This window comes from Gorilla gorilla, chromosome 20, assembly GCF_029281585.2.
Source record: "Gorilla gorilla gorilla isolate KB3781 chromosome 20, NHGRI_mGorGor1-v2.1_pri, whole genome shotgun sequence".
NCBI lineage: Eukaryota > Metazoa > Chordata > Mammalia > Primates > Hominidae > Gorilla > Gorilla gorilla.
Genome location: NC_073244.2, coordinates 12,908,955 through 13,196,213, shown reverse-complemented (window position 1 = coordinate 13,196,213; position 287,259 = coordinate 12,908,955). Strand labels below are relative to the sequence as shown.

Below are 287,259 nucleotides of genomic sequence, written 5' to 3'. Positions count from 1 at the left end.
AGACCATCCTGGCTAACACGGTGAAACCCCGTCTCTATTAAAAATACAAAAAATTAGCCGGGCATGGTGGCGGGTGCCTGTAGTCCCAGCTACTCAGGAGGCTGAGGCAGGAGAATGGCGTGAACCCGGGAGGTGGAGCTTGCAGTGAGCCGAGATCGTGCCACTGCACTCCAGCCTGGGCAATAGAACAAGACTCCATCGCAAAACAAACAAACAAACAAACAAACAAACAAACAAACAAACGAAGTCCACTCTAGCAGACTTGCTTACAGATTGAGATCCACCATGGGTATGACCCAGAACATTTCAGAAGATGGTGGGACTGCTCAGGAAGGAAGCCTTGGGGACAAGGTCAGTATGAAGGCTTAGGTGAGGCTGACAATGTTTTCTGATCTATTACGTGCCAGACACTGCACTAAGATCTCACAGACCAAACTTCACAAAGGCTGAGCGAGGTGGTTCATGCCTGTAATCCCAGCACTTTGGGAGGCCAAGGCAGGCAGATCACCTGAGGTCAGGAGTTCAAGACCAGCCTAACCAATATGGTGAAACCCTGTCTCTACTAAAAATACAAAAATTAGCTGGGCATGGAGGCGTGTGCCTGTAATCCCAGCTACTTGGGAGGCTGAGGCAGGAGAATTGCTTAAACCCGAGAGGCGGAGGTTGCAGTGAGCTGAGATTGCACCAATGTACTCCAGCCTGGGCGATAGAGCAAGATTCTATCTCCAACACACACACACACACACACACACACACACCCCAAAAAACTCACAACAGCCTTTTGACAGATGAGCAAACGAAAGCTCAGAGCAGTTAAGTCATTTGCCCAAGGCCACATAGAGGCCAGGGAACTGGGATTTGAACGCCCAGCTGTCCAACACAGTCACCATGTCATCTACAACAGTATCGAGCATCAACATATGCCCATCCCTTTGTCATGGGCTAGGGGATGCCCAGGGAGGCATGGGAGACAGCCCAGACCAGAAGCACCGACATGTTTGCAGTTGGCATCTACTGGTTCTTCGAGGCATAATGAAAAGGCTGCCTCTACCAAGCAGCCCTCCCAGAGTGACTCCCAGTCACAGCAAGGGAGTTGAAATGTGGCTGATTATCAGGGCAACCCTTTCCTGACCTCCTTTGGTTGTCACGTTCTTTTCTCAGAACTGCAGGTGACTTGGCCTTGGAGCATCAGCCCCCAGTGTCACTTACTAGCTCCATCCTCTCTGGCCCCAGCTGTCCACTCTAGCTCGATTCACTCCCTCCTGGTTCTGGGGCCACCTTCCTAGACCTCAGGGTGCCTGAAGCCCGCCCTGCAGCATTGGGGGCTGGCAGGAAACAACACACTGGGTGTGCCCAGCAGAAACCGCAGCCTTCCTCCCCCACCCCTCCCAGTCCCAGGCAGGCGGTGGTGCAGGAGGCCCCCTAAGAGGGGGCCATGAGAGGAGACAGGGGATGTCTCCCAAGGAGGAGAACCCTCACCTGGAGGAAGGCTGCCTGGGTGGAGGGATGTGCTCTCTGGATGATTTCAGATCAGGACAAGACCCTTCTCAGGGCTGGTTGTCAGCCATCAGCCTTAAGTGTGAGTTTGTTTTGACAGTGGATTCAGAACCTGCAACAGGGAGGTTCTTGGGGGACCCGGAATCTGCAGTTTAAGATGCAAAGGGCACCTGAGACTTTGCCACAGCTCCCCCATTCATTCTCTGTCTCCTGTCTCCACGCAGGAGGGCCTTGGCTACAAGGAGCTCTATCATCCTTTCTTTGCTTTTCTTTTTCTTTTCTTTGTTTTGAGACTGAGAGGCTCACTTCAACCTCTGCCTCCCAGGTTCAAGCCATTCTCCTGCCTCAGCCTCCCGAGTAGCTGAGATTACAGCTGCCCGCCACCACGCCTGGCTAATTTTTGTATTTTTAGTAGAGACGGGGTTTCACCATGTTGGCCGGGCTGGTCTCCAACTCTTGACCTCAAGTGATCCGCCCTCCTCAGCCTCCCAAAGTGCTAGGATTACAGGTGTGAGCCACCGCGCCCGGCCTCCACCCTCCTTTCTTACCTAGCGGCCCTTCAAGGATCCCCGTCCCCTGGGGTGACCTCTTATGACCACAGATCTCTGCACAATGAACGCAAGGGTCAAACAGCTTCCCCCACCCACTCAGGAAGCAAGTTGACTGCAAGGGGGAGAGAGACAGTGATGTCTGTCTGCTCGCTGTCCCCCTAGACTTCCCAGACCCCACTGCCACTCTGTCCCGATGGGTCCATCTCTCTCCACTTCCCAGGATAAGTACTTACCAGATAGAGCTCAGTTCTTCAACCTGCAGGCACCTAGCCTGGCTAACAGCTCCTGCAGCTCCCATGACCTACGGCCAGAGTTTCGAGCTGGCCCAAGGGAACCGCTGGCTGGGTAGAGCCTGGGATAACCACAGAATGACCCAATAGCACCTCGATTTCCTCTTTCTCAACTGCCTGCCTGCATGCTGCCACTCTGCTCCCAGCTGCAGGCCAATCTAGGGGCCTAAAAAGAGCCCAGAGGATGGGGGTTCTAGAGGCAGAGAGCCCTGCTCCCACCCCTCAGCCCTGCGCATGCAGGTGTCTTGAGGAGAAGGGGTGGGGAGCTGGAGGGAGGCCCAGCGTCCTCAACCCCCACCCCAGCAGCTTCCTGTGGAACCAACTGCTAAAGAGGAACAGGGTGTGGGGGCCTCACCCAGGCACATGGGTGTATAGACAGCAACATATAGGGACGTGCAAGTCATGTGTATCCGTAGAGACTCAGGCACCCAGACAAACACCAGCATGGTGGGTACACACAGACAGACAGAAACACACGTGGCTACATTGTTACATGGGTACCTGGAAGCTGGCGGAACGACATGGTGTGCTGGTAACGTTTAACAACCACCTCTCCGATTTGTAGCCATTGCCAATTCTCCTGGTGTAATACCCCCAGCATGGCCGATTTCACCTACCAATGTGATGTCACCGAACGTGGAGTTGATAGGAAATGCTCAGATTTGGCTTTTTTTAAAAAACAACAACAACAAAAAAAAAACTGTTTATTTTATTTTTAGAGATAGGGTCTCATTCTGTCATCCAGTCTGGAGTGCAGTGAAAAAATCATAGCTCACTGCAGCCTCAATCTCTTGGGCTCAAGTGATCCTTCTGCTTCAGCCTCCTGAGTAGTTGGGATTACAGGCACATGCCACCATGCCTGGCTAAGTTTTTTGTTTATAGATAATTTATGTATAATTTATATATACTTTATATATAATTATATATGGATTATATATAGACATATAATTTATATATAATATTTTTTATATAATTTTTATTTTGAGACAGGCTCTCACTCTGTCATCCAGGCTGGAGTGCAGTGGGGGTGATTTTGGTTCATTGCAACCTCCATCCCCTGGGCTCAAGTGATCCTCCCACCTCCGCCTCCTGAGTAGCTGGGACCACAGGCACACATCACCACGCCTGGCTATTTTTTTTTTTTGGTTTGTATTTTCAGTAGAGACAGGGTCTCACCATATTGCCCAGGCTGGTCTCGAACTCCTGGGCTCAAGCAGTCCACCCGCCTTGGCCTCCCAAAGTGCTGGGATTACAGGCATGAGACATGGCGCCCAGCCTAAGTTATTTTTGTTTTTTTTTTTTGTAGAGACAGGGATTTTACTATGTTTCCCAGGCTGGTCTCGAACTCGTGGGCTCAGGCGATCCTCCCACCTTGGCCTCCCAAAGTGCTGGGATTACAGGCACGAGCCATGATGCTCCACAAAACTTGGCTCTTGGGCTGGCTTCAGCCTGTGACTGGAGAGGGTACTCTACAAAAAATTAAAACTTTGCCAGATTTGGTGGTCCCTGCCTGCAGTCCCAGCTGCTCCGGAGGCTGAGGCGGGCAGGCTCACTTGAGCCCAGGTGTTCAAAGCTGCAGTGAGCTATAATTGTGCCACCACACTCCAGCCTGGGTGACAGAGTGAAATCCCATTTTTTTTAAAGAAAGTTAAAATGGTAAGTTTTATGTTATGCCTATTTTACCACATTTAAATTAATCACCTTAACATTATTTTTGCTGCATTTTCCATAATCTATGCTTTTTTTCCTTTTCCTTTTTTTTTTTTTTTTTTTTGAGATGGAGCCTTGCTCTGTTGCCCGGGCTGGAGTGCAGTGGTGCAATCTCAGCTCACTGCAACCTCTGCCTCCTGGGTTCAAGTGATTCTCCTGCCTCAGCCTCCCAGGTAGCTGGGATTACAGGTGCCCACCACCACACCAGGCTAATTTTTGTATTTTTAGTAGAGACGGGGTTTCACTATGTTGGCCAGGCTGGTCTCGAACTCTGGACCTCAGAGGATTCGCCCACCTCGGCCTCCGGAAGTGCTGGGGTTACAGGCGTGGGCCACCACACCTGGCCTCATAATCTATGCTTTTGATGTTGCTTTTGTCTATGGAACCTGTTTGGTAGAAATATTGTATAATGGTTTGCTGCTGCCCATATCTTTCTGACTCACTGTTGGGTGGCATCACTTGAAATTGGCTGTGGCGAGAGTATTTACACCATGAGGACTGGCAATGCTATAAATCAGTGCTCTCCACTGGAGAGGTTCAACATTTACCAGCACACTACTGCACAGCGGTGCACACAGACGGTCTTGGGATACTGCACAATCACGCCTCACACATGGTCACACATAGGCACAGGGACTCACAGAGGCAGGTACAAGTGTGCACAACTACATGTAGGAGCCACCCCACACACAGAGGACACGAGACACATGCACGTGCACAACAGAGCACAACAGCGCTGCACAACAGGGCTGCAGACTCCTGGAAACACGAAGCTCAAGGACACACCCAGAGGACACACAAGGAGACACAAACACAGACACGTGTGCTCACGGGCACAACTTCACACAGGAGCATGCAGTGTCATGTGGACACGCAGAACGGGCATGCAGACACACACACAACAAACACCCTGACACACATGTGGACTCACAGTCACAGTCACACAGAACACACACACACACACACACACACACACACGAGCAGGTGCTGCTGGCCAGGCGCGGTGGCTCATGCCTATAATCTCAGCACTTTGGGAGGCCGAGGCAGGTGGATCACCTGAGGTCGGGAGTTCGAGTCCAGCCTGGCCAACGTGGTGAAAACCCATTTCTACTAAAAATATAAAAATTAGCCGGGTGTGGTGGCATGTGCCTGTAATCCCAGCTACTCGGGAGGCTGAGGCAGGAGAATGGCTTGAACCCGGGAGGCGGAGGTTGCCGTGAGCCAAGATCATGCCACTGCACTCCAGCCTGGGTAACAGAGTGAGATTCCATCTTAAACAACAAACAAAAACAAAACAACAACAACAAAAAACAGCAGATGCCGGCCACCTCTAACACCTCTGGAGACACTGACTTGCACACCGGTTGCCACGGGACCACTCAAAATCACTAACACACAGACCCGGAAAGCCCTCACCACAAACACTCACTGGCCCATAGCTCCGCGCTTGTCCCTGGGGACACAGGTGGGGCCATCCCCAGAATCACACCGAGACACACACAGAACACAAGGAGACACAGATATACACAGATTTGCACACACCCATTCTGTAACCAATTGATTATTTCTTTCAGGCAACATGCATTTATCGAGCACCTACTGTATGCCAGGCACTGTGGCAGGTGTGGGATCACGGTGAACAAGACAGACACAAACCCCCGCCCTGCAGGAGCTCCAGCTGGGGGAGGCAAACAGTGAATCAGGAAACACACCTAGGAGATAAATTCAGGTGCTGTGAATTGCCGCAACAGGAAGTAAACAGAGTGATGCGATAGAGTGAGTGGGGGAGGTTGATGCTTTAGCTGGGAAGGTCAGGGAAGGCCATTTGAGCTGAGATCTGTAAGCTCAGAAGAAGTCAGGCATATAAATCAATGTCTAGCTGGGCGTGGTGGCTCACGCCTGTAATCCCAGCACTTTGGGAGGCCGAGGCGGGCGGATCACGTGAGGTCAGTAGTTCAAGACCAGCCTGGCCAACATGGGGAAACCCCATCTCTTCTAAAAATACAAAAATTAGCCGGGTGTGGTGGCGTCTGTCTGTAATCCCAGCTACTAGGGACACAGAGGCAGAAGAATTACTTGAATCTGGGAGGCAGAGGCTGCAGTGAGCCGAGATTGTGCCACTCTACTCCAACCTGGGTGATAGAGTGAGACCCGGTCTCAAGAGAAAAAAAAAAAAATCTAGGGGAAAGTTATTCTGGGTGGTAAAAGCTGCCAGGGCAAAGGCTTAGAGGCAAGACTGAGCTTGGGGTGTTTGAGGAACAGAAGGAAGCAGGTGTGGCTGGAGCCAGGCAGAGGAGGACTGTCACAGGACCCAAAGTGCTGGGATTACAAATATGACACACCGCACCTGCCCTTTCCTCCCACTTTTGATAGAGACATAGCAGAGTGAAATATTTCTGTGCTGTAGAAATACTCTGTGCTGTTTGGGAGTGCCGTCCACATTTCCTGTCCACGCTTCCCCACTCTCTGAACCCTGGCCTCTGTCCCCACTGCCCCCCGGACACCTGATATTGGCCTTAAGGCCGAATGCAGAGGCCACCCCTCGGCTGTGCACACCTGGCTCCCTTCCTTCCCCTCCACCAACCCGTCCAGCCCGCAGGGAGGGCCACCACCTGCTCTACCCTTTACTGCTTGCGTTGGTGGGAAAAGACACATAACATAACATTTACCCTTTTACCTTTTTTTGTTTGTTTGTTTTTGAGACGGAGTCTCACTCTGCTGCCCAGGCTGGAGTGCAGTGGCACGATCTCAGCTCACCGCAACCCCCGCCTCCCAGGTTCAAGCAATTCTCCTGCCTCAGCCTCCTGAGTAGCTGGGATTACAGGCACCTGCCACGACACCTGGCTAATGTTTTGTATTTTTAGTAGAGAGGTGGTTTCATCCTGTTGGCCAGGCTGGTCTCGAACTCCTGACCTCAAGAGATCTGCCCACCTCGGCCTCTCAAAGTACTGGGATTACAGGCGTGAGCCACCGTGCCTGGCCTTAACCATTTTTTTTTAATTTAAAAAATGATTTTAAAAATGTGTATACATTTAAGGAGTATAAAGGCAACTTTGTTACATGGATAGATTGCGCAGCAGGAAGCCTGGGCTTTAGTGTAACCATCGCCCAAGTAATGTACATTGTAGCCATTAAGTCATTTCTCATCCCTTACCCCCTCCCGCCCTTCCTCCTTTACCCCTTCCGGGTCTCCACTGTCTAAAATTCCACACTATGACCACGCATACACATCATTTAATTCCCGCTTATAAGTGAGAACATGCGGTATTTGACTTTCTATTTCTGAACTGTTTTACTTAAGATGATAACAGCTTACAGTTCCATTCATATTGCTGCAAAAGACATGATTAATTCTATATTTTAACCCTTTGTTTTTTGTTTGTTTGTTTGTTTGTTTGTTTTTGAGACAGGGTCTTTGTCACCCGGACTGGAGTGCAGTGGTGCGATCACAACTCACTGCAGCCTCAATGTCCCAGGCTCAATCAATCCTCCTGCCTCAGCCTCCCGAGTAGCTGGGACTACAGGTGCGTGCCACAATGAGTGGGTAATTTTTAATTATTTTTTGTATAGAAGAGGTCTCATTATGTTGCCCAGGCTGGTCTTAAACTCCTAGACTGAAGCAATCCTCCCATCTCAGCCTCCCAGCCTCCCAAAGTGTTGGGATTACAGGCATTAGCCACTGCCCCCAGCCCATTTTAACCTTTTTTTTTTTTATTTTGAGACAGTTTCGCTCTTGTTGCTCAGGCTGGGGTGCAATGGCGCGATCTCTGCTCACTGCAACCTCCACCTCCTGGGTTCACGCGATTCTCCTGCCTCAGCCTCCCAAGTAGCTAGGATTACAGGCACCTGCCACCATGCCCGGCTAATTTTGTATTTTCAGTAGAGACAGGGTTTCACCATGTTGGCCAGGCTGGTCTCAAACTTCTGATGTCAGGCGATCCACCCACCTCGGCCTCCCAAAGTGCTGGGATTATGGGCGTGAGCCACCGCCCCTGGCCCTTGTTAACCATTTCTAAGTGCACAGTTCAGTGGCATTAAATGCATTCGCATTGTTGTGCAATCATCTCCAGCACTTTCTCATCTCCAAACTGAAACTCTGTCCCCATGAAACCCTCGCTCCCCATCTCCCTCCCCTGCCCCTGGCACCCACCATTCTGCTTTCTGTCTCTGTCAATCTAGTGACGGTAGGGACCTCCTATAAGTGGAATCACACAGGATTTGTCCTACTGTGCCTGGTTTCTTTCACCCAGCGTAATGTCTTTAAGGTCCATCCATGTCAGCAGGTGTCAGAATTTCCTTCTTTTTGCGTCTGAATCATATTCCATTGGTGGATAATTGGGTTCTTTCTATCTTTTGGTAATTGTGAATCATGCTGCTAAGAACATGGGTGTATAGGCCGGGCGTGGTGGCTCACGCCTGTAATCCCAGCACTTTGGGGGGCCAAGGCGGGTGGATCACGAGGTCAAGAGATCGAGACCATTCTGGCCAACATGGTGAAACCCCGTCTCTACTAAAAGTACAAAAATTAGCTGGGCGTGGTGGCGCTCGCCTGTAGTCCCAGCTACTTGAGAGGCTAAGGCAGGAGAATTGCTTGAACCCAGGAGGTGGAGGTTGCAGTGAGCCGAGATCGCGCCACTGCACTCCAGCCTGGGCGACAGAGCGAGACTCCATCTCAAAAAAAAAAAGAAAAAGAACATGGGTGTATAAACATTTGTTTTGAGTCCCTGCTTTCAACATTTGGGTATGTACCGCTGGAGAGATTTTTTTTCCTTCCTTCCTTCCTTCCTTCCTTCCTTCCTTCCTTCCTTCCTCCCTCCCTCCCTCCCTCCCTCCCTTCCTTCCTTCCTTTCTTCTTTTGTGGTGTTGTTTGTTTCTGAGACAGAGTCTCACTGTGTTTCCCAGGCTGGAGTGCAGTGGGGCGATCTCGGCTCACTGCACTGCAACCTCCGCATCCCGGGTTCAAGCGATTCTCCTGCCTCCGCCGCCCGAGTAGCTGGGGATTATAGGCATGTGCCACCACACCTGGATAATTTTTGTATATTTAGTAGAAACAGAGTTTCACCATGTTGGCCAGACTGACCTCAAACTCCTGGCCTCAAGTGATCCACCTGCCTCGGCCTCCCAAAGTGCTGAGATTGCAGATGTGAGCCATCACGTCCAGCAGAATACATGCAACAGAACACAGGTCAGCAAAGTATAACCTTTAGGCCAAGTTTAACCCAATGCTTACTTTTGTAAATAAAGTTTTTATTCTTGTTGTTTTCTGAGAGACAGGGTCTCATTCTGTCACCCAGGCTGGAGTACAGTGGTGTGATCATAGCTCACTGCAGCCTCGACTTCCCAAGCTCAAGCCAGCCTCCCTCCTCATCCTCTGGAGTAGCTGCGACCACAGGCATACAACACCGCTCCTTGCTATTTTATTTTATTTTTGTCTTTTTGAGACAGAGTCTCACCCTATTGCCCAGTCTGGAGTGCAATGGCGCAGTCTTGGCTCACTGCAACCTCCGGCTCCTGGGTTCAAGAGATTCTCCTGCCTCAGCCTCCCAAGTAGCTGGGATTACAGGCATGTACCACAATACCTGGCTAATTTTTTTTTTTTTTTTTGTATTTTTAGTAGAGATGGGGTTTCACCATGTTGGTCAGGCTGGTTTTGAACTCTTGACCTCAGGTGATCCACCCACCTTGGCTTCCCAAAGTGCTGGGATTACAGGCATGAGTCGCCCTGCCCGGCCTTATTTTATTTTTTTGTAGAGACAGGGTCTCGCTATATTGCTCAGGCTGATCTCAAACTCCTGGGCTCAAATGATCCTCCCACCTCGGCCTCCCAAAATGCTGGAATTACAGGCATCAGCCGCCCCTGGAGGGTTTTAAGCAGGGGTCTGTGAACCTATTTTGCTTTCAGCTTTAAAAGATGCCTTGGCCAGGTGCGGTGGCTCATGCCTGTAATCCTAGCACTCTGGGAGGCCGAGGCAGGCGGATCGTGAGGTCAGGAGTTCAAGGCCAGCCTGGCCAATATGGTGAAACCCCGTCTCTACTAAAAATCCAAAAATTAGCCGGGCATGGTAGCACACGCCTGTAGTCTCAGCTACTCGGGAGACTGAGGCAGGAGAATCGCTTGAACCTGGGAGCCAGAGATAGCAGTGAGCCAAGATCGTACCACTGCAATCCAGCCTAGTGACTGCATCTCAAACAACAACAAAAAAAAGCCTTTTTCTTCCAGCCTTAGCTGCTATCATGGAGATGGCCACGTGGGGGCAGCACTTCCCCATGGCTTCTCCTCTGGCCAGAAAGACCACAGAAAGCAAAACAAAAAAAAACCGACCCTTGTGGAAAGCCAGAAGGCTTACAGGGGCCAGGCAGCAGCCTGAGTTAGTGAGGGCCATGGGGTGTGAGACACGGGTTTGCCCTTCCTTCTACCACGCTTATTTTTTTCTTGTAACGGAGTAGTCTCACTGTGTTGGCCAGGCTGGTCTCAAACTCCTGGCCTCAAGTGATCCTTCCTCCTCGGCCTCCCAAAGTGCCGGGATTACAAATGTGAGTCACCACACCTGGCCTTTTCTCCCACTTTTGACAGAGACGTGGCAGAGCGAAATATTCCTGTGCTGTACAAAACAACATAATTTCAGTTGGGTTAAAGATGAAATGTGAACAATAAACCAATACAGATCATAGAAGGAATTTACAAGGCTATTTTTACACTTGAGGGTTGAAAACATGCTTTTTTTGAAATTGTTGTGTGTGTGTTTTAACTAAGACAGAAAACCCAGAAGCTATGAATGAAACCACAGAAATACTTAATACATAAAAATCTATATAAACGCGGCCGGGTGCAGTGGCTGATGCCTGTAATCCCAGCACTTGGGGAGGCTGAGGCAGGTGGATCACTTGAGGCCAGGAGTTAGAGACCAGCCTGGCCAACATGCAGAAACCTTGTCTCTACTAAAGATACAAAAATTAACCGGGTGTGGTGGTGGGCACCTATAATCGCAGCTACTTGGAAGGCTGAGGCAGGAGAACCACTTGAACCCTGGTGGCAGAGGTTGCAGTGAGCTGAGATCTCACCACCACACTCCAGCCTGGGTGACAGAGCAAGACCCTGTCTCAAAAACAAAACAGAACAAAACAAAACAAAACAAACAAACAAAAAACTATATAAACATCTGTTAAAAATCTTATAATAAAAATATATTAAATATAACTAACAGAATAATTTTATAAATTATCAGGGAAGTATACACAAAAGCAATAAAGAAAGATGAATTGGTTGCCTGAGAAGGGTTGGTACCTTTATATACAAAGAGATTTCACACATTGATAAGAAAAAAACACAACAGAAATAGAAAATTAAGAATGTGGGGTCGGGCTCGGTGGCTCATGCCTGTAATCCCAGCACTTCGGGAGGCTGAGGCGGGTGGATCAGTTGACGTCAGGAGTTCGAGACCAGACTGGCCAACATGGTGAAAATTAGCTGGGCAGGTGGTGGGCACCTACAGACCCAGCTACTTGGGAGGCTGAGGCAGGAGAATCGCTTGAACCTGGGAGGCAGAGGTTGCGTCAGTGAGCTGAGATCGCGCCATTGCACTCCAGCCTGGGCAACAGAGGGAGACTCTGTCTCAAAAAAAAAAGAAGAAGAAAAAGAAAGAAAAGAAAAAAAAAGAAAGAAAGGGTGTGAACAGGCATGTCTCAGAAAAGCACAGACAGGAGCCAAAGAATGATGAAAATATAGTTCCCAGAAGCCCAGAGAGTGCGAATTTCAGGGAGCTGTTCACTTCATATCTAAGAGTGAGGCAATAGCAACCACCAAAAGGAATGTATCTGATTATCATCTTACTGTAGTTGAAATTATATTGGAAATTAGAAAATGTATTTATGAAATTCTACAGTCTTAATTTGTCTACATGATTTCTAATATTTTCTTTTTTCTTTTCTTTCTTCTTTTTTTTGGGGGAGTCGGGGGACAGGGTCTCCCTCTGTCACCCAGGCTGGAGTGCAATGGCACAATTTCAGCCCACGGTAACCTCAACCTCTCAGGGGCTTAAGCGATCTTCCCACCTTAGCCTCCTGAGTAGCTGGACAACAGGTGGCCACCTCAAGTGGCATTTCTTTTTCTTTCTTTCTTTTTTATTTTTCTTTGAGAGGGAGTCTCACTCTGTCTCCCAGCAGTGGCACAATCTCGGCTCACTGCAACCTCTGCCTCCCAGATTCAAGCGATTCTCCTGCCTCAGCCTCCCGAGTAGCTGGGACTACAAGTGCGCGCCACCACGCCCAGTTAATTTTTGTATTTTTAAAGACAGGTTTTCACCATGTTGGCCAGGATGGTCTCAATCTCTTGACCTCATGGTCCTCCCACCTTGGCCTCCCAAAGTGTTGGGATTACAGGCGTGAGCCACCGCACCCGGCCAAATTGTATATTTTCTTGGCAATTATGAATAATATCACTACAAACATTTATGTCAAGACTTCAACGTGAATATGCTTTCATTTATGTTGGTAAAATACATAGGAATAGAATTTCTTGGTCCTATGGCAAATGTATATTTAGCGTTGTAAGAAACATTTTAACTGTTTCTTTTGTCTTTTCTTTTTTTGTGATAGAGTCTTCGTCTGTCACCCAGGCTGAAGTGCAATAGCACGATCTCGGCTCACTGCAACCTCTGCCTCCCTGGTTCAAGTGATTCTCCTGCCTCAGCTTCCTGAGTAGCTGGAATTACAGGCGCATGCCACCATGCCCAGCTAATTTTTATGTTTTTAGTAGAGACGGGGTTTCGCCGTGTTGGCCAGGCTGGTCTCAAACTCCTGACCTCAAGTGATCCTCCAGCCTCGGCCTCTCAAAGTGGTGGGATTACAGGCATGAGCCACTGCACCCAGCTGGACTGTTCTTCTTTATTCTTCTTTTGGTCCTCTTTCAGTTCTCTCTCTGTCTCTGTCTCTGTCTCTCTCTCTCCGTGTGTGTGTGTGTGTGTGTGTAGGCAAAAAGCTTAGATTAGATAATTAGGCTGGGCACAGTGGCTCATGCTTGTAATCCCAGCACTTTGGGAGGCTGAGGCAGGAGAATCAATTCAGCCCGGGAGTTCAAGATCAGCCTGGGCAGCATAGCAAGATCCTGTCTCTACAAAAAATTTAGAAATTAGCCAGGCATGGTGGTGCCCACCTGTTGACCTAGCTACTCAGGAGACTGAGATGGGAGGATCCTTTAAGCCTGGGAGGTGGACACTGCAGTGAGCTATGATTGCCCCACTGCACTCCAGCCTGGACAATAGAGTGAGATCCTGTCTCAGAAAAAGAAAAGAGAAGAAAAAGAAAAATAGATCTATATATATGCAGTAGATGTTACTTATTCAGACAAGTGAGAGTACGTAGCACACTTCTGGAAATAGGGTTGCCAGATCAAATATAGGAAACTGAGTATCTTATATATTTATCCATTAAATGTGGCAAGCCAATTCAGGGACTCTTTGTGGTAGCATCTGTGTCCCCAGGGGCTGGTTCCCCAATTCTCATAGTAACACGGGGTGGGGCAGCAGGCTGGGCTCTTTCTTTTTTGCATCCAGGCTGTTGGACCCCAGAGAAACCACAAGGGACTTTAGAGGCTTCAACAGGAAAACCGCATCTTAATATAACCCAAGAACTGAACATTCTCGTAATGAGATGTCCACAGAAGCACAGTGCCATTACTTTACGTACTTCCAATGGCAAGATGTGTCCTGGCGTGGCTTCTGGCACTGGTTATGAATCATAAAAGAGGGGTCACCCCTCTCTGAGCACTTTCTATGTAGTTTATTTAATCTCATGCAATCTTCACAACCATCCAAGGAGGAAGGCCCTGTTGGCCCTATTGGCCCCGTTCTGTAGATGAGGAAGCTGAGGCTCAGTGAGGCAAGGCTCTGTGACACACTGTCCCCCAGAGGCTGCAGCATGCAGAACCCCTTAGAACATCTGCTTTGTTAACGGCATGTTGAGAGACACAGCCTCTGGGAACCTGTGTTAGGCATGTTGGCCGAGGGGCCGGGCACCCGTATTGCTAACCCTGCCTGTCTCTTCCAGTGACCTGAACTCACACAGATGGTGCAGTGGACAACCTCTGCTCACCACTTGCACCTGCAGAAGACTCATCAGGGGACACAGGGCCATGCCACAGCAGTTCCCTTCCCACACTGCATTATTCAGTAAGCACAAAGCAATATGGCAGGTGTGATAGTTGGAGCCCAGGTGAGCAGCCCCTGAGCCCCAGACTTGGAAGTCCAGGGAGGCTTCCTCAGGAAGCAGTGCCCAGCACATACCTGAAGGATGTGAAGGACCTGGGACAAGCACAGGGCCACAGGTGATTGCACTCATCCACAGCAAGGAGAACCAAAGGGGAAAGTGGCTATAATGGGGGAAGCTAGAGACAGAGGCCATTGTGTCTGGGTCCAATGGCATAGCTTTAGCTTTTATCCCTAAGGCAATGGGGAGACATGGGAAGTTTTATGCGGAGGGGAGGCAAAGTCTGCTCTTTGTTTCAGAAAGCTCCCTTTAACTGGGCATGGAAGGAATGGTTAGAGGGTATAATCCTGGAAGCTGGCACGGTGGCAATGCTGTCATTCAGGAAGACAGGACAGTGGCCCAGGCATAGGAGGGAGAAAAGTGGGTGACTCTGGGGGGAATTCGAGAGGCAAAATGAGCTGGACTTTGTGTAGATATGGGTGGATGGGGAGCGAGAATGCCACCCAGCTCTCAGCCTGTCTCCCCAGCGGACAGGGTCTGGGACAGGCTCCAGGGTCAGCACTTTTGACTGACAGCCTCAATTCCCACCAGTCTATGGGTGTAGTGTCCCTGTCCACTTCCCTCCATTCAACTATTTGCATTTCCTGAGCCTGGAACTTTCCAGCTGCTCCTCTGGTTGCCCTGGAAGGGAAAGGGCTGGGAAGGAGGTCTCCCATCCCAGCAGCTGGCCCGCAAGGCAGAGGCTGCCCCCGGCTGACGCTCTTCCTTTTCCTCCAGGTAGCACTGTGCCAGGGCATCTGGGAACCCCAGAGGAAGGGCAGGGTGTCCAGAGGGTGGGCAAGGGGTCATGGCTATGGGCTCCTCTCTTCCCATGAGCTCATGGGCTCAGCACCCTGCCAGGTGTCAGCAGGAGAGGGCTCAGGAATCCTAGGTGGACGGTGGGGGCTGAGAACCTGTGTTTGTCATCTGGACAGGTGTGTGGATGTCACCCTGGAGGCACATCTGGCTCTTTATCCTTTAGTCTGCTCAAACAGTACTCCCTCAAGGGACTTTGCCTCTCTCTATCTCTCTGCTCCCCTCCATACCTCCCCCATTTTGTTTTCTGAATCGTCTTTATTTTATTTATACATTTATTTTTGAGACAGCGTCTCACTCTGTCACCCAGGCTGGAGTGCAGTGGCACCATCTCAGCTCATGGCCACCTCCGCCTCCAGCGTTCAAGTGATTCTCCCGCCTCAGACTCCTGGGTAGCTAGGACTGCAGGCTTGCACCACTGTGCCCGGCCAATTTTTTTTTTTTTTTTTTTTGGTAGAAACAGGGTTTCACCATGTTGGCCAGGCTAGTCTCACACTCCTGGCCTCAAGAGATCTGCCCGCCTCAGCCTCCCACAGTGCTGGGATTACAGGCATGACCCGCCTTGGGTCCGGCCTAGTTGTATAATAATTTCATTATATATTACAATGTAGTAATAATATAACAACAGTGCATCATAGTGCACAATAAATGTAATTTTCTTGAATCATCCCAAAACCACCACCTTCCAATTGTCTTCCATGAAACTGGTCCCTGGTGCCAAAAAGGTTGAGGATCTCTGGCTTTAGCACCATCCCCTTTGTGCTATTCTTGTGATAGTGTGATAGTAAGTTCTCGTGAGATCCTGTCATTTAAAAGTGTGTGACACCTCTCCCCTCCCCTCACTCTCTCTTGCTCCTGTTCCTGCCATGTAAGACGTGCCTGCTCCTTCTTCACCTTCTGCCATGATTGTAAGTTCCCTGAGGTCGCCCCAGAAGCCAGCACCCTGCTTCCTGTACAGCCTGCAGAACTGTGAGCCAGTTAAACCTCTTTTCTTTATGAATTACCCAGTCTCAGGTATTTCTTTATAGCAATATGAGAATGGATGAATACATCATCCATCCATCCATCCATCCATCCATCCATCCATCCATCCATCCATCTACCTATGACTCTATCTATGTATCTATCTATGTAGTATGTATCTATTTTTTTTTTTGAGACAGGGTCTCGCACTGTCTTGCCCAGGCTGAGTGCAGTGGTGCCATCATAGCCTAGTGCAGCCTCAACCTTTCAAGCTTAAGTTATCCTCCCACCTCAGCCTCTCAAGTAGCTGAGACCACAGTCGTGTACCACCACACACAGCTAATTTTTTATTTTTTTTGTAGGGACAGGTTCTCACTATGTTGCCCAGACTGGTCTCAAACTCCTGGACTCAAGGGATTCTCCCACCTTTGCCTCCCAAAGGATTACAGGCCTGAGCCACTGTGCCTGGCTCTATCTGTCTGTCTGTCTATCTATCTATCTATCTATCTATCTATCTATCTATCTATCTATCATCATCTATCTATGCATCCATCTATCTATAATTCTATCTATCCATCTCCCTCTCTCTGCCTCTCTCCCTCCCCAACACTCCTTTCCTATCTCCCAGGCTGTCATTCATGCAACACAGGTTCTACCAGTCAAACCAATTCATAAAATCACAAAACCAACCCAGATTCAAGGGCTGAGAGGTAGATTCCACTTCCTAACAAAATCAGACAAAATTGCAGTCATATTTTCAGGTCAACCAGAATAGCCCTTCCCCAACCTCATAGCCCGGGGCTTGGGTCTTGTAATGCTTCTCACAGTGGGGAGTTCAGTTTATATGGCTTCGCTCCACCATTCGGGGTTTCTACCCCTAGTTGGCACAAACATCCATTAAAATAGAAATGGCCTCAGTTTCTTTCTTTCTTTCTTTTTCTTTTTTTGAGACAAGGTCTCATTCTGTTGCCCAAGCTGGAGTGCAGTAGCATGATCTCAGCTCACTGCAGCCTCTGCCTCCCAGCCTCAAGCGATCCTCCCACCTCAGCCTCCCTAGTGGCTGGGATTACAGGTGCGCACCACTACGCCTGGCTAATTTTTGTATTTTTAGTAGAGACGGGGTTTCACCATGTTGATCAGGCTGGTCTTGAACTCCTGACCTCAAGTGATCCACCTGCCTCGGCCTCCCAAAGGGCTGGGGTTACAGTGGTGAGCTACCGCGCCTGGCCCTTCAGTTTCTTAAGAACACTGCCTTGAGCAGCAGTCATTGCAGTGTGCATAAAATATATAGTTAATACATACAAATATTTTGGATAAAAATGACTTTTGAGCACTTTTTTTTTTTTTTTTAGTTTTTCCCTTCTCCAATGTGACTATTGTGTTTAAAAAAAAAAAAAAAAGCAATCAGCTGTCATCTGACAGAGGTTTCTTAGGAGAATGGGAGGGGTGCTGAATCCCCAGCCCTCTTCCTGGAAGGTAGGTGGGGGTGACCCCAGGGCTGTGTTTGAGGACGTGAGAAAGAATGACTCGCTGACCGGTTAGGACCTTCCCAAGCTTTCCTGAGCCAGACCTGGGAGAGGTTCCCACGGCAGACGATTCACATCCGAAGGCTAAGGGACTTCCCAAAGCTTAGCCCCGGAGGGCAGCTACGGAGGCGCCCACCTCTTAGAATGAAGTTGTAACAATTGTTGCATTTAGTCAGTGTGGGCTGAGTGCCAGGCCCAGGACTAAGAAGTTATGAACACTGGTTTATATCCTCCTCCCAACAAATCGAACACACAGGCTGCCTTTTCGTCCTTCAGACAGACCTCTCTCCAGCCTCTGGGACTTTGCACATGCTGTTCTCTCTGCTCAGCGTTCTCTCTTCCAGGCCCCCTCTGCTTCCGGGATCTTCACGGATGGCCCCTTCTCATTCTCTAGACTTGAAGTCACAAGTCACCTCAGGCAGGCCTCCCTCCACATGCCCCCCACCCCTCTCTCTATTCTACTCTCATGACACTTTTTGACTTTATTCATTGTTACTGGGATTTATTCATTGTTCTCTCTCTGCAGCTGGAACGGAAACTTGTACAATCAGGAACCTGTCCAGTTTATTTCCAGCCATGTTCCATGCTCCTCTACTTACCACTCATGTGGGAAAGTTGCTTAACATCTGTGCCTCCTTTGTCTGATGTATTCACTGGGTATGATGATATTTTTTTTTTTTAAACAGAGTCTGGCTCTTGTTGCCCAGGCTGAAGTGCAATGGTGTGATCTCAGCTCACTATAACCTCCACCTCCCAGGTTCAAGTGATTCTCCTGCCCCAGCCTCCTGAGTAGCTGGGATTATAGGCATGAGTCACCATGCCTGGCTAATTTCTTTTTTCTTTTTCTTTTTTTTTTTTTGAGAGGGAGTCTCACTCTGTCGCCCAGGCTGGAGTGCAGTGGGGCGATCTCAGCTTACTGCAAGCTCCGCCTCCCGGGTTCATGCCATTCGCCTCAACCTCCCGAGTAGCTGGAATTACAGGCATGTGCCACCATGCCTAGCTAAATTTTTGTATTTTTAGTAGAGACAGGGTTTCACCATGTTGGCCAGGCTGGTCTTGAACTCCTGACCTCAAGTGGTCTGCCCTTCTTGGCCTCCCAAAGTGCTGGGATTATAGGCGTAAGCCACTGCACCCAGCCTTTTTTTTTTTTTTTTTTTTGAGACGGAGTCTCGCTCTGTCGCCCAGGCTGGAGTGCAGTGGCTCGACCTTGGCTCACTGCAACCTCCACTCCCTGGGTTTAAGCGATTCTTGTGCCTCAGCCTCTCAAGTAGCTGGGATTACAGGCATGTACCACCCTGCCCAGCTATTTTTTGTATTTTTTCACCATGTTGGCCAGGCTGGTCTTGAACTCCTGGACGCAAGTGATCCGCCCACCTTGGCCTCCCAAACAGCTGGGATTGCAGGTGTGAGTCACTGTGCCTGGCCAATGATAATCATTCATACTTCAAAGCAAACCCATATAAAGTGCTTAGAAAACAGTGTCTGGTGTGTGTGCACTCAAATGATATTCACTATTATTTATTATTAAGTGCACACCTAAAAAAACCTTCATGGAAGGAAGAAATGGAAGTTAACTCCCCCACTCTGGGCATATAACTTCATTAGTTCAGGTATTTATTCGTTCAACCATCTTTGTTGAGAATCTACCATGCACCGTGATTTCCCTCTCTGATCATCCTGCTTCCTCTCCCTTCCTTTCATAGGTGTTGGCCTCTAATAAATATCTTGCACCTAAAACTCTGTTTCTGTGTCTGCTTCCAAAGAGTCCCACCTGAGACATGGAACTAACACTGACCCTCCCAGGACAATAAAGGGGAAAGGCACAAACGGAATGTAAATCTCCTTTTTCCCACCTCCCTCCTGTCCTATGATCTACTGTGGCCCCCCAAACACATGCACCTGTTCACCAGCAGAGTTTCTCATGGTTTTTATATTAATCCCTCAATGCCTTGCTTCCCTCTTTCTTCTGTGGTGTCTCCTGTGTTCGTTTTGTAGGGAGTAAGCTAGCAGCCCACACTAGTGTGTCATCTTATCACAAACTGGATCATTATGAACTTAATGACAGAACATAATAACAGCAACAAGAATGATAATTATAATAATGATGTTGGTGGTGGTGATGGTGATGATATTGATGATTATGATAGTGATGATGGTGATGATGAAGTTAATGATGGTGATGATGATAGTAATTACGGTGATGATAATGATTGTGATAATGGCAGTGGTAATAATGATGGTGATATTAATGATGATTATAATGGTGGTGATGATGATGGTGATAATGACGATGGTGTTGATGGTGATGATGCTGGTGATAATGGTGATGGAGATGATGATGGTGATAGTAATGACGATGACGGTGATGACAATGATGATGATATTGACTGTGGCGATGTTGATGATAATGGCAGTGGAGATGATAATGGTGATATGATGATGGTGGTGATGATGATAATGAAGATGATGATGGTGATCATAGTGATGATGGTGATGATGATGGTGGTGATGATGGTGGTGATCATGATGGTGATGACAATGATGGTGATATTGATGTTGGTGATTATAATGATGGAAATGGTGATGGTGATGGTAATGGTGATGGTGGTGATGATGATGATGGAGATGGTGATGGTGATGATGGTGATGGTGACGAGGGTGATGACAATGATGTGATATTGATGTTGGTGATGATGATTATAATGATGGAAATGGTGATGGTGACGGTAATGGTGATGGTGGTGATGACGGTGATGATGATGGTGATGACAATGATGATGATATTGACAGTGGTGATGTTGGTGATAATGGCAGTGGAGATGATAATGGTGATATGATGGTGGTGGTGATGATAATGAAGATGATGGTGATCATAATGATGGTGGTGATGATGGTGGTGATGATTATGGTGATGACAATGATGGTGATATTGATGTTGGTGATGTTGGTGATTATGGTGATGGTGATGGTAATGGTGATGGTGGTGATGATGATGGTGATGACAATGATGATGATATTGATGGTGGCGATGTTGGTGATAATGGCAGTGGAGATGATAATGGTGATATGGTGGTGGTGATGATAATGAAGATGATGGTGATCATAATGATAATGGTGATGATGATGGTGATGGTGATGATGATGGTGGTGGTGATGATGGTGATGACAATGATGGTGATATTGATGTTGGTGATGTTGGTGATTATAGTGATGGAAATGGTGATGGTGGTGATGATGGCAGTGATGACAATGATGGTGATATTGATGGTGGTGATAGTGGTGATGATGATGATGGAGATGGCAATGGTGATGGTGATGATGGTGATGGTGATGATGGTGATGGTGATGATGGTGATGACAATGATGGTGATATTGATGTTGGTGATGTTGGTGATTATAGTGGTGGAGATGGTGATGGTGACAGTAATGATGGTGGTGATGATTATGGTGGTGGTGATGGTGGTGGGTAGGAGTAGCAACAATAATGCAATAATTATGTCCAGGCACATGATTCAGTATTTCATCCATTGCTATCATTCCTCCAACAACACAATGAGGAAACAGAGACTCTGAGAGATGAAACATGATTCCTAGTCACAGTCACAGAGCTGAAAAGTGGAAGAGCCAAGATTTGAATCTCAAGGTAGTCAGTCTAAAGTGCATGCTCTTTCTGTCTCAGGCTTGTGGAGTTTGGAAATGAGGAAACAAGAAATGGCTGGTTCGAGTGATTCTCATGCCTCAGCCTCCCAAGTAGCTGGAATTACAGGCGCGAGCCATCACGCCTGGTTAATTTTTGTGTTTTTAGTAGAGATTGGGTTTCACCATGTTGGCTAGGCTGGTCTCGAACTCCTGACCTCAAGTCATCCACCTGCCTCGGCCTCCCAAAGTGCTGGGATTACAGGTGTGAACTACTGCTCCCAGCTTGCTTTCTAAGATTTCTTATATATAAAGTGTCCTTTGGCAAGTATGTTTCAAATATTCTTTTCTTGTTTTTCTCTTCTAACATTTTGAACGTGGTTTCTGGCCCCTAGAAGCTTAAAAATTCTATCTAATCAAATTAATCAGCCTATTCCTTTGTGATTTATACCGTTGGTAAGTATTCTTTTAGCAGCGTGTTTTTGGAAATTTTCTACACTTAACTTTTTTTTTTTTTATCCATATAGTATTTATTGGGTTGTATGGGTTGACATGAAGGTCAAAGTTATTTTCTTCCAAATGTTTACTCAGTTGTCCAAGACCCATTTATTGAATAAGTAGCTATTTGCATTCTGATTTAAAGTTGTTCATTTATAAATACAAATAGTTATCTATATTCGGGTCTGCTTAAGGATTTTCTGTTCTTTTCTTTTTAATCTATCTCTCTTCTTGTCTGTATCATAGTGATAGCTTCAAAATATTCTTCCCAACCAGGAATATTTATTTGTTTAGTTTCTTACATTCCTTAAAATTTTGTGATTTCATTCATATAAGTCTTATACAATTATTATCAATTATATTCCTAGTTTATACATATTTTGGGCTGCTATTATAAAATAGTTCATTTCCTCATTCTATTTTCTGATTATGGGTAGTCTATCAGAAAGCTATTAATATTTAAGTATTTTGTACCTTGTTGTCTTTCTAAATTCCTGGTAACTTGAATAGTTTTTCAGCTAGGTTTTCTAGGGCAAATAGGTTAATCATCGGTAAATAAAAATTATCTGAAGCCCTTTTCTCTTAGTACTACTATTTCTTTTTGTGTGTGTGTGCTATACCATGCTGGTCAGGACATCTATATGTTAACTGATGAAATCAGAAATTCTAATAATGACAACATATTACTTCCCTAATTGTAACAAGAAAGCTTGTGTTTCCTTGTTATTTATTTTTATTATTTTTTTTTAAGACAGAGTGTCGCTTTGTCACCCAGGCTGGAGTGGAGTGGCACGATCTTGGTTCACTGCAACCTCCACCTACTGGGTTCAAGTGGTTCTCCAGCCTCAGCCTCCTGAGTAGCTGGGATTACAGGCGCATACCACCATGCCTGGCTAATTTTTGTTATATTTTTAGTAGAGACGGGGTTTTACTATGTTGGCCAGGCTGGTCTCGAACTCCTGACCTCAAGAGATCTGCCCACCTCAGCCTCCCAAAGTGCTGGGATTACAGGCGTGAGCCACCACACCCAGCCCCCTTGTTATTTATTTTTATTTTTATTTTTTTGAGATGTAGTGTTGGTATGTCACCCAGGCTGGAGTGCAGCGGCATGATCTCAGCTCACTGCAACCTCCATCTCCCCAGTTCAAAACATTCTCCTGTCTCAGCCTCCCAAGTAGCTGTGACTACAGGTACACACCACCACTCCCGGCTAATTTTTGTATTTTTTGTAGAGACAGGGTTTCGCCATGTTGCCCAGGCAGGTCTCGAATTCCTGACCTCAAGCGGTCTGCCCGCCTCAGCCTCTCAACGTACTGGGATTATAGGCAAGAGCCACTGCACCCGGACTGCTTGTTAAACATGATGCAGTGATTGAGACAGAACCACTTATTATCCAGAAAATATAATCTTTTCCTATATTTAACAATTCATAGCACTAGCTACCATTTACTAGGTTCTTACTATTAATATTTGTCAGGCATTTTTCTAAGCACTTTACAGAAATTATTTCACTTAATTCCTGCAGATAGCCTTCAGAGGTAGGTACTAATATTATTTCATATGCATAGGAGAAAGCATAGGCTCAGAGAACCCATGAAAAACCAGAAAGTGGAAGAATCAGAATTTAAACACAGGCAATAGAACTCCGGTGTTTACCTGGGCTATACTGCCCCCACTAGACAATAAAAATATCCTCCCACTACTAATTTACTAAACTTTTATATCAGAAATGGATAAAGATTTTATCAAACAATGACTGAGCACTGTGGCTCATGCCTATAATCTCAGCACTTTGGGAGGCCGAGGTGGGCAGATCATAAGGTCAGGAGTTTGAGACCAGCCTGGCCAACATGGCAAAACCCTGTCTGTACTAAAAAAAAAAAAAAAAAATTAGCCAGGCGTGGTAGCACGCGCCTGTAATCCCAGCTACTTGGGATGTTGAGGCACAAGAATCGCTTGAATCCAGAAGGTGGAGGTTGCAGTGAGCCAAGATGGTACCATTACACTCCAGCCTGGGCAACAGAGTGAGACTTCATCTCAAAAAAAAAAAAAAAAAAAAAGAGATTTTATCTAACAACTGTTTGACTTCTTTGGAGATGAACAAGCACTATTTTTTTTTCTTTTACCTACAGACAGTGAGTTTTATTTAAAAGATTTCCCAGTGTTAAGAAGGTGCTGGCCAATGGAAAAAAAGAGAGTTCCAAATTTGTAGCATTTGCCAATTCCAGTGGTGTAAATACTTGCACTGTGGGTGATTCAAGCTACCCAAGATGATGGCACTAAGGGTAGGTTGGGAAGAGATGCTGCCCATTGGCCAGTGTGACCCATTCTGAGCCAGTTCCAACACATTGCTGCCTACATTGATTCATATATGTGTTCCTGGTATAGACCTCTAGGGTCTTAAATAAAGTCTATTCAAGAAACAGAAAAAGAAAAATTCAACCTTATCTAAACAACAGAAAGGTGGCCATAAACTCAGATGTAGTTTTATTAATTATTAATAATTTTTGTTAATTATTATTTTTCTTAATTATTTATTATAATTTATTAATTATATATCATTTATTATTTTAATACACACATATATTCAATAGAGTGCATATAGTGTGTTACTACCTAACACCGCTTATGGTGTATATAGGGGTACCTCATAATCAAGCACATTAATATTTCAGCAGAGAAAATCCATGAATATTCATATAGGTGTCATAAATAATATAAATAGATAATATCACTTTTAGTGAAGTTGGTTACCAACTTAGTTTGGTGCCAAATTTATGCCAAATATTTGTTGTGCCCAGAGCATTTAGGTTTTCAGAATTATCGATAAGAGTCTGTGAACCTTAGCCGGGCATGGTGGTGTGTGCCCGTAGTCCCAGTTACTTGGGAGGCTGATGTGGGAGGATCGCTTGAGCCCAGGAGGTGGAGGCTGCTATGAGCTACGATCGAACCACTGCACTCCAGCCTCGGCAGCAGAGTGAGATCCCGTTTCAAAAAAAAAAAGAGTTAATGAACCTAGTTTTATTTACTTAGCTGCGTGTGTGTGTGTGTGTGTGTGTGTGTGTGTGTGTGTGTGTGTGTGTATCTATGAGAGAGACAGACAGAAAGAGAGACAGAGAACTTGGTCTTAAAAATTTTTTGGTAGATAGTCAGGTTTTGTACCAGGATTGAGCTGTTTATAGAATGATTAGGAAATTTGTCATCTATTTTAGGAATCTTTATCTATTTCTTGAACTTTTGAAGTTTAATGATTCCATAAACCTTAGAAATCTTTATCTATTTCTTGAACTTTTGAAGGTTAAATGATTCCATAAACCATTTGGGATTGACCTTTTTGGAGGTTATTTTTCATAATATCTTTAGTTTCTTTCATCATTATTTAGTTATGCATTCAGTACCTCTATTAATTAATTCTTGAATTAATTTTGATAATTTACATGTTTACAGAAAGCTCAGTTTCATTGAGATTTTTTAAATTTCAGCATAGAGTTGTATATCACATTCTTTTATTTTAAAAAAACTCTAAATCTGCGTTTATAGCCACCTTTCTGTTGTGGCAAATTGAATTTGTTTTCTTTTTCTGTTTCTTGAATAAACTGGCTAGAGTTTATTCAAGAAACAGAAAAAGAAAACAAATTCTATTTCCCAAATTTTTTTCTTTATTCTAGCATTTTTATGTGTTTTAATGGATAAAGTTCCACTTTTGTTACCCAGGACAAATTCCTTTCTCAGCTTATTTCTCTAGGAGTTCTTGAGTTGAATGCTTCAGAGGTTTGTTGACCTCCATAGTATCACAGTGAAAGGAAGATCTCATTTTCTGAGATGTAGTAGAAAAGTGGGTCAAGGGAAGTAAACTTTAAGCTGGGTTTTGACGGGTGAATAAGAGTTTTCCAGGAGGAGAGGTTCTTTTTGGTTGAAATAGCTGACAGTGGCAGAGGAATGAAAGACCAGCTGTGTTTTACTTTATTTAAAAATTGTTTTCTTTTTTATTTTCTACTCAAAAGAGAACTGGAGTGCCAGCTGAGTTTTAGAAGCACCAGTATGATAGGGTCGAATATACCAGTGAATGGTACAGACTTCCATTTGTAAGAGTATATTTATTTGTGTAGTTGTTTGATTCAACTGTAACCTCCATGAGGGCAGGGACCATTTTCTAGCGCCAACTCCAGGACCTGGCTTTCCCAGCCCAGTAATGGGAGGAGCACCCCATGGATTATTATGTACTTAAAACAAAGAGAATTCCGTGGCTGTAGTGATGAGAATGGACTCTAGGGGGCAGGAGTGGACACTGGGCCATCAAGGAGGAGGCAGCTGCCTCAAGTTGGTACAGGTGGGACATGAAGGATTTGGAGAGAAGTGAACCAGGCTGGGCGCGGTGGCTCACACCAGTAATCCCAGCACTTTGGGAGGCCGAGGCAGGCGGATCATCTGAGGTCAGGGGTTTGAGACCAGCCTGGCCAACATGGTGAAGTCCTATCTCTACTAAAGATACAAAAATTAGCCGGTTGTGGTGGTGCATGCCTGTAATCCCAGGTACTCAAGAGGCTGAGGCAAAAGAATCGCTTGAACCCGGGAGGCGGAGGTGATAGTGAGCCAAGATCGTGCCATTACATTTCAGCTTGCATTTTCTAGTATTTCATATAAATAGAATCAAGGTGCATGTGCTAATTTTTGTCTGAGCATACAGTATGCTCACTCAACATAGTGATTTTGAGATTTATCCATGCTGTTGTTGGTGTCCATAGTTTGTTCTCTTTTTTAATTTATATATACATATTTTTTGAAGCAGGGTCTCACTGTGTCGCCCGGGCTGGAGTGCAGTGGCACGATCTTGGCTCACTGCAACCTCCACCTCCCAGGTTTAAGCAATTCTTCTGCCTCAGCCTCCCTAGTAGCTGGGACTAAGGGCGTGTCACCAAGTCTGGCTAATTTTTGTATCTTTAATAGAGACAGGGTTTCACTATGTTGAACAGGCTGGTCTTGAACTCCTGACCTCAAGTGATCTGCCCGCCTTGGCCTCCCAAAGTGCTGCGATTACAGGCATGAGCCACCATGCCTGGCCTATTCTCTTTTTTAATGGTTAAGTAATAATATTCCATTGTTCAAATATACCATAGTATGTTTATTTATTCTCCTGTTGATGGACATTGGCTTTGCTTTTATTTGTTGGTGAATATAAATGGAGCTATGAGTATTCACCTGCAAATCTTTGTATGGATATATACTTTTACCTCTCATAGGTCGACAATCAAGATTGGAATGGTTGATTTGTACAGTAAGTGTGTGTTTAACTTCTCAAGAAACCACCAAAGTGCTTCCAAAGTGGTTGTATCATTGTACATTCCCCTTAGCTGTGTACGGGAGTTCCAGTTTCTCCACATCCTTGACAGCAGTTGATAGTGTTATTTTTAGTCTTAGCCATTCTAGTAGGCTTATAGTGGTATCTCAATTGTGGGTTTAATTTGTTTTTTCTTAATGAATAATGATGGTAAACACCTTTTCAGGTGTTTATTTGCCATCTCTATATCTTCGTTGGGGAAGTGCCTGTTCAAATCTTTTGCACGTTAAAAAAAACTAGATTGTCAACAATGTTAGATTTGTTCTCCTCCTCCTCCTCCTGTTCCTGTTCCTGTTCCTGTCCCTCTTCCTCTTCTTCTTCCTCTTCTTTTTGAGACAGTGTCTTGCTCTGTCCCCTAGGCTGGAGTACAGTGGCACAATCACAGCTCATGGCAGCCTCAACCTCCTGGGCTCAAGGGATCCTCCTGCCTCAGCCTCCTCAGTAGCTGGCACTACAGGCATGCACTACTACACCTGGCTAATTAAAAACAATTTTTAAAAAAATGTTAGGAGAATTGCTTGAACCCACGAGGTGGAGGTTGCGGTGAGCCAAGATTGCACCACTGCACTCCAGCCTGGAGACAGAGCGAGGTAGAGATGAGGTCTTGTTATGTTGTCCTGGCTGGTCTTGAACCCCTGAGCTAAAACGTTCCTCCCACCTCTGCCTCCTGAAGTTCTGGGATTACAGACGTGACCCACCACGCCTGGCCAGATTTGTCCTCTTACTGTTGAGTTGTAAGAGTTCTTTACGTGTTTAATATCCATGCCCTTTGTGGGGATACATGCTTTGCAAATATTTTTTCTCGATCTGTGCTTGCCTTTTCATTTTCCCACTGGCATCTTTTGAATAGCATGAGTTTGAATTTTGGTGAAAGCCAATTATCAGTCTTTTATAGGTTGTGGTTTTGTGGGCCCTGTTAGGATACTGCCGTTTTACAGATGTTGAAACTGAGGCTCAGAGAGAGAAAATCTTTGTGTGTGTGTGTGTGTGTGTGTGATGGAGTCTCACTTTATCACCCAGGCTGGAGTGCAGTGGCGCGATCTCAGCTCACTGCAACCTCCACCTCCTGGGCTCAAGCAATGCTTCTGCCTCAGCCTCTTGGGTAGCTGGGATTACAGGCACCCACCACCACACTCAGTTAATGTTTTGTATTTTTAGTAGAGATGGGGTTTCACTATGTTAGCCAGGCCGGTCTCGAGCTCCTGACCTCAAGTCATCCACCTGCCTGGGCCTCCCAAAGTGCTGGGATTACAGGTGTGAGTCACCATGCCTGGCCAGGAAACCTTGTCCAGGTCTCTCTGGCTGCTCAAGAGCACCCCAACCCCATACCAACTGGGGCAGTGCCTCTGATTCCCTGCCCACAAAGAGGGTTTGGACCCCACGATGTCCAGATTCTGCCAAGATTCCATGTGGAAGCTGCACTCCTATCCTAAATTGGCCTGGGTTCTGGGGCATGGTGGGCCTGGTTTCTTTCATCCTCCCTTCCCAAAAAGCAAGAAACAATCAACCCAGGAACATGGCCATTGTTTCTGGCCTCTGTCAGGATTCTTGGAATCTTCATCCCTGGTTCCCATCTCTCTAGAAGATGGAAAGGGGCACTCCTTTATTCCATAGGATTAGTTTGCCTCTCTGAGATCTCCCGTGTATAGCTGGAACCCCCAAATCACTAATGATGATTCTGAGGTTTTTCAAATATCCCCTTCCTCCACTTACATGAGGTCCCTAGAGTCATCAGATTCATGGAGATAGGAAGTAGGATGGTGGGTGCCAGGGGCTGGGGAGGGGGGATGGGGAGTGAGTGTCTCATGGAGACAGAGTTTCAGTTTGGGAAGATGAGAATGTTCTGGAGATGATGGTGGTGATGGCTGGACAACCATGTGAATGCACTTAGTGCCACTGAACTGTGCACTGAATAATAGTTACAATGATACATTTTATGTTATGTGTGACTTGCCACAAGTAAAAATTTTAAAAATTGCTGAATTGAAAAAAGCAATACTATATAGATATATACATTATATATATACACATTATATATATACACATTATATATATACATTATATATATACACATTATATATATATACATTATATATATACACATTATATATATATACATTATATATATACACATTATACACACACACACGTATATTTTGAGACAGAGTCTCGCTCTGTCGCCCAGGCTGGAGTGCAGTGGTGTGATCTCGGCTCACCGCAACCTCCGCCTCCTGGGTTCAAGTGATTCTCATGCCTCAGCTTCTCGAGTAGTTGGGATTACAGGCACCTGCCACCACACCCGGCTAATTTCTATATTGTTGGTAGAGTTAGGGTTTCACCATGTTGGCCAGGCTGGTCTCAAACTCCTGGCCTCACGTGATCTGCCCGCCTCAACCACCCCAAGCGTTAGGATTACAGGTGCGAGCCACCATGCCCAGCCTTAGCAATACATATTTTAAAAAGAAATAACACAAAAATGTAGAACGTGGAAGTCTCCTGTAGTGATCTCAACCACTATGAATATTTGTATATCCTCCTAGAATGCTATAAACACACACACAGACAACTACATATGTATTGCCTTATGTTCTCTATCTACACCCAAATAAATATATAATACCCACATTTTGTGAAAGTGGGATCACACTTTGTACTTTTTTGCACCTTTAACCCATTAATAGATCTTGCTCATTTTTCCATGTCATTGCATAGAAAACAAGACTTAGAGTGTTACATTTAAAAAATAGTATATTATTATTATTATTATTATTATTATGTAAATTACTTTTTTTGAGACAGGGTCTCGCTCTTTTGCCCAGGCTGGAGTACAGTGGTGCGACCTTGGCTCACTGCAACCTCCGCCTCCTGGGCTCAAATGATTCTCCTGCCTCAGCCTCCCAAGTAGCTGGGATGACAGGCGCCCGCCACCATGCCCAGATAACTTTTGTATTTTTAGTAGAGGCGGGGTTTCACCGTGTTGGCCAGGCTGCTCTCGAGCTGGGCATGGTGGCACGTGCCTGTAATCCCAGCTACTCGGGAGGCTGAGGCAGGAGAATCACTTGAACCTAGGAGGCAGAGGTTGCAGTGAGCCGAGATCGCACCACTGCACTCCAGCCTGGAGACAGAGCGAGACTCTGTCACAGCTGGGGTGTAGCTGCTTTCGGAATCAGGATGGTAGAGGCCGGGGTGCCATTCAATGTCCTCCCATGCACATAGAATGGTCCCTATGCAAAGAATTATGCAGTCCCAAATATCCACAGTGCTGAGGCTGGGTAATTCTATTCTAACGGAATGAACTCTACTTGGAGTCATTTTATTTATTTCTTTCATTTTTTTATTTTTCTGTGCTGTTGAACACATTCCCATCTCTGGGCCAAGGAGAGGGACGTGTCTTTCCATTTAGGGCAGGGCCGGCTGGGTGATAAACTGACCCTTCTCTACTCAGAATAGAGCCGGCTTATCAGCTCCTGTTTGTTTTGGCCTTGCCTGGCGGGTGGATAGAGGATGTGACTTCAGAAGTGACCTTCGGGTTCTCTTGGTTTGGAACATGCATGCATTGAGGTCTCTCTCAGACAGACCCAAGAACCGTAAAGCCGGAGCTGTTTTAGGGGGTTGGTTGGCTGCTGATCATCTGGTGGTGATCACGGAGATGATGATTTTATGACTGGGGTTGTTTATGATTGTCTATTTTTTGTTGCAATTTAGAGAAGACATTTTTGTTTTCCCCCCGTGGATGGTCTCGAGACATAACCCCTGGCTGTTGTTTTTCTTTTTTTAAAATTTTAAATTTTGGCCGGGTGCGGTGGCTCACGCCTGCAATCCCAGCGCTTTAGGAGGCCGAGGTGGGTGGATCACGAGGTCAGGGGTTTGAGACTAGCTTGGCCAACATGGCGAAACCGCGTCTCTACTAAAAGTACAAAAAATTAGCCAGGCATAGTGGCAGGTGCCTGTAATCTCAGCTACTTGGACGGCTGAGGCAGGAAAATCGCTTAAACCCGGGAGGCGGAGCTTGCAGTGAGTCGAGACCCCACCACCGCACTCCAGCCTGGGTGACAGAACAAGACTCCATCTCAAAAAAAAAAAAAAATTAACTTTTAAGTTCAGGGGAAAATGTGCAGATTCGTTATATAGGTAAACTTGTGTCATGGGAGTTTGTTGTATGGATTATTATGTTTTTTTTTTTGAGACACAGTCTCACTTTGTCGCCCAGGCTAGAGTGCAATGGTGTGATCTCAGCTCACTGCAACATCCACCTCCCAGGTTCAAGCGATTCTCTCACCTCAGCCTCCCGAGCAGCTGGGATTACAGGTGCCCACCACCATGCCTGGCTAATTTTTGTATTTTTAGTAGAGACAGGGTTTTACCATGTTGGCCAGGCTTGTCTCAAACTCCTGACCTCAGGTAATCTGCCCGTCTCGGCCTCTCAGAGTGCTAGGATTATAGGCATGAGCCACCGTGCCCAGCCATATACCATATTTTCTTTATCCAGTCTATCGTTGATGGGCATTTATGTTGATTCCATGTCTTTGCTATCGTGAATAGTGCTGTAATGAACATACACTTCCGTGTATCTTTATGATAGAATGATTTCTATTCCTCTGGGTGTACACCCAAGGTTTGGGCCCAGGGATAGTCAGGGAAGTCTTCCCACAAGAGGTTAGCATTAATAGACAAATAAGAGTTAGCTGGGCCAAAGAAGAGACCTTTTAGGGAGAAGAGCAGCACATAGAAAAGTTAGGAGGCTGAAAAAAGTTTGTTCTGTTCACTTCTGCAATGGTTTATTGAATATGACACAAAATGGCTGGGCATGGTGGCTCACGCCTGTAATCCCAGCACTCTGGGAGGCCAAGGTGGGTGGATCACTTGAGGCCAGGAGTTCGTGAAACCCCGTCTCTACTAAAAATACAAAAAAATTAGCTGAGCATGGTGGCGTATGCCTGTAGTCCCAGCTACTTGGGAGGCTGAGGCAGGAGAATTGCTTGAATCCAGGAGGCTGAGGTTGCAGTGAGCCGAGACTGCACCACTGCACTCCAGCCTGGGCGACAGAGTGAGACCCTGTGTCAAAAAATAAATTAATTAATTAAAAAAAGAATATGACACAAAAGTATGGGCAATAAAAGCCAAAAATAGACAAATGGGATTACTTCAAACTTAAAATTTTTTGTGCGTCAAAGGACACAATCAACAAAGCGAAAAGGCAACCTACAGAATGAGAGAAAACATTTGCAGATATATACTTGATAAGGGGTTGGTATCCATAATACATAAAGATACCTTCTGCAATTCAACAACAAAAATCCAATAATCCAACTGAAAACTGGGCAAAGGACTTGAATAGACATTTCTCCAAAGAAGATGTACAAATGGCCAATAAGGACGTGAAAAAGATGCTCGACATCATTAGTCATTAGGGAAATGCAATGATATATTGCCTCACATACACATATACATGCATATATATATCCTCGTAAATATATATGCTGATATATATTATATATCATATATGTATGGTATATATCAGAGCTCAGGAGTTCAAGACTAGCCTGGGCAACATAGCGGGACCCCTTCTTTACAAAAAATACAAAACTTAGCCAGGCTTGATGGCACATGCCTATGTCCCAGCTAGTCAGGAGGCCACGGTTGGGAGGATCACTTGAACCCAGAAGGCGGAGGTTGCAGGGAGCTGAGATCACGCCACTGCACTCCACCCTGAGCGATAGAACCAGACCTTGTCTCAAAAACAAAAAGGAGGCCAAGCATGATGGCTCATGCCTGTAATCCCAGCACTTTGGGAGGCTAAGGCAGGCAAATCACCTGAGGTCAGGAGTTCGAGACCAGCCTGGCCAACATGGTGAAACCCTGTCTCTACTAAAAATACAAAATTAGCCAGGCATGGTGGCACACGCCTGTAATCCCAGCTACTCGCGGTGCTGAGGTTGGGAGGATTGCTTGAATCCTGGATGTGGAGGTTGCAGTCAGTCGAGATCATGCCACTGTACTCCAGCCTGGGTGACAGAGTGAGACTCCATCTCAAAATAAAAATGAAAACAAAAACAAAGATGGCACTTGTACCCAGTAAATTTACACAAATAAAAAATATATATATATAATCTATGTGACTAATAACACTATATATGATCGAATATGCTAATATAATAACACTGTATATATGATTATATATATACGATATATATTAGAAAATAAGAAGCGTGGGGGAAGATGTGAAGAAGTTGGAAATTCCCATTATCGGTGGGAATGCAAAATGGTGCAGCCACTGTGCAAAACAGTATGGCGTTTCCTCAAAAAAGTAAACAGAATCATCCTATGATCCAGCAATCCCACTTATGTGTATATATCCCAAGGAGTTTAAATTAGAGTATCAAAGAGATATTTGCACACCCATGTTCATAGCAGCACTATTCACAACAGCCAAGAGGTGGAAGCAGCCCAAGTGTCCATCAACAGGTGAATGGATAAAAACAATGTGGTATATCCATACAGTGGAATATTATTTAGCCATAAAAAAGAAAGAAATTCTGACACATGCTACAATGTGGATAAACCTTGAGGACGTTATAGCTCAGCGAAATTAGCCAGTCTCCAAAGGACAAATCCTGTATGATCCCACTCATACGAGATTCCTAGAGTTGTCAGATTCATAGAGAGAGAAAGTAGGATAGAGGGTGCCAGGGGCTGGGGAGTGGGGATGGGGAGTGAATGTTTCATGGGAAGAGTTTCAGTTTGGGAAGATGTGAAAGTTCTGGAGATGGATGGTGGTGATGGTCACTCAAGCAGGTGAATGTATTCAATGCCACTCAGCTATGCACTTAAAAATGGTTAGGATGGCCGGGCGCGGTGGCTCACACCTGTCATCCCAGCACTTTGGGAGGCCAAGGCATGTGGATCACCTGAGGTCAGGAGTTCGAGACCAGCCTGGCCAACATGGTGAAACCCCGTCTCTACTAAAAATACAAAAAATAGCTGGGCGTGGTGGCGGGTGCCTGTAATCCTAGCTACTCGGGAGGCAGACGCAGGAGAATCCCTTGAACCCGGGAGGTGGAGGTTGCAGCGAGCCAAGATCACGCCATTGCACTCCAGCCTGGGCAACAAGGGCAAAACTTTGTCACACACACGCATACACACACAAAATGATTAGGATGGCTGGGTGCGGTGCTCATGACTGTAATCTCAGTACTTTGGAAGGCTGAGGCAGGCAGATTACCTGAGGTCAGGAGCTCGAGACCAGCCTGGGCAACATGTAGTGAAACCCCATGTCTACTAAAAAATACGAAAATTAGCTGGGCATGGTGGTGCACACCTGTAGTCCCAGCTACTTGGGAAGCTGAGGGAGGAGAATCGCTTGAACCCGGTGGGTAGAGGTTGCAGTGAGCTGAGATCGCACCACTGCACTCCAGCCTGGGTGACAGAGCAAGACTCCAGCTCAAAAAAAAAAAAAAAAAGATGGTTAGGATGGCCGGGTGCTGTGGCTCATGCCTGCTGTAATCCCAGCACTTTGGGAGGCTGAGGTGGGTGGATCACTTGAGCTCAGGAGTTTGAGACCAGCCTGGCCAACATGGTGAAACCCTGCCTCTACTAAATATACAAAAAATAACTGGCTGTGGTGGTGGGCACCTGTGATCCCAGCAGTTTGGGAGGCTGAGGCAGGAGGATCATTTGAGGTCAGGAGTTCAATACCAGCCTGGCCAACATGGTGAAATCCCGTCTCTACTAAAAATACAAAAATTAGCAAGGCATGGTGGCAGATTCCTGTAATCCCAGCTACTCAGAAGGCTGAGGCAGGAGAAATTCTTGAATTCGGGAGGTTGCAGTGAGCTGAGATCGTGCACTGCACTGCACTGCAACCTGGGCGACAGAGTGAGACTCCATCTCAAAAAAAAAAAAAGTTAGGATGGTAAATTTTATGTTATATGTTTTTTACCACAACAAAAGAAGAAAAGCCGCAATAACACCAAATAGAGACGTATTCCCAGAGTCAACCGAGAGAATTTAAGAGGCAATCATGTCCTCACTGTGTGAAAGGACATCATCACGCCTTTATGCCACCTCGAGTCACTTATCTTACTAACAGTAATCCATGCCCAGCACCTCGGGAAATGCCACAGTTGGTCATGGATGGCTCTGCACAAGGTTCTTCACCAGGGCATTGGTGAGACACGATGATTCCTAGGAGAGCACTCCTTGGTCCGTGTCCACAGCACTGGAGCAGAGGAGCCAAGGCTGGAAGTCCAAGCCTCGCAGGAAGCCTAATGTGCCAGAAAGATGACAGAGCCGTGAACACAGCAATAAAAAGCCATGACTGGCCAGGCGCGGAGGCTCATGCCTGTAATCCCAGCACTTTGGGAGGCCAAGGCGGGTGGATCATGAGGTCAGGAGTTGGAGACCAGCCTGGCCAAGATGGTGAAACCCTGTCTCTACTAAAAATACAAAAATTAGCTGGGCGTGGTGGCATGCACCTGTAATCCCAGCTACTTGGGAGGCTGAGGCAGGAGAATCACTTGAACCCAGGAGGCAGAGGTTGCAATAAGCCGAGATTGTGCCATTGCACTCCAGCCTGGGTGACAGAGTGAGACTCAGTTCTACGAAAAAAAAAAAAAAAAAAGGACTGACAGGATTTGTTGAGACTGGCTAATTGCACTTTTCATTGAGCACAATGTCCTCAAGGTTCATCCATGTTTTACCATGTGTCAGGATTTCCTTCCTTTTCATGGCTAAATAATATTCCACTGTATGGATATACCACATTGTGTTTACCTATTCATCTATTGACGGACACTTGGGTTGCTTTTACCTCTTGGCTATTGTGAATAGTGCTGCTGTGAACATGACCCTCTGTCCCCTCAGCAATACTGCTGAATGCTACTGACGTTATGTTGAGCAAAGGGAGCTCAACCCGTACCAGACCACAAGATTCACTTTCTATAAAGTCCTCTAAGAGATCAAAGGAGTTTAACATGATGGAGAATCACAGTTACCTCTGGATGTTGGGGACTCCAACAGACAGGGAAGAGACATGAGGGAGATTTTTGGGGTGATGGAAATACTCCGCATCTTTCTTTTTTTATTTATTTTTGAAGCAGAGTCTTGCTCTGTCGCCCAGGCTGGAGTGCAGTGGAGCGATCTCAGCTCTCTGCAACCTCCACCTCCCAGGTTCAAGCGATTCTCCTGCCTCAGCCTCCTGAGTTTACAGCTGCTGCCTGGCTAGCTTTTTTGTATTTTTAGTAGAGACGGGGTTTCACCATGTTGGCTAGGCTGGTATCAAACTCCTGACCTCAGGTGATCCACCTCTCTCAGCCTCCCAAAGTGGTAGGATTACAGGCGTGAGCCACTGCGCCTGGCCAATATTTCACATCTTTTTAAAAAACAAGTTTACACATATAGAGTTTTTAAAAAATATATGTAAATGTATGGGGTACAAGTGCTATTTTTGATTCTGAGACAGGATCTCACTCTATCACCCAGGCTGGAGTGCAGTGGTGCCATCTCGTCTCCCTGCAATCTCCACCTCCTGGGTTCAAGCGATCCTCCCAACCTCAGCCTCCTGAGTAGCTGGAACACAGCCATGTGCCACCACGCCTGGCTAAGTTTTGTAGTTTTTGTAGAGATGGGGACTCGCCATGTTGCCCAGGCTGGTCTCCAACTTCTGATCTCAAGCCATCAGTCTGCCTCGGCCTCCCGAAGTGCTGGGATTACAGGCCTGAGTCACCACGTTCAGCCTTGCCATTTTGTTATATGCGTAGTTGTGCTCCTAGTGGTAAAGTCGGGGCTTTTAGGATATCCGTTACCAAATAATGTACATCATACACATTATGTATTTTCTTATCACCCACCGCCTCGCGCCACCCTTTTGAGTCTCTGTTGTCAATCACCCCAGTCTCTACGTCCAGGTGTACACATTGTTTAGCACCCACTTATAAGTAAGAACATGTGATATTTGTCTGTCTGTGTCTGGCTTGTTTCACTTAAGAGAGTGGCCTCCAGGGCCGGGCGCGGTGGCTCACGCCTGTAATCCCAGCACTTGGGGAGGCTGAGGTGGGCAGATCATGAGGTCAGGACTTAGAGACCAGTCTGACCAACATGGTGAAACCCCGTCTCTACTAAAAATACAAAATTTAGCCAGGTGTGGTGGCGGGTGCCTGTAATCCCAGCTACTCAGGAGGCTGAGCAGGAGAATCTCTTGAACCCAGGAGGCGGAGGTTGCAGTGAACCGAGATTGTGCCACTGCACTCCAGCCCGGGTGACAGAGCCAGATTCTGTCTCAAAAAAAAAAAAAAAAAAGAGAGAGAGAGAGAGAGAGAGAATGGCCTACAGTTCCATCCATGAACCTGCAAAGACATGATCTCATTATTTTGCAAAGAATACTATACTATTTATGGCTGAACAGTATTCTATGGTGTATGTATACCACATTTTCTTTATTCAGTCATCCATTGATGGACACTTAGGTTGATTCCATGTCTTTGCTATTGTGAATGGTGCTGCAATAAACATATGGGTGCAAGTATCTTTTTGATATATTGATTTCTTTTCCTTTGGGTAGATACCCAGTAGCGGGATTGCTGGATGGAATGGTAGTACTATTTTTAGAAATATTCTATATCTTGATAGGGGTCATGGTTAAAAGGTGTGTATGCTATCAAGGCTCATCAAACCTTCTGCTTACAGTTTACATAAACTTATTGCATGTAAATTACACCCAATTTAAAAATAGGTCTGTTGTGGTGGCTCACGCCTGTAATCCTAGCACTTTGGGAGGCCGAGGTGAGCAGATTATTTGAGGTTGGGAGTTCTAAGACCAGCCTGGCCAACATGGTGAAACCCTGTCTCTAATAAAAATACAAAAATTAGCTAGGTGTGGTGGCACTTGCCTGGTTCCAGATACTTGGGAGGCTATGGAAGGAGAATCGCTTGAACCCAGGAGGCAGAGGTCGCAGTGAGCCGAGATCATGCCACTGCACTCCAGCCTGGGTGACAGAGTGAGACTCCATCTTAAAAAAAAAAAATCAAGATAGGAAATAAATAAGATTTTCTTCTGTGTGGGATGGTACAGGCACCATTGATCTGGTGAACTGGAAGCATGGGTGAATTTTGTTAATTATGCACTAAGAAAATAGCACCAATTGTTTGTGACAAGGATACGGAAGCATCATTTTTGTTTGTATGTTGTTGTTGTTGAGACGGGGTCTCACTCTGTCTCCCAGGCTGCAGTGCAGTGGCATGATCGTGACTCACTGCATCCTTAAACCCCTGGGCTCAAGCGATCCTCCTGCCTCAGCCTCCTGAGTAGCTGGGACTACAGGCATGTGCCACCATGCCCAGCTAATTTTATTTATTCTTATTCCTTTTTTTTTTGAGATGGAGTCTCGCTCTGTCACCAGGCTGGAGTGCAGTGGTGTGATCTCAGCTCACTGCAACCTCCGCCTCCTGGGTTCAAACGATTCTCCTGCCTCAGCCTCCTGAGTAGCTGGGATTACAGGCACCCGCCACCATGGCCAGCTAGTTTTTATATTTTTAGTAGAGACGGGCTTTCACTATGTTGCCCAGGCTGGTTTCAAACTCCTGGGCTCAAGCAATCCTCCCGCCTTGGCCTCTTAACGCATAAGGCACTGTGCCTGGTCCCATGTTTCTTTTTTTATTCCTCATTTTAAAGAAGAGGTGCATCTGCCTCTCACACAGCCGGGATGTGGAAGAGCTGGGATCTGAGAAGGCTGAGTCCACAGCCAGGGGAATGGAGCAGAGAGGCTCAGGAGAGACAGAATGGCTGGTGGATGCCAACCTGGAAGTTGCAAAGGGACAGGCCCAGGATAGAGGGGAAGGGCTGATCACAGCCGGGAACAGGGAGGAAGGAAGGCCATGAGGTGGGTGCGGATGGAGTTCCGGGTAAAGACTGGGAAGGCGGGCAATGGACCGCATGACTGCTCTTCCTCTTGGGAGCGAGGAAGGCCACCAGCTGGTGTGTCTCAGGCAGGGGTGGGAGGTCTTGGGAGCTGAGAAGAATGGCAGGGCTTGAGTCAGGTTGTGGAAAGTGAGTGGGGATGGTTGACCAAGAATTAGGGAAAGAAGGCTGGGCGCGTTAGCTCATGCCTGTAATCCCAGCACTTTGGGAGGCCAAGGCGGGCAGATCACCTAAGGTCGGGAGTTCGAGACCAGCCTGACCAACATGAAGAAACTCTGTCTCTACTAAAAAAAAAAAATACTAAAAAAAAATTAGCTGGGCATGGTGGCGCATGCCTGTAATCCCAGTTACTTGGGAGGCTGAGGTGGGAGAATCGCTTGAACCCAGGAGGCGGAGGTTGTGGTGAGCAGAGATCATGCCACTGCACTCTAGCCTGGGTGGCAAAGTGGAATCCATCTCAGAAAAAAAAAAAAAAAAAAAAAGAAAGAAAGAACTAGGGAAAGGATGCTCCCAGGACCTGGATATCTGCTATGTACACTGTACTACAGTGACTTATGCTAGCAGAAAGCCTCCTTCCCGGGCCATCTGTGGCCCAAAGGCATTCGGAAGATGGAGCATTCAGGAGGGAATCTGGGAAGCACAGTGGTTAGAAACTCAGCTGTGGAGCTTGATGGTCACCCAATGGGGTGCTATGGAAGCAGACACCAAGAAGGTGTTGGGGTGCAGGATGTGTATGCCATGAGGCAAGGATGGGGAAGAATCGAAATTCCGGTGCAGTGATGGTGGGAATATAAAACGGTGCCGCTGCTATGGAAAAGGGTATGCTGGTTCCTTAAAGAAACTAAACATAGAATCAGGCCGGGCACGGTGGCTCACATCTGTAATCCCAGCACTTTGGGAGGCTGAGGCCGGAAGATTGCCTGAGTCAGGAGTTCGAGACCAGCCTGGCCAATGTGGTGAAACCCTGTCTCTACTCAAAATACAAAAATTAGCTGGGCATGGTGGCGGGCACCTGTAATCCCAGCTACTTGGGAGGCTGAGGCAGAAGAATCACTTGAATTCGGGAGGCGGAGGTTGCAGTGAGCCGAGACCACGTCACTGTACTCCAGCCTGGGCAACAAAAGCAAAACTCCATCTCAAAAATAAAATAAATAAATAAATAGGAAGGAAACTCTGGCCAGTTGCGGTGGCTCACACCTGTAATGCCAGCACTCGGGGAGGCCGAGGCAGGCAGATCACTTGAAGTCAGGAGTTCGAGACCAGCCTGGCCAACATGATGAAACCCCGTCTCTACTAAAAATACAAAACTTAGCTAGGCGTGGTGGCACATGCCTGTAATCCAAGCTAGTTGGGAGGCTGAGGCAGGAGAATCACTTGAACTTGAGAGGCGGAGGTTGCAGTGAACCGAGATCATACCCCTGCACTCCAGCCTGGGCAATAAGAGTGAAACTCCATCTCAAAAAAAAAAAAAAAAAAACAAACCTGGCATAGGGAAATTTACAGAGACAGAAAGTAAATTACTAGTTGTCAAGGAGGGGGTGGAATGGGGAACAGCTACTTAATATATGTGAGGTTTCCCTTTGAAGGTGATGAAAATGTTCAGGAACTTGATAGAGGTGGTGGTTGTACAACATTGTAAATGTACAAAATACCACTAAGTTATTCACTTTAAGATCCACGATCTTATTTTATGGGAATTTCACATCAATTAAAAAATACACACATACAGCTGGGTGCGGTGCCTCATGCCTTTGAGAGGCCAAGGTGGATGGATCATCTGAGGTCAGGAGTTCAAGACTAGCCTGACCAACATGGCGAAATCCCGTCTCTCAAAAAAAAAAAGTAGCCAGGCGTGGTGGTGTGCGCCTGTAATCCCAGCTACTCAGGAGGCTGAGTCAGGAGAATCGCTTGAACCCAGGAGGCGGAGGTTGCAGTGAGCCGAGGTCACGCCATTGCACTCCAGCCTGGGCGACTAAAGTGAAAGTCTGTCTCAAAAAAAAAAAAAGAAAATACACACACAGACACGCACACATTTCTTGCTTCTTCTCACTTCTGGTGGCTATTGGCATTCTTTTGTTTGTGGCTAAATCACTCCAGTCTCTGCAACTATCTTTATATGACCTTATTCTCTTCTGTCAAAACTCTCTCTGACTCCTTATTTTATTTATTTATTTATTTTTTTAGAGACAGGGTCTCACTCTGTCACCCAGGCTGGAGTGCAGTGGTATGATCATTGCTCACTGCAGCCTCGACCTCCTGGGCTCAAGTCATCCTTTTACCTCAGCCTTCCAAAATGCTGGGACTATAGGGATATGCCACCATGACTGGCCAATTTGAAATCTTTAAGAGATGGGGTCTTGCTATGTTTCCCAAGTGGGTCTTGAACTCCTGGCCTCTAGAGATACTCTCGCCTTGGCTTTCCAAAGTGGTGGATTACAGGTGTGAGTCACTGCACCTGGATACGTGCATTATTATTATTATTATCATTATTATTATTGAGACAGAGTCTCACTCTGTCACCCAGGCTGGAGTGCAATGGTGTGAGCTCAGCTCACTGCAACCTCTGCCTCCCAGGTTCAAGTGATTCTCCTGCCTCAGCCTCTGGACTAGCTGGGATTACAGGTATGCACCACCATGCCTGGCTAACTGCTGTATTTTTAATAGAGACGGGGTTTCACCATGTTGGCCAGGCTGGTCTTGAACACCTGACCTCAGGTGATCCACCTGCCTCAGCCTCTCAAAGTGTAGGGATTATAGGCGTGAGCCACTGAGTCCGGCTGGTGCATTATTTATTTATTTTCCTAGGAAGAAGGTATATTTATTTATTTCTTAAATTTTTATTTTTATTTCAGTAGTTTTGGGGGCGCAGGTGGTTTTTGGTTACATGGATAAGCTTTTTAGTGGCAATTTCTGAGCTTTTGGTGCACCTGTTACCCAAGCAGTGTACACTGTACCTAATATGTAGTCTTCTATCCTTCTCCCCCCCATTTTCCCTGCCCAAGTCCCCAAAGTCCGTTATATCACTTTTTTTTTTTTTTTTTTTTTTTTTTAAGACAGAGTTTTGCTCTTCTTGCCCAGGCTGGAGTGCAGTGGTGCGGTCTCGGCTCACTGCAACCTCCGCCCTCTGGTTGCAAGCGATTCTCCTTCTTCAGCCTCCCTAGTGGCTGGGATTACAGGTGTGCAGCAGCACGCCTGGCTAATTTTTGTATTTTTAGTAGAGACGGGGTTTCACCATGTTGGCCAGGCTGGTCTCGAACTCGTGATCTTGTGATCCACCCACCTCGGCCTCCCAAAGTGTTGGGATTATAGGCATGAGCCACTGCGCCTGGCCATTATATCACTCTTATGCCTTTGCATCCTCCTAACTTAGTTCCCACTTATCAATGAGAACATAGGATATTCGCCTTTCCATTCCTGAGTTACTTCACTTAGAATAATGCTGGCCAGGTGCATCCTTAATAGCTGGAAACACCTTCGTATTGCTTGCGGCTGTCCCTTTAAAAGCTGGTTGCATTCCTGTCTGGAGAGGTTCATTGGCTGGATGAAATTTGTTATGCTCACTTTTCACCACAAATCCGTGACACTTAATTCTGTCCTGTGAAATGTCTGGTGCAGAGTTACAATCTCTTACCTCGTCATGGTGTCCTTTGCTTGGGATGTTTACTGCCTCTTTGAATTTTTTTTTTTTTTTTTTTTTGAGACAGAGTCTCGCTCTGTCACCCAGGCTGGAGTGCAGTGGCATGATCTCGGTTCACTGCAGCCTCTGCCTCCCGGGTTCAAGCGATTCTCCTGCCTCAGCCTCCCAAGGCACGTGCCACCACGCCTGGCTACTTTTTTTGTATTTTCAGTAGAGACGGGGTTTCACTGTGTTAGCCAGGATGGTCTTGATCTCCTGACCTCCTGATCTGCCTGCCTCGGCCTCCCAAAGTGCTGGGATTACAGGCCTGAGCCAGCACATCCGGCCTGCCTCTTGGATTCTTGTTGAGCTACTTTGTAACTAGAGATGGATGGTTTCAGCTCTGAAGGTTTTTACATCAGATAGGATGGGGGCAGCTTTTACGGAATTATAACCCCTTGAATGAGAGCTACTCAATAGGAAATTCCCACCCACCAACTCCACAACAGAATAGCAGGTAGCACCAACGTGTTCTGCTGTAGAGACTGGTCTTATTGATTGTGTCCTTAAACTTCAGAGTGTGGGGAAGAGCAAACACCATCAAAAGATCGTCAGTCTAGGAGGCCGGGGAAAGTGGCTCACACCTGTAACCCCAGCACTTTAGGAGGCTGAGGTGGATGGATTGATTGAGCCCAGGAGTTCGAGACCAGCCTGGGCAACATGGCAAAACCTTGTCTCTACAAGAAATAAAATAATTAGCCGGGTGTGGTGATGAGCACCAGCAATCCCAGCTACTCGGGGGGCTGAGGTAGGAGGATTGCTTGAACCCAAGCGGTCAAGGCTGCTATGAGCTATGATTGCACCACTGCACTCCAGGCTGGGCAACAGAACCAGACCCTGTCTCAAACAAACTAACAAAAAAAATCGCCAGTTGAAACTTGTAAAATGCAACTTTTATTGCTTAAAAAACAACTTTATTAAAGTGTAATTGACATACAATAAACCACTCATATTTAAAGTGTACAATATGGTACACTTTGCTGTATGTCTACACCTGTGAAAACACCACCACCATCAGGACAGCAACACATCCATCACCTCTGAAAGTTTCTTTTCTTTCTTTCTTTCTTTTTTTTTTTTTTTGAGACAGAGTCTCGCTCTGTCACCCAGGCTGGAGTGCAATGGTGTAATCTTGGCTCATTACAACCTCTGCCTCCTGGGTTTAAATGATACTCTTGCCTCAGCCTCCTGAGTAGCTGGAATTACAGGCACCCACCACCACGCCCCGCCAATTTTTTTTTTTTTTTGTATTTTTAGTAGAGATGGGGTTTCACCATTTTGGCCAGGCTGGTCTCGAACTGCTGGCCTCAAGTGATCTGCTCACCTCTGCCTCCCAAAGTGCTGGGATTACAGGCATGAGCTATTGCGCCCAGCTGAAAGTTTCTACATGCTCCCTTGGAACCCCTCCCTCTTTCCCTCTCCTGGCAGCTAGTGATTTGCTGTCTGTCATTATAGAGTAGTTTGATCTTTTCTTTTCTTTTCTCTTTTCTTCTCTTTTCTTCTTTCTTTCTTTTTTTCTTTTTCTTTTTCTTTTTGATGGAGTCTCACTCTGTCACCCAGGCTGGAGTGCAATGGTGTGATGTCGGCTCATTACGACCTCTGCCTCCTGGGTTCAAGTGATTTTCCTGCCTCAGCCTCCCAAGTAGCTGGGATTACAGGCACCCACGACCATGCCCCACTATTTTTTTTTTTTTTAGTACAGACGGTGTTCACCATTTTGGCCAGGCTGGTCTCGAACTCCTGACCTCAAGTGATCTGCCCACCTCTGCCTCCCAAAGTGCTGGGATTACAGGCGTGAGCCACTGTGCCCAGCTGAAAGTTTCTACATGCTTCTTTGGAACCCCTCCCTCTTTCCCCTCTCCTGGCAGCTCATGATTTGCTGTCTGTCATTATGGATGAGTTTTATTTATTTATTTTTTTGAGATGGAGTCTCACTCTGTCACCCAGGCTGGAGTTTAGTGGCTTGATCTTGGCTCATTGCAACCTCTACCTCCCAGGTTCAAGCGATTCTACTGCCTCAGCCTCCTGAGTAGCTGGGATTACAGGTGCCTGCCACCACACCTAGCTAATTTTTGAAGTTTTAGTAAAGACGGGGTTTCACCATGTTGGCCAGGATGGTCTCGATCTCCTGACCTCGTGATCCACCCGCCTTGGCCTCCCAAAGTGCTGGGATTACAGGCATGGAAATGGAATCATGTACCATGCATTTTTTTTTTTTTTTTTTTTTTGGCCTGGCTTCTTCTAAGTCAGCAGAATTTCTAAGATTTTCTGGAATCATGTACCAAGCATTTTTTTATGGCCTGACTTCTTCTAAGTCAGCAGAATTATTTTGAGATACATCCCTATTGTTGGATGTATCAATAGTTCCTTCCTTTTTATTGTGAAGCAGTGATCCATGGCATGGTTATATCACTGTTGGTTTATCCATTCATCTGTTGATAAAAATCTGGGTTGCTTCTAGTTTTGAGCTACTGCACATAATGAAAGCATGGACTGTTACGATTGTTTTAACGCAAATAGAGCATCTCAGAGAGGGAAGGGAGTAGAAATGTCTTCCTCTGATGGGTAATAAGGCAAGGTGACTTAAGAAGTCAGATGGGGCTGCGTGCAGTGGCTCACGCCTGTAATCCTAGCACTTTGGGAGGCTGAGGTGGGTGGATCACCTGAGGTCAGGTGTTCAAGACCAGTGTGGCCAACATGGTGAAAACCCGTCTCTATTAAAAATACAAAAATTAGCTGGGTGTGGTGGTGCACACCTGTAGTCCTAGCTACTTGGGAAGGTGAGGCAGGAGAATCGTTCGAACCTCGGAGGCGGAGGTTGCTGTGGGCTGAGCTTGTGCCACTGTACTCCAGCCTGGGTGACAGAGTGAGACCCTGTCTTTAAAAAAATGAAAAGGAGGGCCGTGTGCGGTGGCTCACACCTGCAATCCTAGCACTTTGGGAGGCCGAGGCAGGCAGATAACGAGGTCAGGAGTTCAAGACCAGCCTGGCCAACATGGTAAAACCTCATCTCTACTAAAAATATAAAAATTAGCTGGGTGCGGTGGCGCATGCTTGTAGTCCCAGCTACTCGGGAGGCTGAGTTAGGAGAAATGCTTGAACCTGGGAGGAGGAGGTTGCAGTGAGCCGAGAACGTGCCACTGCACCCCAGCCTGGGCAACATAGCAAGATTTAATCTCAAAAATAAATAAATAAATAAGAAAGAACTGAAAGTGAAGGAAGCAAGTAGAGAGGTGTTCAGAGGGCAGTGTAGGCAGCGCGTCTTGTGGTGGACATCCAGGGTCTGGGATTGGTGATTGGGTTGATGGAGGCAGTTCACAGCCACAAGAGAGTTTTTCTGGAGAAAGAGCTAGTGGTTGAGGTACTCTACTTGGTCTTGGCCAAACATCTTGGTCTAGCAGCAGAACTGGGATGTGAGTCCATGCTCCTGGTCACTTGAGGTCAGGGGTTCGAGACCAGCCTGGCCAACATGGTGAAACTCTGTCTCTACTAAAAACACAACAAAATTAGCCGGACACGGTGGTGGGCACCTGTAATCCCAGCTTCTCGGGAGACTGAGGCAGGAGAATCACTTGAACTTGGGAGGTGGAGGTTGCAGTGAGCTGAGATTGGCCACTATAGTCCAGCCTGGGTGACAGAGCCAGACTCGGACACACACACACACACACACACACACACACAAAACATTCTACAATGTGCAGTACAGCCTTCCACAACGAAGAGTTATCCATGCCTCAGTGTCCATATCCCTCAGGTTGAGAAACCCTATGCCAGATGAACTTCAGAATAATTTTTCTATACCCTTTTAGGTATAGATTTTGAAGTTCTGTTTTTGTTTTTGTTTTTTTGAGACAAGATCTGGCTCTGTCACCCAGGCTGAAGTGCAACGATACAATCATAGCTAACTGCAGCCTTGAAATCCTAGACTCAAGTGATCCTCCCACCTCAGCCTCTGGAGTAGTTGGGACCACAGGCAGGCACCACCACATTCAGCTAATTTGTACAATTTTTTTTTTTTTGTAGAGACAGGGTCTTGCTATGTTGCTTAGTCTGGTCTTGAACTCCTGGCCTCAGGTGATTCTTTCGTCTGGGCCTCCTGAATAGCTAGGTCAACAGGTGGGTGCCACCATGCCTGATTAATTTTTAAAACTTTTCATAGAGGCAGGGTCTTGCTATGTTGCCCAGGCTGATATGGAACTCCTGGCCTCAAGCAGTCCTCCTGCCTGGGACTCCTGAGCAGCTAGGTCAACGGGTGGGCGTCACCATGTCCAGCTAGTTAAAAAATTTTTTTTGTAGAGACAGGGTCTTGCTATGTTGCCCAGGCTGGTCTTGAACTCCTGGCCTTATGTGATCCTCTTGCCTGGGCCTCCCAAAGCGCTGGGATTATAGGCATGAGCCACTGTGCCTGGCCTCCAATATTCTGTTCTTTTTCCCAGAAATAATAAGGCACATTTCTTTATTTATTCAAGTTATAAAGCATTAGTTTTTAAAAAAATTTAGGTCAGAGCCATTGCTGTTAATTGTTTTTCTAAGTTTTTTTTTTTTTTTTTTCTTAGGAGGTGGGGTCTCCCTATGTCAACCAGGCTGGAATACAGTGGTATTCAGAGGCGGGAACATGTTTCTCTATATCCTTGAACTCCCGGGCTCAAGCGATCCTTCCGCCTCAGCCTCCGGAGTAGCCAGGACTACAGGCGGGGAATACCACGCCCGGCTCTCTTGGTATTTTATTTTATGTCATTTTGTAGCTATGGTGATGCTGTTCTGAAAAAAAAAAAATTAACTGTCTCATGCTGTGTTTTAAAAAGGGAATTAATATACGTGGTTAAAACTCTTCAAACAGACAAAAAAAGATTGCCAGTTTTGAATGTGTTTTTGGAGACGTACTTCAAGATTCTGGAAATATCTGTGAATGCGTATAGGTGAGTGTGCGTGGCTGTACCTCACCCCCCTTTAAAATGCAAATGATAGTGTTTCAGGTACATGGTTCTGCATTTGATTCTTTTTAGGTAGTTATATGTATAGGAAGTTCTCATCTCAGGACATGTAGATGTAGCTTGGTCTTTTCTTGAAACATGACATTGTTTCACTGAATATCTTTTCAGTGTTTATGTTGCAAAAATAATTTTACTTATAAAATTTTACATAATCATTTTCTACCTAGATTCAGGTAACTACCTCTCTCAGCCAGTGGGAAAGGGTCTTGTACATTTGCGAAACAAATCCAAGAAGTGCTTTTGAGAAATGAGAATATTTTACATAAATTTTGTCTTCGTCTTTCTTGAAAAGTGCACCGAGGAGAGGGAAATGGGAAGAGAGAGAAGCAAAGATCATTGCGCCAGTATCTCCAGATAAATTGGTAATACTTCCTTTGTATTCTTTGCCTGATTGAGGCACAAATAGTTTGACATAGAAGCCCTGCCCTTCCCTTCCCTTCTTCCCTTCCTCCCTCTCCTCCCCTCCCCTCCCCCTTCCCCCTCCCTCCCCCTCCCCTCCCCCTCCCCCTCCCCCTCCCCCTCCCCTCCCCTTCCTTTGATTTCCTTTTTTCCGTCTCTTTCTCTCTCTCTTCTCTCTTTCTCTCTTTCTTTCTTTCTCTGTCTCTCTCTCTTCCTTTCTCTCTCTTTTTTGAGACAGGGTCTCACTTTGTCATTCAGGCTGGAGTGCAGTGGCAATTTTGGTACTTTTTGTAGAGGCAGGGTTTCACCATGTTGCCCAGGCTGGTCTTGAACTCCTGAACTCAAGTGATCCACCCGCCTTGGCCTCTCAATCATTTTATTTATTTATTTATTTTCAGATGGAGTCTTGCTCTATAGCCCAGGCTGGAGTGCAATGGCACAATCTTGGCTCACTGCAACATCTGCCTCCTGGGCTCAAGCGACTCTCCTGCCTCAGCCTCCTGAATAGCTTGTATTACAGGCTCATGCCACCACACCCAGCTAATTTTTGCATTTTTAGTAGAGATGGGGTTTCACCATCTTGCCCAGGCTGGTCTTGAACTCCTGACCTCAGGTGGTCCACCCTCCTCGGCCTCCCAAAGTGCTGGGATTACAGGCGTGAGCCACCGCGCCTGACTCTCCCAATCATTTTCTAAGAGTTTTCTATGTTGAGCCCAGGTAATATCTGTGCTGAGACTCTTTAACATGAAGCCTCAATTCTGATCATGGCCCTAGCAGCATAAGACACTGGAGGAAGCTCATCGCCCAGAAATTCCTGTGGGTTGCACTTCTTTTATTTTTAAATTTGTGTTTTTAATTTTTGTGGGTACATAGTGGTTGATTATATTTACAGAGTACACGAGATGTTTTGACACAGGCATGCAATGTGTAATCATCACTTCATGGAGAATGGGGTCTCCATCCCCTCAAGCATTTATCCTTTGTGTGACAAACAATCCAGTTATACTCTTTTAGTTATTTTTAAATGTGCAATTAAGCCGGGCGTGCTGGCTCACGCCTGTAATCCCAACACTTTCGGAGGCTGAGCCCGGCAGATCACTTGAGGTCAGGAGTTGAAGACCAGCCTGGCCAACATGGTGAAACCCCATCTCTACTAAAAATACAAAAATACAAAAATTAGCCCGGTGTGGTGGTGGGCACCTGTAATCCCAGCTACTCAGGAGGATGAGGCAGGAGAATCGCTTGAACCTGGGAGGCGGAGGTTGCAGTGAGCCGAGGTGGCACCACTGCACTCCAGCCTGGGCTACAGAGTGAGACTCTGTCTCAAAAAAAATTAATTAATTAATTAAAAAGTACAATAAAATTATTATTGACTATCGTGGTTTGCACTTTCACATTGCAGGCTTCAAAAAGCATGGGTTTATTTGGGCACAGTGGCTCATGCCTGTAATCACAGCACTTTTGGGAGGCCAAGGCAGGAGGATCACTTGAGGTCAGGAGTTGGAGACCAGCCTGGCCAACATGACAAAACCCTGTCTCTACCAAAAAATACAAAAATTAGTGGGGCGTGGTAGCACACTCCTGTAATCCCAGCTACTTGGGAGGCTGAGGCAGGAGAATCGCTTGAACCAGAGAGGTGAAGGCTGCAGTGAGCCGAGATAGCGCTACTGCACTCCAGCCTGAGCGACAAGAGTGAGACCCTGTCTCAATAAATACATATATAAATAAATAAATAAGCATGAGTTCAAAATAGGAGTGTGGAATGGGTCTGATCATTCAAACTCTAAGGAATGATGGAATATCGTTCAGCCATAAAAAGGAATAAAGCACTGGTTCAGGCAACGACAAGGATGAACTTTGAACACATTACGCCAAATAAAACTAGCTAGTCCCCAAAGCTCGCATATTATATTGCTCCATTTATATGGAGTTTGCAGAACAGGCAAGTCCACAGAGATAGGAAGTGGATTAGTGGATGCCTGGGGCTGGGGAGGGGAGGTGGGGAGTGAGTGCCGATGGGGACAGGGTTTCTGTTTGGGGTGATGAAAACATTTTGCAATGAGATGGTGACAACGGTTGCACAGCGTCGTGAAAGTACTGAATATTCCTGAGTCGTACACTTTAAAATGGTTAAAATCATAAATTCTGTGTTATGTGTATTTTACTATAATAAACCAAAACAAGGAGGTATATTTCAATTCTCCCAAAAAGCTCTCTTAGTCTTTCATTTTAAATTTCTGGGGCACAGTGTATGTTATTTGGGTAATGGATACACCAGAGGCATAGGCTTCCCCACGATGCAATATATCCATGTAACAAAATTGCACTTGTACCACTTAAATTTGTACAAATAAAAAAAAATCTCATTTCTGACCCTTAAGCTTTTTTTTTTTTTTTCCCTAGAGACAGGGTCTTGCTCTGTTGTCCAGGCTGGAGTGCAGTGGTGCAATCATAGCTCACTGCAGCCTCGAATTCCTGGGCTCCAGCAATCCTCCCCCTTCAGCCTCCCATGTAGCTGGGATGATCCGTTCACATCACTACACTTAGCTAATTTTCACATTCTTTGTAGAGACAAGGTCTCGCTATGTTGCCCAGACTGAATGCATGCCTTTTATCTGTTGCATATACTTTCCTCACTTAAAACGTCTGTCTTTTGGACAAATATCCCACGTTCTCACTCCTATGTGGGAGCTAAAAAAGTGGATCTCGGACGGGCGCAGTGGCTCATGCCTGTAATCCCTGCACTTTGGGAGGCCGAGGTGGATGGATCACTTGAGGTCAGGAATTCGAGACCAGCCTGGCCAACATGGTAAAACCCCATCTCTACTAAAAATACAAAAATTTAACCGGATGTGGTGGCGGGCACCTGTAGTCCCAGCTACTCGGGAGGCTGAGGCAGGAGAATCGCTTGAATCCAGGAGGTGAAGGTTGCAGTGAACCAAGATCGCACCACTGCACTGCAGCCTGGGTGACAGAGCGAGACTTTGTCTCAAAAACAAAAACAAAAAAAACGTGGATCTCATAAAGATAGACAGTAGCTGGGCGCGGTGGCTCACAACTGTAATCCCAGCACTTTGGGAGGCCAAGGCAGGTAGATCACCTAAGGTCAAGAGATTGAGACCACGGTGAAACCCCATCTCTACTAAAAATACAAAAAATTAGCCGGACTCGGTGGTGGGCGCCTGTAGTCCCAGCTACTGGGGAGGCTGAGGCAGGAGAATAGCGTGAACCCGGGAGGCGGAGCTTGCAGTGAGCCGAGATCGCGCCACTGCACTCCAGCCTGGGCGACAGAGCGAGACTCCGTCTCAAAAAAAAAAAAAAAAGATAGACAGTAGATTGTTGGTTTACCAGGAAGGGTAGGAGAAAGAGGGAGATGAAGAGAAGCTGATTACTAGGTACAAATGTACAATTTGATAGAAGAAATAAGACAGTGTTTGTTAGATCAGTAGGGTGACTATAGTTTACAATAGCCTATTGAATATTTCAAAATAGCTAGAAGAATTTGACTGTTTCTAACATAAAGAAAAGACAAATATTTAAGGTGAGGGATATCCCAAGTGCACTGATTTGATCTTTACAAATTATGTGAATGTATTAAATTATCACATGTACCCCAAAACTATGTACATCTGTTATGCATCAACAGAAAATTTTTTCTTTTTTTTTCTTTTCTTTTTTGAGATGGAGTTTTGCTCTTGTTGCTCAGGCTGGAGTGCAATGGCGCGATCTCAGCTCACTGCAACCTCCGCCTCCCGGGTTAAAGCAAGCCTCCTGCCTCAGCCTCTCAAGTAGCTGGGATTACAGGCATGCATCACCACGCCCAGCTAATTCTTTGTATTTAGTAGAGACGGGGCTTCACCATGTTGGTCAGGCTGGTCTGAAACTCCTGACCTCAAGTGATCAGCCTGCCTTGGCCTCCCAAAGTGCCGGGATTACAGGCGTGAGCCACTACACCTGGCCAAGAAAAATTTCTTTAAAAATCTGTCTTTTGACTTGATATATGAGACTTTTTTTTTTGGCTATTCTTATAATCTTAATTTCTACATAGCCAAGTTTGTTATTTTACAAAGTTAAACTTGGGATTCACGTCTGGCTTGGAGAAACTTTCCTCAGTCTGAAATTATAAAATAAAATTTTCATATCATAAAGTCTTATGGTTTCATATCTGAATGGCTGTGAAGTTTACCAAATGCATTTTTAGTATCATGGAGATGCAAATTTTTTTTTGTTTTTTTGAGATGGAGTCTCTCTCTGTTGCTTAGGCTGGAGTGCAGTGGGGCGATCTCAGCTCACTGCAGCCTCTGCCTCCTGGGCTCAAGCGATCCTCCTACCTCAGCCTCCTGAGTATCTGGGACTATAGGCACCCACCACCATGCCTGGCTATTTTTTTTTGTATTTTTGATAGAGACAGGGTTTTGCCTTGTTGCCCAGGCTGGTCTCGAACTCCTGGGCTCAAGTGATGCACCCACCTTGGCATCCCAAAGTGCTGGGATTATGATTACAAGCATGAGCCACCATACCCAGCCCCAAAGCAAATCTTAACATGGCATATTCTAGGTTCTGCACTTTTTATAGTTGACCTTTCAATAGTGTTGTGGCTACTGGTGCCAATTCACCCCTACAGAGTTGAAAATCTGAACATAACTTTTGACTCCCTGAAAACTTAACTACTTATAGCCTGCTGTTGACCTGAAGACTTAGCAATAACATAAACAGCCGATTAACAGGCATTTTGTATGTTACAAGTATTACATACTGTATTTCTTTCTTTCTTTATTATTATTATTTTGAGATAGAGTCTTACTGCATCACCTAGGCTGGAGTGCGCTAGTGGCATGATCTTGGCTCACTGCAACCTCCGCCTGTTACGTTCAAGTAATTCTCATGCCTCAGCCCTCCAGAGTAGCTGGAATTACAAGCACACCACGCCAGGCTAATTTTTGTATTTTTAGTAAATGCGGGGTTTTGTAACGTTGGCCAGGCTGGTCTCGAACTCCTGACCTCAAGTGATCCACCTCCCTCTGTCTTGCAAAGTGCTGGGATTACAGGAGTGAACCACTGTGCCCAGCCTCTACACACTACAGTCTTACAATAAAGCAAGTTAGAGAAGAGAAAATGTTATTTAAAAAATCAAAGCTGGGCATGGTGGCATGTGCCTGTAATCCCAGCTCCCTGGGAGGCTGAGGCGGGAGGATCACCTGAGATCAGGAGGTAGAGGCTGCAGTGAGCCCTGATGGTGCCACTGCACTCCAGTCTGGGCAGCGGAGTGAAACCCTGTCTCCAAAAAGAAGAAAAAAAGAAAAAGAAAAAGAAAATCACAAGGAAGAGAAAATACATTTACAGTTACAGAACGCTACAATATTTATCAATGCCATAAATTTGTTTACAAGACGAATTGGCTGAAGCAGACAACCGCAGCTGTAGAGCTCCATTTATATTACGTAGCAAGCAATTCAACTTTTTCTTGTCCTGTCCTGACTTTTCTCTGCTTCTTGGGAGCATTTCCAGCATCACTAGTGGCACTTTACATGGGTCTCAGGATGTTATTCAATGTTTGTGGTATTGCACTAAACACAGTGAAAAATACGCGGGAACCGCCAAGAGATCCCTTTTTACTGGGGCACAAATTCCTGGAGAGGTGAACTGCCCACAGGGAGATAATTAATGTAACATGACATTTAAAGCGGATAGTTGCAACACTTGCACTCACTCCAGTAGCAACAGGAGGTGGCTATGAAATTGTTACAATAACACAATATATTCTATAGTTAATTTTATGCAGTTATGATTGAATGCTGCGTCTTTACGTTTATTTACATTTCTCTTGACTTGGAATAACACCATGTATGGTTCGTAAGTGTGTGTGTACGTTTTAATACATTTTAACTTTTTGTAACAGATTTGTGTATATTTTATGTTAGCAAATTATAAAATGGGGCTGGACATGGTGGCTTATACCTGTAATCTCGGCACTGTGGGAGGTAGAGGCAGGAGGATCACTTGAGTTCAGGAGTTAGAGACCAGCCTGGGCAACATGGTGAGACCTTGTCTCTATCAAAAGTAAAAAAATTAGCTGGGCGTGTTGGTGCTTGCCAGGAAGATCGCTTGAACCCAGGAGTTGGAGGTTACAGTGAGCCATGATTGGGCCACTGCTCTCCAGCCTGGACAACAGAGCAAGACCCTTTCTCTAAAATAAAATAATAACAAAAATAATAAAACATTCTAGTATCTACATATATTTTATGCATTCATGACATACCTAACTTAATTTTTTTTATATTTCTTGGCTACCAAGTTCATCTGCAAGTCTTTTCAAACTATTGCAAATCTCTAAAAATGTTTCCAATATATTTATTGAAAAACATTCTGTTTAAAGATGACCTCACTTTGGGAGGCTAATCAGATCAGCTGAGGTCAGGAGTTCGATACCAGCCTGGCCAACATGGTAAAATCCCGTCTGTACTAAAAATACAAAAATTAACCGGGTGAGGTGGCGTGTGCCTGTAGTCCCAGATACTTGGGAAGCTGAGGCAGGAGAATCGCTTGAACCCTGGAGGTGGAGATTGCAGTGAGCTGAGATTGCTCCACTGCACTCCAGCTGGGGTGACAGAGCGAGACTCTGCCTCAAAAAAAAAAAAAAAAAAGATGTGCACGGTTCAAACTCATGTTCAAGGGCCCACTGCAGTTCTCACCCATGGCTTCACTTTCTCCTCTTTCTTTTCTGCAGCTACAGTGAATGCCTGGTTCAGTTGCAAGAATGCCTTGCCCACTCTCCTCTGGGCCTTTGCTCATGCCTTCCCCCTACCTGAAACACATCCCTATGGCTTCCCTAGGATGGCTCCTCTTCATTTTCAGACTTAAGCTCAAAACCACGTCCTCAGTCAGGTGCAGTGGCTCACACGTCTGTAATCCCAGCAATTAGGGAGGCCGAGACAGGCGGATCTCTTGAGGTCAGGAGTTCAAGACCAGCCTGTCCAATATGGTGAAACCCTGTCTCCACTAAAAATACAAAAATTAGCCGGGCGTGGTGGCATGCACCTGTAATCCCAGCTACTCTGGAGGCTGAGGCAGGAGAATTGCTTGAACCTGGGAGGCGGAGGTTGCAGTGAGCCAATATCGTGCCACTGCACTCCAGCCTGGGGAACAGAGTAAGATCCATCAAAAAACAAACAAACAAAAAACCCCATGTCCTCAGCAAACCCCTCCCTATGCACCTCCCATTTCCCCCAACTCATTACACACTCAATTATTTTAAGGGCTCTCTCCCTGGCTCAGTTGTGAACTCCATAAGGCAATGGGTCATGTTTATTTTGCTCACTGAAAAATCCCCTATTACTTATTGCTTGTTGATTCTCCCACTCAACAAATATTTATTAAGCAACAGATACGTCAGGCACTGGGTTTAAGCAGTGAAACAAGACTGAAAAGATTTCCGCCTTCACGGGGAGGGGAGAAGACACAGAAAACGAATAAGAATTTCAAGGCCAATCATGGTGGCGCATGCCTGTAATCCTAGCACCTTGGGAGGCCAAGGCAGGAGGATTGCTTGAGGCCAGGAGTTCAAGGCTGCAGTAAGCTAGGATTGCACCACTGCATTCCTGCCTGGGTGACAGCAAGATTCTGTCAAAAGGAAAAAAAAGAAAGAAAAGAAAAAAAAAAACAAACAATTGCAGGTAGAGGGGTAAACATGCTATGAAAATGAGAGAGAAGGGGCCGGGCGCAGTGGCTCAGGCCTGTAATCCCAGCACTTTGGGAGGCCAAGGCCGGTGGATCACCTGAGGTCAGGAGTTTGAGACCAGCCAGGCCAACATGGTGAAATCCTGTCTCTACTAAAAATACAGAAAATTAGCCGGGTGTGGTGGCGCATGCCTGTAATCCAAGTTACTTGGGAGGTTGAGGCAGGAGAATCGCTTGAACCCAGGCAGGTGATGTTGCAGTGAACTGAGATCTGGCCATTGCACTCCAGCCTGGGCAACAGAGAAAAACTCCACCTAAAAAAAAAAAAAAAAAAAAAAAAACAGAGAGAGAGAGAGAAGGAAACAGGGAACTGGGGGGAGGATTTGCAAAAATATGGTTAGGGATGGCACTTCAGAGATGAAGCCATCCTGGAGTGTTACAGGCAAGGGAAATGCTGGGGCAAAGGCCCGGAGGCAGGAATAGGTTTGGCCTGTTGCATGAACAGTGGGTCCAGCTCCTAGCAAACTATTTATTGAATAAAAGAAGAATGAATGCCTTGGGTCTAGGGTTGTGCTGGGCGCTTTCTTAAGTTTTCTTTCCCGGGTACCTCCCCAGAACTGGCATGCAGGTATTATTAAACCCATTACACAAGTGAAACTGGCCCAGAGACAGTAAAGTCGCTGGTCCAAGACCACACAGGAGTGAGGGGTGGAGGAACCCTCCTCCCATTGAGTTCTGGCTTTCCTATACTGAAAGCCCCTTCCTCTCCTGCAGTAAGGTAGGTGGAACCGCTGTCCCGCCTTGTTGGTGAATGTCGTTGCTAGACTTCAGACACATACAGGCTGGTCTGCTGAAAATCAGAGATGTCCACCTGCGCCCTATTCGAGGTCTCCGGCGTCTTCTTTGGCGTCTTCTTTGCCCTTTCAGAAGCGTCTGCACATTTTTCCAGGTGTCATTTCTCCAACTTGAACACAGGGAGCGCACTGGGCACGCGGGCACGTGGCTGTCCCCAGGGGCCTGGCTTGGGTCTCGCCCCTGGGCCGGGGCGCACGCGCGGGCGGGACATCTGGGGGCGCCCACGCGCTCTGGGACGTGTGTCGCTGGTCAGGCCCGGACTGAGGAAAGGCGAGTGAGACACTACTCGCCTGGGGTGCAAAATTTAAGGGAGTGCAAAAAAAAAAAAAAAAAAAGAAGAAGAAGAAGAAGAAAGAAACCAAACCACCTCGAGTCACCAAAATAAACATTTTAATGCAGTATTTTTAAAAAAATCAACAGGAATCCTCCAAAGTCCACTATGAACAAAATAGCAAAATGGTAGAGAAAGGATCTGTGCCGCTGCGTCGGGCCTGTGGGGCGCCTCCGGGGGTCTGAAACTGGAGGAGACTCGGGGCTGTAGGGCGCGCGGATCTGGGGCGCGCCCTCGGTCCCGGCGCGCCCCCTCGGTCCCGGCGCGCCCAGGGCCTCCAGCGCGGGGCCCGGCACAGGGAGGCGGGGAGGCGGGGAGGCGGGGAGGCGGGCGGGGCGGGGTGGGGCGGGGCCGGGCGGCACCTCCCTCCCCTGCAAGCTTTCCCTCCCTCTCCTGGGCCTCTCCCGGGCGCAGAGTCCCTTCCTAGGCCAGATCCGCGCCGCCTTTTCCCGCGGCCCGCACGGGGCCCAGCTGACGGGCCGCGTTGTTTACGGGCCCGAGCAGCCCTCTCTCCCGCCGCCCGCCCGCCCGCCACCCGCCAGCCCAGGTGCCCGCCCGCCAGTCAGCTAGTCCGTCGGTCCGCGCGTCCCTCTGTCCCGGAGCCCGCAGATCGCGACGCAGAGCGCGCGGGGCCGAGAGCCGAGAGACAGTCCCGGGCGCAGCGCGGAGCTCCGGGCCCCTAGATCCTGGGACGGGGCCCGGGCCGCAGCGGCCGGGGGGTCGGGGCCACCACCGCGAGGGCCTCCGCTCAGTATTTGTAGCTGGCGAAGCCGCGCGCGCCCTTCCCGGGGCTGCCTCTGGGCCCTCCCCGGCAGGGGGGCTGCGGCCCGCGGGTCGCGGGTGTGGAAGAGAAGGACGCGCGGCCCCCAGCGCCTCTTGGGTGGCCGCCTCGGAGCATGACCCCCGCGGGCCAGCGCCGCGCGCTCTGATCCGAGGAGACCCCGCGCTCCCGCAGCCATGGGCACCGGGGGCCGGCGGGGGGCGGCGGCCGCGCCGCTGCTGGTGGCGGTGGCCGCGCTGCTACTGGGCGCCGCGGGCCACCTGTACCCCGGAGAGGGTGAGTCTGGGGGCGCGGGCGTGGGCGGGGAGCGCCGCGATGGGGAGAGGACCCCACCCAAGCCAAAATCTAGCCCCCGCTTGTAGACTGAGAACCCTCCCCGGGGGCGGGGGGCGGTGGCCGGGACGGCAGCTCCTGCATCGCGTGGGGGGAGCGGGAAGCCGCTGACCTTGGCCTTTGCCCGCCCGGGCTCGCGCCTCCGCGCCCCGCGTGCCCGACCTGAGCCCGAGGAACCTTGCCCCAGTGCCCGCCCCGCCGCGGGCTCCTCTCTGGAGCGCGCCTCCGACCCGTGCCCCGGCCCCTCCGAGCCCAAGTCGCTCCGGAGACACGACAGGCGTCATCTTTGGGTCGCGGCCGGGAAGTGGGGTCACTGGGTCTGGACAGCCCCGGACAGCCAATTCCCCCGAGCGCATATGGTGTAGGTAGAGCCAAGCGCCCTGAGTGCCTCACCGGTGGGTGACGCTGCCTGGGGTCGGGGACTGCAGAACCCCCCTCTACCCAACTACCTTGGATCTAGGCCCGTGGCCACCCCGGACTCTAGGTCCATGTTTACCCTTTTGGGTTCTGTTTCCAGATGTCCGGAGGCAAATTCTAAAGCCTTAGCAACAGCAGCAATTGTAGCAGAAGCAGTGGCGGTTTTTTTTACCCTATTTATTGTAATTGGTATCACCGCACGCCACAGCCTGGTCTGTCTTATCTCTCTGGACTGTCACAGTGGCCCCCGGAGGCAGATACAGTTATGCACCCATTTCACAGAGGAGTAAACTGAGGCTCAGGACGCATAACTCCCTTGCCCTAAAGTCAGTGCCAGAGCCAGGACTTGAGCCTCTGTGTGTCCCGTTCTGCCCAAGAATCTGGACTACTGTCCCTTGTCTGCTGTCTCCTTGACCCCTCCTCTCCCCTCAGCCCTGCGCTTCATGAAGGAGCCTTTGACCTTGAGTGAGCCTTTCATTCCCCCTGACCCCATGGGCCCCTCTCCCACGTGTGGGCAGCATCTTCCTTGGGCTTGACAATAGGCACCTTTGGGGTTGTAGGATGAAGATGGCGCAATCATTTAAGAGAATATAGCCTGGGTTTCCCACTGTGGGGTCTGAGGCCCTGCTTTAAAAATATCTGTTGGGTTACTGTTTCAGATTTCTCCATAAAAGGAAATCAGTCGTGATGAGGAAGGGGTCAGGGAGGGAAGGAATTGAAGCTCTTAAATGTATTGATGGGGAACCGGGTGCATGTAAAATCAGGTGCTAGAGTGGACCAACTGGGTTTGCTGAGTCGACTCTGTCAATCACATAATGTCTAAAAGCCCCAGGCCCACCCCCCCACCCCCACCCCCCGGCCCTGCCCCCAGGTGCCTGGGAGACAGTAGGTGCTCAATGAAGGGTGGCGGTTAGTTTGAGTTCTTGTTAAGAAAATCTGGCCAGCTGCGGTGGCTCAAGCCTGTAATCTCAGCATTTTGGGAGGCTGAGGCGGGCGGATCACGAGGTCAGGAGATGGAGACCATCCTGGCCAACATGGTGAAACTCCCTTCTCTGCTCAAAATACAAAAATTACCTGGGTTTGGTGGCGTTCGCCTGTAGTCCCAGCTACTTGGGAGGCTGAGGCGGGAGAATTGCTTGAACCCGGGAGGAGGAGGTTGCTGTGAGCTCAGATGGCGCCACTCCACTCCAGCCTGGCGAAAGAGCGAGACTTTGTCTCAAAAAAATAAAAAAAAAGGCCGGGCGTGGTGGCTCACGCTTGTAATCCCAGCACTTTGGGAGGCCGAGGCGGTTGGATCACCAGTTCAGGAGATCACGACCATCCTGGCTAACACGGTAAAACCCTGTCTCTACTGAAAAATGGAAAAAATTAGCCGGGCGTGGTGGCAGGTGCCTGTAGTCCCAGCTACTCCGGAGGCTGAGGCAGAAGAATGGCGTAAACCCGGGAGGCGGAGCTTGCAGTGAGCCAAGATCATGCCACTGGGCGACAGAGCGAGACTCTGTCTCAAAAATAAATAAATAAATAAATAAATAAATAAATAAATAAATAAATAAATAATATAATAAAATAAAAAGAAAATCCAAGATGAGTGGTTTCGAACTATGCCAGATTCTATGTGCGCGTGTGTGTGGTTCCCTGCTCTTCTGTTCCTTGTAGCTTTGGTAATTAATTGTGGATCTGTGCCTGGGCTTTCAGGGTCAGTAAATGGATTTACCATTTCTTTGCACATTTATGGCTTCCATATGGGCAGGGGTTTATGGTTTGTCGTTGTTCACCGTTGCATTTCTAGAGCCCAGAACGATGCCTGGCACATAGTAGGTGTTCAGTAAATATTTGTTCTGCAGTGGGGCACAAGTGGTGGAGTTCCTGGGTGTACTGGGCTCCTTTATCATCTTAAGGAGTTCCTTATTCTCTGCATAATACCTTCCTAAGAATTAGAAGAGTAAGCTCTCAGCAGGTGCTGTTCTATGCGCTTTGCATATATAATCTCAGTTAATCCTCACGGCAAAACCCCACGAGGTGCGGTTTAATCTTCCCTTTTCACAAGTGAGAAAACTTCGCTTGAGGCCAGCAGGCAGCAGGGCTGGGATTGCAATCTAGCTAGTGTGGCTGCAGAGCAATGGTTTCTTAACAAATCTTTGTTCTTTTGAGTCTGAGCCTCCGTACCCCCCACGATTGGGGTGATGGTGAACAAAATCCTATCAAATAAATGGGCTGTGATGCCTCTTGAAGGCTTGGGGAGGGGCAAAGAACTTTTCAGATCATTAATCTCTAATGTCAACCAATATGGCTTTTTTTTTTTTTGAGACGGAGTCTTGCTCTGTCACCCAGGCTGGAGTGCAGTGGCACGATCTCAGCTCACTGCAACTTCCACCTCCCAGGTTCAAGGGATTCTCCTGCCTCAGCCTCCCCAGTAGCTGGGATTACAGGCGTGTTCCACAACACCGGCTTATTTTTTGTATTTTTAGTAGAGACAGGGCTTCACTGTGTTAGCCAGGATGGTCTCGACCTCCTGATCTTGTGATCCACCCGCCTTGGCCTCCCAAAGTGCTGGGATTACAGGAGTGAGCCACCGTGCCTGGCCTTTTTTTTTTTCTTTTTTTCTTTTTTTTTTGAGACAGGGTGTCACTCTGTCACCCAGGCTGGAGTGCAGTGACACGATCTTTGCGACCTCTGCCTTTCAGGTTCAAGTGCATCTCCTGCCTCAGCCTCCTGAGTAGCTGGGATTACAGTCGTGTATCATCACCCTTGGCTAATTTTTGTATTTTTAGTAGAGATGGGATTTCGCCATATTGGTTAGGCTGGTCTCAAACTTCTGACCTCAAGTGATCTGCCTGCCTCGGCCTTCCAAAGACCTGGGGTTATAGGCGTGAGCCATCACTCCGGGCCCAATATGGCATTTTGATTGGGATGAAGGGTGGAGGAAAATCAGTGTGATTTTTATATCTATCTATCTAGCTATCTATTATTTTTTGAGATGAGGTCTTGCTCTGTTGCTTAGGCTGGAGTGCAGTTGGGCAATGATGGCTCACTGCAGCCTCAACCTCCTGGACGCAAGCCATCCTCCAATTTTAGCCTCCCTAGTAGCTGGGACCACAGGCACACGCCACCCTGCCTGGCTAATTTTTACTTTAATGTGTAGAGCTGAAGTCTTGCTATTTTGTCCAGGCTGGTCTCAAACTCCTGGCCTCAAGCGATCTGCCTGCCTTGGCCTCCCGAAGTGCTGGGATCACAGGCATAAGCCACGGTGTCTGGCCTCTGCAGTTATTCTTATTCTTTGCTTCTCTCCTGGAGACCTGCTTCTTGCCCTTCCCCATTCATGCATAGAGACCACAGGGTGTGGGCTGAGTCCCCAGGGCTCCCCACCTCACCCCACTCTACCCTAGACTTCCATTCCTCTTTGGTTTAAGCAGAACTCTCAATCTCGGCACTGCTGACATTTGGGGCTGGATCATTCCTGGTGGTGGGGGCTGTCCTGTATGTAGAGTGTTGAGCTGCAACCGTGGTCTCCACCCACGTGATCCTGGGAGGATCCCTTTCCCCCCCAGTCATGACAACCACGAATATCTCCAGACATTGCCAGGCACATCTCTGCAGGAGTTAACCTTTTCCCTGTCTGAGACATTTACCCATCTGGGCTCTTGCTCTTTCTCCTCTCTTTGTTCAAGAATCCTTGGCCGGGTGCAGTGGCTCACGCCTGTAATCCCAACACCTTGGGAGGCTGAGGTGGGCGGATCCCCTGAGGTCAGGAGTTTGAGACCACCCTGGCCAACATGGTGAAACCCCGTCTCTACCAAAAATGCAAAAACTAGCCAGGTGTGGTGGTGGGTCGTTGTAATCCTAGCTACTTGGGAGGCTGAGGCAGGAGAATCGCTTGAACCTGGGAGGCAGAGCTTGCAGTGAGCCGAGATCACACCATTGCATTCTAGCCTGGGCAACAGAGAGAGACTCTGTCTCAAAAAAAAAAAAAAAAAAGAAAGAAAAGAAAAAAGAATCTTCATTTACCCACGTGCTTTTTCAGCCTCTAAACACCCAGTACCCCCCAATCCCCATTACCCACCACTGACCTCCAGCCTCCACCCTGTCCAGCTTCCCCTGGCCAGTCCTCCCTGCCTTTTCCATCTCACTCTTTTCTCACTGTTCTGCCCCCAGCATCTGGCTTGCATCTCCGCTGCTTTACCGATGGCTCTCAAAGTTAATCTCTCATCTCCCAGTTGCGTCTCCTGCAGCCTCACCTCACTTGACCCCTCTGGGTTTGACACTGACAATCCCCCCTCCTGGAAGGCTGCATCTCCCGTCTCACCTGTGCCTAAGTTCTTCTGTTTTACTGTTCTTTTCTCCTTCTACCTGGGCTAAGATGTTGGCTCTCTCTTCCCAGAGGGTCAGTGTTTCCTTTAATCTTCTCTCAGCTCACTTTTTTTTTTTTTTCACTTCTTCACCTGGGCTGGTGTGCAATGGCACGATCTTGGTTCACTACAACCTCCGTCTCCTGGGTTCAAGCAATTCTCCTGCCTCAGCCTCTCCAGTAGCTGGAATTACAGGCATGTGCCACCCCGCCTGGCTAGTTTTTGTATTTTTAGTAGAGACAGAGTTTCACCCCGTTGGCCAGGCTGGTCCCGAACTCCTGACCTCAAGAGATCCACCTACCTCGGCCTCCCAAAGTGCTGGGATTACCGGCATGAGCCACCGTGTCCGGCCCTTTTTTTTTTTTTTTTTCCAATTTTTATTTCTTTTTAGAGACAGGATTTTGCTCCGTCACCCAGGCTGGAGTGCAGAGGTTTAGTCCTAGCTTACTGCAGCCTCCAAGTCATGGCCTGGAGCAGTCCTCCCACCTAGGTTCCCCAAGTAGCTGGAATCACAGGCAGGTGCCACCATGCCCAGCTAATTGAAAAATTTGTTTGTAGAGACAGAGTCTCACTATGTTGCCCAGGCTGGTCTTGATTTCCTGGCCTCAAGTGAGCCTCCTGCCTTGGCCTTCTGAGAAACTAGGATCACAGGCAGGCACCACCATGACTAGCTAATTTTTAAAATTTATTTGTAGAGACAGAGTCTAGCTATGTTGCCATGCTGGTCTTGAATTCCTGGCCTCAAGCAACCTGCTTGCCTCCACCTCCTGGGTACCTGGGCTCACAGACAGTCACCACCAGGCCTGGCTAATTAAAACTTTTTTTTTTTTTTTGTAGAGACAGGGTCTTTCTATATTGCCTAGGCTGGTCTTGAACTCCTAGCTTCAAGCAGTCTTCCCTCCTGGGCCTCCCAAGTGCTGGGATTATAGGCATGAGGAACCATTGCACCCAGCTAAGAAATTTACATAGATTCCGACTTCTTCATCTGAACAGGGGTCAGCAAACTATGGCCCTCTGGCCAAATCCCACGGTTTTTGTAAATGCAGTTTTATTGGCATGCAGCCACACTCATTTGTCTATTCATCATCTATGACTGCACAAAAATGCCCCGACACGGCAGGTTGAGTAGTTAAAACAGGAATTCCATGGCCAAAATATTTACACTTTGGCCCTTTACAGAACAGCGTTTGCTGACCTCTGATCTGGAACAGACGCCTTGAGGTTTCATTCATGATAGCATGCCTAATAGCTTGTGCGGTCCCTGGTACAACTCGAATGAAGTGAGTGAAATGAAACGCTATGTCTTTCTCTTTACACTGCAAGAGATGTTAAAGAAATGTGTATCATTTGCTGCACTGAATATACGGATTCCAAGGATGAGAAAAATCACCATGATGTTGCCTACTTAGCCATGTGTATGATCTTCTAATTTATTTATTTAAACAGCTATATTGGCATCGAATGAGGATTTCACGCTCTCAACCCTGTATCTAGAACACAAAATATAACTGGTGTATATAATGAGATTTTTTTTTTTTTTCCTCAAGCCTCTCTTGTGTTAATTTCTATTAAGAATACTTCTGGGCCAGGTGTGGTGGCTCACGCCTGTAATCCCAAGCACTTTGGGAGGCCAAGGTGGGTGGATCACTTGAGGTCAGGAGTTTGAGACCAGCCTGACCAACATGGTGAAACCCCGTCTTTACTAAAAAAATACAAAATTAGCCAGGCGTGGTTGCACATGCCTGTAATCCCAGCTAGTTGGGAGGCTGAGGCAGGAGAATCGCTTGAACCTGGGAGGTGGAGGTTGCAATGAGCCGAGATCGCGCCACTGCACTCTAGCCTGGGTGACGGAGCAAAACTCCGTCTCAAAAAAAAAAAAAAAAAAAAAAAAGAATATTTTTGGCCAGGTGCAGTGGCTCATGCCTGCAATCCCAGCACTCTGGGAGGCTGAGGTGGGAGGATTACATGTGTCCAGGAGTTTCAGATCAGCCTGGACAACATAGCAAGACCCTATCTCCACTAACAATAAAACAAAAATTAGCTGGGCATGGTGGCATGTGTCTGTAGTCCCAGCTACTTGGGAGGCTGAGATGGGAGGACCTCTTGAGGCTGGAAGGGCAAGGCTGCAGTGAGCTGTGATTGTACCACTGCACTCCAGCCTGGGCAACAATGAGATCCTCTCTCTGTCTCAAACAAAAAAAGAATACTTCTTGGGGTGGCCTGGTTCATATTTTGCAGCTGCACGGTATTTACGGTTTTTAATTAAATAGTGACGGGTAATGGATTCTCATTGCAAAAAGAAAAATTACAAAAGTGTAGAAAGGAAAAAAAAAAACACACAGAAGTCCTTCTGCAAAATCTTGTGGTGGGGTGCAGTGGCTCACACCTGTAATCCCTGGACTTTTTAGGAAGCTGATGTGGGAGGAACACTTGAAGCCAGCAGTTTGAGACCAGCGTGGGCAACATAATGAGACATTGTCTCTAGAAAAAGTTTAAAAATTAGCTGAGCATGGTGTTGTGTACCGGTAGTCCCAGCTACTCAGGAGGCTGAGGTGGGAGGATCGCTTGAGCCCAGAAGGTTGAGGCTACAGTGAGCCATATTCATGCCACTGCACTCCAACCTGGGTGATAGAGCCTGACCCTCTCTCAAAAAGAAAAGAAATAATAAAAAAAATCTTGTCCCCCTGTCCCAAAAAGCATTCCATTCATGTCCAGGGAGGTAACTGTGCCATTGTTTTATGTATCTTTTTGATGTTTAGTAATTTTTTAGGCCAGGTGTCATGGGCCACTCCTGTAATCCCAGCACTTTGGGAGGCCGAAGCAGGTGGATCTCTTGAGCCCAGGAGTTCAAGACCAGCCTGGGTAACATAGCAAGACCCCGTCTCTACAAAAGCCTACAAAAAAATTATCCAGATACAGTGGTGAGCACCTGTGGTCCCAGCTACTAGGGAGGCTGAGGTGGGAGGATCACCTGAGCCTGGGAAGTCGAGGCGGCAGTGAGCTGTGATTGCACCACTGCATCCAGCCTGGGTGACATAGTGAGACCGTGTAACAACAACAACAAAATATTTTAAACATTATCATACAGTAAAATTGGCTTTTTAAAGGTGTACCGTTTTATGATTTTTAAGCCATGTGTAGAGTTGTACGGCTATTGCCACAATTAGGATAGAGAACAGTCTCGTTGTTGTCCAAACTCCCTCAATTCACCCCTTTATCACTAAACCACCTCCACCCCAACCACAGATCTGTTCTCCATCCCTATAGTTTTCTCTAGACTTTAAAAGATTTTATCTTATAATTGGATTAATATTCTTAAAGTTGAAATTTTAAATTTGAGTCTGGTTGATCCTCATCATTCCCAGATCCCATATTTTCTTTTTAAAATTTAAAATTTAAATTTTTATTTTGAGAGGCAGGTTCTTGCTCTGATACCCAGGCTGGAGTGCAGTGGTGTGGTCCTAACTCCCTGCAGCCTCCAACTCTTGAGCATCAACGATCCTCCTGCCTCAGCCTCCTGAGTAGCTGGGACTACAGGCATACACCACCATGCTCAGCTAGTTTTTATTGTTATTTATTTATTTATTTATCTATTTTTGAGACGGAGTCTCACTAACTCTGTTGCCCAGGCCGGACTGTAGTGGTGTGATCTGGGTTCACTGCAACCTCTGCTTCCTGGGCTCAAGCAACTCTCCTGCCTCAGCCTTTCTAGTAGCTGGGGTTACAGGCATGCCACCATGCCCGGCTACTTTTTTTTATTTTTAGTAGAGATGGGGTTTCACCATGTTGGTCAGGCTGGTCTCAAACTCCTGGCTTCAAGTGATCCACCCACTTCAGCCTCCCAAAGTGCTGGGATTACAGGCGCGAGCCACTGTGCCCGGCCTAATTTTTAACTTTTCAGTAGGGATAAGGTCTCGCTATGTTGCCCAGGCTGGTCTCGAACTCCTGGCCTCAAGTGATCCTCCCATCTTGACTTCCTAAAGCACTGGGATTACAGGCATGAGCCACTGCACCCGGCCCCAGACCCTGTATTTTTGAATTCACATACTCACTAAAATGTATTTGTAACCCTCAAACCAGCATGCTCAGTGCCTTTCTGGTCATTTTAGGACACTCATAAGTACGAGTCTCAAATGTGAGGTCAAGTAAGAGGACATTCCACCTTCTTGCTTCAGCCCTTATGCGTCAGATTCATACAATCTGCACATTGAGGATTAAAACTAGTCCTTTTTGAGCAGGCGCGGTGGCTCATGCCCAGCGCTCTGGGAGTCCGAGGCGAGCGGATCACGAGGTCAGAAGATCGAGACCATCCTGGCTAACATGGTGAAACCCTGTCTCTACTAAAAATACAAAAAATTAGCCAGGTGTGGTGGCGGGCGCCTGTAGTCCCAGCTACTCCAGAGGCTGAGGCAGGAGAATCACTTGGACCCAGGAGGCGGAGGTTGCAGTGAGCCGAGATTGTGCCACTGCACTCCAGCCTGGGCGACAGGGTGAGACTCAAAACAAAAAACAACAACAAAAAAACTGAGTCCTTTTTGTGGTTATTTGGTGCCACATTTTTAGCATTTTTGTGCTTTCAGTTGGTGATGGGGCTGTTTCAAATGCCCCCCAGGGTGCTGAAGCCCTGCTCTCTACTCTTCCTTGGCTAAGGAGGGCTGTCACCACCCTTGTGGAGAAAAGGCAGTGTGGCGGGACACGGTGGCGCACATCTGCAATCCCAGCACTTTGGGAGGTTGAGGCAGGTGGATCACTTGAGGCCAGAGTTCGAGACCAGCCTGGGCAACATGGCGAAACCCCATCTCTACTAAAAATACAAAAATTAGCTGGGCGTGATGGCACACACCTGTAATCTAAGCTACCTGGGAGCCTAAGGCACAAGAATTGCTTGAGCCTAGGAGGTGAAGGTTGCAGCGAGCCAAGGCGGTGCCACTGCACTCCAGCCTGGGCAACAGAGTGAGACCCTGTCTCAAAAAAAACCCAAAAAAACAAAAAAACTCCAAAACCAACACACACACACACACACACACACACACACACAGGCATGTGTTACATAAACTTTGTTCAGGCATGAGTTCTATTACTGTTGGCCGTGAGTTCGGTGTTAATGAATCAACAATATAGATTCAATAGTGTCTTTCAACAGAAACACACATAAAACAAGCCTAGGTATTGATCCATGGATAAATGTGTTGTGGCCAGAAGTTCGCAGGTACTTACCCTCGCATTTTCCTAGGAACAATGGTTCAGTATTCACTAGTTCAACATTCAGGGGAATTTCACAGAGCCAAACTACCACCAATAACAAGAATCGGCTGCAAGTGGTTTAAAACTGGTGAATCTGTGGCTCATGCCCATAATCCCAGCACTTTGGGAGGCTGAGGCAGGTGGATCACCTGAGGTGGTGAGTTCGAGACCAGCCTGGCCAAAATGGTGAAACCCCGTCTCTCCTAAAAATACAAAAATTAGCCGAGCACGGTGGCTCATGCCTGTAGTCCCAGCTACTCAGGAGGCTGAGGCAGGAGAATTGCTGGAACCCGGGAGGCGGAGGTTGCAGTGAGCCAAGACTGCACCACTGCATTCCAGCCAGGGCAACAGAGCAAGACCCCATCTGAAAAAACCAAACAAAACAAAACAAAACTGTGGGTTTGTCATTTTCCGTTTAGAATCCTTTGAATGCAAATGCCCTTTTTGTTGTATTTTCATCTGCGTGGAAACCGCTGGGTTGATACCTTTTGGAAAGTTCATGAGATGTTCAAAAACCCCTGGCCCGTGTTTCAGGGAGGGGAATCCCTGCCCTCTGCCAACACCGGTGGCAGGAAGAGGCAGCAGTGGCTCTCGGGATTTTATTTATTTCATTTATTCATTTACATTTTTTTGAGAAAGGGTCGTGCACTGTTGCTCAGGCTGGAGTGCAGTGGCGCAATCACAGCTCACTGCAGCCTCGACCTCCTGGGCTCAAGTGGTCCTTCCACCTCAGCCTCCTGAGTAGCTGGCACTACAGGCGTGTGCTATCATGACTGGCTAATTTTTGTATTTTAGTAGAGATGGGGTCTCACCATGTTGCCTATTATTATTATTATTATTTTTTTTTTTTTTGAGACGGAGTCTCACTCTGTCGCCCAGGCTGGAGTGCAGTGGCGTGATCTCAGCTTACTGCAAGCTTCGCCTTCCGGGTTCATGCCATTCTCCTGCCTCAGCCTCCCGAGTAGCTGGGACTACAGGCGCCCGCCACTGCCCCCGGCTAATTTTTTGTATTTTTAGTAGAGACGGGGTTTCACCGTGGTCTCGATCTCCTGACCTCGTGATCCCCCACCTCGGCCTCCCAAAGTGCTGGGATTACAGGCGTGAGCCACCACGCCTGGCCATGTTGCCTATTATTATTATTATTTTGAGCAGAGTCTTACTCCGTTGCCCAGGCTGGAGTGCAGTGTCACGATCTCAGCTCACTGCAACCTCCACCTCCAGGGTTTAAGCAATTCTCCTGCCTCAGCCTCCTGAGTAGCTGGGACTACAGGCATGTGCCACCACGCCCAGCTAATTTTTGCATTTTAGTAGAGATGGGGTTTCCCCATGTTGCCCAGGTGGGTCTCAAACTCCTGACCTCAAGCCACCCACCTGCCTCAGCCTCTCAAAGGGCTGGGATTACTGGTGTGAGCCACCTTGTCCAGCTAGCTTGAAGGATTATTATTATTATTACTATTATTTTGAGATGGAGTCCCACTCTGTTGCCCAGGCTGGAGTGCAGTGGCACGATCTCGGCTCACTGCAACCTCTGCCTCCTGGGTTCAAGCAATTCTCCTGCCTCAGCCTCCCGAGTAGCTGGGATTACAGGCATGTACCACCACGCCCGGCTAATTTTTGTATTTGTAGTAGAGACAGGGTTTCACCATGTTGGCCAGGCTGGTCTTGAACCCCTGACCTCAAATGATCCACCCGCCTCGGCCTCCCAAAGTGCTGGGATTACTGGTGTGAGCCACCGTGCCCCGCCGGCTCGCAGGATTTTAGAAACATATTTTGTTTCCAGCAGAACAAGGTTTGCTATCCTGCGGTGCCACGTACAGACTGGCTCTAAGCTCCTGTTGGAGTTCAAAGCGGACTTGTGGGAATGAATGTTTAATTTCACATCTGGCATTTTCTTCCAGTTCCTTAGAAGTAGGGTGTCTCATCAGGTTTATATAAAAGCCCCTGATGTATATTCAGGAAAGGCAGGATGCTATCATGAGATTCTTATTTCCTTTGCCTTTGTGGGAATGTGGAAACCATAGGTACTGTCTAAAAATTACCCTTTTTATCAATGCAGGCAAAAGTAGTCAGACAGGAAGGGACGCGAGAGTAAGGATGCAACTGCTTTTTTAAATTGATTTTAAAATCTCATTTATTTTTATCATTAGAGATAGGGTCTTGCTCTGTCATCCCGGCTGGAGTGCGGTGGTGTGATTATGGCTCATTGCAGCCCTGAACTCCTGGGCTCAAATGATTCTCGCGCTTCCTCCTCCCAAGTAGCTGGGACTACAGGCGTGCACCACCATGCCTGGCTAGTTTTTTTATTTTTATTTTTTGCAGAGACAGGGTCTGGCTGTGTTGCCCAGGCTGGCCTCAAACTCAAGACCTTAAGTGATCGTCCCGCCTCAGCCTCCCAAAGTACTGGGATTGCAGATGTGAGCCACTGTGCCTGGTGGGATACAACTGTTTTCTGACTGCCTGTGTATGTGTGTTTGTTTGTTGTTGTCATTCTACTCTCAAGGATGTATCTTGTTGTTTCCTTGCAGAAGATCAGAAAAGGGAGGACCTCATATGTTCTCTCCTAATTATACCCAGTTACACGGTCTCCATACCACCTGTTACAAAGTGCCTTTCTGGTCTGGCAGGACTTCTCTTGTTTTTCCTCCTGTCTTCTGTGTCCTGTCTGCTCCTGTCTGTATAAATTTCAGGACTCCTGAAATAGCACGGAAGCCCCCTTCTAATCCTGTGGTTTGATGTTTGATATTGTTAGGATTACAAAACTATGTCATAGACTAGAGGAGTCAGACATTCCAGAGTTCACAGAAGGTGTTGGTGTCCGGGTGGCCGTGGGACACAGGTGCCCTTCCTAGTCCCTGGCCTTTCATACTGTGCCCCCTGGAGCCCCTCTTTCTTTCTTTTTTCTTTCTTTCTTTTTTTTTTTTTTGGAGATCGAGTCTCGCTCTGTCACCCAGGCTGGAGTGCAGTGCAGTGGCACGATCTTGGCTCATTGCAACCTCTGCCTCCCAGGTTCAAGCGATTCTCCTGCCTCAGCCTCCTGAGTAGCTGGGATTATAAGCGTGCACCACAATACCTGACTAATTTTTGGGGTTTTTTTTTTTTTTTTGAGATGGAGTTTCACTCTTGTTGCCCAGGCTGGAGTGCAATGGCATGATATCGGCTCATCACAACCTCCGCCTCCCGGGTTCAGGCGATTCTCTTGCCTCAGCCTCCCAAGTAGCTGGGACTACAGGCATACGCCACCATGCCCAGCTAATTTTGTATTCTTAGTAGAGATGGGGTTTCTCCATGTTGGTTAGGCTGGTCTCGAACTCCTGATCTCAGGTGATCCACCTGCCTCGGCCGCCCAAAGTGCTGGGATTACAGGTGTGAGCTACTGTGCCCGGCCTGGCTAATTTTTTATATTTTTGGTAGAGACGGGTCTCAAACTTTGGCCAGGCTGGGCTCGAACTCCTGACCTCAAGTGATCCACCTGCCTTGGCCTCCCAAAGTGCTGGAATTACAGGCGTGAGCAACCGCACCCAGCCTTTGTTTTGTTTTGTTTTGTTGTTTTTTGTTATGAGACGGAGTCTCGCTCTGTTGCCCAGGCTGGAGTGCAGTGGCGCAGTCTCGGCTCACTGCAAGCTCCGCCTCCCGGGTTCACGCCATTCTCCTGCCTCAGCCTCCCGAGTAGCTGGGACTACAGGCGCCTGCCACCACGCCCGGCTAATTTTTGTATTTTTAGTAGAGATGGGGTTTCACCTTGTTAGCCAGGATGGTCTCAATCTCTTGACCTCGTGATCCGCCCGCCTCGGCCTCCCAAAGTGCTGGGATTACAGGCGTGAGCCACCGTGCCTGGCCTTGTTTTGTTTTTGAGACAGGGTCTCGCACTGTCGCCCAGGCTGGAGTGTAGTGGTGTGATCTCAGGCCTCTGCAATCTCCACCTCCCAGGCTCGAGCAATCCTCAGCCTCCCGAGTAGCTGGGACTACAGGTGCACACCACCACACCCATCCAATTTTTTTTTTTTTCTGGTAGAGATGGGGTTTTGCTATGTTACCCAGGCCAATCTCAAACTCCTGGGCTCAAGCAATCCACCCACCTCAGCCTCGCAAAGTGCTGGGATTCCAGGCGTGAGCCTCTCTTTCTATCATTTTCTTCTCTCAGTTGTCTCCGTGCTACCTTTCCTGCAATATCACCTGTTGTCACTGCATCCACCAGCATCCGTACCTGTTCCCCCATCTTCCCAATGCCCACGGGACCCACATCCCTGAGTATCCCAAAGCCCTCACAGACTCAGTATGCCGCCAACTCAGCCTGTTGTTGTTGCCACTCTAAACTGTTCCTATCTCGAATGCTTCAGGCTCATTGACGATCCTTCCTCACTCTCTTCTCCCTCTTCTCTTCCATTTCTCCTGGGTATGAAGTCCTGTTCACACAAACTGCCCCCGGTTTCTGTGGTGCTATGCATGCTGTCTTCAGTACCTTCTTCATTCTGCTGCCAGAAGGCTGTTTCTCTCTTTCTTTTTTATTTTTTAATTTTATTTTTATAGACATGGGGTCTTACTGTGTTGCCCAGGTTGGTCTCAGACTTCTGGACTTAAGTAATCCTCCTGCCTCAGCCTCCCCAAGGGCTGGGATTATAGATGTGAGCCACTGTGCCCTGTCTAGAGGGATATTTATTTTATTTTATTTTATTTCTTTTCTTTTCTTTTTTTGAGATGGAGTGTCACTCTGTCACCCAGGCTAGAGTGCAGTGGTGTTATCTCAGCTCACTCAACCTCTCCCTCCTGGGTTTAAGAGATTGTCCTGCTTCAGCTTCCTGAGTAGCTGGGATTACAGGTGTGCACCACCATCCCTGGCTAATTTTTGTATTTTTAGTAGAGATGAGGTTTCCCCATGTTGGCCAGGCTGGTCTTGAACTCCTGACCTCAGGTGATCCTCCCACCTCAGGCTCCCAAAGTGCTGCGATTACAGGCATACGCCACCATACCGGACTCATTTTTGTATTTTTAGTAGACATGGGGTTTCACTTTGTTGGCCAGGCTGGTCTCAAACTCCTGACCTCAGGTGATCCTCCCACCTCAGCCTCCCAAAGTGCTGGGATTACAGGCACACGCCATCACACCGGGCTAATTTTTGTATTTTTAGTAGACATGGGGTTTCACCATGTTGGCCAGGCTGGTCTCAAACTCCTGACCTCAGGTGATCCACCCCCCTTGGCCTCCCAAAGTGCTGGGATTACAGGCGTGAGCCACTGTGCCCAGCCTATGTGGCTCTCTTTTGGTTACCCTGTGGTATCCTGTTTTCTCAAGCTCATCCTCCCTGGTGGGTCCATGATCCCTGGAAGTTGTTGGTCTTCTCCGGCCTTTTGAAATTGCTGCCTGATGAATGTCCAGAGTTGGGTATCTGCCTTTCTCTCCCAAGGAGGAAGAATCCTGAGGGGGCATCTTTGCTTTTAGGTCCCAGGGCTTTCACTGGCTTCCTCCTTGCTGGCTTCTTGGTTTGTTCCAAAGGTGTCCTCGGTACATCTTCTGAGACTAATGACATGACAAGTTTCTGGAAGGACTATGATCTGGATGATGAGGGTTTCATCACAGTCCTCTTTCAGTTCTGGCCTACAGATTACACTTGTTTTCTTCCTTCATCCTTTGTCTTCACTGGTTCACTGTTTCCATCTGCATTCTTCTGTTCTCATTTCTTTTTGTTGTTGTTTTATTTTTTATTTTTTAATTTATTTTTTAGTTTTTTTGAGACCGAGTCTCACTCTGTCACCCAGGCTGGAGTGTAGTGGCACAATCTTGGCTCACTGCAACCTCCGCCTCCCAGGTTCAAGTGTTTCTCCTGCCTCAGCCTCCTGAGTAGCTGGGATTACAGGCGAGTGCTACCATGCCCAGCTAATTTTTTCATATTTTTAGTAGAGACGGGGTTTTACCATGTTGGCCTGGCTGGTCTCGAACTCCTGACCTCAAGTGATCTGCCCGCCTGGACCTCCCGAAGTGCTGGGATTACAGGCGTGAGCCACTGCGTCCGGCCTTGGTTTTTTCAGAGATAGTGTCTCACTCTGTCACCCAGGCTGGAGTGCAGTGGTGCAGTCATAGCTCACTGCAGCCTCAACCTCTTGGGCTCAAGCAATTCTCCTGTCTAAGCCTCCTGAGTAGCTGGGAGCACAGACGCGCCTCACCATGCCTGGCTATGTTTTGTATTTTCAGTAGAGACAGGGTTTTGCCAGTTGCCCAGGCTGGTCTTGAACTCCCGGGCTCAAGCAGTCCACCCGCCTAGGCCTCCCAATATGTTGGGATTACAGGCGTGACCACTGCACCCGGCCAACATCTCTGCAGTTCTTTGTTTTACTACTTTGTCCTTTAGCTCTGGTGGTAGCTTATCACAGTTATTTAGGTGTGTCTTTCCTTTACTTGCTGTAAGAGTGCAATCTTATTTGTCTCGAGAGTCCCCCTGGGCCTGGCACAGTGTCTGGCCCACCGAGATGCCCAGCAAACATTTGTTGAGTGAATACAGGAATGATTTCCATGTAGCTGACTTGCCGGGTCCAGGACCTGCGTTTGATCCAGATGCCTCCATTCCTTCTCGCAGAGGTAGATTTGAAAGCTATTCTTGCAGGCAGGTGGAGAATCTTAAGGATCTCTGACACCCCAGTGTGTCCAAGCTCTAATTTCTGGAGGTAATAAATCTGGGAATGGATTCCATCTGGCTCAGATGGGAGACAGAACAGGTATACACAGCCAGAGACTCCAGTTCTCATCTCTTCTTTGTAGCTTTCATTATGCTGTTGTCATCATTTAAAGGAAACTGAGGCCAGGCACGGTGGCTCACACCTGTAATCCCAGCACTTTGGGAGGTCTAGACGGGTGGATCACCTGAGGTCGGGAGTTTGAGACTAGCCTGGCCAACATGGCAAAACCCTGTCTCTACTAAAAATACAAAAATTAGCTGTGCGTGGTGGCGGGTGCCTGTAATCTCAGCTACTCAAAAGGCTGAGGCAGGAGAATCGCTTGAACCCGGGAGATGGAGGTTGCAGTGATTTGACATCACGCTACTGCACTCCAGCCTGGGAGACAGAGTGAGACTCCGTCTCAAAAATAAAAATAAAAATAAAAATAAATAAATGAATAAATAAATAAAAAGGAAACTAAGGCGTGCAGAGGGGTTGAAGATGTTGTCCAGGATCACACAGTTGACAGCTGACAGAGCTGGGTTGGGAAGCCAGATTCGTTAGATTTCTAGTGTGCCCCAAAACTGGTATAGGTGGTGGCCTGACACCAGAACCCAAGACTTGTTGAGGCAGGACTTCCTGAATTTAAGAGGAAGCAGTTTGAGGACTGGAAAGAATGTGGAAAGGGACGTGTGGGCCCCAGAATAGGTCAGCAGGGAGCATTTTAAGAATGCTGTTACTGGCCGGGCTTGATGGCTCACACCCATACTCCCAGCACACTGGGAGGCCGACGCAGGATTGCTTGAGCCCAGGATATTGAGACCAGCCGGGGCAACATGGTGAAACCCCATCTCTACAAAAAATACAAAAATTAGCCAGGCATGGTGGTACGCAGCTGTAGTCCCAGCTACTTGGGAGGCTGAGGCAGGAGGATCACTTGAGCCCAGGAATTTGAGGCTGCAGTGAGCTATGATTGCACCACTGCACTCCAGCCTGGGCAACATAGCAAGACTCTGTCTCAAAAAAAAAATGCTGTAACTGAAGAACAAGGACCTTTATGATTGAAAACAGAAAGTAGAAAACTCTTAGCATTGTAAAGGATTTCAGAATCTTCTAGAAAGTTCTTTCTCTGCCCTGCTCCCAACCCATCTCCCCTGCTGTTTTCATGATGGAGAGAAAATCAGGGAAGAAAGGAACACTTCCTAAGATGGCTCTCATGTCCGCCTTCTCTCCTTCTGGAAAATTCTCAGATTCAGGACCAGCACGGTCCAATACAGCTCTGCTTTGATGGAAATACTCTCTATCTGCTCTGTCCAATATGGCAGCCACCATCCATGGGTGGCTCTTGAGCCCTGGAAGTTGTGGCTGGTAAGACTGAATTCTTTTTTTTTTTTTTTTTTTTTTTGAGATGGAGTCTCGCTCTGTCATCCAGGCTAGAGTGTAATGGCACAATCTCAGCTCACTGCAACCTCTGCCTCCTGGGTTCAAGCGATTCTCCTGCCTCAGCCTCCCTAGTAGCTGGGATTACAGGCATGCGCCACTCCCCCCACCCCGCTAAGTTTTGTATTTTTAGTAGAGACGAGGTTTCACCATGTTGCCCAGGCTGATCTCGAACTCCTGACCTCAGGTGATCCACCCGCCTTGGTCTCCCAAAGTGCTGGGATTACAGGCGTGAGCCACCACACCTGGCTGAAACTGAATTTTATTTTCACTTTAATTCATTGAAATGTCAATGTAAACTTTTATTTAATTCATGGAAATATTAAAAAAATTAGTACTCAGTTCTGTTACTGGAAAACTCTTGCATATATTTGGAACAACTTGGTTATGTGAACTTGAGGTAGTAGGCAGGACTTGCCTCCAGAGGCAGGGATCCAGCCCTGGACCAAATGGAGGACTAGCCACAAGGACAGGGCTGGCCGGGCGCAGTGGCTCACGCCTGTAATCCCAGCACTTTGGGAGGCCAAGGCAGGTGGATCACCTGAGGTCAGGAGTTCGAGACCAGCCTGGCCAACATGGTGAAACCTTGTCTCTACTAAAAATACAAAATTATCTGGATGTGGTAGTGCATACCTGTAATACCAACTACTCGGGAGGCTGAGGCAGGAGAATCACTTGAACCCAGGCGGCAGAGGTTGCAGTGAGCCGAGATCATGTCATTGCATTCCAGCCTGGGCAACAGAGTGAGACTCCCTCTCTGACAAAAAAAAAAAAAAGTGCTGTCTAACACCACCAGCTCGCCCTCGAATTCTTTCCTGGGTGAAGCCAAAAACCCTCCCGGGGTAAGGCTCAATTTTGGGGCTTGCCTCTTCTACATCAAACCTACATTTTCGATGATACCCTTTATAAAATCTACATAGACAAATCAATTTTTTTTTTTTTTTTTTTTTTTGAGACAGAGTCTCACTCTGTTGCCCAGGCTGGAGTTCAGCGGCCTGATCTCGGCTCACTGCAAGCTCCGCCTCCTGGGTTCATGCCATTCTCCTGCCTCAGCCTCCCGAGTGTAGCTGGGACTACAGGCACCTGCCACCACGCCCAGCTAATTTTTTTTTGTATTTTTAGTAGAGACGGGGTTTCACATGGTTAGCCAGGATGGTCTTGATCTCCTGACCTCATGATCCGCCCGCCTCGGCCTCCCAAAGTGCTGGGATTACAGGCGTGAGCCACCGTGCCCGGGCGACAAATCAATTATTTTTAAAGAAAAATGAGCCTCCGTTTTGAGATGGGCTGCAAGGGTAAAGCACACACCACATCTCGTAGGCGTCATGGGAAAAAAATCCTGCAGACCAGGGATCCCCAACCCTTAGGCCACAGACCAGTAGCAGTCCATGTCCTGTTAGGAGTTGGGCTGCACAGCAGAGGTGAGCGGAGGGCAGGTGAGCATTGCCGCCTGAGCTCCGCCTCGTGTCAGAACAATGGCAGCATTAGATTCTGATAGGAGCTCGAATCCTGTCGTGAACTGTGAATACAAGAGATCTAGGTTGCCTGCTCCTTATGAGAATCTAACTGATGCCTGAGGATCTGAGGTGGAACAGTTTCATTCTAAAACCATCACCACCCATCCTGTGTCCGTGGAAAAATTGTCTTCTATCATTGGTCCCTGGTGCCAAAAAGGTTGGGGACCACTGCTGTGGACTATCTCATTAATCATTTTTTTTTTAGGATTGATTATATGTGGGAATTATTTATTTATTTATTTATTTTGAGATGGAGTCTTGCTTTGTTACACAGGCTGGAGTGCGATGGGATGATCTCAGCTCACTGCAACTTCCATCTCCTGGGTTCAAGCGATTCTCCTGCCTCAGCCTCCTGAGTAGCTGGGATTACAGGTGTGAGCCATGGTACCTGGCCCATTTGGCATATTTTAGTACGGAGATGGTGGTCAGGCACGGTGGCTCACGCCTGTAATCCCAGCACTTTGGGAGGCCGAGGTGGGCGGATCACCTGAGGTCAGAGTTCGAGACCAGCCTGGCCAACATGATGAAATCCCATCTCTACTAAAAATACAAAATTAGCCAGGTGTGGTGGCACACGCCTGTAATCCCAGCTACTTGGGAGGCTGAGGCAGGAGAATTGCTTGAACCCCAGAAGTGGAGTTTGCAGCAAGCCGAGATCATGCCACTGCACTCCAGCCTGGGCAACAGACTAAGACTCAGTCTCAATTAAAGAAAAAAAAGAAAAAAGAAAATATTAGCTGTCACTAGCACCCTCTTCCTCATTGCCTTTTTCTACCTATACAAAGAGTGGCCATTAACCAGGTACGCATTATGAAGAAACTGAAGCATCCTTCATGCCCACTCAGAGATGTTAAAAGCCAGCAGAAGTCCTTGTGTCTATTTCTGCCTTCATTTCTAACATCCTCTGGGTATTTTCTGTCCCAGTGGTAAACTGCTCTATTGTCTTTCACTAATAGGGACACATACAGCTTTAATGAATTAAGAGTTAGATTCATAGGATATTTAAAAAGAAAAGCAATTCTTGATTGTTCCCTACAATTATAGCTGTTTAATCTTTACTCATAACAACTTTAGTGAGATAGAATTCACATGACATACAATTCACCCATTTGAAGTGTGCAGTTAGGTGGTTTTGAGGACATTTACAGTTGTGCAACTGTGACCACAGTCAGTTTTAGAATATTTGCATCATCCTCAAAGAAACCCTGTACCCTCTAGCTACTACTTTCCATCCCCCATTTCCCTAGCTCTTGGCAGCCACGAATCTATTTTCTGTCTCTATGGATTTGCCTCTTTCGGATTTTTTTCTATGAATGGAGTCAGACAACATGTGGCCTTCTCTGTTTGACTTCTTTTATGGAGTAGGTTCATACCTGTAATCCCAGCACTTTGGGAGGCCAAGACTGGAGGATCGCTTGCGTTCAGGAGTTTGAGAGCATCCTGGGCAACATAGAGAGACCACTATCTCTACAAAACAAATTTAAATTAGCTGGGCATGGTGGTGCATGTCTGTGGTTCCAGCTACACTGGAGGCATAATTTTGTTTTGTTTTTGTTTTTGTTTTGTGGGGTTTTTTTGGTTTTGTTTTTTTGTTTTTTGAGATGGAGTTTTGCTCTGTCACCCAGGCTGGAGTGCAAAGGCACGATCTCAGCTCACTGCAACGTCCGCCTCCTGGGTTCAAGCCATGCTCCTGCCTCAGCCTCCGTAGCAGCTGGGATTACAGGCATGCGCCACCACGCCCAGCTAATTTTTTTTGTATGTTTAGTAGAGATGGGGTTTCACCATGTTGGCCAGGATGGTCTCAATCTCCTGACCTCGTGATCCATCCACCTTGGCCTCCTGCAGTGCTGGGATTACAGGCGTGAGCCACTGCAGCCAGCCTGTATTTACTTTTGAGACAAGATATTGCTCTGTTGCCCAGGCTGGAGTGCAGGGGTACAAACACAGATCACTGCAGTCCTGACCTCCTAGGCTCAAACGATCCTCCTGCCTCAGTCTCCCGTGTAGCTGGGACCAGAAACACACACCAGCATTCCTAGCTAATGTTTTAAATTTTTATAGAGATGGAGACTCGCTATGTTGCCCAGGTTGGTCTTGAACTCTTGGGCTTAAGCAATCCTTCCGTCTCTACCTCCCAAAGTGCTGGGATTACAGGCATGAGCCACTGCACTCAGCCTCAGCTATTATGAATAATGCTGCTGTAGACATTTGTGTACACGTCTTTGTGTGGACGTATAGTATCATTTCTCTTAGGTAGTTACCTAGGAGTGGAATTGCCAGGTCATATGGCAATTCTTGGTTTAATATTTTGAGGAATTACCAGAGTGTTTTCCACAGTGGCTGCACTGTTTTACATCCCCATCAGGAATGCAAAAGGATACCAGTTTCTCTACATTTTATTTTTTCTTTGAGATGGAGTCTCACTCTGTCACCCAGGCTGGAGTGCAGTGATCTTGGCTCACTGCAACCTCCACCTCCCAGGTTCAAGTGATTCTCCTGCCTCAGACTCCCAAGTGTCTGGAACTACATGCGCCTGCCACCACGCCCAGCTAGTTGTTTTTTGTATTTTTAGGAGAGACGGGGTTTCTCCGTGTTGGCCAGGCTGGTCTTGAACTCCTGACCTCAGGTGATCTGCCTGTCTTGGCTTCCCAAAGAACTGGGATTATAAGTGTGAGCCACGGTGCCAGGCCCATTTCTTTACATTCTTTGCACTTGTAATTGTCACTCTTTTTGGTTTTAGCTATCCTAGTGGGGATAAAGTGGTATCTCACTGTGGTTTGAATTTGTATTTCCCTAATGTCCAACAGCCAGTTAATCTTTGTTTTTTTGTTTGTTTGTTTGTTTGTTTGAGACAGTCTTGCTCCGTCGCCCAGGCTGGAGTGCAGTGGTGTGATCTCGGCTCACTGCAAGCTCCACCTCCCGGGTTCATGCCATTCTCCTGCCTCGGCCTCCCAAATAGTTGCCACTACAGGTGCCCGCCACCACGCCTGGCTAATTTTTTTGTATTTTTTAGTAGAGACGGAGTTTCACCATGTTAACCAGGATGGTTTTGATCTCCTGACCTCGTGATCAGCCCATCTTGGCCTCCCAAAGTGCTGGGATTACAGACATGAGCTGGCCACCACGCCCAGCCGTTGTGTTTTTTTAATCGAGACGAGGTCTCACTCTGTTGCCCAAGCTGGAGTGCAGTGGTGTGATCACAGCTCACTGTAACCTTCTATTCCTGGACCCAAGTGATCCTCCTGTCTCAGCCTCCCAAGTAGCTGGAATTACAACCACATGCCACCATGCCTGGATATTTAATTATTATTATTATTTTCTAGAGTTGGGGTCTTGCTATGTTGCCCAGGCTGACTTTAAACTCCTGACTTCAATCGATCCTCTCACTGTGGCCTCCCAAACTGCTGGGATTACAGGCATGAGCCACTGTGCCCAGCCCTAGTTAACCTTTGAATGCATATTCATGTCTGATTTTGGTTCTGCCATAGCCTGGGGAGGATGGCGGGCAAGTGTTCTTTTTACCTGCAGTGTGTGTGTGTGTGTGTGTGTGTGTGTGTGTGTGTGTGTGAGAGAGAGAGAGAGAGAGAGAGAGAAATGAAGTATAGTGTGAGACTCAGGGTTGAGAAGCCCAGGGCTATGGCCAAATCTAAGATTAGGATGCCGGCCAGGCATGGTGGTTTATGCCCGTAATCCCAGCACTTTGGGAGGCTGAGGCGGGTGGATCACAAGGTCAGGAGATCAAGATCATCCTGGTCAACATGGTGAAATCCCGTCTCTACTAAAAATACAAAAATTAGCCGGGCGTGGTGTTGGACAGTACTTGGGAGGCTGAAGCAGGAAAATCACTTGAACCCAGGAGGTGGGGATTGCAGTGAGCCAAGATCACGGCACTGCACTTCAGCCTGGGCAACAGAACGAGACTCCACATCAAAACAACAACAACAACAAAAACCCCACAAGAATTTCATAGAAACAATGAGTAATTTTTTTTAGGGTAAATATGTCCCAAACATTACACGGGATATACTTATCCTCAAAAAGGTATTATTGCTTATCTGAAATTCAAATTCAACTAGGCATTCTGCATTTTTCTTTGCTAAGTCTGGCAACCCTGCCAGTCACTGGTGAGTTGTGTGTCCTTGAGTGATGGTCTTTTTGCCTCTTGGAGCTTCAGTTTTCTCATCTATGGGATGGGGACAGAGCTTGCTGGGAGGCACCAATGGCACGCGGGGTTCTTTGACATCTCTGGATGTGGAAGCTGTTGATGTGACTGACTGGGAGCCTCAGACTGGGGTTGGGTCCCTGAGTAGGAGGGGTGGGGGGGCCGGGACTGGCATCCTTGTCCCCTTGAAGCTGCCTCCCAGCCTGAGCTTGGTCCCTGCAGGGTTCCTGCTTGGTTCAGACCCCAGGCAGCCAGTGTTGAGGGGAGGGTGGAGATTAATCTGTAGTGTGTACTGGGGCTTTCCTCCAACTTCCTAGCAAACAAGTGTGTGTGTGTGTGTGTGTGTGTGTGTGTGTTTTCTTGACTTAGCCTAATCCATTTGCTGCATGGAATGTGATCCAGGATCACTGCTACTTTTTTTTCCCCATTTGTTTGCTTTTGCTGTGTTTTGTCGTTGTTGTTGTTTTTTCTAATTTGTGCTTCTTTTGTGGGTAATTCTCAGGGTGGATTTTTTTTTTTAGAGGATTTACTATTCTTCTTTAGAACGATCTGTTTTCCTCAAAGATATTGGTGGAAGGTTTAGTGTTTTGGAACAAAATAAGCAGGGGTTGTATACTGAGCCTTATATTCTAGGTGCTGAGGACTGTGGTGTGTGTGTTGGGGAGGCGGTGTGTGTGTGTGTGTGTGTGTGTGTGCGCGTGTGTGTTGGCAGAGAGAAGCCACCTAAAGACTTCAATTTTGAAAAATGTTAACTCAGGTGTAAGGGACACAAGGAGGAGAAATAGGTGTGCCAAGGAAAGGAAATCAGGGACGGCTGCCTGGAGGAGGAGGCAGCATTTGAACTGGATATCTTGAAGCATGATGGGCTGGATTTAGAAATAGGGAGCTAAGGTACAAAGCACTTCGCCAGCCAAAAGATAGACTAGCCTAGAGATGCCTAGAGATGACTGTTATATGTTTGGGGGAATAAACAACAGCAACAATAACAACAACAACAAACAACAAAATAGCTGACATTAATGCAGCACTTACTATGTTTTAGGCACTGTTTGAGTGCTTGCCCTGAGTTGTTTCACTTCTTCTTCCATATAAGCCGTGTTACAGAGGAGGATAGGAGTCTTGGAGTTGTGCAAGAGTGGTGGGCAGGCCTGTTTAGTGGTGTGCAGGGGATGTAGGGGCAGAATCTTGAGGGAAGTGCAGGGTGATGGGGAGCCATGGTGGGCGTTGGGGCCTGGGAGGGACCGCCTTCAGGAGAATGAGAACTCAGGGCATTTGGGCAATGGAGATCAGGCTCCCTGGGAAGCTCTCACCACACCCAGGTAAAAGGTAATTAGGTCTTGATTGCAGGCCAGGAGAGCAGTCCGGGAAGGAAAGTCAGCCAGCGAGGTGGGAGGATTGACAAAACAAATACATTCAGCTTTCCTTGCCCCATTTCTGACGCGGGCACCTTTATCCCCGTAAATTATCTCCTGAAGATCTTCTATGTTGACGCACTGGAGACAGTTCCCCTTTCTCCTTCTGCACCTGCCGCGTTACTCAATCCCCTGTAATCCCATTGTCCCGACTGCATCATTTCAGAGGTGATGATTTTAAGGATTTTAACAGGGCTTGCCAAAAGAATTATTTTCTTGGCGTTTTGAAAGTAATTACTTAGGCATGGGTACTTTACAGAGAAAGCTACTCATCCCGGCTGGCTGCAGAGTTTACAGGGCCCGAGATGAAAACACAGGGCCCAGGTTTCGTGTCCATGAAGCCGGCTCTGCCCCTGATCCTTCTGATGCATCCACCATGCGTCTGCTCACCTGTCTTGCTTTCTGTTCATTTTCTCTTCTAGTGTGTCCCGGCATGGATATCCGGAACAACCTCACTAGGTTGCATGAGCTGGAGAATTGCTCTGTCATCGAAGGACACTTGCAGATACTCTTGATGTTCAAAACGAGGCCCGAAGATTTCCGAGACCTCAGTTTCCCCAAACTCATAATGATCACTGATTACTTGCTGCTCTTCCGGGTCTATGGGCTCGAGAGCCTGAAGGACCTGTTCCCCAACCTCACGGTCATCCGGGGATCACGACTGTTCTTTAACTACGCGCTGGTCATCTTCGAGATGGTTCACCTCAAGGAACTCGGCCTCTACAACCTGATGAACATCACCCGGGGTTCTGTCCGCATCGAGAAGAACAATGAGCTCTGTTACTTGGCCACTATCGACTGGTCCCGTATCCTGGATTCCGTGGAGGATAATTACATCGTGTTGAACAAAGATGACAACGAGGAGTGTGGAGACATCTGTCCGGGTACCGCGAAGGGCAAGACCAACTGCCCCGCCACCGTCATCAATGGGCAGTTTGTCGAACGGTGTTGGACTCATAGTCACTGCCAGAAAGGTACGCCGGGGGTACAGGGTTCTAAGCAGTGTCTCATGCCTTGTTCTGGAAAGCTTAAAATGTTTATGGCTTAAAAATGTTAAATGGTCATTAGGTAGGGGCCGGGGAATAGTGGGTGGTGGCATTCACTAGCCTGGGGAGTGGCAGACATTTTCTGTAAAGACTCAGATAGTAGATACTTCAGATTTTGCAGGCCATATGGTCTCTGATGCAACGACTCTATTCTGCCATTGTATTGGACAAGCAGCCACAGGCATGCATAAATGTATGACTGTGGCTGTGTTTCAATAAAACTTTATTTACAAAAACAAGTCGTGGGCCGGATTTTGCTCAAGGGCAGCAGTTTGCCACCTCCTGTGCTAGACAGTGAATGTTCTTGCTTGGGAGAGGAAAAGGAGTGGAAAACTATAGATTTGGTTTTTTTTAAAAAATAGTTTAGTTCTTATCTGATTATAGAAGTGATATTGCTTATAATAGACATTTGGAAAAAGACACTTGTAAACGAAAAAAAAAGCAAAACATTCATCTTATTCCACAATGCATGTCGCTGAGAGTAGTTTATTGGGGGTTGTTCCTTCTAGTGATCTTCAGGAATCTGTCATGTCTACTAAAGGTTTCCTTAACCATTCCTGTTATTGGGCATTAAGATGATTTCCAGGCTGGGCACGGTGGCTCAGGCCTGTAATCCCAGCACTTTGGGAGGCTGAGGCGGGTGGACCACTTGAGGTCAGGAGTTCGAGACCAACCTGACCAACACGGTGAAACCCCGTCTCTACTAAAAATACAAAATTAGCCGGGCGTGGCAGTGCGCGCCTGTAGTCCCAGCTACCTGGGAGGCTGAGGCAGGAGAATCACTTGAACCTGGGAGGCGGAGGTTGCAGTGAGCCGAGATTGCACCATTTTGCACTCCACCCTGGGCAACCAGAGTGAAACTCTGTCTCAAAAAAAAAAAAAAAAAAAAAAGATAATTTCTAGTTTTCACAAAGAGAGTGATGAACATTTTAGAGTCAAAGCTTTATCTAGCAGTTGTTTCTTTAGGCTTGCTTTCCAGAAGTGAAATTTCTGGGTCAGAGGCTCTTGGTGCAGATTGCCAAATGGTGTTCCGGAAATGTTGTGCCAACGGCCGCTCCTCCTAGCTTTGGAGGAGAGGGAACACCTTGGCCAGCTTTGAGTGTTATTTGAAAAATCTTTCATAATTTACTGCGGGAGGGAGGAGCTGACGTGTTGTCATTGTTTCTATTTGCATTTCTTTGATTGCTATCGGGGTTGAACCTTTTAAAACATGTTTATTTATCATTTGGGTTTTCTCTTCCTGTTCATATCCTTTGCCCATTTGTCTTTTAGTATCTCAGTAGCTTTTGCAAAATTAATCTGTATGTGGTTTTCATCAGTGAAGGCTACTAACCCTTTGCCAATTGCATTTTGTTGTTTTTGTTGTTCAGTGGTTTAAATGCTCTGGGAAGTGTTTTGCTGGAGAAGCTTAAACTGTTTATGGAGTTCAGAGCTGGATTTCAGTGTGCCACTTCTGTACTTTGCACTTAGAAAGTCTTCTTCTACCCATGAAAGGCTTTTTTTTCTCTACATTTTATATTTTAATTTTTTTTTTTTTTTTTTTTTGAGATGGAGTTTCACTCTTGTTGTTAAGACTGGAGTGCGATGGCACAATCTCGGCTCACTGCAACCTCCGCCTCCCGGGTTCAAGCGGTTCTCCTGCCCCAGCCTCCCAAGTAGCTGGGATTACAGGCACCCACCACCAAGCCCAGCTAATTTTTGTATTGTTAATAGAGACGAGATTTCACTACGTTGACCAGGCTGGTCTCGAACTCTCAGGTGATCCACCCACCTCGGCCTCCCAAAGTGCTGGGATTACAGGCGTGAGCCACCGTGCCCAGCCTATATTTTAATCATTATTATGTAAAAAAATTCATCCTCACTACTTGAGATCTGTTTGCGTGTGTGACTCAACGGGCGTTTCCTTTCTCTCCCAAATAGCTAACTGGGGGCCTCAGACAAGCTGTTGATTATAGAAATCTACCTCTCTGCCATTGCTTTGGGGTCTGTTTCTGGTGTGTCCATAGATCTGCCTCTCCATGCCACAGAGCGGTGACTGTTCTGATCACGGTAGTGACTGTTCTGATCATGGTAGTTTTATCATGTTTTCATGCTCAAGGAGGCAATTCCACATACACACGTTACTTGTTTGTTGTTTCATGGACTTCTTTTCACATTTCCCTGGGAAGAACTAGGGAACATGCGATGGAGGTGGGAAGAAGTTAAGTGGGTGGCTTGAGGGTTGTATCACAAAAGATAGAAGGGAGAGGAGAAAGGAGGATCTTCTTATCTGAGCCCAACGCTCTGGGGAAGCCACCCAGAGTGAGTGAGTCCTTAAATAGACCTAAATAGAATCCTTGGAATTGTCTGTGAGGACTCCCTTGGAGCCCCCAGCATGAGTCCTTCCATGGGACATGTTGGATGGTTGGAAATCGGGAGTGGGATAGTTGAAAAAGGAAGATGGGTTAGTGAAGGGTGGTGGGAGAGGGGACCATTATTATTGCACTCTGGAAAAATCCTGAGAATATTGTAGGTCAGGGGCAAGGAGAAGCTAAACTATGACCAGAGAGGTTACTTAACTTGCCCAGAGCCACACAGCTAATAAAAGACAGAACTGGGGTTTGCACCAAATTTATGCAAGACATACACCAGAATAAAAGCTATGATTTTTTGGGGGAGTGGGAAGGATGTCCTCTCTGTTTAGAAATAAGTGAGCTGCTCCTAGCTGGGACACCAGGGGAAACAGTGAACATTCTTTTATTCTATTACTGAGTTTTCCAAACGTAGGTGCTTGTTTGAAAAGCTCTAGGCCTACCTATCTTGAGATATAATTTAAGACATTCCTCTATGAATTTATTTTTGTATCTGTTTTAGACAAAATATCCAGAATGGTGTTATCTGCAATTGAGTCTCCTGCTCCCTGCTGGGTGTTCAGTTGTTGTTGCTGTTGTTTATTTGTTTGTTTGTTTTTGAGACAGAGTCTCATTCTGTCACCCAGGCTGGAGTACAGTGGCACGATCTCGGCTCACTGCAACCTCCACCTCCTAGGTTCAAGCAATTTTCCTGCCTCAGCCTCCCAAGTAGCTGGGATTACAGGTGTCACCACATCCGGCTACTTTTTTTTTTTTTTTTTTTTTTTTGAGATGGAATTTTGCTTTTGTTGCCCAGGCTGGAGTGCAATGGCATGATCTTGGCTCACCGCAATTTCTGCCTCCTGCGTTCAAGCGATTCTCCTGCCTCAGCCTCCTGAGTAGCTAGGATTACAGGCATGCGCCACCACACCCAGCTAATTTTGTATTTTTAGTAGAGACGGGATTTCTCCATGTTGGCCAGGCTGGTCTCGAACTCCCGACCTCAAGTGATCTGCCCACCTTGGCCTCCCAAAGTGCTGGGATTACAGGAGTGAGCCACCGCGCCTGGCCAACACCCAGCTAAATTTTGTGTATGTTGTAGAGACAGGGTTTGGCCATGTTGGTCAGGCTGGTCTCAAATTTCTGAGCTCAAGCACCTCGGCTTCCCAAAGTGCTGGGATTACATGCATCGGCCACTGTGCCTGGCTGTGCCTGGCTGTGCCTGATGTTTTGAGTGAATTAAAAATTGCTTTGCTATTAAGAACCAGGCTTTTGTGTCCAGGAGGTCGAAGCTGCACTGAGACCTGTTCATGCCACTGAGCTCCAGCCTGGGTGACAAAGTGAGACTCTATCTCAAAAACAAAAGAAAACAAAAACAAAAATGAACACAAAACAAAACAATAAAAAGAACCGGGCTTGTTTTTCCAGTACTGGGGGTTTTGTTACCCGGAGAAGGTGCGACTAACACTTCCTGGGGTACCGGGTTCCTGGCATGTGGTATATATCTCAGCCACCCATTAGTAGCAGTATCCCCAGGGGGCCAAAAAATGATTGTTTTTTGAACTGTTGCCCCTGTCTTTGAGAGCAACTCAGCTTCAGCTTTCTTTCCCCTCTTCAATTTCTTTTACTGTGGTAAAATACACATAGAATAAATTTTTCATCTTAACTTTTTTTTTTTTGAGATGGAGTCTTGCTCTGTCACCTAGGCTGGGGGGCAGTGGTGCGATCTCGGCTCACTGCAACCTCTGCCTCCTGGATTCAAATGATTCTCCTGCCTCAGCCTTCCGAGTGGCTGGGACTTATAGGCACTGGCCACCATGCCCGGCTAAGTTTTGTATTTTCAGGACAGAGGGGGCTTTGCCATGTTGGCCAGGATGGTCTCAAACCCCTGGCCCTGAGCAATACACCCACCTCAGCCTTGCAAAGTGCTAGGATTACAGGTGAGTGCCACCGCGCCTGGCCCCCCATCTTAACCATTTTAAGTCCACGGTTTTCAGTGGCATTAAGCACGTTCACGTGGTTTTGCAACCATCACCACCACCATCTCCCAAACTTTCTCATCCTCCCAAACTGAAACTCTGTCCCCATGAAACACTCACTCCACCATCTCCCTCTCCCAGCCCCCTGGCACCTACCATCCTATTTTCTGTCTCTATGAATGTGATGACTGTAGGGACCTCCTGTGAGTGGAATCAGACGGGATTTATCCTTTTGTGCCTGGCTTATTTCACTGAGCGTGTTGTCCTCAAGGTTCATCCACGTGGTAGCCTGCGTCGGAAATTCTTTCCTTTTTAAGGCTGAATCATGTTCCATTGTATGGAGGGAGCACATTTTGCCTGTTTATTCATCCATCTACGGGCACTTGGTCGCTTTCACATTTCTGCCATTGTGAATCAGGGCCGCTGCCGTTGACGCATCTAGCTTTTCAATGCCTGCATTAACGTTGTTGCTGAGGCTTTAGGAAACTTATTTATTTATTTATTTTTTGAGATGGAGTTTTGCTCTCGTCGCCCAGGCTGGATTGCAATGGTGCCATCTCAGCTCACTGCAACCTCTGCCTCCCGGGTTCAAGGGATTCTCCTGCCTCAGCCTCCCGCGTGGCTGGGATTACGGGCACCTGCCACCACGCCCAGTTAATGTTTTGGATTTTTAGTAGAGATGGGGTTTCACCATGTTGGCCAGGCTGGTCTTGAACTCCTGACCTCAGATAATCCACTGGCCTCGGCCTCCCAAAGTGCTGGGATTACAGGCGTGAGCTACCGCGCCCAGCCTTAGGAGGCTTATTTGATGTCTGATGGGATTTTTGAATACAGAATAGACTGAGCCTTCAGAGGATACTCCCCTGTCTTAGGTGACAGAAATGGGCTGGAGAAAACTATCCATCAACCCCTCTTTTCCCCCAGAGTCTTCTCAGATACTTCTGTGAACATCCGTAGTTGCTATTTTTGTCTTCCACACTTAGCAGCTTCTGGAAGCATCAGGGGAATGGATCAACATTTAGGATGAAGGTGCTGGTTTGTCCTTTGGACCTAGTTTAAGCAATTCCGAGCAACATCCACCCCTTCTTCTACCTGTCCCTTAAGCACTTTTTACAGGGAGACCAAAAGAAGGCTTTCAATGGTTAAGGGGGCCGGGTGTGGAGGCCCCACACCTGTAATCCCAGCACTTTGGGAGGCCAAGGTGGGTGGATCGCTTGAGGTCAGGAGTTCTAGACCAGCCTGGCTAACATAGCGAAACCCTGTCTCTACTAAATATATGAAAATTAGCCAGGCGTGGTGGTGGGCGCCTGTAATCCCAGCTACTTAGGAGGCTGAGGCAGGAGAATCACTCGAACCTGAGAGGCAGAGGTTGCAGTGAGCTGAGATCGTGCCATTGCACTCCAGCCTGGCCGACAGAGTGAAACTCCGTTTTTTAAAAAAAGGAAAAAAATGGTTAGGGGAATTAAAAGAAAAACAAAAAACCAAAAAAACATGGCATGTGCTAATGATCCATAGCCTGGACACCGTCTCTCCATTATCCTGCAATGGGTTTGGGGCGAAGATACCAGGAGAGGTCCAAAGCACGAAGCCTTACATGGGAAGAATGGAGACGGGGTCTATGCAGTTTGTTTACTGACTGCCTACTAGGTGTCATGTTCTGGGGCACTCAGGGCATAGGAAGGGAGCCAGTCTTTGCCTCCTCAGAGCGACCAGTCTAGTGGCAAATGCAGATGTTCATGATCAAACCAAGTACACTCAGAAGAGGGGGAGAGTTAGACGGAGATCTACATTAGTTCAGCCAGCTGGACGCGGTGGCTCATGCTTGTAATGCCAGCACTTTGGGAGGCCGAGGAGGGCAGACTGCTTGAGCTCAGGAGTTCGAGACCAGCCTGGGCAACATGGAGAAACCCCGTCTCGACAAAAAATACAAAAATTAGCCAGGCATGGTGGCAGGTGCCTGTAACCCCAGCTACTTGGAAGGCTGAGGTGGGAGGATCGCATGGGCCCTGGGGGTGGAGGTTGCAGTGAGCTGAGATCGCACCACTGCACTCCAGCCTGGGCAACAGAGTGAGACTCGGTGAGACTCTGTCTTTAAAAAAAAAAAAAGAAGTTCTTTGAGGCAAGCAGCACCGGCTTCCAGTCTCGTTTTACCGTTGACTGGTCACAAGCTGGTTCAAGCCTCAGTTTCTCCATCTGAAAAATGGAGGTCATTATGGGACCTGCTTCTTAGGGTGGTGGTGTGGGGGTTGAATGAGATGGTGCAGGGGGAGGCACTTAACCTAGCCTCAGGTGCTCCGTGAGTGTCCTGGAAGCTTCCAGTAAGTAAGCACCATGGGCCCACCCTACCTGGGCAGACTAGCTTCCAGGTGAATATCTACCAGGGCTCAGCCTCATTTCTGACTTTGGTTTTGAGGCAGGCAGAGGAACATGTATCTTGTGACCTGCTGATGAGGGATGGGTGCCACACCTCCAGCCCCAGAGGGAAGACCACCCTGATTTTTGGGTGCCAACAGCATGGGATGCTCTGGAAATTCTCAGCTCTGGGCATTTTGAGGGGACCAGAAGCCATAGGGCTTGCCTGACCAGCTGCTTTAGCCAAACCCACTGGCATTTTCTTTCTGGGAGGTCACCCCAGCTGCTCACTGCCGGCCAGAGGGGTGGGTGAGGCCGGGACATGCTGGGTGCCAGGGGAAACCAGCCCGAGATGCCACATATGGACGTCGGCACCAAAGCAGGAGGGGGAGGCTGAAAGCAGCAAATCCCTCCTCCCTGGGTCTGAGATTACAGCTCCGAGTCAAAGTCTCTCAAAGTGTGGTATTGTGCCTACCACATTAAATATCACGTATTTAAATGCACGAGTTTAAATGCATGCTCTTGGAGGGTTTGATTTTTGGCAGAATTTTTAGCTGCCTATGGAAACTCTCTGCTTCTTTTTCTTCTTCCATTTAAAAAGTTTGCCTTGATATTTTATTTTTTTACATTTTTATTTAGTTTTTAATATTTTTTTAAATTGAGACGGGAGTCTTGCTATGTGGCTCAGGTCGGTCTCAAACTCCTGGACTCTAAGGAATCCCCCCACCTCAGCCTCTCAAAGTACTGGGATTTCAGGTGTGAGCCACCATGCTGGACTTGACTTGATTTTGTTTTCTTTTTCTTTTTTTTTTGAGACAGAGTCTCGCTCTGTTGTCCAGGCTGGAGTGCAGTGGCATGATCTGAGCTCACTGCAACCTCCGCCTCCTGGGTTCAAGCGATTCTTCTGCCTCAACCTCCTGAGTAGCTGGGATTACAGGCGCGTGCCACCATGCCTGGCTAATGTTTGTATTTTTAGTAGAGATGGGGTTTCGCCATGTTGCCTAGGCTGGTCTCGAACTCCTGGCCTCAAGTGATCCGCCTGCCTTGGCCTACCAAAGTGCTGGGATTACAGGTGTGAACCACTACTCTGGGCTTGCCTTGGTATTTTAACAATCGGAATTGTCTTTGCGGCAAATGCTGATTTCATGCTAGCTGTGGTTCTGGGTGCTTTGATTAGGATATTGCATCCCATCTTCCCAACAATCTTATTTATGGTTGAGACCACTAAGGCTTCGAGAGGTTAAGCAACTTCTACTTCCAACACTGCCCCGCCCACCCCTTCCCCCGGGCACCCCACACACATGGGTAGTAAGTAGTGGAGATGGGATTTGAACCTGGGGATTCTGGCTCAGAATCCAAGCTCTTTACCGTTGTGTTTTATAGATGTCATTGCGGGAAGTTGGTGAAATGTGCAGGAAACGGTAAAAAGAAAGGAAGGAAGGAGGGAAGGAAGGAAGGAGGGAAGAAAGAAAAGAAAACGAAGGAAGGAAAAAAGGAAGGAGGGAAGAAATAAAAGGAAAGAAAGGAAGGAAAGAAGGAAGAAAGGAAGGAAGGAAGGAGGGAAGGTGGGAAGGAAAGAAGGAGGGAAGGAGAAAGGAAGGAAGGAGGAAAGAAAAAAATGAAGGAGGGAAGAAGGAAAGGAAGGAGTGAAGGAAGGAAGGAGGAAAGAAAAGGAAGGAGGGAAGAAGGAAAGGAAGGAGGGAAGGAAGGAAGGAAAGAAGGAAAAGAAACTGGAGAGGAAATCTAGAATTTGCCCCTGCCAACATGCGTGTTGCCTCTTCTTATCAGCCTTCTCATCCTGTCTTGACTTAGGGCTTCTCCTATCAGACTAAGCTCCCCTGAAGGCAGGGACTTTGTTGTATCTCAAGCACCTGTCATAGTACCTGGCTCACAGTTGACAATGATATCCTTAGCACTCATCAATAGCTAGTGTTTATTGAGCACTTACTATGTGCTAAGCAATGCCTTAGGGGATCCCATCACAGCCTATGAGGGTTTGTTATCCTCATTTTACAGAAGAGGGAACTGAGGCATGGCTAGGAATTAAGAGACTTGCTCTAGGAGACCTAGCTGGGGAATGGTTTGACTTCAGACTTGTCTGACGTAAGGCCTTTGCCCAATGGTCAGCAAACTACGACCCGTGGGCCAAATCCAGTCCGCCAGCTGCTATTTTTGTATGACCTATGAGCTAAGAATTTTTTATTTTATTTTTATTTTTAGAGATGGGGTCTCACTCTGTCGCCCGGGCTGGAGTGCAGTGGGGTGATCATAAGCCACTGCCACCTCAACCTCCTCAGTAGCTGGAAACACAGGCATGCACCACCACGCCCAGCTAATTTCTTTTTATTTTTTTAGTAGAGATGGGGTCTTGCTATGTTGCCCAGGCTGGTCTCAAACAATTGGGTTCAAGCAATCCTCCTTTCTTGGCCTCCCAAAGTGCTGGGACTATAGGCGTGAGCCACTGTGCTTGCCTGGCTTAAGAATGCTTTTTCACATTTTTGGCCGGGCATGGTGGCTCATGCCTGTAATCCCAGCACCTTGGGAGGCCGAAGCGGGCGGATCACTTGAGGCCAGGAGTTCAAGACCACCCTGGCCAACGTGGAGAAACCCCATCTCTACTAAAAAACGTACAAACATTAGCTGAGCGTGGTGGCGGGCACCTGTAATCCCAGCTACTCCGGAGGCTGAGGCAGGAGAATCACTTGAACCTGGGAGGCGGAAGTTGCAATGAGTGGAGATTGTGCCACTGCACTCCAGCCTGGGTGACAGGGTGAGACTCTGTCTATATATGAGCTGGACATTCAGCATTCAGGGATACAGGCTGTTTCAGTGGGACTTGGGAGCACCACGGCCTCAGGCCACACAGCCCAGCTGCCCTTTGCTGGTACTTCCTTCCTTCCTTCCCTCTTTCCTTCCTTTCTTTCCTTTTCTTTCTTCCCTCCTTCCTTTCTTCCTTCCTTCCTTACTTTCTGAGACTCTGTCTCAAAAAAAAATGTGGGGTAGAGTACTGTACTGAAAAAAATTCCACAGTAGTTGTAATTCATTTTTCACTCAGATGATTAGCATTTTTTTTTTTTTTTTGGAGCTCTCTGTTTGGGTGGAGGAGGGCAGTATATGTACAAGGCAAGGCCCCCACTCCACCCTCCTCCCTCCTCCCACCCCGCCTTTCCCCTTCGAGTGAGTCATCGAACCCGTGCTTCTAGACGTGTTTGGAGCAGAGCACCTGGAAATCATGATGTTCTCTAGATAACAGGGAATATTGATAAATTCCCTTGTGGCGATGTCACTGTCGTCCATACAGAAGACAGGAAAGTGTAACGCCTGCACACGGGGATCCAACAAAAAGAAAAAGATAAGGTGGGGGAGGCCGGGCACGGTGGCTCAGGCCTGTAATCCCAGCACTTTGGGAAGCCAGGGTGGGTGGATCAACTGAGGTCAGGAGTTCGAGACCACCCTGGCCAACATAGTGAAACCCCGTCTCTACTAAAAATACAAAAATTAGCTGGGTATGGTGGTGGGCACCTGTAATCCCAGCTGCTTGGGAGACTGAGACAGGAGAATCGCTTGAACCCAGGAGGCGGAGGTTGCAGTGAGCCGAGATTGTGCCACTGCACTCCAGCCTGGGTGTCACAGTGAGACTCCATCTCAAAAAAAGAAAAACAAAAAAAGGTAGGGTAGAGCATGTAACGTGAATGATGGCTCACTTTACTCTCTCATTCGTCTTTCTTCCCTTTTATGTTGTCAAAGATCTTTAAAAAAAAATCTAGGACAGAAACAAACAAACAAAAAACTGTACTGAAAAAAATTCCACAGTAGTTGTAATTCACTTTTCACTCAGATGATTGGCATTTTTTTTCTTGTTTTTTCTTTTTGAGACAAGGGTCTCAACTCTGTTGTCCAGGCTGGGGTGCAGTGGCGCAATCTTGGCTTACTTCCGCCTCCTGAGTAGCTGGAATTCCAGGCATGCACCACCATGCTGGCTAATTTTTGTATTTTTTGTAGACATGGGGTTTCACCACGTTACCCAGGCTGGTCTTGAACTGCTGGGCCCAAGCAATCCACCCGCTTCAACCTCCCAAACTGTTGCATTATATTATAGGTGTGAGCCACTGTGCCAGCCAGGATTGTAATTATTTATTTATTTATTTAGTGAGACGGAGTCTTGCTCTGTTGCCCAGGCTGAAGTGCAGTGGTGCAATCTCGGCTCATTGCAACCCCCGCCTCCTGGGTTCAAGTGATTCTGCTGCCTCAGCCTCCCGAGTAGCTGGGACTACAGACGCTTGCCACCACACCCGGCTAATTGTTGTGTTTTTTTTTTGTATTTTTAGTAGAGATAGGGTTTCTCTATTTTGGCCAGGGTGGTCTCGAACTCCTGACCTCAGGTGATCCTCCCACTTTGGCCTCCCAAAGCGCTGGGATTACAGGCATGAGCCACCATGCCCAGCCCTTATTTATTTATTTTTATTTTATTTTAAAATAAAATAAATTTTAAAAATTTGATTGAAATTTTTTAAACAAACTTTTCACTTTGGAGATGATTGGATTTTGTAGAGCAGGAAAGAACAAGTACCCTAGAGAGTATGTTTCTGGGCTCCCAGCTCCTCTTCTGGGGGTTGAAGATGAATTGCCGTTGGCATTTGTAAAAGAAGAGAGATTGTTCCAGATTGGAGTGGCAGAGATGTGCTTTGGTTTGGGTGGCAAGGATCACAAAGAAAGAGGATGAGGTTGGGTGTGGTGGGTCATACCTGTAAGCCCAGCACTTTGGGAGGCCGAGGCAGGAGGATCACTTGAACCTAGAATTCGAGCTCAGCCTGGGCAACATAGCAAGACCCCATCTCTACAAAAAATTAAAAAAAATTAGCCAAGCATGGTGCTGTGTGCCTGTAGTTCCAGCTACTCAGGAGTCTGAGGTGGGAGGATCGCTTGAGCCTGGGACTTTGAGGCTGCAATGAGCTATGATTACACCACTGTACCCCAGCCTGGGTAACAGAGTGAGACCCTGTCTCAAAAACAAACAAACAAAAACAGAAGGAAGGAAGGAAGGAAGGAAGGAAGGAAGGAAAGAAAGAAAGAGAAAAGACAAGACAAGAAAAAAAAAAGAAAAGACAGGGTGAGAGGGAAGGGTATTCGGGTGGAAGAAATGGCAAAGAGAAGTTCAAGAGGCGTTTTGTGGGCAAGAGTGAAGAGGGTGCCTCATACCGGGAAGGGAGGCTTGGACCAGTGCGGGGTCCTTATGGGCTCCAATGCCGTCATGACGGTCACACAGGGGCTGTGTTTAGGAGGGGCTGTTTCCACCAATACTGAGTGGACAGCCTTGCTGAGCCAGGCTTTTTGTTGCGGCCCCGAAGTCCTTGCTGAGTCAGGAAGTCAAAGTAACTATCAGGTTATATAAGCTGATGGGTGGGCAGAAAGTGTTTCGGTGGGTTCAAGGCTGCACTGAAAGATGGTAGACCAGTTGACCGTGTGGTCACTTGGCTGCCCCAGAGATGATGCTGTTTAAATCTTGAGTGGTGAAGATAACGAATTTACAATTCCCACCATTGCCTGGCTTCCTGGAGCGGGTGGGTGTGGGGACCGGGGAGGGGGGCAGGGGGAGGCTGAGGGCTATCAGTTGAAACTGACCTTTTGGCCCAATCCTTTTGGGAAGAAGGCGGGTAGAGTTAAAATCCATCGTAATGGAAAGGCGGCTTTCCCTTTGGCTGTCTGCTAATTTGGTGACTGGCCTGACAAGTTTTTCTTTTCCTTCCTCCTACCTGATACTCACTGACCGGTTACTTCCCATGTCACCCGACCCTTTGTCAGAATTAAAATCTGTTCTTTGTGACTGAACACCTGAAATGCCCTGGGGAGGACCCAGGGAAGTCAGCGAGCGCCTGTGCGTCAGGCTGGCAGCCCAGGTCCTTCTGTGATCTGTTTCTCTCAATGCGCCTGTGTCAGATAGAACCGTGCATTTCCCAGTAAAAGGAGGTGATGTGTGTGCTGGAGTTTCAAGATTGTACCCTTATCCTATCTCCCCTTTCCTCTGTCTTCCCTCTCTACTTTTTTATTTTGTTGTTTGTTTTTGAGATGGGGTCTTGCTCTGTCACCCAGGCTGCGGTGCAGTGGTGCGATCATAGCTCACTGCAGCCTCAGCCTTTTGGGCTCAAGCAATCCTCCAGCCTCAGCCTGTCCAGTAGCTGGAACTACAGGTGCATGTCACCATGCCCAGCTAATTTTATTTATTTATTTACTTATTTATTAAAGAGATGGAGTCTTGCTATGTTTCCCAGGCTACTCACAAATTCCTGTCCTCAAGTGACCCTCTCACTTCAGCCTCCCCCATTAGCTAAGACTACAGGTGCACACCACCATCCCTGGCTAATTTATTTTTAAAATTTTTCTTTTTGTAGAGATGGGGATTTTGCTATGTTGCCCAGGCTGGTCTTGAACTCTTAGACTCAAGCAATCCTCCCACTTTGGGAAGCCCAAAGTGTTAGGATTACAGGTGTCAGCCACCAGGCCGACCTGTTTGCTCATTTTTCCTTTTCCTATTTCTTTTCTTTTCTTTTCTTTTTTTTTTTTTTTTTTTTTGAGATGGAGTTTCGCTCTGTCACCCAGGCTGGAGCACAGTGACACAATCTCGGCTCACTGCAACCTCTGCCTCCCGGGTTCAAGCGATTCTCCTATCTCAGCCTCCTGAGTGCTGGGATTACAGGCGTGAGCCTCCAGAGTGCTGGGATTACAGGGGCATGCCACCACGCCCGGCTGATTTTTGTATTTTTTAGTGAAGACAGGGTTTCACCAGGTTGGCCAGGCTAGTCTCAAACTCCTGGCCTCAAATGATCCACCAGCCTCAGCCTCCCAAAGTGTTGGGGTGACAGGCGTGAGCCACCACACTCGGCCTGTTTGCTCATTTTTAAACATAAACGATGTCAAGAGTGGGAAGCAAACAAGAAAGTGTTGAAAGCGTTGCTCTCCTCTGCTTCCTGGTTACCTATCATCCTGGGGCCCGAGGAGTGGCTGCAGGCTGGGCCACCTTCCTCCAATCACAGGTTTGGGAAGTGGACCAAAGTCTTTCAACACACTGGACTTAGCATGATCATCAGATTTGCACTGGAGGGGCCAGGCACATGCCTGTAATCCCAGCACTTGGGGAGGCTGAGGCGGACAGATCACTTGAGGTCAGGAGTTCGAGACCAGCCTGGCCAACATGGTGAAACCCCTTCTCTACTAAAAATACAAAAATAAGCCAGGCTGGTGGTTGGAACCTGTAATCCCAGCTACTCGGGGGGGCTGAGGCAGGAGGATCGCTTGAACCCGGGAGGTGGAGGTTGCAGTGAGTCGAGATCACGTCACTGCACTCCAGCCTGGGTGACAAGAGCAAAACCTCGTATCAAATAATTAAATAAATAAATAAACAAACAAATAAATAAAAAATTACACTGTAGGGCATGTGGTAGGTGAAGCCCACCATTGTCAAGTACCTTCCTAGAGGGTTTGGGGTAGAGGGTCCTGTGGCTTCTTCTATTTTTTTTTTTTAGACGGAGTCTCACTCTGTCACCAGGCTGGAGTGCTGTGGCACGATCTTGGCTCGCTGCAACCTCCGCCTCCCGGGTTCAAGGGATTCCCCCGCCTCAGCCTCCTGAGTAGCTGGGACTACAGGCACCCGCCACACGCCCGGCTAATTTTTTTGTATTTTAGTAGAGACAGGGTTTCACCATGTTGGCCAGGATGGTCTCGATCTCTTGACCTTGTGATCTGCCTGCCTTGGCCTCCCAGAGTGCTGGGATTACAGGCGTGAGCCACCGCGCCTGGCTGTGGCTTCTTTATCCTAGAAGTTTCTTTGCCTCTCGTTTTGTCCCAGGCGAGGAGGGTCTTGGATCTTTAATGACTCCATGGCTTATTGAGTGTAGCCTAGAAAGAATGGTTGTTTAATAGGCTTTATTACCGAGTGTTTCCAAGGGCTTACCTGGGGAAGGAAAACATTTTTACTCAGAGGTCTGATAAGGATGGGCTTTAAAGCGCTGGCAGCTAGTCATGTCCACACGCGGTGTGCGAAGCACGGCGTTGTTTACTGACCACCTGCAAAGCCCGTCAGCTGGTGAACAAGGCTCTTGTCCCAGGCTGCCTCATTGGCGGTGATGATGTTAAGAGTTTCCTCATTTGTAAATAAATTGACTAACCTAGCAGACAGGTTTGATCCAAAGTGGTCAAGATTCCTTTTCTTTAAATTTGTTTTTTTTTTTTTGAGATGGAGTCTTGCTCTGTCACCCAGGCTGGAGTGCAGTGGCGTGATCTCAGCTCACTGCAACCTCCTGGATTCAAGCGATTCTCCTGCCTCAGCTTCCTGAGTAACTGGGATTACAGGTGAACACCACCACGCCTGGCTACTTTTTTTGTATTTTTAGTAGAGATGGGGTTTCGTTGTGTTGGCCAGAATGGTCTTGAACTCCTGACCTCAAGTGATCCATCCACCTCCCAAAGTGCTGGGATTACAGGCGTGCACCACACGCACTGGCAAATTTTTGTATTTTCAGTAGAGACAGGGTTTCGCCATGTTGGCCAGGCTGGTCTTGAACTCCAGACCTCAGGTGATCCACCCACGTCAGCCACCCAAAGTGCTGCAATTACAGGCGTGAGCCACCGCACCTGGGCTATTTTCACTTCTTTCGAAGTTATACCTGGGAGTGGAATCTCTGGGTCAGTTGGTAATTCTATATTTAATTAATGGAATCAAGATTTCTTTTTCTTTTCTTTTTTTGGTTTTACTTTAAAAAATTCTATCTTATTACATAAAAAAACCACAGGTTCAGAAAAGCCACACCAAACAAATGAATAGCCTAATGGTTCACTCTAATGTCAACACTCTTGTAATCCGTAACTCTGGTTGAGATATAGTACTTTGCCAGAACACCCCCTCCAAAAGCCATGCCACGGACCACATCCTAGTCACAGCCCTCTTCCCCCAGAGTAGTCACTGTCCTGTCTTTTGTAGACATCACTTCCTTCTTTCTGTATAGTTTTATCACCCAAGTGTGAATCTGTAGACAAATATTTAGCTTTGCCCATTAAAAAAAAAAAATTGATGGCCGGGCATGGTGGCTCATGCCTGTAATCTCAGCACTTTGGGAGGCTGAGGTGGGAGGATCACTTGAAGCCAAGAGTTGGAGACCAGCCTGGACAACAAAGTGAGACCCCCATCTCTACTAAAAATAAAATAAAAAATTAGCCGAGCACGGTGGTGCATGCCTGTAGTCCCAGATACTCGGGAGGCTGAGGTGGGAGGATCGCTTGAGCACAGAAGGTTGAGGCTGCAATGAGCCGAGATTGCATATTGCACTCCAGCCTGCGTGACAGAGCAAGACCCTGGCTCAAAAATAAATGCAATAAAATAAATTGATGTGTTTGTTTGGGTCTCTAGCAGTGGTTTTGAACTGAGGGTGACTTTTTGTCTCCCAGGGGACATTTGGCAATGTCTGGAGATATTTTTTGGTTGTCACAACTCCAGGGAATGTGTGTGTACTGCTTTCATTGAGCAGATGGAGGCCAGGGATGCTGTTCAACGTCCTGCAATGCAGAGACAGCCCAGCCACAAAGAATGATCCAGCCCCAAATGTCAATAGTGCTGAGGGGCAGAAAGCCTGGTCCACAGGTTCTCCCTCCATCCCTTTCCTTTTACCTTATCTCTGTTGAAGAGCTGGGCTTTCTGGCTTGGGGTGTAGTCCCCAGTCTGAGTGTTGCTGATCGTACGTTCCTGGGACAGTTCTGCTTGCCCCTCTGAGCTCCAGACTCAGAGCTCAGGTCACACTCAGGTTCTACCTCTTGGAATGACTTTATTTAACAAGTACCACTTCAGCACTCTCTGCAGTCAGCTGTTTTCAAAGGCGACCATGCTTGATGCTGTTCGTTTGCACATGGCTCTGAGTGGTGGTGTGTTCTTTGATTTTTTTTCTTTTTCTTTTGTTTTAAAGAAAAAAACACCGTTTTTTAAACACGGTTGCCCGAACTCTCTTCTTCCTCCCTGCCCTCCCTCCCTCCCTCCTTTCCTTCCTTCCTTCCCTCCCTCCTTCCTTTTTCTTTATTTCCTCCCTTCCTTCCTTCTCTCCCTCCCTCTCCCTTCCTCCCTTTATCCTTCTCTCTTTCCTTCCTTCCTTCTCTTTCTTTCTTTTCTTTCTTCTTTCTTTTCTTCCTTTTCTTTCTTGCTTTCTTTTTATTTCTTACCTCCCTTCCCTCTCTCCCTTCCTCTCTCCCTCCTCCTTCCTCTTTCCCTTTCTCCCTCCTCTTTCTTTTTCTCTCTCCCTTTCATTTTTCTCCCCTCCCCTCCCCTTCTTCTCCTCCCCTCCTTCGCCTCTCCTCCTTCCCATCCCCTCTCTTCCCTTTTCTTCCTTTCCTTTTCCCTCCCTCTCTCTTTCTTTTCTCCTTTCCTTTCCCTCTCTTTTCTTTCTTTCTTTTCTTTCGACAGGGTCTTGCTCTGTCACCCAGGCTGGAGTGCAGTAGCATGATCACAGCTAACAGCAGTCTAGAACTCCTGGCCTCAAGCCATCCTCCCACCTCAGCCTCCAGAGTAGTTGGGACTACAGGCCCCTGTCACCACGCCCAGTTATTTTATTTTATTTTATTTTATTTTGAGACAGAGTCTGGCTCTGTTGCCCAGGTTGGAGTGCAGTGGTGCAATGTCAGCTCTCTGTAACCTCCACCTCTTGGGCTCAAGTGATTCTCCTGCCTCAGCCTCCTGAGTAGCTGGGACTACAGGCGCCCGCCACCACGCCCGGCTAATTTTTTGTATTTTTAGTAGAGATAGGGTTTCACCCTGTTAGCCAGGGTGGTCTTGATCTCCTGACCTCGTGATCCACCCTCCTTGGCCTCCCAAAGTGCTGGGATTACAGGCGTGAGCCACCGTGCCCAGCCGCTAATTTTTTTTAAATTTATTTTTTGTACAGATGGAGTCTCACTATATTGCCCAGGCTGGTCTTGAACTCCAGGGCTCAAGCAGTTCTGGCACCCTAGCCTCCCCCAATTCAATGGGATTACAGGTGTACCCATTTTTTTTTAAATGGGCCAGACTAAATATTTGTCTAGAGATCCATACTTGAGTGATAAAGCTATATGGGGTTCCATCTGGGAATTCTGTTCCCAGAACGGTGCTGACGGGCCTCCCTTTTTTTAGTGTCCGACAAATAGGGCACAGACCGAACTTCATAACAAAACTTTGTGTTCTTGACGAAGGCAAGTTTTGCTAAGAAAATTATTTTTATAAGCGAGAAAGGTATGAAGGTTATTTGCAAAGGAATTTTACTAGGGTGAGAAAAAAAGCAAGACGTTTACCTTAGGATTCCTGGTGGTAAAGAAGATGGAATGGGCAGAAGACGTCACCACAAATGTCACGGGGAGAGCGATAGCTGAACCTCTGAAAGGAAAGAGGTTCCCAGGGAAGGATGAATTTGATGCAGGAAAAAAGTTAGAGGATGGTCTTAAATTTGTCAATGTAGTTCAGAGGAAGGTGTAATTCTTCACAGACTTTTAGCTTTGAAAGGATGGCTTCAAAAGATACTGGCGGGCATGGGCACGGTAACTCACGCCTGTAATCCCAGCACTTTGGGAGGCCGAGGTGGGCGGATCACCTGAGGTCGGGAGTTCGAGACCAGCCTGATCAACATGGAGAAACCCCGTCTCTACCAAAAATACTAAATTAGCTGGGCGTGGTGGCACATGCCTGTAGTCCCAGCTACGTGGGAGGCTGAGGCAGGAGACCATCGCTTGAACCTGGGAGGCAGAGTTTGCAGTGAGCCAAGATCACGCCACTGCACTCCAGCCTGGGCAACAGAGTGAGACTCCGTCTCAAAAAAAAAAAAAAATGCTGGCCAACCGGGAATAGTCCGGGATAATCCATTCTTCAGAACTTGTTCTTGCTAACTCAGTTAAGTGTCGAATGGCGTGGGTTGTCTACTGTATTTTAGAGGACATTAGAATATTTATAAAGGGCTTTCCCAGGTTTACTCATAACTTCATTTTCCCCATGCTATTTGTCCCTTAAAGTCTTTCTTAAATCTTTCAGTTGCCACTTCTTCTGGGTGGGTGGGTATGTATGTTGAGGGGCATGCTTTTTTTTTTTTTTTTTTGAGATGGGGTCTCCCTCTGTCGCCCAGGCTGGAGCGCAGTGATACAATCACACCTCACTGAAGCCTCGACCTCTCAGACTTAAGTGATCCTCCCACCTCAGCCTCCCAAGTAGCTGGGACTACAGGCATGAACCACCGTGCCTGACTAATTTTTAAAAAATATTTTTGCAAAATTAGCCAGGCGCGGTGGTGCACGCCTGTAGTCCCAGCTACCTGGGGGACTGAGGTGGGAGGATTGCTTGAGCCTGGGAGGTTGAGGCTGCAGTGAGCCAAGATCATGCCACTGCACTCCAGCCTGGGTGACAGAGCGAGACACTGTCTCCAAAAATAAAAAAATAAAAAATAATAAATAAAAGATGGAGTCTTGCTGTGTTGCCCAGGTTGGTCTTGAACTCCTGGGCTCAAGTGATCCTCCTGCCTTGGCTTCCCAAAGTTCTGGAATTATAGGCATGAGCCACTGCACCTGTCTGGGTCCTGCTTTTGGTAGTGATATAGAACCAACTTAGTGAAATTCTAGAATGACGCTGTCCACTAAGGTAGCTCTGCCAGCCACAGCCACATGTGGCAATTTAAGTAGAAATTCATTAAAATTAGATATTTGTCCCTCAGTTGTACTCACCATATTTAGACAATGCAGACAGACAATGTTGCTATCACTGCAAAAACTTGTATTGGGTACCTCTGCCTTAGAACTTTTCATTCCATGATGAAAGATTGTTCTGGAGTCAGACAGGCCTGCATTTGAAGCCCGTATCTGTTTTGTGACCTTGGGCAAATTGTCTAGCTTTTCTGAATGTCTGTTTTTTCTTCTATCATGAGGACATGATAAGGGAACCAGTCTCCAAGGTTTTCCTCAGCTTTGAACTGGTATATCCCCTCTTTCGATAAAAATAAAAATCCAGTTCCTCTTCCCTACTTGGAGTTTGTTCTTTTTTCCTCTAAATATAAAATATACCATTGAATGTTTTTTCAACCTCTCCACCCCTTGAGAGTCCCTGGAATAGAGAGGAAGGAGTGGCTTGGGAAAGTTGATCACAACAAAGAGGCTATTATAGGTACATCTAATCGAGAAGAGGAACAAGGAAGGAGTAGGTGTGTTGACCGGGGCTCAGAGTATCTTGTCTGTGGGTCACCAAGAATGAGGAATGTGTCAGCTCCTTCCTGGCTTCTCCTCTCTGGGAACAGAGAACAGTGCATTGCAGCTTAAGTGGAGTAAAATGGGTGTGGGTTTGGAGGAAGTGGATTAAGGATGGGGAAGGGGCCGTGGGAGAGAACCCCAGCCTGAGTTTGTCTTCCTGGCTTAGCATTGAGTGTCTCAGTCAACACATGAATGCCAGTAATGGGAATCTATTTGGATTCACTTAAGCCATGAGGTGGGGGCAGGGTGTTAACTGGGGCAACACAGGGCTCTCAGCTTGAATCAGCTAGCTTTTGCTGTGTAGCAAACCACTCTGAAACACAGACCTTGGAACTTATATTCAAGTTTAATCATGGAGCTTGTATCAGCCAGCTTTTCCTGTGTAGCAAACCACTCTGAAACATAGAACTAGGAACTTGTATCCAAGTTCAATCATGGAGCTTGTATCAGCTAGCTTTTGCTGTGTAACAAACCACCCTGAAACATAGAACTTGGAACTTCTTGTATCCAAGTTCAATCATGGAGTTTGTATCAGCTAATTTTTGCTGTGTAACAAACCACCCTGAAACATAGAACTTGGAACTTGTTGTATCCAAGTTCAATCATGGAGTTTGTATCAGCTAATTTTTGCTGTGTAATAAACTACCCTGAAACATAGAACTTAGAACTTGTTGTATCCAAGTTCAATCATGGAGCTTGTATCAGCTAGTTTTGCTGTGTAACAAACCACCCTGAAACATAAAACTGGGAACTTGTTGTATCCAAGTTCAATCATGGAACTTGTATCAGCTAACTTTTGCTGTGTAACAAACTACTCTGAAACGTAATGGCTTAATCAACAATCATGTACTTAGCTCATGATTCTGTGGGGTCGCTGGGCAAGTTTTCTTGTTTAGACCCACCAGCTGACCACAAACACAGGCTCTTTTCTCTCTCATGTCTGGGATCAACCAGTGGGTTGTCTGGAAGCTGGATGGTCTAGCATGGCCTCACTCACATGTCTGGTGGTTGGTGCTGGTTGTCAGCTGGTTTTCTTCCCTGTAGCTGCTCATCCTCCAGTTGGCTAGTTTGGGCTTAGATTACATGATGGACTCAGCATTCCAAGAGTGGCAAGAGATCAATTTCCAGTACACAAGTGCCTTTTGAGTTTCTGTTTGCATCTTGTGTGCTAACATCCCATTGGCTAAGGTGAGCTAGGAGGGAAAGGGAGAATATAGTCTTTACCTGTTGATGGAAGAGGAAGAATTTGTGGCCCTGTTTGCCATCTGCCAAAGAACCCTGGAGTGGGAAACAGTGGGGCTCATAAAACATTTTTTTAAAAACCTCTTATTTTAGGTTCATGAGTACAATAACATTTTAATCAGAATTTGGAGCTCAATTGGACATCAGGACTGTGTATGGTGTGACTGAGGACATTAAATGATTTTTTTTTTTGAGTAGGAATTTAACTTTATGAATTCCACTTGTTGAATAACCAATTCCTTCCCCAGTAATTCTTGATGTTTTCTTCATCAGGTATTAAATTCAACCAAAACCATGAATTTGCTTTTGGGATATCAATTCTATTTCAAGTCCTCTGTGTCTTAATCTTATCCCAGTACCATACTGTTTATAGATTTAGAATATGTGTTTTTTTAGTTCTGTTTTTGTTGTCATTTTGTTTTTAAAGAAGTGGGGCTCAGCTGGGCGTGGTGGCTTACGCCTGCAATCCCAGCATTTTGGGAGGCCGAGGTGGCTGGATCACTTGAAGTCAGGAGTTCGAGACCAGCCTGGCCAACATGGTGAAACCCCGCTAGTATAAATACAAAAATTAGCCGGGCATGGTGGCACATGCCTGTAGTCCCAGCTACTTGGGAACCTGAGGCAGGAGAGTTGCTTGAACCTGGGAGGTGGAGGTTCAGTGAGCCGAGATTGTGCCACTGCACTTGAGTCTGGGTGACAGAGCGAGATTCTGTCTTCAAAAAAAGAATGGGGGCTCACTGTGTTGCCCAGGCTGGACTCAAACTCCTGGGTGCAAGTGATCCTCCTTAGCCTCCAAATTGCTGGGACTACAAGCTCATGCCTGGTAAGAACATGCTTTATAAAGTGGCAAATCTAGTTTTTTCCCTATTACACCTTTTAGAAGAGTGTTTCCTTTTCTGGCTGAACTAAATATTTCCCTCCTCTTGCCCTCATATAAAACCCATTGAGGGCCGGGTGCGGTGGCTCACGCCTGTAATCCCAGCACTTGGGGAGGCCGAGGCAGGTGGATCACGAGGTCAGGAGATCGAGACCATCCTGGCTAACACGGTAAAACCCTTTCTCTACTAAAAATACAAAAAAATTAGCCGGGCGTGGTGGTGGGCACCTGTAGTCCCAGCTACTCGGGAGGCTGAGGCAGGAGAATGGCGTGAACTTGGGAGGCGGAGCTTGCAGTGAGCCGAGATCACGCCACTGCACTCCAGCCTGGGCGATAGAGTGAGACTCCGTCTTGAAAAAAAAAAAAAAAAAAAAGCAAAAACAAAAACAAAAAAAACCCATTGAGATATTGATTTAAAAATTTAATTAGAAATGTAACCCATTTCCCAGAGGAAAAAAAGTGCAGCTTGCTGGCAGCACTCCTTTAATTTTACATAAACATGTTCTTTGAGGCTGAAGCAAATCTGACTGATTTTCAATGTGAGAAAATATAAAACGGTTCTTGGAGTTATTTCTAAACAGAACTTGTCTGTAATCTTAATGTAACAGAAATGTCTATAATGTTACATTAGGATTAGAGAATAGATTATTCTTGGGACAAATGGAAAAATGGGTTAAAATCCATAAATTAAGAAATCAATACTTTTGTATTTTTCCTTTCCGGGCAGGTATGAGATCTCCTTTTCCATTTGTTCAAATCTTTTTTTTTCCTTTTTTTTTTTTTTTTTTGAGACAGAGTCTCGCCCTGTCACCCAGGCTGGAGAGTAGTGGCACGATCTCGGCTCACTGCAACCTCTGCCTCCCAAGTTCAAACAATTCTTGTGCCTCAGCCTCCTGAGTAGCTGGGATTATAGGCACACACCACCAAGCCTGGCTAATTTTTGTATTTTTAGTAGAGACAGGGTTTCACCATGTTGGCCAGGCTGGTCTCGAATTCCTGGCCTCAAGTCATCTGCCCACTTCGGCCTCCCAAAGTGCTGGGATGACAGGCATGAGCCACCGCACCCAGCCAGTTTGTTCAAATCTTTTATATTGTCCTTTCTTCATCTTTATCCTGTATTATTTTTGTGACGGTGGTTCCTGATTTCTGCATCACAGAGTTTTGTTGTGTTAGTTATGGCTACTATGAATAGCATATTTACCCTGAATCCAGATACTTTAGTGAAATTGATTGGTAGGTTTTTAAATTGTTTTATTCATTGTGTGCAATTTTGTCCTCTACAAATTATGGTCATTTAAAAAAATTATGTCTGCTCAGTTCTGGAAGCATGAAAAAAATTATGTCTAAAATCATACCTCTTGTTTCGGTTTTAAATCTTATTCTATTGACCAGGGCTTCTAGACTAACATTAAATATTTAACAATGGTATTATCCGACATCTATGTTTAATAGATTTCCTAATATAAAATCATCCTTGCTTTCCTGTGGTAAACCCTACTTGGTGGTGATGAATTATTCTTTGAGCATAATGTTGAATTCGATTTGCTAGGTTTGCTTTGTTTCGTTTTCTGAATTCTTGCCATCTGTGTTCATGAGTGAAATTGGGCTATGTTTTTGGTTGGTTTTATTTTGCAATGTCTGCATTAGTTTGGATTATTTATTATGTTCTAGCCACATAAAATGAAATAGCAGGTAACTGAGTATTCATTGACAAATTTTATGGTTTCATAACTTTTGGGGGGAAGCAATTCTTTGATAATTTAAGAAAAAATTTAGGCCAGGTGCGGTGGCTCACGCTTGTAATCCCAGCACTTTGGGAGGCTGAGGCAGGTAGATCACTGGAGGTCAGGGGTTCGAGACCAGCCTGGCCAACATGGTGAAACCCCGTCTCTACTAAAAATACAAAAATTAGCCAGGTGTGGTGGCGCACGCTTGTAATCCCAGCTACTCGGGAGGCTGAGGCAGGAGAATCACTTGAACCCAGGAAGCGGAGGTTGCAGTGCGCCGAGATCGCACCACTGCACTCCAGCCTGGGCAGTAGAGCTAGACTGCATCTCAAAAACAAACAAACAAACAAACAAAAAACCAAAACAGTGTGTGACTGGCTGTGACGTAAGGCAGTCAGACCTTTCCTTCAAAATGGGCCGTGATTCATCTTTATTTCTGTAGGGCTGTGTCACGTTAGAACCACTACAGCAGAAGTTTTCATTGGAAATCTAATAATGTTTTTTTAATCTGCCATCTGGAGTCTGTGCTCCTTGTATGTCTTTATTGTTCAAGACTAAGAGTGGTGTGTGTGTCTGTGTTGGGGGGGTGGGGTTTGGTAATTTTGCTAACATTGGCTCTAAGAATCTGTCCCACTTCCCAAAACCTCATTTTTCTCCGCTTTAGCAATAGCCCAACGCTGAAAACAGGGTACTGCTTTTTTAGCAGAGTTCTGATTTGGATTCCTTTTCTTTCTTTTTTTTTAGGCCAAAATTTTCATTTATAAATAGCTTCTGTGGTACACAACATGCAAATATTTTTGGTTTCATGATATTACACCAGAGTTGCAGAGTTGTAGAGTTTTTTTGTTTTTTTTTTGAGGCAGTCTCGCTGTGTCACCCAGGCTGGAGAGCAGTGGTGCGATCTTGGCTCACTGCAACCTCCACCTCCCGGGTTCAAGCAATTCTCTTGTCCCAGCCTCCTGAGTAGCTGGGATTACAGGCGCCCACACCACACCTGGCTAATTTTTGTATTTTTAGTAGAGACGGGGTTTCACCATGTTGTCCAGGCTGGTCTCGAACTCCTGACCTCAAGTGATCTGCCCTCGTCAGCCTTTCAAATGCTGGGAATACAGGCATGAGCCACCACACCTGGCTGAACTTTTATTATTTTAAAAACATTTTTATTTATAGTAAAAGTCACACATAAAATGAAATTTGCTGTTTTTAGAAAGAATGTTTAAAAAGATGTGTACCATGTTGCCCAGTACAGTGGCTATTCAGAAACAGCCATAGTACACCACAGCCTCAAACTCCTGGGCTAAAGGGATCCTCAAGCTTCAGCCTCCCAAGTAGCTGGGACTACAGGAACACACCACCACATCTGGCTTGCCTCCTTCTCCTTCTCTTTCTCCTTTTCCTTCTCCTTCTCCTCCTCCTCCTTCTTCTTCTTTTTTTTTTTTTTTTTTTTTTTGAGACAAGAGTCTCACTCTGTCACCCAGGCTAGAGTGCAGTGGCATGATCCTGGCTCACTGCAATTTCTGCCTCCTGAGTTCAAAGCAATTCTCCTGCCTCAGCCTCCTAAGCAGCTGGGATTACAGGTGCATACCACCATACCTGGCTAATTTTTGTACTTTTAGTAGAGATGGGGTTTCACCATGTTGGCCAGTCCCGAACTCCTGACCTCCAGTGATCCTCCTACTGCGGCCTTCCAAAGTGCACAGGCATGAGCCACTATGCCTGGCTTGTTTTCTTCTTTTTTAAATTTAATGAGTTTAGGCAGGGTTTCTCAGCCTCAACAGTGTTAGCATTCTGGGCTGAACCCCTCTCTGTGGTGGGGACTGCCCTGTACATTAGAGGAAGCTTAGCAGCATCCCTGGCCTCCACTCAATACCGGTAGCAACCCCAAGTCATGACAACTAAAAATGTCTCCGGATACTGCCAAGTGCTGGGATCACAGGCATGTGCCACCATGCCCAGCTGATTTATTTTTATTTTATTATTTATTTATTTATTATTTTCGAGACAGTCTCGCTCTGTCGCCCAGGCTGGAGTGCACTGGCACGGTCTCAGCTCACTGCAACCTCTGCCTCCCGGGTTCAAGTGATTCTCCTGCCTCAGCCTCCCAAGTAGCTGGGATTATAGGTGCACGCCACTATGCCTGGCAAAGTTTTGTATTTTTGTAGAGACGGGGTTTCACCATGTTGGCAGGCTGGTCTCAAACTCCCGACTTCAGGTAATCCACCTGCCTCAGCCTCCCAAAGTGTTGGGATTACAGGCATGAGCCACCACGCCTGGCATAAATCTTTCTTTAAATCTTTCGCTGCTGTAATAAAATATACATCATAAAATTTGCCATCTTATTTATTTTTCAGTATACAGTTCACTGGTGTTAAACACTGCCATTTATATTGTAATACACTTTTGAGTATTCTAAATATCTGCATATATTGGGAAGCAAAGTAGTACTATCCCTTAGGAAGCCATTGTGTATTTTGCACGTAAAGCACATTTCAGTTCTGACTGGCCACACGTGGCTGGTCCTGCTTTAATGGATCTAGTCTTTAAAAATACTCCGCGAGAGCTTGCAGTGAGCTGAGATGGCGCCACTGCACTCCAGCCTCGGCGACAGAGCGAGACTCCGTCTCAAAACAAACCAAAAAACAAAAAACTCTGCGATCTCCCTCACCATGCACACATATGATATTTTTGTGATTGTGATTCCAATTGCTACACCTGCTGCATGAGTTATTAAGCCAAATGCTTTTTTTTCTCTCAGCCACTATGTTCTTTAAGTTTATGCCTCTTGATTCAGTAGTGCTAGTTCATTCTTTTAAGTGCTACATAGTATCTTGTATGAATAAGCCACATGCTACTCACCAGCTCCCCTAGTGGGAGGCATTGAGATTGTTTCCGGTTTGTTTCTTTTATAAACAATGCTGCAATGAACATCTTGGTGTCCATCTCCTCCTACCCATTTGTGAATGGTTTTCTAGGATTGATGTTCAGAATTGAAGTCACAGGGAATGGGGTATGTGCATTTTTAGATCTAGTATATAATCCCCGAATGGTCTCCAAGGTGGCTGTGATAGTTTCACCAGTGATGCATCAAGGTATATGTCAAATGTGGGCAAGGCTGCAGGAAAATTATGTTAATTCCAGTGCATGGAAATTGGTATCCTATGGTTTTCTTTTGCATCTCCCTGATTCCTGGTAAGACTGGGAATCTCTCTGTATGCTTCTTAGCCATGTCTTCCTACCTCTTCCTCCTCTTTCCCTGGGAGCTGTTTTGGGGTGGGGGGGCTGGGCCTTTTTCTTCAGGGACTCTGCATTGGCAACGTCACAAAGAGGTGCACAAGGGATTGAAGTGTCGGAAATGCTTTGCTGCTGTCATTGCATTTCTTTACCCAGCATTTCAATTGTGCTTTGCTTTGCTTTTCTGACTTGAAATTGTGGCCAGATAGAAACCCAGTTAGACCAATAAGCATTCATCTTTTTAAATCTCTTTGAGATGCTGATGTTTGGATATCTTCAGTTGCTCTTCTTTAAATCTGTATTTAATTTTTTTTTGTAGTAATATTAGGACATGCATCATAAAATTGACCATCTTAACCTTTTTTTTTGAGAATTCATCTGTTGATGGACATTTGGGTTGTTTCCGCCTTCTGGCCATTGTAACTAATGCTGGGAAAAACGTGGGTCTACAAATATCTGTTTGTGGTTGCCCAAGTTTTGGGGACACATAGTGGAAGCCCACCCCTTCCTGACTGAAGCATGGGGCCCATTGAGAGACTTAGCCCATAGGAGCCTCTTTCCAGTGAGGAACATGGAGGGAATGGAGGGCAATACAGAAGTTCTCCGGCCTGGACCCTTGTGATTCTTTGAAGGCTGAGACGAGAGACGAGACTCATGGCTGGGTTCACTTTTTGGTTCACTTTCCCTTTCCTTTTTTTTTTTTTTTTTTTTGAGATGGAGCACTCTGTTGCCCAGGCTGGAGTGCAATGGCATGATCTCAGCTCATTGCAACCTCTGCCTCCTGGGTTCAAGTGATTCTCCTGCCTCAGTCTCTCGGGTAGCTGGAATTACAGGTGCATGCCACCACGCCCAGCTAATTTTTGTATTTTTTAGTAGAGATGGGGGTTTCACCATGTTGGCCAGGCTGGTCTTGAACTCATGACCTCAAGTGATCTACGCACCTCAGCCTCTCAAAGTACTGGGATTACAGGCATGAGCCACTGAGCCTGGCCTCTTTTTCCATTTTCTGTTGCATCAATGGAAAGTCCATCTCCTGCCTGTGGACATTTTCTATGTTGATGTGGAATGTGGCATTTGTCCAGGAACTTGGTGCTTTTTTTTCCCTCTATTATTTCATTTGCTTTTGGATTTTGAGAGATGGAGAACTTCCTTAGTGTGGGAGGGAAACAGTTATGGATTTACTTTGTGATTCTACATTCAATCCTGGTCTCTTCAAATGATTTCAGGGCTTGCTTGGCCAGGTCAAGTCTGTTCTAGGAGGATTTTCTTTCCATCATTCCTCTGGGAAATGAATGAGTATAAAAACATGCCCAAGATGGAGGGAAACCTCCCCTTCCCTTTTTTGCCTTTTTCTTCCTGGTTTTGTACATAACCGAACATTTTGATTTTGGGATGAGAGGATATTAGTTCATTCTCACATTGCTATAAAGAACTATCTGAGACTGGGTATTTTTTAAATTTTTAATAATTTAATTTAATTTAATTTAATTTAATTTAATTTATTTTTTTGAGATGGAGTCTTGCTCTGTCACCCAGGCTGGAGTCCAGTGGCGCCATCTTGGCTCACTGCAAGCTCCACCTCCCGGGTTTACGCCATTCTCCTGCCTCAGCCTCCCGAGTTGCTGGGACTACAGGTGCCCGCCACCATGCCTGGCTAATTTTTTGTATTTTTAAATAGAGACGGGATTTCACCATGCTAGCCAGGATGGTCTCGATCTCCTGACCTCGTGATCCGCCTGCCTCGGCCTTCCAAAGTGCTGGGATTACAGGCGTGAGCCACCACGCCCGGCCTATTTATTTATTTTTTTGAGACAGAGTCTCCTTCTGTTGCCCAGGTTGGAGTGCAGTGGCACGGTCTCTGCTCACTGCAACCTCCACCTCCCTGGTTCAAGCGATTCTTCTGCCTCAGCCTCCTGAGTAGCCGGGATTACAGGTGCCTGCCACCACGCCCGGCTAATTTTTATAGTTTTAGTAGAGACAGAGTTTCACCATATTGGCCAGGCTGGTCTTGAACTCCTGACCTCGTGATCCACCTGCCTTGGCCTCCTAATGTGCTGGGATCACAGGCGTGAGCCACCGCGTCTGGCCTGTTTTTTTGTTTATTTCCATAGGTTTTTGGGGAACAGGTGGTATTTGGTTATATGAGTAAATTATTTAGTGCTGATTTGTAAGTTTTGGTGGATCCATCACCCGAGCAGTATACACTGAACCCAATTTGTAGTCTTTTATCCCTCACTCACTTCCTATCCTTTCCCCCTGAGTCTCCAAAGTCTATTGTATCTTTTTTTTTTTTTTTGAGACAGAGTCTCACGCTGTCACCCAGGCTGGAGTGCAGTGGCGCGATCTCGGCTCACTGCAAGCTCTGTCTCCTGGGTTCACGCCATTCTCCTGCCTCAGCCTCCCGAGTAGCTGGGACTACAGGCGCCTGCCACCATGCCTGGCTAATTTTTTTGTATTTTTAGTAGAGACGGGGTTTCACCATGTTAGCCAGGATGGTCTCGATCTCCTGACCTCATGATCCGCCCGCCTCGGCCTCCTAAAGTGTTGAGATTACAGGCATGAGCCACCGTGCCGGGCCTTGTATCATTCTTAAGACTTTGCATCCTCATAGGTTAGCTCCCGCTTATGAGTGAAAACATGGATGTTTGGTTTTCCATTCCTGATTTACTTCATTTAGGATAAGAGTGAGACTGAGTAATTTATAAAGTGCTGGGATTAGAGGCGTGAGCCATGGTGCCTGGCCAACGTCTGGCATCTTTTCTTGGGTGTAATGTTTTGAGATTCATCCATGGTTTTGCATTTATCAATAGCGTATTTCTTTTGTGTTGTTCAGTAGCATTCCATTGTGTGGAGAGACAACATTTAGTTTCACCATTTTAGCTGTTGAGAGACATTTGGGTTGTTTTCAACTTTTGGCTATTATGCATAAACCTGCATAAACCTGTTATATACAACTGTGTAGGAGTCTTTTATGAGGACCAATGCCTTCATATCTCTTGAGGTTATATCCTGGAGCAGAATGGATGAGTTGTGTAGTAGAAGTGTGTATAAGGAGTGGGCAGGCCAGGTGCAGTGGCTCATGCCTGTAATCCTAGCACTTTGGGAGGCTGAGGCGGGTGGATCACTTGAGGTCAGCAGTTCGAGACCAGCCTGGCCAACGTGGTGAAACCCCGTCTCTACTCAAAATACAAAAATTAGCCAGGTGTGGTGGTGGGCACCTATAATCCAAGCTATGGTGGGAGAATTGCTTGAATCCAGCAGGTGGAGGTTGCAGTGAGCTGAGATTGCACCACTGCACTCCAGCCTGGGTAACAAAGCAAGACTCTGTCTTTAAAAAAAAAAAAAAAAAAAGGAAAGGCCAGATTGTTTTCCTAAGTGGTTGGAGTCTGTTATATTTCCACCAGCAATGTATGAGAGTTCTAATTGTTCCACATCCTTAGCAGCACTTAATATTTATTGTCAATCTTTATTATTATTATTGTTATTATTATTTTTAGAGACAGGATCTTACTCTGTTGCCCAGGCTGGAGTTCACTGCAGCCCTGAACTCCTGGGCTCAAGTAATCCTCCCACCTCGGCCTCCTGAGTAGCTTGGATTACAAGCACACATCACTACACCCAGCTAATTTTCTTTTTGTAAAGATGGGGTCTCACTACCTTGCCCAGGCTGGTCTTAAACCCCTGCGATCTCAAGCAATCTCCCTCCTCATCCTTCCAAAGTGTTGGGATTACAGGCGAGAGCTGCAGCGCCTGGCCCCTTTCACTTTCTTAACAGTATCTTTGAAAAGCAGCTGATTTTTCACAGGGTGTTGTAATTAATTTAATTAGCTCCACACTGTGGCTTTGAAAATCTTCCGTAAGCTCTAGTGCCAGACACATGGATATTTGCAGAATCTTATTTTCTAGAGTCCTGGAAATTTTCTTTCCTGTGAGAGAGTTGAGAGCAATAATTTTAGGATGGTTATTCGTCTTCAAACACAAGGAGTAAGAATGTAGGGAGTTCGTGACTGTGTTTGGAGAGGGGAGAGCCTAGCAGTGGTCTAATGATCTTCTCAGGGTTCTCAAAGGGTGGACGAGCTGCAGGTTGAAACTTGCCTTGCTTTTAGACTGTTGACTGAGTTTGTAGTTAAGCAGATAAGTGCCAAAGGAGAAGTCAGGGCTGACTGATTGCAAGTGATGATTGAATACTGGCCCTCACAACCATCTGTGAAAAGTCTATTTCCAGAAATTTTTTTTATTTTGTTATTATTATTATTATTATTATTTGAGACGGAGTCTTTCTCTGTCGCCCAGTCTGGAGCGCAGTGACGCAATTTCAGCTCACTGCAAGCTCCGCCTCCCAGGTTCACGCCATTCTCCTGCCTCAGCCTCCCAGGTAGCTGGGACTACAGGTGCCCTCCACCACACCTGGCTAATTTTTTGTATTTTTCGTAGAGATGGGGTTTCATCATGTTGGTCAGGATGGTGTCGATCTCCTGACCTCGTGATCCACCCGCCTCGGCCTCCCAAAGTGTTGGGATTACAGGTGTGAGCCACTGCGCAGGGCCCAGAAATATTTTTAAGAAGGGATTTTTGAAAAACCCTTGTTTTCATGATGGGAGGATATGAAAAGCAGTGTTTTGAAATCTCCTCCTTAGATCCTGATACTCGGAACTGTCGATTCTCCCATTTTCATTTTCTCCTGGATAGATTGTACACTTGTGCCTTGGTATCCTCAGTGATTCCAAAACCCCCCTGGGGATCCAGTCCCTGACATAAAATGGCATAGTGTTTGTACATAACCTACATACATCCTCCTGTATACTTTAAATCATCTTGGTCTGGCAGTGTGGCTCACACTTGTAATCCCAGCACGTTGGGAAGCAGAGGTGGGAGGATTACTTGAGCCCAGGAGTTCAAGACCAGCCTGGGCAACATGGCGAGACCCCCATCTCTACAAAAAATGTAAAAATTAATTGGGTGTAGTGGCATGTGCCTGTAGTCCCAGCTACTCAGGAGGCTGAGACGGGAAGATTGCTTGAGCCAGGGAGTTCCAGGCTGCAGTGAGTTATGATCGCACCACTACACTCCAGCCTGGGCAACAAAGAAAGACCCCATTTCCATTTAAAATAATAGGGGCCAGATGCAGTGACTGATGCCTGTAATCCCAGCACTTTGGGAGCCTGAGGTGGGCGGATCATCACTTGAGGTCAGGAGTTTGAGAACAGCCTGCCCAACATAGTGAAACCCCATCTCTACTAAAAATAAAAAAAATTAGCTGGACACCATAGCGTGCCTGTGGTCCCAGCTACTAGGGAGGCTGAGGCAGGAGAATCGCTTGAACCTGGGAGGTGGAGGTTGCAGTGAGCCGAGATTGCGCCACTGCACCACTCCAGCCTGTGTGACAGAATGTGACTTCGTCTCAAAAAAAAAAAAAGTTTCCGTCAATAGAGTTGTGTCTACCAATAACAGATTATCAAAAGTAAAGATTAAACACCAAACAAGTTGGCAACCACATTCATGGAAGCACTTTTTAGTGGTGATTAAGCACTCAGATAAATTTGAACCTTGATGACAACCTGGAAACAGGTTGTGTATCCATTTTGAGCCTGTTTTCTCACCTGTAAAAGGTAAAATAATAATCCAAGCTTTGTCATGGAGTTACTGTAAGGCTTAACCGAGAGACTGCACGTACAACAGTTAATACGTAGTAAGCACTCATTTAGAGCCAGAAAATTATAGCTCAGCTTAAGGAAGAAGAAAGCAGTTGAACTTAAACCATATTAAAAATAAATAGTTGTCCATATTTGTTTTGTTAGGAACAAAACATAACACATACACACACACATTTATACCCTGTAGCTTTGTATTACTAGAGAAGTTTGTTATGAGCCAGAATAAATAGATCTTTCAATAGTTGGGAGAGGCCAGGAGCTGTGGCTCACACCTGTAATCCCAGCACTTTGGGAGGGTGAGGCAGGGAGATAGCTTGAGCCTAGGAGTTTGAGCCCAGCCTGGGCGATATAGTGAGACCCCTGTCTCTACAAAATAATAATAATTAACAAATTATTGGTGGCGTGCACCTGCAGTCACAGCTGCTCAGGAGGCTGTGGTGGGAGGATTGCTTGAGCCTAGGAGGTCGAGGCTGCAGTGAGCTATGATCATGCCACTACACTCCAGCCTGGGCAACAGAGGGAGACCCCCACCTCTTAGAAAAAACAAAAGACGGCCGGGCATGGTGGCTCAGGCCTGTAATCCCAGCACTTTGGGAGGCCGAGGCGGGAGATCACGAGGTCAGGAGATCGAGACCATCCTGGCGAACATGGTGAAACCCTGTCTCTACTGAAATACAAAAAAATTAGCCGGGCGTGGTGGCGGGCGCCTGTAGTCCCAGCTGCTCAGGAGGCTGAGGCAGGAGAATGGCGTGAACCCGGGGGGCGGAGCTTGCAGTGAGCGGAGATCGTGCCACTGCACTCCAGCCTGGGCGACACAGCGAGACTGCGTCTCAAAAAAAAAAAAAAAAAAAAGAAAAGAAAAAGAAAAAACAAAAGACGTTTAGCTTTCCTGGGTGACCCAGTGTTGCAGGGATTGGCCAGCCTTGGTGTAAGGCATAGGATGTGCAGGGTAGCAGGACAGCAGAGTGGGCAGTGTGTGGGGTTTCTTTCATTGATAGGGTGGTTCCCAGCACTCGGGGTCAGGGCTTGCTTGTAGAAGTTTCTGAAAAGTTGCAGTCATGTTTCATTTCTTTCTCCCCCTACCTAGCACATGCCAGGCCACACAGCGTAGTACTATGGTTTGGAACCAGGCTTTACCTGTTAGTAGCCGTGGGGCTCTGGGCAAGTCCACTGGAGTTCTCCGGGATCTGTTTCCTCTTTTGTAAAATGGGAACCAAAAGGTATCACAGGCCAGGCATGGTGGCTCACGCCTGTAATCCCAGCACTTTGGGAGGCCGAGGCGGGTGGATCACGTGAGGTCAGGAGTTCAAGACCAGCCTGGCCAACATGGTGAAACCCCGTCTCTACTAAAAATACAAAAATTAGCCAGGTGTGGTGGCTGGTGCCTGTAATCCCAGCTACTCAGGAGGCTGAGGCAGGAGAATCACTTGAACCCAGGAAGCGGAGGTTGCAGTGAGCCGAGATGGCACCACTGCACTTTAGCCTGGGTGACAGAGGGAGACTGTCTCAAAAAATCAACACCAAAACCAAACCCAACATGTATCACAAGCTCGCTGTGAGGATCAGAGAAGAGGATATGGGAATGATAAACATGGTAGTTACATTGTTGCTAGTATTGTAGTTATATTGCAGCTGTACATTGTGACCTATTGTAGCTACTGTTATTCCTTTGGTTATGTTTAACAAGTTACATTGTTGCTAGTATTGTAGTTATATTGCAATTATACATTGTGATCCTATTGTAGCTGCTGTTATTTCTTTGATTAAGTTTAGCAACTGAAATTTTTTTTTTTGAGACGGAGTCTTGCACTGTTGCCCAGGTTGGAGTGCAGTGGCGGGATCTCAGCTCACTGCAAGCTCCGCCTCCCGGGTTCACGCCATTCTCCTGCCTCAGCCTCCCAAGTAGCTGGGACTACAGGTGCCTGCCACCACGCCTGGCTGATTTTTTGTACTTCAAGTAGAGACAGGGTTTCATCTTGTTAGCCAGGATGGTCTCGATCTCCTGACCTCGTGATCCACCCTCAGCCTCCCAAAGTGCTGAGATTACAGGCGCGAGCCCCTGGGCCTGGCCAACAACTGAAATATTTAACATACAATAAAATGCACGTGGCCGGGGTGCCGTGGCTCACGCCTGTAATCCCAACACTTTGACAGGCTGAGGCAGGCAGATCACTTGAGGTCGGGAATTTGAGACCAGCCTGGCCAGCTACTAAAAATACAAAAATTAGCCAGACGTGATGGTGCGTTCCTGTAATCCCAGCTACTCAGGAGGCTGAGGCAGGAGAATCGCTTAAACCCAGGAGGCGGAGGTTGCAGTGAGCCAAGATCAGGCCATTGTACTCCAGCCGGGGTAACAGAAGGAGACTCTGTCTCAAAATAAATAAAATAAAATAAAATGCACAGATCTGAAGCACTGAGTTCAATGAATTTTGACAAAAATTATATGCACCTGTGTAACCACCACTGAAAACAAAATGGAGGACATTGCCTCATCCCAGCCCTTTCCAGTGAATTCCCAGTACCCCCTGGGAATGAGGTGTTACAATGATTACTATCACCATTGTTGATTATTATTGTTTAGTTTGGTTTTATTGAAGAAGCGGGTAGAGAAAGAAATAGTTAGCTTCATGAAAAAAGTAGGGCATATGAGAGCCCGAGATATGGCTTAAGAAGAGTATTGTTTGAAAAGTTTGGCTGAGTGTGGTGGCTTATGCCTGTAATCCCAGCACTTCGGGAGGCTGAGGTGGGAGAATTGCTTGAGCTCAGGAGTTCAAGAATAGCCTGGGCAACATAGTGAGACTCTGTCTCTATAATTGAAAAAAAAAAAAAAAAGAGAAAAGTTTAAGGTATGTTGGCAGGTAGTCCTAGATGGGGTTTACTCCCAGGAGCAGTTAGGATTCAAAGAGCAAAAATTTGAGGGTAAAAGGATGTATGGCAGGTTGTTGGTGGTGGATATATAGCCCCAACATCCAGTCACTTTAAACTCTTATCAAGACAACACAGGGCCGGGTGCCGTGGCTCATGTCTGTAATCCCAGCACAATGGGAGGCCAAGGTGGGCAGATAACTGTGGTCAGCAGTTCGAGACCAGCCTGACCAACATGGTGAAACCCTGTCTCTACTAAAAATACAAAAATTAGCAGGGCCTGCTGTTGGGGACCTGTAATCCCAGCTACTCAGGAGGCTGAGGCAGGAGAATCACTTGAACCTGGGAGGTGGAGGTTGCAGAGAGCAGAGATCACACCACTGCACTAGAGCCTGGGCGAAAGAGAGAGACTCCATCTCAAAAAAAAAACAAAAAACAAAAAACAACACCAAAAACAAACAAGACAACACAAAGCGTTTGAACGAAAACAGCATTTGCAGATGCAAATTCAGGATCCGAAATTAATTCTTCCCCCCTCTTTGCTGAGCTGCCAGAATGTTCCAAGGAGATCCCTCCTTTCCAGTTTCATCTGTGGCGCACAGGCTGTGCTGAGTAAGTGGGCAATTGTGAGTTTCTTGAAATCAGTGAGCTGGTGTGGCTCCTGGCTCCTGGCTCTGGCCAAGGGAGTTGGCTTCCCTGTGTCCATGCCAGGAGGGGAGGCTGGAGGCTTTTAAAGGCCGCAGCTCCGCTGTAGACACGCGCCTCCTTGGCACTGGCTTTGTTGAAATCTGTCCCTAGATAGTCTCTCTTCTGCACAGACCTCCGAGGTTTTTCCATACTGCAAAGGGCCTTGCTGCAGGAGGAACAGTCTGACCTAATCTCTCCTAGAGGAGGCCTTGAGCTAATATTTTTTTTTTTTTTTTTTTTTTTTTTTGAGATGGAGTCTCACTCTGTCACCCAGGCTGGAGTGCAGTGGTGCAATCTCGGTCCACTGCAATCTCCGCCTCTCGGATTCAAGCGATTCTCCCTGCCTCAGCCTCCCAAGTAGCTGGGATTGCAGATGCCCGCCACCACACCCGGCTAATTTTTGTATTTTTAGTCGAGATGGGGTTTCACCATGTTGGCCACGCTGGTCTTGAACTCCTGACCTCAGGTGATCCACCTGCCTTGGCCTCCCAAAGTGCTGGGATGACAGGCGTGAAGCACCTCACCCAGCCGAGGTAATATTTCTGAAAGGTGGAGTACCATGCTGTGAGCTAGACACTTGGTGTGGTTTATCCTGTCATCACCTCAGTGACCTCACCAGGTGGACACTGTTAGGATTCCTAATTTGCAGAGGGAGAAGTTGAGGCTGACAGAAAGGTCAGCACTGTGCTCAAAGTGATCCAGCTGCTACCAAGATGAACTGCAGGCTTTGCTCTGAGCTCACAGCCTGACCTCAGTCTAGAGCTGGGAATCTTTCTCTCCCTCATTGCTACACCTGATCAATTACTGAGTCCCATCCCTTTAACTCCTTACATGGCCTTCAAATCCATCTTCCCTACCTAAGCTGCCCATTCATTGACTTGTGCCTTCTGTCCATCTGCTAAGAGCCAGGTACTGTGCTAGGCTCTGAGAATGTGGCCGAGAACAATATGGATAAAAGTTCTGAGCCAGGTACGGTGACTCATGTCTGTAAACCCAGTGTTTTGGGAGGTTGAGGCAGAAGACTTCCTTGAAGCCAGGAGTTTGAGGCTGGCCTGGACAACATAGCAAGACCCCGTCTTTACAAAAACAAAAACAAACAAACAAAAAAAAGAAAAAAAAATTAGCTGAGCATGGTGGCACTGACTTGTGGTCTCAGCTACTTGGGAGGCTGAGGTGGGAGCATCACTTGACTCCAGGAGTTCGAGGCTGCAGTGAGCCATGATTGTGCCACTGCACTCCAGCCTGGGCAATAGAGCAAGACCCTGTCTCAAAAAAAAAAAAAAAAAAAGACTGTAAATGTATCCTCCAGAGTAATTCTTCTTTTTCATTTTTCAAAAGCATCCTTGCTTTGTTTATGCTTCCAAAAGTTTAAAAACTGTAGCCAACTTCCAAGAAAGAAAAAGGGAAGCAAAGGAAAAGGAAAACACAGACCCAGAGGCCCTTTATGGGGTTGATTGTATGTGAAGTCCATAAATTGATGGAGAGAAGGAGCACCTTGGCAGTATTTACTTGTACTCTCCTATGTCATGGATTTCCTCTCCATTTTCCCAAGGGTTCTTTCCTATTCTTAGAAATGTTTTGTGATTTTGCTTCAGACACAGTTTGTCTACTTCTTGTAAGCATTGTTCTTAGATTGCTGGCTTTATATCTATCACTCCCTTGCTCATCTGCCCATCCATCTATACATCCATCCATCCATCCATCCATCCATCCATCCATCCATCCCTCCATCCATTTGCTCATCTGCCCATTCATCCATCCATCCATCCATCCATCCATCCATCCCTCCATCCACTTGCTCATCTGCCCATCCATCCATCTATCCATTCATCCAGTCCATTCACCACCCACCATCTATTATCCATCCATCCATCCATCCATCCACTCACCCATTCATCCATCATCCATCCACTCACCCATCCATTCATTCAGTCACCCTTCATCCATTCACTCACCCATCCATCCATCCATCCATCCATCCACTCATCCAATCACCCATCCATCCATACATCCACTCATCCATTCATCCATCCATCCACCCACCCAGACGTCCATCCATCCATCCATCCATCCTTCTATCTACTCTGCCAACAATCCACACACCTGTCCCTCCATCCCTTCCAACCACTCACCCAGCAATCTTCTCATCCATCTATCCACCCATGCATACATCCACTTATTCATTCATCCACCCCTCCACCCACCCATTCATCCACTCATCCATGTGTCCTTTCATCTCTCCATCTATCCGTGTGTCTATCATCTAATATAAGGGAGATGTTTTGAAGTATTAAAAGTGATTATTTTGTAGCATAGGGGACAGGGATTGTGTTTTCTTTACTTACTGCTACCTTATTAAATGCTTACTAGTTCTAAAAGCCCTGCAACTGATTCCCTTCAATTTTCCAACTCTATAATTGCAGCATCTGCAGATAGTGATGACTTGTTGCCTTTTGCCAATAATTAGACCAGTTATTGCTGTTAACCTTGTTATGGCAGGAACTTCCAGAACAGTGTTCAGTGACGCAGCTGAATATGGTCAGCCCAGTCTCATTTCTGATTTGAGTGGAATGCCTCAATTGTTTTACTGCAGAGGATAATTATATAATTGTTAATACTCTTGACCTTCCTGTCTTTAGCCTCACTGAGTAAATGGGGTGTGATCATGAAATCTTGATTGTCTCATAGATGCAAGAGACATAAACGACATTTGTCTGTGTATAATGACAGCAGATTTATTCTGCTAAGCTGTTAAGCTGTTAAAATAAGCCTTTAAGCCCCCGCCTCAATTTTCCAGCAGAGTGGAATGTTATTTTGTTGCTTCTGGCCAAGTGTCGATATTCATTTTAGGGCAGGTCTTCATGGAAAGTCTGCTGGACTATAGGTCTCGATACTTGCCGGGCCCTGTGTCATCACTAAAGTTAGGATGCGCTTCAGAACCACCCTATACCACAGTGAACAGAGACAAATGGCCTTAGGGAGCAGGACCCATGGGGGCCCTCTGGGGCTGTTTCTTGTGCCCTGAGAGAGGCCCTAGATTTGGGACAGTCTGATTTACCTCCCCCCGCTTTTTTTTTTTTCTGGGTGATGCTACCCTGGTTTCTGTGTTGAAATATGACCCTAGTGTGAAGGTCGCGGTCTCAGACCATCTTGTTTCTGGTATGTTAAGAAACAGAAAAACACCTTTTAGGACACAATGTTAACCATTGAGGATACATATCAGTGTTCTGGAAAAACAAAAACAAAAACAAAACAGTCTGTACCGCGACTGTGGTTTTCATCAGGGTGGGCTGCCTTTCTGATCCATAACCCTGTGTGGCTTGATGGAGAACATGTTTGTAACTTGCAAGGGCATCTGCAATAGCCGCTGGTCCTCTTGGTGAAAGGGGAGGACCCACATTAGGTCTAAGCTGGCTGGAGTCGATGCAAAACTCTCACATGCTTTGGAAAAAGCATGTGATCTTTCGACGAGAATGCAAATGTTGACCGGGTGCAGTGGCTCATGCCTGTATTTGCAGCATTTGGGGAGACTGAGGCAAGCGGATCGCTTGAGTCCAGAAGTTTGAGACCAGCCTGGGCAACTTGGTGAAACCCCATCTCTACAAAAAATACAAAAATTAACCAGGTGTGGTAGTGCATGCCTGTAGTCCCAGCTACTTGAGAGGCTGAGTTGAGAGGATTGCTTGAGCTCAGGAGGTTGAGGCTGCAGTGAGCTGTGATCGCGCCACTGCACTCCAGCCTGGGCAACAGAGCCAGACCCTGTCTTTAAAAAAAAAAAAAAGAATGCAAATGTTTGCTTGATTATTCAGCTGGTATTTAACACACAGTTCTTTGTTCCAGAGGGACTGTCCAGCAACAAATAGTGAATTCGTTAATTTTTCACACCAAACCTATTGAAAATAACCAGAAAAGGTATATGCTGGAAAACTCAGTGTTCTAGAAACATTCATGTTTGCCATCCCAAGAGCAAAAGTCATGGAATGCCTGATGCTTAGTGTTAAGAGGAAGGAATTCCACACAGCCTGTGGCTAGCTTTTCTTATTTCATTGGTGTCCAAGACAAGATTTGAACTGTTTACTAAAGGAAATTAGCATCATAAGTCTCCTCTGGCATATATTTCCAGCATCCAAGTGGAGCTGCTGAGATCTTGCTCAAGAGTAGCAAAATTGGCAGGAGGAGGAGGGCACTGGTTTTTACATCAGCTTAAAGAATTTTTTTTATCAGCCATTTTTGCAATTTGGAAACCTGTTTGGAGTAGGGGTGTATGGAGACGAAATTGGGCTGTTTCTAGGATTCACCTCCTCCTTCAGGCATTTTTTTTTTTTTTTTTTTTGGAAACAGGGTCTGGCTCTGTTGCCCAGGCTGGCGTGCAGTGGCATGACCATGGCTTACTATAGCCTTGACCTCTTGGGCTCAAGCAGTCCTCCCACTTCAGCTTCCCGAGTAGCTGGGACCACAGGTGTACACCATCACGCCTGGCTAATTTTTATATTTTTTTTGTAGAGATGGGGTCTCACTGTGTTGCCAGGGATGGTCTTGACCTCTCAGGCTCAAGCAACTCTCCTGCCTCGGCCTCCCAAAATGCAGGAGCCACTGCAGTTGGTACTCAGAGTTTTTTGGTTTTTTTTTTTTTCCCCCTTGAGACGGAGTCTCACTCTGTTGCCAGGCTGGAGTGCAGTGGTGCGATCTTGGCTCACTGCAACCTCCACCTCCTAGGCTCAAGCCATTCTCCTGCCTCAGCCTCCTGAGTAGCTGGGACTACAGGCACATGCCACCACGCCCAGCTAATTTTTTTTTTGTATTTTTAGTAGAGATATGGTTTCACCATGTTGGCCAGGATGGTCTCGATCTCTTGACCTCGTGATCCTCCCGCCTCGGCCTCCCAAAGTGCTGGGATTACAGGCGTGAGTCACCATGCCTGGCCGATCCTCAGACATTTTTAATTTTCCTTTTTTAGTGTTACAGCCAGCCATTTGAAAAATGAGACTTCCCCCTAACCTTGCGTCAAACTCAGAGACGTTGTCATCTTGGCTTTGATGTGGTGGAGGAGAGGGGCTTCTTATTCCGGGACGGGGTTTCTCCACCTGGGGCCTGCGGACACTGGGGCTGGATTGTTCTCTGGGGTGGGGCCATCCTGGGCACTGAGGGTGCTAGCAGCATCCCTGGCTTCCACCCACTCCATGCCAGGAGCACCGCCCCCGAGGCATGGCAAACACAAATGTCTTCAGACACTGCCAGGTGTCTCCTGGTGGGCAGAATCGCCTCCATTTGAGGACCCCTGGACCAGGGTGCTGGAATGGGGTGAGGGGCACTCTGCAATTATTCTCTGCTTTTTTTTTGAGGGGGGAAAATGGAAACCAAGAGCCCATCATCAGCCTCGTGGCTCTGTGGTTTGACACTGCCATGCTACCAACAAAAACCACGTCCCTAGACTTGGGGGACCAAGGAGTCTGGAGGAATATGATGATAGTCATTTAATGAGGGTAGGTTTATGTATTACTCAAGTGCTGGGCTGGGGAGTCAGGACATAGCCACAGGGAAGAAAACAGAAAGGTCCTTCCCTCTTGGAAGCCCCTCTTGAAACACCTAATTGGTGACATGGTACACCGGAGAATCAGAGAGTGTCACTCAAGCATTTTGGCTTGGTGGTGGGGCGGGGGTGGCGGGTCAGGCACTCAAGCACCCCTAAGCTGATCTGGAGAAAGTGTCGGGGAAGGGGAACATTAGCGTTTCTCCCTGAGGAATCATCTTACACCCATAATGGCAACTGGCCCACAGTAACATTGATGGAGCAAGTGTCTTCTTGTGGCTCAGCCACTCAATAGCTGTGTGACCATGGGCAGGTTACTGAACCTCTCTGTGCCTCAGTCTTCTCCTCTGTAAAATGGTAACATCTAGGATTGTTGGGGGAAATAAATGGTTAATAATTGGAATAGTGCTGGGTGCATAGGAAACTCTAAGTGTTACACAGCATGTAGCCACAACCTCCCCTCCCCCCTCCTCTCTCCTCTTTGCTGCTGCCCTGCTGCCTTAATGGGATACTCCCCTCTCTGTCTCTGTCTGTCTGACTGTCTGTCTGTCTGTCTGTCTCTCTCTCTCTCATCCCCTTTTCTTTCCTCTGTTCCCCCACCCCCACCTCTGATGCAGTTTGGACCAAGTTTTCTTCAGCCAGCTAATTTAGAGACAAGAACCTGGATATTTATTGGGCGTTTGGGGGACTTCCTTACAGCCCTAGGTCTCTGTGAAAAGGGCCCTGGATTATCTCTGCAAAAGCCCACCTGCTTTTTGTTAGCCAGGACTGTCTCCACTTTCAGACACCAGCTTCATCCAAACACTCTTTGCTGTATTTATAACCACGGTGCATTTCCTCGGGACGCACATCTTACGGCTTCTTGGCCCCTTCGCCCAGGGTGCACTGCCTGGACCATCGCCCTCCGGCAGAGACAGTGTCTTTCTTTGTATGTTCTCCTTCCTCTGGTCGAGATGTGGCTTGGTCACCTGGAGTGGGGCCGTCGGCAAGTCGCCTGGGCTTCGTGGAGGCTCGCTGCCCCCACGGCGGAAAGCTCGGCCACACACCCTGATGTCTCGACACTTTTGAGCTGCCCATGAATGTGTTTTCAGAGCTTCCCGTGTTTACTTCGCTGCACGCCTCTGTTTGTGCTCTGGGGAAATTCTTGGCAGAGGAAAAGCCAATTGGAAAACAGCCCTGCTTGGTGTCAGGGCTTGAGGTTGAGGGAGAAAGACTGAAACGGAGATTTGCATGAACTGGTTTGCGCATGTCACAAGACTTTGTCTTTAAAAAAAAAAAAAAATTGGCCTGGTGTGGTAGCTCACTCCTGTAATCCCAGCACTTTGGGAGGCTGAGGCAGGCGGATCACGAGGTCGAGATCGAGACCATTCTGGCCAACGTGGTGAAACCGCGTCTCTACTAAAAATACAAAAATTAGCTGGGTGGGGTGGTGTACGCCTGTAGTCCCAGCTACTGGAGGCTGAGGTGGGAGAATGGCTTGAACCCAAGAGGCAGAGGTTGCAGTGAGCCGAGATCGTGCCACTGCACTCCAGCCTGGGTGGCAGAGCGAGACTGGTCTCAAAAAATAAAAAAAATTTTTTTTTGTTCCAGTCTATTCTGGTGGCTTAGAGGAGGGAAGATGGGAAATATTGGGTTTAATAGAGTAAAATCCATCAGGTTGAGGGCTTTGAAGCACCTGGGAACATCCATAAGTCACTACTGAGCACCAGCTGTATACAGTTATTGAGCATGTATTGTCTCCCAGGCACATGGTCCTCACAACAATCTTTTCACAGAGCTAGGATTTGAACCCACAGTCTCTCTGGCTTCAGAACCCTAGCTTTTCCTGCTATACTCTGCCTTACAGAGGAAGGGAACTTTTGTACTGGGTTTTGAAGGGTGAATAGGAGTTCAATGAAGAAGCAGCACATTCTGTGCTAAACTTGGCTTCCTGATCCTCCTAGAATTGGCCAGAAGCCAATATCTGGAGGCCAAAATTGGGTCACTGGGGTGACCAACTCATCACAGGGCCCTGGATTATCTCTGCAAAAGCCCACCTGCTACTGGTTAGCCAGGACCATCACAGCGTGCCCAGGTAACCCTACGTTTCACCCCAAAGCAGAATTTTACACCAGAGCCTGGACACCAGTTGAATTTTCTTTAACTCATTTCTGTCAATGGTTACCTCCAAAAATGCTCCCTTGTGTCTTTATGCTGGGCTTCTTTCTCTAGATACTTCCATTTCTTGGTTTGGATGAAAATCAAATGAGGTAATTAATGCTTGTGACATGTAAAGTGTAGTGCATGGCACATGGTAACCTCTTTAGTTTTAGCCAGTTGTTTTTTTGTTTGTTTGTTTGTCTTTGAGACAGAGTCTCACTCTGTCACCCAGGCTGGAGTGCAGTGGCACAGTCTCAGCTCACTGCAACCTCTGCCTCCCAGGTTCAAGCAATTCTCCTGCCTCAGCCTCCCGAGTAGCTGGGATTACAGGTGCACACCACCACACTGGGCTAATTTTTGTATTTTTAGTAGAGATGGCGTTTTGCCATGCTGGCCAGGCTGGTCTCAAACTCCTGACCTCAGGTGATCCACCCTCCTTAGTCTCCCAAAGTGCTGGCATTACAGGCATGAGCCACAGTGCCCAGACAGTTTTAGCCAGTTTTTCACTGGCCTCCCTCTTTGCCTTTTTTGCAAGGGAGCTGGACTCCCTGCCCCTGGAGTAAGCAGACTTCCTTATACCTATAGCTTCCTCTAAGGAAGCGTAGTTACCTACAGCCTGGCCCTCCCCGAGGACATAGCTGTTTCCTCCACCAAGAGCAAGGAGTGGACATAATCACTGCCAAATAGGGAAGCCAGGCTGGACACCGTGGCTCATGCCTGTAATCCCAGCACTTTGGGAGGCCGAGGTGGGAGGATCGCTTGAGGCCAGGAATTCAAGACCAACCTGGGCAATGTAGCAAGACCCTGTCTCTAAACAAATAAAAAAATTAGCCAGCTGTGGTGGCCCATGGCTGTAGTCCCAGCTACTCCGGAGGCTGAAGCAGGAGGATTGCTCGACCCCAGGAGTTTGATGCTACAGTGAGCTACGGTCACACCACTGAACACCAGCCAGGACAACAGAGCAAGACCCTGTCTCTTAAAAAAAAAAAAACACAAAAAATAAGGAAGCCATATGGGTGCTGGGTGTGGGGGACACATGTCAAAAGTCAGACCTCTATCTGAGTAAGGAAACAGGTTCAGAGTTAGGATTAAAGACCAAGACAGCTTGAGGTCATCAGAGGCCAGGAATTTCCATACAGGCTGTGGTCCAAAGTGCCAAGCTGGGCTAGATAGATGTTGGGGAAGAGTCTCTGTCGCCCTCTTTCCTTCCCCGTTAATGCTATCAGCTGGGCATGGGTCACTCCTGATTTTTTTTTTTTTAACCGAGGACATAGGCTCAGAGTGTCTTCTAGCTTTCAACCCACCCCAGACTCTGACTTAGCCTTTCCCAAATGGTGTTGTGCAGAAAAATGAAAAATTGTTAGGAGGACCATGTGCCTGGTGGATAGTACATGCTTGATAGCTGTAAACAGTTGGTGCTCAATATATCGTGGCTTGTGGATCTTCCCAGCTGCTTCAGAACCCCAAGCCCGCTGTATAATTGTACTTGATCCCGACAACAGCCCTGCCAGATGGGTGTTACTGTGATTCCTATGTCCTGGTAAGTGGACGGGGGGCCTGGAGTAGCTGAATTGCCTAGAGAAGGGGACATAGCTAGAAAGGAAAAGTTGCAACTCAGTGTGATGCCAGAGTCCATGCAAACTTTATCCTGAAAGGAGGGATCTCTTTTTTTTTTTTCTGAGACGGAATCTCACTCTGTAGCCCAGGCTGGAGTGCAGTGGTGTGATCTCGGCTCACTGCAACCTCCGCCTCTCAGGTTCAAGCGATTCTTCTGCCTCAGCGTCCCAAGTAGCTGGGATTACAGACGTGTGCCACCACAACCGGCTCATTTTTGTGTTTTTAGTAGGGACAGGGTTTCGCCGTGCTGCCCAGGCTGGTCTTGAACTCCTGACCTCAGGTGATCTGCCCGCCTCGGCCTCCCAAAGTGCTGGGATTACAGGCGTGAGCCACTGCGCCCAGTCTTCTTCTTCTTCTTTCTTCTTTCTTCTTCTTCTTCCTCCTCTTCTTCTTCTTCTTCCTTTTTTTTGACAGAGTCTCACTCTATTGCCCAGGCTGGAGTGCAGTGGCACAATCTCAGCTCACTGCAACCTCTGCCTCCTGGGTTCAAGAGATTCTCCCACTTCAGCCTCCCGAGTAGCTGGGATTACAGGTGCGCAACACCACAGCCGGTTAATTTTTGTGTTTTTAGTAGAAATGGGGTCTCGCCATGTTGGCCAGTTTAGTCTCAAACTCCTCACCTCAAGTGATCTGCCCGCCTCAGCCTCCCGAAGTGCTGGGATTACAGGCATGAGCCACTGCGCCCGGCCTGGTGAAGACCTTCTTGCTGATGGGGACTCTGCAGAGTCCTAACAGGGAGCAGGGCATCACATGGCGAAGGAGCTGAGAGTGTCAGCTCAGGTCTCTCTTCCTCTTCTTATAAAACCACCAGTCCCACTTCTATGATAAACCATTAATCCATGAATGGATTAATCCACTTATGAGGACACAGCCCTTTTAATCACCTCTGAAAGGCCCCACCTCTCAATGCTGCCACATGAGGAATTACATTTCAACATGAGTTTTGGAGGGGACAAATATTCAAATCATACTATTACGTTACCAGTAAAATTTAAAATATAGGAATAATAATGGCCGATGTGTGGCGGACTAACCAAATACTAGACCCTGTGCTAAGTGTTTTATATCTATTATTTTATTTAATTTTCTTGGTCACTGCATAACATACGCTCTGTTAGTCCCAGTTTTTCGAATGGGCATAACAAGACCGAACCTACCTAGAGTTGGCACAAGTTGTAAAAATAGGATTCGTGGCCGGGCACGGTGGCTCACACTTGTAATTCCAGCACTTTAGGAGGCCAAGGTGGGAGGATCACCTGAGGTCAGGAGTTCGAGATCAGCCTGGCCAACATGGCGAAACCGCGTCTCTACTTAAAATACAAAAATTAGCCAGGCGTGGTGGCGCGCCTGTAGCTCCAGCTCCTCGGGAAACTGAGGCAGGAGACTCGTTTGAACCTGGGAGGCGGAGGTTGCAGTGAGCCAAGATGGCGCCACTGCACTCCAGCCTGGGCAACAGAGCGAGACTCCATCTCAAAAATAAAACAAAAAAATAGGATTCACTTTTGCCACCAACTTGAAAAGGAGGCAAACACAAGATTACTCATCTCTGGAGAGGAGGCATTCAGATTTGCCTACTCAGCATTCCTGGAGATAGAATCAGATTTTGCATGAGTTAGAATCATATTTTGCTTGGGAAGCCACTCAGACCTCATTCTGTGGACTCTATTCCCAGAGCCAGCTTCCTTTATTCCCTCAGACTCTTATGATTGGCTCAGGGGAAGGCACATGACTCAGACTGGGCCAATCAGCTTTCTTAATTCCTCCAGCCTCCATGATTGGTTCAGGGGTGGGCATGTGACCCCAGAAGGTTCCATAAGATTAAGTTCTGGGACTTTGGTGGGAGTGATAGAAAGAGAGATTTTTCCTTGCTAGGTCTTCCTTGCTGTGAAGCTATATTCCAGGTGCCACCATGTAGAGACCACCTGTCTCAGACTTCTGACACCATAGAAGGAAGCAGGACTGAGAAAACGAAAGGGAGAGAGATGGGGTCCCCATGACATCATTTGACACCTGGATCTAGCTGTACCTGAAAGCATCCTTGTCCTATGACTTGTTAGTTAAATGAGCCAGCAATCGTTCTTTTTTTCTTTCTTTCCCTTCCTTCCCTCCCTCCCTCCTTTCTTTCCTTCCTTCCTTCTCTCTCTCTCCCTTCCCTTCCTTCCTTCTCTCTCTCTCCCTTTCCTTCTTTCCTTCCTTCCTTCTCTCTCTCTCCCTTCCCTTCCTTCCTTCTCTCTCTCTCTCTTTCCTTCCTTCTTTCCTTCCTTCCTTCTCTCTCTCCCTTTCCTTTCCTTTCCTTCTTTCCTTCCTTCCTTCCTTCCTTCCTTCCTTCCTTCCTTCCTTCCCTCCCTCCCTCCCTCCCTTACCTCTCTCTCTCTCTGTATAACTGAGCTTTCTGTTCTCACAGACTGAGAGAGGTCTTGCTAATCCCAGGCATGACAATCAGAGCAACATGTGAAGCCCAAAGAGCTGCAGGACTCCCCTCCATGGCTTCCAGCCCCGGGGGTGGTCAGTGGAAGTAACTGGAGCCCAGAGCTTCAGAGGCCAGTGTGGAGGTTGGAAAGGTTGTGGTCAGGAGAGAGTAATATATCTGGTCCCTGCAACAGACACCCCTGCAGTTTTATCCTGAATCCTGGGTAATTTCCCCAGGTCCTGGGAAGCCTAACAAAGCCCCTACTCAGATGTTGGATTGCAAGTCCTTTTTGTTTGTTCGTTTTTTAAATCCACTTTAAATATGTCTGAAAACCACACAGAGTGACTGCTGCACAGAAGAGCGAATGGTTCATGGCTTCTTCTTTGCTGCCACCAACAAGTCAGTTACCTACTTCTCTGACATGGGACCCTTGGCTGGAGCTCACTGGCTGCCTTCCTGCCACCTCTAAGCCTTGGCACTTGCTGTTCCCTCTACCTACATGCTTTTCCCTGTGATCCTTCCTCATATGATTTCCTCAGATTATCTTTGCTCAAACAACAGGCAAGGGCTGGGCCTTAATCTCACACCTGTAATCTCAGCACTTTGGGAGGCCAAGGCAGGTGGATCACCTGGGGTCAGGAGTTGCAGACCAGCCTGGCCAACATGGTGAAACCCCATCTGTACAAAAAATTTAGCCAGATGTGGTGGCGGGTGCCTCTAATCCCAGGCACTTGGGTGGCTGAGGCAGGAGAATCACTTAAACCCAGGAGGCGGAGGTTACAGTGAGCCGAGATCATGCCACTGCACTCCAGTCTGGGCAACAGAGCGAGACTCCGTTTCATAAAAATAAAAAACAAACAAACAGAAAAAACCAACAAAACAAAAAACAAGAGGCAAGAAGTTCAGTATGCAGAATCTCTGAGAAAAACCCATGGTTGTTAACCCCAGGTCTGCCCCTTTTGAGCAGGGTGACATTAGGCAACTGATTTGATTTCTCTTAGATGAAATTTCCTCACTCCCTGCCTATTCAACCACAGTACTGAGGACATTTGGAGCTGGATTATCTCTCTGGTGGCGGCTGTCCTGGGCATTTTAGGGTGTTTAGTAGCATCCCTGGCCTCCCCCCACTAGATACCAGTAGCACTCCCACCCCACACTGGTTGCAACAACCAGAAATGTCTCCAAAACACTTCCACGTGACCCCCGGGGGGGTCAGAATTTCTCCCCTTCCCCCTGTGTTTTCCTATGGAGGCGGAACGTGTTTATTTCTTTGCTCACCGTTTTGCAATCTCTGTTCCCCCACCACAAGGCAGGGACTCTTCTATCTCCATCACCATCCCATCCTCCCACGGTGGAGACAGCTCTGGGGACTCTTCTGAGCAACAGATTCTTGGGTGCCACGTTCTGTTCCATTCCTGGGGATTTCTCTCTTTACTGAGTGATGGGTACATGAGAACTCTCTGTATCACCCTTGCAACTTTTCTGTTTTGTTTTTACAAAAGAAAAAAAAAGAAGGCTGGGCGTGGTGGCTCACGCTTGTAATCCCAGCACTTTGGGAGGCCAAGGCGGGTGGATCACGAGGTCAGGAGATCGAGACCATCCTGGCTAACACGGTGAAACCCCGTCTCTACTAAAAATACAAAAAATTAGCCAGGTGTGGTGGTGGGCGCCTGTAGTCCCACCTACTTGGGAGGCTGAGGCAGGAGAATGGCGTGAACCCGGGAGGCGGAGCTTGCGGTGAGCCAAGATCGTGCCCACTGCACTCCAGCCTGGGAGACAGAGCGAGACTCCGTCTCAAAAAAGAAAAAAGATATCACTCGATGACTGCTACCGAAACATTCTGTGGCTGGGAGAGGAAAATACCAGAAAGGATGAATGTGGTCGGTTGAATGATGCCTCTCCCTTCCCCCAGAGATGCCCACATCGTAATCCCTGTCACCTGTGAATTTGGTACCTCACTTGGCACAAGGCTCTTTGCAGATGTGATTAAGTTGAGGATCTTGAGACAGCGGGATGATCCTAGATCATCTGGTGCACCAGATGCCATCACAGGGATCCTTTTCAAGGAAAGAGGGAGGCAAGAGATTGAAATGCTACGGCCAAGAAAAAGGGGCTGCCTTAAAAGCTGGATTCTCTCTGGAGCCTCCAGAAGGAATCAACCTTTGTAACATCTTGATTTTAGCCCTGTAGGACTCATTTTGGGCTTTTCACCACCAAAACTGTAAGAAAATAGGCAGGGCATGGTGGTTCATGCCTATAATGCCAGTACTGTGGGATGCCAAGGTGGGACGATTTCTTGAGGCTAGGAGTTTGAGACCAGTCTGGGCAACATAGCAAGACCCCATCTCTACAAAAAAAAAAAAAAAAAAAGAAAAAAAAGAAAAATTAGCTGGGCTTGGTGGCACACATCTATATTCCCAGCTACTTGGGAGGTTGAGGTGGGAGGATTGCTTGAGCCCAGGAGTTCGAGGCTGCAGTGAGCCATGATTACAGCATTGCACTCCAGCCTAGGCAACAGAGTAAGATCCCGATGCAAGAGAAAATAATAAATGTATGTCGTTTTACATTTGTGGGCATTTGTGACAACAGCAATGGGAAATGGATACAGTGAGAAACCCAGCATCTGGGCCTGGAAACCCCCTCTGGGCGGGTCTCTAGCCAGGGGCCAGCAGGAGTCGGAGCAGGGGCTTGGTGAGAGGTGAATACGGGGCCCCAGCATCCTGGTGGCCTTGCTGTGGCTTCTGGGGACACCTGCAGTGGCTCCATTACACTGTGGCAATTTGTTCCTTCCCAGACCCCCTGGATACAAGGGGCCTGCACTTTTGAACCCAGAGCCCAGGGACATCCCCAGTGGTTCCCTGTTACCCTCTGGATGTCTGTCCTGCTACTATGCACCTCTCCCCAACTCCTGGTACACAGTGGGAGTTCAGGGGCCGTCTCATTTGTACCGCATAACATCACGGAGGTCCAAGACGCCATGTAATATTCTGTTTAGGATTTCAGAGGCACAGTCAGTTACATCCATCTTCTTTTTGTCTTTGAGACAGAGTCTTGCTCTGTCGCCCAGGCTGGAGTGCAATGGCATGATCTCAGCTCACTGCAACCTCTGCCTCCTGGGTTTAAGCGATTCTCTTGACTCAGCCTCCCAAGTAGCTGGGATTACAGGTGCACACCACCACACCTGGCTAATTTTTTGTACTTTTAGTAGAGATGGGGTTTCACCATGTTGGTCAGGCTGATCTAGAACTCCTGACCTCAGGTGATCCACTCACCTTGGCCTCCCAAAGTGCTGGGATTACAGGTGTGAGCCACCGTGCCTGGCCTGCTTCCATCTTCTTAGCCACTTTTCCCTCAGGTGAGACCATGAGATTAGGAACCTGTTTCAGTTCCCATCGGAATTTCCCAACAGAGCTGGGGCTTTGTGATTCGAATATGTTCAGAGAAGGAAGCAGAAGGAAGCAGAAATGAAGGATGTTATCAGAAAAGGAAACTCAGGGTTGGGTGTGGTGGCTCACGCCTGTAATCCCAGCACTTTGGGAGGCCAAGGTGAGTGGATCACCTGAGGTCAGGAGTTTGAGACCAGCCAGGCCAACATGGTAAAACCCTGTCTCTACTAAAAATTACAAAAATTAGCCAGGCGTGGTGGCATGCGCCTGTAATCCAAGCTACTCGGGAGACTGAGGCAGGAGAATCACTTGAACCCGGGAGGCGAAGGTTGCAGTGAGCCAAGATCATGCCACTGCACTCCAGCCTGGGTGACAGAGCAAGACTCCATCTCAAAAAATAAATAAGTAAATAAATAAAGGAAAAGGAAGCTCGGTAGTTTTTAGGGGCTGCTGGCATTTCCAAGCTTTAGGCATTTTGCTTTGAGTCTTTTTCTGTCTTTCGAGTCATCCTGAAGTGGAACTGAGAGAGGACTGAGTGGGTGGAGGGGGTGGTGGTGGGGACGGCTGTCTGCTCTGCTGGAATTGAGAGTCTGGAAGATCATTGTGGTGTTTTTGGAGTGATTCTTAACCCCAGATATAGACAGTGACACAAGGGGCATAAATACGAGGAACAGTGACCTTCCCTGGTGTCCTTGTTTGAAGCATTTGACCATCTGGGCAAGGCCTGGGAGTGTCTGAACTGGCTGGTGTTTCCATGAACAAGCACAGACTCAGAGCCCATGGTCCTGGGTTCGAATCCTAGTTCTTCCACTTCTTTGCTGTGTGACCTTTGTCTACAAAAAATAAAAATTTAGCCAGGTACAGTGGCATGTGCCTGTAGCCCCAGCTACTCGGGAGGCTGAGGCAGGAAGATCCATTGAGCCCAGGGGTTGAGGCTGCAGTGAGCTATGATTGCACCACTGCACTCCAGCCTGGGCAACAGAACCAGACCCTGAAGAAAGAAAGAAGGTGGGAAGACAGGGAAGAAGGAAGGAAGAAAGGAGGGAGGGAGAGGGGAAGGAAGGAAGGAAAAAAAGGGAGGGAACAAGGAAGGAAGGAAGGAGGTGGGGACAGAGGGAAGAAGGAAGGAAGGAAAGGGAGGGAGGGGAGGAAGGAAGGAGGGAGGGAGAGAGGGAAGAAGGAAGGAGGGAGGGAGGGAAGGAAGGAAAGGGAGGGAGGGGAGGAAGGAAGGAGGGAGGGAGAGAGGGAAGAAGGAAGGAGGGAGGGAGGGAAGGAAGGAAAGGGAGGGAGGGGAGGAAGGAAGGAGGGAGGGAGAGAGGGAAGAAGGAAGGAAAGAGGGAAGGGAGGAAAGGAAGGGAGGGGAGGAAGGAAGGAAAAGGAGCGGGGAGGAAGGAGGGAGGGAAGGAAGGAAAGGGAGGGGAGGAAGGAGGGAGGGAGGAAAGGAAGAAAAAAAGGGAAGGGAAGGAACTTTGGAACTACTGAACATCTCTGTTTCCTCACCTATAAAAAGAGGGATAAGTCATCATCATATCTTCCTCTATGGTCATTGAGTGGATGAAAGAAGACAGCATTTGCAAATCCCCTAATGCATACCTGGCCCCTGATTTTGTTCCTTGGGCTGCAGCGATGATAGAGGTTTAAAACCTCCAAACGCTGTGTTGAAATCTCTCACGTGGACAACCAGCCCACCAGCAGAGAATGTCATTTTTCCATCCTGGGTAAACAGGGTAGAGAATGAGGACCTCAGGCCAGGTTAGAGAGACCTCGCTTGGTGACCTTGGGAAGGCTTTTAACTTTTAACTTTAATGCTAACATCTGGTTCCCTCCGGTTAGGCAGTTGGCGGCCCAGCCGTCTTGTCTTGAAGTTTCTGTTGCCTTCCATCATGGGTTTATTTGTTCAGCAAATGTTTATGGAGGGCCAGCACAGGGGGGAATAAGAACTAGAGTTCTGGGAGGACGTGTGAAGAAACAAGTTCCGAGCCCCAGGGAGGAAAGAGGTCATTGCCTCCCTCCGGGGAAAATGTCTCTTCTCATACCTGGTTCACTTCTTAAATGGAATTTCCCCCTTCAGATGAGTAAGGCGTTTAATCACAAAGAGAAAACACCTTCATCACATAGCCATCCTTAAAAGGCATTTATTGTGAAGCTGGTTCATAGACTTCTCGCCCAGGTTGCTAACAGCCAACCTGTCTGGGTTTTGGGAAGTTAAAGTGTCTGTATCCCATTTCCTTTTTTTTTTTTTTTTGAGACAAAGTCTTGCCCTGTCACCTAGCCTGGAGTGCAATGGCACGATCTCTGCTCACTGAAACCTCTGCCTCCCGGGTTCAAGCGATTCTCCTGCCTCAGCCCTCCCAAGTAGCTGAGATTGCAGGTGTGCACCACCACGCCTGGCAAATTTTTTGTATCTTTACTAGAGACGGAGTTTCACCATGTTGGTCAGGCTGGTCTCGAACTCCTGACTTCGTGACTCACCCGCCTCAGCCTCCCAAAGGGCTGGGATGACAGGCGTGAGCCACTGTGTCCAGCCAGTTCTGACTTTTTAACTTGTGATTTGACTTTTCCTGTCTGAAGTCTTTCTCTGCTGGACGTGAGTTGTTGAAAGTGTTGCTTTTCTTTGTAGACAATTAGAGGCGCTCATCCACTGGGCTATGGACAATAATACTTTGAAGATGTGCAAATGATTTGCAACCTTTGTTGCATAAATTATCCCTCTGAGATGCTGTTTGGCTTGATAAATAAAGGACCTGCAAGAGAGAATTTATCTTGAGCATTCCTTGGGGGAGAGAAGCAAAGGGGAAGTGAATGCTGCATAATAATTCTTTGCATACTTTATGGAGGGTGGGTTCCTGCAGTGCCCTGTAGTGTTTTTCATTTTTTTTTGTTTTTTTTTTTTTGAGATGGAGTCGCTCTGTAGCCCAGGCTGGAGTGCAATGGTGCGATCTTGGCTCGCTGCAACCTCCGCCTCCCGGGTTCAAGCGATTCTCCTGCCTCAGCCTGCCAAGTAGCTGGGACTACAGACGTGCTCCACCACGCCCAGCTAATTTTTGTATTTTTAGTAGAGATGGGGTTTCACCATGTTGGCCAGGATGGTCTCGATCTCCTGACCTGGTGATCCGCCCACTTCGGCCTCCCAAAGTGCTGGGATTACAGGCGTGAGCCACCGCGCCCAGCCCCCTGTAGTGGTTTAAAGCATCTTCACTGTTATTCTAAGCCTCACATTTTAAACAGAGCTGAAAAAGGACTCTAATTGCTGGCCTGGGATCCTTGTGTGCTGTAGGAATTCACTGAGGGGGCGGGGCTGAAGAGGGCTGCTAGGGGGTGGTACAGAAGCAGATGGAACTTTCTCTCTGGCTGGACACAGTAGCTCATACCTGTAATCCCAGCATTTTGGGAGGCTGAGGTTGGTGGATCACCTGAGGTCAGGAGTTCGAGACCAGCCTGGCCAACATGGTGAAGCCCCGTCTCTACTAAAAATACAAAAAATTAGCAGGACGTGGGGGTGGGTGCCTGTAGTCCCAACTACTTGGGAGGCTGAGGCAGGAGAATCGCTTGAACCCGGGAGGTAGAGCTTGCAGTGAGCCGAGATCATGCCATTGCACTCCAGCCTGGGCAACAAGAGTGAAACTCCATCTCAAAAAAACCCAAAAATAAATTTAAAGAAAAATTTTCTCTCTGATTCTGCCTGCCTGCCTGCTAGGCTGGAAGCACCCTGAGGTCAAGGTCCACGATGTCTTGTCACTATGGAAGTGCCTTCAAAACATGGCAGACCCTCAGCAAATCTTGGACAGATGAATGGGCATTCGCTTCAACATGTGTCTGCTAGGTGGGAGCTGAGCGGGAATCGCAGGGCTTGGGTCCCGGGGATGATGGGGAATGGCAGTGTGACTGTGGGGAAGCCAGGGGAATGGGGTTCTGGAGCCCCCAAAGCTATAAATCAGGGCCTGATGAACAGACAGACAGATGGACCAACTCAGCCATTTCAGCCCCATCCGCTTTGATGATTTCCCTCTGGCTCTGGCGAGGGTCTCGCTCACCAAGTGGTTCTCACCCTAGGGTGGGTCTGGATATTTCTGGGGACATCTGTGGTTGTCACACGTCGGGGTGGGGGGAGATGCTCCTGACATGGAGTGGGTGGAGGCCAGGGATGCTGCTCAGCACCCTGCAATGTACAAGACGGCCCCACCCCGGATGAAGATCCGACTCTGAATACCACCAGTCCTGAGGCTGAGAAACCCTACTTTAAGATAACAGTGATGGGGGAATTATCCACCCCAGAGTCCGAGTCTGTGACTTGGGAAACGGCCCCGGCATTACCAGGTGTTGAATTCGTGAGAATACAAGGAGAAGGCGTGTAGCCCGTGACCCAGTCCTGCCCCAGACAAACCGATATTCCCTCCAAAGCTCTATTTGGCAGAAGAAGTGTTTTCGTTGCCTCTTGCCTGTGGTATCTCCCCTGATAAGCGTTGTGGATTGTTCCAGATCGTGTTGACGGGGACAGCTTCCTTCTCCGCGGCTGCCGGCCCTGACCCTGCAGCTTTCAGTCTGTGGGAGTAGAGTCAGCTGTTGAGCAGTTTACTCTGTCCCTGTGTCAATGGGATTGTGCATGTTTTGGTTCCTGAGGGGTCATTGATGGTGCACTTTTCTTTTGTTGTTAGTCAATTTAATTTGTTACTAATAATAAAATCCGGAACTTACCTGACCCCAAAGGCCCAGGTCGTTAAGAATGCTTGGTGGAATGCACGTCCTTTTCAAATACTGGCTCCTTGGGAAAACACAGAGGATGGAGTGAAATCCTTACCTGGATTGTACTGGCAGTGGGGTGACAGCGTCACCTCCTGAAAATGGAATGTAGCTTATTGCTAAATAAGACAGCGCAGTGCCTCCCTCACACCTGTCATCTTGGTGCTTAGAGAGGCCGAGGTGGGAGGAATTCTTGAGGTCAGGAGTTCAAAACCAGCCTGGGCAATACAGAAAGAGCCTATTTCTACTACAAATATAAAAATTAGCTGGGCATGGTGACATGCACCTGTAGTCGCAGCTACTTGGGAGGCTGAGGCGGGAGAATCGCTTAAGCCCAGGAAGTCGAGGCTGCAGTGAGCTGTGACTTGCTACTGCACTCCAGCCCGTGCAGCAGAGCGAGATCCTCTTTCAAACAAACCAGCCAACTAACAAGCAGGCCCCAAGGGGACAATTTTTCTGGAATTACCTGATTGTATCAAGAACAGTTTGATCAACACCTGTAATCCCAGTACTTTGGGAGGACGGATCACTTGAGGTCAGGAGTTAGAGACCAGCCTCGCCAACATGGTGAAACCCTGTCTCTACTAAAAATACAATAATTAGCTGGGCATGGTGGTGGGTGGCTGTAATCCCAGCTACTTGGGAGGCAGAGGCAGGAGAATTGCTTGAAACCGCGAGGCAGAGGCTGCAGTGAGCTGAGACTGCACCACTGCACTCCAGCCTGGGCCACAGAGCAAGACTCTGTCTCTCTCTGTCTCTCTCTCTCTCTCTCTCTCCATATATACATATATATTTATATATATAACTTATCTTGAAGACGGTTTTGGCACACCTTAACTTTTATGCCAGAGGCCAGTGCCTTGCTTGTGTCACCCTAGTTCCAAGAATCTGCATAGTTTTTCCCAGCCCATTCTACAGATAGGGAAACTGAGGCCCAGGCACACTAGGTTCCCCTCCAGGAGTCGCACAGCGAGGAGAAAGTGGAGCCAGGACTTGATGCCAAACACTGAGACTCCAGAACCCATATTTTCTCAGCTCTTAGGTTTTTGTCAATTTCCTAAATTTGTGTGTGTTTTAGTGGGGCTGAGTTTCTCCTGTTAATTTGTTTATGGAGAGGAGACACTCTTGTTTACTTTTTTTTTCTTTTGAGACAGAGTCTCTGTTGACCAGGCTGCAGTGCAATGGCTCAATCTCGGCTCACTGCAACCTCCACCTCCTGGGTTCAAGCGATTCTCCTGCCTCAGCCTCCCAAGCAACTGGGATTACAGTCACACAGCACCACACCTGACTAATTTTTGTATTTTTAGTAGAGATGGGGTTTTCCCATGTTGATCAGGCTGGTCTCAAACTCCTGACCTCAGGTGATCCACCCACCTCGGCCTCCTAAAGTGCTGAGATTACGGGTGTGAGCCACTGCGCCTGGCTCTTGGCGTTCTCCCTTAATAATACTTCTTGGGGGTCATTTTGAATCTCTGTTTCTTCTGTGGTCACATTCATTTGGAATTTACTTATTCAACCCACAACCAATAGACATTTCCAGCCCTTTGTTAGTATAAACAGAACTTCTCTTTGACTTTCACAGCGTTTTTGTTCTGGAGGTGCTATCCTTGATTGCTAAGACACCCACGACATTGCTCTTGGAATTGGAGTAGGGTGGATGAAATAGTATTCAAAGATGGGGGTGGTGCAAATGTTCTGTATTTGAACCTGTACGTTAGTCAAGTGTTATTTTTACCCTCATGTACATCTATTATGGAACAAAATACATGACTTTGGCCAGGCGTCATGGCTCACACCTGTAATCCCAGCACTTTGGGAGGCTGAGACGGGAGGATCGCTTGAATCCAGGAGTTCGAGACCAGCCTGGGCAGCATAGCAAGACCCCTTCTCTAAAAAAAAAAATTAGCTGGGCATGGTGGTGTGTGCCTATAATCCCAGTTACTCGAGAGGCTGAGGCAGGAGGATCAGTTAAGCCTGGGAAGTCGAGGCTGCACAGAGCTGTGATAGGCAGCCTGGGTGACAGAGAAAGACCCTGTCTCAAAACAAAAAACAAAACAAAACATGACTTTTATGGAGTTGAGCTCAACGTTTGCATACACATGAGGAGCAGAAGCTGGAGGTTTCAAATAAATATCTGGCTTCTGCAGGCTGCCTGGAGAGAGGTGAGAGCGATGCATTGGTCACCCAGCCTGGAGTGCAGTGGTGTGATCACAGCTCACTGCAGCCTTGACCTTCTGGGCACAAGCAATCCTCCTGCTTCAGCTTCCTGAGTAGCTGGGACCACAGGTGTGTGCCACTATGCCCAGCTAATTTTATTTATTTATTTAGAGATGGAATCTTGCTCTGTCGCCCAGGCTGGAATGCAGTGGCACGATCTTGGCTCACTGCAACCTCTGCCTCCTGGGTGCAAGCAGTTCCCATGCCTCAGCCTCCTGAGTAGCTGGGATCACAGGCATGTGCCACCATGCCCAGCTAATTTTTTTTTTAATGGAGTCTTGCTCTGTTGCCAGGCTGGAATGCAGTGGCGCCATCTTGGCTCACTGCAACTTCCAACTCCCCCGTTCAAGCGATTCTCCTGCTTCTGCCTCTCGAGTAGCTGGGATTACAGGCACGCACCACCATGCCCAGCTAATTTTTGTATTTTTAGTAGAGAGGGGGTTTCACCATGTTGGCCAGGATGGTCTCGATTTCCTGACCTCGTGATCCTCCCACTTCGGCCTCCCAAAGTGCTGGGATTACAGGCGTGAGCCACTGCACCCAGCCTAATTTTTGTATCCCTAGCCGAGACAGGGTTTTGCCATGTTATCTAAGCTGGTCTCGAGCTCCTGGGCTCAAGCGATCCACCCGCCTGGGCCTCCCAAAGTGCTGGGATTACAGGTGTGAGCCACTGTGCCCGGCCACAGCTGTTGTTTTCTCACTGGCTTGAGAATTGTTCTCTTAAGCTGGTCAAGGTTATGACGGTTTGTGTGGCCTGTGCACGTGTGTGTGGTCAAATCCCATTTTTCTAAACCAAAGTTTCTATTTGGGTATCTGCTGTTTAATTTTTCAGGGATTTTTTTTTCCAGTTGCTAAGGAAAGTACGTTAAATTTTATCTTTGCATCCTGTAGAACTCTTTGTGAATAATACACGGCCAGAGGGAAGATAGGCTGAGGAAACAGATAGGAAGGAAGTTCAAGGGGGGGATTTCTATGTGAGAACCAAGAAACACCTTTGATCTTTAGATTTCAAAGTGGGAAATTCAAGGTGAGGTGGGCGTGGAATTAGGAGTAAACCCAAGAAGAGCGAGTGGGCGGTTCCTCCTGGCAGCCACAGAATAGTTACGTGGCATGAGGTCAGTAGCATCTCAGAGGGTGTTGTTGTCTTTGACTTAGATGAGTTTCAAGAAGCAGAAGTTCGTGAGCCAAACACGAGGTGGTTTTCTGGGGGGTACAAGGGCTGGAAGAGGGGCCAGCTCTTAACCACAAATCCCTTTCCATGCCCAAGGCCAAGCTCCTTGTAACTCTTTTCTTTCTTTGCCTCCCTCCCTCCCTTCCTCCCTCCCTCCCTCCTCCCTCCCTCCCTTCCTCCCTCCCTCCCTTCCTCCTCCCCTCCCTCCCCGCTCCCTCCCTTTCTCTTCCCCTCCCTCTCTCCCCTCCCTCCCTTCCTTCCTTCCTCCCTTTCTCTTCCCCTCCCTCCCTTCCTCTCTCTCGTTCCTCCCTTCCTTCCTTCCTCCCTCCCTTTCTCCCTCCCTCCTCCCTCTCATCCTTCCTTCCTTCCTCCCTCCCTTTCTCCCTCCCTCCCTCCTCCCTCCCTTTCTCCTCCCCTCTCTACCTCCCCTCCCTCCCTTTCTCCTCCCCTCCCTATCTCCCCTCCCTCCCTTTCTCCTCCCCTCCCTCCCTTTCTCCTCTCCTCCCTCCCTTTCTCCTCTCCTCCCTCCCTCCCTTCCCCCCTCCCTCCTTTCCTTCCTTCCTGTCTCCTTCCTTCCTTCCTCCCTCCCTCTCCTTCCTTCCTTCCCTACCTTCCTCCTCCCCTCCCTCCCCCTCCCTCCCTTTCTCCTCCCCTCCCTATCTCCCCTCCCTCCCTTTCTCCTCCCCTCCCTCCCTTTCTCCTCTCCTCCCTCCCTTTCTCCTCTCCTCCCTCCCTCCCTTCCCCCCTCCCTCCTTTCCTTCCTTCCTGTCTCCTTCCTTCCTTCCTCCCTCCCTCTCCTTCCTTCCTTCCCTACCTTCCTCCTCCCCTCCCTCCCTGCTCCCTCCCTTTCTCTTCCCCTCCCTCTCTCCCCTCCCTCCCTTCCTTCCTTCCTCCCTCCCTTTCTCTTCCCCTCCCTCTCTCCCCTCCCTCCCTTCCTTCCTCTCTCTCCTTCCTCCCTTCCTTCCTTCCTCCCTCCCTTTCTCCCTCCCTCCTCCCTCCCATCCTTCCTTCCTTCCTCCCTCCCTTTCTCCCTCCCTCCCTCCTCCCTCCCTCCCTCCTCCCCTCCCTCCCTCCCTTTCTCCTCCCCTCTCTACCTCCCCTCCCTCCCTTTCTCCTCCCCTCCCTATCTCCCCTCCCTCCCTTTCTCCTCCCCTCCCTCCCTTTCTCCTCTCCTCCCTCCCTTTCTCCTCTCCTCCCTCCCTCCCTTCCCCCCTCCCTCCTTTCCTTCCTTCCTGTCTCCTTCCTTCCTTCCTCCCTCCCTCTCCTTCCTTCCTTCCCTACCTTCCTCCTCCCCTCCCTCCCCGCTCCCTCCCTTTCTCTTCCCCTCCCTCTCTCCCCTCCCTCCCTTCCTTCCTTCCTCCCTCCCTTTCTCCCTCCCTCCCTCCTCCCTCCCTCCCTCCTCCCCTCCCTCCCTCCCTTTCTCCTCCCCTCTCTACCTCCCCTCCCTCCCTTTCTCCTCCCCTCCCTATCTCCCCTCCCTCCCTTTCTCCTCCCCTCCCTCCCTTTCTCCTCTCCTCCCTCCCTTTCTCCTCTCCTCCCTCCCTCCCTTCCCCCCTCCCTCCTTTCCTTCCTTCCTGTCTCCTTCCTTCCTTCCTCCCTCCCTCTCCTTCCTTCCTTCCCTACCTTCCTCCTCCCCTCCCTCCCCGCTCCCTCCCTTTCTCTTCCCCTCCCTCTCTCCCCTCCCTCCCTTCCTTCCTTCCTCCCTCCCTTTCTCTTCCCCTCCCTCTCTCCCCTCCCTCCCTTCCTTCCTCTCTCTCCTTCCTCCCTTCCTTCCTTCCTCCCTCCCTTTCTCCCTCCCTCCTCCCTCCCATCCTTCCTTCCTTCCTCCCTCCCTTTCTCCCTCCCTCCCTCCTCCCTCCCTCCCTCCTCCCTCCCTCCCTTTCTCCTCCCCTCTCTACCTCCCCTCCCTCCCTTTCTCCTCCCCTCCCTCCTCCCCTCCCTCCCTTTCTCCTCCCCTCCCTCCCTTTCTCCTCCCCTCCCTCCCTTTCTCCTCCCCTCCCTCCCTTTCTCCTCCCCTCCCTCCCTTTCTCCTCCCCTCCCTCCCTTTCTCCTCTCCTCCCTCCCTTTCTCCTCCCCTCCCTCCCTTTCTCCTCTCCTCCCTCCCTTTCTCCTCTCCTCCCTCCCTTTCTCCTCCCCTCTCTACCTCCCCTCCCTCCCTTTCTCCTCCCCTCCCTATCTCCCCTCCCTCCCTTTCTCCTCCCCTCCCTCCCTTTCTCCTCTCCTCCCTCCCTTTCTCCTCCCCTCCCTTTCTCCTCTCCTCCCTCCCTTTCTCCTCTCCTCCCTCCCTTTCTCCTCCCCTCCCTCCCTTTCTCCTCCCCTCCCTTTCTCCTCTCCTCCCTCCCTTTCTCCTCCCCTCCCTCCCTTTCTCCTCTCCTCCCTCCCTTTCTCCTCTCCTCCCTCCCTTTCTCCTCTCCTCCCTCCCTCCCTTCCCCCCTCCCTCCTTTCCTTCCTTCCTGTCTCCTTCCTTCCTTCCTCCCTCCCTCTCCTTCCTTCCTTCCCTACCTTCCTCCTCCCCTCCCTCCCCCTCCCTCCCTTTCTCCTTCCCTCCCTCCCTCTCTTCCCCCCTCCCTCCCTTCCTTCCTTCCTCTCTCCTTCCTTCCTTCCCTTCCTTTCCTTCCTTCCTTCCCTCCCCCCTCCCTCCCTCCTTTCCTTCCTTCCTTCCTTCCCTCCCCCCTCCCTCCCTCCTTTCCTTCCTTCCTTCCTTCCTTCCTTCCTTCCTTCCTTCCTTCCTTCCTTCTCAAACAAGGTCTCACTCTATCACCCAGGCTAGAGTGCAATGGCACAGTCATAGCTCACTGCAGCCTCAAACCCCTGTGCTCAAGTGATCCTCCTGCCTCAGTCCCTCAAGTAGTTTTTAAACTTGTTTGTAGAGATGGGTCTTGCTATATTGCCCAGGCTTGTCTCCAACTTCTGGTCTTAAGTGATCCTCCTGCCTCAGCCTCCCAAAGTGCTGGGATTACAGGTGTGAGCCACTGCCCCGGCCCGTTCTCCTTTCTTTAGCCAGGCTAGGGAGACATAAGTGGGGAAACTCATGTTTTTTTTTGAGATGGTTGCTTTATTCTTGTGATATTTTCCCTCTTTCCAACTTCCTTGAGCCCTCCCCAGCCTCCTCTTAGTGTCTGTGTGTGGGAGAGGGGGCTTTGGTATACCTTCTGCTTTGGGTCTCATTCATTTTAATTTTTTGTTTTGTTTTGTTTTGTTTTGTGATGGAGTCTCACTCTGTTGCCCAGGCTGGAGTGCAGTGGCACCATCTTGGCTCACTGCAACCTCTGCCTCCCGGCTTCAAGCGATTCTCCTGCCTCAGCCTCCCGAGCAGCTGGGGATTACAGGTGCCTGCCACCATGCCTGGCTAATTTTTCTATTTTTAGCAGAGACAAGGTTTCACCATGTTGGCCAGGCTGGTCTCGAACTCCCGACCTCAGGTGATCTGCTTGCCTCAGCCTCCCAAAGTGCTGGGATTACAGGCGTGAACCACCGTGCCCGGCCATGGGTCTCATTCATTTTAGTTAGAGCCCAAATTCACTGGTGGTTCAAGTTCCCAATCATTCTCAGCATTCTATAATCACAGGCCTCAGAGAGTAATGCTCCCAATGGCCCTCAAATTATGGTTTCCTTAGGAGGCTATTAAATCTTGATTTCTGAGAGGAAAATTGGGGATTTTGTGTTTTCCCTTTTAGACTTGAGCGTTCTGTTACTGTGGATGAGCTCTTCTAGAAACTTCCAAGCAGTTTCAAAGGGGATTTAGATGTCATCAGGAAGTGTGGTTGACAACGTGATATTTGGGCTTTAGAAAAACAGCGTGTCACCCGTTTTATTTATTCCTTGATGACTCTTTTTTTGTTTGTTTTTGTTGTTGTCGTTGTTGTTGAGACAGGGTCTCACTCTGCCACCCAGGCTGGACTGCACTGGTGCAATCTCTGTTCACTGAAACCTCCTCCTCCTGGGTTCTTGCAAATAGACAGTCCCATTTGGTGGTGACAGGAGACAGTGACAGATCATCAAGCATTAGATTCTCATAATAAGCGTGCAACCCAGATCCCTCGCATGCACAGTTCACAATAGGGTTCACGCTCCTAGGAGAATCTAATGCTGCTGCTGATCTGACAGGAGGCGCAGCTCAGATGGTCATGCAAGCAATGAGGAGTGACTGTAAATACAGATGAAGCTTCCATCGCTTGCCCGCCCCTCGTCCACTGCTGTGCAGCCTGGTTCCTAACTGGCTGGTTTGAAACTAGACTGGGCAACATGGCCAAACCCCGTCTGCTCAAAAAATACCAAAATTAGCTGAGTGTGGATCACAAGTGTGTGCCTGTAGTCTCAGCTACTTGGGAGGCTGAGGTGGGAAGATTGAGTGAGCCCAAGAGGTAGAAGCTGCAGTGAGCTATGATCACACCCACTGCACTCCAGCCTGGGTTACAGAATGAGATTCTGTCTCTCAACTCCCTGAGGGGTGGGGGACCCCTGGTTTAATCCATCCAACCCTCTCTTCCCCATGAAATAAAGGAAGTTGTGAGTGCTATTTTGTGCATCATCCCCTCCAGTACTCAAGTCAGCCCAAGGTACTTCAATGGTTCCCGTCTGCACATGGGGAAACCGAGGCACAGAAAGCAGACTCACGTGACCAGGAAGTAGCTGTGTCTGCTCGAAACTCAGGTCGGCCTGATACCATAAGTCCTTGCACTCCACGTGCTGGCGATTGAAGCTGTGGCTCGCAGGTCTGATGGGAGAGCCTCAGACAGCGTCTCACTCTGTCACCCAGGCTGGAGTGCTGTCATGCAGTCATAACCCACTGCAGCTTTGACCTCCTGGGCTAATTGATCCTCCCACCTCAGCCTCCCGAGTAGCTGGGACTACAGGTGTGCACCACAATGCCCACCTAATTTTTGTATTATCTGTAGAGATGGGCGGGGGTGGGGGGGGTGGTCTTTCCATGTTGCCCAGGCTGGTCTTGAACTCCTGACCTCAAGTGATCCTCCAGCTTCAGCCTCCCAAAGTATCGGGATTACAGGCATGAGAGAGCCACTGCAGGAAGCCAAGAGAGCAGATTTGGACAATGTAGAATTTCTCCACGCTCCTCCTACTGTCCCCATCTTAGGCCTGGCTACTGCGGGACTGACAGGCATGGCTGGTTGTCCATCCGTTCCTTAGTTTGATTGCATGGCAGAGATGAGGAAGGAAGGTGAGAACTGAGCTAGAAAGTTGGCATTTGGCGCTCTGGTTTCTCAATGCAAGAAAGTAACACTTTGGCTTTTATAGAATAACCTTCTGAGGAAATTAACAACCCGGGAGTTTCAGCCCCCTGTGAACTTGATTGGAGCATGGTCACAATTTGTAACGAAATGTTCTTGCATGCCCAGTACTAAAGATTTCTGTCTGTCTACCCTCTAGGCTGTGGAAAGGTCTGTTCTAACCATTAGCTTGTATCTGGAGCTCAGATGGTGCCGGACACTCCGTAGGAGCTCAGATCTGTTGATAGAAGCCACTAGAGAATGGGACAAGCAACAGGAGGTGTTTTGCTGCCTAGTAAACTTTTTTTTTGAGATGAAGTTTCACTTTTGTTGCCCAAGCTGGAGTGCAGTGGTGCCATCTCGGCTCACCGCAACCTCTGCCTCCTGGCTTCAAGCGATTCTCCTGCCTCAGCCTCCCAAGCAGCTGGGATGACAGGCACCCGCCATCATGCCTGGCTAATTTTTTTTGTATATTTAGTAGAAATGAGGTTTTGCCATGTTGGCCAGGCTGGTCTTGAGTTCCTGACCTCAAGTGCTCTGCCCGCCTCGGCCTCCCAAAGTGCTGGGATTACAGGCATGAGCCACTGCGCCCAGCTCTACCCATCTTTCTTACATGATGATATTCAGCAGCCAGCCTGATAGGGGAGCATTGTTTGTCCTTTTTTTCCTTATTGCATTTTCCCCGCATAGGTGCCAGGGCTCAGTAGCATAAATCCAGGTAGAGCTGGGAAGTTCCAGGTATCTGGGCTGTTTGCTCTGGTGGACAAAGAGCAGCTGCAAGGTGGGGCTTGATTAGCCAGTGAAGTCTGAGGATCCAGAGGGAAACTTATTCCTTTCTTTTGTTGAAATCAGCATGAGCAGGAAATGGATCTTTCCCCCAATCAGAGAACTTCACATGTTTTTCTAATAGAATAGCAGTGTCTGAGGTGTATACACGGGGAGTGGCCGCCCGGGAAAACGAGGCCATGAGGCTCCTGGCATGGAGATGACACACGAAGCCTCTCGTAACTTCTAGAGGGGAAAATAAAGCAGTCATTCCATGCTGGGCATGGTGGCTCACGTCTGTAATCCCAGCACTTTGGGAGGCCGAGGCAGGTGGATCACCTGAGGTCAGGAGTTCGAGACCAGCCTGGCCAACATGGTGAAACCCCATCTCTACTAAAAATACAAAAAAAAAAAAAAAAAAAAAAAATTAGTTGGGCATGGTGCTGGGCACCTGTAATCCCAGCTACTCAGGAGGCTGAGGCAGGAGAATTCCTTGAACCTGGGAGGCAGAGATTGCAGTGAGCCAAGATCACACCACTGCACTGTCCAGCCTGGGTGACAAGAGTGAAACTCCATCTGAAATAAAATAAAATATAAAAGTTAAAGCAGTCATCCTGGCTTTTAGGAACCCGCAGAATCAGGAAGTAAGCTAAAAGTCGTCTCCCTTTTGTCACGATGGAATTTGAAATAGGTGCATTTTCCTTCTGACTTATGATTCTGTTTCACGGTGCCTCTGCAGAAATTCAGTACGTCCCCATGGGCACCTGTGTCCTTCAGGAGATGAGGAAATTTTCTCCATTCCTTGTCCCTGTCCCTAGACTCTGCCAGCTCGTGCATGTAGAAGCTCCCGGGAAAACTGTCAACCTGTGCACATTCAAGACCGCCATATACTTGTTATTGAAAAGCCATCAGTCATGTGAGCAGAACATTTTTATGGTTGAGATTGTCCCCAGGGAAACCCGCCTTGCAATTCAGACCTTCCACGGAGATCGACTCCAAACTCTCATCCCGTTCCCACTTCCTCGTTCCCATGGAGGCTGCGGTTCTCTCTCTCTGTGCCGCTTACAAATTGTCATACCTATTTCCAAAAATGACACAGAAAACTTCAACATGGGGCTAACTTTGAACAGAGAAAAAAAAGCAAAGAATTCAAGGCGCGAGGCATTTTCAGGGAGAGAGGGAGAGCTTTTGCATGGTTTGAAGGGATGATCTTTAATGAGTTGAGGGTCACCTAGAATAGAATTAAACTGTAGAGAGCAAATTGTTGGAAATGCAAGGAGAGACTGCGGAGAAGACTCCAACACAGCCTTGATCTGGGAGATGAGACTCAGGTAACAAAAAGTTTGAATAACATGGTTGATAAGATTGCGGTAACAGATAGGACTGAACTTTGCACTCTGCAAACAATATACATTTTAAAGTGCTCTTGGAATAGTTAGAAAAATTAATCATTGGTTAAATCTGAAAAAAAAAATAAAAAATAAAAAACAACCCACCCCAAACCAATACATTCCAAAAAAGCAGACATGGTACTGGTTCTAATCTCTGGCTGCAAGTAAGCATAACTGGAATTAATTTTTAAAAGCTTAACTGAACAAGCATGTAAGAGAGACTCCTACCACTTGATAATTAAAAAGAAAAGGAAAACCAAAAAAAAAAAAACAAAAAAAACAAAAAGGGCTGGGCACCATGGCTCACGCCTGTAATCCCAGCACTTTGGGAGGCCGAGGCGAGTGGATCACCTGAGGTCAGGAGTTCGAGACCAGCCTGGCCAACATGGTGAAACCCCGTCTCTACTAAAAGTACAAAAATTAGCTGAGGGTGGTGGCGCATACCTGTAATCCTAGCTACTTGGGAGGCTGAGGCAGGAGAATCGCTTGAACCCCGGGGGCAGAGGTTGCAGTGAGCCGAGATGGTACCATTGGACTCTTCTAGCCTGGGCAACAAGAGCTAACCTCCATCTCAAAAAAACAAAAAACACAAAACAAAACAAAAAAACAACCAACCCATAAGTCTTAAGTTGGAGGATCGAAACACTGCAAGGATAGACTATTTGAAGATGACGATGATGTGAACATGGAGACAAAGGCAGAGGTTTAAATGATTATAGAGGAAATTTGCTTGATAATTTATTATATAAATATAAATCACAAAAATGAGATGATGAATATTGGAAATAATAAGCACAGACGAACTGATTAGAAAACAAATAGAACTGACAAAATCAAAAAGCTGGATCTTTTAGAGAGATGCTGCTCAGTAGGGTGGCCACAACCCATGTGAAAATTAAATTAAAAATTCATTTTCTCAGTCGCACGAGCCAAGTTTCCACTGCTTAGGGGCCATGTATGGTTAGCGACTACTGAAATGGATAGAACAGATACAGAACTTTTCCATAGCTGCTGAACGTTTGTTGGACAGTGCTGTTTTAGAGGGAGGAATCAATAAAACAGAAAAACTAAGACAAAGGAGGGGGAGAGAACAAATATTGTAGATAAAATTAAGAATGAAGGCCTAGCGCGGTGGCTCACGCCTGTAATCCCAACACTTAGGGAGGCCGAGGTGGGTGGATCACGAGGTCAGGAGATCGAAACCATCCTGGTTAACACGTTGAAACCCCGTCTCTACTAAAAATACAAAAAATTAGCTAGGCGTGGTGGTGGGCGCCTGTAGTCCCAGCTACTTGGGAGGCTGAGGCAGGAGAATGGCGTGAACCCGGGAGGCGGAGCTTGCCGTGAGCCGAGATCGCGCCACTGCACTCCAGCCTGGGTGACAAAGCGAGACTCCAACTCAAAAAAAAAAAAAAAAAAAAGAATGAAAATAGATGTAATTTATTTATTATGGATTGATTGATTGAGACAGAGTCTCACTTGGTTGCCCAGGCTGGAGTGCAGTGGTGCAATCTCAGCTCACTGCAACCTCTGCCTCCAGGGTTCAAGCGATTCTCCTGCCTCAGCCTCCCGAGTAGCTGGGATTACAGGCGCCCACCACCACACCCAGCTAATTTTTGTATTTTCAGTAGAGAAGGGATTTCAGCCTGTTGGCCAGGCTGGTCTTGAACTCCTGACTTCAGGTGATACACCCGCCTCGGCCTCCCAAAGTGCTGGGATTAAAAACAGATGTCATTTAAATCCATAAAAAATTGTAAAGACAGCTCTACTAACAATTTTGGAAATATTAAAAATAACTTCATTTACTGATTCAAGTGTTACTTTTATTTAGCTTAATTGTTTCTCTTTACCAGAAATTGAGGCCCTGAATTTGCCCCAGAGAATGGGTATGCCATTCTGTCTCATAAGCTGTACTCTCTTATTATCAGTAATTTCTAAATAGCCTGTAAAATTTATATGGACTCAAAATGCAGGAAACATCAATAGGTTGAAACTCAACAACCTGTAAAAAGTTACTCCTGTACTTAATTGTATAAAATGTGTATTGCCTACATGAATGAGAATAAAAACTTCCAAAATGCCCCCAACAAACAGGGGTTTTTGCACCTTACCATGAGTAGCTTTCTGGAGCAAGCCGGAGTGGTTAGAGGTGTGACTCAGCAACCACAAACACAACCATTTTTGTGTGGAAGTGTGGCTCTTCAGCCTTTTTTTTTTTTTTTTTTTTTTTTTTTGAGATAAGGTCTCACTCTGTTACCCAGGCTGGAGTGCAGTGGCGTGATCCTAGCTCACTGCAGCCTCAACTTCCTGGACTCGAGCAATCCTTCTGCCTCAGCTTCCCAAGTAGCTGGAACTACAATCATGTGTCATCATGCCCAGCTAAGTTTTATTTTTTTTTAATCTTTAATTTTTTTTAAGAAATAGAGATGAGGTCTTGCTATGTTGCCCAGGCTGGTCTTGAACTCCTAGGCTCAAGCAATCCTCCTGCCTCAGCCTCCCCATTAGCTGGAACTACACTTGTGTATCATCATGCCCAGCTAATTTTTAATTTTTTATTTATTATTTTTTTAAAGAGATAAGGTCTTGCTCTGTTGCCCAGGCTGGTCTTGAACTCCTAGGCTCCAGCAATCCTCCCACCTCAGCCTCCAAAGTGCAGCCTCTATATCTTGAACTCCACACCTCAAACCCAGATTGTCCACATGTGAGCACCTGTCTTTTTGGTTTGCTATTTCTCTCGTGAGTTGTATCCAGTTGCCCAAGGTGGAAAGTTGGGCGTCATCCAGCAGGTAAGTCCTGACAACTCCACCTCCCCGATGGCTTCAGAGGCCAGCCTCTTCTTTTCTGTTTCCTCTGCCTCTCAACTTCCTCATCCATCTACCATAAGCCAGAAAAGTGACCCCCAAATGTGAATCCGATGGTGTTCTTTCTGCCTGACATCTTTCTTTGGCTTCTGCTGTGGGGTAAAGTCCAAGCCCCTTGGTTCCCTGTCTTTCCTCTCTGGTCTAATCTTCTATTCCTCTCATCCTGTACTTTGCCCTTCATCAACTCTGAACTGTTTATAGTTCTCTGAACATAGCCCGAGTGATTCACACATTTGCATGTACTGTTCCTCTCCTGCTGTGATAAAGCGACAGTCACCTAATCCCCGCCCCTCCGTTGCATTTTTTTTTTCCTACAAGATTTATTATGCACCTACTGTGTGTATGGCTCTGGGATGCTGTAATAAGCAAGACAGACACCATCTTTCCCTTCACGGGGAGTATGTGTCTCGTGCATACTGGGAGGGCAGGGACAGTGTCTCCATCCATTTCTGCATTCCAATGCCAAGAGGGTGTCAGATCTGGGTGGGTCGAGGTAGGGAACAGGTAAACATAACTCACAGTATAATGTCGTGTTACAGCCAGGCTGGGTTCATCACGCCTGTGATGGCAGCGCTTTGGGAAGCCAAAGTGGGAGGATTGCTTGAAGCCAGGAGTTTGAGACCAGCCTAGGCAACATAGAGAGACCCGCTCTCAAAAAAAAAAAAAAAAAAAAAAAAAAAAAAGCTGTCGCAGTGGCACGCTCCTGTAGTCCTAGCTCCTTGGGAGGCTGAAGCGGAAGGATCACTTGAGCCCAGGAGTCCTAGACTGCAGTGAGCTATGATAGCGCCATTGCACTCCAGCCTGGGCCACAGAGTAAGACCCTGTTTCAAACAAACAAACAAATAAAAAAAAACAAACAAACTCCCACTCCCCCAAACTCCATACCACACCCTCTCCTGGTCTCTCTGGGAGACCTGGGTTCGAGTTCTGGCAGAGCTGGTTATTGGCAAAGTAGCCCCTCTATGCCTCGGTTTCTCCAATTCTAATGGGGATGATTGCTTGAATAATTGAGTTAATATGACCTCATTGATGGATTGGACCGTGTGTGCTGCAGATTACACACTTTAAAGTGTATTCATGCCTGTAATCCCAACACTTTGGTAGACTGAGGCAAGAGGATCACTTGAGGCCAGGAGTTCTAAACCAGCCTGGGCAACGAGTCCCCATGTCTACAAAAAAATAGAAAAAATTAGCCAGGCATAGTGATGCACGCCTGTAGTCCCAGCTACTCGGGAGGCTGAGGTGGGAGGATGGCCTGAGCCCAGGAGTTTGAGGCTGCAGTGGGCGATGATCACACCACTGCACTCCAGCCTGAGGCGACAGAGTGAGACCCCCCCTCCCCCAAAAAAGTGTATTTATGGGGGTGAATGTTAAATGAGAATGTCCACTCGCTGCCTTGGTTTACTGGAACTGCGAATTCAACGGGGACACACAAGTTTTCAAATGCATGCGGAATACTGGCTGGAGGTTACCCCAAAAACGTAGCCTGTGGATTTTAAGAATGTATTTATGAGTATGGTTCTCGTTTTCTGGGTGAGTGGTGGGTGAGAATAGAGGGTGCATTGGCCCGGGGAGTTCGGAGATGCGGACCCTCCCCGCTGCAATGTGAGGAATTTTGCTGTGTGACCCTAGTGAGCTGCTGCATCTCTCTGGACCCCTCCCGAGGGAGGCCCGGGGTCAGGGGGCCCCTAGGCAGTCCCGGGCGCTGCCACGCGGTGACCCGATCTCCTCCCGGGCACACGCCCAGCGCCGCGCGCAGCCTAAGCCACCCCGGTGGATGCTTGATGAGCCCTTGCAAGCTCGGTTTCTCCTCTTCCCTAGCTTTTTCCAAAGTTCCATCCGTGGCAGACTCAACCTGCGGGGTCTGCAGCCACGAGGGACCCTCCCAGGGCGCCCTTTCCTCCGGCCGGGACCGCCCGGCGGCGGCCACTGCCCGAGCGCCAGTCTGGGGAGCGGAGCCCGGCGCACCCGGGGGGCGGGGCCAGCGCCTCGGCAGCACGCCCGCCCATTGGCTGAGCGCGAGGGCGGCGCTGCGGCCGCCGCAACCGCCGGGGCCGGATTCCCCGGAGCGGAGTGCGCCCCGGGCTTTGTGCTGCGCTGAGGCCTCCGGCTCGAGGGGGCGGAGCCTTGAGCGCCTAGGGCTCCCTCCCTCGCCCCCATGGGCACACACGCAGACACACACACACGCCCATCATGGACACACACACGCCCATCATGGACACACACACACACACGCTCGCCCACCATGGACACACACACACTCCCACCATGGGGACACACACACACACTCTCACTCTGGAACCAATCCTGGGGACACACACACACACACACTCTCCCACTCGGGAACCTGCCAATCACACACACACACCCACTCTGGAACCTGCCAAACACACACACACACACACTCCCACTCTGGAACCTGCCACACACACACACTCCCACTCTGGAACCTGACACAAACACACACACACTCTCCCACTCTGGAACCTGACACACACACACAAACACACACACACTCCCACTCTGGAACCTGACACACACACCCAAACACACACACACTCCCACTCTGCAACCTGACACACACACACACACACACACACACACACACACGCGCTCTGGAACCTGCCAATCCTGGGGCTGCTCTAGCGAGGAGGCCCCTGGGACCCCGCCTCCTTCCGGGCCTCTGCGTGCGCGGTATATCTCCTAAGAGATCCGCAGCATGCAGAGGGCCCGCCCCCGTGGAAGGACTCACTCCCTCCCCACTCACTCACTCACTCTCTCTTCGAACAGAGGAAGCCTGCGGTTCCCGAAGCGGGAAGGCCCTCTGGGACTCCGTTCCCTTTCTAGCCTCTATATGCGCCGTATGTCTCCAAAGAGCTGCGCAGTTCTATTCCAAAGGCGTCAGCGCGGGTGGGGCGGTATTGTCAGGCAAGGAAAAGGGGCGCTTCCCCGCTTCAAGGACACGCGCTCCTGCGGTCGTCGCTGCTGACCACGAAGCTGTCAAAAGTTCACCTCCTTGGCTGCCCCCAACCCCTGCCCCTTTGCCATTAAATCATTTACTAGATTCCAACGAGAGGAATTTGGCTCCGGGGACTCGAACCTCTGAGGTCAGGGTCTGGGGCCAGTGTGGGAGAGAAAGGCCTTGAATGGAAACAAAATAAATTACTTTAAGGAGTTTATAAAACTCACACTTATAGGGAGAGCCGCGGGGCCCTGTGGTCAATGTACCAGCAGGCCCATGACGCAACTGTTCCGTTTGGAAATTTCTGGAAAGCAGTAATTTTTGGAATCATAAATCTTGAGTATTTTTTTTTTAAACTTTGGAAAGTTTTTTAAACTTTTTTTTTAAAGTTTTTTTAAACTTTGGAAAGTTTTAAGCTTTGGAAAGAATGTAACAAAATGTTATTAACATATGTGGAGCTATCGAATCATTTAATGGTGGTTTCTGTATTTTCTGTTTTGTTTTTTATCACATACCTTCTTAATTAAGAAAAACCCAAACTAATTTGAACTTAAAAAGGGAGGCAAAGAAAAAAGTGTCAGAGTGACTGGATTTTTGTGCGCAAGTCATTTAACAATGCAGCGCTGCGTCTCCTATTTCTCTGGCTTTTAACCTTGCTTTGGACAAATTGGTCGCTTTTTGTTTTGATGTAGTTTCAAGCTTACGGAAAAATGGCAAGATTATATCTAGATCAATCAATTGTTTACGTTTTATTCTACTTGTTTTATTACCTTTCTAATATATTTATGCACACACATTATATACATTTTTTTCCCCTGAACTATTTGAGAGTTAGTTACAGGCATGATACATTACTCCTTAATTCTTCAGTGGATATTTCCTAAGAACAAGAAAGTTCTCAGGCCAGGCGTCGTGGCTCGTGCCTGTAATCCCAGCACTTTGGGAAGCTGAGGCGGGCGGATCACCTGAGGTCAGGAGTTCGAGACCAGCCTGACCAACTTGGAGAAGCCCCGTCTCTACTAAAAATACAAAATTAGCCAGGCGTGGTGGCACATGCCTGTAATCCCAGCTACTCGGGAGGCTGAGGCAGGAGGTTCGCTTGAACCCGGGAGGCAGAAGTTGCAGTGAGCCGAGATGGTGCCATTGCACTCCAGCCTGGGCAACAAGAGCGAAACTCCGCCCCCCCCCAAAAAAAAAGAAAAGAAAAAAAGTTCTCTTACACAATGATGGTACTGGTGCCGTTGTCAAAATCAGGAAATTAACATTGATACAGTATTTTAATCCAATGTCTTCTATAATCTCATCTGTTGTCTCAATATTGCCCTATATAGATTTTTTTTTCCTAGGCGAAGATTCCAATCTAGGATCACACTTTGCATTTGAATGCTGCTGTCTCTTAAGTCCGCACAATTCCTCAGTTTTCTGTGTCTTTCCCAACATTGGCTTTTATTTATTTATTTATTTATTTTTAAATTTTTTTTGAGGCGGAGTCTCACTCTGTCACCCAGGCTAGAGTGCAGTGGTGAGATCTTGGCTGACTGCAACCTCTGTCTCCTGGGTTCAAGTGATCCTCCTGCCTCAGCCCCCAAGTAGCTGGGATTACAGGCGTGTGCCACCACACCCAGCTAATTTTTGTGTTTTTAGCAGAGAAAGGGTTTCACCATGTTGGCCAGGCTGGTCTCGAACTCCTGATCTCCAGTGATCTTCCTGCCTCAGCCTCCCAAAGTGCTGGGATTACACGTGTTAGCCACCACGCCTGGCCAACATTGGCAGTTTTGAAGAGCACAGGCCAGTTATTTTATCGAATGACCTCAAGCTAGGGTTAGTAATATATGGAAAGAAAGCTACACAAATATTTTGTCTTTTTCATTGCCTCATAATGGGAAGTACGTGTTGTTGCCTTGTCCCACTATTGTGGGCAATGTTATTTGAAGTATTTTTAACTAGAATTTTTAAGAAGAAATACATTTCCCGTAAGGCTCAGTACCCAGGACATGCATATACCTGAATGAAAAGCTTCCCACAACAAGATTTACTCTTGCCGTTTTCTTGTACTGTGGGATTTTTTTTCTTTTCCCCCTGCAGGAGGGGATGCTGCTGGGGGCTGAGGACAATGCTAAACCTGGATGTCTCGAGGACAGGGGATGGGGTTTCTGTGTCATCTATGTTCTGATGCTTGTTCATTTAATACGAGAACAGGTTTCCTACGATTTGGCACACTGGGACATTCGACACGTGTTTGTTGAATGAAAAAAAGAAAAAAGAGAAATGCTAACAATTTGTTGAATAGTCCATAAAAGAGCAAAGCTGGCCTGGCGCGGTGGCTCACACCTGTAATACCAGCACTTTAAGAGGCCAAGGCAGACGGAGGTCACGTGTTTGAGACCAGCCTGGCCAACATGGTGAAACCGCTTCTCCACTAAAAAAAAAAAAAAAAATCAGTTGGTGTGGTGGCGCGTGCCTGTAATCCCAGCTACTCAGGAGGCTGACGCAGGAGAATTGCTTGAACCCAGGACATGGGGGTTACAGTGAGCCAAGATTGCACCACTGCACTCCAACCTGGGTGACAGAAAGAGATTTTGTCTCAAAAAAAAAAAAAAAGCAAACTTATTATTAAAACACACTCCACACTTCACCCCTGAGCCCCATATTGATTTTGTAATAAGGCAAAGATAATTTTTTTTTCTTTTTTTGAGATGAAGTCTCATTCTGTCGTCCAGGCTGGAGTGCAGTGGCACGATCTTGGCTGACTGCAACCACTGCCTCCCGGGTTCAAGCAATTCTCCTGCCTCAGCCTCCCAAGTAGCTGGGATTATAGGTGCCTACCACCACGCCCAGCTAATTTTTGTATTTTGAATAGAGACAGTGTTTCACCATGTTGGCCAGGCTGGTCTCGAACTCCTGACCTCAAGTGATCTTCCTGCCTAAGCTTCCCAAAGTGCTGGGATTACAGGCGTGAGCCACCATGCCCAGCCAACAAAGATGATTTTAAGAGAACCTTTGTAAAAGCTCTCACCGATGCCTGTCAGCTGTTTTATGCGGTCATTATTAGAATATTTGGGAGTAGAATCATGTAACAGATCAATAACATTGTTTACTGTCTAGCAGAGGCTTTTGAAAAATGTATTTCCTGGCTGGGCATTGTGGCTTACGCCTATAATCCAAGCAGTTTGGGAGCTCAGGGAGAGCGGATCTCTTGAGCCTAGGAGTTCGAGACCAGCCTGGGCAATATTGTGAAACCTCATCTCTACCAAATGTATATATACACATACAAAAATTAGCCAAGCATGGTGGTGTACGCCTGTAGTCCCAGCTACTCAGGAGGCTGAGGTAGGAGGAGCACTTGAACCTGGGAGGCGGAGGTTACGGTGAATCAAGATCATGCCACTGCACTCCAGCCTGGGCGACAGAGTGAGACACTGTCTCTAAATAAATAAATGAAAGAAGAAGCTACTTGAAAAAAATATGTATTTCCAAATATACGTCAGTTTTGACAGGATAGTACACATACAGAGTAAAAAATAAAAATAAAATAGGGCACTTTTTTGTGTCCCTTTCAGAGGGACATATGTCCCATGTGTCCTCCCCCCTCCTGCCCCTAGTTTTTTTGCTTGTTTTTTTATGAGATGGAGTCTCACTCTGTCGCCAGGCTGGAGTGCAGTAGCATGATCTCAGCTCACTGCAACCTCCGCTCCCCAGGTTCAGGTGATTTTCCTGCCTCAGCCTCCCATGTAGCTGAGACTACAGGTGCGCGACACCATGCTCAGCTAATTTTTATATTTTTAGTGGAGACAGAGTCTCACCATGTTGGTCAGGATGGTTTGGCTCTCCTGACCACGTGATCCGCTCACCTTAGCCTCCCAAAGTGCTGGGATTACAGGCATGAGCAGGAGCATCTCTTGAACCCGGGAGGCGGAGGTTGCAGTGAGCTGAGATCGTGTCACTGCACTCCAGCCTGAGGGACAAGAGCGAGACTTCATCTGGGGAAAAAAAAAAAAAGAAAGAAAAAAAAGAAATACTGCATCAAATTGCACTTGCCTCTTGGTGCAAGATTCCTTCCTTTGCTTTGAACTGCCTCCCCGAAGCAAATTGGTGTTTCTGTGACTCCGTCTGTCTAGGAAAGGGGTCCTTTAGTGGGGACATTGTCTTTCTTGGGGAGGGTCCACCAGAGGACTCTGACACAGCAGTCTCCTTTCTCCTCCGTCAATTTAGTTAGATTTTAGTCTCTGATCTTCTCAGCAGTGTATAGTGAAAAAGCCACCGCAGCTGAAAGTTTCAGGAAGATGATAGTTGCTTCTGTGTGCTCACCCAGGAGCTTTTGGGAGGTTTAGGGAGAACTGGGGGAAAATTGGGACCAGCAGCACAATGTGGCTTTGAAGGGGAGACCGCGGATGGACACAGAACTTGCATTTTTGGAGAGGGGAGGTCTGGGTAGATGTTCCCTACATACACAGCAGCACTTGTGTGCAGGTGTGAGGGAGTGACAGCTCCCGGACGGTTTGGCATTTTCCTGCAAGTCTGCCATCTTCTCTGGCAGACACAGCCTGGGCGGCTGACTGTCCCTACCCCAAACCAGAATTTGGGCAGGAACGGACACTTGGGCTCATTATGTGTCAATGAGGGGGATCAGGTCAGGGGCACAGGGAGAGGAAAGTCAACCCCGTCCTCCACTGGGGCTGTTTCTCATCTTGCATGACACGTGGCTTTCATAATGTCTTCACTTTGTGGTCTGTCTCACCAGAAGAAGCTGCTGTTCTGTGGCTAGTTCATTTGTGTCATGCCCTTTCCCCACCCTGGGCTGCTTGTGATTTTTCTTTTCTTTTCTTCCCTCCCTCCCTTCCTTCTTTCTCTTTCTTTTCTTTCTCCTTTCTTTCTTTTTCTTTTTTCTTTTCTTTCTTTTTTTCTCTTTCTCTCTCTCTTATCTTTCTTTCTCCCTCTGTCTCTTTCTTTTCTTTTTTCTTTCTGTATTCTTTCTTCTTTCTCTCTTTCTTTCCTTCTTTCTTTCTCCCTCCCTTCCTCCCTCTTTCTTTCTCTTTCTTTCTTTCTCCCTCTTCTTTCTTTCTCTCTCCCCTCCCTCCCTCCTTCCTTCCCTCCTTCTTTCTTTTTATCTCTCTCCTTCCTTCCCTCCTTCTTTCTCTCTTTCTCTTTCTTTTCTCTCTCTCTCTCTCCCTTCCTCCTTCTCTCCTTCTTTCACTCTCTCTTCCTTTTCTCTCTCTCTTCTTTTTAAAGATAGGGTCTTGCTTTATTGCCCAGGCTGGAGTGCAGTGGTGCAGTCACAGCTCACTGCAGCCTCAAACTCCTGGGCTGTAGCAATCCTCCCACCTCAGTCTCCCGAGTAGCTGGGACTATTGGTCTACGGGTGTGCACCATCACACCTGGCTAATTTTTTTATCTTTATAGAGACAGGGTCTGGCTATTTTGCCCAGGCTAGTCGTGAACTATTGGACTCGAGAGATCCTCCCGTGTTAGCCTCCCAGAGTGCCATTACATGCACAAGCCACTGCGCCTGGCAGGCTTGTGATTTTCATGTGGAGCTTTTCACATTCTGTCTAACAATCTGAGTTCAGAGGAACCAGTATGGGGAGCAAGAGTATGTGGAAACGTCCAGCACCAGTTTAGAGGACTCCCACTCAGCTAGGGGGTGCAGTGGCCACCCCAAGTGGCTTTTCTTTCTTTTCTTTCCCTCCTTCCCTCCCTCCCTCCCTCCCTCCCTCCTTTCTTTCTTTCTTTCTTTCTTTCTTTCTTTCTTTCTTTCTTTCTTTCTTTCTTTCTTTCCTTCCTTCCTTCCTTCCTTCCTTTCTTTCTTTTTCTTTCTTTCTTTCTCTTTTCTTTTCTTTTCTTTCTTTTTGAGACAGAGTCTCACTCTGTCTTCCAGCAGTGGCACGATCTCGGCTCACTGCAACCCCCGCCTCCCAGGTTCAAGCAATTCTGCTGTCTCAGCCTCCCAAGTAGCTGGGATTACAGGCACCTGCCACCACGCCTGTATAATTTTTGTATTTTTAGTAGAGATGGGGTTTCACCATGTCGGCCAGGCTGGTCTCTAACTCCCGACCTCAGGTGATCCACCTGCCACGGCCTCCCAAAGTGCTGGGATTACAGGCGTGAGCCACCGTGCCCAGCCTTTATTTTTTTTTAATTGACATATAATAATTGTATATGTTACATATTTATGGGGTACCATGTGATGTTTTGATATCTGTTTACATTGTAGAATTATTAAGTCATGCCAATTTAAAAGCTATCACCTCACATACTTATCATTGTTTTACGGTTAAAAATATCTACATTTTTGGCAATTTTGAAATGTCCAGTGCACTATTACTTATTATAGCAACCATTGGGTCCAATACATAACTAAAGCTTATTTCTCCTAAGTGAAATTTTGTATGTTTGATCAACATCTCCCTACAGAGTTGGAAACACCTGGAATGGGCTTATAGTGTTCGAAGGATAGTCTTCAAAGAATTGGTTGGGCGCGGTGGCTCACGCCTGTAATCCCAGCACTTTGGGAGGCCAAGATGGGTGGATCCCGAGGTCAGGAGTTCAAGACCAGCCTGGCCAACGTGGTGAAACCCCATCTCTACTAAAAATACAAAAATTAGCTGGGCGTGATGACGGGCGCCTATAATCCCAGCTACTCAGGAGGCTGAGGCAGAGAATTGCTTGAACCCGGGAGGCGGAGGTTGCAGTGAGCTGAGTTCGCGCTATTGCACTCCAGCCTGGACGACAGAGTGAGACTCTGTCTCAAAAAAGAAAAAACCACCAAAGAACACAGGTCAGCATGTTTATTTAACCCATTAGTGAGGGAACAGCAGGATTATAAAGCCAAAACATGTATAGTCACTGAAATAAGAAGGCAGTGTTAGCTGTGAGGCTACTTAATGTCCCATAGGACAATAAAACTGTAATCTTTGGGGATGATTTTTTTCTTTTTTTTTTTGGCAAGGACAGATGGGATCTCACTCTGTTACCCAGGCTGGTTTCGAACGCCTGGGCTCAAGCAATCCTCCCGCCTCAGCCTCCCAAAGTGCTGGGATTACAGGCATGAGCCTCCATGCCCAGCTGAGAGTATCTTTTCTCTGAGATGAAAATAATTTGTAGCATATCTGTCTGTAAGTTAACTCTAATTTCCTTGAGTCTAGTCCCTAATAGAAATAGTAAAATCGGCCAGGCGTAGTGGGTCATGCCTATAATCCCAGCATTTTGGGAGGCCAAGGTGGGCAGATCACTTGAGGTCAGGAGTTCAAGACCAGACTGGCCAACATGCTGAAACCCAGTCTCTACTAAAAATACAAAAATTATCCAGGCATGGTGGTGGGTGCATGTAATCCCAGCTACTCGGGAGGCTGAGGCAGGAGAATTGCTTGAATCTGGGACACAGAGTTTACAGTGAGCGGAGATGGCACCGCTGTACTTCAGCCTGGACAACAGAGCAAGACTCGGTTTCAAAAAAAAAAAAAAAAAAAGAAATAGTAAAGTCAATTACAGGTACATTTAACTAGTGCAGGTTGATAAACTATCTGGCCCATCACTTGCTTTTATAAATAAAGTTTTATTGGACCTAGCCATGCCTCTTCATGTACATATGTCTGTGGCTGCTATCATGTCATCATGGCGGAGTTGAGTAGTTTCAACCAACACCGTATGTCCTGCAAAGCCTCAAGTATTTGCTGGTGGCCCTTTACAGAAAAAGTTGACCAACTCCTGTGCTGACAAAAGAAATAGCTCAGATGGGCCTGTCAGCTAGGGCTCCAACACAGGATTGCAAAGTCTCGCAGCCTCTGGCCTTGTTTGCAATGGTTGGATAATTTTTCTTCCCATTGTCTAGGCCGGAAGGACTTATGTGTTTGAGAGGTTTGTGTTAGGCCATTGATGACGCCTCTTTTGAATGAAAGGGCTGACCCTCTGAAGTGGCTCCAGCCCGGGAAACAAGCCCCTTCCTCTTGTGTGTGTGTCCTTGCCAGAGCGCTGGAACTCTGTGGGTCCTGGATCATTGTTGTCTGCCTTGTATATTGCTTCCTTCAATTGAATTTCAGCCCTCAGGTTCCCACAGACAGATCAGTGTTAATGATGTTGATAATTATGATAATTATAGATACCCTCTGTAGTTAATTTCTATCAAGCCTAAAAATGTCTCCATCAAAGAATCTGATGTGTTACCGACGTCATCCTGTTTATTTCTTGCAACAGCCTTAAGAAGGAAGGAAGGGACTCTTATTAACAATCCCCCCTCCCTTTTTTTTTTTTTTTTTTTTGAGATGGAGTCTCACTCTGTCACCTAGGCTGGAGTTCAATGGCACAATCTTGACTCACTGCAAACTCCTCTTGCGTTCAAGCGATTCTACTGCCTCAGCCTCCCAAGTAGCTGGGATTATAGGCAAGCACCACCACACCCGACTAATTTTTGTATTTTTAATAGAGACGGGTTTCACCATGTTGGTCAGGCTGGTCGTCTTGAACTCCTGACCTCAAGTGATCCACCCACCTCAGCCTCTCAAAGTGCTGGGATTACAAGCATCAGCCACTGTGCTAAGCCCTAGCCCTATTAGAACTTCCTAATTCTTGTTTTTTTTTTTTTTTTTTTTTTGGACAGAGTCTCACTCTGTCAACCAGCCTGGAGTGCAGTGGCGTGATGTCAGCTCACTGCAACCTCCACCTCCCAGGTTCAAGTGATTCTCGTGCCTCAGCCTTCTGAGTAGCTGGGATTACAGGCGCCCACCACCACGCCCAGCTAATTTCTGTATTTTTAGTAGAGTCGGGGTTTTACCATGTTGGCCAGGCTGGTCTTGAACTCCTGACCTCAAATAATCCACCCACCTCAACCTCCCAAAGTGCTGGGATTATAGGTGTGAGCCCCCGTGCCCAGCCCCAAGATAATTTTCAAGAGTGATCCATGCCATAAGGAAAATGTAATGAGATAATGTGTTAGCTTATGAATGGAGCAGGAAGGGCAACTTCTGCTGGGGAAATCAGGGAAGATCTGTGTAAGGACCTGAAGGATGCAAAGGAGCAAGTCACAAGGGGACAAGGGACCAGGGTGTTCCACCCAGAACAGCTTGTGCAAGGTCCTAAGGTAGGGCTGAGCCTGGGTGTGTGTGGGTGGGAGGTGCAGAAAGGAGGCCAGCCTGGGAGAAGAATTTAGCAAGACTGGCAGGGATTAGACCCCCCAAGGCCTATAGGGAGTTGGCTTTTATTCTGTATGCCTGAACTGTCTAGTGTGGGAGACGGTAGTCATCTGTGGCTAGTAAACATTGGAATTGTGTCAGGCACAGTGGCTCATACCTGTAATCTCAGCACTTTGGGAGGCTGAGGTGGGAGGATCGCTTGAGCCAGGAGTTCGAGACCAGCCTGGGCAACATAGCGGGACCCCATTTCTACAAAAAATTAAACACTTAGCTGGGCGTGGTGGCGCATGTCCATTATTCCAGCTACCCAAGAGGCCGAGGTGGGAGGATCACCTGAGCCCAGGAGATTGAGGCTGCAGTGAACTGTCACTGTGTCACTGTACCCCAGAGCCTAAGTGACAGAGCCAGACCCCATCACACACCCAAAAAAGAAATCGTTACACATTTTATCCATGTGACAAAATATCACAAGTACCCCATAAATGTGTAAAATATTGTGTATCAATGTAAAACTTTTTTAAAATTTTAAACTGAAATTAAAATGAAATGCAGTTAAAAGTTTTGTTCCTTGGTAAAAATTGGAGCCCTGGTACACTGTTGGTGGGAATGTAAAATACTGCAGCTAGGCTGGGCACAGTGGCTCACACCTGTAATTCCAGTACTTTGGGGGGCCGGGGTGAGTGGATCACTTGAGGTCAGGAGTTCGAGACCAGCCTGGCCAACATGGTGAAACCCCGTCTCTACTAAAAATACAAAAAAAATTAGCGGGGTGTGGTGGTGGGCACCTGTAATCCCAGCTACTCGAGGCTGAGGCAGGAGAATTCCTTGAACCCAGGAGGTGGAGGTTGCAGTGAGCCGAGATCGAGTCACTGCACTCCAGCCTGAGTGACAGAGTGAGACTCCATCTCAAAATAAATTAAAAAAAAAAAGAATAAATCCTATATTATTCCACTTATATGAGGTTCCTAGAGTCATCAGAGTCACAGAGACAAAGTAAAATGGGATGTCGGGTGCAGTGGCTCACGCCTGTAATCCCTGCACTTTGGGAGGCTGAGGCAGGAGGATCACGAGGTTAGGAGTTCAAGACCAGCCTGGCCAACATGGTGAAACCCCATCTCTACTAAAAATACAAAAATTAGCTGGGCGTGGTGGTGGGCATCTGTAATCCCAGCTACTCTGGAGGCTGAGGCAGGAGAATCACCTGAACCCGGGAGGCGGAGGTTACAATGAGCTGAGATCGCGCCACTGCACCCCAGCCTGGGCAACAAAGCAAGACTCCGTCTCAAAAAATAAAAATAAAAATAAAGAAAAGAAAAAGAAAGTAAAATGGAAGGTGCCAGGAGTTGGGGAGGAGGATGAGTGTGACTGGTTTATGGGGGCAGAGTTTCAGTTTGGTTAAGATGAGAAAGTTCTGGAGATGGGTGGTGGCGATGGTTGCATAGCCACATAAAAGTATTTAATACCGCTGAACTATACATTTAAACGTGATTACAATGGTGAATTTTATGCTATGTGTAGTTTACCACAATTAAAAAAAAATTGGATTTCCTAGTTGCACTAAGCACATTCAGAAGCCACAAGGAAGAAGTGGCTACTATGTTGGATGGCCCAGATAGAGAACATTTCCGTCATCGCAGAAAGTTTGACCAGATGGTGCTGTTCATATATGGATGTAGCTTTTGGGGCCACTTCTCTTCCCTGAGTTTGGCCGGTGGGATCCACTGTGCTGAGAATCACAGTCTGGGGATTTGGGGTGAAGAACACTCCCCAACTTTCTTTCTTATTTTTTGTTTTGTTTCGTTTTTTGTTTTGAGACAGAGTCTCCCTCTGTCACCAAGGCTGGAGTGCAGTGGCATGATCTTGGCTCCCTGCAACCTCCCCTCCCAGGTTCAAGCGATTCTCCTGCCTCAGCCTCCTGAGTAGCTGGGATTACAGACGCCCACCACCACACCTGGCTAATTGTTTGTATCATCAGTAGAGATGGGGTTTCACCATGTTGGCCAGGCTGGTCTGGAACTCCTGACCTCAGGTGATCCGCCCACCTTGGCCTCCCAAAGTGCTAGGATTACAGGCATGAGCCACCACAACCAGCCTTTTTTTTTCTTCCTTCCTTCCTTCTTTCCTTCCTTCCTTCCTTCCTTCCTTTTCTCTCTCTCTGTTTGTCTCTCTCTTTTTCTTTCTTTTTTTTTTTTTTTTTGACAGAATTTTGCACTTGTTGCCCAGGCTGGAGTATAGTGGCACGATCTTGGCTCACTGCAACCTCCACCTCCCAGATTCAAGTGATTCTCGTGCCTCAGCCTCCTGAGCAGCTGGGATTACAGGCATGCACCAGCACACCCGGCTAATTTTTGTATTTTTAGTAGAGACAGGGTTTCACCATGTTGGCCAGGCTGGTCTCAAACTCCTGACCTCAGGTGATCCACCCACCTCGACCTCCCAAATTGCTAGGATTACGGGCATGAGCCACCACACCAAGCCACATTTGCATGTTTAAGTAACTAACTAACATGTCTCCTCCATTAGACCTTGTGCTCCCAAAGGCAGGATCTGCAGCCACTTTTTCCCCATAGTGGCCACAGTATCTAGATTAGTGCAAGCAAATGTCTGTTGAAGCAATCAGTGGTTTGGGGGCAAGTTACTTAACCTTCCTGTACCTCAGTTTCCCCATTTGTAAAACAAAAAAATAAAGGAGATAACAGTGTATCTACTTCACGTGTGGGGTGCAGCAGCATGCTGGAGTTGGCTTGCTGGAGCCAATGGTGAAGTTTTCAGGCAATTTGTGAGCCATTTGTTAAACAGATATTCATAAAAATTACATAAACCTACAGTGAAACAAATTACATTAAAAACAAAAGTTTTTAAATTAACAAAGCTTTTTAAAAGTAACAAATACTCAAAACTCACCACCTCCTAATATCATACGATGTTTTCCTATTATTTGTGCTGTTGAGGTTATTTACTACTTTTGTGTCAATAGTAGATACATTTTGTGTATACTTATAAATACTACTTAGAGGAATGCTACTATGTATCTTTTTGTCAGCTTATATTTAGTAACTTCATGTTGGTAGCCTGAAATCCACCACTGGTAGGAATATTTACACCATGGAAATTGGCAAATGCTATATAAATCTGGGCCTCCCTGGGCCCCTCCCTCAGGCAGCTGTTAAACATTTACAAGCACACCAATGGTTTGGAGGCTTAAACCAGTTAATAGATGTGTCTGGCATGTGGGTAATGATGTAGACGTGCCGCTTTTATTGTTAGTATTTGGTTGGCTTTCACTGTCTGATCCAGAATTGCTGCACATGCAGACAGGAATTGGACAAAGCCATTTATTTATTTATTTATTTATTTATTTATTTATTTATTTATTTCCCCCCCCCCCTCCCCTCTCTCTCTCTCTCTCTCCAGTTTGCCCGACCATCTGTAAGTCACACGGCTGCACCGCCGAAGGCCTCTGTTGCCACAGCGAGTGCCTGGGCAACTGTTCTCAGCCCGACGACCCCACCAAGTGCGTGGCCTGCCGCAACTTCTACCTGGACGGCAGGTGTGTGGAGACCTGCCCGCCCCCGTACTACCACTTCCAGGACTGGCGCTGTGTGAACTTCAGCTTCTGCCAGGACCTGCACCACAAATGCAAGAACTCGCGGAGGCAGGGCTGCCACCAGTACGTCATTCACAACAACAAGTGCATCCCTGAGTGTCCCTCCGGGTACACGATGAATTCCAGCAAGTGAGTTCTAGATGTGGGTCTGGGGGGCAGCCGAGAGGAGAAGGAACATGGGGTTGGTTGTGACGATGCTGCTTGTTAGAACTGTGTGCAAACCCAGGGTTAATTGGCTATGAGTGAGGTCTCTGCTCTCAGATGCTACTTTTGCACCCTGTTTTGGTCCTGGGCTTGGGAGCGGGAGTTGGCTACCTTTTTCTCTAAAGGACCAGATAGTATATACTTCTGGCATTGTGCCCACCATTCTTTTTTTTTTTTTTTTTTTTTTGAGATGGAGTCTTGCCCTGTCACCCAAGCTGGAGTGCAGTGGCACGAACCTGGCTCACTGCAACCTCTGCCTCCTGGGTTCAAGCGATTTTCCTGCCTCAGCCTCCCAAGCAGCTGGGACTGCAGGTGCCTGCCACCATGCCCGGCTAATTTTTGTATTTTTAATAGAGACAGGGTTTTGCCATGTTGGTCAGGCTGGTCTCGAACTCCCAACCTCAGGTGGTCCACCTGCCTTGGCCTATCAAAGTGCTGTGATTGCAGGTGTGAGCCACCGCGCCCAGTCTGGCATTGTGGACCTCAGTTCTAAGCTTTCTGTGGTTGGCTTCAGAACAAGAAAATATAATAAGGACAGAGTCCTTGGTTTTCCCTAAAATCCTCCACGTGGCCTGTCCTCACTGATGTAGCTTCATCATTGTCACATGAAGGATATACCAAGGTCTTTCGTGTCTTCCCTGACCTGTAGCCTGGTGGTGTGCCAAGATTAGCCCAGAACATACTGTCTCCAGGAGGAAGAGACTCGCTTCTGCATTATTCTCAGGGCTTTGCTGTTCTCTGAAGGACAGTATAATCAAACCATTTCCTGCCGTTTGGGTGAGAAATAGCAGGGTTTTCTCTCTTCGACAGTGAGTCAGATTTCCTACGCACATCGCAGACTTTCTGTTCGTACTGTGAGCTTCTTCCATGAGCTATTTTGGGGCCGTAACTGAGTTACAAAAATCCGTTTCCTGGTTTTTGTATTGAGGTTTTATGTTTTGTTTTAAAACACACACACACACCACAAAACAACACAAAAACAAATCAGAAACAGACACACATCAAGGGGCCTTGAGCTGACCTGCTTACGTAAAGTATCTTCCTCTTCAGACTTGAGAATTAGCCAAGCGACAGTGTTGGGGTGGGAAATTGTATTTCCCTGGGTGGAGAGGGCGGGAAGGAAAACAAGCTGTAATTTCAGTTCTTATGACTCTTTCTTTGAGTGTTTGTGGAAACCTGCAAGTACAATATGTTTTGTTTTGCTCGTTGTTGATAAAAACCTACCAAAAAAACCTTTTGGCTTTATTGACCAAAAGGGTCTATAAATCACCTTTGCATACCAGACAGACTTGTTTTGGGTTTTTTTTTTTTTTTTTTTTGGCCAGTGTATTCCCAAGATTGAGGAAATGACCATATTCCTTTTGATTCATTTCTTTCTTTTTAAAATCACAATTGAAATTAAAAAAATGGGTTAATATCTTCTGGCAAGATGTTTGTTTAAAAGACATTGGCCTTAAATAAAAGGCATTTTTTCCTCACCTTAACTATGGCCTGAGAAATATAGCAACCTCCTTTGATTTTCTCACTGATGATGCAGGAGATGCTAAAACAGAAACCCTGAGAAATTGACCGCACATCCTTGGTATCCGGGACCTTTCCTGAACGGAAGAAAACAAAGGAGAGGGTGGTGCATTGTCACCGTATTTTATTGTGTAGGTTTAAAAAAATTAATATTTTTATTTCTGAAGCTTTTAATTAATTAATTAATTTATTTTGAGACAGAGCCTCACTCTGTCATCCAGGCTGGAGTGCAGTGGCATGATCTCAGCTCACTGCAACCTCTGCCTTCCAGGTTCAAGCCATTCACCTGCCTCAGCCTCCCAAGTAGCTGGGATTACAGGTGTGAGGCAGCAAGCCTGGCCAATTTTTTTTTTTTGTTTGTGCTTTTGTTTTTTTGAGACGGAGTTTCATTCTTGTTGCCCAGACTGAAGTGCAATGGTGTGATCTTGGCTCACCGCAACTCAGCCTCCCGGGTTCAAGTGATTCTCCTGCCTTAGCCTCTAAGTAGCTGGGATTACAGACATCTGTCATCATACCCAGCTAATTTTTTCTTGTATTTTTAGTAGAGACGGGGTTTCACCATGTTGGCCAGGCTGGTCTTGAACTCCTGACCTCAAGTGATCCACCCACCTCGGCCTCCCAAAGTGCTGGGATTACAGGCATGAGCCACCGCACCTGGCCTGAAGCTTTTCTTTTTATCTTATGAAAGACTTAATAGTACTGTGGCATTTTCTAATGTGGTTTGATATCACATAGGGCCAGATGTTTTCTTCCATTCTGGTGGCTTATCTGGGAAGGAGTTCTTGATGTTTTCAGAGCAGAGTTCTGGGAACCCATGTTAAAAGGCCTTGGCCAGGCACAGTGGCTTATGCCTGTAATCCCGGCACTTTGGGAAGCTGAAGTGGACGGATCATCTGAGGGCAGGAGTTCAAGATCAGCCTGGCCACCACGGTGAAACCCCGTCTTTACTAAAAATACAAAAAAAAAAAAAAAATTAGCTGGGCATGGTGATGCATACCTGTTATCCCAGCTACTCGGGAGGCTGAGGCACGAGAATTGCTTGAACCCAGGAGGCAGAGGTTGCAGTGAGCTGAGATCACGCCATTGCACGTTAGCCCCCAGGCAAGTGTGACAAGAGTGAAACTGCATCTCCAAAAAAAAAAAGGTCTCACCATCTACTGTCGTTCCAAAGTACCTGCTGGGATGTAATAGCACAGTGCTGCTTCCTGAGATGAGAAGGACCAGATATTTGTGATGAATAAATTTTCAATGAGTATGGGGTATCCACTGGGAAGGGGAGGATTACCTAAAATCCTTGATTCTTCTTGGCCTCTCTCACTTCTTCCTATTAAGCTGAGGTCTCAAATTTGTCTACACCTCCATCTATTTCACCATCATGTCTGGTCTGACCCAGTCCCCTTGAACAATCTCTTTGCTCCTGCTTCCATTCTAGTGACACTGGTTAAAAGTGGCCACCTGGGCCAGGTGCAGTGGCTCACGCCTATAACCCCAGCACTTTGGGAGGCCGAGGTGGGTGGATCACCTGAGGTCAGGATTTCGAGACCAGCCTGACCAACATGGTGAAACCCCATCTCTACTAAAAATACAAAAATTAGCCAGGCGTAGGATTACAGCGGGCGCCTGTAATCCCAGCTACTCGGGAGGCTGAGACAGCAGAATTGCTTGAACCCGGGAGGTGGAGGTCGCAATGAGCCAAGAGTGTGCCACTGCACTCCAGTCTCGGCGACAGAGTGAGACTCTGTCTCAAAAGAAAAAATAAAAGTGGTCATCTGATCATATGCCATGTCCTTCCCTAAAACCCTCCAGTGGCTTCCCAAGACCAATGGACGGAATCCAAACTCCCCATCGGGAAGGCTCGGCCAGTTCTCATTCTCATTTCATTCCGGTGCCCCTTGGCCGTGGTGGCCGTTACTGCAGGAGCTTTTCCTGCAACTTGCTACATCCGCTTTCCTCTGTGCCTTTGCATTAGCTGTTCCCTCTTCCTAAAATGCTTGTCCCTGCATTTGAGAATGATCCACTTTTTCTCCTGGTCATCTAGATGGCAGCTTAAAAGTTACCTCCTTGGCAAATCCTTCCCGTCTGAGTCAATCATCCTTGCACTCTCTGTCACATCATTTATTTTTAACTCTTTGATTTGTCACTAGCTGATATTTTTATTGTCTTTTTTTTTTTTTTTTTTGAGACAAGGTCTTGGTCTGTCACCCAGGCTAGAGTGCAGTGGCACCCACATGGCTCACTGTGGTCTCAACCCTCTGGGCTCAAGAGATCCTCCTGCCACAGCCTCCTGAGTAGCTGGGACTATATAGGCACACACCACCACACCTGGCTAAAAAAAAATTTTGTAGTGTTGGGGGTCTTGCTATATTCCCCAGGCTCGTCTTGAACTCCTGGGTTTAAGTGATCCTCCCACCTTGGCTTCCCAAAGTGCTGAGATTACAGGGCCTGAGCCACTGTACCTAGCCTTTGTTGTCAATTTATTCACTCTCCCCAACCAGATGATAAGCTTTGTGAGTGTATCAGCTAGCTCTTGTTGCGTAACAAAACCACGTCAGTGCTTAGTGGCTTAAAACACTCCTTTAGGAGCTCTGATGATTTTATGTGTTGACTGAAGGTTTATCTGGCCTGGGCCTGTTTAGCTACGGCTGATGGTTTAGGGGAGCCTCTTGTGTCTTAGATGGTCGGTGGGGGTCTCTCTCCATAAGTCTCTTACCCCAGCAGGAGGAAGGGCAGACCTCAATGTTCAAGTGCTTTTCAAGCCTCAGCTTGTATCACGTTTGCAAATATTCCATTGGCCAAAGCAAGCCATATGGCCAAGCCCAGATTCAACAGGTGGGAACATAGACTCCACTTCTTGGTGGGAGAGGCTGCAAAGAACTCATGGTCATTTATAATTTCTCACTGGGAAAGCATATTATCTGCTTTGTTCACTCATGTATACCGGCAGCTGAGAACGGGGGTTGGCCAAGGGCCAGATAGTAAATATTTTCAGCTCTCAGGGCCATATGGTCTCTGTTGGAGCTACTTAACTCTGCCTTTGCAGCGTGAAAGCAGGGTTAGACGATATACTAACCAATAAACGTGGCCATATTCCAATAGGATATTATTTGCAAAAACAGGTGGCCTACTGGATTTGGCTCCCAGACCACTGTTTGCCAACTCCAGGCTTAGAGCATTGCCTGCCACATAATAAGAATAGAGGCAATAAAAGAAGTCAAACATTTGGTCAGTATTTTGTTTCTGCCTCAGCTGTTCTGCCACTACCTGGGTGTACTGCAACACCGTTCTGACACCATCCTCCTCCAAAGTTAGCATCAGACTCCACAAGTTTAAGGCTCAGCCCTCCATGAGATTTCCCTTGCTTCAGACGCTGGCAGCATCTTGGGGATCCCCCAGCCACCCACACTTCTGACTAACTGGCTCTAAATTGGGGGATTCCCACAAACTGTTTGGGTTTCATAATTTACTAGAAGGAACTCACAGAATGAAAATAAACCTGGCCAGGTGTGGTGGCTCATGCCTGTAATCCCAGCACTTTGGGAGGCCATGGTGGGAGGCTCACTTGAGTCCAGAGGTTCGAGACCAGCCTGGACAACAGAGTGAGATCCCATCTCTACAAAAATTTAAAAACATTAGCCAGGTGAGGGGGTGCATGCCTGTAGTCCCAGGTACTTGGGGGGCTTAAGCAGGAGGATCGCTTGAGCCCAGGAGTTCGAGGCTGCAGTGAGCTAAGATTGTGCCAGTGCACCCCAGCCTGGGTGGCAGAGCAAGATCTTGTCTCAAATTTAAAAACCCTGCTATACAATTACAGTTTTATTATAAAGGATACACATACGGCAAGATCTGGGAGAGTTCTAGATGCAGAATTTCCATATTGCCTCATGGCAACAGCATGTATCACCCTCTTGACATAACTGGTGTGTCCACCAGCTGGGAAGTACTACTGAGCTTCAGCGTCCAGAGTTTTTGTTTGTTTGTTTGTTTGTTTGTTTTGAGACGGAGTCTCACTCTGTCACCCAGGCTGGAGTGCAGTGGCTCAATCTCAGCTCACTGCAACCTCCACATCTCAGGTTCAAGCGATTCTCCTGCCTCAGCCTCCCAAGTAGCTGGGACTACAGGCGTGCACCACCACGCACGGCTAATTTTTGTATTTTTAGTAGAGACGGGGTTTCACCGTGTTGGCCAGGCTGGTCTCGAACTCCTGACCTCGTGATTCACCTGCCTCAGCCTCCCAAAGTGCTAGGATTACAGGCATGAGGCACTGCACCCGGCCCAGTATCCAGAGTTTTAATTGGAATCTCATTCCTTAGGCGTGATTGATTGAAATCATTGACCATGTGATTGAACACTGCCATTTCCAGCCCCCTCCTCTCCCTGGAGGTCCTAAAAGCCCCAACCCTCCGATCACAGGGTTGTTCTTTCTGGTGACCGCCCCCCACCCTCATGTTATCTAGGCCCCCCCGACAAGTCACCCCGACATTCCTAACACTCCTAACAAAAGCATTCCTGTGACTCAGAAAGTTCCAAGGGTTTTTGAAGCTCTGTGCCAAGAACCGGGATGAAGACTAGATACATACTTTATGATCCTACAGTCACAAAAATCATTCGAAGAGTTGAATACCCAGGAGTGTGAGAACAACAGTAGCAGCAACAAGGATGCCACCAATAAAAAATGACCCTTGTAGCAACGGATAAAATTGTGTTCTGTGTGCGAAGTGTTTTTGTGGTATGCTTCATTGAGTTCCTCATCACAAGCTGTGGCGTTGGTGGTGTTATTTTCAGATGAAGAAATGGAGACTGTAACAGTTGGGAATCTTGTGGTTTCATGCACCAGAACCCCAACTCAAATTGGCTTAACTGGCCGGGCGTGGTGGCTCACACCTGTAATCCCAGCACTTTGGGAGGCCGAGGCGGGTGGATCACCTGAGGTTGGGAGTTCGAGACCAGCCTGACCAAAATGGAGAAACCCTGTTTCTACTAAAAAAAAAAAAAAATACAAAATTAGATGGGGCATGGTGGTGCATGCCTGTAATCCCAGCTACTCGGGAGGCTGAGGCAGGAGAATCACTTGAACCTGGGAGGCGGAGGTTGCAGTGAGCCGAGATCGTGCCATTATACTCCAGCCTGGGCAACAAGAGTGAGACTCCATCTTAAAAACAAAACAAAACAAAACAAAACAAAACAAAAAAACCATTGACTTAACCAAGATTAAAGGAGTTTGTTGGTACCCATAACCAAAAAGTTCAGGGAGTTGCTTCAGGTATAGCTGTATCAAGAAGCTTAAGCAATGTACCTGATCAGTCTCCTTCATCTTTATTTTCCTCTTTGTTGGTTTTGTTTTCAGGCAGCTTCTCCCTCACCCTTCACCCCATGCTAGCAAGATGGCAAAACCCTTAGATACTCCAGAAGGAAGACAATTTCCCCTTCCAGCATGTTCTAGCAAAACCCTCACTGCACTGACTTAAGTTCTGTACCCACCACCTCTGAGCCCCCACAGGAATAGAAGGTGGTGCTCAGCTTGGCTTGGATCTTGTGCCCATCCTGGATCTAGAAGGGCTTTGGCAGCCAAGAACTGATCTCAGAGACCCCGTGTTGGGGAGGACTGGTTCCCAAAGGACTCCTGGGGGCTGTGAGTTTGATGGCATCAGGCTGCAGGCTGGCAAAACCAAAGGCTGCCCAAGTCACTTGCCGTTAAACATGGGGTCATGTTATAGCCGTAGTTGCATCAGATCCCACACAGAACAGCAAATGTCCTGTCTCCTTGGAATAGCAGGTTGAATTCTGCCACGTTGGGGTAACTGTCAGTTCTGCCACATCAGGCCCATCATCTCAAGGTAATGGCACACTCTTATTACCACATGCATTAGTCCATTTCTGCACTGCTATAAAGAATACATGGAACTGGGTAATTTATAAAGAAAACAGGTTTAATTGGCTGACAGTTCTGCAGGCTGTACGGGAAGCATAGCAGCTTCTGCTTCTGGGGAGACCTCAGGAAACTTACAATCGTGGCGGAAAGCAAAGGGGAGGTAGGCACATCTTACATGACTGAAGGAAGAGAGAAAGGGGGAAGGTGCTACATAGTTTTGTTTGTTTGTTTTGAGACAGATTCTCACTCTGTCACCCAGGCTGGGCTGCAGTGGCACAATCTCGGCTCACTGCAGCCTCCACCTCCTGAGTTCAAGCAATTCTCATGCCTCAGCCTCCCCAGTAGCTGGGATTACAGGTGGGCACCACCAAACCTGGTTAATTTTTGTATTTTTAGTAGAGACGGGGTTTCACCATGTTGGCCAGGCTGGTCTCGAACTCCTGGCCTGAAGTGATCCGCTCGCCTTGGCCTCCCAAAGTGCCGGAATTACAGGCATGAGCCACCATGCCCAGCTCGTGCTACATACTTTTAAACAACCAGATCTCGTGAGAACTCACTCACTACACACTGCCAAGGGGTATGGTGCTAAACCATTCATGAGAACTCCGCCCACCATGATCCAGTCATCTCCCACCAGGCCCCACCTCCCACATTGGGGATTACAATTTGACATGAGATTTGGGTGGGGACACAGATCCAAAACATATCACCACGATAATGCCATGAGTCCCATTGCTGTCACGCACAGGGTAGATCATGGTCCTGCCTCCATGGGATATGGTGTGAATCCCATCACTGTGGGGTCCAGCAGGAGTCCTGTCCCATCACTTTGGGGTAAAATATGAGTCTTGTCACTTTGGGGTAAAAGCAAGAGGACCTGCAACCATAGGGTAATGGCATAAGTCTCTCACTTAAGGCAGTGGTTCTTTTCTGGGGACAATCTGGCATCCTCCCTCCCCAGGGGACTTTGGGCAATGTTGGGAGACTTTTTTTTTTTTTTTTTTTGAGATGGAGTCTGACTGTGTCTCCCAGGCTGGAGTGCAGTGGTGCTATCTCGGCTCACTGCAACCTCTGCCTCCCAGGTTCAAGCGATTCTCCTACCTCAGCCTCCTGAGTAGCTGAGATTACAGGCATGCGCCACCACACCCAGCTAATTTTTATATTTTAGTAGAGACAGGGTTTCACCATATTGGCCAGGCTGGTCTCGAACTCCTGACCTCAGGTGATCTGCCCGCCTCGGACTCCCAAAGTGCTGGGATTACAGGCGTGAGCCACTTTGCCTGGCCTGGAGGACATTTTTAATTGCCACAACTTGTGGGAGGGATGCTACTGGCAGCTCGTGAGTGGATCCTAGGGATGCTGCTCGGTATCCCCCAATGCACAGGATGCCACCCCCACTACCACAGTGGAGAATTACTTGGCCCCAAATGTGAACAATGCTGAGGTCAGAAGACGTTGCCGTAGCATGATGGACTTATGCCATCACTTGAGACCCTGCATGGTGTGCTGTCTTCCCAGGCTGATCTTGAACTCCCAGGCTCAAGCAACCCTCCCTCCTTGGCCTCTCAAAGTGCAGGAATGACAGGCAGGAGCCACCACGCCCGGCTCCAGAATCTACATTTTTAACAATCAAGCGATATGTCCTATTGCAGATCGGCAGACTGTGTTTTCAGAAATATCATCTCAGGCAGAAAGGGCCGGGTGCAGTGGCTCACACCTGTAATCCCAGCACTTTGGGAGGCCGAGGCGAGTGGATCACTTGAGGTCAGGAGTTTGAGACCAGCCTGGCCAACATGGTACAACCCCATCTCTACTCAAAAATACAAAAATTAGCCAGGCACGGTGGCGGGCACCTATAATCCCAGCTACTGTGGAGGCTGAGGCAGGAGAATCTCTTGAACCCAGAAGGCAGAGGTTGCAGTGAGCTGAGATCGCACCACTGCACTCCAGCCTGGGCAACAGAGCGAGACTCTGTCACACAAACACACACACACACACAAAGAAATACCATATCAGGCAGAAAGATGCCTGAGATGTCTGAAGGACCTTGGATACCCTGACCCCTCTCTCTCTCTCTCTCTTTCTCTTTCTCTCTCTCTCTGCTCCATCCTTAGCTTGCTGTGCACCCCATGCCTGGGTCCCTGTCCCAAGGTGTGCCACCTCCTAGAAGGCGAAAAGACCATCGACTCGGTGACGTCTGCCCAGGAGCTCCGAGGATGCACCATCATCAACGGGAGTCTGATCATCAACATTCGAGGAGGCAGTGAGTGTCTCTGTGTGGGCGTCAGGGGTGCCTGTTGGGCTCCATGTCCCTCTGAGCTGTGAGCGGGGAAGAAAAGCAGTGCAGACCCTGCTGCGTGCTCCTAAAGCACTTTTAGGATGGTCATTCAGTGGCTGCCCCATGGATAGAACCATGCTGGGAGTCTGCCTCAAAACCTGCAATGAACAGCTCAGTCTTGGCCTTACTAACCTTGAGATTCTCATTTTCTACGTTGGGAGTTGGGGCATCAGGAATCTGCATTTACATTTATTTTTATTTTTATTTTTAGAGATGGGGTCTTGCTCCATTGCCCAGGCTGGAGTACAGTGGGGCAACTCTAGCTCACTGTAACCTCAAACTCTTGGGCTCATGCAGTCCTCCTACCTCAGCCTCCCAAGTAGCTGGGAGTACAGGCAGGTGTCACTGTGCCTGGCTAATTTTTTTTTTTTTTAATTTTTTTCCAGGGCCAGGTTCTCACTATGTTGCCCAGGCTGGTCTCAAACTCCTGGGCTTGAGCAATCTTCCTGCCTCAGCCTCTCAAAGTGCAGGGATTACAGGCAAGAGCCACCCCACCTGGCTTTGGAATCGTCGTTTTTAACAATCAGGCAATATGCCTTATTGCAGAACTGCAGGCTGTGTTTTCAGAAAGAAATCTCAGGGCCGGGTGCAGTGGCTCATGCCTGTAATCCCAACAGTTTGGGAGGCCGAGGTGGGTGGATCACTTGAGGTCAGAAGTTTAAGACCAGCCTGGCCAACATGGTGAAACCCCGTCTCTACTAAAAATACAAAAAAATTAGCCAGGCTTGGTGGTGCGTGCCTGTAATCCCAGCTACGCAGGAGGTTGAGGCAGGAGAATCGCTTGAACTCAGGAAGTGGAGGTTGCAATGAGCTGAGATCGCGCCACTGCACTTCAGCCTGGGTGACAGAGTGAGACTCCATCTCAAAAAAAAAAGCCAGGCGCTGTGGCTCATGCCTGTAATCCCAGCACTTTGGGAGGCTGAGGTGGGTGGATCACTTGAGGTCAGAAGTTTGAGACCAGCCAACATGGTGAAACCTTGTCTCTCCTAAAAATACAAAAATTAGCTGGGCATGGTGGCACATGCCTGTAGTCCTAGCTACTTGGGAGGCTGAGGCAGGAGAATCACTTGAACCTGGCAGGCAGAGGTTGCAGTGAGCCGAGATCACACCACTGCACTCCAGCCTGGGCCATAGACCAAGACTCCATTTCAAAAAAAAAGAAAAGAAATACCATGTCAGGCAAAAAGGCATTCCTTTGTTTATTTCTTTAGCAAACATGTACTGAATACTCACAGTGAGTAAGGGAAAGTCCTTACCTTGATGGATTTTTGCGCATAAGTAAATCGACAGATATTGTAAGGTCAGGTTGTGGTCTGTGCTGTGAAGGGAAGTGCAGCAGGGTAATGGGTGGAATGGAAATGGGCAACTTTTCCCTATAAAGGGCTCTTTCATGAATATATTCAGCCTGGCAGGCCGGGCAGTCTCTGCCATAACCACTCAACTCTGCCGTTGTAATATGAAAACAGCCATAGACCCATGTCAGCTAGCAGGCATGGCTTTGTTCCAATAAAACTTTATTTACAAAACAGGTAGAATTTGGCCAGTGGGCTGTCATTTGTCAACCTCTAAAATGGAGACTAAAAGGGGTTGCTATTTTTTTTTTTTTTTTTTTTTTTGTAGTTTTAGTAGAGACAGGGTTTCACCATGTTGGCTAGGGTGGTCTTGAACTCCTGACCTCAAGTGATCCACCTGCCTCGCCCTCCCAAGGTGCTGGTATTACAGGCGTGAGCCACCGGCACCAAGCCGGGGGTTGCTATTTTAGAGAAGTCTCTGGTGTGGGAAAGGAGGGTTTGAGATGATGGTGGAACAAGCCAAGGAGATATATGGTGGAATAATATTCTGAGCAACAGACGCAGCCAGTGCCAAGGTCCTGGGGCAGAAGTATGCTTGACCCATTTAAGGAATGCTAAGGACTTCAGATTGTGTTCTAAGCATGATGAGTTTTGAGCTGGGTATGTCCAGTCATTTGCAGCCTGAGGGTTATCTTCTCACCATGGAGAATCATGAGAAGATTGAAATATGTGTATAGAAACTCACTGGATATTCTCTCCTTTCCTTAGACAATCTGGCAGCTGAGCTAGAAGCCAACCTCGGCCTCATTGAAGAAATTTCAGGGTATCTAAAAATCCGCCGATCCTACGCTCTGGTGTCACTTTCCTTCTTCCGGAAGTTACGTCTGATTCGAGGAGAGACCTTGGAAATCGGGTACGTGGGCCTGATCGTGTGTATGGCCTGAGTGCTAACTAGGAAGTTCGTGTATTAGAAAAACTTAAGGATTTTTTCGGCCAGGTGTGGTGGCTGATGCCTGTAATCCCAGCATTTTAGGAGGCCAATGTGGGCGGATCACTTGAGGCAGGGAGTTCAAGACCAGCCTGGCCAACATGGTGAAACCCTGTCTCTACTAAAAGTACAAAAATTAGCCAGGTGTGATAGTGCATGCCTGTAATGCCAGCTACTTGGGAGGCTGAGGCAGGAGAATAGCTTGAACCTGGGAGGCAGAGGTTGCAGTGAGCCAAGATCACACTACTGCACTCCAGCCTGGGTGACAGAGTGAGACTCCGTCCAAAAAAATAAAAGAAAAGAAAAGGAAAAACTTAAGGATTTTTAAAAAATCAAATAAAAACAAATAAAAAAACAAATAAAAAACAAAAGTATATCTGGCAAAACCTCGGGAAAAAAGAACTTGGACTGTGCCTAAAGGTCCATCCAGCCAAAAATTGTAAAAGCTTTTTTATAGTCATTCTTGAGAAACAAAAGTGGGAGCAGCCCAACCTTGGTGCCCATCCTCCAAGGGTACAGGCTGGAATTTTTGCTGAATTTGCTGTTTGGGCTGCATTGTGAGTAGAGTTTAGCATGCGTAAAATGAACATTCCCTCTTAGTCCGAATTGTCCATCCTAATTTCTGGGATGGACTCCATCTCAGTATATTCCAGTATATTCCAACCTTCTCCTTGAGGTCCTAGAAACTCTATTAGCAAAACAGCAGAAACTCAAACTAGCTAGATCAAGATTGACTCATAGGCAGGAGGTCTGTGGAAGACCCAGATTCTTTCCATCTTTGTGTTCCTCATGGTCACAAGATGGCTGCCTCAGCCCCAGCCTCACATCTGTAGAACAGACAGCAAATGGGGAAAGGGACAAAAGGACATGTTAAACAACATGGTAAGTGACTTGAGAAGGTGGTCTAAACAATATAGTTTAGACTATATTATCTGTACTCCAGCCTAGGCACCAGAGTGAGAATCCATCTCAATAAAAAAACAAACAAACAAACAAAAACCTGCGATGGCTCCTTTCTCCTTATTAAGGATGGCCACATGTTCTTGGTCTTGGTCTGGCATGCAATATACTAGAGGGTCTGGTCCATTGCAACTACAGCTATTTCCTGTCACCTATTGGCCAAAACAGGCTACTTTGCTCTTCCCTGAACTCAGCTTAGGTGCCTCTGTGTTATCAGGATTTCCCCTATTTGCAGAAATTGGTTTCTGCAAAACCTATTCCTCAGTCCATCACAGACTCACCACCCCTCTTCAAGACTGAGCTGAGCCTCCTTCCTGGCCATGAAAACTTCCTCAACTTCCTCTGTTATCCACATTCAACAAATATGTGTTGAGTATGCGCCAAGCAAATGGAGAGGATTAGGCATGTCGCACTGAACAAGATCAACTCTGAGCATGGCCATACCATCTTGGGGTTGTAGAAGACCAGCCGTTGAATGACTAGATGTGTGTGTTATTTCCATAGGAACTACTCCTTCTATGCCTTGGACAACCAGAACCTAAGGCAGCTCTGGGATTGGAGCAAACACAACCTCACCATCACTCAGGGGAAACTCTTCTTCCACTATAACCCCAAACTCTGCTTGTCAGAAATCCACAAGATGGAAGAAGTTTCAGGAACCAAGGGGCGCCAGGAGAGAAACGACATTGCCCTGAAGACCAATGGCGACCAGGCATCCTGTAAGTCACTGGTCCCTAACCTTTTTGGCACGAGGGACCGGTTTAGTGGAAGATGGTTTTTCCATGGACTGGTGGTGGGTGGGGATGGTTTCAGCATGATTCAAGTGCATTACGTTTACTGTGCACTTTATTCCTATTATGATTACATTGTAATATATAATGAAAGAATTGTACAACTCACCATCATGTAGAATCAGTGGGAACCCTGAGCTTGTGTTCCTGCAACTAGATGGTCCCAGCTGGGAGTGATGGGAGACAGTGACAGATCATCAGGCATTAGATTTTCATAAGGAGTGTGCAGTCTAGATACCTCATGTACACAGTTCACAATAGGGTTCACGCCCCTGTGAGAATCTAATGCCACCGCTAATCTGACAGGAGGCAGAACTCAGGTGGTCATGCAAGCGATGGGGAGTGACTGTAAATACAGATGAAGCTTCACTTGCTCACCCATCACTCACCTCCTGCTGTACAGCCCTGTTCCTAACAGGCCATGGATAAGTACTGGTCTGTGGCCCAGGGGCTGGGGACCCCTGCTGTAAGTGGTCCACAAACCAGATAATGTGGCTGTCCTCTCTCATCCATCACAGTCACCCCCAGGGGGTATTACTTCTCTCTAACAACTCACTGTGTGATAGGCTTTCTTACTGAGGGCAGATTCTGCACATTTATTAATATTATCACTATGCTTACTGTGCCATATAGTACTGGATACGGGATGAAGTCATACAAGCACTGAATGAATGGATGAATGAATGATGGATGAATGGATGACACCTTCTTAGATGTGTATCAGGCTGATGCTGAAGACTTCAAAGTTGAGTAAAATACCTATGTCAGTCTGCATCTCCTGGGAAGTGACTGCCAAGTTGAAGTTAGGAGTGCAGAAAATGTATTGAGGGTAATATTCATAAAATATGAAACAGAGGAAGAGCTTCTTTTTTTTTTTTTTTTTTTGGGACAGAGTCTTGCTCTGTCACCCAGGGCTGGAGTGCAGTGGCGTGATCTTGGCTCACTGCAACCTCCTCCTCCTGGGTTCAGGTAATTCTCTCGCCTCAGCCTCCAGAGTAGCTGGGATTACAGGCACAGGCCACCAAGCCCGGCTAATTTTTTTTTTGTATTTTTAGTAGAGACAGGGTTTTGCCATGTTGGCCAGGGTGGTCTTGAACTCCTGACCTCAGGTGATCCTCCCGCCTCGGCCTCCCAAAGTGCTGAGATTACAGGTGTGAGCCACCATGCTCAGCCATGAAGAGCCTTTTGACAATAGCGTGTGTCTGACCTCTGTGAACAGAGAGCGGGAAGGAGGGAGGACAGGGCTGGGAGAGTCTCAGATGGTGATGCATCCCTGAGTCTTGGCCAAACCCAGAAAGAGATCAAGGCCACGGTTGTCTGCAGGGAAGTTCTGCATTGCAAAGGGACGGCCAGGCATCTACCAAGCTCAGTCATAGGTGGGGGCTGTCCAGGGAGAGTCAGGTTTTGGCTGGAATGCTACAGCAGGTCCTGCAGTTTCTGCAGCTGCAGGCTGCCGCTGACTGCACTTCCCTGACAGATTCTAAACAGTGAGCTGCCAAGGGCTTCTGGGACACCTTCATGGGGAGTTAGTTACTTATGTCAAAATGTAGTGCAAGGGCTGGGCATGGTGGCTCACGCCTGGAATCCCAGCACTCTGGGAGGCTGAGGTGGGCAGATCACTTGAGGTCAGGAGTTCGAGACCAGCCTGGCCAATGTGGTGAAACCCCATCTCTACTAAAAAAAAAAAAAATACAAAAACTAGCTGGACGTGGTGGTGGGTGCCTGTAATCCCAGCTACTTGAGAGGCTGAGGCATGAGAATTGCTTAAACCCGGTAGGTGGACTGCACTCCAGCCTTGGTGACAGAGCAAGACTGTCTCAAAAAAAATGTAGTGCAAGGAGAGAGAGCGAGGTTGGGGTGAGGTTTAGGAGAGGGTTTGTCTTCTAGGCAGAGAGAATTACTTAGATGCGTCTCTCCAATGTCTAATGATCTGCAGGCTCTCTAAACTCACTTGGCATGGGTTTATTTGCACTGGAGTTGCACCTCCTTCCAGGTCAGTCTTACAAGTCCATGTGCGAGACAACGTTGTGTCAGGACAAACATCACCCTTGGAAATCCCTTCCTCCAATAACTATTGGCCGGTTGTCCTTCTTGCGTGGGTACAGACTGCGCTTATTCAGTTGACTGTCTGGCTGAGTCAAGTCATTGGCTTACGTGAGTGTGAGTGGCCAAGTTGCAAGACTGACTCTTACCTTTGAATCTTCCCCCATTCATACTCAGCCAGGCACATGGGGAGGAGACCCTTAAGGGAATAGCAGCGTCCCCTCTGCCTTCTCACGGTCCCTCCACGAAGTGTGGGGGTCCCAGGCTTTGGTCTGAAACTACACTGAAATAGCTCATTTTTGCCTTTTGTTTTAACTTTTCCAGGTGAAAATGAGTTACTTAAATTTTCTTACATTCGGACATCTTTTGACAAGATCTTGCTGAGATGGGAGCCGTACTGGCCCCCCGACTTCCGAGACCTCTTGGGGTTCATGCTGTTCTACAAAGAGGCGTAAGTAGAAGAGTTAGAGAGGCACTGTGGAGGCGAGGGCTGGCTGGCTCTGTGCTTGCTACGTTTGTGCTCCAATCTGCCCCTCTTGGGTTCCTGTCTATCTCCCTCCTCCTCCTGGAATAAATATCTTAGGTTCCTTTTTACAATCTCACCAGTCGATGGCATGCAAAGTCAATAGTGTCTGCTTTTATCAAATGCCTAAAATGGAAGCAGACAGCTTTCCCGTAGAAGCCCGGACTGGCCAGTTTCCTGGGGCAATATTCCATTTTGCCTTGCCTGTGTATGTCTCATCAGACATCTTTGGTAGTCAGGAGCTCAGCCTACTGAGTGGATGTTATCAAATGTATTGCTTATCTATTTTTCTTTTTTATCCCCATTTTTTTTTTTTTTTTTGAGACAGAGTCTTGCTCTGTTGCCCAGGGTACAGTGCAGTGGCACGATCTTGGCTCACTGCAACCTCTGATTCCCGGGTTCAAGCGATTCTCCTGCCTCAGTCTCTTGAGTAGCTGAGATTATGGGCATGCACCATCACACGTAGCTAATTTGTGTATTTTTGATAGAGACGGGTTTTGCCATGTTGGCCGGGCTGGTCTCGAACTCCTGACCTCAGGTGATCTGCCCACCTTGGCCTCCCAAAGTGCTGGGATTACAGGCATGAGGCACCACACCTGACCAGTAGTAATATTAATAATAGTTCTAGCCCTCAAGATTTACCTTGTGCCTTGCTGAGCACTTACACACAGTCTAATCTTATCAGTAACTTGTGAGGGAGCTCCTGCTATTACTATTACTACAGACTGAGTATCCCTAATCTGAAAATCTGAAATTTATAATGCTCCAAAATCCAAAGCTTTTTGAGGGCCGACTTGATACTCAAAGGAGATGCTTATTGGAGCATTTCAGATTTCAGATTTTTAGATTAGAGATGCTGAACCAGTACAATGCAAATTAACTAGTAAAATGCAAATATTTCAAAACCCCAAAATATCCAAAATCCAAAACACTTCTGGTCCCAAGCATTTATTTATTTATTTATTTATTTATTTATTTATTTATTTATTTATTTACATTTTTGAAACAGAGTCTCCCTTTGTCGCCCAGACTGGAGTGCAGTGGTGCGATCTCAGCTGATGCTACCTCTGCCTCCCGGGTTCAAGCAATTTTCCTGCCTCAACCTCCTGAATAGCTGGGATTACAAGCAACTGCCACCATGCCCAGATAATTTTTGTATTTTTAGTAGAGACGGGGTTTCACCATGTTGGCCAGGCTGGTCTCAAACTCCTGACTTCTGGTGATCCGCCATTCTCGGCTTCCCAAAGTGCTGGGATTACAGGCGTGAGCCACTGCACTTGGCCAAGTCTCAAGTATTTTGAATAAGGGATGCCCAAGCTGTGTTTTTTCATTGAGATGTCAGGGTTGACAGTTCCTTTCTCTTTGGCTGTTCCCGAGTTATTTTTTCTTGCGGCATTAGATTGTTGGGTGAGTAACATGTGACCCTATAGGATGTAACTTCCCAGGCCTCATCTGCACGGCACTCAGTGTGACGGTCTTGTAAGGGTAACTGCCTTCTGCTGTTTTGTCTTGAAAGCCCTTATCAGAATGTGACGGAGTTCGACGGGCAGGATGCATGTGGTTCCAACAGTTGGACGGTGGTAGACATTGACCCACCCCTGAGGTCCAATGACCCCAAATCACAGAACCACCCAGGGTGGCTGATGCGGGGTCTCAAGCCCTGGACCCAGTATGCCATCTTCGTGAAGACCCTGGTCACCTTTTCGGATGAACGCCGGACCTATGGGGCCAAGAGTGACATCATTTATGTCCAGACAGATGCCACCAGTGAGTGTGTCTTGGGAATGTGAATTCGTATGTGAATCGGAGCTCTTGCTTTTAACAGGCTGATGCAGTGAGGTTGTATAAAATGCTCCTCGATATGGTTATTGGCCTTTTTTTTTTTTTTAGACAGGGTCTTACTTTGTCACCCAGGCTGGAGTGCAGTGCAGTGGCGTGATCATGGCTCACTGCAGCCTCAAACTCCTGGGCTCAAGCAATCCTCCTGCCTCAGCCTCCTAAGTGGAAGGAACTACCAGAGTATACCACCATGTGTGGCTTTTTTTTTTTTTTTTCTTTGAGACGAAGTCTCACTCTGTCACCCGGACTGGAGTGCAATGGCATGATCTCGGCTCACTGCAACCTTCGCCTCCCAGGTTCAAGTAATTCTCCCACCTCAGCCTCCTGAGTAGCTGGGACTACAGGCATGCACCACTACACCCAGCTAATTTTTGTATTTCTTGTAGAGACAGAACGTTGCTGTGTTACCCAGGCTGGTCTTGAACCCCTGGCCTCAAGTGATCCTCCTGCCTTGGCCTCCCAAAGTCCTGGGATTAGAAGTGTGAGCCACCTTGCCCAGTCAGTTATTGGCTTTTAAAGGGGCTGGGTATTGAGGCTTATAGTTTCAGACGAGGCAGTAGCAACAAGCCACTTGATGGGAATATTTATATTTTTCATCCTATTATGAAAAATTGTCAAATATTCACAACACAGAACAAAAACCCCATAGTTAGCCACCTCTCAGCTTCAGCCTTTGGTCATTTTTGTTTCATCTCGATGCCTCTTCCCTCTTCCCACTTGTTACTTCTTTTTGTTTTGTTGTTTGTTTTGGCCTGGAGTATTTCATAGCAATTTAATTATGTTTTGTTTGTTTGTTTGAAATGGAGTCTCACTCTGTCACCCAGGCTGGAGTGCAGTGGCGCCATCTGGACTCACTGCAACCTCCACCTCCCAGGTTCAAGTGATTCTCCTGCCTCAGCCTCCCAAGTTGCTGGGATTACAGCACACTTGGCTAATTTTTGTTTTGTTTTGTTTTGTTTTTTGAGACAGAGTCTCACTCTGTCACCGAGGCTGGAGTGCAGTGGTGTGATCTCAGCTCACTGTAACTTCCCCGTCCCGGTTCAAGTGATTCTCCTGCCTCAGCCTCCCAAGTAGCTGCAACTACAGGCGTGCCACCATGCCCAGCTAATTTTTGTATTTTTAGTAGAGATGGGATTTCACCATGTTGGCCAGGATGGTCTCAATCTCTTGACCTGCAATCTGCCCACCTTGGCCTCCTAAAGTGCTGGGATTACAGGTATGAGCCGCCATGCCAGCCTTTTTTTTGTTTTGTTTTGTTTTGTTTTGTTTTTGAGATGGAGTTTCGCTCTTGTTGCCCAGGCTGGAGTGCAATGGCACTATCTCAGCTCACTGCAACCTCTGCCTCCCGGGTTCAAGCGATTCTCCTGCCTCAGCCTCCCGAGTAACTGGGATTACATGCATGCACCACCACGATTGGCGATTTTTTTTTTTTTTTTTTTTTTTTTTTTGTAGAGACAAGGTTTCTCCATGTTGGTCAGGCTGGTCTTGAACTCCGAGCCTCAGGTGATCCTCCCGCCTCGGCTTCCCAAAGTGCTGGGATTACAGGCATGAGCCACCGCGCCCAGCCATTTTTGTATTTTTAATAGAGATGGGGCTTCACCGTGTTGGCCAGGCTGCTCTGGAACTCCTGACCTCAAATGATCCGCCCACCTTGGCCTCCCAAAGTGCTGGGATTACAGGCATGAGCCACTGGGCCCAGCCTAATTATATTTTTGTAAAACCTAAGTGCTTCTCTTATAGCAGTAGTTCCCAAAGGAGGTTAACTGCTCTTCCAGGGAACAGCTGCCAATCAATGTCTGGAGACATCTTTGGTTGTTACAGCTGTGGAGATGAAGCCACTGGCATTTCGTGGGTGGAAGCCAGAGAGGCTGTTCCATGTCCTGCAACACACAGGATGCACCCTCCTTCATGACAAAGAATTATCCAGCCCTAAAAGCCAATAGTACTAAGGGTGAGAAACCCCATCCTATAGGCTCAAATTCAAGCTTTTTTTTTTTTTTTTTTTTTTTTTTTAACGGAGTTTCACTCTTGTCTCTCAGGCTGGAGTTCAATGGCGCATTCTCAGCTCACTGCAACCTCTGCCCAGGTTCAAGATTCTCCTGCCTCAGCCTCCCAGGAAGCTGAGATTACAGGCGCCCACCACCATGTCCAGCTAATTTTTTTTTTTTTTTTTTTTTTAGTAGAGATAGGGTTTCACCATGTTGGCCAGGTGTAGTCTCGAACTCCTGATCTCAGGTGATTCAGATGATTCGCCCACCTCGGCCTCCCAAAGTGCTGGGATTACAGGCATGAGCCACTGTGCCTGGCCTCAAATTCAAACTTTATAAATCAACCCTATCTTCTTCAGTTAATCCCCGCTCATTCATCCTGTATCTTTTAGTGACACCAAAAGACTTACAGTTTTCAGAAACTTCTAGCTCCCGGGTGTTTGGACTCCCTCCCCATCCCCAGCTCCCTCGGCCACCTCCGTTACTTTGGGTTTTTTGGGTTTTGTTTGGTTGGTTGGTGGTGGTTTTTTTTTTCTTTTTTGTTTTGTTTTGTTTTGAGACGGACTCTTGCTCTGTCACCCAGGCTGGAGTGCAGTGGCGCAATCTCGGCTCACTGCAAGCTCCGCCTCCCAGGTTCAGGCCATTCTCCTGCCTCAGCCTCCCGAGTAGCTGGGACTACAGGCGCCCGCCACCACACCTGGCTAATTTTTTGTATTTTTAGTAGAGACGGGGTTTCACTGTGTTAACCAGGATGGTCTCGAACTCCTGACCTCGTGATCCGCCTGCCTTGGCCGCCCAAAGTGCTGGGATGGGTGCCCTCATGATGTCTTTAACTTGTGTGTCCCCCGCCATCCTCCCACCAGCTTTTTTTGCACACTGTTTCTCATGATGGACCCATTTCCTTTCTCCTTGGCAGACCCCTCCGTGCCCCTGGATCCAATCTCAGTGTCTAACTCATCATCCCAGATTATTTTGAAGTGGAAACCCCCCTCCGACCCCAATGGCAACATCACCCACTACCTGGTTTTCTGGGAGAGGCAGGCGGAAGACAGTGAGCTGTTCGAGCTGGATTATTGCCTCAAAGGTGAGTGCGGGCAGCTGTGCTAGGATCAGTGGGGTTTGCACACATGTGTCTGATGCACTTTGCTTCACCTCTAGGGAAGCAGCTATCTCTTCCCATGTCTCAGTGTCGGAAGGCACACACACACACACACACTCCATTCTATCTCATATGAAAACACACATACATGTTTTTATCTATTTATTTATTTATTTTATTTTTTATTTATTTACTTTTTTGAGATGGAGTTTCACTCTTGTTGCCCAGGCTGGAGTGCAATGGCGCGACCTTGGCTCATCACAACCTCCACCTCTCGGGTTCAAGTGATTCTCCTGCATCAGCCTCCCGAGTAGCTGGGATTACAGGCATGCGCCACCACGCCCGGCTAATTTTGTATTTTTAGTAGAGACGGGGTTTCTCCATGTTGGCCAGCCTGGTCTCAAACTCCTGACCTCAGGTGACCTCAGGTGATCCACCCGCCTCAGCCTCCCAAAGTACTGGGATTACAGGCATGAGCCACCACACCCGGCCTATTATTATTATTTTTTTTTTGAGACAGGGTCTTACTCTGTTGCCCAGGCTGGAGTGTAGTGGCATGATCTCTGCTCACTGCAACCTCCACCTCCCAGGCTCAAGCAATCCTCTTGCCTCAGCCTCATGAGTTGCTGGAACACCACAATTGTCCGCAGGTGTGCACCAGCATGCCCAGGTAATTTTTTTTTTTTTTTTTTTTTTTTGAGACAGGGTCTCACTCTCTCACCCAGGCTGGAGTGCAGTGGCATGATCTCGGCTCATTGCAACTTCTGCCTCCCAGGCGCAAGCGATTCTCCTGCCTCAGGCTCCTGAGTAGCTGGGACTACAGGCGCCTGCCACCACACCCGGCTAATTTTTATATTTTTAGTAGAGATGGGGTTTCACCATGTTGGCCAGTCTGGTCTTGAACTCCTGACCTCAAATGATCCACCCACCTCGGCCTCCCAAAGTGCTGTGATTACAGGCATGAGCCACCGCGCCTGGCCCTGGCTAATTTTTAAACTTCTTTTTGTAGAGATGGAGTCTCCTTATATTGCCCAGGCTGGTCTCAGACTCCTGGCTTCAAGCAATTCACCCACCTCAGCCTCCCAAAGCGCTGGGATTACAGGCGTGAGCCACTATGACCGGCTCATACATACACATTTTTAAACATCGTAACACAAGCACACACTGAAGACTTGTGTCAAAACCAGATTTTTCCCATGTCTTGGCACCATTTCCCTCTGGGATTTTCTCCTCTTGTCTCTCCTTCTTTCTCCCTCCCTGCCTTCCTTGTTCTCTTCATCCCTCCTCACACTGATGGGGATGCAGCTGCGTTAACCCACGCAAGACTTCCGTGCAAAGCTAGAAACACAACTAATGGTTATTGACAAAGTCAGGGAAGGATTTTGGCCCCACTGAGATCCTTTAGTTGTAAGGATCGAAGGCAGCAAGAATCGGTTATCTCATATCCCCCACCCCATACTTTCAATTAAAAATGTCTGCCAGGCTTGGCGCTCATGCCTGTAATCCCAGCACATTGGGAGGCCAAGGTGGGAGGATCACTGGAGGCCAGGAGTTTGAGACCAGCCTGGGCAACATAGCAAGATCCCATCTCTACAAAAATTTTAAAAAATGGTGGTGTACACCTGTAGTCCCAGTTACTTGGGAGGCCCAGGCGGGAGGATCTCTTGAGCCCAGGAGTTCAAGTCCGCAGTGAGCTATGATTATTCCAATGCACTTCAGCCTGGGTGACAGAGCAAGACCCTGTCTCTATATATATAAAAAAAATTATACAAAATAAAAACAAAGGCGTTAAGTGCATTCACAATGTTGTGAAATCATTTTATTGTATAAAAATTATATTTATAAATAAAATTTATAATATAAATAATTATATAAATAAATAATTTTATTATAAAACTTAATGACAAATTTTTCTTAACCTTGTTTACTTAATGGGCCTCCATCCATCTGAAGGAAAATGGAATAATATTTAAAGTCTCAAACTAGTGTGTATACATTAGTTTAAAATTATTATTATTATTCTTTTCTTTTTTTTTTTTTGACATGGAGTCTCACTCTGTCACCCAGGCTGGAGTGCAGTGGCTTGATCTTGGCTCACTGCAACCTCCGCCTGCTGGGTTCAAGCGATTCTTGTGCCTTAGCCTCCTGAATAGCTGGGATTACAGGTGCTGCCACTACACCGGCTAATTTTTGTATTTTTAGTAGAGACGGGGTTTCACCATGTTGGCCAGGGTGGTCTTGAATTCCTGACCTCAAATGATCCACCCGCCTCAGCCTCCCAAAGTGCTGGGATTACAGGCGTGAGCCACCGTGCCCAGCCTAAAATTATTTTAACATTGGGTTTTTAAAAAACCCACCAAACTGGAGAAGCGTCTGTCACTTTTTTCTTTTTCTTTTTCTTGTTCTTTTTTGAGATGGGGTCTCACTCTGTTGTCCAGGCTGGAGTGCAGTGGCACAATCATAGCTCGCTGCAGGCTTGAACTCCTGGGCTCAAACGATCTTCCCGCCTCAGCCTCCTGAGTAGCTGGACCACACAGGACTACAGGCCTGAGACACTATACCTGGCTAATTACTTAAAATAATGTTTTAGGCCGGGCACAGTGGCTCATGCCTGTAATCCCAGCACTTTGGGAGGCCGAGGCGGGTGGATCACCAGGGGTCAGGAGTTTGAGACCACCCTGGCCAATATGGCAAAACCCCGTCTCTACTCAAAATACAAAAATTAGCCAGGCGTGGGCCTGTAATCCCAGCTACTCAGGAGGCTGAGGCACAAGAATCGCTTGAACCCGGGAGGTGGAGGTTGCAATGAGCCGAGATTGCACCATTGCACTCCAGCCTGGGTAACAAAAGCGAAACTCCATCTAAGAAAAATAATAATAATAAAAATAATAATAATTTTTTAGAGGTGGGGATCTTGATATGTTGCCCAGGGTGGTCTCGAACTCCTGACTGCAAGCGATCCTCCTGCCTCAGCCTCCCAAAGTGCTGGTATTACAGGCCTGAGCTACTGCGCTGGGCCCATTTCCTTCTTTAGTTTTGGTTTCCTTGTGCGTCTTGATGTATTTTTCTTGAGATATTTTCTGTTAGTGATATCCTCGGTCCATGACCCTGGAGGAGAAGGCCAGGGGGCCATTGGTGAGGTGTGGCTGAGGCCGGGAGCTCAACATTTGCTCTTGGCTCTGGCCCTGACCTGCTGAAGGGCTTTGGCTAAGTTCCCAAGCAAGTCACCGTCTGCCTCCTTTTTGGGAGAAGGGGCGGGAGGACAGATGATCTCTGGGAGCTGTCCCAGCTCTAAGCTCATATGCTATATGTATGTGTGTGACATCATCCCCGCCGGAGCCGAGGGTTGCAAACGTGATTTATCTGCTCTGATGCTTTATATAACTCCAGGGTGAGTCCAGTCATCAGCTCCGCTGTAAGCTGTTGGCCCTGCATTCAAGTAACCAGAACCACCCGTGAGAGCTGCCACCAGCAATGTCACTCAAAGCTTCCTTTTTTTTTTTTTTTAATTCCGAAAGTCTAAATCTGTAATTACCAAGGGACCATTTAAACATGGTTTTATTTGTAATTGTCACAAAGTTAATATCATTAAAAGGAAACTCACTAAGGACAAATTCTGTGTGATTTCACTCCTAGGAGGTCCCTAGAGTCCTCAGATTCATAGAGACAGAAAGTAGAATGGGGAGTGCCAGGGACTGCGGAGGGGACGGGTTGAGGACAGAGTTTCAGTTTGGGAAGATGAGAAAGTTCCGGAGATGATGGTGGTGATGATTGCACAACATTGTGAATGCACTTAATACCACAGAACTGCACACTTAAAATGGTTGAGATTTACCGGGCACAGTGGCTCACACCTGTAATCCCAGCACACTGGGAGGCCGAGGTGGGGTGGATCACTTTGAGGCCAGGAGTTCGAGACCAGCCTGGGCAACATGGTGAAACCCCGTCTCTACTAAAAATACAAAAATTAGCTGGGTGTGGTGGTGGGTGCCTGTAATCCCAGCTACTCAGGAGGCTGAGGCAGGAGAATCGCTTGAATCTGGGAGGCGGAGGTTGCAGTGAGCCGAGATCATGCCATTGCACTCCAGCCTGGCAACAGAGCAAGACTCCGCCAAAAACAAAACAAAACAGAACAAAACAAAAATTGAGATGATAAATTGGTAAATTTTATGTGATGTTTATTTTTCCACAATTTAAAACACACACACACAAATAAATAAGCTTACAAACCCTTCCTGTTAATATCACTAGTGTATATGTTGTTATCACGGTAAAATATACATCACATACAATTTATTATTATAACCATGTTTAAGAGCACAGTTGAGCTGCATTAAGTGCATTGCCGTGGTTGTGCGGCCATTACCACCATCATCTCCAGAACTTTCTCATCTTCTCAAACTGAAACTCTGTCCCCATGAAACACTCACTCCCCTTCTCCTTCCCCCAGCCCCAGCACCCACCATCCTCCTTTCTGTCTCTGTGAATCTGATTCTAGAGATTTCATTATGCTTCATTTTTCTTCTCTTTTCTTTTTTTTTTTTTTGAGACAGAGTCTCGCTCTGTCACCCAGGCTGGAATGCAGTGGCGTGATCTCGGCTCACTGTAAGCTCCACCTCCCAGGTTCACGCCATTCTCCTGACTCAGCCTCCCGAGTAGCTGGGACTACAGGCGCCCGCCACCACACCCGGTTAATTTTTTGTATTTTTTAGTAGAGATGGGGTTTCACCATGTTAGGCAAGATGGTCTCGATCTTCTGACCTCGTGATCTGACCACCTTGGCCTCCCAACGTGCTGGGATTACAGGCGTGAGTCACCACGCCTGGCCCATTATGCTTCATTTTTCTAATCTCAGAAAAACCACAGTGTACCATGTTTCATGCAGTGGATTCTAGCAAGAGGTAGCAGGTATCAGGAATGATACCTGTGCCTGAACAAATATCCCTTCCTCTCCAAATAATAATAATAATAATAATAATAATAATAATAATAATAATACCAGGAGCTTCCCTTATTCAGGCAGTTCTACTTTTTTTTTTCCATCTGTAATGCTGTAACTAGCTCCCATCAGAGTTAACCCAGGCAGGTTATTCTATGTCTATTTATAAACTTAAGAAGTATTTTCCAGTCTCTCATAGGCTTTTAAAGCTGTGTACACACTTGGGTTTCCGAGTGGATACTCACCATTCACAGGAAGGTACTTGATACACAAGTTAGAGCTTATTGTCTATCCTCGAGGCATTAAGGGGAGGAGAGAGAATGGAATTTCCTTTGCTCAGCAGTCACCAGGCACCAAGCAGGGTGGCAGCAGGGGAGGTGACTCTCCAGGGACTGTTGCAGATTTTGCTTGTAAAGAGCTATGTCCGTCCATCTTAGTGGCTGTACCTGAGGCGTTAACTGTGCTTGCACCATGGGTCACAAGAACCCTGGGATTTGACTTCAGGGCTTAAGACTTGACCAGCTGCGGTACTTAAGTATTGTAGGCTGGGTGCGATGGCTCATGCCTGTAATCCCAGCACTTTGGGAGGCCAAGGCGGGCAGATCATTCGAGCTCAGGAGTTTGAGATCAGCCTGGCCAACACAGCAAAACTCTGTCTCTACCAAAAAAAAAAAAAAAATATACAAAAATTGGCTGGGCGCAGTGGCTCACGCCTGTAATCCCAGCACTTTGGGAGGCCAAGGCGGGTGAATCACCTGAGGTCGGGAGTTCAAGACCAGCCTGGCCAACATGGCAAAACCCTGTCTCTAATAAAAATACAAAAAAAATGCCGGGCGCGGTGGCTCAAGCCTGTAATCCCAGCACTTTGGGAGGCTGAGGCGGGCGGACCACCTGAGGTCAGGAGTTCAGACCAGCCTGGCCAACATGGCCAAACCCCGTCTCTACTAAAAATACAAAATTAGCCGGGCATGGTGGTGCACGCCTGTAGTCCCAGCTACTTGGGAGGCTGAGGCAGGAGGATGGCGTGAACCTGGGAGGCGGAGCTTGCAGTGAGCCGAGATCGTGCCACTGCAGTCCGGCCTGGGCGACAAGAGCGAGACTCCGTCCCAAAAACAAAAACAAACAAACAAAAAATTAGCCAGGTGTGATGGTGCATGCCTGTAATCCCAGTTACGGGGAGTGGAGCTGAGACAGGAGAATCGCTTGAACCCAGGAGGCAGAGGTTACAGTGAGCCAAGATTGCGCCACTGCACTGCAGCCTCAGCGACAGAGCAAGACCCCATCTCAAAAAAAAAAAAAAAAAAAGAGAGAAATAGTATTGTATTTTGTATTTTTAGGACTGCTACCTTTATAAGCTAGTGGTGTTCTTCTTCATTTATTAATTTTTAAATTCCCTTTTCTATGCATGTTTGAAAAGTTCCTTCCTCTATCTCCTCTCATGCCTTTAGGTCAGGGTTTCTCTGTCTTGGTGTTTTTTCTATCTGGCGTTCGATCATTCTCTGGGGTGGGACTGTCCCGAGCACTTCAGGGTGCTGAGCAGCATCCCTGGTCTCCACCCATTCCATGCTCCAGGAGGACGCCCCAGCCAGGTCCTGACACCTAAAAATATCTCCAGATGTTGCCCAATGTCCCTAGTAGGAGACAAAATCACCCCCTGGGTGAGAACCATTCACTGATCAAGTGTGATTTCTGGACTCGTGAATGGACCCCTTAGAATTCCATGTGGAGGCCCAGTGTGGTGACTCAGGCCTGTAATTCCAGCACTTTGGGAGGCCAAGGTGGGCAGATCACATGAGGTCAGGAGTTCCAGACCAGCCTGGCCAACATGATGAAACTCTGTCTCTGCTAAAAATACAAAACATTAGCCAGGGTGGTGGCAGGTGCCTGTAATCCCAGCTACTTGAGAGGCTGAGGCAGGAGACTCACTTGAATCCAGGAGGCGGAGGCTGCAGTGAGCCAAGATCACACCACTGCACTCCAGCCTGGGCGACTGTCTCAAAAAAAAGAATTCCATATGGAATTCTACTCTGCCCTCCCATCTTATTTGTGTGGTCGATTAATTGATTGATTGATTCCTTCATGCAGCTGTGACCTGGCTCCTTCTCCTCCTCCTCCTTCTCCTTCTTCTTTCTTTTTCTTCTTCTTCAACATGATTTCACTCTGTTGCCCAGGCTGGAGTGCAGTGGCCCCATCTCAGCTCACTGCAGCCTCGACTTCCCAGGCTCAAGCGATCCTCCTACCTCAGCCTCCTGAGTAGCTGGGATTACAGGCGCACACCACCATGCCTGGCTAATTTTTGTATTTTTTGGTAGAGACGGAGTTTCATCTTGTTGGCCAGGCTCATCTTGAACTCCTGGGCTCAAGTGATCCTTCCCCCTCAGCCTCCCAAAGTTCTGGTATTACGGGCAAGAGCCGCTGTACCTGGCCCCCTTTATCTTTTTCTAAACCCCTCCCACCATTCTCTCTCTCACCCCCTTCTAGCTACATTGGTTTCCTGAGATTTTTTTTTTTTTTTGAGAGATGGAATGCTTCCTCCGTCACCCAGGCTGGAGTGCAGTGGTGTGATCTTGGCTCACTGCAACCTCCGCCTCCCAGGTTCAAGTGATTCTCCTGCCTCAGCCTCCCAAGTAGCTGGGACTACAGGCATGTACCACCACGTGCAGCTGATTTTTGGATTTTTTAGTGGAGACAGCGTTTCACTATATGTTGGCCAGGCTGGTCTCGAACTCCTGACCTCAAATGATCCTCCCGCCTCGGCCTCCCAAAGTGCTGGGATTACAGGAGAGGGCCACCATGCCTGGCCAGACATTTTTTAATGTGCCAAGAAAATTCCTGTCCTGGGGCCTTTCCGCTGGGTTTCTGCTATGTCTGAATTGCTTTACACCACGATATGTGGATGGTGCTTTCCTTTGCTGAATTCAGGATGTCTCAGTGGTGACTTTCTTTGAGACCCCTTCATGAAAATGGCACCCCCAGACACCCACTGTTCTTTTACCCCAAGATCTGACCTGTGACTGTGTATTTATGAGTTTATTGTAGACTGTAAGTCCATTGAAGACAGAAGCATTATCTGGTTACCTTATAATCTTCAGTCCTGTGATTATGGTGTCGGGCAGTTGTTGCCTTTTTTTGAGACAGAGTCTTGCTGTTGTCGCCTAGGCTGGAGTGCAATGGCTCGATCTCGGCTCACTGCAACCTCTGCTTCCTGGGTTCAAACGATCCTCCTGCCTCAGCCTCCTGAGTAGCTGGGATTACAGGCACCCACCACCACGCCCAGCTAACTTTTGTATTTTGAGTAGAGACGGGGTTTCGTCATGTTGGCTAGGATGGTCCGGAACTCCTGACCTCAGGTGATCTGCCCGCCTTGGCCTCCCAAAGTGCTGGGATTACAGGAGTGAGCCACCACGCCCGGCCACCTGGCAGTTTCTATTAGGTTGGTACAAAAGTAATTGTGGGCCGGGCGCAGTGGCTCACGCCTGTAATCCCAGCACTTTGGGAGGCCAAGGCGGGCAGATCACGAGGTCAGGAGATCGAGACCATCCTGGCTAACACAATGAAACCCCATCTCTACTAAAAATACAAAAAATTAGCCGGGCGTGGCAGCGGCCGCCTGTAGTCCCAGCTACTCAGGAGGCTGAGGCAGGAGAATGGTGTGAACCCAAGAGGTGGAGCTTGCAGTGAGCCAAGATTGCGCCACTGCACTCCAGCCTGGGCAACAGAACGAGACTCCATCTCAAAAAAAAAAAAAAAAAAAAAAAAAGTAATTGTGGTTTTTTGCCATTACTTTTAATAGCAAAAGCTGCAATTACTTATGCACTAACCTAATAAAACATGTTGACATGCACTTCTCAGATGACACTCTAGATACAGATATTTTATTTATTTATTTATTATTTTTTTGAGACGGAGTCTCGCTCTGTCACCCAGGCTGGAGTGCAGTGGCGCCATCTCAGCTCACTGCAACCTCCACCTCCCAGGTTCAAGCGATTCTCCTGCCTCGGCCTCCTGAGTAGCTGGGATTACAGGCATGCGCCACCACACCTGACTAATTTTTGTATTTTTAGTAAAGACGGGGTTTCACCATGTTGGCCAGGCTGGTCTCGAACTCCTGACCTCAGGTGGTCTGCCTACCTCAGCCTCCCAAAGTGCTGGGATTACAGGTGTGAGCTGCCTGGCCTACTTTTATTGGTTATTTTACTTTATTTTTAGTAGAGACAGGGTTTCACCACATTGCCCAGGCTGGTCTTGAACTCCTGGGCTCACGTGATCCTCACACCTCGGCCTCCGAAAGTGCCAGGATTAAGGGTGTGAGCCACTGTGCTCGGCTATATTTTTAATCTTTTGAGACAGGGTTCTACTCTGTCACCCAGGCTGAAGTGTAGGGGTGCAATCATAGCTCACTGCAGCCTCGAACTCCTGGGCTCAAGCGATCCTCTCACCTGAGCCTCCCAAGTAGCTGGGACCACAGGCGTGAACCATAGTGTCTGGCTTTTTCCAAAGCGGAACTCAAATCTAGGCTCTGTCTCAGCTCAGCTTCTATGAGAAGGCCCCCTTCACTGTGTGTGTGTGTGGTGTGTGTGGTGCGTGTATGGTGTGTGTGTGGTGTGTGGTGTGGGTGTGTGTGGTGTGTGTGTCATTTGTGTGGTGTGTGGTATGGTGTGTGAGGTGTGCATGTGGTGTGTGGTGTGTGTGGTGCGTGTATGGTGTGTGTGGGGTGTGTGTGGTCATGTGTGTGATGTGTGTGTATGGTGTGTGTGGTTTGTGTGTGGTGTGTATGGTGTGTGTGGTGTGTGTGTGGTATGTGTGTATGGTGTGTGTGTGTGGTGTGTGTGGTTGTGTGTTTGTGGTGTGTGGTGTGTGTATGTGTGGTCTGTTGTGTGGTGTGTGTGTGGTGTGTGTGTATGGTGTGTGTGTGTGGTGTGTGTGGTTGTGTGTTTGTGGTGTGTGGTGTGTGTATGTGTGGTCTGTTATGTGGTGTGTGTGTGGTGTGTGTGGTGCGTGTGTGGTGTGTGTGTGGTGTGTGGCGTGGGTGTGTGTAGTATGTGATTTGTGTGGTGTGTGTGGTGTGTGGTATGGTGTGTGAGGTGTACATATGGTGTGTGGTGTGTGTGTGGTATGTGTGGTGTGTGTGTGGTTGTGTGTTTGTGGTGTGTGTATATGTGGTGTGTGTGTGGTGTGTGTGTAGGGGTGTGTGTGTGTGTGTATGTGTGTTCAGCCGCAGAGACTTGAGCCCCCCTTTTCTGTTTCTTTCTCCAGGGCTGAAGCTGCCCTCGAGGACCTGGTCTCCACCATTCGAGTCTGAAGATTCTCAGAAGCACAACCAGAGTGAGTATGAGGATTCGGCCGGCGAATGCTGCTCCTGTCCAAAGACAGACTCTCAGATCCTGAAGGAGCTGGAGGAGTCCTCGTTTAGGAAGACGTTTGAGGATTACCTGCACAACGTGGTTTTCGTCCCCAGGTCAGGACTTGGCGCTGGGCTCTCTTAGTGGGTGCCAATTGGCTTGGTGTTGGTGGAAGGTCATTACTTAGGGACCGAGAGGTAGTGGGACCCAGAGACGGCAGAAGGGTGGGTGGAGTCTGAATGGAGCCCTTTCCTGGGTGGAGGAAGAGATCTTGCAATTTCGAAATTTCGAGGGGAATTTTATCAGGAAGAGCAAATAATCGCACAAAAGGGGAAAAATGGACAAAACTCAGCATTTGTCTTTCTTACCTCTCCTGAGCTGGTCTCCATGTGAGTTCCAAAACAAACTCCGTTAGACGATTAACATTTTTCTCTCTCTCTCTTTTTTTTTTTTTTTTGACAGAGTCTCACTCTATCGTCCAGGCTGGAGTGCGGTGGTGCAATTTCAGCTCACCCTTTCCGGGTTCAAGTGATTCTTGTGCCTCAGCCTCCCAAGTAGCTGGGACTACAGGTGTGCAGCACCACGCCCAGCTAATTTTTATATTTTTAGTAGAGACGGGGTTTTGCCATGTTGGCCAGGCTGGGCTCGAACCCCTGACCTCAGGTGATCTGCCTGCCTCGGCCTCCCGAAGTGCTGGGATTATAGCTGTGAGCCACCGTGCCTGGCCATGATGATTGAGGCTTTAGCTGGGTGCAGTGGTGTAAGCCTGTGGTCCCAGCTACTTGGGAAGCCGAGGTGGTAGGGTTGCTTGAGGCCAGCCTGGGCAACATAATGAGACCCCATCGCTACAAAAAAAAAAAAAAAAAAAAAAAACAGTTTAAAAATTAGTCAGGCATGGTAATGCATGCCTGAACTCCTAGCCCATGGGGAGGCTGAGGAAGAAGGATCACAAGAGCCCAGGAGATGGAGGCTATGATGAGCGATGATGGCGCCACTGCACTCCAGCCTGGGTGACAGAGCGAGACCCTGTCTCTAAAAAAAATTAAAAGTATGTGTTCAGATGTTTACCAATGCTATTCATCCCAGCAGACTTTTCTCCCAGAACCACCAGTGTGTAAGAATCCTCTTTTTTTTTCTTTTCTTTTTCTTCTTTTTTTGTTGCATGTTTCCCCTATGACCCTGAGTCCAAAAGAATGCTCAGTGGGACAGCCAAGGCTTCAAAGTGGTTACTGTTTCACCTGTTAAAAACAAAATGTTGGCTGGGCACAGTGGCTCACTCGTGTAATCCCAGCACTTTGGGAGGCCGAAGTGGGAGAATCAGTTGAGGCCAAAGGTGGAGACCAGCCTGAGCAACAGAGTGAGACCCTATCTCTATTAAAAAAGGAAAAAAAAAAAAAAAAATAGCCAGACATGTTGGTGCATGCCTTGTAGTCCCAGCTACTCCGGAGGCTGAGGCGGGAGAATTGCTGGAGCACAGGAGTTGGAGGCTACTGTGAGCTATGACGGCACCATTGCACTCCAGCCTGGGCAACAGAGCAAGACCCTGTCTCAAAAAGGAAGGAAGGAAGGAAGGGAAAAAAAGAAAGAAAGAGAGAAAGGAATGGAGGGAGGGAGGGAAAGAGGAAGGAAGGAAGAGAGAAAGAAAAAGAAAGAAAGACAGAAAGAAAGAAAGAAAGAAAGAAAGAAAGAAAGAAAGAAAGAAAAAGAAAAGAGAAAGAAAGAAAGGAAAGAGAGAAAAAAGAAAGGACAGAGAAAAGAAGGGGGGAAGGGAGGGAGAGAGGAGGGAAGGAAGGAAGGAAAAAAGGAAAGAAAGAAAAGAAAGAGAGAAAGAAAATGAAAAGAAGGAAGGAAAGAGAAAGAAAGCAAATGAAGGAAGGAAAGAGGGAAAAAGAGAGAAAGAAAGTAAAAGAAAGAGGAAAGAAGGAAGGAAGGACAGAGAGGGAGAGAGAAAAAAGAAAGAGGAAAGAAAAGGAGAAAGAGGAAAGAAACCAGAAAGAGAGAGAGAAAGAAGAAAGAAGGGAAAGAAAAGAAAAATTCTGCCAGACTTGGAGAAGTGGCTGAGTCAGTTGTGATGTCCACATGTAGTCACATTTGACATCCCAGGGCCACCTCAGCAGGCCGTCTCTGGGGAGAATTTTCTCTGATTTCTTCCCCTTCCCTTGCTGGACCCCTGCACCTGCTGGGGAAGATGTGGCTCACTCCATCTAGCAAGTGATGGGAGCGAGTGGTCCAGGGTCAAAGCCAGGGTGCCCTTACTCGGACACATGTGGCCTCCAAGTGTCAGAGCCCAGTGGTCTGTCTAATGAAGTTCCCTCTGTCCTCAAAGGCGTTGGTTTTGTTTCCACAGAAAAACCTCTTCAGGCACTGGTGCCGAGGACCCTAGGTATGACTCACCTGTGCGACCTCTGGTGCCTGCTCCGCGCAGGGCCGGCGGCGTGCCAGGCAGATGCCTCGGAGAACCCAGGGGTTTCTGTGGCTTTTTGCATGCGGCGGGCAGCTGTGCTGGAGAGCAGATGCTTCACCAATTCAGAAATCCAATGCCTTCACTCTGAAATGAAATCTGGGCATGAATGTGGGGAGAAACCTTCACTAACACACTCTTGCTAAAACATAGAATCATGGGAGTGCTTCCTGGGTACCCCCTCCCTGCCTTCTGTTTGCAGCCACTGTTTGCTCACTAAACATCTCTGCACCTCCCGCGTGCATTTGCAGAGGTGGGTGGGGGTCCCCGGAGTCTGAGCTCCCCGCGGCTGGGTGCCCCGACCCAGCAGCTCCTACACCATGAATGGAGGTTGATCTGGAAACAGAATATTTTCATGAAAGGGCGACAGGGTATGAACAAAAGAACACCGAGTTGCTCACTGAATTCCACGGAGGAGAGTCAGGGATCTCTTTCTTCCTTCTTTCTTTCTTTCCTTCTTTCTTTCCTTTCTTCCCTCCCTCTCTCCCTCCGTCCGTCCCTCCCTCCCTTCCTTCTTTCCTTCTTTTTTTTTTTTGATGGAGTTTCACTCTTGTTGCCCAGGCTAGAGTGCAGTGGTACGATCTCGGCTCTCCACAACCTCCACCTCCCGGGTTCAAGCAATTCTCCTGCCTCAGCCTCCTGAGTAGCTGGGATTACAGGCATGCGCCACCACGCCCGGCTAATTTTTGTACTTTTAGTAGAGACAGGGTTTCTCCATGTTGGTCAGGCTGGTCTCGATCTCCCGACCTCAGGCGATCCTCCCGCCTCGGCCTCCCAAAGTGCTGGGATTACAGGCGTGAGCCACCGCCCCTGGCCAGGGAAGTTTCTTTTCAACTTGAGTCTTAAGAGAATGAAGCAGTATGGTCCTGGGAGAGAGAAAAAGCTTGGAGAACTTGGGAGAAAGGCAAGGAGATGTTTACCTGTCGTGGGCTTTTGGGAGGAACAGGAGGTGAGACTAAAGAGGCAAGTTGGGACCACTTGGAGAGATTTTCTTCCTTTAGCAGAGTGTTTATTTATTTATTTTTTCCCAGGCACCTGTGTGGCCTGATCTGCCCTCTAGTGGCCATTTGCAATACTAACTGTAGCCAAGAAGGGTCTAAAAATGTACGGGCTTGGTCCAAAGCGGATCTCAATCTCAGTCCTGCTATTAATAATATTCGGGTGGCTCACGCCTGTAATCCCAGCACTTTGGGAGGCCGAGGTGGGCGGATCATGAGATCAGAAGATCGAGACCATCATGGCTAACACGGTGAAACCCCGTCTCTACTAAAAATACAAAAAATTAGCTGGGCGTGGTGGCGGGCGCCTGTAGTCCCAGCTACTCAGGAGGCTGAGGCAGGAGAATGGCGTGAACCTGGGAGGCGGAGCTTGCAGTGAGCCAAGATCGTGCCACTGCACTCCAGCTTGGGCCACAGAGCGAGACTCCGTCTCAAAAAAAATAAATAAATAAAAATAAAATAATATTTGGGGCCACAGCTGGACTTGGTAGCTCACGCCTGTAATCCCAACACTTTGAGAGGCCCAGGCGGGGCAATCACTTGAGGCCAGGAGTTCGAGACCAGCCTGACCAAGATGGTGAAACCCCGTTACTACAAGAAATATAAAAATTAGCCGGGCATGGTGACACACACCTGTAGTCCCAGCTACTTGGGAGGCCGAGGCAGGAGAATCGCTTGATCCCTGGAGGCGGAGGTTGCGGTGAGCCGAGATCTCGCCACTGCATTCCAGCCTGGGTGACAGAGCGAGACTCTGTCTCAAAAAAAAAAAAAAAAAAAAAAAAGAATAAATACATAATAGTAATAATAATAATAAATAATATTTGGGGTCAGATTATTCTAGGGCACTGTCCAACAACACTGAGCAGCATCTCTGGCTTCCACTCATCTGATGCCAGTAGTGTGTCTTCCCCCTAAAGTAGTAATAACCAAAAATATCTTCAGACATTGCTAAATATCCCCCTGGGGGATGAGGTCAGAAGGACCCTTGGTTGAGACGACCAGGTTAGTGTGGGATTGCTGGATAATAAAATGCTGCCTAGGCCAGGTGCTGTGGCTCTGCCTGATGCCTGTAATCCCAGCACTTTGGGAGGCCCAGGCAGGCAGATCACCTGAGGTCAAGAGTTTGAAACCAGCCTGGCCAACATGGCGAAACCCCGTCTCTACTAAAAATACAAAAATTAGCCGGGCATGATGATGCACGCCTATAATCCCAGCTACTTGGGAGGCTGAGGCAGGAGAATCGCTTGAACCCAGAAATTGGAAGTTCCAGTGAGCCAAGATCACACCACTGCACTCCAGCCTGGGCAACAGAGCAAGACTCTGTCTCAAAAAAAAAAAAAAAAAAAAATCAGTTGATGCTTTGTCTTTTGCCACTTCATGGTCTTTTTGGTTATAATCTTTTTGGTATATAAACTCATTTGGCCTATCTGATGAGCCCATTTTACATCTCTGGTTGTTGAGATACCAATTTCTCAGTAGTTATTCATGAAGCACCAACGTCTTGGTTATTTTCACGAGACCCATTTGTGCCCGTATAGAAATTATCTGAATCTTGCTAATACGGATATATCTTTGGCTTGATAAGTGGTGGAGCTGTTTTCTTTTCCATTCTACAATGTTATTGGTCTTTTAATACAAAAAGACCATAAAGAAAATCTTAAGAAATGCCCCCAAAGTAGGATGTGTTTTCTGACCACACATTTTCTGATGACGTTGCGATAGAAACTACAAGTTAATTTCAAAAGATTAAACAGAAAACTTCACTTCTTGGTGGTTAAAAGTTAAACACTTACAGGCTGGGCGCAGTGACTCACACCTGTAATCGCAGCACTTTGGGAGGCCCAGGCAGGCGGATCACCTGAGGTCAGGAGTTTGAGACCAGCCTGGCCAATATGGTGAAACCCCTTCTCTACTAAAAATACAAAAATTAGCTGGACGTGGTAACGTGCGCCTGTAGTCCCAGCTACTCAGGAGGCTGAGGCAGAAGAATCACTTGAACCTGGGAGGTGGAGGTTGCAGTGAGCCGAGATCACGCCACTGCCCTCCAGCCTGGGCAACAGAGCGAGACTCTGTCTAAAAAAGAAAAAAAAAAGTTAAAAAGTTAAACACTTACATATCTATTGGGCCAAAGCAGAAACGGAAACTTCCATTGAAGTCCTTTTGGAAAATAATGAAAATGTGAATATCATATACCTTAACTTGTAGAATATTGTCAAAGCTTGGCTTTGATGTTACTTAGCAGACTTAAATGGATTGATAAATTAAGACATAAACTTTAAACTATAAAACTATAAATGTGTTAGACAGGAAGGGAAAAGCAATAACAGCTAAGCCTATGGTAAACATAATCAAAGGGAAAACACAAACCAGAAGGAAAGAAGATGACATAAAACTAGCGTCTGAAGAAAATTTTAATGTGTTAAGTTCTTTGGACAACGGTGCACTTGCTAAATTTGAAAGTTGCAGTAAGGTGGGAAAATTTAACTTGTCTAAATGGATTCAAAAAGAAGCAGAAAAATTAAGTGGTTATGAACCTTGGAAAAAGATATGTGTCAAATAATTTCCTCAAAAAAGTCCCTTGGCCCAGAGAGTTTTATAGGCACATTCTTTCAAATTCTGAGAGAGCAACTATTTCCTATAATAGAAAAACTATTTTAGGGCATAGAAATCTATAAAAATTATCCCAGTTCATTTTATGAAATGAACATAACACCCTTAAAGAACTTGACAAAGAGGCCGAGCATGGTGGCTCATGCCTGTAATCCCAGTACTTTGGGAGGCTGAGGTGGGGGGCGGATCACAAGGTCAAGAGATTGAGACCATTCTGGTCAACATGGTGAAACACTGTCTCTACTAACAATACAAAAATTAGCCAGACATGGTGGCACACGCCTGTAATCCCAGCTACTTGGGAGGCTGAGCCAGGAGAATCACTTGAACCTGGGAGGCAGAGGTTGCAGCGAGCCGAGGTTGCGCCATTGCACACTCCAGCCTGGCAACAGAGCGAGACTCTGTCTCAAAAAAAAAAAAAAAAAAAGAACTTGACAAAGATACTGCACTGAACAAAAGCCACAGGCCAAGCTAATATGTGATGTTAGATTCAAATGTCCCAAATAAAACACTGCACTGGCAATATTGTTTATCTCCAAAATGCAAGGATGGTTTAAGATCAGAAGATTGATAACATCATGTAGTTCATCAAGAGGTGCAATAAGGAAGATCATATCTATTTCAATAACCTTAATTTAAAATTCCTAACTTAGAGAAAGGGGAGGAAAAAAAAGAGGCTTCATAAAACTCATAATAGAATATTTCTTCTACAAGATAAATATTACCTAGGTTAAACCAACAGGCAAGCTAACGTCATTCTTAAAATTATTCTTAGCAGAGTTAGGAACAAAACAAGGAAGCCCCATCTCATCATTACTAATTAACATTTCTCTGGGCATCCAGCCAATGTAATAAGACAAGAAACAGAAATTAGAGTTGTAAAGAATGGAATGTGGGAAATAAAGTCATTGCTATTTGCAGAGCATCTAGCTCAAGGGTAGGCAAACTATGGCCCATGGGCTAGCTGCCTGTTTTTGTAAATGAACTCTTATTGGAATGCAACCCCACCCACTTGTTTACACATGATCTAGGGCTGCTTTAAGCTACAATGACAGAGTAGTTGTGACAGAGGTCATTTGGCTTGCAAAACCCAAAATATTTATTATCTAGCCCTTTACGGGAAAATTTTGTTGACCCCTCTTCTAGTGTGTCATTGAAAACCCAAGAAAGCCAATTATGAAACTTTTTAAATGAGTTAGAGTTTGGGAAAGTAGGTACATAGAAATAAGCAAAAAGACTGTAGATACACAAGCAATAATTAGAATATAAAATAAGGGAAAAGATCCCTTTCAAAATTGCCATAAAACCTTAGCACAACTCATAATAACGCCATCTAGAATGACTTGTAAAGGAACACGTTTTAAAAAATGTTACTGATATATTAAATTGTACAAATAAACATGAAAGCCTGTTTCAAATCATTTAAAGAAAGCTTACTGGCAAATGGAAAAGAGTAAGTTGTATAGCACGATACATAAAAGGTTAATATCCTTAATGAATAAACAACACAGGAGTAAGGAAAACACAAGAAATTCATGGAAAAACAGACAAAAGACAAGGAGGGGACAATTCTTTGGAGAATCACAGAGAACCAATAAAGGAAAAATGAAGTCACACTCAGTAATATAAAGATCTGCAAATAATGTAGTCGAATGATAGCATATTTTTAATCTCTTGGGTTAAAGATCTAGACAAACAAACACAGAAAGAAAAAAAAAAAACTATTAAGGCTTAGGGTTGCTGAGATTGTCCTGGAATGCAGTCTCATGGCCTGCTGGTGGAACCACAAGTCAATATAGAGTGTCTGGACAACCATTTAGCTGTAGGTATTAAGAAGCTTAAAGAGTTTCTTATCTCCCTGAACCTAGTAATATTTTCCTCTAGGAATCTACTTTGGGGAAGTAATAAGACAATCAGACAATGATCAAAGGAACAGCAAAAAAAAAAAAAAAAAAAAAAAAAAAAAAAAGGAGCCATGTGCGGTGGCTCATGCCTGTAATCCTGGCACTTTGGGAGGCTGAGGTGAGCGGATCACCTGAGGTCAGGAGTTTGAGACCAGCCTGGCCAACATGGCGAAACTCCGTCTCTACTAAAAATACAAAAATTAGCTGGGCATGGTGGCGGACTCCTGTAATCCCAGCTACCCAGGAGGCTGAGGCAGGAGAATCGCATGAACTCAGGAGGCGGAGGTTGCAGTGAGCCAAGATCGCGCCGTCGCACTCCAGCCTGGGCGACAAGAGTGAAACTCTGTCTCAAAATAAATAAATAAATAAGGAGGATGGTTAAGTGAGTGATGACTCATGTAGTAAATGGAATATTTTACAGTCATTCATTGTTTTCCAAGTTTTCTGCAGGGAACACATGCTACTTTTGTAGGTGATGGAGGAAAACCCTAATATTAAAAAGGAAAAGTCCCAAAATTCTCTCCTAGTTAAAATGTTATGTTGAAAGGAAAATATTTAGTAAATGCTTCCAATATAATAAGTAGACAAAGTTTACTTCTAAAACAGGCTTGATCCTCATCATGTTCACACATAATATTTACAGGGAAAAAATTGTCCAAAGGAAGCAGTGGGCTGTGGATTTATGAGTGATTTATATTTTCTTTTCTTTTCTTTTTTTTTGAGAGAGTCTCACTCTGTCGCCCAGGCTGGAGTGCAATGGCACGATCTCAGCTCACTGCAACCTCCACCTCCCGGGTTCGAGCAATTCTCTTGCCTCAGCCTGCTGAGTAGCTGGGATTAAAGCTGTGCACCATCAGGCTCGGCTAATTTTTGTATTTTTAGTAGAGATGGGATTTCCCCATGTTGGCCAGACTGGTCTCGAACTCCTAACCTCAGGTTATCTGCCCGCCTTGGCCTCCCAAAGTACTGGGATTATAGGCATGAGCCACCTCGCCCAGCCTGCATTTTCTTCTTTATCCTTTTTTCTTTGTATTTTAAAATTTGTTAGCTATCAACCTTTGTTGTTTAATATATCTTCTTAAGGGATGGGGAGAAGTGTGCCGATTGCATAGATGTTTCTTGGAGTCAATCTTCCTGACCTGAGTGATGTGATTCCTTTTCTAAGAGTTGCAGCTTAATCACTCAAATTATACAGGTGCCCTAAGCAGTCATAAGAAGGAGAAGATGTATTTTTTCCTATTTAAACTGATGATGTCGATCAGTAGCTTGGGCCAATGAGCAAATGCCATTTGGCAGGGCTTCCTGAAAAGCTAGACTCTTACGTGCTTTTGGTGTCTTATTTTTGTCACTGACCCTGGCTGGCCTATTTATCTGCAAAATGAAAAACCTGAAATCGAGCATGTCGAGGGGAATATCGGTGTGTGTCTACTATTGACGGTCTTAGAAGCACTCATCCCTCACGAGGTGGGCCTGCTCTAATCCTTCAGATGCTCACAAGGGTATATTGAAAGCTGCTCTGAGTGGTCATTCCTGGCAGTCTGTATTGCAATCCATGTTCCCCATTGCTGCACCCTCCTGCGCTCTGATCTTTCTTCTTAATCAAGCCTTTTATTCTCCAGTGTCACTTTTTAAAAAAAAAATGATGGTGATGGTGTCATCATACATGTCCTACTGTCGTTCCAGGCCATCTCGGAAACGCAGGTCCCTTGGCGATGTTGGGAATGTGACGGTGGCCGTGCCCACGGTGGCAGCTTTCCCCAACACTTCCTCAACCAGCGTGCCCACGAGTCCAGAGGAGCACAGGCCTTTTGAGAAGGTGGTGAACAAGGAGTCGCTGGTCATCTCCGGCTTGCGACACTTCACGGGCTATCGCATCGAGCTGCAGGCTTGCAACCAGGACACCCCTGAGGAACGGTGCAGTGTGGCAGCCTACGTCAGTGCCAGGACCATGCCTGAAGGTGGGGCTGCTGCTCCGGGGTCCGAGTGTCATGGGTGGGACATCAAGGCTGACCAAGGACAGATTCTCCACCCTCTAAGCAGTGCATATCTGTATTTTACCTTATTGGCCTTCATTTTTTTTTGAGACGGAGCCTTGCTCTGTCGCCCAGGCTGGAGTACAGTGGTGCGACCTCAGCTCACTCCAGCCTCTGCCACCTATGTCAAGTGATTCTCTGCTTCAGCCTCCCGAGTAGCTGGGACTACAGGTGTCTGCCACCACGCCCAGCTAATTTTTGTATTTTTAGTAGAGATGGGGTTTCACCATATTGCCCAGGCTGGTCTTGAACTCCTGGGCTCAAGTGATCCACCCACATCGGCCTCTCAAAGTGCTGGGATTACAGGCATGAGCCATCGAACCTGGCCTTTTTTTTTTTTTTTTTTTTTTTGAGATGAAGTCTTGCTCTGTTGCCCAGGCTGGAGTACAATGGCGCAATCTTGGCTCACTGCAATCTCCGCCTCCCTGGTTCAAGCAATTCTCCTGCCTCAGCCTCCCGAGTAGCTGGGACTACATGTGTGTGCCACCACACCTGTATTTTCAGTAGAGACGGTTCCACCATGTTGCCCAGGCTGGCCTCCAATGCCTGAGATCAAGTGGTCCGCCAACCTTGAGCTCCCAAAGTGCTGGGATTACAGGCATGAGCCACCATGCCAGGCCATATTTTAAAATTATGAGTCACAGGCAATCATTATGTAAACTTTAGAAAATACACCACTGCACTCCCGCCTGGGTGACAGAGCAAGACTCTGTCTCAAAAAAAAAAAAAAAGTTATATGCAGAAAGTAACCCATTTAATCTTCCTAACAATCTTGTGGGATGAGTTTTAGATGTCCGTTCTCTGACGAGGAAAATGGGATGTGGGAAAATGATGTCACCAGCCCAAGGTTGCACCATGGACAGGTGGCAGAAGTGGGATCTGATCCAAGAGTTACATCCCTGCCTCTCACTTCCTCTCCTTACAGCCAAGGCTGATGACATTGTCGGCCCTGTGACGCATGAAATCTTTGAGAACAACGTCGTCCACTTGATGTGGCAGGAGCCGAAGGAGCCCAATGGTCTGATCGTGCTGTATGAAGTGAGTTATCGGCGATATGGTGATGAGGTAAGGCCCTTGACTCTTGGGCATGCCCCTGCACACTTCAGCATGCCCCTTCAGAGTTGCACTTGGTACCTCCTTCCTCTGCTGAAATTTTGATTCCAGTGCTTCTCTCATCAGGTACTGTGCTATTAGTACTTAAAGACTTGATACCTGACTTCTCAGGAAGATGGGTCAGAAATGCCAATCTACGAGCTTGTTACTTTTCTTAGTTTCTCACATTGCTTTCCAGCTGTGTCCTCTAAGTTGAATGATGTCTGCCTCCCACCACAACAGGAGACTCATTTCACTTTAGAAGGAGTTATTTGAGTCTTAAAACCTTATAAATTGCTGGGTACGGTGGCTCACACCTGTAATCCAAGCACTTTGGGAGGCCGAGGCAGGCAGATCACTTGAGGCCAGGAGTTTGAGACCAGCCTGGCCAACATGGTGAAACCCCATCTCTACAAAAATACAAAAATTAGCCAGGCGTGGTGGTGGGTGCCTGTAATCCCAGCTACTCAGGAGGCCAAGGTGGGAAGCTGAGGCAGGAGAATCACTTGAACCCAGGAGGTGGAGGTTGCAGTGAGCAGAGATTGCACCATTGCGCTCCAGCCTGGGTGACAGAGTGAGACTCTGTCTCAAAAACAGCAACAACAAAAACCTTATAAGTTACTTTCATTAGATGCTTCCATTCAGCCAGACACCATGCAAGGTGCTGGGTGAGTGCAGAGATGCACAAGACACAGAATCCAAGACAAATAACCCAAAAGAACCCAAACAGTTGCTAAGCTCTTCCCAGGGCTCACTGTATGTCCCAAACACATTCAGCACGTTACACAGAGTATCTCATTGATCACATTTTATTACCTCTAGGAAATTTTGAGAGGCCCCATTATTTTTATGGACAGCTAGGCAAAAAAAAAAAAAGGGCCGTTAATTCTAATTTTATTTTTATTTTTTCCTAGACTATAGATCCTGAGTACTGTTAAGTGTTTGTAAAATACATTGCTTGTAACATGCATTCCAATTTCAGAAATGCCAAAATGCAAAAATAATATACCTCTTGGGACTGAGGAAGTACAATACGTCCTCACATTATCCCAGTGAGCTGGGTACTGAGGCTTCCAGAGTTTAAGTTGCTGCACAAAACCTGGAAGAATAGAATCATGATCCAAATGCATGACTGATATTCCAATCCAGAAACTGCCAAATTTTTTTTACCATAAAGGTCTGGATAGTAAACATGTTTGACTCCGTGGCCAGATGATTTCTGTTACAGCTACTCAATTCCACCATTCTACTGAGGAAGCTGCCATGGGTGATATGTAAATAAATGGATGTGGTTGTGTGCCAATAAAACTTTATTTACAAAAACAAGTGGTGGACCAGGTTTAGTTGGTGGGCCAGAGTTTGCCAACAACCAACAGAGATTACAGCAAAATGTCTGATTTCCTGGAACTTTGAGAGGGAGTCCTCCTATAACCAGGTGGACCTCCCTCTACCCCTCCTGGGACCACATCTACTCTTGGCGACCAAAGATTTTGGCTTTGACAATAATTTAGAATTGAGATCTAATTCTAAATTATTGTGGCTTGTGAGCCAAATCTGGCTTGCAGAGCATTGTAAAGAATGTGCAACAGGGATGAGGTCAGGAGTTCAAGACCAGCCTGGCCAACATGGCGAAACTCCGTCTCTACTAAAAATACAGAAATTAGCTGGACATAATGGTGGGCGTCTGTAATCCCAGCTGCTCCTCGGGAGGCTGAGGCAGGGAGAATTGCTTGAACCCGGGAGGCAAAGGTTGCAGTGAGCCAAGATCGTGCCACTGCACTCCAGCCTGGGCGACAGAACAAGACTCTGTCTCAAAAAAAAAAAAAAAGAATACGCACCAGAGACTATATGTGGCCCTTCACAGCTTCACAGAAAAAGTAAACTTTCAAAAATAGTAAGTGTCCTTACTGAACTTGTCATTCTGGGCCTATTTTGGGGCCCTGTTTGCTAAATGAATGGCTTGATTTGCCTTTTTTAACATTCATTTTTAAAATAAAATTGCTAAATGAATGGCTTGATTTGCCTTTTTTAATATTCATTTTTAAAATAAAATTCCTTATCATACAGAGCTCAGCTAGTTTTTAATTGGCAGAAACGTGCATATGCCTCTAATCCATATTCATGAGTTACTTTCCTCTGCCTTTTGATGTCTCTGTCCACAATAGCCTTTGGAATTATGATTTGTAGTTGCTAGATAGAATTTAATCTCATGATTGGGGTATCATTTATTTTTGGGGATTTGGATTGCCTCTGGTTTTTACCATGTTAGGTAATACTAATTTTATCTGGAAACCATTTTAGCTTTTTGGATTGACAGCTTTAGTTATTGTTTCAGTCAGTTCTTGCTGCGTAACAAACTGCCCCCAAAGGTACTGGTTTAAAACAAAGGACATTTATTCTTTCTCTCAATTCTGCAGGTTCACTGGGTGATTCCTTTGTCCTGGGCCAGTTTGGCTGGGGCTGGATGGCCTCATTCACATGGCTGGGGCCTCAGCTGGGGGCACCTGGAGCTTTGTCCTCATGTGTTCTCTCACTGCCCAGTGAGCTAGCCCAGGCAAGGAAGGACATGCCCCATATACAAACACTTCTTAGGACTCTGTTTGCATCACATTTGCTAGTGTCCCTTTGGCAAAGTGAGCCCATGGCTAAGCCCAGAATGAGGAAGTACAATACATCCTCTGAGTATCTCAGTGAGCTGGATACTGAGGCTTCCAGAGTCTCATAGACACAGAAAGTCATGATTCCCTGGGGGCCATAATTGCAAAGTTTATTAATATATTATCCTATATGTATTAATCCTGTAGGTCCTAAGGAAATAATTCAAATTTGGGGCAGGGAACGAAGCTCTATGCACAAGATTTTCATCAGTAGCAAAATATGCAAACCACTAAGTTGTCCGTCCATTGGAGAATGGACACGTGGAAGATGGTGCATCGATAGAATTGGTGGATGAAGAGCCATTGAAAATGATGTTTGGGGGCCAAGCATGGTGGCTCATGCCTATAATTCCAGTGACTCAGGAAGCTGAGGTGGGAGGATTGCTTGAGGCCAGGAGTTTGAGCCTGGGCAACACAGCCAGACCCCATCTCTGCAAAAAAAAAATTTCAAAATTAGCTAGGTGTGGTGGTCTGTGCGTATAGTCCCATCTACTTGGGAGGCTGAGGAGAGAATTGCTTGAGCTCAGGAGCTCCAGGTTATAGTGGGCTGTGACTCACTCACTACACTGCAGACTGGGTGACAGAGCAAGAAGACTCTGTCTCCAAAAAAATAAGATAAAATGTTTGGGATGACCTTTGTTCAGTGTAATGTAGAAGTTAAAATTACATGCTCTGGAGTTTAGTTCGTTTGTGTTGTTATCCCCCAGCAGTTGAGAATCCCCCTGTATCTGCTGGGCGCAGTGGCTCACGCCTGTAATCCCAGCACTTTGGGAGGCTGAGGCGGGTGGATCATGAGGTCAGGAGATCGAGCCCATCCTGGCTAACACGGTGAAACCCCATCTCTACTAAAAATAAAAAAAAATTAGCCGGGCATGGTGGCGGGCGCCTGTAGTCCCATCTACTTGGGAGGCTGAGGCAGGAGAATGGCGTGAACCCGGGAGGTGGAGCTTGCAGTGAGCCGAGATCACACCACTGCACTCCAGCCTGGGCGACAGAGTGAGACTCCATCTCAAAAAAAAAGAAAAAAGAAGAAAAAGGAATCCCCCTGTATCCAGACTAGCTTATGATAGAGGAAAAGCTTATTAGCTCCCAGAGTTGAACAACTGAAGAGCTTCTCACATGGCTGGATCCAGGATTCCTTTGGGTCGGTTGCATCTTTTTTTTTTTTGAGATGGAGTCTCACTCACTCTGTCATCCTGTCATCCAGGCTGGAGTGCAGTGGTGCAGTCTCAGCTCACTGCAACCTCTGCCTCCCGGGTTTAAGCGATTCTCCTGCCTCAGCCTCCTGAGTAGCTGGGATTACAGGCACCCACCACCACACCCAGCTAATATTTGTATTTTTAATGGAGACGAGGTTTCACCATGTTGGCCTGGCTGGTCTCGAGCTCTTAACCTCAGGTAATCCACCCACCTTGGCATCCCAAAGTGCTGGGATTACAGGCGTGAGCCACCATGCCTAGCCTGGGTCAGTTGCATCTTAACAGCTCCTGGCAGTGAGCCCAGTAGCCCCTGGTTGTCCACCTGTGGTTGTAGTGGTTCCAAACCTCATTTCTTTGCACTGCCAAACCCGGAGGAAGACAGACTGCATCCCAGCATTCCCAGCTTGACTGAGGTCATGTGACATCCAATGCCCAATCATGTGACCAGAGGAATGCTGTATGCTGATTGGCTTGGGCATGAGGGATTTTTTTTTTTTTTAAATTTAGAAACAGCTTTATTGAGCTGTAACTTACATACCATAATATTCACTCCCACCATATGCTAGAGAGAATTTTGTAAATGTAGTAAAATTACACTCCAACAGTATAAATTGTGTACCTAAAAATAAAGTTTTAGGCCAGGAGCAGTGGCTCACGCCTGTAATCCTAGTACCTTCAGAGGCCGTGGTGGGTGGATCACCTGAGGTCAGGGTTCAAGACCAGCCTGGCCAGCATGGTGAAACTTCGTATCTACTAAAAATACAAAAATTAGCCGGGCGTGGTGGTGCATGCCTGTAATCCCAACTACTCGGGAGGCTAAGACAAGAGAATCACTTGAACCTGGGAGGCAGAGGTTGCAGTGATTCCGAGATCACACCACTGCACTCCAGCCTGGGTGACAGAGTGAGACACCATCTCAATATATATATATATGTAAATAAATAAATAAAGTTTTACGTCACTTTTTTTTTCTTGATCAAAGCAATGCTAGGTAATTAAGGACATTGTTGGCAATAACAGAAATGTGTCTATGAAAAGGGTCTTAAGAAGGTGACTGTAACCTCACATTCTCCTTTCATTTTCTCCCCCATCTCTGCTTCTCTCTAGGGTGAACAGAGTTGGTCTGGGTGGGATTGGGGTTTTGCTGTGTGGGGCAGAGGCTGTTGGGGATTCGTGATGGGAATTCCTAATAGTGACCCTTGGGTCCCAGGAACAGGAGACACAGGTCAGTCAAAGGCATGGGAAGAAGCTAGGAGAAGTTAGGATTCGAGTTAAATCCAGTGCCGACAGGGTGACCGGTTGTCTAGGTTTAGCCAGGACTGAGGGCTCCCTGGGATGTGAGATTTTCAATGTCCACACTCAGAAAGTTCTGGGCAAATGGGGACAAGTTGGACACAGAAGCAGAAAAAAAATCAAGGAGGGTCTGCAGTGGAAACAGGCATTGTTCACTCTGCAGAATCTGTATTCTTGCTGTCAACAATGCCCCGAACTTCCTCTGGAATCTGCTCCTCACCCTTGAGTGGCTCTCACCTCCCACCCTCAACCCCACCCTGGTACCAGGGCAAAACACAAAACTCAGCCCCAAATTAGCCATGACAAAAATGCAAATCAAGACCACGATGCAATACCACTTCATGCCCACGAGCGTGGCAAAAAACAAAAAGACGGACAATAACAAGTGTCGGTGAGGATGAGGAGAAATCGGAACCCTCATACATTGCTGGTGGGAACATAAAATGGCACAGCTGCTTTAGGAAAGAGTTTGGCATTTCTTTCATTCTTTCTTTTCTTTTTTTTTTTGAGATGGAGTCTATCTCTGTAGCCCAGGCTACGGTGCATTGGTATGATCTTGGCTCACTGCAACCTCCGCTTCCTGGGTTCAAGTGATTCTCCTCCCTCAGCCTCTTGAGTATCTGGGACTACAGGAACCCATGACCTCGCCCGGCTAATTTTTGTCTTTTAGTAGAGACGAGGTTTCACCATGTTGGTCAGGCTGGTCTCGAACTCCTGACCTCGTGATCTGCCTGCCTCGGCCTTCCAAAGTGCTGGGATTATAGGCAATGAACCACCGTGCCCAGCTGGTGGAAGGTATTTTTTTTTTTTCTTTTGCTAGTTTCATAAACAAAGCCACCTCTAGCTATTTAATTGCATTTTCAGTATCTCCCGTTAAAAAAATTTTTTTTTCAGAGACAGAGTCATCGTGTGTCACCCAGGCCCACCATCCGCCACCATGCCCAGATAAATTTTTTTTTTTTTTCAAACAGAGTCTTGCTTTGTTGCCCAGGCTGGAGTCTCACTTTGTGGCACACGCCTATAATCCTAGTTACTCAGGAGGCTGAGGCAGGAGAATCGCTTGAACTCGGGAGGCGGAGGTCGCAGTGAGCCAAGATCATGCCACTGCACTCCAGCCTGGGTGACAAGAGCGAAACTCCGTCTCCAAAAAAAAAAAAGAAGATGCATTTCCCCTTTGTCCCGGATAGCAGCTACCTTGGGTTTCTATATTTGCTTATTTGTCCCTCGCTACTCGGTGACTCATTCCACTTGGAAGAAACTTTGGACTGGAGTTCCCTGCCCCCACCCCTGCCACCAGACTGATTTGTTTTCTTGCTGTTATTGTCACATGATAAGCATGGGGTTGTTGGCTTTTTTTTTTTTTTAACATTTCTTTCTCTTCTCCACTCTCTACCCCCCTCCTAAATGTTCCAGCCCGGTTCTCTGCATGCACTATTAGCTTGGAACTGTTTCGAAAACTTTTCAGAGTTTTGGCTCGATGCTTGCAGGTTTCATGGTCTTATTCCCAAGAGCCTCCTGTCTCTTCTCATAAGTTCTGGAATTATCTCTAGTTACGTGCTTATCACAGGGTATGTTTCCCACTTTGCAAATCTCCATTTGGGTGGATCCCAACTGTTTTATTTATTTATTTATTTATTTATTTATTTATTTATTAGTTTATTTTATTTTATGTGTTTATTTTTCAGGCAAAGTATACCACATTTTCTTTTTCTTTTTGAGACAGTCTCGCTCTGTTGCCCAGGCTGGAGTGCAGTGTCGCGATCTCGACTCACTACAGACTCTGCCTCCCGGGTTCAAGTGATTCTCCTGCCTCAGCCTCTCGAGTAGCTGGGATTACAGGCGCACACCACCACAACTGGCTAATTTTTGTATTTTTAGTGGAGACGGGGTTTCACCATGTTGGCAAGGATGGTCTCAATCTCTTGACCTCGTGATCTGCCCGCCTTGGCCCCCGAAAGTGCTGGAATTACAGGCATGAGCCACCGTGCCCGGGCTTCAACTGTTTTTATAATGATTAAAAAAAAAAAATCGAAAGGCAGCACCATGGCAAAGAAAGAGCTTTTTTATTTGTCCTTAGACATTAAGCCCATTTATCCATTTGGTTCTGATGTGACAGAGGCTGGGAGTTGCAGGGAAAGGCAGGAAATCTGGCATAGGCCCTGCAGATCCTTCATTTCCACTCTTTTCTAATTTTGCTGGAGACATGGCAAAAATATTCTGCAATGGTCTTAAGGAGAAGTTCTAGAGCCAGACAGTTCTCTTTTTTTAGTTTCTTTCTTTTTATTTATTTATTTTTTTTGAGATGGAGTCTTGCTCTGTCACCCAGGCTGGACTGCAGTGGCACGATCTCGGCTCACTACAAGCTCCGCCTCCCGGGTTCATGCCATTCTCCTGCCTCAGCCTCCCAAGTAGCTGTAGAGCCAGACAGTTCTGAGTTCAAGAGCTGGCCCTGCCACTTTGCAGCTATGAGATCTCGGACAAACCATATAATCTCTTAAACCAGGGGTCAGTCAGTAAACTATATCCCGTAGGCTAAATGTGGCCTGCTGCCTGATTTCTAATGATTTGTGAGCTAGGAGTCACTTTTGCATTTTATTTATTTATGTATTTATTTTTGAGATGGAGTCTTGCTCTGTCACCCAGGCTGGAGTGCAGTGGCACAATCTTGGCTCACTGCAACCTCCACCTCCTGGGTTCAAGTAATTCTCCTGTCTCAGCCTCCGAGTAGCTGGGATTACAGGTGTGTGCCGCCATGCCCAGCTAATTTTTGTATTTTGGGTAGAGGCGGGGGTTTCACCATCTTGACCAGGCTGGTCTCGAACTCCTGACCTCAGGTGATCCGCCCACCTCGGCCTCCCCAAGTATTGGGATTACAGGCATGAGCCACCACGCCCTGCCCACTTTTGCATTTTAAAATGGTCAGGGAAAAAACAATCAAAGGAAAAATAAGGAGAGACGTGAACCAAAGGGTGCAAAGTTTCAGATGGGAGGAATACGTTCTAGGAATCCACTGCTCTGTAGATGAATGGTGACTATAGCTAATAACACATATTGCAAAATGGCTAGAAGAATAGATTTTAAATGTTCTCACAACAAAGAAATAAGTACATGAAGTGATGAGGATTTAATTAGCTTGTTTTAATCATTCCGCAATTTATACTGTAACATAACTTTACACTGTACCCCATACGTGTACACAACTATTATTTTTATTTTTGTTTATTTATTTTAGAGACAGGTTCTAGCTCTGTCACCCAGGCTGGAGTACGGTGGAGCCTTCATAGCTCACTGCACCCTTGACCTCCTGGGCTCAAGTGATTCTCCCACCTTAGCCTCCAGAGTAGCTGGGACTACAGGTGCGAACCATCGTGCCCAGCTAATTGTTCTATTTTCTGTGGAAATGGGGTCTCGCTATGTTGCCCAGGTTGGTCTCTAACTCCTGGGCTCCAGCAATCCTCCCTTCATGGCCTCCCATAGGGCTGGGATTACAGGCACGAGCCACTGTGCCTGACCTATAATACTGTTGTCAATTAAAAATAAAACAGATGATTTTTAGAAAGATAATATTATGGAAATTAATATTAATAGAAAATAGATAATAGGGCTGGGAGCTGTGGCTCACGCCTGTAATCTCAGCACTTTGGGAAGCCGAGGTGGGCGGATCACTTGAGGTCAGGAGTTTGAGACCAGCCTGGCCAACATGGTAAAACCCTTTTGTATTTTCTTTACTGAAAATACAAAATTAGGCAGGCGTGGTGGTGAGCGCCTGTAATCCCAGCTACTCGGGAGGCTGAGGCAGGAGAAACGCTTGAACCCGGGAGGCAGAGGTTGCAGTGAGCCGAGATTAAGCCATTGCACTCCAGCCTGGGCAACAAGAGTGAAACTCTGTCTGGAAAGAAAAAAAAAGGAAAAGAAAAGAAACCATCAGGGTTTAATGCTCGGCTTCTGGCTTAGGAAGTCTGGCTCTTACCGATAATGATAACCTCTGCATATATCTTTATCCATAGCACTATGGTTATAAAATTCTGCAATTCTCAAAGTTGCTTATGTGTCTTAGTCTGTGCTTTGCTGCCTTGGCGTCATTTCTGAGCAGGATCCTGGCTGTGAGCTCCCTGCTAGGGGTGGACACTCCCAGATGTGCAAAGCTCACCCACCCTCCTTCTCCTCCTCTCTTCCTTCCAGGAGCTGCATCTCTGCGTCTCCCGCAAGCACTTCGCTCTGGAACGGGGCTGCAGGCTGCGTGGACTGTCACCGGGGAACTACAGCGTGCGAGTCCGGGCCACCTCCCTTGCGGGCAACGGCTCTTGGACGGAACCCACCTATTTCTACGTGACAGACTATTGTAAGTCTCCATGGCAGCCTCAGCTGGCTGGGGCTGCGCTTAGCACTGAGCATGGTGGGACATTGCAGGGGATGACTTGGAGAGGCCACAGGTGCTGGCCCTGGCCTTGACTCTCAGGCTTATCAGCTGCTGCTGTGCTTGCCCTCTTTGATCCTGCACTTTTTTTTTTTTTGAGATGGAGGCTTGCTTTGGAGTGCAGTGGCACAATCTCAGCTCACTGTAGCCTCCGCCTCCCGGGTTCAAGTGATTCTCCCACCTCAGCCTCACAGTAGCTGGGACTACAGGAGCCCGCCACCACGCCCGGCTAATTTTTGTATTTTTAGTAGAGATGGCATTTCACCATGTTGGCCAGGCTGGTCTCGAACTCCTGACCTCAAGTGATCCGCCCGCCTCAGCCTCCCAAAGTGCTGGAATTACAGGCATAAGAGCCACCATGCCTGGCCTGATCCTGTACTTAAAAAAAAAAAAATGTTTCAGAGGTACTTGTGCAGTTCATTATATAAGTAAATTGTGGCTGGGCACGGTGGCTCACACCTGTAATCCCAGCACTTTGGGAGGCCGAGGCGGGCGGATCACAAGGTCAGGAGATCGAGACCATCCTGGCCAACATGGTGAAACCCCGTCTCTACTAAAAATACAAAAATAAATTAGCCAGGCATGGTGGCGGGCGCCTGTAGTCACAGCTACTCAGGAGGCTGAGGCAGGAGCCTCAGGAACCCGGGAAGCGGAGCTTGCAGTGAACCGAGATCGTGCCACTGCACTCCAGCCTGGGCAACACAGTGAGGCTCTGTCTCAAAAAATAAAATAAAATAAGTAAATTGTGTGTTGTTGGGGGTTTGCTGTACAGATAATTTTGTCACCCATGTAATCAGCATAGTACCTGACAGGTCGTTTTTTGATCCTTTCCCTCTTCTCACCCACCACTCTCAAGTAGGCACCTGTGTTAGTCTGTACTCACACTGCAATAAAGAAATACCTGGCTGGGCACAGTGGCTCACACCTATAATCCCAGCACTTTGGGAGGCCGAGGTGGGCGGATCACTTGAGGTCAGGAGTTCGAGACCAGCCTGACCAACATGGTGAAACCCCATCTCTACCAAAAAATACAAAAATTAGCCGGGCATAGTGGTGTGCACCCGCAGTCCCAGCCACTTGGGAGGCTGAGATGGGAGAATTGCTTGAACCGGGAGGCAGAGGTTGCAGTGAGCTGAGATTGCGCCACTGCACTCCAGCCTGGGCGACAGAGCAAGACCCTGTCTCAAAAAAAAAAAAAGAAAGAAGAAAAAAAAAGAGAAACAGAGAGGAAAGAAAGAAAGAGAGAGAGGGGGGAAGGAAGGAAGGAAAGAGAGAGAGAGAAAGAGAGAGAGAAAGAAAGAGAGAGAGAAAGAAAGAAAGAGAGAGAGAGAAAATAAAGAGGGGACGAGCACAGTGGCTCACGCCTGTAATCCCAGCACTTTGGGAGGCCATGGTGGGTAGATCATGAGGTCAGGAGTTTGAGACCAGCCTGGCTAATATGGTGGAACCCCGTTTCTACTAAAAATAAAAAAATTAGCTGGGCGTGGTGATGCGTGCCTGTAATCCCAGCTACTCAGGAGGCTGAGGCAGGAGAATCACTTGAACCCGGGAGGCGGAGGTTGCAGTGAGCTGAGATCACGCCACTGCACTCCAGCCTGGGTGACAGAGTGAGACTCTGTCTCAAAAAATAAAAAAGAAAGAAAGAGTGAAAGAGAGAGAGAAGAAAAAGAAAAAGAAAGAAAAGGAAAGAAAGAGAGAAAAAGAGATAAAAGAAGAAAAAGAAAGAAGAGAAGAGAGAGGAAGAGGAAGAGGAAGAGGGTCTGAGACTGGGACTCAGTAATTTATAAAGAAAAGAGGTTTAATTGGCTCCCAGTTCTGCAGGCAGTACAGGAACCATGATGCTGGCATCTACTCAGCTTCTGAGGAAACTTCAAGAAACTTTCAATCATGGTGGAAGGTGAAGTGGGAGCAAGGTGTTAAGACAGGGGGATGGTGCTACACACTTCTTAAACAACCAGATCCCATGAGAACCCACTTATTATACAGTACCCAGTAGGGATGTTGCTAACCCATTAGAAACCGCCTCCATGATCCAATCACCTCCCACCCGGCCACTCCTCCAACATTGGGGATTACATTTCAACAAGAACTTTGGGTGGGGACACAGATCCAAACTATAGCAGTCTCGGTGTCTACTGTTCACTTCTTTCTGTCCACGTGTGGTCAGTGTCTCACTCTCACTTATGGGTGAGAACATGAGGTAGTTGGTTTTCTGTCCCTGTGTTAATTCAATTAGGATAATCACCTCCAGCTCCATTCATGTTGCTGCAAAGAACATGATCTCATTCTTTTTCATGGCTGTGTAGTATTCCATGCTGTGTATGTATCACATTTTCTTTATCTGGCAATCCTGCACTTCCTCATCTGTACATGGAGATAATAACAGAACCACTTCAGGAGGTGGAGGGACATTTTAATGACACAAATGTTAAGTGCCTGGCACCTGTTGCTAGTGTCTCCATCTTTGTTACTAGAGTTTTTTGGCTGGATGAGGTGGCTCACACCTATAATCCCAGAACTTTGGGAGGCTGAGGCAAGAGGATTGCTTGAGGACAGGCATTAGAGACCAGCCTGAGCAACATAGTGAGACTCTGTCTCCACAAAAAAATACAAAAATTAGCCAGCTATGGTGGTGCATGCTTGTAATCCCAGGTACTCGGGAGGCTGAGACAGGGGGATCACTTGGGCCCAGGAATTTGAGGTTGCGGTGAACTGTGATTGTGCCACTGTACTCCAGCCTGGGTGACAGAGTAAGACACTGTCTCTAAAAAATAAAAATTAAAAGAATTTTACATCTGTCAAAAGTCATGCTGGGTTCGGGACTAGCTATGTAATTTGCAAGACCAGTGAACAATGAAAATGCAGAACTCCTTGCTTTAAAATTATTAAGAATTTGGCCGGGCACGGTGGCTCATGCTTGTCATCCCAGTACTTTTGGAGGCTGAGGCGGGAGGATCACCTGAGGTCAGGAGTTTGAGGCCAGCCTGGCCAACAAGGTGAAACCCTGTCTCTATTAAAAATACAAAAATTAGCCGGGTGTGGTGGTGCATGCCTGTAGTCCCAGCTACTTGGGAGGCTGAGGCAGGAGAATCGCTTGAACCCGAAAGGAGGAGGTTCCAGTGAGCCGAGATAATGCCACTGAACTCTAGCCTGGGTGTCAGAGCAAGACTCTGTCACAGAAATAAGTAAATAAATAAAAATTAAAATAAAATGAATAAGCATTTCAGAGGGGCAACAGCAGAGCATTAAACTGACAGAAAAGGGTCCTGCATCCACTGCCTGAGATGTGGGAGGGATGGAAATGAGCAGTGATTTGGGGCAGGGGTGGGGAAGAGTGTGCTTCCAGAATACTGACCTCTGAGCCCACTGCCTGGTCCCACTGCACCTACGGGACTGTTTCGGGACTGCTGGAAAATCAGGGTGTGGAAGAGCAGCAGAGAGGTTCATGGACAAGGGAGGGAAGGAACAGGGTGGCCCACCCCTTCCAGGAGTGGATGTGATTTTTGATGTGAACTTTGTTGGAAACACATTGATATGAAACATATATTTTCTTATTCTATTTCAGTAGATGTCCCGTCAAATATTGCAAAAATTATCATCGGCCCCCTCATCTTTGTCTTTCTCTTCAGTGTTGTGATTGGAAGTATTTATCTATTCCTGAGAAAGAGGTGAGTTCAGTTGAGTTCAGTGGTGTGCTGGGAACAGTTGGTTCTCTGGGGGAAAACATGCCTTGATATAGGTATAGGCATATTTAAGTTTATTATGAATTTTACTGATATAGGATGTGTAACATGCAATTTACAGATAATTGTCATAATATGATATACACAACTCTTTATTGTAAATTCCCTCTAGCCAGTTGATTCTCACAGAATGTTTTTATTGATTTTTTTTTTTTTGCCCAAACCTTTATATCCGAAGCTAACCTATTATTGCAATTGATAAACAAGTAAAGCTCCAATGTGAATGTTGATTAATTTTTCAAAATTTACATTAAAGAGTAGGACTTGACTGGGCACAGTGGCTCACACCTGTAATCCTAGCACTTTGGGAGGCCAAGGCGGGTGAATCACCTGAGGTCAGGAGTTTGAGACCAGCCTGGCCAACATGGTGAAACCTCGTCTCTACTAAAAATACTAAAAAATTAACCAGGCATGGTGGTGGGCGCCTGTAATCCCAGCTACTCAGGAGGCTGAGGCAGGAGAATTACTGAACCCTGGAGGCGGAGGTTGCAGTGAGCTGAAATCGCACCATTGCATTCTAGCCTGGGCGACAGAGGGAGACTCCGTCTCGGGGGAAAAAAAAAGTAGGACAAAACTGAAATAAGACATATATGTTCATCAGTGATGAGTGATGTCTTTGCTGAGTCAGATGGTAATTTTTAAATATCAGAAGAACATTTTGTGCCATGTGCAACATCACAGTTGCAGACATGACACGCTTTTAAGTTTAATCTACATGATTAAACATTTTTCTCAGCCAGGCACGGTGGCTCACACCTGTAATCCCAACACTTTGTGAGGCCGAGGCGGGCAGATCATGAGGTCAGGAGTTTGAGACCAGCCTGACCAACATGGTGAAACCCCGTCTCTACTAAAAATACAAAAATTAGCAAGGTGTGGTGGTGTGGGCCTGTAATCCCAGCTTCTCAGGAGGCTGAGGCAGGAGAATCTCTTGAACCCGGGAGGCGGAGGTTGCAGTGAGCCGAGATCGCACCATTGCACTCCAGCCTGGGCAACAGAGTGAGACTTTGTCTCAAAAACAAAACAAAACAAAAAAATATTTTTCTCATCACTTTCTCAAGCCTGGACAAACAACAGAACAACAAATCCAGTCCTGAGTTATAGCATTTGCCAGTTTCTGTAATGTAAATATTCCCAGGATGTCTAAATTCAAGCTGTAGACATAATATTACTGAGTGCAGTGTTAGAAAGAGATACATAATAGCTCCCCATTGAATCCACCCTATGGATACAATATGGTGTATAAATGATATAATGTAAATAACCTCAATTGCATTGAGCATAGTAAAATGTAGTATGAGAGTTAGGAAGTGATGAGTTTTGAACATGTATTGTCTTTGCTTTTAGGATAATTTATTTAATTGTTAAGACTCTATAATTTATATTTTTTGTTCTATTTGGAAGGCGTTGTACAATTTAATCTTTAATGATGCTTGTATTTAACAACTGGCTCACTAGTTTCCTGAAAATTTAATAATTGTTTCTCATCAGTCGCGATGAGCTCGCTCTAGAACAGTACTGGGTGAGTGGCTTTTAAGTGTTACATGGATGGCCACAAATTATTAAAAAAGCCAGCCAGAGTCCTGCATGGTCGTACATATCTGTAGTCCCAGCCGCTCGGGAGGATGAGGCAGGAGGATCACTTGAGACCAAGAGTTCAAGACCAGCCTGGGCAACATAGTGAGACCCTGTCTCTATGAAATTTTAAAAATTAGCCAGGTGTGGTGGTGAGCATCTGTATTCCCAGCTATTCAGAAAGCTGAAGTGGGAGGATCTCTGGAGCCCAGAAGGTTAAGACTGCAGTGAGCTATGATTATACCACTGCCCTCCAGCCACAACACAGCAAGACTGCAACTCTGAAATGTAAAAACAAAAACAAAAACAAAAACAAAACAAAACAAAAACCACCCAGGGAGGGATGAGTGCTCCCATGTTGATGCACTTACATACCTGTCTGATGGGCTTCCATTCAAAACATAAAGGTCCCCCATCCCTGCCCTAGACTGCATCTAGGATTATGGGGATTCTGCTGGTAAGGGCTGCCATTTGCCTTGGGGAGTCTTGTATGAAACACCTTTCTGCAGAGTCCCATGAGAATCTCAAGCTAACGTGCCTCGTTTTCCTCCTCCAGGCAGCCAGATGGGCCGCTGGGACCGCTTTATGCTTCTTCAAACCCTGAGTATCTCAGTGCCAGTGATGGTGAGTACCATCCCTTCCCTGTGGGTGGCCAGAACCCTACTCATCAGCTTCCTTTGCCTTCACCATTGAGTGAGAGTGAAGGATGGGTTCCCCAGGGAGGCCCAGAAAAGCCCTCTTATTCATTTGAGCTTGCCAAACTGCCCTTGCTGCAGAAACCTCATTACTGTGTGCATCTGGACACATGGTATTTGGCACCTGCCTGAATGGGCTCATCTAGCTGGTCTGGGACCCTTGGGCAGGGTCGACCACTTGGGCTGGGCTCAGCTGGGTGGTTCTTCTGGTCTTGCCTGGCTTCACCCATGTAGCTACATTTTGCTGGTGTGTCAGCTAGCACTCGGTAGTCTTAGATGATTTCACTCACATGTCTGGTGGTCAGCAGGCTGGGTGGTCCCAAGGTGGGGGACCTAAGCTGGGGGAGGCTGAGCCTCACTCTGGCCATGTAGCCTCTTAGGCTCCAGCAGGCTGGCTCAGGCTTCATTGCATGGTCCTCTGTTGGTTTCTAGTAGCAAGCTCCAGGGCAAGCTCCAGGGCAACAGTCCATTCCAAATCTCTGCTTGGGTCATTCTTGTTGATTCCCATTGACCAAAATAACTCACAAGGCCATGCCCAGGGCCAAGGGGTGGTGAGATAGACTCCACCTTTTCATGGGAAGAGCTCCAAGTGTCCTGGCTTTTTTTTTCCCCAACCTATTACAACCTGTCTTCCATCCCCTTGGCACTTTGCAGAAACAGTAGTCTCAGGTGGGAAGTAGCATCATTCCGTAGCAAGGGTCTGAAATCAGGCAAGAAGGATGGGGCTGCAGGTTTGCCTCAGGACATACTGGCCAGGATCTTGGACCAGTTGTGGCTCCTTCCTTGAGTCTCTGCCATGCCCTCTCCATGGGTGCAGATGCCTGTCCTGTTCTCGGCCATATGCCCAGTGCCCGGCATGGGTCCTGGATCACAGAACTCATTTCATGAGTGTTTTCGAGGGGGTTTGGGTGAGGGCTTGGGTGGAAGGTGGCTGCAGACCCCCAAGGGATCTGCCAAGGATGCTGTGTAGATAAGTGAGAAGTAGTGTTTCCATGCTCTGTGTACGTGCCGGACGAGTGGGAGGTGCCTCGAGAGAAGATCACCCTCCTTCGAGAGCTGGGGCAGGGATCCTTCGGCATGGTGTATGAGGGCAATGCCAGGGACATCATCAAGGGTGAGGCAGAGACCCGCGTGGCGGTGAAGACGGTCAACGAGTCAGCCAGTCTCCGAGAGCGGATTGAGTTCCTCAATGAGGCCTCGGTCATGAAGGGCTTCACCTGCCATCATGTGGTGAGTCCAGTGGGGATGGGACATGGGCTGGCTTTCCTGACCCTTCCCTTTCTCTGCCTCCTCCTCCTGCACAGAGCGACAGAGGACACAGGGTGTAACCTCCTACCCACCCCCCACTCCACTAAGCTTCCCATCCTAGAGGTGTGAGGAGGGATCGTTCCCTTCTCAAATCCCATCCTCTCCCACTTCGCCTGGAACCAGACTCTATCACTGTCTCATCACTTTCTGGAATGTTTCATTGCTTTCCAGAATCTTTCATCACTTTCTGGAATCTTCCATCATTTTCTGGAATCTTCCACCACTTTCCGGAATCTTCCATCATTTTCCACAATCTTCCATTGCTTTTTAGACTCTTCCATTTCTTGCTTTTTCCTGGCTCCTTTGTAACCCAGGACCACACAGAGGTCCGCCTGATACCACCTGCCCTCGTTCCTACTCTCCTTTGAAGGCAGCACAAACTCTTCCTGCCTTTCTGCTCCTTTGTTCCTCTTTGAGTCCCATGTGCTTTCATCCTTGCCACACATATTTATGGGGCATTTAAAGCCCTGCTCTTGTCCCTGTGATACAGTGGATACCTGTCCCTGTAGAGCTTCCAAAACAGCAGGCGGAGACAGACTCCAAAACCTTTATTTTTATTTTATTTCATATATATATATATATATATATATATATATTTTTTTTTTTCTGAAATGGAGTCTCGCTTTGTTGTGCAGGCTGGAGTGCAGTGGCACAATCTCAGCTCACTGCAAGCTCCACCTCCTGGGTTCACACTATCCTCCTGCCTCAGCCTCCCGAGTAGCTGGGACTACAGGCGCCTGCCACCACGCCTGGCTAATTTTTTTTTTTTTTTTTTTTGAGATGGAGTCTCACTCTGTCACCCAGGCTGGAGTGCAGTGGCATGATCTCAGCTCACTGCAACCTCTGCCTGCTGGGTTCAAGCAATTCTCCTGCCTCAGCCTCCCGAGTAGCTGGGACTGCAGATGCCTGCCACCACACCCAGCTAATGCTTTTTATATTTTTTTAATTAGAGACGGGGTTTCACCATGCTGGCCAGGCTGGTCTTGAACTCCTGACCTCGTGATCCACCCGCCTTGGCCTCCCAAAGTGCTGGGATTACAGGCGTGAGCCACCACGCCCAGCGCCTGGCTAATTTTTTTGTATTTTCAGTAGAGATGGGGTTTCACTGTGTTAGCCAGGATGGTCTCGATCTCCTGACCTCATGATCCGCCTGCCTTGGCCTCCCAAAGTGCTGGGATTACAGGCGTGAGCCACCACGCCCAGCCTGTTTTTATATATTTTTAAGACAGAGTCTCTCTCTGTTGCCCAGGGTGGAGTGCAGTGGCACAATCTCGGCTCACTGCAACCTCTGCCTCCCAGGTTCAAGCAATTCTCCTGCCGCGGCCTCCTGAGTAGCTGGGATAACAGGAGCCCACCACCACACCCAGCTAATTTTTTTATTTTTAGCAGAGATGGGGTTTCACCATGTTGGCCAGGCTGGTCTCGAACTCCTGACTTCAGGTGATCCACCGGCCTCAGCCTCCCAAAGTGCTGGGATTACAGGCATAAGCCACCACCCCCGGCTGACTCCAAACCCTTTATACATTAGGAGAAAATGCTATGGAAACATGAAGAAAGGGAGGAAAGGAGGGTTGGACAGGGGTGTATTTGAGCAAAGACTTAGAGGACATGAGGAGCTGGGTCCTGTGGATGTGGCAGGGAACAGAGAGCCAGGCAGAGGGAATGGTTAAAATACAAAGGCCTGGCTGGGTGCAGTGGCTATAATCCCAGCACTTTGGGAGGCTGAGGCAGGCGGATCACCAGAGGTCGGGTGTTCAAGACCAGCCTGACCAACATGGAGAAATCCTGTCTCTACTAAAAATACAAAAATTAGCCGGGTGTGGAGGCGGGCACCTGTAACCCCAGCTACTCGGGAGACTGAGGCAGGAGAATTGCTTGAACCTGGGAGGCAAAGGTTGCAGTGAGCCGAGATCACGCCACTGCACTCTAGCCTGGGTAACAGCAAGATTCCGTCTCGAAAATTAAAAAAAAAAAAATACAAAGGCCTATCTGTCTGCTGTCTGGGCAGGTCTGTCTGCTCTCCTAGACCAGGGCTGAGCACGCTGCATCCAGGCCACAGGGTGCTGTGTGTGACATAGACACCAGGGAGGGAGGAGAACCCTGGTGAGTCGAATCACGGACCCTCCTCCAAGAACCCTGGTTGCTTGCTCCGCAGGTGCGCCTCCTGGGAGTGGTGTCCAAGGGCCAGCCCACGCTGGTGGTGATGGAGCTGATGGCTCACGGAGACCTGAAGAGCTACCTCCGTTCTCTGCGGCCAGAGGCTGAGGTAAGCTGCTTTGGGGGACCCAGCGGGGTACTCGGTGGAGCACCCGCTCCTGGCCTCCTCGGATCCCAGTGCTGCTGAAACACCAACCCCGTGTTTCTGTTTTAGAATAATCCCGGCCGCCCTCCCCCTACCCTTCAAGAGATGATTCAGATGGCGGCAGAGATTGCTGACGGGATGGCCTACCTGAACGCCAAGAAGTTTGTGCATCGGGACCTGGCAGCGAGAAACTGCATGGTCGCCCATGATTTTACTGTCAAAATTGGAGGTTCGTCTGGCTTTCTGCTTTGAAAACATAACGACCCAGGCCGGGTTTGATTTCAGAAGGAAGTTGTCTATAATGAGCCGTTAAGTCTTTTCTGATAATATAAAGGCAAGATACTTCTTTTTTTTTTTTGTGGGGTTTGTTTTGTTTTGTTTTGTTTTTTTGTTTTTGAGACAGAGTCTTACTCTGTCTGTCGCCCAGGCTGGAGTGCAGTGGCGTGATCTCAGCTCACTGCAACCTCCACCTCCCAGGTTCAAGTGATTCACCTGCCTCAGCCTTCCAAGTAGCTGGGACTACAGGTGTGCGCCACCATGCCCGGCTAATTTTTGTATTTTTAGTGGAGACGGGGTTTCATCCATGTTGGCCAGGATAGTCTTGATCTCCTAACCTTGTGATCCTCCTGCCTCGGCCTCCCAAAGTGCTGGGATTACAGGCGTGAGCCACTGCACCGGCTTTTCTTTTTTTTCTTTTTTCTGACATGGAGTCTTGCTCTGTCGCCCAGGCTGGAGTGCAGTGACAGGATCTCGGCTCACTGAACCTCCACCTCTTGGGTTCAAGCGATTCTCCTGCCTCAGCCTCCTGAGTAGCTAGGATTACAGGCGTGTGCCACCACACCCAGCTACTTTTTGTATTTTTAGTAGAGACGGAGTTTCACTGTGTTGGCCAAGATGGTCTCAAACTCCTGACCTCAAATGATCCACCTGTGTTGGCCTCCCAAAGCACTGGGATTACAGGCATGAGCCACTGTGCCTGGCTGGGCAAGATTTTGGATGGGGACCCCCCCCTCAAGCTGTCATTTAATTGCATGTATTGATAAACTCACTTACCCATTTACTTCTTTAAAAGATATGTTTGTAGGACCGGAGGTCCCGCCTGTAATCGCAGTGCTTTGGAAGTCCAATGTGTAAAGACTGCTTGAGTCCAGGAGTTTGAGACCAGCCTGGGCAACATAGTTAGACTCCATCTCCTTGAAAAAATTTTTTAAAAAGTGGGGTGTGGTGGTGCACACCTGTGGTCCCAGCTACTCAGGAGGCTGGGGTGGGAGGATTGCTTGAGCCCAGGAGGTGGAGGCTGCAGTGAGCTGTGACTGCATCGTTGCACTCCAGCCTGGGCGACAGTGAGACGCTATTTCAAAAAACAAATAAAAAAGGAATATAGAGGGGACCAGAGCAGCGTGAGATGTGAGGATGAGGAGAGAGGCAGAAACCAGACCCAGAAGGACCTTGCGTGTCACAGCAAGTCATCTTGACATTATCTTACATTAGCAAGGGGCAGCAGGAAGTGATATGATTCTATTTATGACTCAAAAAGACATCTCCTGGCCAGGTGCCGTGGCTCACCCCTGTAATCCCAGCACTTTGGGAGGCCGAGGTGGGTAGATTACCTGAGATCAGGAGTTCGAGACCAGCCTGGTCAACACGGTGAAACCCTGTCTCTACTCAAAATACAAAACATTAGCTAGACATGGTGGCAGACAGCTGTAATCCTAGCTACTCAGGAGGCTGAGGCAAGAGAATTGCTTGAATCAGGGAGGTAGAGGTTGCAGTGAGCCAAGACTGCACCACTGCACTCCAGCCTGGAGGACAGAGTGAGACTCCATATCAAAAAAAAAAAAAAAGAAAAATGTAGCTTCTTCGTGATTTGGTACCTTCTTTTCCCTCCCTTTAAACAGTAGCCCATCTTCCCCCTGCACTTCCCCATGCATACCCTCAGAATCCATTCTTACTGGATTTGGCCACCACCCAGGTGAGCGCAGACATGGGCCAGGTGAACCCCTCTTAGGGCTCTGTGAGAGGTGGGGCAGTCAAGGTGGCAGATGCTAGGACCAAGGCCGAAGGTTAAGAGCGTGTGAACCTTTTCTGTTGTCAGACTTTGGAATGACCAGAGACATCTATGAAACGGATTACTACCGGAAAGGGGGCAAGGGTCTGCTCCCTGTACGGTGGATGGCGCCGGAGTCCCTGAAGGATGGGGTCTTCACCACTTCTTCTGACATGTGGTGAGTTGTGTGTGGATGGGTGGATGGACGCTGGGCTTGAATTCCAGGTGCTAGTGAGAGCCAAGAGCGGGGGAAGGAAGCCTGCCATCCTCCTGGACGCCCCATCAAGGAAAGGAAGGCAGCGTCCTGTCTGAGGATCTTTCCACGGCTACTCTTATGTCCTGACCAATCCTGTAGGCATTGTGAACCCTGAAAATCTGAGACAGGTCTCAGTTAATTTAGGAAGTTTATTTTGCCAAGGTTGAGGACGCGTGGCCGTGGCACAGCCTCAGGTGGTCCTGAGGACAGGTGCCCAAGGTGGTCAGAGCACAGTTTGGTTTTATACATTTTAGGGAGACATGAGACATCAGTCAACATATATAAGATGAACATTGGTTCGGTCTGGAAAGACGGGACAACTCGAAGCGGGGAGGGAGCTTCCAGGTTGTAGGTAGATAAGAGACAAATGTTTGCATTCTTTTGAGTTTCTGATGCGCTTCTCCAAAGGAGCCAATCAGATATGCAGGTATCTTAGTGAGCAGAGTGGGGACTCTGAATAGAATGGGAAGCAGGTTTGTCCAAGCAGTTCCCAGCTGGACTTTTTCCTTGAGTTTAGTGATTTGGGAGCCCCAAATTGATTTTCCTTTCACAGCATTTATGAACTGCAGCATGAATTGTTTTATTAAGTGGCCAACCATGTTCTAGAAACCAAGAGATGTGTGTGTGTGTGTGTGTGTGCGTGTGTGTGTGTGTGCATATGTGTTTGTGTGCGTGTGTGTGTTTGTGTGTGTATATGTGTTTGTGTGTGTTTGCATATTTGTATTTGCATGTGTGTGCATGTGTGTGTGCGTGTGTGTTTGCGTGTTTGTGTGTATTTGCATGTGTGTGCACGTGTATGTGCGTGTGTTTGCATGTATGTGTTGGCATGTGTGTTTGTGTGTGTGTGCGTTTGCGTGTGTGTGTTTGCGTGTGTGTGTGCGTGTGTGTGTGTCTAAATGGCTTATTTGTTACTACTATCAACTGTCATCGGCAGGTCCTTTGGCGTGGTCCTTTGGGAAATCACCAGCTTGGCAGAACAGCCTTACCAAGGCCTGTCTAATGAACAGGTGTTGAAATTTGTCATGGATGGAGGGTATCTGGATCAACCCGACAACTGTCCAGAGAGAGTGTAAGTGTAGAAAGGGTTTAAGGTGTGTGAGGTGTTCGTTGAAAGGGTATTGCCCTTTACACGTGTGCTTGGTTTTGCCTTTCCTGTGTCTACATGCTCACCGTGTTTGCATGCTGTATGTTACAGGTGTGTTTGTGTTTGCATAGCTTGTCTTTACATGCATGCTTGCATTTGCATATTGCATTGTGGTACACACACTTGAGTTCCCATATGTGCTACATGTACGCTTACGTTTGCATATTATATATTTACATAGGTATTTATGTTTGCATATTATATGTTTCTGTGTGCATCAGCATATCATGGCACATGTACACCTCATTTACATATTATAAGCGCGCATGTTTACATATTATGTCTTTACCTGCATGCCTGTGTTCGCAAATCATATGATTTTCTTGCATATTGTATCTTTGGAAGGTTGCACAAAAAACCTATAGCAGTAGTTATCTTGCGAGAAGGGAACTGGAGACCTGGGGTTGGGGGAGAGAGACCTGTTTGCCTGTTAATTTTTTTTTTTTTTTTTTTTTTGAGACGGAATCTTGCTCTGTCACCCAGGCTGGAGTGCAGTGGTGCGATCTCGGCTCACTTCAAGCTCCGCCTCCTGGGTTCAAACCATTCTCTTGCCTCAGCCTCCCGAGTAGCTAGGACTACAGGCACCCGCCACTGCGCCCGGCTAATTTTTTTTTTTTTTTTGTATTTTTAGTAGAAATGGGGTTTCACCGTGGTCTCGATCTCCTGACCTCGTGATCCACCCACCTTGGCCTCCCAAAGTGCTGGGATTACAGCCGCCTGTTAATTCTTTATACACTTAAAATTTTGTCAGGTAGCTGGGCATGGGTGGCTCACGCCTGTAATCCCAAGCAATTTGGGAGACCGAGGTGAACGATCACCTAAGGTCAGGAGTTCAAGACCAGCCTGGCCAACATGGTGAAACCCCGCCTCTATTAAAAATATAAAAATTACCCAGGCGCGGTGGTGGGCGCCTGTAATCCCAGCTACTCAGGAGGCTGAGGCAGGAGAATTGCTTGAATCGGGGATGCAGAGGTTGCAGTGAGCAGAGACTGCGCCATTGCACTGCAGCCTGGGTGACAGAGTGAGATTCTGTCTCAAAAACAAACACAGACACACAAAAATTTTGTCAGGCATACATATTATATATTCCCCCCTCCAAATATATATGCATATATACATATATATATACTTAGATGAAGTCTCGCCCTGTCACCCAGGCTGGTAGAGTGCAGTGGCACAATCACAGCTCACTGCAACCTTGAACTCCTGGACTCAGCCTCCTGGCTCAACCTCCCAAAGTGCTGGGATTACTCTTGAGCCAGTTTTGAAATGAGGAAGCCCTTTTCAAAACCATCTTTCAGGCTGGACAGGATGGCTCATGCCTGGAATCTCAGCACTTTGGGAGGTTGAGGCAGGAGGATGGCTTGAGCCCAGGAGTTCAAGGCTGCAATGAGCTATGATTGCGCCACTGCACTCCATCCTGGGTGACAAAGTGAGAAACCCTGTCAAAAAAAAAAAAAAGCGGCCAGGCATGGTGGCTAACACCTGTAATCCCAGCACCTTGGGAGGCCAAGGTGGGTGGATCATTTGAGCCTAGGAGTTTGAGGCCAGCCTGGGCAACATAGCAAAACCCTGTCTCCGCAAAAAATACAAAAATTAGCTAGGCATGGTGGTGCACACCTGTGGTCCCAGCTACTTGGGAGGCCAAGGTGAGAGGATTGCTTGAGCCTAGGATGCAGAGGCTGCAGTGAGCTATGATCATGCCACTGCACTCCAGCCTGGGTGACAGAATGAGACGCTGTGTCCAAAATAAGAAGAAGAAAAGCAAAAAGAAAACACCATCTCTCAGCATCTCTAGCATTGCTATTTCTGCCTTGACAATTGTCCACACACCCAGCCAGCATCTGATGTGAGCACATGTGGTCCGTGGGTGTTGGCTGCAGGGACAAGAGCAGGGGTTTGGGAGGATGCTTGGCAGGGCCCCCAGACTCACGCAGGACGTGTCCTTCTGCCCCGCAGCACTGACCTCATGCGCATGTGCTGGCAATTCAACCCCAAGATGAGGCCAACCTTCCTGGAGATTGTCAACCTGCTCAAGGACGACCTGCACCCCAGCTTTCCAGAGGTGTCGTTCTTCCACAGCGAGGAGAACAAGGCTCCCGAGAGTGAGGAGCTGGAGATGGAGTTTGAGGACATGGAGAATGTGCCCCTGGACCGCTCCTCGCACTGTCAGAGGGAGGAGGCGGGGGGCCGGGATGGAGGGTCCTCGCTAGGTTTCAAGCGGAGCTACGAGGAACACATCCCTTACACACACATGAACGGAGGCAAGAAAAACGGGCGGATTCTGACCTTGCCTCGGTCCAATCCTTCCTAACAGTGCCTACCGTGGCAGGGGCGGGCAGGGGTTCCCATTTTCGCTTTCCTCTGGTTTGAAAGCCTCTGGAAAACTCAGGATTCTCACGACTCTACCATGTCCAATGGAGTTCAGAGATCGTTCCTATACATTTCTGTTCATCTTAAGATGGACTCGTTTGGTTACCAATTTAACTAGTCCTGCAGAGGATTTAACTGTGAACCTGGAGGGCAAGGGGTTTCCACAGTTGCTGCTCCTTTGGGGCGACGACGGTTTCAAACCAGGATTTTGTGTTTTTTCGTTCCCCCCACCCGCCCCCAGCAGATGGAAAGAAAGCACCTGTTTTTGCAAATTCTTTTTTTTTTTTTTTTTGCTGGTGTCTGAGCTGCAGTATAAAAGACAAAACTTCCTGTTTGTGGAACAAAAGTTCAAAAGAAAAAACAAAACAAAAACACCCAGCCCTGTTCCAGGAGAATTTCAAGTTTTACAGGTTGAGCTTCAAGATGGTTTTTTTTTTTTTTTTCTCTCATCCAGGCTGAAGGATTTTTTTTTTTCTTTACAAAATGAGTTCCTCAAATTGACCAATAGCTGCTGCTTTCATACTTTGGATAAGGGTCTGTGGTCCCGGCGTGTGCTCACGTGTGTATGCACGTGTGTGTGTCCATTAGACAAGGCTGATGTGTGTGCAAAGTATCCATGCGGAGTTGATGCTTTGGGAATTGGCTCATGAAGGTTCTTCTCAAGGGTGCGAGCTCATGTCCTCCTCTCTCCTTCCTTCTTATTGACTGGGAGACTGTGCTCTCGACAGATTCTTCTTGTGTCAGAAGTCTAGCCTCAGGTTTCTACCCTCCCTTCACGTTGGTGGCCAAGGGAGGAGCATTTCATTTGGAGTGATTATGAATCTTTTCAAGACCAAACCAAGCTAGGACATTAAAAAAAAAAAGAAAGAAAGAAAGAAAGAAAAAACAAAATGGAAAAAGGAAAAAAAAAAAGAAAGAAAGAAAGAAAGAAAAAACAAAATGGAAAAAGAAAAAAAAAAGAACTGAGATGACAGAGTTTTGAGAATATATTTGTAACATATTTAATTTTTAAAGTCTCTGGTATTAGCCTCATAAGTTATTGACTATTCCCTGGGGTTGGCGGGGAGTGGGGACATGAGTTGGTCTGCCTGTTGTGGGGCCGGGAAGGGGAGGGAGTCAGGCACAAGTGGCCTCTTTGTTTGGTCTTAAAGGCATCCGTTTCTGGGAATGAAGCCATGTTCGCTGCTAACACTTTTGGACGTTGTGAGGCCACATGGAGTGTGTGAGAGACTAGGTTTTATGGATGGTCTGGTTCAGGTACCAGGTCTGCTGGAAGGTTCCTGTTCGGATAAGCTGGTAGCTACCTAGCTCCGAGCCTGCCTTCAAGAACACCTGTGTTCATCCTCTGGTTCTCTGTGTGTACCTCTTGTGGCATTTCCTCTCCCGGGTGTGAACAGCCTACCGTTATTGTGCAAACCCAAGAACGTCAGATCCCAAAGCACAACAACCTGGATGGACTTTGGGAACATCTAAGCAATATAAGAGAGAGGTGCACTGAGAGTACGTCTTGGTCCCCTCCACCCTGAGAGCATCTGACGGTCCTCAGTACTGAACTCCTGGAAGCTGCTCTGAGCCCGGTGACCTCATCTGGGCCAGGTGTGGGGCCTGAGCTGAACGCTCAGGTGCTTACAGTGTTGCAATCCCTAAGAGAGTAGAGTCTGGAGGAGAAACCGTGAAAAAGACCTTTCACACCACCAAGAACTTCCGAATGGGCGTGAATCCACCGTTTCTTCTCTTTGCAAAAAGAACCACCACAGCTGCTCAAAGAACACAGTGAACTCATCACTTTGGTTCATCAAAAAATCATCGCCCATGCGTTATTCCTGAGTGCATTTTCTTACAACTTTTTGACTGCTTCCTTTTCTTCTTAAGAGTTGTGGGCTTAAGAATGGGATAGAGTCATAATGGCAACCTCCAAGCCCTCTCAATTCTTGATTAAGAACACAGGTAGACATGAATCCCAATTGTCTATTGCTATCTTATTTATATGATTCGGGAAAAGACAGCATGTAAAAATATTGCTGAGGAGCCTCAGTAATTGGGTACAAGAAGCAAGAGTACAGAAATTATTTTTGCCAAATTTATTTTGTAAATATGAGGGTCTGTACCTAAATTTAAAAAAAAAAACACGTAGAACTAGGTATTTTGTTCTCTTGTTAGTAAATTTGTAGTGGTTGTATACTACACTAGCTGCAATTTTCACATTTTTCTAATTCAGAAAGGTTTTTCTTATATTAGGGGAAAAAGTATTTATTTTAATATATAAAATCACTCTGAAAATCACTCTCATAAAAAATGGAGCGCATGTAAATTTTTATCAAAGAAAAATAAACAGGTGAATGGGGGATAGTGATTTTCTTTTTTCAGCACAGTCTACCTCAGTGTATTGTTAAGATGTGATTCAATCATGGACATCTTTGAGATTTCAGAATTCTACCTGGAACCGGTCTGAATCAGGGAACGTGTGTATCAGCTGATTCGAATGCCAGGGACCAGTAAGAATTTTGAGGGAGGGAGTTGGGATGGAGAAGGTATGGCCTTTGTGTGAGCATAGATCCTTTTCTTCCTGGCTGGTAATATTCTTCTCTGAACTTAATCTTCCTTTAAAAAAAAATCCTCCATCTATTGTCACTATGTTCCCCAAACATAAACTAAGTTCCAGGCTGTCATGATGTATCTGATATATGGGGTAACCCAGCAAGGTGTACCTTCCTTTGGTGAGAGATGGCTGCCGGGGCAAAGACGGGCTTTGATTCAGAACAAGCATTCCCACCTGTTCCATGGAATCCCCCTGAAGTGAGCACAAAGGTGCCCTGGGCTCCCTGATGGTTTATTCCCACTCCTTTCAGGCTGGTGATGCACCTTACACACAAACACCTAATGCAATGTCTTTTTAAATTCTCCAAGTGGGATGGGAGCATGTGAGGGAAATTCCAATCCAAAACCCATTAATGTGCTGAACGCTTTTTTTTTTTTTTTTTTTTTTTTGCAACAACACCTTGGACCTCTGTGTTGGGGTTTGACTGACCTCAAGCTGATATTATTGGACCTTGTGCAGCTTTGACAACCCATGTGAGAGTCTAGGCAGGGCCAGTGGGGCCCAAATCTTGCTGCTCTTGTACTTTTAGGCACTGCCCTTGCAGACTCACCTTTCTCCACCTGCCCTGGAGAAAGGTAGGGTGTGCTGGGCCTGCCCCTTGCAAATGGGGTTCACCAGTTTCATTTATTTGACTCTACTGCCACAGTGAAAAGAGCAAACAGCTATTGGGTTGCAAACCTCCTTTGACATTAGGAAATGTTGACTTTGCAACAATAAAACTTTGGTCCTAGAAAGACACGGTCGTCCTGGGAGTATGTAGTGTTAAGTTGCAACAACAACAACAAAAAGCAACAAAACCAGCTTAGGGTAACACTTTTTGTTGCTTGTTTTTAAAGATGTCTCACTATGATTAAAACCCTTTTCATTAATGTAGTGAAAGCCACACAGGAGTTTCTTCTTCCAGGAGGAGAATACCAAGCACATCACTTTCTCTCTGCATCAGTGATGTCAAATACGCATCAGAAAATGTTCAGATTTTAGGAGCTGTCCTAGGTGCTGTTTCATCATTGGAAACAGTGAGAAAGAGAAGCACTGCTGCTTGTCTGGATATAGGCAGAGGATGATTGAGAGAAGCTGTGGGAACTGACACAAGGGTCTGCACAGGTCATCCTGTGACCCTGGGGACTATGTTACCAACTGACAGACAGATCTTTCACTGTATCCTACCAGGGCAGGTAGTCCACCAAGAAATGTGCTTATTGGATTGGGAGGTGTTTATTTGTAGTCTGCTGTAACACGTGTGAAAGAGCAGGAGCGTCATCAGCATATGACTTGCGCTGGTCATCTGGTAAATGGATGTGCTTTAGTCCCAGTGCTAATCATTTCTCTCCTTCACAGTGGGTGGAAGTTTAGGGTTAAATGTCCTTTGAATGTCACCTTGTGAGTCCTTGACACCTTAGGCTCTTCAGAAACAATGGTTTTGTTGAGGATGGGGAACAGGGAATGCTGATTTTATATACGTGGTACACGGAGAGGGGTGTCACTTCAGAAAATCTTCCAGCATGTTCTTCAGAATATTAATTTATATGAGAGGTGAGGTTGGGAATGAAAAGAACAGGTCAGCCCTTTTTTTTTTTCCTAGAACATACAAAAGAACATGGTGGACTTTCAGGGGAGTGCAATGGAAGGTGAATAATTCCTTAAGGGTCCCCGAGAAATGGGAGTGAGGGGAGGGGACACAACGGCTTTTTGAGCTTACTTTTACCGTCTGATACTAGTCAAGGTCCAGAACCAGCCACCAGCCAAATTTCTATCTGGGTGCGGGCCACTGAAAATCCTTGTTAAAAACCAGATCACAAATCTGGGGCTCTTGGTCCCATTGGAGAAGGAAGGAAGAGCCTCAAAATAAGTGTGCATCCATGCACATATTCAGGAACGGCTTGTTTAGTCTTTACACTTTGCCTGAAAGTTGCTGCTCCTCGTCCCTTTGTGTGCCTGGGTGGCCTCGGCCCTGTGCGTTGGCAACGCAGGATCAAATGTGCTGCAGCTTTTGCAGAAAACAACTCAGAAACACAAAACCCACCAACAGCTCAATTATTATTTTTTCAATGTTTTCCTACAAGAGCCAAGTAGCACCATGTACAGAAGATGCCTTTTTTTTTTGGAATATTGAAATCGTTCTGCATGTAAAATATGGGATAATGACCTGTTTATATTAAAATTCTGATTAAATTATCTGAGAATATGCTTGTTTTTGTGTGGTGTCCCGGTAAGGACCTGTCGTGTGGTTGGGGGATGTGGCTATGAGTTGGGCTGTGTTAAGGAAAACCTCTTGGAATATGTAGGTGCCTTTTTTTAGAGGAGAAAAACACCTAGATTCTTCCACACATGAAAAGGGAGGTTAAATAGTTGCTACCAGCAGAGTTGATGACTCGTAGGGACATACTTGTATGGCCAAAGTGGTGGTTTAAATATTGCACTATTTCCATACCGTTTGGTAAGTAAGCGCTTCCCCAAGGGCTCCCAGACCTCCCCATGGTCCAACCACTAAAGGGTTCACTCCGAGAATACCAATGAACCTTCAAGATCTTGCTCTATTCTGACATGCGGGAAACTCACATGTTAAATATTTTCAATGTCATCCTGGGAGTGGAGACCTGTCCCAGGTTGGGTGGACAGGTGAGTGACCATGGGTTAGACCAGGGGATTGAAAGCCTTTTGAATAGTCTTTCTTGAGTGGCTTAAAACAGCAACTGTTTATTTATTTTCTTTTTTGTTTGTTTGTTTTTGTTTTTGTTAGTTTGTTTTTTGAAATGGAGTCTCACTCTGTTGCCCAGGCTGGAGGACAGTGGTGCAGTCTCAGCTCACCGCAACTCTGTCTCCCGGGTTCAAGCAATTCTCCTGCCTCAGCCTCCCAAGTAGCTAGGATTACAGGCGTGTACCACCATTCCCAGCTAATTTTGTATTTTTAGTTTCATCATGTTGGCCAGACTCGTCTCAAACTCCTGACCTCAGGTGATCCGCCCGCCTCAGCCTCCCAAAGTGCTGAGATTACAGGTGTGAGCCACCACACCCAGCCTTATTATTATTATCATTATGATGATTATTTTTGTATTTTTAGTAGAGACGGGTTTTCGCCATGTTGCCCAGGCTGGTCTCGAACTACTGTTCTCAAGCGATCTGCCCCCTCAGCTTCCCAAAGTGCTGGGATTGCAGGCGTGAGCCACAGTGCCTGGCCTATTTCTTACAGTTCTATGTGTTGGTTGGGTGGTTCTTCCGGGAACAGCCTCACTCCTGTGCTGAGGCCTCTGCTGGGAGAGCCAGGATTGCTTGTCTTCTAGGAGGTTCACTCAGGCTTGTTCATATGGTGGTGGTTGCAGGGATACCCAGTCGGAAGGAACAAAAAGCCCCCAAATGTAAATATTTTCCAAACTTCTGCTTGTGTGGTATTTGCTACTGTCCCATTGCCCAAAGTAAGTCCCATGGCCAAACCCAGAGTCAGCTTTGGAGAGGACTGTCCAAGGATGCAGATAAAAGGTGATGTGAACCAACTAGAGTCCAATCCTGCAATAATCTTCCACTCCTTTACCCTCCTATCATTATTATTATATTTTTTTAATAATATAAAAGTGGGCCGGGCGCGGTGGCTCATGCCTGTAACCCTAGCACTTTAGGAGGCTGAGGTGGGCCGATCACAAGGTCAGGAGATCGAGACCTTGGCCAGGAGATCACCTGGCCAACACGGTGAAACCTCGTCTCTACTAAAAACACAAAAATGAGCTGGGCGTGGTGGCGGGCGCCTGTAGTCCCAGCTACTCGGGAGGCTGAGGCAGGAGAATCGCTTGAACCCGGGAGGCAGAGGTTGCAGTGATCTGAGATCACGCCACTGTACTCCAGCCTGGGCAACAGAGTGAGACTCTGTCTCAAAAATAAAAAATAAAAAATACTACTACTACTACTACTACTAATAATAATATAAAGGTAAAGTTCTCACTTTACCATCCTATTATTATTATTATTCCTTGTTTTTGAGGTGGGAGAAATAGCAGTATGGATGATGACAGGGATAATCCAGTCATCAGAGGGAAAAGAGATGAAGGCAGGGGATCACTAGCTCTATGTCCTTAAGCAAACAAGTGACGATAAGATCTACGGCACAGGTGGAGGGGTTGACCTTAGCTAAAGTGCAGAGTATGTGGGCTGTGGAATCTCTCTCCCTCCCAAAGGCAATGGAACTCAATCCCCAACCCCTCCAGGCGGTCTCTGGATTTCTCCAGACCACCTACCTCCAGCTGGCAGTGTTCTGAGCTGGGCCATCGGAAGTTGAGGTTATTGAATGTGTGTGTTTCCCCATTATCCTGGGAGCTTTCCAGAGGCTGCATGAAAGTTGCCTCTGAATTCTTCACATTCCTCCAAACTCTGGCCCAGAGTTCCGCAGTATGGGGTTGTTAAATTAGCCTGAAGACACACAAAGCAACTAACTGCTAAGTGGCTGGTTTTACAAAGGGCGGTGGTCCTAACCCTGGGCTCTGGAATCCCAATAGTCATTTGAGCTCTCTCCCCTCCTCCTTTCTGCTCCCAGTTCTCTGCCATCCAGCTAGCAGGCTGATCATGGCCCACAGAGGCTCTACCCTCCTATTATTGATGATAGACCTTACCTTATATGACCATGGCAAAGATTAAATGAGGTAACATTGATCTCTCATGCTCCCTCCAGGATGGACATTCCCATATCCCCAAGTCCCTCCAAGTTCCCTGTTCTCCAAGAAATTGATGCTACTGCTTATTGGCTGTGGTGGTAGCGTAAATTCTGCTTCCCTGGGTTTGTGAAATTCAATGTGAGTCTCTTGGAAAATGGAAAATGTTTTTCTTCCAAGGAAAGCTCATCAAGGAAGGCATCAGTCTCAGGGAGGGTGGACGGCTGTGTGGTCTCTGTGCAGGGGAGCCACTTGGATTCCTTGAAACCCCTGGCCAAGTGATCACAGCACCTTTTAGCAGGGTTGCTGGGGCCCTGGCCTGGAGTCGGGAGTGTCTGCACTGGGTTCCTGGAGCTTCCTCCTGGGCCTTGGGTGCTTATCAGAATCCCACTTATTAAAAACAAAGGTGTGTCTGTCTAAGCCACACCCAGGCCTCCTCCGTGAGCATCTATGGGGCAAGGCCTGGGAACTTGCATTTTAACAACTTCCCCTTCCCCCACTGGACTCAGCTGACTCAGGACAAGAACACGGGAACTTTGCTTCCATTCTGCCTTTGCCTGTGTAAGGGATCAAAATATGCCACTCCAAAGTATGCCACTTTTGGCCAGGCACAGTGGCTCACACCTGTAATCCCAGCACTTTGGGAGGCCAAGGCAGGCGGATCACCTGAGGTCAGGAGTTCGAGACCAGCCAGGCCAATGTGGCGAAACCCTGTCTCTAATAAAAATACAAATATTAGCTGGGTGTGGTGGTGCACACCTGTAATCCCAGCTACTTGGGAGGCTGAGGCAGGAGAATCGCTTGAACTCAGGAGGAGGCAGGAGAATCACTTGAACCCGGGAGGCGGAGGTTGCAGTGAGCCGAGATAGCGCCACTGCACTCAAGCCTGGATGACAGAGCGAGACTCTGTCTAAAAAAAAAAAAAAAACACTTCACAACAACAAAGTATGCCACTTTGGCACATTGGTTATTTTGAGTTAAAGGTGCTTGAAAAATAGCAAACAAGAAGGACACTCTGACTTTCCTTTTTCTTCCTGAAAGCAGGAGATGAAACTACCATACTATATTTTGTCCAACCTAGTACATAAGCATTCAGCTCCAACTGCTTCTTTAGGTCTTCGTTTTTCTTACAAAATCTCCCCTGCTCATGTAAAAATTACTAAATAAAGACCAGGCGTAGTGACCCAGGCCTGTAATTCTACCCCTTTGGGAGGTCAGGGCAGGAGGATCACTTGAGGCCAGGAGTTCACGACCAGCCTGGGCAACATAGAGAGACCCTATCTCTACGAAAAATTTTACAAATTAGCCAGGCACAGTGGTGCACACCTGTAGTCCCAGCTGCTCAGGGGACTGAAGTGGGAGGACTCCTTGAGCCCAGGAATTGCAGGCTGCAGTGAGCTATGATTGTGCCACTGTACTCCAGCCTGGGCGACAAAGTGAGACACTGTCCCTAAAAATAAACAAAAATCCTCAACTAAATGAAATGTGTATGTTTTATCTTGTTAATCTGTCTTATGTCAGTCCCAGTCAGAGACTCTAAGAGGGTGAGAGGGAAAGGTTACTTCACCTGAACCCCAAAATATTATATTTGTGTTAGTGGCTCAAGTCAGCTCCCGGAAGCCCTGTGCCTCATTTTGAACCATGGCTCTCCTATGATTAGTTGTACGAATCTCCCTGTGTATGGGGATGACAGTGGTCCCTGCTCCTTACGGGTGTTGCGGGATATAAAATAAATTTGTGGTGTGTGTAAAGCACTTACACAGGGCATGGCTAAAGTAATTGATGGTGACAGAAACCAGATCATGGGTTTCCTATGGTGGGGGTAACGGGATCTTGGTTGTGAAAGGGGTACATGGGAACTTTCTGGGGTGATGGACATGTTCTGTACCTTGACTGAGGTAGCAAATACATGGGTATATGCATTTATCAATTCACTGAGCTGTAATCTTAAAACCTATCCCTTTTATTGTATATAAATTATACCTCAGTTAAAAGAGGTTGCCTGGCACACAGTAAGCACTTAGTATGTGTCAGCTGTTGCTTCCACCAGCATTAACATCATCACCATCATAATTATCACCATCATCATCATCATCATCACCATCATGATCGTGATCACCATCACCCTCATCATTATATCATCATTACCATCTCCATCACTGTCATCAGCATCACCATCATCATTATCACCGTCATCACCATCATCACCATACCATCATCATCAGTATCATCACCATCATCACCATCATCACCATCCTCATCACCATCACCATCATCACCCTTATCATTATATCATCATCACCATCTCCATCACTGTTATCATCACCATCATCAGCACTGCCATCACCATCATCACCATACCATCATCATCACTATCATCACCATCGTCACCATCTTCATCACCATCTTCATCACCATCATCACCATCCTCATCACCATCACCATCATCACCATTACCCTCATCATCATTATATTATCATCACCATCTCCATCGCTGTAATCATCATCATCACCATCATTATCACCATCATCACCATCGTCACCATACCATCATCATCATCAGTATCATCACCATCATCACCATCCTCATCACCATCACCATCATCACCATCACCCTCATCATCATTATATTATCATCACCATCTCCATCACTGTCATCATCATCACTATCATCACCATCATCACCATCCTCATCACCATCACCATCATCACCATCACCCTCATCATCATTATATTATCATCACCATCTCCATCACTGTCATCATCATCACTATCATCACCATCATCACCATCCTCATCACCATCACCATCATCACCCTTATCATTATATCATCATCACCATCTCCATCACTGTTATCATCACCATCATCAGCACTGCCATCACCATCATCACCATACCATCATCATCACTATCATCACCATCGTCACCATCTTCATCACCATCTTCATCACCATCATCACCATCCTCATCACCATCACCATCATCACCATTACCCTCATCATCATTATATTATCATCACCATCTCCATCACTGTCATCATCATCATCACCATCATTATCACCATCATCACCATCGTCACCATACCATCATCATCATCAGTATCATCACCATCATCACCATCCTCATCACCATCACCATCATCACCATCACCCTCATCATCATTATATTATCATCACCATCTCCATCACTGTCATCATCATCACTATCATCACCATCATCACCATCCTCATCACCATCACCATCATCACCATCACCCTCATCATCATTATATTATCATCACCATCTCCATCACTGTCATCATCATCACTATCATCACCATCATCACCATCCTCATCACCATCACCATCATCACCATCACCCTCATCATCATTATATTATCATCACCATCTCCATCACTGTCATCATCATCATCACCATCATTATCACCGTCACCACCATCGTCACCATACCATCATCATCATCACTATCATCAGCATCGTCACCATCTTCATCATCATCATCACCCTCATCATCATTATAGCATCATCATCATCTCCATCACTGTCATCATCATCACCATCATCATTAACATCATCACCACTATCACCATCATCACCATCACCATACCTTCATCATCATCATCAGTATCATCACCATCCTCATCACCATTACCATCATCACCATCACCCTCATCATCATTATATCATCACCATCTCCATCACCATCATCATCACCATCGCCACCATCATCACCATCATCATCATCATCATTATCACCATCACCATACCATCTTCACCATCATCATTACCATCACCATCATCACCATCATCACCATCATAATCATCACCATCATCACCATCACCATCATCATCACCATCACCATCACCATCACTATACCATCATCATCGCCATCATCACCATCTCCATCACCATCATCACCATCCTCATCACCATCACCATCATCATCATCACCATCCTTACCATCTTCATCACCATCATCATCATCACCATCTCATCACCATCACCCTCATTACCATCACTATCATCGCCATCGTGGTCATTCTTATCATCACCATCATTATCTTCATCATTATCTGATGCCTCAGGATCATTTCCAGTGCTGGCTACTACCCTTGGATCTCTGCCTCCTTCTTCCACCCTTCTAGAAGAAACAAATACTTCTCTTTCTTCTCTTTCCCTCTTCCCTGCTCTCTTTCCTGTATCTTGTTCAGTGTGGGCCTCTTCTTTGCTGCCTCCACCCTGGCTTCCCCTTTTCACTTCTCCCCTTAATTCCCTTCCTCTCTCTGTATTTATCTCACTGTTTCTCCTTGTGTTTTGATTTTTTTTGTTTGCTTGATTGTTTCTTCATCACCCTGCTTCCTCCTTGTTTCTGTCCTACTTTCTACTTCTTGCCACTCTTTTATCTCTGTTTTATTTCTTTCAAGTCCTCTTCACCCTCTCCTCCCTCTTCTTCTGTATCTGCCTTCTGCTCTTTTCTCCTATTCTCTTAATCTTTCTGCTTCTGTGTGCTTCCCTTTGTGGTCAGCCATGTTTCTGCCTCTCTTCATTTGTGCTTCTCCTCTTTTTTTCCCTTCTCTCTCCATCCTCACCATCTACTCCCCTCTCGCACCCACCATGGTTCCCTCACTTTCTTTCTTTCTTTTTCTTTCTTTTTTTTTTTTTGAGACAGAGTTTCACTCTTGTTGCTCAGGCTGGAGTGCAATGGCACAATCTCAGCTTACTGCAACCTCCCCCCCACCAGGGTTCAAGTGATTCTCCTGCCTCAGCCTTCTGAGTAGCTGGGATTACAGGCACCTGCCACTATGCCCAGCTAATTGTTTATATTTTTAGTAGAGATGGGGTTTCACCATGTTGGCCAGGCTGCTCTCGAACTCCTGACCACAGGTGTGCCCGACCTACTTTATTTCTTTTATACATTACGTCTCTATCTCCTTACCCCATCTTTCCCTCTGTCTTTCCTTATATGTAGGACTTTTCTGTCTTCCCATTTTTTTCTCTATTTCCCCCTCTCCTGCTCCCACTCTTGTCTTATTTTTCTTGTCTCCCTTAGCTTCCCTTGTGTCTGTTCCTTAGTTTCTCTCCTTCTTGGTCACTCTCTCTGAGTTATTTCTCCAGTTTTGGTCTCACTTGTTTCTCTTTCTTTGCTTGTGCATTTCTGCCACCCAATCTTCCTGTCACACTATAATTTGGGCTTTGCTTTTCTTTCTCTCTCATTTCACCTTCCTCCTCCCACTCATATCTCTGACCTCCTCCCCCTTTTCTACCATTCTGTTTCTACCTCTACTTCTCTTGGTGCCTTTTTTTTTTAATCTATCTGTATTTGTAATTTCCTATATGTTTGTCTATTGCCTTCTCTTCATCCACCCATCCATCTATCTGTCCTTCTTTCCTTCCTTTCTTTCTATCCATCCACCCACCCATTTGTCTGTATATCCATCTTGTCTATCCACCTACCTGTCCATTCATCCACCCATCCATCCATTTATCCATCCACCTATCCATCCATCCATCCATCCATTCATCCATCCATCCATCATCTATCCCTCTTCCTGTCTGTCCATCAATTTATCTGTCTGCCTGTCCTTTCATCCAAGGCTCCTACCCAGTGGTAAGACCCTGACAGGCTGAGAAAGCAAGCCACAGGCTTTGGTTTCATAGACCACAGCCTCACAACCAGAGAAGGAACTCTGGCTGGGCTCTGGGTTAGAATGGGGATGTGGGTTGCTGAGACAGTCAGACTTGGGAGCCAGGAAATGCAAATTCTGGCCTTGGCTCTGCTCTATGTGTGTTCTGCATGACCACAGATGAGACAGTGGTCATCAGGATAGTACACAAGTGAGAGAAAACATCTTCAAAGTACTTCACAAAAGAGGGAAGCCATAATTTTAATAGGGCTGACATAGTTGGTGGGTGGTTTAGACTATGAGTCCATGGTCTAATGTTCTCAACTGTTGATCTCCAGCCTCCTTGGAGGCTGCTGACCCATTTCCTGAAGCATAACCCCAGGAGTGGGAGGCCACTGTGTTGGAGTCACTGTAGTGGATTCTGTAGTGGATGCTGTAGTGGATGTGGTGATTGCTGTGGTGGATCCATGATGCTGTAGTGGAAGTAGCAGATGCTGTAGTGGAGGTAGTGGATGCTGTAGTGGAGGTAGTGGATGCTGTAGTGGAGGTAGTGGATGCTGTAGTGGAGGCAGTGGATGCTCTAGTGGATGCTGTAGTCGAGGCAGTGGACGATGTACTCGAGGTAGTGGATGCTCTAATGGATGCTGTAGTGGAGGTAGTAGATGCTGTAAGTGAAGGTAGTGGATGCTGTAGTGGAGGTAGTGGATGCACTAGTGGATGCTGTAGTCAAGGCAGTGGATGATGTAGTCGAGGTAGTGGATGCTCTAGTGGATGCTGTAGTGGAGACAGTAGATGTTGTAGTGAAGGTAGTGAAGGTAGTGGATGCTGTAGTGGAGATAGCAGATGTAGTGAAGGTAGTGAAGGTAGTGGATGTTGTAGTGGAGGTAGTGGATGCTCTAGTGGAGGTAGTGGATGCTCTAGTGGATGCTGTAGCAGAGGTAGTGGAGGTAGTGGATGCTGTAGCAGAGGCAGTGGATGCTGTAGCAGAGGCAGTGGGTGCTGTAGCGGAGGCAGTGGGTGCTGTAGCGGAGGCAGTGGGTGCTGTAGCGGAGGTAGTGGGTGCTCTAGTGGAGGTAGTGGATGCTGTAGTGGAGGTAGTGGATGCGGTAGTAGATGCTCTAGTGGAGGTAATAGATGCTGTAGTGGAGGTAGTGGATGATGTAGTCAAGGTAGTGGATGCTCTAGTGGATGCTGTAGCAGAGGTAGTGGATGCTCTAGTGGATGCTGTAGCAGAGGTAGTGGAGGTAGTGGATGTTGTAGTGGAGGTAGTGGATGTTGTAGTGGAGGTAGCGGATGCTGTAGTGGAGGTAGTGGATGCTCTAGTGGAGGTAATAGATGCTGTAGTGGAGGTAGTGGATGATGTAGTCAAGGTAGTGGATGCTCTAGTGGATGCTGTAGCAGAGGTAGTGGAGGTAGTGGATGTTGTAGTGGAGGTAGTGGATGTTGTAGTGGAGGTAGCGGATGCTGTAGTGGAGGTAGTGGATGCTCTAGTGGAGGCAGTGGATATTGAGGTGGAGGTAGTGGATGCTGTAGTGGATGCAGCAAGAGCCAGGGTACATCCACTGTTGTGGATGCTGTCGTGCACCACCCAGATCACCTCTTCAGAACCAAGTGCTCACTCTTCCAACTTCCAGGAAAGTTGTCTTCTGGGGGTGGACAACTGAGTCCCTCTTCCGGAACTTTCCCAGGCTTAAGGGAGCTATTTTGTCCAAGGTTATTCCCCCTTCCCAGAGAGCAGCCGCATTTGATGGTTGATGGGGTATGACAGGTTGGTCCCCATGCCTAAACAATGAGATGAATTCAATTGTGCATCCCCAATATATTGAACTCTTAGTCCCCAGGACCTCAGAATGTGGCCTTATTTGGAAATAGGGTTTTTCTGGGGGGTATTTCTGTTTGTTTGCTTTTGAGAGAGAGTTTCGCTCTTGTTGCCCAGGCCGGAGTGCAATGGCGCAATCTCAGCTCACTGAAAGCTCTGCCTCCTGGGTTCAAGTGATTCTCCTGCCTCAGCCTCCCAAGCAGGTGGGATTACAGGCATGTGCCACCATGCCCGGCTAATTTTTTATTTTCAATAGGGACAAGGTTTCTCCATGATGGGCAGGCTGGTCTCAAACTCCCGACCTCAGGTGATCTGCCCGCCTTGGCCTCCCAAAGTGCTGGGATTACAGGCATGAGCCACCGCACCCGGCCTTGTATTCTTTTTTTGTTTTTGAGATGGAGTCTCGCCCTTGTTGCCCAGGTTGGAGTGCAGTGGCACGGTCTCGGCTCATTGCAATCTCTGCCTCCTGGGTTCAAGCGATTCTCCTGCCTCAGCCTCCCGAGTAGCTGGGACTACTGGCATGTGCCACCAAGCCCGGCTAATTTTGTTTGTATTTTTAGCAGAGACAGGGTTTTGCCATGTTGGCCAGGCTGGTCTCAAACTGCTGACCTCAAGTGATCAGCCCACCTTGGCCTCCCAAAGTGCTGGGATTACAGGTGTGTATTCATCTTTTTAAATGTTGTGTAGTAGGGCTGTTTTTCAAGATAATTAGCCTGCCATACTGCAGACAAGTCTCCTTGTCTCATATTGATCTTTTTTTCTTATGGGCTTCTTCCCAGCTGAGTCAACTTTACATTCCAGAGAAGAAAGTGAAGACCATCGATTATGAAACTTCCATTGCTCACTGTGATCTGTGATCACAAAGGGAGTGGCTCCCTTGTCTGTGGAGTTGAAGAGATTTCCCTTGTTCAAAGTGAGTAATTGTAAATTGCATTCTAGGAGACCAATGTATTGTTCTTAATGGAAGAAGTAAATGCTAATTGGCTCACATGTCTAATTGGTGATTATTGTTTTCAGAAGACAGACATATGTTAGCCATCAGCGCAATCATTTGGAAAAGAGGTTAAAGCCATTGAGGAATGAAAATCATTGAGGAAAAGAGTTAAAGTCATTGAGCCTGGTTACGGCCGCGCTCGGTGGCTCACGCCTGTAATCCCAGCACTTTGGGAGGCCGAGGCGGGTGTATCACCTGAGGTCAGGGGTTTGAGACCCTCCTGGCCAACATGGTGAAACCCCATCTCTACCAAAAATACAAAAATTTGTGGCCGGGCGCAGTGGCTCACGCCTGTAATCCCAACACTTTGGGAGGCCGAGGTGGGCGGATCACCTGAGGTTGGGAGTTTGAGATCAGCCTGACCAACATGGAGAAACTCCATCTCTACTAAAAATACGAAAAAAAAAAAAAATGAGCTGGGCATGGTGGCACATGCCTGTAATTCCAGCTATTTAGGAGGCTGAGGCAGGAGAATCACTTGAACCCGGGAGGCGGAGGTTGCGGTGAGCGGAGATCGTGCCATTGCACTCCAGCATGGGCAACAAGAGCGAAACTCCATCTCAAAAAAAAAAAAAAAAAAAAAAAAATTTGCTGAGTGTGATGGCAGGTGTCTGTAATCCCAGCTACTCAGGGGGCCTGAGGCAGGAGAGTTGTTTGAACCGGGGAGGTGGAGACTGCAGTGAGCTGAGATCGCGCCACTGCACTCCAGCCTGGGCGACAGACCACGACTCCATCTCAAAACAAACAAACTAAAAACAAAAACAAAAAACAAAGTGAATAAATTGTATAGTTGCTCTCTAGGAGACCAATGCATTGTTCTTCATGGAAGGAGTTAATGCTAATTGGCTCACATGTCTAATTGGTGATTATTGTTTTCAGAAGATGGACATCAGCGCAAACATTTGGAAAAGAGCTTGTGGATTTAGGGTGGTGCAATACTGCCATCTTCAGGGCATATTTTGAAATAAAAAAAAGAACGGCACTCTAGATGTGTCAGCCATGGGAAAAACGGATGAAAGTATTAGAAATTCCTCATTGAAAGAGGCCAGGGAGGCTAGGCACGGTGGCTCATGCCTATAATCCCAGCACTTTGGGAGGGCGAGGCAGGTGGATCACCTGAGGTCACGAGTTCGAGACCAGCCTGGCCAACATGTTGAAACCCTGTCTCTACTAAAAAATACAAAAATTAGCCAGGCATGGTGGCGCTTGCCTGTAACCCCAGCTACTTGGAAGGCTGAGGCAGGAGAATCGCTTGAATCCAGGAGGTGGAGGTTGCAGTGAGCTGAGATGGCGCCACTGCACTCCAGCCTAGACAACAAGAGAGAAACTCTGTCTCAAATTCAAAAAAAAAAAAAGTTCAGGGAGACCACAAAATCAAGATAAGGATGTTCTTTTTTATCTTGATTTGGTTCTCTCATTGTCTCTTTCGCTGATAGCGCGATGGTTAAGGGGACTGATTCTGGAGTGAGACTATCCCATTTAAATCCCTTACCAGCTGTGTAACCTTAGGTAAGTTACTTAACCCCTCTGTGCCTTCGTGTTTCAGTTTCCTCATTCGTAAAACAGTGTTATCATGCAAGTCCTCCAAAAAGCAAACACCAAAACATAATTCCAATGTGAGGATAAACAGGTGAGGGGCCAGGTCTCAGCGCAGTTCAGAGAAACTGTCAGGCCGATGGGGTGTCCCTATGCAAATATCACCAATGAGCATTCACTGGGGGCAGAGAACATGCAGCTGTTGCCGATGCAGCAGCCCTCGCAGGGGATGGTGGCAGGGCCGGAGCAACAGGACCGGGAGGGCAGGAGGACCTGAAACCACCGGAGAAGTTCATCTTACTCATCAATATAGAGCTGATTTATCAAGGCAGGAGAATTGGAATAGAGAAAGAATTCAAAACATGCACATTGGCCGGGCACGGTGGCTCACACCTGTAATCCCAGCACTTTGGGAGGCCGAGGAGGGCGGATCACGAGGTCAGGAGATCGAGACCATCCTGGCTAACACGGTGAAACCCTGTCTCTACTAAAAATACAAAAAATTAGCCGGGTGTGGTGGCGGGTGCCTGTAATCCCAGCTACTCGGGAGGCTGAGGCAGGAGAATGTCATGAAGTCGGGAGGCGTAGCTGGCAGTGAGCCGAGATTGCACCACTGCACTCCAGCCTGGGTGACAGAGCGAGACTCCGTCTCAGAAAATACAAACAAACAAACAAAATGCACGGCCCGCTAAATGGGGAACCTGAAAATTTGGAGGCTAGGGTTTTTTAAAGATAGTTTGGTGGGCAGGGAGGCAGGGAACAGGTGCTGCTAATTGGTCCAGGATGCGTGGAAATAAACAGTCCTTGTGTGCTGAGTTTGTTTCTGGGTGGGGGCCACAGGAATCATCCGGTCGTCAGAAATGCAAAAGTCTTTATTTATTTATTTATTTATTTAGACAGAGTCTCTGTTGGGAAAAGGGCTTGTTGGGAAAAGGGCTTGTGGGGTGCCTGTATAAACTGGCCATAAAAATATGGGACAATAAGTTGTGGAAAGCCACAAAAGGCTTCTGAAGAGGAAAGCCTCCTAATTGCCATCATGTTCACATGCTCAGAGCGAGACCTGCTCTCTTATCTGTAAACACTGTGTTCAAGGAGAAAGACACTCCTTTGAAACACTGGAATGTGGACAGACGTGCAGCCTCCTAGTAAAGCCTGCTCCCACTAGCTACTCTCCGATAAGTTAAAGATATGTTGTCTGGGCACAAGGGAGAATCATTTAAACCGCTATTGCTATAGATTACGCCTATGACGCACTGCCTCCCTTTCACTGTTTTGCCCTGAACATCTGCTTCTCAGATCTAAGTGATTGTACTCAATAGTGTGGAGACCAGAGCTCTGAGCCTTTTGCCGCCTCCTACCTCGCATCTGGCCCCCCTGGCTCCCCACCTTTACTCTTAACTTGTCTCTTCTCAATCCTTTGACGCCACCGGACTTAGAGTACCCTACGGGTGGTGTTGAGGCTGGTCCCCAACAGTCTCTTGCTCTGTTGCCCAGGCTGAAGTGCAGTGGCGCAATCTTGGCTCACTGCAACCTCCGCCTCCCAGGTTTAAGCGATTCTCGTGCCTCAGCCTCCTGAGTAGCTGGGATTACAGGCATGCATCACCATGCCTGGCTAATTTTGTATTTTTAGTAGAGATGGGGTTTTACCATGTTGGCCAGGCTGGTCTCAAACTCCTGACCTCAGGTGATCCACCCGCCTCGGCCTCCCAAAGTGCTGGGATTACAGGCATGAACCACTGTGCCTGGCCCAAAAGTCTTAAATGACATCTCAAAAGGCCAATTTTAGCTTCTACAATAGTGATGTTATTTACAGGGGTAATTGGAAGGGTTACAAATCTTGTGATCACCTGAGCAAGGGCTGGTAATCCTTAACGAAGTCTACATCTGAGCAGAATTCAGGCCCTGCTCCTAATCATAACTTGGTGGTCTCTTATTTTTATAAGGCGGTTTAGTTTTAGGAAAGGCTATTGTTATTTAAACTGTAATTAAATTTCTCCCAAGGTTAGCTTGGCCCACACCTAGGAATGACCGAGGAGAGTTTGGAGGTTAAAGGTGAGATGGAGTGGGTCAGGTGTCTTTCACTGTCATAATTTTCTCACTGTTATAATTTTTGCAGAGGCAGTTTGAGGCCCTGCAGATGACTCTGGCCATGTTGACAGCTTCGGGCTCAACCATCCACCGCCCCTTCCCCACTGCAGTCCCCTGACCTCCCTTCCCCTGCTCCCAAGAAGATGGGTCCCGGCTCAACTTCAGCGCTTTTCACCCGCTTAGCTCCTCCCACCCGGCATTGGCTCCTCCCACTTGGCATCAGCTCCTTCGACCGGGGCTTCGACTTCTCCCACCCGACCTCGGCTCCTCCCACCCGACCTCGGCTCCTCCCACGCAGCCTCGGTTACCCTCTCCGCCACCCGCTGGACCTCGGCTTCCAGGGCCCTGCCTCGGTTCGCCCGCCCTCAATCCCGCACTTGCTCTCGGCTTCCGCTCTTTCTGCCCAGCTCGGCTCTCCCGCCCGCCCTCACCCCAGGTGCCACCCTCCCTTCGCCCTCTCTGCCGCGCGACCTCCCGCCCTTGGCGCCGGTGCCACCGCTTTTCGGTCCAGCTCGGATCCTCCTGCCCGGCCTCGGCTCTTCCGCCCAGCCTCGGCTTCCCCCGCCCAGCTTCGGCTTCCTTCGCGCCTGGCTTCGGCTCTTTCCGCCCAGCTTCGGCTTCCCCATCCGTCCTCGCCTCGCGTCCTACCATGGCGCTGCCTGTCCCTCTCTGTCTCCGACCTGAAACTTCCCCTCCCTCCGCCCTGGCCATGGCTCGGCTTCTCCGCCGCCCTTCCCGCTGCTTTTCGGCCCGGCTCGGCTCCTCCCGCCTGGCCTCGGCTCCTCCCATTGGCCTTGGCTTTTCCGGTTCCTCTCGGCCGACCTCGGCTCCCACCACCCGTCTTTGGCTCCCCTCGCCCTGCCTTGGCTTCTCCGCCGCTCCTCGGCTCAGTTCGTTCAGTTCGGCTTTCTCCGCCCGGCTTCAGTTTTCTCCGATTTCGCTGCTTCAGTTCGGCTCTTTCCGCGTCTCCCTATGGTACCCTGGGCTCGGCGTGGCTCTGGGTCTGGTTGGGTCCTTGTCTTAGTCCGGGGGAGTTGCACTAATTGAGTTCCCGTCATTATGATATGGAGGTGCCAGTGTCTCCACATCCTGGCCAATCTGTTATCTTTTTAAAAGAAAAAAATTCCTGATCAATGAAAAAGGGAATCTCAATGTATTACTTCCCATTTTTCTTAGGAGAGCCACTTGTATTTCTGTGAACTGTTAGCATTTGCTCCTTTCTCTAACTCTTGGTCTTTCTCTTACTGCTTCGTAGGAGTTCTTGAATACTAACAAATTATTATGAGCAATGTTCAAGCATGGAAATAATTTTTGAAAAAAATGTACAGGAACATTCATCAGTAACATTTTACTATACTTTGTCATATACATCTCTGTATCATCCATCAATTCATCTTTTTAAATGCATTTTGAAGTAGGTTGCAGATAGCTTACATATCATTAATTAGAGTTCAAAATTTGGGGCTGGAAGATCTAAGGTGGCTCATTCCCCTGGCTAGCAATGTGGTGCTGGTGAGTTGGTTACTGGTTACGGGGCTGTTTGAGTCTCCTCATGGCATGGCGGATGGCTTCTCCTAGAGAAAGAGCAATAGAAGAGACCAAGGAGGAAGCTTCAGTGTGTCTTATGACCTAGCCTCAGATGTCACATGCAACAGTGCTGTATTGATCATATGGGTCGTGTATGATTCCATATTGGAGGTGGGGTACACAGGACAGGAATATCAGGTGGCAAGGGTCTTTGGTGAGCATTGTGAAGGCTAGTCAACACACCCACCTTTCCTTCAGACTACCTCTTTTCATCAGCCCGGAATCTCTTTTTTTGTGCTGGAGTGCCTGATCCGATTGTAGCTGTTTGAGGCATCTGGAATTCATGGCCGGGTTTAGAACAACTTGGAAGGTCTCCTTTCCCCCTCTTCTCTTTCTTTTACCCTTCTCCCCTCTCTCTTCCTCTCAGCCTCGCCCCCAACTCTAGTCTTTCTTTGCTTCTAGAGAGCGAGCAGGAGATGCTCTGAGAGTCAACTGGGAATGCAGCTGATAAGGGTCTGCTGGGTGCAGGAAATGTTGGAAGGTTTGCTTGCTGGGCTGTATCACCTCCTGTATTATGGGAGCTTAGAGTATATGCCAGCTTGTCAGGACTACCATCGTCTTCCATGTTCTGAGACTGGAGTACCCAACATTCCCCTAGCAGGGGACACTTGGCTTGATGGGGCTCTATCAATCTATATTGTGAGGGTAGAGATATTCATATTGCAAGGGGAGGCTGCAAGAGTTGCCTGCTGGGGCTAAGATTATTCCTTATGTTTGGGATAAAGGAGGGGTCACCGCAGGGGCAGTCAACTCATGTTGGGGGAGACGGGATTTGCATTCTGGGCTCCCCTCCTCGTTTATGTTAAGGGTGTTGGTTGCTGATGCTTCTATTAACTCTTACTTTGGGATAATGGGAAGAGAGATAGTTTTCTGGGGTATGAGTTTGTCACTTATGTTGTAGAATCTGGGGGGCTGCCTGTTGAGATTCTGACCATTGCTTGTTTTGGGTGTCATTGCTGGGGATACTTATTTATAGTCTTGGGAAGACAAGGGATGCATGTTGCAGCGGTAGTGGGTAAGAATGGTGGCATTTGCTGGAGTTCTTTTTTTTTTTTTTTTTGAGACGGAATCTTGCTCTGTCTCCCAGGCTTGAGTGCAGTGGTGTGATCTTGGCTCACTGCAAACTCTGCCTCCCGGGTTCAAGTGATTCTCCTGCCTCAGTCTCCCGAGTAGCTGGGACTACAGGCACGTGTCACCACGCCTGGCTAATTTTGTATTTTTAGTAGAGACAGGGTTTCACCATATTGGTCAGGCTGGTCTCGAACTCCTGACCTCGTGATCCACCCGCCTAGGCCTCCCAAAGTGCTGGGATTACAGGTTGAGTGCGTAGAGGATTGAGGGTTGATTGGTTTTTGGAGTTTCCATCATTAATGTAGGAGCGATAAGGGGAATCACTTGGCGAAGCTTTCATTGTCTCTGATGTTGGAGGTAACTGGAGGGCCAGTGCCTGGGGCTTCCATTTTTTTCTAGTGTTGAAGGGTCAAGAGCATTTATCAGATAGAGGCCTTACTGTGTATTGTTTGGGGAGAGGATGGAGGGATTATTGGATGGGGTTCCACTTATCTCTAGTTGGGGAGGGTCATATTCTGGGACTCCCCTTGCCTGTACTATTGGTATAGACTGGGTAGGCCATTGGGCTTGGAGTCCCCATTCTTTAGTGTTGAGGGGCATCTGAAGGGGTCATTTCAGGGACTTCTGTTATAGTTTTGGACGTGACTGAGGGGTGCTTGCTGGAGTAGTTTTGCGATGACGGAGGTCTTCATGTTTGGACTCCATCTTTTGTGTTTGTAAGTGATTGAGGGGTGGAGATCTGGCATCCTGTTGCCTCTTGTTTTGGGGGTGACTGGTGGTTACCTGCTAGGGCTTCTGTCAGCTCTACTGCTGTATGCAGATTGTGAGAATCACTTGCTGGGGCTTCCATAATCTCTAGTCTTAGGGGGACTGGGAAATGGCTTGCCATGCTTTCTATTATCTCTAGTTTTAAGGGACCAGTTCAATGTGATTTAAAACTCTTTTTATTTGAAAAAAAAAAAAAAATTAGGGCTAGACACGTTGGCTCACGCCTATAATCCTAACACTTTTGGGAGGCCAAGGCAGATGGATCACTTGAGGTCAGGAGTTCGAGACCAGCCTGGCCACCATGGCGAAACCCCATCTCTACTAAAAATACAAAAATTAGCCGGGCGTGGTGGTGCACACCTGTCGTTGCAGCTACTTGGAGGCTGAGGCAAGAGAATTGCTTGAACCCAGGAGGCGGAAGTTGCAGTGAGGTGAGTGTGGGCAACAAAGTGAGACTCCGTCTCAAAAAAAAAAAAAAAAAAGATTTAGACGTATAAAAGTGTTAAAACTATACAGGCTTGATTTATACAGTCAATATTTATTTGTATTTGCTCACATTTTATCTTTCCTGATTATCCTTATATATTTCTGGAGTTGCTTCCACATGGAATAATTTTCCTCCAGCCCCAAAACTTTCCTTCTTTCTTTCTCCTTCCTTCCTTCCCTCCCTCCCTCCTTCCTTCCTTCTTTTTTTTTTTTCGAGACAGAGTCTCGCTCCATCGCCCAGGCTGGAAAGCAACGGTGCGATCTCAGCTCACTGCAACCTCCACCTCCTGGGTTCAAGCGATTCTCCTGCCTCAGCCTCCCAAGTAGCTGGGATTATAGGCGCCCGCCACTACGCCCAGCTAATTTTTTTTTTTTTTTTTGTAGTTTTAGCATAGATGGGGTTTTGCCATGTTGGCCAGCCTTGTCTCGAACTCCTGACCTCAGGTGATCCACCTGCCTCAGCCTCCCAAAATGCTGGGATTACAGGTGTGAGCCACCGTGTCTGGCCCAAAACTTTCTTTAGTGTTTCTTGAAGTGCAGTTCCGCTGGTGATGAACTATGTTGTTGCTGAAACACCAGGGGTTCAATCTAGGTCCTGCTGCTCACCACTGCACAGAAAGCCTATTGCTGAGACAATGAGTATTGCCAAGGAAGAAGGCTTTAATCAGCTGCTGCAGCTGAGGAGGTGGGAGAACAATCTCAAATCCATCTCCCTGACCAACTAAAATTGGAGGTTTATATAGCAGGGAAGAAATGTTACCATGTGTGGGAATACAGGAATTAGGGAAGGGTAAGGAAGAGGAGTTGGTCAACAGGAAGCAGGTGGTCAGTTAGGCAATCATGATGGGTGATGGGTCTGATGTCTCACTGTACAAATGCAGTATTCTGGTGAGTTTCAGCTCCTAGATACTATCTGGGAGGCCTGATGGTTGGTTTCCTGAGAAAGGAACTCAGATAAGATAAATGTAACTTTCTTAAGTTTTAAGATTGGGAAGATCAATTTGTTTGTTTATTCAAGGAAACCATAAACATCAGCAATATGGGAAAATTGGGCCAGTTTCACTTTCAGGTATTTAAAAGAAAAATCTATTGGATTTTGGATATCAATTCTTGTCCTTCACTTGGCGATAAGTTCATGTCCCTACATAAGATACAAAGGGGGCCGGGCGCGGTGGCTCCCGCCTGTAATCCTAGCACTTTGGGAGGCCAAGGTGGGCGGATCACAAGGTCAAGAATTCAAGACCAGCCTGGGCAACATAGTGAAACCCCGTCTCTACTAAAAATACAAAAATTAGCCGGGTGTGGTGGCGTGTGCCTGTAGTCCCAGCTACTCGGGAGGCTGAAGCAGGAGAGTCGCTTGAATCCAGGAGGCGGAGATTGTAGTGAGCAGAGATGGCGCCATTGCACTCCAGCCTGTGTGACAGAGTGAGATTCCATCTCAAAAAAAAAAAAGAGATACAAAGGAAGCTACTGTTGGGATAATGTCATTTGGTCATATTCCCATCAGAAACCTTAAGCTTTGGCCACAACCAGGACTCTTCATATAAAATGGTGATGGTTGTGGTGACGGTGGTGGTGGGGAACCAGGGAAAAAGTGGAAAAAATTAAAAGATTTTTTAAAAAACCAAACCCAAAGCATAGCTGTCTTCTATTCCTGCTTTGGGACCTGGTCTTCAGGACTGAATTTAATTCTTCCACATCCATTCCACATTCTGCTTTCTCTCTGCCAGTCCCTTATCTGAATGGATTTTTATTATTATTTTTTTTGGGATGGAGTCTCACTCTGTCACCCAGGCTGTAGTGCAGTGGCGTGATCTCGGCTCACTGAAAGCTCTGCCTCCCGGGTTCACGCCATTCTCCTGCCTCAGCCTCCTGAGTAGCTGGGACTACAGGCGCCCACCACCGTGCCCAGCTAATTTTTTTGTATTTTTAGTACAGACAGGGTTTCACTGTGTTAGCCAGGATGGTCTCAATCTCCTGAGACCAGCCCTGAATGGATTCTTTACCCTGATAGAGTGATCTTATCTCAGATCAGGTTTTCTGGGAACAGATTTTGTGCTGGCAATTTTTTGTTTATTAGATAAAACTCCTGGGAACAACATCTTTAAAGGCATGCGAGAAGTGGAGGGGACAGATGAGGCTGACATTTAACTTGTCAACTGAGGCTGCCATTGATCCCACAGGGAGTTCTGGTGCTGGGGTTGCCCTTCAGGGGTGTCCTACATTGAAACGAAGGCACTGGACCTTTGTACCCCCTACATCAACTAGTCACTGGAAGTAGGCAACCCCTGGAGAGAGAGCATAATCTTGGGTTGGGCACTTTCCTCTGGGCCTTGGGGAGTTCCCAGAGAGGACAGCAGCATCACCATCATCAGGCAACACCTCCAGCAGCTAGGGGAGTGCCTTAGTCTTTTCTTTTTTCTAGACAGAGTCTTGCTTTGTCACCAGGCTGGTGTGCAGTGGCAAGATCTCGGCTCACTGCAACCTCGGCCTCCCAGGTTCAAGCGATTCTCCAGCCTCAGCCTCCTGAGTAGCTGGGACTACAGGCACGCACCACCACGCCCAGCTAATTTTTTTTTTCTTTTTTTTTTGAGACGGAGTCTCACTCTGTCGCCCAGGCTGGAGTGCAGTGGCACCATCTCGGCTCACTGCAAGCTCCGCCTTCCAGCTTCACGCCACTCCTGCCTCAGCCTCTCGAGTAGCTGGGACTACAGGTGCCTGCCACCACGCCTGGCTAATTTTTTGTATTTTTAGTAGAGATGGGGTTTCACCGTGTTAGCCAGGATGGTCTTGATCTCCTGACCTCGTGATCCGCCTGCCTTGGCCTCCCAAAGTGCTGGGATTACAGGTACGCCCAGCTAATTTTTGTAGTTTTAGTAGAGACGGGGTTGCACCATGTTGGCCAGGATGGTCTTGATCTCTTGACCTCATGATCCACCTGCCTCGGCTTCCCAAAGTGTTGGGATTACAGGCGTGAGTCACCACGCCTGGCCTGAGTGCCTTAGTCTTAAAGGAAGAATCTGGGAAATATGCCACTGAAACCATGCCTAAAGTGTTAAAGCAAAGACTAGCAGAAATTCTTGATGTGTTGGAAGCTGGTTCCTTCTGGTGGGTTCGTGGTCTCACTGACTTCAAGAAAGAAACCATGGACCTTCACTCTTAAAGATGGCACGGACCCAAAGAGTGAGCGGTAGCAAGGATTACTGTGAAGAGCAAAAGAACAAAGCTTCCACAGCTTGGAAGGGGACCCAAGCTGGTTGCGGCTGCTGGCTGGGGTGGCCAGCGTTTATTCCCTTATTGACCCCTCCCATGTTCTGTTTCTGTCCTATCAGAGTGCCCTTTTTTCAATCCTCCCTGCAATTGGCTGCTTTTAGGATCCTGCTGATTGGTGTGTTTTACAGACTGCTGATTGGTGCATTTTACAATCTTCTTGCTAGCTACAGAGCGCTCACTGGTGCGGTTTACAATCCTAGCTACAGAGTGCTGATTGGTGTGTTTTACAATCCTCTTGTAAAACAGAAAAGTTCTCCAAGTCCCCACTCGACCCAGGAATTCCAGCTGGCTTCACCTCTCATTGAGTTTGCAGGATGGCAGGTAAAAAAAGAAATAACTTGCTAAAACGCTGAATCTGCCTCCACTTGTAACAAAACTGCCTAAAATCTGTGAGAACCAATATGGCCAAATGGAGTTTGTGCAGAATGAGCTTGCTGACGTCACAGTGCAAATTTCCACCGCGTGTTTCATACAAACTCCCTTGAGTTAGTATGGCTTTGCACATGGAACCCATGAGGAGGCATGAAGAGATCATTGCACCTGCCTGAGGACTGAACAGACCTTTCCTCCCACCAATCGCCTGCTAATCCCAGGATCCACGCCCTACACCTTTTCTAAGAAAATTACTGCCTTAAAGTCAGCATAAGACAAATTTGAGCTGGACTCCTGTCTCCTTGTTAACTTGCAATACAAACAAACCTTTCCTTTTCTCAAAAATCTGATGTCATAGTATTGGCTTCTAGCACATTGGGTGAAGAGCTCTTTTGCTGGGTAGTGCCACCACTGTACCTACTGTGGTCCACCATGTGTGCCACTCAGATGCCCTGGATTCATTTTGTTTTTGTTTTTGAGACAGAGTCTCCCTCTGTTGCCCAGGCTGGAGTGCAGTGGTGCCATCTTGGCTCACTGCAACCTCTGCCTCCTGAGTTCAAGTGATTCTCCTGCCTCAGCCTCTGGAGTAGCTGGGACTATAGGCATGTGCCACCACGCCCAGCTATTTTTTGTATTTTTAGTAGAAATGAGGTTTCACCATGTTGGCTAGGCTGGTCTCGAACTCCTAACCTCAAGTGATCTGCCCACCTCTGCCTCCCAAAGTGTTGGGATTACAGGCGTGAGCCACTGCGCCCGGCCCCAGGATTGTTAAAGTAAGTGACCTCAGGATCCAGGTTGGTCGCGTTGCCTGGAGAAACTGACAAGAGGAAGATCAGTGGGACAAACTGTAGACAGCCCTTTCCACCTGAACAAGTCTCAGAGATGCAATTGATGCTTATCACACTCCTTTACTTGCACCTTCCAGATTCCCTTTACCCTTGACTAGGGTGAAAATTCTAGATTTCCTTCTCACCTAGATCCTGCTGTTCTAGGTGGCTTACCTGGAGAGCTGCTCCAGATCCTTATGCCTACGGGGTCTTCACCATGCTCTTCTCAGGACATAGCTGGTGAAATTTGTTTATCTTTTTCTTTTTTGGAGACAGAGTCTCGCTCTGTTGCCCAGGCTGGAGTGCAGTGGTGCGATCTCGGCTCACTGCAAGCTCCGCCTCCTGGGTTCACGCCATTCTCCTGCGTCAGCCTCCCAAGTGGCTGGGACTACAGGCGCCCGCCACCACGCCCGGTTAATTTTTTTGTATTTTTAGTAGAGACAGGGTTTCACCATGTTAGCCAGGCTGGTCTCGATCTCCTGACCTTGTGATGTGCCCGCCTCGGCCTCCCAAAGTGCTGGGATTACAAGCGTGACCCACCGCGCCTGGCCAAAATTTTTTTATCTTTAAAATTGGGGAAAAAATAATAACAGACATCCCAATGGATTCCGTGAATGCCAAATGTTTTCCTCCCTGCACTCATCATGTAACAGCAGCCTCAGATTCTATGGATGATAGCATTAATTACCTAAGTCAGTATGGTGACTTCTTTCCTTGTGTGCTGGTCTCATTGAAGTCACAGTTTAACATCCGATGAGACTCTTACTGTGTCTCTTGGTGGACGTGTTCCCCTCTGGGAACCAAGTCCTTTAGGTTCTCTTTTTTCTTTTTTTTTAGATGAAGTCTTGCTCTGTCACCCAGGCTAGAGTGCAGTGGTGTGATCTCGGCTCACTGCAATCTCCGCCTCCCGGGTTCAAGCGATTCTCGTGCCTCAGCCTCCTGAGTAGCTGGGATTACAGGCGCCCACCACTGTGCCTGGCTAATTTTGTATTTTTAGTAGAGACGGGGTTTCACCATGTTGGCCCGGCTGATCTCAAACTCCTGACCTCGTGATCCACCGACCTCGGCCTCCCAAAGTGCTGGGATTACAGGGGTGAGCCACTGAACCCGGCCAGGTTAATTATTTCTTGTGCTTTCCTCCCCAATGGCTCTATTCCTCATCCTATACAGGAAACACTGGTGTTGGCAACTATGTTAGGCTTCATCGGGGAGTATCAATGCATGGACACCACCCCAGGGTAGCTGAGCAACTGATAGAATTCCTGGGCTTGGATATGAACCTTCCATCCAGGTGATGGGCATGAGTAGATTCTGAGAAGCAAAAGGAGTGACCAATACTGGGTATCTTCCATTCGCCCCAGCAGATTCACCTCCTCTACCCTGCTGTACTTGGGATGATTAGTTACTATGAACGTTATCAACGAACTCCCTTACCTTATTGGCTTTTGGTTGAGTTTGGCAAATGGGGAACCCAAATATGATATAAGAATGAAGGACAAGGAGGGCTGGCCCTGGCTATTTCTTTCTCTTTTTTTTGGGGGGGGGGGGATGGAGTTTCACTCTGTCACCCAGGCTGGAGTGCAATGGCATGATCTTGGCTCATTGCAACCTCCACCTACCAGGTTCAAGCAATTCTCCTGCCTCAGCCTCCCAAATAGCTGGGACTACAGGCGCATGCCACCACACCTGGCTGGTTTTCGTATTTTCAGTAGAGAATGGGTTTCATCATGTTGGCCAGGCTGGTCTTGAACTCCTGATCTCAAGTAAGCCACCCACCTTGGCCTCCCAAAGTGCCAGAATTATAGGTGTGAGCCACTGTGCCTGGCCGACCCTTACTATTTCTTGCAGAACTCGAGGCTGGATGTTGCCCCTCACTGACCTCCTGTCAGCTCCTGGAATGCAGCCCTCTCCTCGCTTGAACAACAACTTGCAGTTCTCTTCCTTTGTCCCTTCAGGCTTATGGGTGTCCTACGATCTGCCATTTGTTTGGAAGCTGGAGAACCAAGAAAGCTGGTAGTCTTGCTCCAGTCCAAGCTCAAAGACCTGAAAACAGGGGAGCCAACAGTGTAAACCCCAGTGTGAAGTCCAAAGGCTTGAGAACTGGGAGGGCCAATGGTGTAAGTTGCGAGTCTGAGTCTGAAGGCTGGAGAACCAGAAGCACCCATATCTGAGGTGGGGAGAAGACCGATGTTCCATTTCAAGTATCTTTTGTGGTTTCCCTACATCCTGTTCACAATTCTGTGAGTAGTCCCTTTATATAAACTGCGCTTGAATCATCCCAGTTGACGTGTGTGTCAACTGTTTCCTGCTGGGACTCTTGATATTCCAACTTCCTGAACATGTAAGGAAAAGCCCTAACAATGACCTATAAAACCCCACAAGATCAGGATCTGCATCTCCGATTACCCTCTAATCCCTGAATCCCTATTTTACCTGAGTCATACTGGCCTCTGTGCTGTGGGTCTTTGCATGCCAACAGTGCTCTTGCCACAGAAATTCACATTACTCAAGTTCCTACTCAATAGTCTCTCCTCAAATGCACCTTAACTGGGGGCCTTTCCCTTCCTATGCTATATAAAATGGCAAGTCCCCAGCCCTCCATAACTCTCTCATAATGCTTTATTTTTCTGCACAACATGAATATTGTTGATTTTTCTTTTCTTTTCTTTTCTTTTTTGAGATGGAGTCTTGCTCTGTTGCCCAGGCTGGAGTGCAGTGGCGCGATCTCGGCTCACTGCAACCTCCACCTCCCAGGATGAAGCGATTCTCCTGCCTCAGCCTCCTGATTAGCTGAGATTACACGTGCGCACCACCACACCCGGCTAATTTTTTTGTATTTTTAGTAGAGATGGGGTTTCACCATGTTGGTCAGGCCGGTCTCAAACTCCTGACCTCATGATCTGCCCCAGCCTCCCAAAGTATTGGAATTACAGGCGTGAGTCACAGCGCCCAGCCATGTTGTTGATTTTTCTATAATTCACCCCTCCCCGTTAGGATGTAAGTGCCTCAATGGCAAAACTTGAGTTTCATTCACTGCTCTAGACATGGCATCTCAAACAGTGCTTAGCCACATGGAATGTACTCAATGAACAGCCTAGTGGTTATGAGAATGAACTGTCTGGATTCCAATCTGTGCTCTACCACTTACTAGCTGGTGAACTCAGGCAAGCAACCTAGACATTTCCATGCCAGTTTTTCCATCTGTAAGTTGGAGACAGTAATAGCACAGTTTGCAAGCTTATAGTGAGGACGCAGTTAATATTTATAAGGCACTTTGAAGAGTGCCTGGTCTATAGGATGGGCTAGCGAAATGTTTGATCTTTTTGTTAATATATTTTCATATTACAATTATTTGGTATGAAAAGGTATGGCCCCTACTGAAAATAAATAAATTCACAGGAAAATATCTAAACCTCTACGCACCTAGTTACATTACACATAAACATATATAAAGTAAAAATGACAGAATTACAGAAAGAATTTGTTAATCCACCATGCTAGTGGAAGACTTTAATATACCTCTATCACTAAGTCAGGTCGAGAGAAACAAATACAGTACAAACTGAAAAACACAATTAGTTTGAGTACATATGTCCATCCTGTATCCAAAAATTAGATACATAGTATACTGTTTTCAAAGAATCATGGAGCACTTATAAAAATAGATCAATAAACAGGATTAACAGTTAGATAATGCATTCACCTGGAAGCTAACACAACACCCCCCAACCAAACACAAACACACACACACACACACACACTCACGCTCTCTTTGGTTTTAACCAATTAGTGGTTACTTGTGATCATGTAAGACGTCTAGTAATATGCAGAACAGAGCCAATGCAGCCAATCAAAGGTTTTTGAAGAACTCAAATCATTGTGATTTTTCGGCACTGTTTCTTTTTTTTTTTTTTTTTGAGATGGAGTTTTGCTCTTGTTGCCCAGGCTGGAGTGCAGTGGGTCAACCTTGGCTCACGGCAACCTCTGCCCAGTTTGAAGTGATTCTCCTGCCTCAGCCTTCCAAGTAGCTGAGATTACCGGCATGCGCCAACATGCTCGGTTAATTTTGTATTTTTAGGAGAGACAGGGTTTCTTCATGATCAGGCTGGTCTCGAACTCCCCACCTCAGGTGATCCCCCTGCCTCGGCCTCCCAAAGTGCTGGGATTACAGGCGTGAGCCACCACGCCCAGCCCCTACACTGTGGTTTTTATCATCACAGTGAAAAAAAAAAAAAGCTCTTTTAACTCTATGCTTTGTGTCCACTTTCCAAAAGAAAGAATGAAAAGAAAATAGATAAGAATAAGCCAGACAGTGTCTCACCCAATGCGTTATTCCTACTTCTTTTAGCCAGCAGAGTGGGATAAAGCCTAAGCTTCAGGAGAGCCTAGTACACTGTACATCTTTTTTTGAGATGGAGTCTCACTCTGTCGCCCAAGCTGGAGTGTGGTTGTGCGATCTCGGCTCACTGCAACCTCCACTTCCCAGGCTCAAGCGATTCTCCTGCCTCAGCCTCCCAAGTAGCTGGGATTACAGGCACCTGTCATCACGCCCAGCTAATTTTTGTATTTTTTTTTTAGTAGAGACGAGGTTTCACCATGTTGGCCAAGCTGGTCTTGAACTCCTGACCTCAGGTGATCCGCCTGCCTCGGCCTCCCAAAGTGCTGGGATTACAGGCATGAGCCATGGCGCCTGGCCCCACTGTACATTTTCAATACTGCTCATTGACAACTTATCTTTTTCTTTAAGTAGGGAGAATGAACATTAAGAAACAGTATTTGCACCGGGCATGGTGGCTCACGGCTGTAATCCCAGTGCTTTGGGAGGCCGAGGCGGGTGGATCACGAGGTCAGGAGATTGAGACCATACTGGCTAACACAGTGAAACCCCATCTCTACTAAAAATATGAAAAATTAGCCAGGCATGGTGACAGGCACCTGTAGTCCCAGCTACTCGGGAGGCTGAGGCAGGAGGATGGCGTGAATCTGGGAGGCGGAGCTTGCAGTGAGCCACAATCCCGCCACTGCATTCTAGCCTGGACAACAGAGCAAGACTCCGTCTCAAAAAAAAGAAACAGTATTTGCTGTATTAGGACACAAAGAGAAAACAACCAAAATCACAAAGTCCATGTACTCTGACAAAATACTATTAAATTAGAAAAAAATATATCAAATATTGTCTAATTTTTTTTTTTTTTTGAGACAGAGTTGCACTCTTTTGCCCAGGCTGGAGTGAAGTGGCATGATCTTGGCTCACTGCAACCTCCACTTCCCAGGTTCAAGTGATTCTCCTTCCTCAGCCTCTTGAGTAGCTGGGATTATAGATGCCTGCCACCACGCCCGGCTAATTTTTGTATTTTTTAGTAGAAGCGAGGTTTCACCATGTTGGCCAGGCTGGTCTCAAGCTCCTTACCTCCGGTGATCCGCCTGCCTCAGCCTCCCAAAATGCTAGGTTTATAGGTGTGAGCCACCACGCCTGGCAAATATTGTCTAATTTCTATTATAACAAACTAGATCACTCAGGAGCTGTTTGGAAATACCTTTCTGAATATTTGGTGTATTGATGTTTTAGAATTATAATAAATATACTGTATATAAAACGAGGTAGTAAGATTTTCAGGACCGCTATAGCCATAAATGTTTATATTAAAAGACTGAAAATGAATGAGCTAGTGGCCCAACCTACAAATGAGACATTGATGAAGGTAATTCCACATTCATAGCACTTACACCTTTTGTTCTAAGTTACTGTGTGGCCACTCAGTTGAGAGATGAGGCATCCTAACATTGATTACGTTCCTAGGGCTTCCTCTAAATGAATTCTCTCATGCATAAAGGGAGGAATCACTGAAAATTTTTCTGAAATTAATACACTCGTGAGTATTGCATCCAAGGAACATTTACATATTTTTCCTAATATGAGAGGTATCACTGAAAACATTCCCTCATCCTTTATCTTAAGAAGTTCTGGCTGAGAGTGGTAGCTTGTTCCTGTATCCCCAGCATTTTGGGAGGCTGAGGCAGGTGGATCACTTGAGCCCAGGAGTTTGAGAGCAGCCTGGGAAACATGGTGAATCCCCATCTTTACAAAAACTAGACAGGCATGGTGGTGCATGCCTACAGTCCCAGCTACTTGGGAGGCTGAGGTGGGAGGATCCCTTGAGCCTGGGAGGCAGAGGTTACAGTAAGCCAAGATTGCACCACTGCACTACAGCCTGGGCACAGATGAAACCCTGTCTCAAAAAATAAATTGAATAAATTGTTATCTTACACTGACTTAGGTTCCTAAAAAATGTGGAAAAATGACATTCTAATACTGATGGAATTCAATGGTTTTTCTAGTATGACTCTCACTTCCTAAAAATGGAGAGAATATTCAAGGCTTTTATAGCGTACCAAACTATACTGTCTTGTGCTTGGTAATATGACTGTTTGTGTCATAGGGTTTTCAACACTGTGTATACTCAACATATTCCTCTGTTGTATGATCTCCGAAATGTGACTTAAGGAATGAGTGTCCCCTGAATGGTTTTCCATTTTTGATGCCACACACAGGGTTTCCCCTTATTGTGAGTTGTCATGTGACTCCCTGAAGCCATCACTGAAGGCTTTCCTACAGCTACTGCATTACCTGGGCAGCTCCCCAGTAGATACTTTTTTTTTGGTAGGGGGAAAGTTTGAGCTCAAAGTTTTACCATACAGATTACACTCACAAGATTTCTCTCTAGAGTGAGTTAACCTGTGGGTGACTGAATGCTACTCCCATATTGATCAGATTAGAAGGTGGCTGGGCATGGTGGTTCATGCCTGTAATCCCAGTACTTCTGGAGGCCAAGATGAAAGGACTGCTTGAACCTAGGAGTTTGAGACTAGTCTGGGCAACATGGCAAAACCCTCCCTCTAGTTAAAAAAAAAACAAATTAGCCAGACATGGTGTCATGCACCTGTAGTCCCAGCTACATTGGAGGCTGGGGCAGGAGAATTACTTGATCCCAGGAAGTAGAGGCTGCAGTGAACTGTGATCACACCACTGCGCTCCAGACTGGGTGACAGAGTGAGACATTGTCTTAAAAAAAAAAAAATGAGGGTCAGCTGAAGGCTTTCCTCCACTGATTTCGTGGCAAGTTTTCCAGATGGTTCCGAATGTCTACTGTTCATACCTCTTGTGGTGTTGTTCCACATTGTATCAGGATTGGTGTGTATGACCAATGTAACAGGGACATGAAAACATATCTCACTGAAGCTAGGTCATAAAAGACATTATGCTTTCTGTGTTGGCTCCTTTAGATCACTGGCTTTGGGAAGAAGTTGCTTCCATAAAGAAACTCAGCCCTGTTGAGAGGCTTACGTGATTTGGAAGCGCAGGTCCCTTGGAAACAGCTAGCATGCACTTGTCGGGCTTGTGAGTAAGCCATTTGGAAGTGTCCCTTCACCAGTAAAAATTCTGGATGATTACGGTTCTGCTGACATCTGGACTGTAACCTCTTGAGAGATCCTGAAGAACTATAGAGCTATGTTGTTTCTGAATTCCTGACCTACAAAAATTGTGAGATAACAAGTGTTTTTGTTTGAAGCCACAAAATTTTGGGGGGTAATTTGTTACACAGTAGCAGGTGATTCATACATCTGGTTAGAGTTCGCTCATTTTATCTGAGGCATGAAAGATCAATGAATGCTTTTCCCACAGTTATTGAATTCACATTTGCCTATTATGCATTTTCGTATGCACAGAAAGGTAGGACTTACTTGTGAAGGATTTCCTGCAATAATTACATTCATAGGGTTTTTTTCCAGTGTGAGTTCTCATGTGTTTCTTAACGGACGAGAGAACATTAAAGGATTTTCCACAATCACTGCACTCATAGGATTTCTCTCCATTATGTAGTCTCCTGTGAATTGTAAGAGAAAAGCTATTGGTAAAGGATTTCCCACACTCATTACATGTGTAGGGTTTTTCTCCAGTATGAGTTCTTATGTGCTGTGTCAGATTCGACCTCCTCCTGAAGGTTCTCCCACAATCGTGGCATTCGTAAGGGTACTCCCCTGTATGAATGCTATAGTGCAAAGAAAGAGATGACCTTGTGCCGAAAGCCTTTCCACACTGATTACATACATAATGACCCTCCCCCGTATGAACTCTCTTGTGCCTTGTGAAGATTGACTGAGTGCGGAACTCACGAAAACACTGGTTACATTTGTAGGGTTTTTCTCCAGTGTGAATTCTCAAGTGCGGTCTGAGGTATGAGGAATTGCTGAAGGTTTTCCCACAGTCACTGCATTCGTAGGGTTTCTCCCCATTGTGGATTCTCTTATGAACAGTAAGGTAAGATCTGCTGCTGAAGGTTTTCCCACAGTCATTGCATTCATAGGGTTTCTCCCCATCGTGGATTCTCTTATGAACAGCAAGGTAAGATCTACTGCTGTAGGATTTCCCACATTCACTGCAGCCATAGGGTCTTTCTCCAGTATGAATCTTCCTGTGCCGCGTAAGGGAAGATTTTGTGCTGAAGACTTTAAAACACTGATTACATTCGTTGAGTGTTGCTCCAAGATGATTCCTCTCCTATTGATTAAGAGATGACAATAAGTACCATTTATAATATTTTTAACATTGAATGCTGTCAGAGGAATTTCCTCTCCCAGAAATTCTGTTGTGTATCATAGTATTGGAATTAATGTTTTTGTCATCATGAGTGCTGGTACATGGCTTCTGTCAGTTTGAATTCTTAGCATTTAAAGAAGATGGATTCTTTCTACAAATCTTTATCATATTCACAGAGTATTTTTGATAAATTTAAGGCTAATTTCTTTTTCAAATACCCAATATCTGACTCAGACTACTGGAAATATTTACTTGTGGGAATTCTCAGGAAAAACAAGTTTGGGGCTAACTAATGCTTTTCTCCAAATTCAAAATAATTTCACACTATCTCTCCAGAGGTACTACTTTCTCTTTGAAAAAAATGACACTTTCCTTTAATAACTATTTAATAAACCACTTTTTTTTTTTTGAGACAGTCTTGCTCTGTCGCCAGGCTGGAGTGCAGTGGCACAATCTCGGCTCACTGCAAGCTCCACCTCCAGGGTTCAAGGGATTCTTCTGTTTCAGCTTCCCAAGTATTTGGGATTACAGGTGCGCATCACCACACCCGGCTAAGTTTTTTTTGTATTTTTAGTAGAGACGGGGTTTCACCGTATTGGCCAGGCTGGTCTCCGACTCCTGACCTCATGATCCACCTGCCTCAGCTTCCCAAGGTGCTGGGATTAAAGGCATGAGCCACTGTGCCTGGCCAACAAAGCCAGTCCTTGTGGCTTTTCTCATGTAGGGCATTCTACCATGAAAAAACCAGGAATCACCCATGTTAGTCTTACCATTTTCATATTTCTAGATTGTTCTTTTTGAAAAACATGCAGCTTAGGAGTTAACCCTTTGGCTTTAAATGGATTCTCCACATCTGAAACAAGTTAAAAAGAAATTTAAGTTGATAGAAAAGAGGCAAATTTTAAGCTGATGGTGAAATAGTAAAATGCATATGTGAGTGAAGGCAGAATCTAAGAGGTGAGGGTTTTTGAGAAGGCATTCAGTGAAAGAGATATGGGTGTGAAAATTTTAGGCAATGTTTAAGAAAGATCTAGGAAGATTGAGATTGATGTTGACAGAATGAAGGAATTGTCAGGAAGGCAAGGTGGACTGAAACTGATCAAAGAGCTCATAGGAGACTTAAATTTCAGAAAAAGAGATGTCTTTTTTTCTCCCCTGAGGCCCAAGTAAAGTATGAGATGACAGAAATTTGGAAGTCATGAAGGTACATGAGGGGGCTCAGACCAAACGTTCTTGGCCTTCTTGGGAAAAGGGGCATTTACACAGTTCTCTGACTGATATTTCCTAATGTATTATAATACTCCCAACTTCTCAGTCCCTGGCCAGAGCTGTTCCTCACAAGGACTTATATCCACCTGGTGCTCACCTGGACAGGTACCTGAGAGAATTCCTCTCTCTTCTGTCATCACTTTATCTTCTTGCTCCAGCTGGGAGATCAGACTAGGTTTATCAACTTGGTTCCCTGTACATGGAGAAAAGACACATGATGTAGGGGGACTGTGCAGCAGACAAGCTCTCCCATGAAACTGAAATCAGTTCTGAAGGTGAAGAGGTGTGACTTCAGGAGCAGAGAAATAATTATGCCAAAATTGAATAAATATAGCAACCGTCTTACACACACACACACACACACACACACACACACGCCCCCCCCCCACAAGCAATATCTAGGGTGGTTGCAGGATAACTGGTCCCAGGAGCCCCTGTCCAGGTTTAAATACAGAATCTGAAAGCCCAAAAGATTTAACTACAGAGAATATATAGTCAGGGAAAGAAGGAGATCTTCGTTTCATACAGATAGCATTAGACAGACAGCTCCATGAAGGTGGGGGGCATGTCTGTTGCATTCTTCACTACTCCCACATCCCAGCACAGACCTAGGAACAGAGGTGCTTACGAAGGACTTAAACGGAGTGATGTCAGTGAAGGTAGTGGAGTAGGGAACTCCACAACTCCATCCCTTCACAAAAACAGTACGTGAATGGGCAAACATAGAATCAACTTCATTGGAGCTCTTGAATGTCATCAAAAGTTTACAGCCACAGGAGAATGCCTAATCAAGACAAACAGCCGAATCTGGGTAAGACAGATTTGTGACATTTTAACTGACTCTAGCTGCACTTTCTATTCCCCATTTTGCCTTGAGGACAACAACCTGTGTTTCTAGTGCTGAAGGGAACAGAATGCACCTTATTCTCAAAAACCTGTGGCTGTTCTCTTCTGACCTGTCTGCTGGCTCCCTGATGGGCTGGATCAAAGGGCTTCCCTTTATTTGTGTAACTCCAAACTCTCCCAGGTCTGAAGAGGCTACACCTATGGAAGCTGGAGGGTGGAGAGGGAAGTGTGTCCCAACACATCTAAAGGCAAATCAGCCACTGCTCAACGGGGCAAGGGAAAACTGTGAAGCAAACAAAAGACTAACCAAAAAACCTGGGAGGAGAAGTTGGGAACAAATGCTCTGAGGAGTAGAGCATCTTTCCACACCTTTTTTTCCCCCCCAAGATGGAGTCTTGCTCTGTCGCCCAGGCTAGAGTGCAGGGTGTGATCTCGGCTCACTGCAACCTCTACCTCCTGGGTTCAAGCAATTCTCCTGCCTGAGCCTCCCAAGTAGCTGGGATTACAGGCATTTGCCACCACGCCTGGCTGATTTTTTTGTATTTTTAGTAAAGATGTGGTTTCACCATCTTGGCCAGGCTGGTCTCCAACTCCTGACCTCAGGTGATCTGCCCACCTCAGCCTCCCAAAATGCTGGGATTACAGGCGTCAGCCACTGCGCCTGGCCTCCACACATTTCTAGAAGGCCATGCTCATACCCAGGGATGAACACATGCTCAGAGAAGATCTGAGAAGGCACCAAGCCCTCAACTTTGACTGACCTTCAGGCTCTGCATAAGAAGGAACTGAAGGCTAAGTCAGAGTTGTAAGATGCTTTAGCTGAGTTTTGAAGGCATGCTCCAACATGTAATTCAGATCCATTGGCAAAGACTGGTCATCTTTTGGGTTCCAGATATTTAAGAAAATCTCTGACAAATTAATCCCAAGCTGAACACTAAGCTAACAGAACAGAGACTTCAGTGGCCACACGTGACCAATACAGACGTTACAAAATTAGTTCAGAAATGTCACTAAACAAAGAAACAATACCAACTACAACAAACCTTGGGGAGGGGGGAAATCAGATTTAAAGAACTGCCATATTGTAATATTCTGAAAGTAGTTTTCAGCAAATAAATTATGAGGCATGTAAAGAAACAAAAAAATGGGCCGGGCGCGGTGGCTCGTGGCTGTAATCCCAGCACTTTGGGAGGCCGAGGTGGGCGGATCACAAGGTCAGGAGATCGAGATCATCCTGGCTAACACGGTGAAACCCCATCTCTACTAAATATATAAAAAATTAGCCAGGCGTGGTGGTGGGCGCCTGTAGTCCCAGCTACTCGGGAGGCTGAGGCAGGAGAATGGCGTGAACCTGGGAGGCAGAGCTTGCAGTTAGCCAAGATTACACCACTGCACTCCAGCCTGGGTGACAGAGTGAGACTCCATCTCAAAAAAAAAAAAAAAATGAAACTGCATTATAGGAAAAAAGAAATGAACAGAAATTTTCCATAAGGAAACCCAGTCATTGGATTTATTAGGCAACGACTTCAAATCAACTATTTCAAATATGCTCAAGGAGTTAATGGAAACTGTGTACAAAGAACTAATGGAAACCATGAGAATGAATTCTCACCAAATAGAGAAAATCATAAAGAGATGGAAATTATAAAAAGGAGCCAAATAGGAATTTTAAAATTGAAAAACATATATTATCTGAAATGAAAAATGTACTAGAGGGGTTCATCAGAAGACTTGATCAGGCAGAAGACACAATTAGTGAACTTGATGACAGGTCAATTAAGATTGCCTGATCTGTAGAGCAGAAATTAAAAATAAAGGGAAAAAAATGAGCAGAGCCTAAGAAACCCAGAAGATACCATCAAACATCTGAATACACATAATGGGAGTTCCTACTGGAGAGGAGATAGAGAAAGGAGCAGAAGGAATATATGGAAAAATTGGCAAGGTGCAATGGGTCACGCTCTAATTATAGCACTTTGGGAAGCCGAGGTGGGAGGATCACCTGAGGTCAGGAGTTCGAGACCAGCCTAGCCAACATGGTGAAACCCTGTCTCTACTAAAAATACAAAAATTAGCTAGCTGTGGTGGTGCGCGTTTGTAATCCTAGCTACTGAGGAGGCTGAGGCAGGGAGAATTGCTTGAACCCAGGAGGCAGAGGTTGCAGTGAGCTGAGATCATGCCAGTGCACTCCAGCCTGGGCGACAGAGTGAGACTCCGGGTAAAAAAAAAAAAATGAATATATGTAAAAATAATGGCCAAACTTTCCCAAATTTGATGAAAATTACAAGTCTACACATCAAAGCAGCTCAAGGATCTCCCAATAGGATACACTTAAAAACTCATACTGAGATACCTTAAAATTAAACCGTCAAAAGCCAAAGACAGACTATCCTGAAAAATGGCAAGGGAGAAATAAGTCATCATGTACAAGATTAACAGCTGATTTGTCACCAGAAACCATGGAGGCCGCAAGCCAGTGGGATGATGACATACTCCAAGTACTGAAAGAAAAATATCAACCAAGAATTCTATCTCCTGCAAAACTATCATTCAAGATAGTAAAAAGGCAATCCACTGAATGGGAGGAAATCTTTGAAAATGATGTATTTGATAAGGGTCTAGGATGCAGAACATATAAAGAACTCTTACAACTCAATAACGAAAAGGCAAACAATGCCCCCCAAATGGAAAAAGCACTTGAATGAACATTTCTTCAAAAAAGATGTATAAATGGCCAACAAGCACAAGAAAAGATGGCCAATCTCATCATTTTTTTTAGGGAATAGAAATAAAAACCACAATGAGACAGACAACCACAAGAATGGCTATCATAATTTTTTTAAAAAAGGAAAAGAGACAAATGTTGGTAAGGATGCAGAGAAACTGTAATACGTTGCTGGTCTCATGCACTGCTGGTAGGAATGTAAAATGGTGTAGCAGTTGTAGAAAAGTTTGGACGTTCCTCAACACATTAAACACAGAATTACCACAGGACACAGAAGTTCCACTCCTAGGTATATACCCAAGAGAAAACAGGTGCTCAAGCAAAATCTTGTATATGAATGATCATAGCAGCACTACCCACAATAGCCAAAAGATGAGAACAGGCTAAATTTCCATCCGCTGATGAAATGATATATAAAAAGTGGTATATACACATAATGGAATAATATTCAACCATAAAAAGAATGAAGTTCTGCTATGTGCTACAACACAGCTGTACTTTGAAAACATCGGCCAGGCGTGGTGGCTCATCCCTGTAATCCCAGCAATTTGGGAGGCTGAGGTGGGTGGATCACTTGAGGCCAGGAGTTCAAGACCAGCCTGGCCAACATGGTGAAACCCCATCTCTATTAAAAACACAAAAATTTGCTGAGTGTGGTGGCTCATGCCTTTAGTCCCAGCTGTTGAGGAGGCTGAGGCAGGAGAACAGATTGAACCTGGAAGGTGGAGGCTGCATTAAGCTGAGATCACACCACTGCACTCCAGCCTGGGCAACAGAGCGAAACTCCATCTCAAAAAAAAAAAAAAAAAAAAAAAGAAAGAAAACATTATGCTAAGCAAAAACTGAGACACAAAAGACCACATTTTGTATGATTTCATTTATATAAAATGTCAAGAATAGGGCCAGGAATGGTAGCTCACATCTGTAATCCCAGCACTTTGGGAAGCTAAGGCAGGAGGATCACCTGAGCCCAAGAGTTTGAGACCAGCCAGGGCAACATAGCAAGACCCTGTCTCTACAAAAAATAAACAAATTAGCTGGGCGTGGTGGTCCGCACCTGTGGTCCCAGCTACTCAGGATCATGCCACTGCACTATAGCCTGGGTGATGGAGGGAGACACTGTCTAAAAACAACCCCCTCAAAAAGAAGAGACACATCTATAGAGATGGAAAGATTAGTGCCTGCCAAGATGTTCAGGAGGGAGAACTGGGGAGAGACCACTTCATGACTATGGGGCTTATTTTTGGTGTGACAACTATGTTCTGGAATTAGTGGTGATGGCTGTACTACACTGTGAACCTACGAAAAGCCACCAAATTGGACACTTTAAAATAGTTTAAATGGTGACTTTTGTGTCCTGTGTTACCTCAATTTAAAAAAAGAAAAAAAAGACTTACTTCCTGAGTCATTAAATAAATGCAGGAATGACATTAGGCTTACCCAGTGAGGCCAGGTTCCTGCAGTTCTCCAGCATCACGTCCCTGTACAGTGTCCTTTGAGCAGGGTCCAGCAACGCCCACTCCTCCTGGGTGAACTCCACGGCCACATCCTCGAAGGTCACCAAGCCCTAAAGCATTGCAAACATCACGGCTTAGCCAAGGACCACCCCCACCAACGTGCACAGGAAGAGGGGCCAGGAGAACAGAGCCAGGGCTGGGGAAACCTGAGCACGAGACGTGGGGGGGTTCTGAGCTCCTCTCCTGGGGTTCTGAGCTCCTCTCCTGGGCTTCTGAGCTCTTCTCCCTGGCTTCTGAGCTCAGCCATCAATGCTTGTCTCCTTAGGCTACTCCCAGGTCCAGTGCACAGTACCACAGAGCAGCTGTCTTTTCTCACTCAAACTGGGAGCTCCTGTGATCTTACTTCCCTCAATCTCCAGGGGATCATGGGCCCGTGACATGGCAGAAACCAGAGAAATACTTGGTAAGTGAATGAATGATTTCCATGGCGTTTATTAATTGCTTGGGTTTAGAACATCATCACGTCTTTACTTGGCTTTCCCTTAAAACTCTCAGGAGCACATGATGTACTCAGGGACTCTGGAGGGAGCTCTGAACCTGCAGTAAACGTTGACACACACTGGTATTTTCTGGGCAGCCCTCACTCAGAGACCCTGGGATGCCTGAGGAACAAGTTTGGCCGTGGGGCTCCAGGCCACTGAAAGGCATCGAGTCCAACCTTCTCACTGAAGGAATCATGATTTGGAAAAAGGAACATCCGACTCACCTTTAGCCAGCTTCTCAGGAGCTCATTAACCAGCTCTCCGCCCTCTGTGTGTCCTTCTCGCTGAGAGGCTGGAAACAGGGAAGATGGAGCTGGAGGAGAAATGAGTACCAGGAATCCAGACCTGCCCTGTGTCCACTCACACATCTGGAGGCTTCCCCACCTGCCTGCAATCGACCAGGTCCCCATGCATACACAGTCACCCACAAAGCATCCACCTCTACTCCATGCAAACACCAACCCACAGCAATCCAAGGAAACCAGAGCATGGCCCTGCCGCATCCACGCCAGGAAACAGGGCTTAAGGTCTGACTGCACTTGGGGAAGGGATTATTCCCACTTCACAGATGAGGAAACTGAAGTTCCAAGGGCGTCACTGTTTTTATCAGGTTCACAGAAAGAACTAAAGGGAGAATTCAAAAGCTCCAGCACATTCACCACACAGGTGACATCCACAGACACCCAAATGCCTAAGTCCCAAATCCCGAGAGCCGCCCGATCAGACACGGAGGACCTCTGGGCCCCTGGGGCTCCACTCCTGCCTCACCTGCTCTGCCCAACCCCCTCCCGTCCCATGCTGTGGGTCAGGACCTTTCAAGCCTGGACTCTGAGAACTGCCAGGACCCCACGACTCACCGGCAGTTGGGGGCAGGACGACAGCCGCCATCCTGTGACTCCGACAGCAACAGGGCAGCCGGGAAGCAGGACGCTCCTCCTTTATCCCGCAGCGCTCTCAGGACAGCACTCTGGAAGAAATGGGGGAAACACTCTGCCTCGGTCACCCCCTCTCCAACCCGTGCCCTGCCTCGGTCACCCCCTCTCCAGCCCGTGCCCTGCCTCGGTCACCCCCTCTCCAGCCCGTGCCCTGCCTCGGTCAACCCCTCTCCAGCCCGTGCCCTGCCTCGATCAACCCCTCTCCAGCCTGTGATCTGCCTTGGCCACCCCCTCCTCCTGGTTTCCACCTCACCCAGCTCAGATGTCACTACCCCTCATTTCAGTTGATTTCCTCCTCCCCACCCCCCACTCTCATGCCAGCCCAGCAGAGCTCCAGCCATTTTCTATCAGAGACCCTAGGTTCCTGCAACTTCTAAGAATCGATCTGTAAGATACACAAATGTAAAAGTTGTGTAAGATTATTCACTGTGGCATTACAGTGCACCCATTAAAAAAAAAAGAGAGAAGATCTCTAGATATCAATAGACGTTATTATCGTCAGTAAATTTAAGGGGAAAAAAAAGTACCAAATAGTATATATGGAATGTTTCCTTTTTTATGAGAAAAGAAGGGCTGTGTGTGTGTGTGTGTGTGTGTGTATACACACAAAGATGAAAGCGGCTGGCCGGGCGCGGTGGCTCCTGTCTGTAATCCCAGCACTTTGGGAGGCCGAGGCGGGCGGATCACGAGGTCAGGAGATTGAGACGATCCTGGCTAACATGGTGAAACCCCATCTCTACTAAAAAAATAAAAATAAAAAATTAGCTGGGCGTGATGGCACACACCTGGAATCCCAGCTACTTGGGAGGCTGAGGCAGGAGAATGGCGTGAACCTGGGAGGCAGAGCTTGTAGTGAGCCGGGATCGCACCATTGCACTCCAGCCTGGGCGACAGAGCAACACTCCATTTGGAAAAAAAAAAAAAAAAGTGGTCAAGGGTGTGTGTGGGAGGGGTTGGTGGGGGCGGGGGCAGGCGCCGTCTGCAGTTAGAGACTTGTAAGAGTTTGGGCCAGGTAGACAAAACAGAGCTGTAGAGGGTGGATGGTGCTGGCTATTCATGGAAGGCAGGGCCACTCAGTCTCTCTAGGAATTTGTATTGAGATGTAGCATTCAGGCCCTGGCTTCCTTCTAGATATCTTGCCCAGGGAATTTATCCTGGGTGACTCCCATACCCCCAATCTCCGGGGAGAGAAGGATTGGGAGAGGAGTGAATGGAGAGCCATTCCCCACAGGCCAGTTGTTCGCTGGTACTTGGAGCCAAGCAGAGATGGGTGGCTCTTTCCCATTCCTGCCTGCAGCCTCACAGCCCCCACCCTCCAATTAATACAGCTGCCAAGTGTCTCTGACATCTGGTCTCTGTGGTGTTAAGAGAACCCCCAAAATTCACATATACATGTGAAAAGTTTATATATTTGTACTTATATGTAAAAGCCTGAAAGTTTTAGTATTATGACATGCAAGAAAATCTGTATTATGGCCAGGCACAGTGGCTCACGCCTGCAATCCCAGCACTTTGGGAGGCCGAGGTGGGCGGATCACCTGAGGTCAGCAGTTCAAGAACAGCCTGGCCAAGATGGTGAAACCTTGTCTCTACTAAAAATATATTTAAAAAATTAGCTGGGCATGGTGGTGGGTGCCTGTAATCCCAGCTACTTGGGAGGATGAGGCAGGAGAATCGCTTGAACCCAGGAGGCAGAGGTTGCAGTGAGACCAGATCGTGCCACTGCACTCTAGCCCGGGTGAGAGTAAGACTCCATCTCAAAAAAAAAAAAAAAAAAAAAAAAAAAAAAACCCAAAAAAACAAATATCTGTATTATTTCTCTACAGTTCCATGTATTTATACTTGTTTGTGAGTGGGCTCTTCCAGCAGCTGTGTTGCACAAACGGTAGAGAAGAGAACTCTGCATAGGTGAGCCCCTGGTGGGTTGCCCCCTCTTCCCTCCCAAGTCCAAACCAGGCATAGCATTTCCTCACCCAGTTATTCCTCTCAAATCCCTTCTGCAGCCCTAGGGTCCCGATGTTGACCCCTCATTCACGTTTTATTGATGCCTGCCCCCAGCCGGGTGCTGGAGATGGAGGGGAGGAAGATCCCTGTCATCTAAGAACTGGCTTTCTGGGAGCGAGACACACACACAGACCTGCCGCTGCATTTCAGAGTGATATGTGATATGGCAGAGGGGCACATGGCATCCAACCCAGGATCTGGGAAGAAGGGGACTGGGAAGCCTTGGAAGGAAAAACACTAAGAACATTTGAATTGAGTCTTGAGAGTCGAGGTAGGGTCTTGCTCAGTGGAAAGTGCACGTGCAGAGGCAGGAAAGCAAGCTGCTTAGGAAGCCAAGTTCACAGTTTGGAGCATGTGGACAAATAAGGGGCCAGAGTGCACGGGAAAGGTTGTATTTTGAAAGGTATTATAAAGAGTGGTGAGGAGTTTGAACATGAGAGGCAGTGGAGAGCCAGCAAAGGCTTTTCAGGCAGGGGAATGACTAAAGCAAATTTATCTTTATGTATTTATTTTGAGACAGTCTTGCTCTGTCACCCAGGCTGGAGTACAATGGTGAGATCTCGGCTCACTGCAACTTCCGCCTCCTGGGTTCAAGCAATTCTGTCTGCCTCAGCCTCCCAAGTAGCTGGGATCATAGGTGCCCGCCACCATGCCCAGCTAATTTTTGTATTTTTAGTAGAGACAGTGTTTTGCCATGTTGGCCAGGCTGGTCTCGAACTCCTGACCTCAGGTGATCTGCCCACCTCAGCCTCCCAAAGTGGTGGGATTACGGGTGTGAGCCACTGTGCCTGGCTGTATTTTTTTTTTGAGACAGAGTCTCGCTCTGTCACCCAGGCTGGAGTGCACTGGCGTGATCTCAGCTCACTGCAAGCTCCACCTCCCGGGTTTATGCCATTCCCTTGCCTCAGCCTCCCAAGTAGCTGGGACTACAGGCGCCCGCCACCACGCCCGGGTAATCTTTTTTTTTTTTTTGTATTTTTAGTACAGACGGGGTTTCACCACGTTAGCCAGGATGGTCTCGATCTCCTGACCTCGTGATCTGCCTGCCTCGGCCTCCCGAAGTGCTGGGATTACAGGCGTGAGCCACCATGCCCAGCTTTTTTTTTTTTTTTGAGATGCAGTCTTGCTCTGTTGCCCAGGCTGGAGTGCAGCGGTGCCATCTTGGCTCACTGCAGTCTCCGCCTCCCAGGCTCAAGAGAGTCACCACGCCCAGCTAATTTATATATTTTTAGTACAGACGGGGTTTCACCCTGTTGGCCAGGCTGGTCTTGAACTCCTAACCTCAGGTGATCTACCTACCTCGGCCTCCCAAAGTTCTGGGATCACAGACAGGCTTGAGCCACTGCTCCTGGCCACAAATTATCTTTTACAATAGCCGTTCTGGCTTCATTGCAATGGACAGATGGAAGAGACTAGAACAATGCCACCGAGCAGGGCTTTCTGGGATGATGGAAATGATCTTAATCTTTGCTGTTCAACAGGGGCATTAGCCACATGTCGCTGTCAAGCACTTGAAATGTGGTTAGTGCGACTGAGAAGCTGAATTTAAAATTTTATGGAATCTTAATTGGTCTACATTTAAATTAAAACAACCGCATGGACCAGCAGCTACCTTATTATACAGCATAAGTCTACAGGCCGGCAGGCCTGTTAGGAAAAGAAAAAAATAAAAGAAAAATTGAGATGTCTTGGAAGGTTGAAAAAAAAATTTTTAAATAGTGTTTACATGTTTTGTGTACTGATTTGCATATAGCTGTATTTACTTATTTTGACACACATTATCACACACCCCTTAGTATCCTTCTCTTGAATATAAGCCATCAAACAAATAATTATTAAGATACCCTCACTCGTGGCTCACACCTGTAATCCCAGCACTTTAGGAGGCCGAGGTGGGTGGATCACCTGAAGTCAGGAGTTCGAGACCAGCCTGGCCAACATGGCAACACCTCATCTTTACTAAAAATACAAAAATTAGCCGGGCGTGGTGGTGCACCCTTGTAATTCCAGCTACTTGGGAGGCTGAGGCAGGAGAATTGCTTGAACCTGGGAGGCAGATGTTGCAATGAGCTGAGATCGCACCAGTGCACTCCAGCCTGGGCAACACAGTGAGACTCTGTCTCAAAAAAAAAAAAAAAATACCCTCACGCTTAGTAAGTCCTTGTGTTTACAACCTGAACACAGGAAAAATCCATTCGCAGGTTTTCTACACAGTGGAGTCTTCCAACTTGCAGGTTCTAGACAGTACCTACCTGATCATACAGAAGTCCACGGATCAGTGAGGATAGGTGAACCTTGAGGCTGGTTTCAACACAAATCTGAGCTTGAATTACACTTTTTTCGTCTAAATAAAAAGGGCACAAAAATCGCTTATGAGGCCTTTTGTAGGGAGTAATATGTACGTATAGTAAAATGTATTTACTGAGACTAATACAGTTGTTGCATAGAAAGACCACCCCATTCACTTAAAAAAAATTGATTTAAAGAATAGTAAGAATCCAGGCTACTGGCTGTGCCTGAATTCACCAGATTCCTATCCAGCCATCTGGTCCCTAAAATGGGACAAGAAGCTTAAAGCTGTTTTCATCTGACCTGCTTAACTCATTTGGCTGGATATTGTATGGTGACTCCAGATGCTTTAAATTCGTCACTTTAGGCCTTATAAGTGGACTCGGCTGAATTCTAAATAATTTCTACAGTGTATTCAGGACTGCAGAGATTTTAATACCCTCCAGCAGGGTTTCCCAACCTGGGCACTAATGACATTTGGGGCTGGATGAGTCTTTGCTGGCGGCGGCTGCTTTACGCGCTGCAGGATGCTGAGCTGCTAGCATCCCTGGCCTCCACCCTCTAGATTACAGTAGTAGCACAGTCCCTCCTACCCTCCATTTTGTGACATCCCAAACCGTCTCCAACTATAGCCAAAAGTCCCCTGGGGCGCAGAATCGCCCCGGGTGAGGGCGACAGGGCGAGGACGACAGAGTGAGGATGACAGGGGCGCGGGGCCCGGACACCGGAGGAAACAGCAGCTTCGGGCTGAACTGAGCGCACAGCCCGAGGCCTCAGGAGCGGAAACTCGGCTCCCGGGAGGGACGCAGGCCCGCGGCTGGGGCCCTTCTCTGGACTCGGACTTACGGAACGAAGCACCTCTCGCGGAGACCGAAAGATTCTCCCAGACGCTGCAAGCGCGGCTCTTCTCACAAGACACAAACGCGCTTCCGCTTCCGGTCTCCGGCTAGCCACACTGCACCTCCGCTTCCGGCTCCAGCTGGTCCCAGCCCAAAATGCGGCGTGTCAGGAACCCCGGGTTCAGGCTGCAGGTGCAGCGGCCGCGCACCCCAGCCTCCGGCTGAGGTGTTCTAGTTTGCTTAGTTATTAATAGAACCAGGTTGGGCCCTGGTTAGGGACAGCCGCGGAGGCAGGGTCGTCCTGGCGCGGGTCTGTGGCAGGGTTGGGGGCGGAACTAGCTCTTGAGCGGGGCTGTGGGCGGTACCAGGCCTGGAGGCGGGCCTGAGTGTTGACGGGGACCAGTTCCGGGGACGGGGACCAGTTCCGGGGGCGGGGACCAACTCTGGAGCGGGGCTGTGGGCGGTACCAGGCCTGGAGGCAGGGCTGAGTGTGGGTGGAGATCAGCTCCGGGGGTGGGGAGAAGTTCTGGGGTGGGACCGTGGGAGGTACCAGGCATGGGGGCGGGGCTGTCAGGACAGAGACTACGTTCCGGGGCGGGGTTGTGGGCGGGCATTAGGTTTGATGGGCGGATCTTGCTGTGGGTT

The 287,259-nt window shown here is 47.3% G+C and overlaps 3 protein-coding genes and 1 long non-coding RNA gene across 12 annotated transcripts; 3 read left to right on the top strand and 1 right to left on the bottom strand.

The window, feature by feature from the left end:
* The first annotated feature begins 57,341 nt into the window (after positions 1-57,341).
* Positions 57,342-242,201, top strand: INSR (insulin receptor). 7 transcript variants are annotated; one of them, XM_055371432.1, is made up of 22 exons: positions 57,342-57,970; positions 83,635-84,186; positions 169,395-169,716; positions 179,293-179,441; positions 181,577-181,721; positions 183,261-183,475; positions 185,915-186,041; positions 187,630-187,880; positions 190,857-191,024; positions 201,235-201,436; positions 203,668-203,703; positions 210,977-211,251; positions 212,252-212,391; positions 221,750-221,909; positions 225,550-225,652; positions 227,859-227,926; positions 228,983-229,227; positions 231,461-231,571; positions 231,677-231,836; positions 233,703-233,832; positions 234,845-234,979; positions 237,014-242,201. In XM_055371432.1, exons 1-22 carry the CDS (start codon positions 57,871-57,873, stop codon positions 237,366-237,368), a joined length of 4,149 nt encoding a protein of 1,382 aa, XP_055227407.1. In that variant the 5' UTR covers positions 57,342-57,870; the 3' UTR covers positions 237,369-242,201. The 7 variants fall into 7 exon arrangements, with proteins under 7 accessions (XP_055227407.1, XP_055227409.1, XP_055227408.1 ...); XM_055371434.1 differs by lacking the exon at positions 203,668-203,703 and having other exon boundaries at positions 225,553-225,652; XM_055371433.1 differs by lacking the exon at positions 203,668-203,703.
* LOC101144336 (uncharacterized) lies at positions 125,206-128,351 on the top strand. The gene has a single exon (XM_055371458.2). The coding sequence runs from the start codon at positions 126,355-126,357 to the stop codon at positions 127,045-127,047; it is 693 nt and encodes a 230-aa protein (XP_055227433.1). The 5' UTR covers positions 125,206-126,354; the 3' UTR covers positions 127,048-128,351.
* Positions 242,202-256,699: 14,498 nt separating the features above from the next.
* On the top strand, positions 256,700-267,387 carry LOC129528868 (uncharacterized). The gene is made up of 2 exons (XR_010131888.1): positions 256,700-260,582; positions 264,075-267,387. It is a non-coding gene; the product is annotated as an uncharacterized lncRNA (long non-coding RNA).
* A 1,596-nt stretch (positions 267,388-268,983) lies between these two features.
* On the bottom strand, positions 268,984-287,033 carry ZNF557 (zinc finger protein 557). Of its 3 annotated transcripts, XM_063700909.1 has the most exons (9): positions 286,622-286,952; positions 285,739-285,830; positions 281,405-281,514; positions 280,772-280,860; positions 279,989-280,115; positions 275,075-275,170; positions 274,479-274,561; positions 272,853-273,669; positions 268,984-272,641 (listed from the first exon to the last, which is right to left on the bottom strand). In XM_063700909.1, exons 3-9 carry the CDS (start codon positions 281,433-281,435, stop codon positions 272,610-272,612), a joined length of 1,275 nt encoding a protein of 424 aa, XP_063556979.1. In that variant the 5' UTR covers positions 281,436-281,514; positions 285,739-285,830; positions 286,622-286,952; the 3' UTR covers positions 268,984-272,609. The 3 variants fall into 3 exon arrangements, with proteins under 3 accessions (XP_063556979.1, XP_004059915.4, XP_004059916.4); XM_004059867.5 differs by having other exon boundaries at positions 268,984-273,669; positions 286,622-287,033; XM_004059868.5 differs by having other exon boundaries at positions 268,984-273,669; positions 280,772-280,839.
* Positions 287,034-287,259: the final 226 nt, after the last annotated feature.

Excerpts from the sequence above, each read along its gene's own strand:
- INSR (XM_055371428.2), top strand. The coding sequence starts at position 83,457 with ATGGGTACTTTACAGAGAAAGCTACTCATCCCGGCTGGCTGCAGAGTT. Across the intron at positions 221,910-225,549 it reads TTTCTACGTGACAGACTATT|TAGATGTCCCGTCAAATATT; the intron begins GTAAGTCTCCAT and ends ATTCTATTTCAG. Across the intron at positions 225,653-227,858 it reads TATCTATTCCTGAGAAAGAG|GCAGCCAGATGGGCCGCTGG; the intron begins GTGAGTTCAGTT and ends TTCCTCCTCCAG.
- LOC101144336 (XM_055371458.2), top strand. The coding sequence starts at position 126,355 with ATGGTTAATAATTGGAATAGTGCTGGGTGCATAGGAAACTCTAAGTGT.
- ZNF557 (XM_004059867.5), bottom strand. The coding sequence starts at position 281,435 with ATGGCGGCTGTCGTCCTGCCCCCAACTGCCG. Across the intron at positions 280,116-280,771 it reads TCCTGAGAAGCTGGCTAAAG|GGCTTGGTGACCTTCGAGGA; the intron begins GTGAGTCGGATG and ends GCAATGCTTTAG. Across the intron at positions 275,171-279,988 it reads CAGGAACCTGGCCTCACTGG|GGAACCAAGTTGATAAACCT; the intron begins GTAAGCCTAATG and ends CTCCATGTACAG.